This window comes from Panthera pardus, unplaced genomic scaffold (assembly GCF_024362965.1).
Source record: "Panthera pardus isolate Hobbes unplaced genomic scaffold, ASM2436296v1 HiC_scaffold_15, whole genome shotgun sequence".
Lineage (NCBI taxonomy): Eukaryota > Metazoa > Chordata > Mammalia > Carnivora > Felidae > Panthera > Panthera pardus.
In genome coordinates, this window is record NW_026526710.1 from 20,115,634 (window position 1) to 20,403,991 (window position 288,358).

The following is a 288,358-nucleotide window of genomic DNA, read 5'->3' on the forward strand; positions in this document are numbered from 1 at the left end:
AGGGATATCCCCCCACCCCAGCTCTCCTGCCCTGCCCCCAGCCTTTGCCACGAGCCATGAGTTCCACCAGGAAGGTCCTAGGGGATAGAGCTGGGGGCTGGGCACCGACTGGCTTTGTGGCTGGCGTTTCTTGGGATTCTTTTTATGTTTTTAAATTTTATTTTATTATTATTTTTTTACATTTATTTATTTTTGAGAAACAGAGTGAGACAAAGCGTGAGTGGGGGAGGGGCAGAGAGAGAAGGAGACACAGAATCTGAAGCAGGCTCCAGGCTCTGAGCAACCGGTCAGCACAGAGCCCGACGCAGGGCTCAAACCCACGAACCGTGAGATCGTGACCTGGGCCGAAGTCGGACTCAACCGACTGAGCCACCCAGGCACCCCTGTTTTATGCTTTATTTTTATTTATTTTTTTAAATCTTTTGTTTTAAACATTTACTTATTGTTGAGAGACAGAGAGACAGAGCTTGAGCAGGGGAGGGGCAGAGAGAGAGAGGGAGACACAGAATCCGAAGCAGGCTCTAGGCTCCGAGCTGTCGGCACAGAGCCCGACTCGCACTTTAAACCCACGAACCAAGAGATCATGACCTGAGCCGAAGTTGGACGCTCAGCCGACTGAGACACCAGGTGCCCCGATGTTTTTGGGGTTCTTATGTGTCACCCATGCCACATGCAGCCAGTAAATTTTGTTTTTATTTATTTTTATTTTTTTATTCTTTATTGAGAGAGAGAGAGAGAGAGAGAGATTGAGATCGAGCAGGGGCGAGGGACAGAGGAAGAGAGAGAGAGAAAGCATCCCGAGCCAACTCCACACTCAGCACAGAGCCCGATGCAGGGCTCTATCCCATGACCCTGGCATCAAGACCTGAGCCAAAATCAAGAGTCAGGTAGACGTTCAACCACCCAGGTGCCCCTGAATTTTTTTTTCAAAGCAGCTCTTTGTCTCCTCACTCTTGCCATGGTGGCTTTGCTCCCATTTTCACCGTGCTCTCAGAGACATGAATAGACATGAAACTCCTCTGTTCTAGGAAGGGCTTGCCTCCTTCCAAAATTTCATTCATTTGGGTACTTTTGTATCTCATATTTCTGATGATTTTTTTTAAATTTTTAATGTTTATTTATTATTGACAGAGAGAGAGAGAGAGACAGAGCATGAACGGGGGAGGGTCAGAGAGAGGGAGACACAGAATCTGAAACAGGCTCCAGGCTCCGAGCTGTCAGCACAGAGCCCGACACGGGGCTCGAACTCACGGACCGCGAGATCATGACCTGAGCCGAAGTCGGACGCTCCACCGACTGAGCCACCCAGGTGCCCCTCTGATGATTTTTTTAAAGCTATGTTTATTTCAGCTCAGCCAGGCTTGTCCTCCCCATTAGGCTGGTAGCAATGATCTCTTACCCCTTCACCTTCTAACTCGAGGTGAACATTCTAATAGCTGATTGTTTTTTTATTTTAGAGAGAGAGAGTGCAAGTAGGGGAGAGGAGCAGAGTGACAGAGAGAGAGAGAGAGAGAGAGAGAGAGAGAGAGAGAATCTTAAGCAGGCTGTGTGCTCAGTGCAGAGCCTGACACGGGGCTCGATCCCATGATCCTGGGATTATGACCTGAGCTGAAATCAAGAGTTGGACGCTCAATGAGCTCAAAGAACTCAATGAGCTCAGTGAGCCACTATGGCACCTCTCCAAGAGCTGATTTTTTTTTAATGTTTTATTTTATATTTGAGACAGAGAGAGAGAGAGAGAGAGCATGAATGAGCAGGAGAGGGGCAGAAAGACAGAGACAGAATCTGAAGCAGGCTCCAGATGCTGAGCTGTCAGCACAGAGCCCGACGTGGGGCTTGAACCCACGAGCTGTGAGATCATGACCTGAGCCGAAGTCAAACGCTTAACTGAGCCACCCAGGCACCCCAAGAGCCGAGTTTTTAAATAAATAAGCAGGATTCTGACCCACTCATGGGAGTTTGCCATCACCAGGCTCTCGAGGGACATTTGAATGTGTTTTTCCTGATCTCTGTTTCACAACCAATACAGTTACAAAACAGTTGACTTTTCCACTCTCTTTTTTTTTTTTTTTGGTGCTCAGTATTTTGTGGCATTTTGGGTCAGAGGAAAGACTGTCGGTGGATAGAATCATCTTCCATCCTTCCCTTATTCCTCACCCCTTGATCCTCTGCTCAGTCGCTGGAGAGCAAATTGAACTTGAAGGATTCAGGGAAAGCAATTTTGGAGTCACATTTGGGTCAAATTGTCTTCTTTGGGCTCCGTTAGTTTATTTCCCGCCAGGATCTTTCCAGTTCATGAGTAACAATGGAAAACGAATGTGCAAGCAGCTTTGGAACTCAGTCATGGGTAGAGGCTGGAGGGGTTTTGAGATGCAAGCTAGAGAAAGCCTACACCGCCGTGAATAAATGTTAGTAAAAAAAAATGGACGGCCAACGCCATTCTCCTGAGCTCTCAGGCAGAAATGAGGACCGTGTTCTCGGAAACTGGAAGAAAGGTAATCCTTGGGATAAAGTGGCACAGAACTCTGCTGGACTGTGTTCTAGCGTTTCCTAGGAAGGTAGAACTTGGAAGCAATGAGGTTGAGATTCAGCTGCAAAGATTTCAGGGCAAAGTGTTGGAGGAACAGCCGGATTCCTCCTGACGTCTTACAGTAAAACGCAAAAGGAGAGGGAAGGCGTGAGCGACGGATAAAGGGTGCAGGATTCTCAGCCTGTCCATGTTGCAGAAAAATGAGAATGCTTGGCCGGAAGAGAACGGTATAGGTGTGGCTGAACAACCATTAGTTGAAGAGATCGTGGGCGAGGCTCAGTTTAACCAGTCATCTCTGCAGAAGCCAGGAATGCAGATGATGGCATGATATGTGTAGACACTGCCCGTTTGAACCACAAAGGGGTGAGAGCCAATCGGACGGGATGAAGGAAGGGCTGTGATATTTCTTGGGTTCCACAGGGTCTGACCGTACAGCTACCCAGCTGTTAGAGTGTGCTGTTCCTCAAGGGAAGCAAAGAAGGACCCTGGAGATGATTCAGGGGTCCCCACACTCTCACTCTCACCACTGGTCCAGGAGGCAAATCTGTTTCCCCGTTGGTTTCATAGGGCGGGGCCGTGTCTCTGCTTTCTGCCAGAATGACTCCACTCAGGGCCTCAGGAGTGAGACCACCCCTGTAGAGAGCTGAGTGGATGGGGCTGTCCCCTACCCCCCAGAGCCTTGGGGATGATGCTACCACCCCAGTGGGCCTGTTAGGCAGAACACTGGACCAAAGAAGATTATTCTTGAGCCTTAAAATCTAATGGCATTTGTCTTGCTAAGTTTTGGATTTACTTGGGATCCATCAGTCATCCCTTTCTTCCTTCTGAATTCTTTTTTTGTTTAAAAAATTGTTTTAAAGTTCATTTTTGAGAGAGAGAGACAGCATGAGCGGGAAAGGGGCAGAGAGAGGAAGTGAATTGCCCTTTCTAGAATGGCAATGTCTATCTTATGCCTGTCCCACCATTGTATGGAAAGACATAATTTGTTGAGTTCCATAGCTTCACAGCTTGAGGGGAATTTGCCCCAGGGTGACCCATACCTGATTTCGATATTTAGATGAGACTTTGGGCTTTAAGATTTTACAGCGGATGCTGGAACGGGTTAAGACTTTGGGGGTGTTGGGATGGAATGGATATATTTTGCCTAAGAGAAGGATGTGAATTTTGGGGGGCCAGGGGTGAAACGATGGGCTGAATGGTGTCCCACCCCCAATAAATATGTTTAAGTCCTAATCCCCAATGGAGACAGGGCCTTTTAGGTGGTTATGAAGGGTAAATGAAGTCATAAGAGTGGAGCCCTAATCCCTGAGGAGTGTTGCTGTATAAGAAGAGGACAGAGAGAGAAGGTTATCTGCAGGCAAGGAGGAGAGCTCTCACCAGGAACTGAATCGGTCAGCACCATGATCTTGGACTTCCAGCCCCCAGAACTGTAAGATGTAACCCCGTGTTGTCTAAGCCTCCTGTCTCTTTGTCATGGCAGCCCACGTTGAGTATGTCTGATGACAGCTGCTGTCCTGTCTTGTTCCGAACATTCCCCCAATATTCTGGAAGCATTCCCAAGTCGGCAGCCTGTCCTGTCAATCAAAGTGGCAGCAGGTGTGACCCCAACCCAATCCCCAGACACCAGAACCCTCCCCGACCCCCGACCCCCTTGAGGCCATCCTGGAGTGTTTTCGTAACAAAAACCCTATAGATTTGCCTCTTTTTCATTTGTTTTATTAGCATCAATATATACAAAGTGGAAAATGACTTGACTTCATTATTCTAGCTTAGAAAGTTTGTTTTGCTTTTTCTTCTGTTTGGGGATAAAATGAAAATGAAAACGTCCCAGGTGAAAGCCTACCATTGAGGGTGCTGGACAACATTCCGTAATCTCTGACCTCGAAGCCCCCCCCCCCCCCCCCATGACGACTCAAGGGCATAGGAAAGTCATACCCTTTGGATTTACTCCAAAGAAAGGTCATTTTTTGCCCGAGGCTCACATTCAGCCTAAATCTACCCATACATTTACCAAGTCACTTCTGCTTATACAACCATCCTGATGATGCGGCCACTTGCTTCCTGCTGGGCAGTTTGGCAGTTGCCAAAGCTATCAGCCTGAGGCTCCGTAGGCTTTCCAAGGAGCTGGCTGCAAAAGATCTTATTTAAAGCATGTCTGTGGAACCAAGTAAGGACGGCCCTCACGTAGCAACCAGAGTACTTCTGTTGGCTAAATAATTCTACTCCTCCCCATCCCCCCCTCCCCAAAAAGCAAAAAGATGAGCTCCAAGCCAAAGAGGATCGAGTGTGTGTGTTTGTAAAGCACAGGGCGGTAGCTGACAGATACAGCTTATATGAATTAGCATGTAATACACACCATCACATGCATTCTTTGAACCTTGAAATCTCTGTAAACGATTTCCCCACTGTTTTGAAAACAAAGAGGGGCTTGTAGGAAAGGTCCCGTGGGTTGGTTCTCGAGTTGCTCAAGATTGTATCCCGTTCAAAAATATTGAATCCTGATGGGTTTTAACATCGACCTTATAAAAACAGACGTGTATGAGCCTAAATGAGACGCATGGTACATTTTTGGCACTATTTTTATCTTTTTACCTTTACAAACACACATTCAGGTATTCTAAAAAGAAAAACAGACACCAACCTGCCTTTTCAGTCACACTGTACATTGCCAAGCTCACACGATCCATCTTTAGATGAAAATAAATGTTTAAAACATGGTTCTATGTGCTGTACCACTAAGACAGAACTAAGACACCGGTATCCTGAAAAAAAAACAACAACAAAAACCAACACCTTTCTATCCCTCAACAGCCAAGAAGGATTTCATATTTTGTCAGTCTTGATGAAAGGCAAATGTTTAGTTTCCATGTAACCATAGTATGCTCTAAAATTAAATATCATTAATCGAGTTCTTCCTTCCAGAGGACCCAGAGTTAGGGTTAGAATAAGCATCAAACAGAAACAAAAGCATAAGATTGGATTCTGCCCTTTAAAAAAAAAAAAGGTCGCCTTGTTTGCATTGTTGGGCCATCTCCAAACATGACGGTTGCCTACTGATGATCTGGAATGACTCTCCTCTGGGTTTTTGTTTTGCATAAAGTGGGGTGGGTTTTGGGTGGCTGGAAGGCAGCCTTTAATGATCTCTTGCTGTGCATCAGGATGCATGCCTTAAGGAGCATATAAGCAGGATTCTTTTCTGGCAGAAGGAGAAAGTATTGGGCCTCTGATTCCCCCAAGATGGAACCCCAGGTGTCTCGCCGGGAGAAGGCTATGTCAAAGTCAACTGCCCTAGCCTGGTCCAGAGCTGTCTAGACAAGCTAACCAAAATATGGACTCCACCATTCTCTCAATGGCATGGCAGCCGAGAGCTCTCTTCTTGTTTGAAAACCAGCTGACATAAAACGATTCTGGGGAGTGTGGGAGGGTGCCAACGTGGGCTCCGAAAGCACGGGGGCTGTCTTTCTCTGAGCCACCGGCCGTCACTAGGGAGGAGACAGTCCAGGGAGGCAAATCTACCTTGCCCGTACTATTCCTTCCACGTAGCCTCACCCATTGCCTTTTCTTTATTCAGTATTTGGAGAAGAAGTCTCCTGAGAGCCACACGCTCACCAGTCCCACTGGGTTGGAGCAAAAGGACGCAGATAAAATCTGAAGATGTGCAGGTGATTAATGAGGCGTTCGGGTTTCCCTTCCCGCCTGAAACTCCTCCTTCTGTCCTCCGTGGGGATCGAATTGTATGACCAGGATCCCGTTGTGGGTTTAAATCCCCTGCTCCCGTTTTCCTGCCCCTCCGCGGTCAGCATTCACGCCACGGTCCAACATCTGGGCAGAGCCTCGGAGAACAGAAAAACAGTTTCTTCTCATAGGACCCTCCCTTCCAAAATCCTTGATTGCAGGTGTTTATTCTGACACTTTTTAGAGGAACAGGGCACGCGAGTCTCCCTTATTTTGCAGGCTCCGGCGTTGCAGTATTCCAGGAAAACAGACAGAGCTCCTCCCTAAGGATTTCGGGACGTGGTCCCTCCCCCTGCAGCACAAACCCTTGTAACCATGCGGGTGAAGCTCCCTGTGCCTCCAAAGCCCGCAGATCTACTGTCCCAGCTTGAGGGTGGCCTTTGCAGAACAAGGTGATGGACTCTGGCACTTGCAGCATAAATAACCTTCCCTTTCGCCACTGAAGGAGTCGTCACAGGAAAGAACATTGTATCAACTGGGTCCCCTCAACGTTCCCCCTCACCCCCACGCTTCACCAGCTTTTTCAGGTCTCTCATTTACTCTGAAACATTTTCTGATTCTGCCAGCCCCTGGCGAGGCCAGGGTGGCAAGCGAGAATGGTCACGTTAACCCCTCTGCCGTCTTCGGGAGGACCGGGGGAGGGGGAGGGGCCGTGGCAAGACCTTGGAGAAGAGGAGAGTATCAGAAGAGCGACCCCAGGATTTGTTTGGGAGCAGACCTGTTCAAGCTCCAGTCCGACCTGAGTTAATCCACCAACACACACCCTTTCCAACCTAATCTTGGGCTTGGATTTGTCCTAAAAGCACCGTGGGCGTGGACCCCAAAGATGCGTGAGGTTGATGTGATGCCGCCATTGCCTGGCGTTGCTGATGGAGAAACCCAGCGTCTGCTTGTGTCTTTTTTCCCCTCTGCCGCCACGTGGGTCATTTTGCTGGTCCTCTGTCTGCCCTCAGAGTCGAGGCTGTCTCATGAACCTGGCTGCAGTTCCAACACCTCCAACCACCCCTATTTCAATTTTAAATATAATAAATACAGCGAAGAAAAAAAAAAAACAGGAAATCTTCCATAAAGACTCTAAAGAAAAGACGGACAAAACATTCTGGGGGTTTCAATCAAATGCCGCGTGGTCTCTGGATGAATCTCTCGAGGAGGTGTAGTTGAGTTCCTATCTGTGAGTTCCCTTCTCACGCGTAGCTCTCCTTAAATGGACACCTCATACTCCCTGGTTTCCTGCAAGAGACAGAAGCAACAGATCAAGTAAACCCCTGTGTGGTAGAGCCGCGGGCAGAGCGTGCCTCGATAGCCTTTCGACCCAGCAAGGAGGTGAATAATGTGGGTAGCAAAGTTGAGTCACCCCGGCCAACAACCTGCCGGTCCCGGATGTGACAGTGAGCAGGGTTGAACCAGGACTATCACTCAGCCACAGCGAGCTGAAAGCACCATCCTGCAGACTGGTGAGCAAATTGGCATTTGTTGCTTTGAGTGACTGAGTTTTGGGATTATTTGTTACTCAGCATTATTATAGTGCTGGGTGACTGATACACTACACTAATAAGCATTAATAAGATCTAGTTTCTAAAATGCTAATTTTTAAAAATCAGCCTGACCTTCTTTTAGGATTTGGAAACAAAGTACATGGAATGTGAAATAACATATGACCTCTTCTTACTGGCGCCATATCTAAAATGTCTAAAACATGTGGATAGCAACCAATTCAATTTCTCCAATACTCATAGAGCGTGTGTAATATATTCCAGGCCTCCAGGACAGAGGAACAGGGAGATATAGGAAGTCATAGACATGGCCCCAGAAGAGGTCATTGTCCCGTGCTTTAACGGAGGTCTATGGTTCCTGCTGGGTCGACACAGATAAGCAATCATGTCTGTGCTTCATGGTAGATGGGAGTGGGGTGGGAAGACACTAAGGTGGCTCCCATGCTCCCCACCTCTTGGAGGTGACATTCTTGCATGATGCCCTTTCCTTAAGTGTGGGCAGGACCTGTGACTGGCTTCCCATGAACAGAACACAGCAAAGGTGCTAGCATGTCTTGGCCAGGTGTCATAGCACCTCGACCAATTTTTTTCATGGTCCCTAAAAATGATGATTTGTTGTAATCAAGATATCCACTGGGTTATTTGATTGTTTGAGGTTCAACGGGAAGCGAGATAATATAGTGGTTAACGGCATCACTTTGAATTTGTATCCTGGCTCTAGGCTGTGCTTATCGTTTTCTCGTCTCTCTGACCTCTCAGTATCCTCATCAGTCACTCAGAGATAACTGCAGAATATATTACAAAGAGTTTCAGGGACTGTGTATTTAAGGTGCCTGGCTCCTGGTACCTATTATTATTATTATTATTATTGATCTTACTGTTGATCTCTGTCTCCTTTGCAAGACCATAAGCCCATTAATGGCTGGACCATGTCTATTTGGTTCACGACTGTGTCCCTAGTACCCCACACAAATGTCTGCCACCCAAACGGGTTGGAACGTTGCACATTGTCACTCAATACGGAGTGGAGTTCAGCCAGATGTGGGGTGCGGCCCATTGCCTCTGGTGGGTTCTGACCCATCTCAGCTGTGTCTCCACGGGTCTTTCTTTGGTGCAGCCAAAAGCCTGTGATTTCTTTCTGTGGCTGTTACTGCCCAGAGCAAGCCTTCCAGGCTTGTCATCGGCACGCAAAGAGAGCTGGGTTCTCCCAGCGGTTATCCCCATAGTGGTCACGGTGGGGCTGGGGCAGGACCACCGGCCATGCTTTTCTGGCAGTAGCATCGTGAGCCAAAGGAAATGAAACCTTCTGTTTTGATGTCGGTGCGTTTGAAGCAGACAAGGAGGGAGGCACGGGCGTGGGGGGTGGAGAAGACAGACCAACTTACCCCTGTCTCATAAATGGGGTTGTCAAACTCGGTTTCCACGGTGATCTGGCTGTAGGGGTGGGAGTACATCAGGGGCAGGCGGAGGCTGGAGTAATAGCGGCATCTGGAGAAGAGACAATGGAAGAGGGAGAAATTACTTGTCCTGGAGCAGATGACAATCCAAATTGTTCTCAACTTCAACCCAGTCACTGATAACTAAAGCCTTAGTACCTCCTCTTACTGGGGAGGGGTAAAGCTCAACTGGTTTTTACCCGTAAGGTGGTTCAAGCGCCTGTTTAATGCAGAGAGAAAAAAGTAATAATGAGCATTTTTTGAGCACCTACTATGTACTGTGTTGCCTCAGAGCACCCTTCTCTGACTACCTATTTAAAAGGTGGTTCTTTGGGGTACCTGAGTGGCTCAGTCGGTTAAGTGTCCCACTCTAGCTTTCGGCTCAGGCCATGAGCTCGTGGTGTGTGAGATCGAGCCCCGCATTGGGATACGTGCTGACAGAGTGGAACCTGCTTGGGATTCTCTCTCTCCCTCTCTCTGCCCCTCCCTTGCACCTCTCCCCACTGTCAAAATAAATAAACTGAAAAAAAGGTGGTCCTTCCATTACCACACCTTATCTCTTTCCTTCATTGTGTTCCTCACGGTGTGTTATAATTTGTGTGTTTCTCCTCTCCCCCTACTACACTGTGGGCTCCACAAGGGCAGAAAAAATTTATATTGGGCAGAGGCCTGCCTCAGGGCCTTTGCACATACTGTTTATCTGCCTGGAATCCTCCTTTTCCAGATATTTGCACAGGCGACTCATTATTGCTTTCAAGTCCTTTCTCAAATGTCATTTCTCAGTGGGGACTCTTCTTTTAAAGTTCAACCACCTCCTCTAGCCCAGGTCCCTTTTGCTCCCTTCTCAGCTTTCTTTTCTCCCTGCATTCATCACCTCCTAATGTACACAGTCGGCTTTTGAACAACACAGGTTTGAACCGCGCAGGTCCACTTATATGTGGATTTTTCTTTTTGGATAAATACAGTATGGTACCTTTAAGTATTTTCTCTTATGATTTCCTTAATAACACTTTCTTTTCTCTAGCTGCCTCTATTGTAAGCATACAGTATATAATACATATAACATACAAAATATGTGTTACTTGACTGTTTATGTTATCTGTAAGGTTTCTGGTCAACGGCGGTTTAGCGTTCAGGGAGTCAAAAGTTATGTGCAAAGTTTTGATCACTGGGTGTCGGCGCCCCTAACCCTCATTTGTTTCAAGAGTCACCTGTATTCTCTTTTACACTCTGCTTGTCTGTCTCTCTCCCATTAGAACCTGGGCCCCACATATCAAAGATCTCCTTCTGTTTTGTTCACAAGGATGTTCCTAGAATCCCCCCGCCCCCCAAAACTGCCCGGCACACAGTAGGTGCCCAATAATTGTGAATTTGAATGACTGAGTGAATATCCTGGCGATGGCTGAGTATCTTCCTTCCTCACTGCAGGCAAGCTCCACAACCCCAACACCCGGGACAACGTCTGGCGCGTGTTGGATTTGTCACGTGTGTCGAAAAAGCGAATGAATGAATGAGTGAATGACGGGGTAGATGTCAGTGTGCCTGGCAGTGTGAAAGATGTGTCTCTCTCATTAAACCACAGCTCCCTGAGGTCAGGGATCATGCCTCCTACCGTGGGGGGTGGGGCTGGGAGGTCACGTCATCTACAAGCACACAAGTACCCCTGCCCCCAAGCTACAGGTGGTGACGCAGCCTCCCAGTGCTCTGGTCATTGAGTGGACCGCAGCCCCCCACCCCCTGCCCCGAAGCCCCCTACCTGGTGATGTAAATGTAGGCTCCTCCCAGCAGTAAGGAGATGATGAGAACAGGGATGAAGATTGCCAGCGCCATGTTTCCCCCTTCCAGCGATGTCTCTGCTGCCGCTTCTGCTACTAAACACACAAGCCGGTGAAGCCCTCGTGTCTCACGCCCTCGGCCCATGTGGGTACCCGGCTCCCAGGGGAGCACCTGCCCTCCCAGGGCATCGCAGAGCCTTGGCCACCGGAGAACCATCCCCAGAGGGGAGAAGAGGCGGACGCTAGAGGGAATGGGGCTGGTTCTTTGCAATGGAACCCACGGGGCTACGGAGAATTACACTCTTTCAAACCTCGGTCATACCATGCCCATTTTTGGGGGGGGGGGGCGGGTGGCTGGGTGCAGTTGAAATCCGGCTAAAATCCCTCAAGGAGAGACTTGGAGAACATCTCACGTGTGCTAACTGGGAAGGCAGATTTGCTCAGCATCCCATGGAAAACGGGGTGCTTTGCTGCACCCAGACTGACAGGTGTCCCCCAGACCCTCCAGGAGAGGGCGCTGGGCAGCCGGGTCCATTCTCAGTATGCACCTTGCGATGACACCCCAACTGGGGACACTCAGAGGCCGTGGCCGCACCCTCTCTGCCTCTCTGGGAGCCTCTCACCACCTCCCCCTGGGTTGTGGAAACTGTTGTAGCTGATGTAGGGGGCCAGGGGCATTTTCCCAGGATAGCTTGATGGGACACCCTACGTCTCTTCTAGGTGCTCGTGCTCCAGGTTCTGTCTGCCATTTCTCCACGGCCACGGCCAATAGAGCTCAGCTGTGCACACCAATCTATAATCCATTAACTGCCACTCTCCAGAGTCTGAAAAATCGATCCTAACACCCATGACAACTGCATGAGCCCAAAACATTACGATGGCACTCATCATGTCTGAGCCACCCAGGCCTTTGAGACATTCCCATGGTTCATTGGTTGCTGAAAGGCAGCAAAGAGATGGCTTGAGAAGACACTAACACCACAAAGTGCCCTCTCTTTTCCCTGCAGGGTGACTAATATGTGGTCCTCTTCTGCACTTACACCTGAGCCCCGGCCCTGCCTGTTTGGATTACAATGTCATCTGTTGCAAGGGAGAGCAGCTAATGACACGTAATTCACACAGCCCCACACTCTGAGTGAATTACTTATTGTCAGAAAGCTAAGCGGCTCCAAAAATAATAGTAAAGACTGCTTAACTGGTTACAACTTAAAACATGAATATATATATGGTTTTTTTTCTGACACCACATCCCTGGTGAGTGGCTTTGTACCAAAGTGAATGGAAATGATACAGCATGCAGAATGTTTTACATATGGGAGGGGTTGCAAGGGAAGGAAACATAGAATAAAAGCCAAAACAAAATCCTGGCTAGCTTTTACCGTCCGTTCCCCATGAATAAATCTCACTTGGGAATTCCTAACAGGAGGAGGATCTAAAACCAGGAGGACACAGGGACAGGTAATTTGGGGAAGACAAAGACCAAAGGGAACACAGACCACAGGGCATCCGCCAGGCAGACCTTTCCCTCCCAAAGCCAGGGGGGTTCTCAGCATGGGAGGTGGGGCATCACTGGATTTAATTCCCCCAAACAGCACCACGTGGGTGAAAAGTTGTACAACAGGGTTGTGCCTTTCTCAGGACCCTCTGATATTCTGACCCCATGTTCATAAGTGGTAGTAAATCCCTTTCAGGTCATTGTTAGGACCCTAGGTTGCAAATATGATGGCCTGGTTCTTTTACAATATGTTTTATTTTGAAATTATTTTCAGCAGTGTGAAGATGGGATTTCTGCTTTTTTTTTTTTTTTTTTTTTTTAAGCACTTGGAGAAGAATATGCAAGGACCTGCCCTTGTTTTCTGCTATGAGCTTGATTTATTGGATTTTTTTTTTTCATTATGGAACTCACCTTCTAATGCGTGTTCAAAGCTGTCTTGATTAACTGAAAGGGAAATTGGAAGCATTGGTTAATGTCAAGTGAATTCACTCTGCATGGAGTGACGGCAAAACATTAGGGGCAAAAGCCCACGCCATGCTTTGCTGAAGTTAGTACTAGGCTTTTCTTTATCTTGGGCTGCTGGAATTAGTGGAAATGCCTGGACACATTCCCTTCCCAGGGTCCTGAGAGATCGTGAGATAGATACGAAAAAGACAAGGATGACGGTGGTAATAGTGAACAATTACTGAACACTCACTGCATGTCAGACATTGTGCTAAGAGCTTTATACATGTATGTGCTCATTTAACCCTTACGACAATCTCGTTAGGCAGATGCCATCATCATCCCCATTTTGCAGATGAACAAACCGAGGCTCAGAGAAGTAAAGCAACTTTTCTGACCTCACACAGCTTCTGTGCGGATGGAGGCAGGCTTTACGCTCAAGACCGCTCGACCTTCCCCACCCTCTGCTTTTAATCACATAGTTCTGCCCTTTTATTGTTCCTTATGTAAGACAAAGATTGACCAACGGTGAGGCTCGAGACAGAGCCCCAAATCCAGAATCCAGCCAGAGGCGAAACTGTTTTCCTGCTTTGAAATACATGTTTATACGAAGCTTTCTGGTTTCCCTTCTATTCCATATTTATTTGGCTATTATTTATATTCTATGTAAAGCGATTTTCATTCACTGTCACAGACTAGAACTCTCTGGAATTCACTCATTTCCCTGTATTCCTTATACAAGTTCTCTGGAAGTTCAAGACGATAAAGACTGACATTCCCAGGTTTTGGCCCCAAAGACCTCATGGTAGCCGAGCACAGAAATATACCCACACGGATGTGTTTCAAAGATGCAAAACCCCAGGGTGAAGGGCTTAGATAAAAAGATTGCATTATAAAGGAGTGACAGGGGATGGTCACCAGAGGCCCAGCTGTACTCATGTCCTAATACTCAGACTTCCTAATCTGTGCCTTGGTCAAAGTCACTCTTTGACTTTAGTCATTACCATGTGATGCCAACTGAATCAGCCAGCTTACTAACTGACTGCAGGTGTCTCTGGAATTAGGGCAACAGGAAAATGGAGAGATGGGGACAGATGCTTCCTGCCCAAGATACGAGCTGGACATTGGGTGTGTGTGTGGGAGTGCAGGGACTCCTACTGAACCTCGGAGCCAGAAGGAAGCCTTGAACTTGTGTCCCTTGGAGTGTGGTCAGTGGCTCCTGGGGCACATGCTAAAATGCAGCCTCCTGGCTTTTCCTTTTATTTCACACAAAGAGGAACCAAGGTCGGAGAGGGAGGGTGGCTGGCTCAAGGGCATGCAGCTGGTCCACAGCAGAGTCAGGCAGAAGCCCCGCATCTGAGTCCCAGTCAGGTGGCTTTACATTGGCGCTCAGTCACCTTGCTAACTCCAGATCACAAAATGTCCATGCAGCCCACATTTTTTTGGAAGGGGAAGTGACTTCTCATTGCCTTACAGAGTCATGGGGTCTCAGGGGTAGAAATGGAGGGGAGAGAAGGATGTAAGGATCCCCCAAGATCCTTTCCTGCCAGAAACTCTGCTGTGCCTGAGAAAGAAAGTGGGGGGGCAGGGGGCCACTCACCTGCTGGGGCTTCAAGGGCTCACCTATCTTAGAACATAGAGGGTTCAGGGATTGAGCAACTTTTATCTTTTCGTATGTTTTTGATCACGTGTGTATTTTTGGATGGCAGTTTCATTTTCCCTTAAGATTGGCAACATCAAAAAAAAAAAAAAATGATAGCATCCAATGCTGGCAAGGACGTGCGGAAAGGGACATTATCACCCATTATTAGAGGGGGGGCACAAATCACTATGGTTATGGAAAAGGATCTGGCAAAATCCACAAAAACTCAGCATCCACGGATCTTTGCCCACACCACTGATCCCAATTTGAGGAATGTGTCCTATTTGACGAGAAAAGTCAGCACCCGAAGATTCATGGGCAAGGGTGTTTCTGGGCAACACGAGACCAAACAAACAAGAACCCGGAAAAGAACCGGGAGATCCGTCCACAGAGGAAGGACTGGACGCATCATGATATATCCCAGCGTGGAATGATGGGCGGCAATGAAAAAGATAGGGCAGAAGCCACATTTTTCCTTTTTTTCCAACTTGACGGAGATGTGTGATAAGTGGGGAAAAGCAAAACACAAGGTAAGTATCCTTCGAAGTGTTTTTACTTGGAAACCAACATCCCCTGCCCCACCCCCTTCCCCGGCAGTGTATCTATTTGTGTGAGTCCAAGGAACTGGGAGATGGGACACTCGGGGGTGATTAGTACTGGCTTCCGGGGAGGAAAGGAAGGGCTGGAGAACAGAAGAGAAGAGCTGCTAACGCTTTCCTTGCGGCTCTGATTTCTTCTAACTCTTGCACGAGATACTTTTGTAGCTAATCCAAAAAGAATATAAACAGTCCTGGGGCAGATCAAAAACGGCCTTTTAATCTATCTTAAACTTAGATTTCTTATAAAAAAAAAACCTATTAATTTTCCTCCATGCAGAACTCTTACTAGCAACACCAGATTAATTTCTGTTACCGTCCATGTAGCACTTAGAAGGTTTACAGGAAATCTTAACCGGGGGAAAACATCCCCGTGTTTTAACTCTACAAAGCAGATCTCCTGTGCTATCGAAAATAAATTCGCACACAGGGCTGGATTTAGTCAAGACTAGGGCAGGAATTTGGGAGGAGGAAGGCAGTTTAAGGAATTTAAGAGGAGGAAGATAGTCATCTTTTTTTTTTTTAAGTTTATTTATTTTGAGACAGAGACAGAGACAGAGACAGCGCAAGTAGGGGAGGGGTAGAGAGAATCCCAAGCAGGCTCTGCACTGTCAGCACAGAGCCCAGCGCAGGGCTTGAACTCGCGAAGCTGTGAGATCGGGACCTGAGCCGAAACAAAGAGACTAGACGCTTAACTGACTGAGCCACCCAAGCACCCCAGGAAGATAGTTGTCATAAATCCCGGTTGCTGATTCCTTATTTTTCTTTGCATTTCAACACGATCTCTTGCCCTCTTATTAAGAACTGCTTGTATAAAGACTTTGCTCTTGCAGGATAAACCCCTGCTCGACTCCAGGTGAGAACATCCTGCTCTAGGCCCGTGTTTCCCACATTTGCCAGATGCTAAGACTCACCGCGGATGCTAGTTACCCTGGCTCCCTGGGTCCTGCTCTAGACCCGGTGAAATTAGCATCTCCCCTGCAGGGACCCAGAAATCTGTTTATACTTGCACTCTGTGTTTGGAAATCACTGCCTTAAATGGTTCTCAAATTCGAAGTGTATTTGAGCAACCCAGAGCTTGTTACAATGCTTATTTTAGGGTCCTACCCCTCCGGTTCTAATTTTGTAGATCTGGGGTAGATTCCAGAATTTATTTCTTGTTTTTTAATGTTTATTTATTGAGAGAGAGAGAGAGAGAGAGAGAGAGAAATGCAGAGAGAGAGAGAGAGAGAGGGAGACACAGAAGCAGAAGCAGGCTCCAGGCTCCGAGCTGTCAGCACAGAGCTCGACGCGGGGCTCGAACTCACGAACTGTGAGATCACGACCTGAGCCGAAGTCGGACGCTTAACCGACTGAGCCACCCAGGCGCTCCAGAATGTGTTCCTAATAAACAGTCTGGGTGATTCTAATGCTGAAGTCACTGGCTGGTTGGAGGCTATCAGCCTAACAGCTGTGAAGCCCACCCTGACCCAGCCCACTGGAGAAGAGGCAGGATATTGACAATCAGGAGATATGGGTTCAAGTCCCAGATTTGTCTCGTAACAGCTGTGTGGCTTTGAGACAGTCACTTAACTTCTCTGAGCCTCTCTTTTTGTAAAATGGGTACAATCCTTCATTTATCTTAGAGAGTGGTCCTAGGGCTTTAAATGAGGTAATTCAGGGAAAAAAAAAAACCTTTTAAAAAATTTGAGGTAAATTTCACATAACATAAAATTAACCATTGTAAAGTGTGCAATTTTGTGGCATTTAGCACACTCGCAATGTTGGGTAGCCACCGCCTCTCTCTCTTTCCAGAACATTCTCATCACCCCTAAAAGGAAACTTTGTACCAAAGAAGCAGTTACTCCTTTCTCTCCACCCAGCCCCCGGCAGCCACCAGTCTGCTTCCTGTCTCTACCAATTTACCATTTTGGATATTTCATATAAACGTAATCATAGGATATGTGATCTTTTGTGTCTGGCTTCTTTCGCTTAGCATAAGGTTTTCAATGTCCATCCGGGCTATGGACACAGCAGCACTTTGCTCCTTTTCATGGCTGAATAATATTCCACCATATGGATACGCCACATTTTGCTTATCCACTCATCAGTTGATGGACATTGGGGTTGTTTCCATATTTTGTGAACGATGCCTCTATGAATATTCGTTTACAAGTGCTGGTTTGAATACCTATTGGCAATTATTTTGTGCATATACCTAGGAGCAGAAATGCTGGTTGGAAAACATTTTTAAGACTCAGTGCTGAAGTTCATGAATAAGGCATGTGGGCATCCACTGAGGCGATGGGTTCCCAAATAGAAATGTAAAACTCCATGCTTCCCTTCTTGCTGGGGAGAGAATTCAGAGTATTCTGCCTGATTCTCAAGGGGGTTTTGACTCCATAAAAGGTTAAGATCTACTGGCCTAAAGCATTGAACGGCTTTAAGATATTGTTATTAATCGCACATCTTAAAGACCCAGATAAATGGATCCAAGTCTCACTGGGTATTCCAATTCTTAATTTCAATGATGAGGGTTTCACGGATTCTAAAATACATTTCGCTCTTGACCATCTCTGGGATGGGGCGTGTCTTACAACCAATGGCATGTTATTCACTCCACGGCCAGCAGGTGGCGCCCACGATGCCCGTGCCCCCGCCCCCACCGTGCACCCACCACAGCCTTTGGAGATTGGGTGCGAGCAGCTTGGGAGACCACCCCAGAGGCAACAGCGCAGCAGTTGTAACCCTTGGCAACCAAATGGTTGGGAAAACGGGGTGCAGGAGGTGGGAAATGTTTAAGCCACGTGACCAAAGAGGAGTCAAAAGCAGAATGGCTTTCCTTTATGATGAAAATCTAAGTTTTAAAGAGCGCCTTCAGGATAAAAAAAAAAAAAAAAGTTAGACAGGGAGGGAGCCAAAGCATAAGAGACTCTTAAAAACCGAGAACAAACTGAGGGTTGATGGGGGGTGGGAGGGAGGGGAGGGTGGGTGATGGGTATTGAGGAGGGCGCCTTTTGGGATGAGCACTGGGCGTTGTATGGAAACCAATTTGACAATAAATTTCATATTTAAAAAAAAGTTATAAAAATAAATAAATAAATAAATAGCACCTTCAGTAAGTAAAAATAAAAATGCTAAGCCAGGAGAAGGCAGAGTGCGCCATAGTTTAATTGACAGCACTTTTTTTCCCCCCTTTCTCAGTGGTGCGGAAAATAATGGCGGTATCTTAGATTTAATGAAATACAGTGACTCGGCTTTTCTTCAGGCCAGGCTGAGAATCCTAAGAAGCCGGACCTGACATCTGCGGGGCCCTCCATCCCAGGGTCGAGAGTAGGTTTCTTTACCTTTACACACGGGCAGTGGCCCGTTCCAGTGGGATGGCTGTCCCAGGAGGCATCGAATGGTCACTTCGCCCATGAGCTCAAAGCCTTCGTAGCACATGAAGGTGAGGGACTCTCCCGGCAGGTAGAGCCTCTTGTACAGGATTTGGTACCCGTTTTCAGGCAAGCCAGGGTTATCACATGCCAGCGACTCCTCCGCTGAAATGCAAGCCCAAAGCAGCTCGGATGAGACGATGCAAATCTGTGGGGACGCCCACTCGCAGCTTGTCTGATCTGGCTTTGGCCGGCCTCTCCGTTACCATCTCCCTGCATTCCCCTCACATCCAACTGGTTCCCATTCCTCAGATCCATCGCCCCACCTCCCACCTCCGGGCACATGTGGCACATGGGCACGGGCAGATGGCCTGGGCTGCGGAATCTGGGTTAAAATCTGGGTTCTACTATGCACGAGCTGTGTGACCGCCAGCAAGGGCCACACCCTCTCTGAGCCTCAGTTTTCCTCATCAGTCAAATGGAAAGAATGGTAGTATCTATCTCATAGGGATGTGGAAGATTAAATAAGACAATGAGTATGAAGTGTTTACAGCATGTTCTTGGCAGGTCACGGGTGCTCGGTAAATGATGGACGGATGGCAGTGTTGTTACATTATGAAATACTCTTCTCGTGCCTTACGCCCTACCTGCCCACCCTGCCCGGGTAAGTCTTGCCTTTCAATACTCAGTCCCCATTTCTCCTCCTCCAAGAAGCCTTCCCTGGTGCCCTCTACTCCAAATAGAGTCACTGATCTTTCAGTTCTTCCTCCACCCAGCAGTGAACACGCTGAGTGTATTTAACTATTTAGTATCTGTTTCCCTCCCTGGGGAGGAGCTCGTCAAGGCACGCTTGAAGCTCAGGGTCTGCTCTACAGTAGGACGATCCCATGTGAGCCTAAAGTATACAGTAGGAGCATCATAAATGACGCCTGGCAGCTTATGACTTCTTGGGGAGAGTTGAACCCATTCCTAGTTTAACCGATCCCAGGCTCTGGACTCCATTTTTCCTGCCCGTGACATAAATGGACTTGGACAACACCCCACCCTTAGCTGGGCAATGACATTCCCACTCCGAGGATATACCCACACTTTGGAATAAGATCATCTAAGGCAGGTTTTCTCAACGTAGATGCTACTGACATTTGGGGCTGGGTAATTCTTTGTGGTGGAGCCATCCTGGCCTTTTCGGCTGTTGAGCAACGTCCCTGACCTCTACTCATTAGCTACGGGGAGCACCCTTGTTGTAACGACCAAAATTGTCTCCAGGAACTGCCACTGACAAATGTCTCCGGGGGAGGAGCCAACTCATCTCTGGTTGAGAATCACTGATCTAAGCTTTTAAACAATTCTGGTTGCAATCCGTGTGAACTTCCCCTGTTCTTTCTCAGGGATACAGCTGAGTTGGACTGACGGTATTAAACATAATCGCAAACCTACCCTCATTTCTATTTTTCTCTGCATTTCTCCCCTCTCCTTAACCGTAGAATTGTTTTTAGTATTTATTTATTTTTGAGAGAGAGCCAGAGCGCACGTGGGGGAGGGGCGGGCAGACAGACAGAGGGAGACACAGAATCCGAAGCCGGCTCCAGGCTCCGAGCTGTCAGCACAGAGCCCGATGTGGGGCTCGAACTCGTGAACCACGAGATCATGACCTGAGCTGAAGTCGGACGCTCAACCCGAGCCACCCAGGCGCCCCCCCACCCACAGTTGTTGTTTTTTTTTTAAGTTTATTTATTTATTTTGAGAGAGAGAGGGAGGGGAGGAGCAGAGAGAGAGGGAGAGAGAGAATCCCAAGCGGGCTCCACACTGTCAGTGCATAGCCTGACGCGGGGCTTGAACTCACAAACCGTGGGGTCGTGACCTGAGCCGAAACCAAGAGTTAGATGCTTGAACAACGGGGCCACCCAGGCGCCCCTCAGATTCCGTAAGTTATTGTTATGGAATGGTTTGTAATATACCAAGCAAGGAAGCACTGAAACCGTGTGGTAATTAGCAACCAATGTTACTTGGGCGCCTGCCGTTCGGCAGACTCATTGCCACGAGCTTCCGTATTATGGTTGGCATGATCATTCTTTCTGATGAGGACGCCAGTTTGTTCAGAGTCACACAGCTGGCAAGTGGCAGGGCTGGGACGCAAACACGGACCCGCGGGGTTTCAAGTCCTGTGCATTTAGTGGTTCTGCTGCAGTGGGGGGCTCTTCAGCTACTGCCTTCTCAGAGACAGGAATTTCTAAATTAACATGGGCCACCCAGCTGGAGCCCGGCATATGGGAGCCAAGGTGAGGCCGCTGGGGATGGCCCGGCGGTGGAAACTTTTACTACGGCCACAGTGTGGCCATGGGGGGCTCTGCCCCGGGCAGGCAGTCTCCCCGCCTTCCACCCGCAGTGTTCCGAGGGCAGGGCTGTGAAGAGCCAGGGCCTCGCGGGGAATCCCTAAATGCCTCCCTGGGGTGCCACCCATACAACCCTGGCCGAATGTGTCGGACCCACTACGTTGGGTGGTGTGGTTCGTGTCTTCCGGACAGGAGCCTCAGAAGCCATGCACCATGTCACCGGCAAAGGAGGGAAGTCGCAACAAAAGCCTCCAGGTGCAATAAAGACCACATTAGTACTGCCAACAACAACGACGACCGTAATAGTAGCAAGTGCTGTCGTTGGTTGAGTGGGCTGGGATGAGGGATGCAAAATCCCACAGGATACGATCCTACTGAGTCACGTATTCGATTCTACGAACACATAAAGAGATCATTTCAATACGCTGCCACCAGTGCTGTGATCGGCGAAACTGTAGGAGCCATGGGAGATCACAGGAAGAGAAACATGACCTAGCCTAGGCAGTCAAGGAGGCCTTCCTGGAGGCGGTGATGCTGGGGTCTATTATTTCCTCCACAGACCTATCCTTCCTCCTTCCCTTTACAACAGACCTCAGGCTCCACGAGAATGTGGATCATGTCTGTTTATATGTCCCCACACGGTGCACAGAAGCACCCCTGGGGGTGCCACCGTCTGAGATTGTTTAAAAAATTTTTAAAAACAGACCCATGGGAGCTGTTCCAACATTAGATAGAGCTACATTCTTTCTGACGATGCCCCGTCTTTGCAAAGCTGGGTTTTATGCGGTGACTACGCGGAAAAGCAAAAACTATGATAAAATCAGTACGGAATGGAACGAAAGGGGCAGAGTGCAGCCTGTCGCCAAAATATGAGAAATTTGCTGGAGCCCAAGAGGCACCCACATCCCTGTAGCTGTGACTCTAGTTATATAAGAATGCAATTAAGATCCAATCTTTTCATATGTGCGTCACTTTTTCAAATGACTACGGAGTTGTGAGTATATAGGCTACTGACGAAGCTGTTTGGACCAGACGACTTAACGAATGGAACCGTGAGGTATTCTGGCCCAGGGTATTTACCCCAAAAAATTCCTGAGATGGCAAAGGGTACTGTGAATTGCGAGGGTTTGGACGTGCCTGTGCCCGCATTTGAATAACCAAATGGACTGCTTCCAACCGCCCCGCCTGGGAGGGAGTATCATACCCCCCCCTTTTTTTTTTTTTTGCAGCTGAGGGCTTGGAGGCCCAGAGAGGGCAAGCTACTCGCCCGAGGTCACCCAGCAGAGCTGGGGGTACGGGCCTGGCTGTGAATTCCACATACTTCTACTTTTGCTTGACCTGTCTGTCCTTAAAGGCACGAAAAGACATGGTTTTGAGTCCCTGATGGACCTAGCTATGGCCTTGAGCAAGCCACCCTGAACAGGAACCGGAGACAGCCAGGGCTCTGTCTGCTTCGTGAGCTTGTTGGTGGAGGACCTTTGTCAAAAGCAGAGCGCTACAGGGGCGCCTGGGTGGCGCAGTCGGTTAAGCGTCCGACTTCAGCCAGGTCACGATCTTGCGGTCCGTGAGTTCGAGCCCCGCGTCAGGCTCTGGGCTGATGGCTCGGAGCCTGGAGCCTGTTTCCGATTCTGTGTCTCCCTCTCTCTCTGCCCCTCCCCCGTTCATGCTCTGTCTCTCTCTGTCCCAAAAATAAATAAAAAAAAAAAACGTTGAAAAAAAATTAAAAAAAAAAAAATAAAGAAAATAAAATAAAAAAAAAAGAAAAGAAAAGCAGAGCGCTACAACTTTGCTCGGAAGCTGGGACTCTGCAGAACGATCAGGGTGGGAAACGATGCTTCTGGGCTTAGGCTTGGGTTGGAATCCTGGGCTCCCCCCTCCCCTGCTGTGTGACTTCGGGAGAGCTGCTCATTCTCTCTGGGCCTCCTTTGCCTGCTTTTAAGTGAACCCACCTACCACCCATACGTGTGTTCCAACCGTCTGAATGCCGGAGAAGGGCTTGCAGGGCAAAGGAGCCCATCCAGTGGGGCTGGTCCCCCCTGTTCCGTAGAGGAAACACTCCCAAACTGTGCACGCCTAACACACGCATCCGTACAAACACCCTCAGAACCTAATACAACCTCCCTCTCTCACCCTGGGCCCCCGATGCCAGAACCTGACTATCCTCTGCCTCGAATCTCCTGCCGGGCTCGCTTGCCTGTAACGGGTTCCTCTTTGGGCTTCCGGGAGCCTCGCATGTCTCCCGACACCCAGCTTGGCTTGTTACTCATTAGCACGGGTGTCAGGGAAGCCGTCACAATGGAGATTCTGGGGTGAGACAGTCCCGAAGGGACGGAGGTGTGCGCCTCTCAGAAACCCAGCAGCCGGTGTAGCTCAGAGGGTCTTTGGAGGCTGTGCCTCATTAGTGAAGTGCCTTTTCTTCCTTCCTTGCTTCCTTCCTACCTTCCTTCCTTCCTTCCCTTTTTTTCTTCCTTTCTTTCTTTCTTTCTTTCTCTCTCTTTCTTTCTTTCTTCCTTCCTTTTCTTTTTCTTTCCTTTTTTCTTCCTTCCTTCCTCCCTTCCTTTCCTTTCTTTTTTTCTCTTTCTTTCTTTCTTCCTCCCTTCCTTTTCTTTTTCTTTCTTTCTTTCTCTTTCTTTCTACCTTCCTTCCTCCCTTCTTTTCCTTTCTCTTTCTTTCTTTTCTTCGTTCCTTCCTTTTCTTTTTCTTTCTTTCTTTTTTTCTTCCTTCCTTCCTTTTCTTTTTCTTTCTTTCTTTTTTTCTTCCTTCTTTCCTCCCTTCTTTCCTTTCTCTTTCTTTCTTTCTTTTCTTCCTTCCTTCCTTCCTTCCTTTTCTTTCTTTCTTTTTTTCTTCCTTCCTTCCTTTTCTTTTTCTTTCTTTTTTCCTTCCTTCCTTCCTTCCTTCCTTCCTTCCTTCCTTCCCTCCTTTCCTATTTCTTTCTCTTTCTTTCTTTCTTTCTTTCTTTCTTTCTTTCTTTCTTCTTCCTTCCTTCCTTTTCTTTCTTTCTTTCTTCCTTGCCTCTTTCTTCTTTCTTTCTTTCTTTCTTTCTTTCTTTCTTTCAGTGCTATCTCCACCTTTCAGTACTTTTAAATAAGCTTTTATTTTTCGCTTCTCATCTCTGGGTCTCTGCAGCTTGACTGGTTCAAAGCGTTCTGATCACCCTTACAGTCACCAGGAGGAAATGGGAAACACATTTGGTTTCCTGGGCTGCTGTAGCAAAGTGCACTTGACCAGGGGTCGGGGTCGGGGGGCGGGGGGGGGGCTTTGAACAACAGAAATGTATTGTCTCACAGCTCTGGAGGGTAAAAGTCTGAGGTCAAGGTGGCCATGGAGTCACGCTCCCTCTGAAACCTGGGGGGAAGGATCCTCCCGTATCCCCACCTGGCTTCCAATGGTAGCTTGGGCAATTCTTGGTGTTCCTCGACTGGTAAGCCTGGAATCACGCTCTCCCTGTGTCTCCATGTTCAATTTCCCTCTTCTTCTGAGGACACCAGGCACTGGACTGGTGCCCATCCCAATCCTGTGGGACCTCATCTTCACTTGACTACCTCTGCAAAGACCCTAGTTCCAAAAAAGGTCCAAGTTACGGCATCGGGGCTAGCCAACACTTCCTTCCAGGAGACACAATTCTCCCCATAACGTGGTGTCCATCTGGCCCAAAGGTCTGGGGACTGGAAGGGGATGTGCTTGCGGGTGAGGGCTTAGGGCCATGGGCTATAACTCCGCTGGGACATCCCTGCATGGGTTTGTGCCCTGCCACCTGCAGCGAAATAAGGGCGAGGGTAAAGCTGCTGGTAGGCACCCTGGACTCCAAGGCCGGTCCCAGCTCTGCTCATGGACCAGAGCTGTGACCTTGATCACATGTTCCTGTGGGTCTCAGTTTCCCTTCTGGGCACACATACATGCATCCACACATTTACAGATATGTACACAGTATATGAATTTACACACCTATACGTTCACACGCATATATAATCTGTTTAGCAATGTGTTTCGTACATTCAGTCAACAAAAACTGCTGTTACCTATTTTCCCATCTGAGGCCTGGTTTCTTTAGTATATTTGCACACACACACACACACACACACATACATATATATGCACGTTCACAAATGCATATCATGTGGTTAGCACAATGTCTTACACCATCGATAAATAATGACCATTATTGTCTGTAAAAGGGAGCCAACGTGTCTTGTGTCTGAATTACCCATCAGCTGTATATAGCATTTTACCTCCAAGATGCCCTTAGCTCTGAAATTCTAGGACTTGGACTAAAGAGGCAGATGGGGACCCAAGGTGTGCGGTCCAAGATTCTTTGTTCCGCGGGAACACCGAACAATAAAGTCTCCCTTTTCTGTGCAGAAGCCTTTAATGTTGATGTAGCCGTACTGGCAGCTTGGAGCCTGCCTGGGAGTCTCTCTCTCTCCCTCTCTCACTCTTTGCCCCTCCCCTGCTCGCACACGTGCACACGTGCTCACTCTCACTCTCCCTCTCTAAAAAATAAATAAACAAACATTAAAAAAAATATCAGCGTGGCTGACGGGTTCTCAGGTCCTCATATTTATTGTGTGAGGCTTTCCTCCTTCTGTGTGGCCTCTTGATTTCTCTAAGCGATGGTTCTGACCCCTGGCTACACATCGAAACCCCGGGGGAGCTTTGAAAAACCCCAGTGCTAGCACTACGCCCCAGGCCAGGAGCATCAGACTCTCCAGTGAGTTTTAAAACTTCTCGGGTGATTCCTCGTGCGGTCAGCCTGAGACCCCTGGACCACTGCCCTCCGCCTCCCCAGCTTGGCAAGAAAAGAATTCCTCCCTTGTCAGAGTGACTTCGGAAGCCTTTTTGTTTTTTATTTTTTTATGATTAAGAAAGCCCAAAAGTCTTTTCCTAACCCAACATTTGTGTTAGGGGTTTCACACAGATAAGGCCAAAGAGAGTTTAAGTCGGCCTGTTTCGTGTCCTGTGGACGGCCTGATTTTCAGCAGAGGCAGGCAGGTCTGGGTTTGACCCTGGCCTCCACTAATTAACTGGCTGTGTTTCACGGGGCAATGACTTGACTTCTCTGAACCTTAGTATTCCTCTTTTGAAATGGAGACAACAGTACAATGCTCACGAGGCTCCCTGAGGCGAAGGGAGGTGAATCCACAAATTTTACTGTAAACGACATGATATCCAATGCCTTCAATCTGCCAGCTGCGGCGTGGGATGGTAATAATAATAAACCCTCCCGAAGGCTGGAATGCGTCCTCCTAGCAGCCCAGCCCTCCACCACGAATACGAGGAAGCAGACCCACTCAGGCATCAAGTCAACACACAGGACTCACAAACGCAGTGGGGCAGGCGCGAGGTCCAGATGGGCGTGCCGGTCTCGCGGCTGTAGCAGGTCAGAAGAGAGCTCCCTTCCAGCACAAAGCCCGGGTTGCAGGTGTATTGGATGGTGGTGCCCACCAGGAGTACGGGATCCGAGATTAAGCGGGTTGAGTGGTCCACTTCCCCGGGGTCAGTGCAGTACATGACTAGGGTGAAATCAGACCGGGAGGGCGTTAGGGCTCTGGATGATCACAGGTTTGCTGAGAGCTGCGGGATGACGTGGACAGTTTCCTAACTCGGTTCTTTTCCTGTTTGGAAGATCATGCACCTGAGCCCATCAAAGGTGGCTGGAGAACAGGCCAGGATGAAACAGATTTGCATTTAATTCCACTTACAGGAAGCAGCCCAAAGAAATATTTGCATCAGGGCCCAAAGACCTACGTACGGGGTTGTACATCATTGCACCGTGATTTGTAATGGTACAAAAGAGAGAGAGAGAGAGAGAGAGAGAGAGAGAGAGAGAGAGAGAGAGAGAAACAGTGTAGATCCTTTGACAGGGGAAGAGTTAAATACGGAACAGCCTTTCTACAGAATCCTGAGCAACCACCGAAGAGAACAGAGTGAGGAGCCCTTCACTGCTTTCTTTGTGGTGCTTGAATCTAGCAAAACAAGCACCCATTACTCTTCAATTAAAAAATCAATAGACATAAAAGGAAGACAGTAAACCAATTAAAAAAGAATGAAGGAGGACAACGTGTGACACGAAAAAGGGTCTGGATTTCTGAGCTGCAAAACGGCAGGCACAAGGCCCTTTGTATACAGTGATCCCTGTTGTGGCAAAATATCGGTCTCTCCAGCCGTTTCTGTAGGGCTATCTCTCTGTCTATGTTTGCACGGGACACATGCACATACGTGTATCTGTGTAACACACACTGTGACTGGAACAACACAGAATAAACTTTTAAGAGCGGCATCATTTCTCGAGAGTGAGATCATGAGGGATTTTCACTTTGTACCCCGAGATGTTGCTACTGGTTGAGTACCGTAAGGAAGCACTTGCTGCTTGCGTGATGTTAAGATTCGGTTACGTACATCTTTTAATGTCAAGAGTGTAGTTTAAGCGATGAACGAATGAAAGGCAGGCACCAAACCACACTCAGGACTTCTCAGGGGAGACCTTACTGTTCTGAGGACGTTCTCTGTTCTCATTTCACAAAAGAGAAGCCACCGAGGTGGGTTGGTGGATCTCGCTTGGTCTTAGATGTGGAGTCCTGACAGGCAACCAGCGTGGGAACATAAACGCTGATACCCAGAAGGGGCCCAGTGCAGATTCACTGGCTTTAATTTGTGCCTTTTTCTGGTAAAAATTGAGACAGTTGAGAGTTTCCCACAGATAGCTAGCTTAGTCTCCTCCAAGCCTTTAAAACTCATTAATGTGGGGCGCCTGGGTGGCTCAGTCGGTTGAGCATCCGACTCCAGCTCAGGTCATGATCTCGTGGTCCGTGGGTTCGAGCCCCGCGTCGGGCTCTGTGCTGACAGCTCAGAGCCTGGAGCCTGTTTCAGATTCTGTGTCTCCCTCTCTCTCTCTCTCTCTCTCTGCCCCTCTCCTACTCATACTCTGTCTTTCTCTGTCTCTCAAAAATAAATAAACTTTAAAAAAAACCCCTCATTAACGCAATGTGTATCATCATTATTATTTAAAACATCTAAAAATCATTATTATTAAAAATTTAAAATTATTATTATTCAAAAAATTTAAAAATCATTCCTCAAAAAATTTAAAAATCATGATTATTCAAAAACTGTAAAAATCATTATTCAAAATACTTAAAAATCATTATGTTTCAAAAAGTTAAAAGTCATTATTGTTCAAGAATTTGACAAATCATTGTTACTAAGAAAATTAAAAATCATTAGGACATGTATATTTAAAACACTATTTATTTTTTAGTTAAAAATTTTTAATGTTTATTTACCTTTTTATTTAATTTTTAAAAATGTAGAGTTTTGAGAGAAAGAGAGAGAGAGCACTTGCAAGTGGGGGAGGGGCAGAGAGAGAGGGAGACACAGAATCCGAAGCCAGGTCTGGGCTCAGAGCTGTCAGCACAGAGCCTGAAGCGGGGCTCGAACCCATGGATTGTGAGATCCTGACCTGAGCCGAAGTCGAACACTTAACTGACTGTGCCACCCAGGCTTCCTATTGATTTATTTTTTTCATGTTTATTTTTGAGAAAGAAAGAGAGCATGAGCCAGGCAGGGGCAGAGAGAGAAGGAGACAGAGGATGCGAGGCTGGCTCTGCACTGACAGCAGAGAGCCTGGTGCGGGGCTCGAACTCACAAACCCATGAGATCATGACCGGAGCTGAGGTCGGACGCTCAACGGACTGAGCCACCGAGGAGACCCCGAAAACATTTTAAAAATCATGACGACGTAGATCATGTTAATGTGCCTGTGATATGTCTCACCACACGTGCTGTCCTCCCTGTGGGCTTTTCATTTTCTATCACGATTCACACACGTGAACACAGACACTACGTAGTGTCGTGGAACAGGTGTTTATGCAGCCCATTCTGTGGATTTCTAGCAAGCTCTCTCCTGTTTCTCCCATTATAATTAACTTTCCTTGCCACTGGAATATTTCTGACAGGGATTGCCTGTAGCCCTCCCCTCCCCCCAACCCTTCCCCAATACCCTCTTTCTCTGCTGACACTTAATATTTCATATCGTGCAACTGGTCACTCCAGGCAGGCTGAGCGGGTCTCCCGAAGTCTCCCCAAGGGTTCCCAGCAAATGGCTGCAGATTGGAGGCTTGTGTAGGAGGAGGTAGGAAGCCAATGGTTAGTGGGAAGAGACCACCCGCAAATTTACCTCCCCCACCTCCCAACAACTAAGGCTTCGGTGTAGAAACCAGAAGCACTTTCTTCTTGGCTGGCTTCTCGAGACACCAGACGCAGCTGTCACCGGCCACGCCTGGCCCTCATGCCTGATGTCATCTTGCAGCCAAGCAAGACCAATCCAAATGGGACCTGGGAGCCCCAGTTCGAAACTCCTAGCGCAGGTAGCTGGCTTCATCCAGATAGCCACCATTCCAGCCTCCTGGGTGCATTGGTCTTGCTTTGCTGCAGCAGGCATTTTAGCGACCAATCTGAATGACATTTTAACGCGGGCTTACATTCCCACGTACCGCACTCTACACCACTCCTTACTGTCTCGCACTCAGTCTATTTCACTCATTTCCATCATCTGCCAGGCTTCCGGAGGCACCTGGGTCTGACAGCCCTGCCCTTAGAGCCACAAGATGACAGCTGGGAGCAGTACCAGTGAGTTGGTGGGGTAGGAGGGAGGCCAGATCTGACAGTAAGTGATTCTGCGGCATCTACGTGAAAAATACTCCACGGGAGGGATTCACCACCCCCCGACCTAGAAGAAGAAAACCGGAGGGCTCTTACTTTTCTCGCAAAATGGGGGGTCGCTGCTCCAGCTGAGGTCCCACTGGCAGGTGAGGGTGTCACTCCCCACGATGTCATAGCCGGGGTCACACTGGTAGGTGATTCGGGCTCCTCTCACAAGCTCCGTGTGAGAGGTGGTTTTCCAGCCGTTCTGGATCTCGGGCAAGTCTGAGCAGGAGTCATTCCTTGACACCTCTTTAAAACAAAAACATCGTCCTTGGATGAGGAGGTGGGCCTTCCTACGTGGGGTTCCCTTTACAACGTCAGAGGAAAGGCGCAGACAGAAGAAAAGGTCTCCAGAAAGAAGTAACCCACTTCAAAAAAATCCCTTAAATTGCAAGAACTCTGCTCCAGCGGGATCTTTACGATGAGCTTTTCCCCATGGGCCACTGAGCCTATCAAGCATTCTTTTGGTTTGACAAAGTCAGTGTAGGATTTAGAACGAGACAGAATCCTAGCTCTGCCACTTACTAGCAACGTGATTTGGGGTACAGCCACTTCTCTCTGGGTCTCGGGTCCTTCCTTTCCATGATGTCCACCCTCACCCCATTATTCTCACCTCCAGGAATTCACACTCTCCTGTACTCCCTGCAACACCGAACAGGGCTGATGTGCACAGCCAATGGACTATTGTAGAAGTGATAATGTGTGATTCCGGCACCTAGATCATCAAAGATGTTGAGAGGCTCTCCCCTTGCTCTTTGGAGAAAGCAACTGCCACGTTGTGAGGATGCTGGGGCAGCCCTCTGGAGAGATCCATGTGGAGAGAATCTAAGGCTTCCCACCAACAATGGGCATTGACTTGCTAACCGCATGAGTCAGCCATATTGGAAATGGCGCTCCCAGCCCCAATCCAGCGGTCAAATGAGTGCAACCCCAGCTGACACCGTGAGTACAAACCCATGAGAAATCCCAAGTCAGGACCACCCAGCACGAACTGCTGAATTCCGGGCCCACAGAAACTGTGAGATCATAAATGTGCACTGCTAATTTTAGGGGGTGAGGATAATTTGTTACACAGCAATGGTAGCTAACACTCCCAGCCTCATCCTAAGACAGTCTGTAAGTACATGGGTCTGATGGATTTGTGATATATATTTTTGTAATCTGGATTAAGAGAAACACTCAGCTGTGGAAATAAAAATAATTATTGGTGCATTCTTCCAATCATGTTGCAAACCATCAGCGAACGTTAAGTGCACTCCCAAAATATGCTACCCCCAGCTCATTACCATAGAGTCTTCCCTTGGAATAATCCCGCTTTCCTTCGGCAAATCCTCGTTACTGAGCCAGCAACCCAAAGCCTGACCTTGCTTCCAAGTGCCCACTGCACAGATTTTTGAGAAGCGAGCTAATGATGCTGTGCAATGAATCCGCAGCTCTCATGTGCTTTTGCGGAAAGCAGAGTGTACCTTCGCTGTCCGTAGGAAAGTCATTCTGAGAAAAAAGCGATGGCTTTTCCTGGGATTTCATCATGACTTTATTTGGGGAACAGAGATCTCACGGGTGTCTGCCAGAAGAAGGGGAGAGGGAAATGGCTCCTGGAGTTGCTTCGTGGGGAACAGGAGCCTCTATATTTAGGCCTTTGAAAAATCAGCCAAGCCCGGGATTTAGGACACAGCTGCAAATGTTCAAGCTATGGATGAAAGGGGAGAAACGGGGGCAGATACTGGATATATGGTTTGCCTGTGCCAAGTGCTCGGAGGCGGAGAAAGGTTTGCTTGTCTGACTTTTCAGTCCGGGCCAGCATGGCTACACGCTCCTGTGAGACCCACCGTCTCCTGTGCAGTGCTCACATTCTTGATTATCAAGTTGGAGCCGCCATGACTCAGATCTTGGCCCCAACGTTCACTAATTAGCTGGCCTTGGCTAAGTCACATAGCCTTCCTGTTCTTTGGTTACTAGGCTCCACCCCCGGAGACCCTGATTCAAGAATTTGCACATTTACCCAGCACCCTAGATGGAGGTTCCAGCCTTATGGGCCCTTAACTTTGTTAAGAATGAGAAAGCTGGCCTAGGAGTTGGAGGACCTCCCTTCGGGTCTGTCCTTCTTTTAGAAGCTGTGTGATTCCAGTTATGTTGATAAACATCTCTGAACCTCACTGTCCTCAATCATAGAGTTGAGATCAAGAATTATGACCCTGGGGGTGCCTGGGTGGCTCAGTTGGTTAAGTGGATCCTGCTTGGGATTCTCTTTCCCTGTTTGTCTCTCCCTCTCCTGCTCACATTTGCATACACGCTCTCTCTCTCTCTTTCTCTCATACTCAAAATAAATGAACTTGAAAAAAGAATTATGACCTTGTCTATCATTTAAGGCAATGTGAAAACTAAATAATGTGCAGGATATGACTCTAAGATGAGTTTAATTTTTTTTTTTTAATTTTAGAGAGCGCACGAGTAGGAGAGAAGGGCAGAGGGAGAGAGAGTAAGAGAGAGAATCTTAAGCAGGTTCCATGCTCAGCATGGAGCCCAATGTGGGGTTCAATTCCACAACCAAGGGGTCATGACCTGAGTGGAAATCAAGAGTCAGATGCTTAACTGACTGAGCCACCCCAGCACCTCACTAAGATGAATTTTGTATGGTTTTATTGATTTGTTTGACTAAGATTTTGTGAGCACTTACTATATGCCAGGCACTAGGAATATGAGGATCTGAAGTCATGGTCCTAGGCTCGTGGTCAAGAGCAGCATCATGGTCCAAGTTTTGGGCAAAAGAAAATACTCAAATGCACTGAGTACATGCCTCCATGAACCAGTCTTATGCTCATGGCAGACATCACTAATCGATCATCACAATCTCTTTCTTTGAGTCAGACCAAAACCTCCAATCCTCAACACAGACTCCCAGGAATTACTGTCATTTGATTGGAGTTGACCTACAATATGGAGTGTATTTATTGCCCTAGGATTGGAGGAATAAACACACAAGTGACTAATATCTTTTTGAAAAACTCACCCATCTCTGCTTTTTTATTCCCTTGCCTCCATGCACTTTGGCCACAGACACCAGCAAAGCACAAGAAACAGTGAGGAGAACGGTTCTTTGCTCCTGTCTGGGCAAAGCTGAATTATGGGAGATCAGAATCATGTAAGCCCCGTGTGTTTCTGTAGAAGGTTCTGCAGCAGTCTTAGCAGATTAGCCTTGGCCGCATTGCAGAGGTGGGTATTGGCCTAGAGATCAGTCTAGGGGCTTCAGAAATCTCTAGATGACCGTGGAAACCCCTGACCCTTCCATGTGACCTTTCAGTGCAATGAGAATTGCATCTATGCCTAGTTAAACCCAGGATAGCAACGACCTCCCCCATGCCATAGCAGACGGCATTGGGCGATCATGTCATTCTTCTCCCACTGACTTCAGGCGTGGCCTCCTTGGAGTTCTTTTCAACATGATCTTCAACACAGATAGTCACAAGCAATTGACAGCATCAGGATTAAATGCAGAAGCCCACCTGCCTTCCCTGTGAAATCGAGCGTGTGTTTCTTTAACAGAAAGAAGAACACAACTGTTCTCTTTTTGTGTTACCCACATTAGCCAGGCTCTGTGTCCCTAAAACCCCACTGGCCTCTCCCACGGAGGCAGCATGTGATCCTGACATTGTTAACGGGACCGCCTCCCCCACTTTCGCCAGCCAGAGAAAGAAAGGCAGGGAGAGCTGTCTATGCATCCTTGGGTCCTGGAGCCTAGTGCAGGGCCTGGCACATATGGAGAGACTCTTGGGAACCAAACTCTCTGGAAAATGGAGATAATGAAATAAAATAATGTATGTAAGAGTGCCTGCCAAGTGCAAGTGGTCACGCAAATCTAAAGTTTCAGCTTCAATAAATAGGAACACCTCCTCTTCAAGATAGTGCCAAAGTGAACATTGGCCAGACTTCCAGGTTAACCTTGAGCAGCCTTGCACAGGGTCAGATTTCCGCCACCAGGCTGAATGCAGTTTTGGAAGGCTGACTCAGGCACCAGAGGGGACAAATGAGCAAAACCATGACCTCATCTTCCAACTGGGAGGCGGAGGGGTGGGCAGGAGGAGAAGAGAGGGCTAAGGAGAGAGACTGAAGCCAAGCCACCAGAAACTCTCCTTCCAAAGGCAGATGACTCTGGAGGGCACCTCGCCTAGATAGCCAGCAAGAGCTGTTCTGCTATGCCCAGCTCCCCCCTCGCCCCAGTAAAAAATGGAGAGCCCATGGAAAGTGGCAGCAGTAACACTCTGAAAATACTTAGCAGTACAATCAAGGGAAGAAAAGGCCCCAGAGAAAGATAAAAGAGAAGATCAACACTTGTGTCTGCCTCTCTGAGAGTAGCAGAGCGGGAAGGGATGAGAAACGTCTACCAGCCAGAAACGAAGAAACCAAAAAAGCCAGGGACTTGTTTTCACATGCATGCGGCCCTTTGAGGCACATGGGTGAGTCTAGACAGACAGAGGACAGGACTCAGGACGGAGTTGGGACCCTCCAGCATTCAGGGGTTGAGCAGAGAAGGGTGACTGCCAGCAATGAAGAAGGGGGGTTCATAAGTGGGGGATAAGGAGGGAAGGCTGTGGATGGAAGAAACAGCAAGAAGAGAGTGTCAGAAGGTCGAGCGTGAACTTAGCCTGAACTTCACAGCAGGTGTTTTTTGGATTTTGTTTGTTTGTTTGGACACGAAGGGGACAGAAATGGTTTGGAAGCCGCATTGAAGATCAAGGAAGATTCCTCTTGCCTCTCTTATGTCTTGCGGGACTGGAGGTGGAGGGCAAGTGCCTTCTGCTTTCGGTGGGGCTGCAGGGGAAGAAGAGACCTTAGGAAGAGCCAAGCTTCAGGTCAGGCAAGCTGATGGAGATGGGGCTTTGAGAAGTCACAAACACAGGAGAGTTTGCTGATGATATAAAATCCCAGCTGACTACAAGGGGAACACTGTGACTCTGAAAGTCATGAGGCATTATCTACTGAGTCCTGGTATGAAGCCTCTGGAGCAGCTATCAGTTTTTCCATTTTACAGATGACAAAAAGGCTCAGAGAGGCCAAGCGACTTGCCCAAGATCCCACAGCCACTGATAGCAGCACTAAAACTCAAAACCTGGTCCTTCCAACCAGAGAGTCCAAATGCTTAAAAACTACATACATTTACTGTTCCAATATAGCACAAAACCCCCACAAAGACTCATCTAGAAGAAATCATCTAAACACACACACACACACACACACACACACACACACACACATGCACATACACAAATTGACGGGAGGAGACACTTACCTATGTAGTTCATGATGAATCCCTGGCCCTTCCCAAAGATGAGGCCGGCAGGGTCTGAGTGGAACTGGATGGTTAGGTCTGGCGTGGACGAGTACAGCTTCTGGGGGCCGCTGTTCCCAAGGTACTGCCCCAAGATGTGAGGCATGACCTCATCGCCGTCATAGATAGTCAGGATGTCGCTGTTGCTCAGGTTCAGGCTTGGGGGCGGGACAGAGAGAAGAGGAGAGGTCTCGTGAAACACAATCACGGGAGTATGACAAGCCTTTGATTTAGTTTTTCAGGCAACACACATGTTCCCGAGGCATCCTAGGTAGCAGGTGCTAGGCTAGGAACCTGGGGGGAAGGAGGCATGGATCACAGATGTGACCAGGGCACGCTGATCCTTCCCACGAGCACACACGGTTCCTGGGTTTGGGGAGGGACTGGGCTTTTGAAGACTCACGCAGGAGATGGTCTTTCCTGCAAGGAGGTCTTTGCACAGTCGCACACTGCATTGTCGGTAAAATTGCCTCCAATGCTGGTGACGCTAAGGGCCGGGCACTGGGCTACATGCTGGGGGTGCGACACGGGCCTTTCATCCTTTGATGCAGAGCAAGCTGCCTGCTTGCTAATTAGAACCTGCATTTTCATGTCAGGTGAAATGATCCTTCCATTCATCATGTGGCAAAGTCCTCAAAATCAAAGCCAGGTATCTATTATGTGTAGGGGATGGGGCAGAGGGTGGGATGGGGGCACCTTACTCATGAAATGTACTCAAACCTGCTGTCAATATTCATAACAGGAAAGGATGACACATTGTCAAAGACGTGAATGAAAGAAAGCACCTTGACACTAAATATCAGGACTGCAATGGACAGTTAATAATCCAGAAAGCACTTCAGTGTGCCAGAGAAACATGTGTTATGTTAGGTGTGCCAGATAAAATTGATCTCTGATTGAAAGAATGCCAGATAATTCAGTGTTGGCTGGAGACAGCTATTAACTTATGCCTCTTCCCTTCTATTCTCCTTCTTCCCTTCCCTTTTACATCTTTACCCTCTTCTTGTGTCTCTCTCTCTAATATTTTTGAACACCTACTAGATGCCAAGCTGTGCTCACAAGAACCACAGAGGGGTGGTATATTTAGACTAGGAAGGAAACCAGGCTTTGTGGTAGCAGTTACAATCAACGCACGTGCAGAGAGAGGAAACTGGGGGCATCATGGCGGCCTCCCTGGAAGAGGTGATGCTTCCTGTGGATGCTCAAGAAAGACTGGAGGGCTATAAGGACACAGAAGGCTGGAGGGCTGTAGGATCCAGACCCTGAAGGGCTTAAGGAGCCAAGTTTATGTGTCTGGATGTCATCTTGCTTGGGATAAAAGCAGCTACACACTGCCTGAGGAGATGCATTCCAGGAAGTGGCCCTGAGCAAAGTTCCTGGAACTCATGCAGGAGTGACAATAGCCATCCCTTGTGACAGCTTCATCCAGTGCCCATGGGCAGGGGTGGTCAGGGAGGGTGGAGGAGGGTGGAAACCACCCATGGTGGTGCTTCCAGGAGAAGGAACAAAAACGACAGAAGCACAAGGAACACTGTGGAAATGGTGTTCACAGAGGGCAGGGGGTGTATTTTATTCCCCGGCATCTCTCACATTTCTCAGGCAAACTTGCCCAAGGGCTGATTTAGGGACGTTTTTAACTGTCCCCATAACCTCCATCGGCTTCCGTGGCACCACTTTCCTAATAAAAGCTGTCCACTTGCTTTGCATGTGTGGCTTCAAGACAGAGCCATAGACTCATCATACCCTCTGCCAGTTTCCAGCTAAGGCTATCCAGCCTCCAACCCCTATTGTACTGAAATTCCGGAGTTGCCGCCTTCTCTTGCACATATCGTAGGTGCTCAATATATGCTACGGTATGAAAGAGCCTGCCAGAAAGTCTATCTTACAGCAGAAATAGTGAGGTTGATGTCAGCTCTTGACCTGTGATAGGGAAGAGCCTCTTAACTCTAAGAACCATGAAAACATCAATCATTCATGAAAGGGGCTGGATTAGGCTGGTGGGAAACATGGTGGATCGCCAATATTTATTCCGAAAGCTGACTTCGCAGCCGGTCTGCTGGTAACAGTGAGTTCCAGAGAGTCTGCAACTTGCCTTTACTCTATCATTCATTTCAATGATCTAAATGCAGTGGAAGCATCTCCAAGGATGCAAATAGCTTTCATTTGAAAATCCTAGCATCGCTCTTTGTCCTTTGTAAAGCAGGAAGCGGTGGTGCGCTGGAAAGAGCACACTGCCTTGGAAATCAGAAGGCTTTGGTTTGATTCCTGGCTCTGATACTTGCACGGAGGGCATGTGGTTTTTCTGATGTTCCTTGTCTGTGAACTGGGCTTAATATTTCTGGTCTATGTCATGGGCTTTTGGAGTGAGATAAGGCATGCTGAAAATCTGGGATCAAATTCTAAATCCACTGACAGCACCTGAGCAAGTCTGGTCAAGTCATTTGAATGTTCTGTCATTATGAACATCACCGCCATCAACCTCACCACCATCATCACCACCACCATCACCACCATCACCACCATCATCACCATCACCCTCACCACCATCATCATCACCACCATCATCATCATCATCACCACCACCACCATCATCACCACCATCAACCTCACCACCATCATCACCACCACCATCACCACCATCACCACCATCACCATTACCATTGCCATTATCATCACCACCATCATCACCACCACCATCATCATCACCATCATCATCATCATCACCAACATCATCACCACCACCATCATCATCACCATCATCATCATCATCACCAACATCATCACCACCACCATCATCATCACCATCATCATCATCACCATCATCATCACCACCACCATCACCACCGTCACCATTACCATTGCCATTATCATCACCACCATCATCATCACCACCAGCATCACCACCATCATCATCATTACCACCACCATCACCACCACCATCATCATCACCATCATCACCACCACCATCATCACCACCACCATCATTACCATTGCCATTATCATCACCACCATCATCATCACCACCAGCATCACCACCATCATCATCATTACCACCACCATCACCACCACCATCATCATCACCATCACCACCACCACCATCATCACCACCACCATCACCACCATCACCATTACCATTGCCATTATCATCACCACCATCATCACCACCACCAGCATCACCACCATCATCATCATCACCATCATCACCACCATCATCACCATAATCACCACCACCATCACCACCATCATCATCATCATCACCACCACCATCACCACCATCATCATCATCACCATCATCATCACCACCATCACCACCATCATCATCATCACCATCATCACCATCACCATCATCACCATCATTACCACCATCATCATCACCACCATCATCATCATCATCACCATCACCATCATCACCATCAACCTCACCACCATCATCACCACCACCATCACCACCATCACCACCATCACCACCATCACCATTACCATTGCCATTATCATCACCACCATCATCATCACCACCAGCATCACCACCATAATCATCATCATCGCCACCATCATCACCATCACCACCATCACCATCATTACCACCATCATCATCACCACCATCATCATCATCATCACCATCACCATCATCACCATCATTACCACCATCATCATCACCACCATCATCACCACCATCAACCTCACCACCATCATCACCACCACCATCACCACCATCACCACCATCACCACCATCACCATTACCATTGCCATTATCATCACCACCATCATCATCACCACCAGCATCACCACCATAATCATCATCATCGCCACCATCATCACCATCACCACCATCATCATCATCACCATCATTACCACCATCATCATCACCGCCATTGCCATTATCATCACCACCATCATTGTCACCATAATCATGATCATGCTCTCTTTAGATTGCTGTTTACAGCAGATGACTTCCATCAGTGGTTCTCAACTATGGGTAGTTTTGTTCCCCAGGAGGCAGTTAGCAATGTTTAGAGACCTGGTTGTCCCAACTAGGGGCTGTCACTGGGGAGTCAATGACAGGGATACCGCTAAACATCCTACACTGCACAAGACAGCCTTCCACAACACAGAACCATTTGGTTCAAAATGTCAACAGCGCTAAGGCAGAGAAACACTGACTTATGTGAACGCATGCTATAAACAGTGGGCAACAGACTATTGACTGCAACTTCTATTGTCTTGGGATTCCAGCAGAAGTCCCCTGAGCTAAGAATAAGCAAATAGGTTCCGAGTATTCCTACTTTTGAAAGCGCTATTGACTGAAACTGGGTCCTCCGGAAGCAGAGCTGAGCAAAGACGAATGTCTCCTGGAGTCAGGCTGGTCTGGGAGGCCACCCCAGGCAGCACTGGTGAGGTGGTGAGGCGGGAGGAAGCGGAGGAGCTAATATATAGTCATCGACGGGGGAGTTCCACTGTGGGCCCTGGGCTCAGTCCCGCAGGAACAGTCAACAATGGTGTAGAACATACCTCGGGGGAGAGGGAACTGGGAATTCATCCTCCAACCCTGATCCCTCATTGGCTGAGGGTTGCTCTTAAGTGTACCAACCCCCAGCACTTCTGGCCTGCCCATGAGGGGCTTGCAGTAGGAAGCTACGGTAGGTACACCGTGTCAAGTGCTGTAGGACTCAGACAGGGTATCCATGGCACCTGCTACTGCCATCAATGCATCCCTTCCGATCTGCGCCCTTCCCCCTCTCTAGCTTATAGAAGGCGAAGCATTTATTGGGCTGCTAAAGAGGCTTGCAAGAAGGACCTACTCAGCGAGTGTCACTCGGGAGGGGGGACTAGGGGAGGGGAGAAAGTGTTTCATCTTCACCTTAAGCCTGGTGAGGAGGGCTTCAAGGACACTTGGTGGCTTGGCAGGTGCCTTTGGGGCTTGGGGACCAGTGACTGCATTTGATGTTCATCAAGAGGAGAGCAAGGACTCTCAGTCAGACTGGAGCTGCCTGCCTGCCTTGGGGGCAGAGAGAGACAAGAGGGGAAAGGAAGTGTTGGGAGTGAGCTCCCCATCACTAATGAAGTAGGGAGAGGAATCATATTTCCTGGGTCCAGATGTGGACCCTGAAGATAGGAGCCACTGTGGGTCTCCTTAAAAGTGTCCCCCATCCTGAAAGGGGATGGGATCCATCCAAAGGGAAAGCCAAGAGCAGCCAGACTCAAGAGACGTTGCCCCCATCAAGTTCCCCATGACAGAGAAAAAGCCCAGCATTCTGTATCTTCCGTGATGTGACCGTGCTGTCCGATCAGGCTTTTTTGGGAGTAGGAAGCAGTTCCCCCAGGCCCTCCCTACTGCAGAATTCCCAGCCTAAGGAGCCCTGTGGAGGGCGCAGGGAGTTTGAAAATGAATGATGTTTAGGGCCTTATGGTTAGTAGACTGAGCCACACTTGTTATGACCAGAAGACCTGTAAAAACTAAGCTTTCCCCCCAAGAAGTGCAAAAAAAGAAAAAAAAAAAAAGAAAACAGACCATGAATGATGGGGCAGTGAAAGAGTAAGGTTACTCTCTGCCTTATCCTTCTGGATCCACCTTCTTCATAGGCTGGTTCCACGGATATGCAAATGCCAGGAATTTCTCCCCCGCCCACCTCAGAAGACAAGCCTGCGTTTCGCTTGCCCGTCCGGCTATATTTAATACACGGAGGGCATCCAAGGTCCCCACCACTGGACTGTCCTCAGCAACCGAGACAAAAATGCAGAATTAACAGCCAAGAGACTGGCCATGGGGCACAGCAGGGGCCTTCCACCGAGGACTCCAGTGAGACATCGGCCAGATAACAATCCAGGGAGGTGCTGAGAAATCAGGATGTCAGTTTGACTCCAGAACAGACATGGGATGGATAGATGCTGGCAGGCAGGTGGGTTTGAGAGGACTGGAATTGGGTGTAGGCAGGTCCTCTGCAGGGAGGATGCCACAGGGACAGTCCCCGTCTCCTCCAGTCCCTCTCTGGGGCCAAAGGGCCAGGCTTTCGTGGAGTTCCAACCAGGAGACTCCCGCTCCTGTGTCTCCTTCTGCCCCTGTCTTTAATTTTTCTCCATCCCCCTTCAGTTGGACTGTAGGGAAGCACCTCCTTGCCTGGCCCCAGTCTCTCTCCTCAGCAGCCAGATGAATCCTTCTGAAACATAAATCTGGCTCTTTCACTGAACGGATGAATGGAGAAGCAAAACGCAGTGTATCCCTACAATGGAATGCCATCCAGCCATAAGGAGGAATAAAGCATGGACGCGGGGCGCCTGGGTGGCGCAGTCGGTTAAGCGTCCGACTTCAGCCAGGTCACGATCTCGCGGTCCGTGAGTTCGAGCCCCGCGTCAGGCTCTGGGCTGATGGCTCGGAGCCTGGAGCCTGTTTCCGATTCTGTGTCTCCCTCTCTCTCTGCCCCTCCCCCGTTCATGCTCTGTCTCTCTCTGTCCCAAAAATAAATAAAAAACGTTGAAAAAAAAAAAAAAAGCATGGACGCATGCTCCATCATGGATGAACCTTAAAGACTTTCTGCAGAGTCAAAGAATCCAGTATCGAGAGGCCACACAAGCGTATGATGCCTTTGATAAGAAATACCCAGAATAGGTAAAGCTGTAGACACAGAAAGCAGCTTGGGGGTCAAGCTGCTGGGAGGAAGGGAGGAAGGGAGGCTGGGAGGAAGGGTTGGGGACAAATGGAGACGGCTGGGTGAACAGGTACACAGTCCGTTTGGGGAGGATGAAAAGTGCTTTAAAATTAGACGCAGGGGTTGGTTGCACGACAGTGTGAAGGTACCCAATGCCACTGAGCTGTAGAAGTTGCCAACACCCCCCATTCTTCTTTGATATGCTGGTTGCCAGAATCAAACCCTGCACCACCCCTGCACTGCCCGATGAGACACTCCAAAGCCAGCCCGTGGCCGTGACCTGCTGGGTTGTAGCTTCCTCTCCTCTCCACCTTGACCCTGCTCTAGGCACATCCTGTAGCCCCTTCCGGGGTCGGAGCAGTCATCTGGGGGCACGCTATCCAGTGCCCCCACTTTTGGCATCCCTTTTCACCGTTCCAGTTCCAGTCTCTACTCAGCCAACAAAACTACCTTTTGGGCTACCTCATGGGCCAGATATCTGAGTAAAGGTGTCCCAAGACCCTCATTTAGCTTTCAAACAACGCTCAAGCACTCAAACAAGAACTCCACACGCTAACACCTAGGACCATCCCTGTTTTAACAGATGAGGAAACTGAGGCTCACGTAAGAGTCAGACCCGGGGCCCTAACCTGGGTCTGTTGGATGCCAAAGCCCAAGATGTGAACCATATGTTATACGATGTCCCATGAAAGCCACATATACGTGTCTCCAAAAAGTGTGACTAGCTTCAGTCTGGCATCAGGAAATTTGTGAATAGAACATTACAAACAAAATCTGTAGGGTGAGGAAAAGCCCCGTCGCACTGCCGCTGGCATCCTGCTGAGCCCTATGTCCTTATGACATCATTGCTAAAGGTCATTTGATTAGACCCATCATTTCAACTTTTTTTTTTCCTATCAAGGTAATATTTCTTCTAACTCCTTGTTTTAAAAGACCATCTCCTAAGCATTTTGCATTTCTTGATAACAATGAAATCTGCTTCATTTTGTTGCCATTATTGATGGTGTATAATCGGGTATGTAATAAACCAGCATTAAACTGACTACTTAGTCTGGGGGGCTTCATTTTGGTAGATAGGAGATTTCTGTTAAGGTTTTTTTGGGGGGGCATATTTAAAAAGACACTGGGCACCTGGCTGGCTCAGTCGGTGGAGCATGTGTCTCTTGATCTTGGGTCGTGAGTTCAAGCCCCACGTTGGGTGTACAGATTACTTAAAAATAAAATCTTGGGGCACCTCGGTAGGCTCAGTTGGTTAAGTGTCTGACTTCGGTTCAGGTCATGATCTCAGTTCGTGGGTTCAAGTCTCGTGTCAGGCTCTGTGCTAACAGCTCAGAGCCTGGAGCCCGCTTCGGATTCTGTGTCTCCCTCTCTCTCTGCCCCTCCCCCGCTCACACTCTGTCTCTCTGTCTCTCAAAAAAAAAAAAAAAAAAAAAAGAATAAATGCCAAAAAAATGAAAAAAAGGAATCTTTAAGAAAGAGTCTGGGGAGGACGCATAAGAAATCAATTACCGTGATTGCCTCTGGGGACAGGCTCAGAGGAGGGGGTTGTTTGCTGTTTCCACAGTAGACTCTTGTACTTCTGGATGTTGAATCATGTGGCTGTATTACCTCTTCAGAAAGGATAAAAACAGCTCAAGGGACCCCCATTATTGCTTTCATTAGGGTCTAGAGAGCCAGAGAGGTTTCGGCGAGGAATACGAGTTTGGTTCTGACACAGATTGGCAAACCTTTCTCTGGAGCGGTAATTCTCTCGGCCAGCAGAGGGCGGTGTGCGCCTAAGCATGGTGGAGATTCCCATTCCCCTGCAGCAGGTGCCCATTCTTGCCTCAGCCAATCAGGGGCCCGGATGTGGGGGGAAGGTGGTAGGTGAGCTTTATAACTGTTGAGCTGGCGCCATTAATATTCCACAGAGGTTGTAGAAAGCAATGATGAGCAAGCCACCTTGCTTTCCTTTATTCCTTTTTAAACAAACGGCTGACCCTCGCTTAGAAATCTTTTTTTTTTTTTTTTTAAAGATTTTAAAAGGCTTTCCCCGGTGGCGTTCGCAGGATGATTTGAGCTAGACAAACGTAGTTGAAAATGTCTAATGGTTATGTATTTATTTAAATGTGGATTTGAAAATAAAATATATAAATATACGGTCTGTGCATCAAACTTCTAATTTCATGGACATTATTTTGCTTAGGGTAAGCCAAGTGAAAAAGCAAGCCAATTTATATGCAGTTTAAGGTGGGGCGGGGGGAGATAAGAGGTAGCTGGTTAATAGAACGGGTCTGTGGAAGAAGCGACATTAAACGCACACAAGAATGTCCAGTTTTTCAGCCTTCCTGGACTCCCAGGGGGTCCACGGTCGGGCCCACAGCTCACTTCTGCTGTCTCAAACATCTTTGTACACCAGACCCTTTGATGCTCCTAGACCTGCCTTAGCCCATGCTGGTCCCTTTATTTGGAAGGCCTCCCCTCACCTCTCTGCTCGACAACATCTAATTCCTCAACATCCCTCTGTGCTCCCGACCCCATCCTGCACTGACAGCGATATGATAACCAGTCAAGGTTTCCATAAGGCTCCTGATGCCCAGAGCTCTTCCGAGCACTTCATACATGTTATCCTCGGACGAACCCTGGAAGACCTACTATCCTCACCCATATCACAGAGGGGGCAAACTGAGGCACCCGGTGGTGAAGAAGCGCAAGGAGGCTCAAAGAGCTGGTCGTATAGGGCAGCCAGCCTCCAAATCCGTGTGGTTGGAAGGCAGAACCTCTCTCATCTTCCACACCAGGCTGGCTAAGCTTCCCTGAACCGTACCCACCTCTCCCCAGTGTCCCTGGGGCCCAGCACAGGGCTTGGCACAGGTGAGACAAATGTCGTTTACATGAATTATGGTGAATTTTCCTCCATTTTCCAGATGGGCAAACTGAGGCTTAGAGGGTTTGCATGACTTTAAGAAAACACTATGCTGCAATTGAGGCAGGACCTCCGTGGACCAGTAGAGATGGTGAGGAAATAAAGTATAGGATTTAAATAAGGGAGAAAAAAGAGGACCCAACGCCCATAAATGCAGTTTTAGGCGCATTCAAATTTCTCTTACAAGACCTCTCCAGAGTTCTCTTGTGTCTGTTTCTCATGGGATCCCCTCCACCACAGAGCGATGTCATGAATCCCATTTTATAGAGGAGGAAACCGAGTCCAGGAAGGCCCAGGTCCCAAGGCCTCCGTGTGCCACACGGCCACCGTTAAACACCCCTCAGCACCGTGGAATTGCTGAAGGTCCCTTTGGCCCAGTGCTCATTCGGTTTCAATTAAATTTGATAAAATGGCAGACGGGACAAGAAACCATGTTAGCTCCAGGGAGGACACGGAAAACCAATCTTTCTGGCCCCCTAAAAGGACACCGGAGTGCATGAAAATGAGTGGTTTTCTAATTTCCTTGTTTGTGCTTCCTTTCCTTATTCCCTCTCTCCCCGAGACATTCACCAGGTGCTTGTCAATGTCAAGCTCAGGAACCAGCCCTCTGCTGCTGGGTCTCAGTCCCGGCTGCACGTGAAAAGCTCTGCGGAGATTTAAATACTCTCGATGATGCTTAGGCTGCACCCCAGACCAATGAGACCCTCAACATGTCAAGGGGTGGGCCCCCGGATCAGTGTCCCTTCCAAACTCCCCAAGAGGCTGTACCAGGACCCAAAGGCACTACTCTGCGCTGTGGTTTCAGAGGGGATGACACCCAGTCTCTGTTCTCCACTGCCTTTCCTCCTTTTTCTGGTTTCTCCCCCCATCCCCCTCTCCACCAATTCCCCTCTCATACCCAAAGAGAACAGGAAGAAAGAGACTCCTGGGTTACACATGCCTGTCCTCTGGGACCACCCATGGGCCGAGCTGCTTCTGATTTCCACATCCCTGGACTGAGCCACCTCAGAATGCCGCGGGCAGAGCTTGGTCAAGGTCAATGTCAAGACATTTCACAGCCAGCATTGTGGACCGGGAAAAAACCCAGCAGCTCCTGGCTTGGTTTGTCTATGAAAAAGTCAGTCCTCAACCATCCTGTGAGTTTGCTCTGTCTTGAGAGGCAGTGGTAAGAGAATCCTAGAGGTGCTGATTTCTAGCTGGGTGACCCTGAGAGAGTGGCATAACCTCTCTGAGCCTCAGTGTCCTCACCTGTAAAATAGGAATAATATTGTGGGTGGCTGTAAAGAAGGTAGTTAGGGCCAGGAATTCAATTAAAAGGGCATCTTTTGTCTTAAAAAATATTTATGATGAGTGACATAGCCTGTAAAGGCAGGAGGGGAGTGTGGTAAGGGGGTGTGGCAACAAAACCCGGTGTCATGAGATTGCACAGGGGGCCACCCCCTTGGCCACTTCTCTGCTCTGGGGCTATGGACAAGTCTCTTGCCCAGCCCAGGCCTCAGTTTCCCCAGATGACAATCCCCAAATCCATGAACCATAAAACAATGAATTAGCAATGGCCATGATTTCCTCGGGCTTCAGGCTTTCCTCCTATTCAGAGGGTTGGACCCCACATTTTCCCCACCTCCTGACTCAGTGGCAGTGAAGGCATCACCGTGGGAATACCAGGATTCAGACATAGGTTGGTGAAGCCTGGGTTTCTGGGACCCAAGAGTGACCACGCACAGACCTGTGGCCTTTCCATCACTTCCCTGTGTGGAGATGCCCACACCTCTTCCTCTTTCTGGGGAGGAGCTTCTCCAAATTCATAAAATTCGGGGCTCTCAGGTCTCTTTCATTAGGACCTCTAAGTCAGGGTGCAAAAGCTGCCCTTGAGATAGCATAATTGAGGGTAGATTGGGATTTGTGGGGGGGTGTGGCAATGTGTATATGTGTGTGTGTGTGTGTGTGTGTACAGGGTGTGTGTATATGGGGTATATGTGTGTGTGTGTGTGAGAGAGAGAGAGAGAGAGAGATGTGTATGCGTGTAGGGTGGCCATCTGCACACACGTGCGCACACACACGCGCAGGAGGGGGCCCTGGGCTCTGCATGGCTGGAGGAAGATGTTTCAGAGCTGTCCCCAGCAGGAGCTGACAGCTGCGGGATGTGTCCCTGTCATTCCGAATCCCCATCCTGACACACACATTGAAGGCATCACTTGTAAAGCCTTGGTGTGGTTCATCTGAGCTGCCGAAACACTGCCTGTAAGCCCAGTGCTGGGTTGGCAGCGTGGGCTCTGCCCCGGGAAGTGTCCCCCAGGAAGAAATGACCCGTTCAGAACCTCGAGGGCTCACCCTGAGCTCTCCCAGGAGGCACCAGGCGGGCGCCCCAGGGCTTCCCCAGGTCATGGCCGTCAGAGGAGCACAGACAGGGCCTCTGGCCAGCACGCACTGCCTGGACCGCAGCCCTGCCCAGCCGCTGGCCTGACCAGAACTCTCAAGGGAGTCTGGCTGCCGTCAGGATCACGTCGGTGCCACTGCGCAGAGCAGGGCCGGGAGGCGGTGCGGGCCACGAGCTCAGTGTCACACGGCCAGGTCCGAACCCCGGCACCCCTACGTCCAGCTGGTGAGCCACCGGGCCCCTCTGAGCATCTGTGTCTCCATCTGTGACATGGGGGACGTCATCGTGTGGACTCCTTGGTTGCTCTGAGGATTAGGTAAATTGACAGAGGTACTGGGCACGCAGAGAGTCTGGCTCGCGGTCAGGGCTTGATCCGGGGGAGTCTGATGCGATGCCAGCCACACGGCGGGCCCTCAGGAAACACCCCTGAATAGTAAGTGAGTGAGGCCACTGCATGTCAGGGATTCATGAAACAAGCAGCCGTGTCTCCCTAGGATGTCAAATCTAATCGCATCCGAAGGGCTCGAGCTCCAAGGTGTGCACTAGCCAGGTGACGTCCCAGCTCAAGGCAGGCGGCGGGTCCCTTCCCACAGCTGCTCTTGCTTGATCACCAAGGCTGGGAAGAGCGTGGAGGGGCTGAGGAGCAGGAAAGGGGCAAGTGCCGGCAGAAGATTTACCCTGGAGCTCGTGCTGTCCTGTTACCACTGGCCACAACAGCCCCTTGCACGTTGCAGGAGGGGGAGTAATCCATCAGGTGGATGCCTGGGTAGCACTTCTGCAAGAACCCTCCTGATTCCTAGCTGTCATGCCAAATGCCAAGCTCGGGGGCAATCAACCCTTGTGAGTGCGTGCGTGCGTGCGTGCGTGTGCGTGTGTAAAATGGAGCTCAGTGTGTGCACATGCCAGAGAAGGAATTAACAACAGCATCATCATCACAGCTCACAGCTGCCAATTAAATTACTGAGTGTAGGTAACGTACCAGGTCCTTGCCTAATGTTTCATTCTCTCAGACTCTACGAAGTGGGCACCATTATTCTCCTCATTTTAAAGAGAGGAAATTGACATTCCGGAAAGTGAAGTGACTCATCCAAGGTCGCACAGCCCATAGGTGGATGAGCTGGGAGCTGAACCCGAGACTTGCCAGCACAAGCCAAGGCCTTTTGCTCTCTCCCACGTGTTGGAGGCATTGTATGGAGAGGGAAACGTTCCCTAGGCCTTCGAAATTCCAGGGACCAAGTGCTAAGCACAAATCTCGTCTCCTTCACTTCCTAGCTGTGGGATCGTAGGCAAGTTCTTCACCTCTCTGAGCCTCGGATTCCTTTGGTAAAGTGGGGAACCGGGAGACCCGGCTTCTGACCCTCACTCTTCCCTGGCTGAGGTAGCTTGAGCGCAAACATGATTTCAAAGCTCTGCCCCTCTCTGCGTCCGTGATCCTTGCAGGGAGGCTTTGGAGCACCTGCCATCAGGAGGAGTCTGGGTCTCCACCCTTTGAATGTGGGCCGGCCCTGCTCTGTGGCTTGTTACGGGACACGGAAGATGATGCCGCTGTGCCAATTTCTAGTGTAGGCTCAAGAGGCCTTGGATGCTTCTTCTCATCATCCTGGAACCCTGGCGAGTCATGATGGGAAGAAGCTCGAGCTAGCTGTTGGAGGAGGAGAGACAGGCGGGGCAGAAGAGCCATCCTGGGCCGGGCCAGCCCAGACTGTCTGATGGCCACCCACCCCCCCCAAAAAGACCAGTCACAATCTGCAGAGCTACCTACCCAACACATAGCTGCCCAGAGGGGCACATGTGAGCTGGCGGAGACCAGAAGAACTGCCTTGCCGACAAGCAGACTCGAAAGAAATGATACAAGCTTGCTGTTTTATGTTGCTGAGTTTGGGCTCATTTGTTATGCAGCAGGAGCTGACTGACAGAGTCATCTTGAGACAGTCTCTTCCCGTCTCTGGGCCCCCAGTTTCCTCATCCACAACAGGATGGGATTTGGGCTCCCTGAATTTTGCCGTGATTTCTTGGATTCCTTACAACTTTCGGCTCTGGGGAAATCCCATCTCCCTCCACTAATGGATTGGAAGGTTTTTATTTCTACTGTGGCTATTTCTTCCATGATTTCCGCTGGAAATCTGTGCTCCTGGCATCAATACTGCCCTTGACTGTTGGCTCTTCCTTGTTGCCTGGACCTCAAACTGAATTCTTACAGCCCAAAGCAGCTATATCCCTGTTTAAAGAACTGTAGTGCCTCTGGACAAGGTACTTAATTTTTAGGGCCTGGAATTAACTTAGCACAGAACAGGTTGGCAGTAGCTGAAGAGAAATATTCCACGGCTATCAATCATATGGTTACTGGGCTTTGTTATTAGGTCCTTTTATTTCCTGGTTAGAGAGCTGTGTTGAGGCCCCATAAACAGGGAGGGATTTGGGGTTGGGCTCCAGGGCAGAGTCAGAGAAGGCAAGCTGGAGCCTGGCTGAAATTGTTTCCTTCCAGAGGTATGTGTACATTTGCAAAAGAGATGCCATGAAACAGAGGGGGGCGGGGAGGGGAGACATCTCTCTGAGCCTGAATTTCTTCCTCTGTAAGATGGGGTCAGGGAATTCTCCCTTGCGGAGCACCTCACGACTACTTATGGTGTGGTTATAACATTGGCCTTGGCCCAGGAGGCCTGAGTTCGAGTCCTGACTCGGCCCCTCCCCAGCTGTGTCCTCAAGTGACTTCATCTCTCTCAGCCTCAGTTTCCCTATCTGTAAAAGGGGAGTGCCACTGTGACATCACATAGGTGTCCTGGTAAGGCTTACATGATGTAGTTTGGGGAAAGCACTCAGCGACTGGCAGACAGCAAGTGCTCAATGAACGTAAGACATCCTTTATGATGGTGTCGTCATCAATGAAATAAGGCATGTCAAGTATTTAGCATAAAATCTGGCACATAGTAAGGGGTGAAAATGATGTCAGCTGTGGTTATTTGCTTACTCTATGTGAGAAACTTTACTAAGAATACACATGTTATTTAATTAACTCACACACTTACCACCTCTCTCTTTTATTCAACAGATATTTATTGAGCGTTTGCTTTGTGCCAGGCACTGGGGATAAAGTGAACAAAGTATCCCATTGTGAGGCCTGCCCGAGGCCACTGAGCTACTGGGGTGGCAGGGCCAGGATTTAAATGTAGCTCTTTTTATTTTTATTTTTTTTAGAGAGTGTGAGAGAGAGAGAGAGACGTGCAAATGGGGGAGAGGGGCAGAGGGAGAAAGAGAGAATCTTAAGCTGTCTCCACGTTCAGCATGGAGCCTGACTCAGGGCTTGATCCCATGACCCTGGGTTCATGAACCTGAACCGAAATCAAGAGTCGGCCATTCAACCCACTGAGCCACCCAGGCGCCCCTAAACGTAGCTCTTTTTGACTCTAGAAGCTTTTGTGTCTCCCTACCATGTGGCGTTTTCAAGATTGTGACCTCTGTGCTCAGCATCTACAGCTTAGGCTGTTTTTCTGGTCCTAACTGACTTGCTGTGTGATGCTAGGCAAATTACTTCCCGTCTCTGGGCCCCTTCCAGCTCTTCCATTCTATGATGCCTTCACCAATAATTCCTTAGTTTTTTAGTTCTCCTTTCTATGCTTTACAGAGAGGGGGAGGGAGAGGGAGAGAGGGAGAGACACAGAGAGAGACTGATTTCAGAAATCCTTAATGTTTTAAAGGGCTCGTGTTCCATTGTGTTTTAGGTAAGCTGATGGAGCTGAGAGGTACATGATGGGTTTGGGAATAGGCGTTTGGGGTATGAAGGGGGTTTAGCCTGGGGGTTCCTGACTCATTTTAAGATAACACACCCTCCTTCCCGTCTCTAACACCAATAATGCAAGACGGATGGTTCTAATTAACGCTGCAATTCGGGGCGTCCGTTTGCTGTCTAACGGTCCCTGCTTTCACTGCTTGAGCCCCCCATGCTCACAAGGACCCCTCCTGGGGTGCCCGTCCCCCATTCCAGCTTGGCCAATTGACACTCTTCAGGATCCTGCTTGCATCTCACTCTTTCTGCACAGAGCTCACACAGCATCGTGCTAACCTCCCCGCCCTCACCCCTCCGGCCACGGCCCTTAGCCTGCGTGTCACCAGGTTGTCTATTTATGGCACTCCTTCCCTTCCTGAGCTTTGGAGATTCTGGAGGCCTGGGAGCCTCCCTGGAGCATCGCAGAGACATACGGTTGGTCCCCCCAAAGCTTGTTCAAGCCCATAAACGCGGAGGCTACGGTGTGTGTGTGTGTGCGAACGTCAGCTCAGTCCTTTGTTGGCCGTGTGACCTGAGAAAGCCACTTAACAGGCTCTCTGTCATTTGCAAATCCGGGACATGGTGACAATAATATCTTCTAAGGAGTCCTGGTAATCATAGTGTCTGTTGATGAAGTGCCAGCTACGTGCCAGACCCCACGCGACACGCTGTGCATACATTATCTCTAATGTAGGTAATTTCCCCTCTGTAATTATCTCTCCCCACCATGGCTCTAATTTATGCAATTATTATCTCTGCATAATAACGCGCATGCTCTCTATCGCTCAGGGGTGTGAAGCATGCAGTTCGGTTTCGGGCACATAGTAGGTCCTTCAGAGACGGTGACTCGTCATCTCCCAACGCCCGCGGCATCCACAGACCCGCCCAGTGGGTGACAGGGAACAACGCCCCCTCTCGCCTGCCTCGCGCGGTTTACGTCCTCGTGACTCAGCAGACGTTGCCCAGCACCTACTACGGGCCACCTACCCCGCTCAGTCAACAGTGCAAACGCCCTCCCCCTCACCGAGGCGATAAATAACAATTTCCAACGCTTAGGCGGCGTGAGGGGCCCTGAGGACAGAATTATTTTTACTATCAAACCCAAATTGGTTTACTAAAACTGTCAGCGGAAACCAAGCAAGATAAATTAAACCCAGCAGCTCTCGGGCCTCGCGTAACCCTCGCGGGTGAGATGCTATTTTCACTCCCTCTGTGGGAGGAAGGAGGCGCCAGGCCCAGATGCCACACTGCCAGACGCGCGCCAGAGTCCGCGGGGAGAGCCCGAGGCTGCTGACCGGAGGACTTGGCTCCCCTCTGCACCGCGTTAATCCCGGCTCCGGCTGAAACCCTTCCCTGGCTGCCCAGTCGGGGCGAGCGCAGACTCCCTAAAGCGGCCTTCAAGGCTCTGCCTGATTCCACTGCCGCCCCTCCTGCGTCACTGAGCTCCAGATACACAGGGCTTCCTCCGGCTCCTGTCAAGTGCGGGTGCGGGGGAGGCCCCCAGACTCTGGAGACACGGCAAACGGAGTGCATTCCACTCAGGTCCCCGCTGTGTGGCCACGGTCGCCCTTCCCCTGTCCGAACCTCAGCGTACCCATCTGTCAAATGGAGGCGATGATGGAACCCGGTGCACGTGCTTGCTTTGAAGGTGCCTGCGATGCGACAGCCCTGGATGCACGCAGCGTCCAGCGTCTGTTCGATATTCGAGACCCGAAAAGGAAGAGAGGCGTGCTCTCCTGCTTCTGGACCTTAGCGCATGCTGTTCCTTTGGTCTCAGACACGGTTCCCCACCCCCATCTTTGCCCGTCTTGGCGAGGGTGTCCCTGAGTCGGTCCTACTGACGCTTCGGGTCCACTACTTCCTTGTGGCGGGGTCTGTCCCGTGCACCGCGGGGTGTCGGGCAGTATCTGTGACCCCTCCCCGCCGGACACCAGCAGCACCCCTCCCCCCACGCGAACGTCACGGCCCGAACCGCCTCCAGACGTCGCTGTTTCCCGAGAGAGATGCTGCTTTCTCTGGACAGCCTTTTCCTCCCACCGTGGACCAGGCTCACCCTCCCGACCCCGGGCCTCGGGGGCCCCTGGAGTTTTCTCCTGTCTGTGCCGTGTCAGCTCACGGTGTGGGCTCCTCCGGGGCAGGGGTGCCCCGTTCTCGCTCTCTGCCGGGGCCGAGCCTCAATGCCCCGTTCACAGCGGGCCCTCATGTCCATGAAACCGGGTCGGATTAATTTTGATGGCACCTCAAGTCCTAAGGCTCTGGGACCATGCTGGCCGTGTGCTCTGTGGGGGCACGGAGGCCGCCCTGTGGTCTCACCATCACCCTCACCTCTGTATCGGATTACCCAGAAGGACGGGATGGCCTCCCCGCCCCCCACCCCCACCTGGCTCGGGCCTCAAACTCTACCGATGGAACTGGCCATCACTGGGTTGGGGTCCTCACTCTAGATTCTGCTTCAAAGTCTCTGATGGCAAATCCTTTGACACTCTAACTCTATATAACCTTCTCTTGGGGGTCTTACCCTTACTGTTATTTTACACGATAATTTTTCAAAGTTTATTTATTTATTTATTTATTTTTTTTTGAGAGAGAGAGAGAGAGAGACAGTGACAGCACCCAGTGGGGGAGGGGCAGAGAGAGGGAGAGGGAGAGAATCCCAAGCAGGCTCTGCCTTGTCAGCACAGAGCCCGACGCGGGGTTCCAACTCATGACACCGGAGATCGTGACCTGAGCTGAAACCAAGAGTCGGATGCTTATGTGATCATTTTTAGCCAAACTTTTATTTCTTAGCATTGCCGGTCACGTAATAAATATGGGTTTCTTGACAAAGGGAGGCCATATCTCTATGGTCTTTCCATATTGTTCTGAACTTTCCTCCCTTCTTGTACATAAGAGGCTGTTGGACATGAATTTGGGGCTAAAAGTCTGGCTCTGAAACTTCATGGCTGGATGACCATGAGAAGTTGTCTTTATTCCATTGACTCTTATTTATTAAGCACCTACTATGGGGCCAGGCATTGATCTACATACTGGGGTTACAGCAGGGAATCAAACAGAAACAAAAAATGCCTCTATTCCCATGGATGTGACATTCTAGATGGAGGGGATGAAACACTTCAACAAATATGACAATGTGTGGTGTGTTGGTGGCTCTAAGTGCCACCCACGTAGAAAAGTGAAGCAAGGTAAGAGTGTCAATAATGACAGAGATGATCAAGGTGTTGGGGGACATCTCAGAGGAGGTGATTTGTGAACAGAGGCCTATAAGAAGCTAGGGTGTGAGCTATATGTGGGCTATTCAGGGCAGAGCATCCTGGGGAGGGTATGGGGGAGAAGAGATAGTGCAAAGGCCCTGGGGTAAGTTCGCAGAACAAGGAAGCCAGTGTGGCCAAATGAAGAAATGAAGCAGGAGACGTGGACAGGGCTAGATCACATGGGATGTTTTGTAAGGACTTGGCTTTTATTCTAGATAAAATGTAAAGCTACTGTAGACTTTTGAGCAGAGCGTGATGGGACCTGCCTTAGGTTTTAACAGGATCACTCAAGGTAGCGGGTTACAAATAGCCCCAAAGGGGACAAAAGCGGGAGCAGGGAGACCAGTGAGGATGCCTCTGGAATAATCCTGGCATGAGAACATGGACCATGGTGGTGGGGGGTGTGTGTGTCACAGGTGCTTGAACTCTGGGCATATTCTGATTCTCGAGTAGAATCAGCAGGATGTACTGGGGACTCAGGTACAAGGTGTGAGAGGGAGAGAAGAATCTGGCTCACAGTGCGGCAGCTCGTACTGGCCCACGTGAGTCAATCGTTAAGCATCCGGGCATCTGGCGAGCCTGCTGGCATTGTATTGGTAGCTTGGAACGGCCATGGTGGGAGTCGTTACACGGAGGAAATTGGCAAATGTGTTAGCAGCTTGAAATTGGCCATGGTGGGAGTCGTTACACCCAGGAAACTGGCAAATGCCATAAATCAGGGTGTTTCTCCCCACCCCACTGCCAAGAAAGCCAGACGTTGGACACGCACCCATTCTACTCGTCTAGAAAAATTCCCAGTCCTTTTGACCTTAGCAGCTTATGGCAGAATGGATGATTCCTTCCCGAGATGGGAAGATGGGGTGAAACAGGTTTGGGGAAGGGGAATCAGATCAGGAGTTTAACTTTGGGGTTAAACTCCTTCATTCAGGAGGCCTTTTAGACACCCAACTTGAACAGGTCAGAAAGCAAGGAGTAGGAATTAAACAGAATAGTTGTCTTGCCCCCATAGGATTCCTCTGGGGAGGACACAAATTTACGTCTGTAAAGAAACTCACAAACAGGAAGTGCTCCGTGATGAGAATCACGGCAATGAGAAAGAACCCCTCAAATCTGGATCTGATCAGCAGATACTGTTTTTTTGAAGGGGGGGGGGGGTGGGAGTGGGGAAGGGCCATTATTCTACAAAATAGAATTTAAATGATTTTAGGTGGGGACGTACTATATCCCCTTCATCACAGACCCTTCCCCTCCTTATCGTCCCACAGTGACCCCACTCCCCAGTAACAGAAATTACGCGCCTGTCCTGCAGGAGTTTGAATCGTTATCCTCTTGACTCGAGGCAACCCATTGGCTTGCAGAGAAGGAATGTGAGGCCCAGAGAGGCTTGGTGATGGGTCCAGGGTTGCTCGGGATGCCCTGTCAGGGCACGGAGGAGGAAGACGGGGCTCCTCTCTCCCGGCTAACAGTGATATCTGGGGCCACCAGGCTGACCGGAAGACAGAAAGTCTGCCCCCGGCGAGGGGTCCCTTCCTGATGCTAATGCCAGCAGTGGCCTGGCTTTGAGGAACCATTTCTGCTTTAACTGCTCAGGTCCCTGGATCAGCTGCCCCATTGCGCGCTTTGCAGTGGAAACAAAACCCCATCTAGTGTCAGGCTGAAGGTTAATTGAATGTTTGATGCCTAGAGGGAGTGAAAGGAAGGGCTCCCGGTTTCCTGTTTCCTCATTCGGGCCTGTGACACCGAGGGGAGATGTGGGCCACACTTGGTGACGCAAAACCGCCCGTCTTGGGGACACACTGTGAGGAGAAGGCCGCTGAGCCCAGCAGAAGCGGGAAGCACAGACAATTTCTGGGGGTACGGGGCTGGGGGGACCTTCTGCAAGAGAAGCCAGGCTATCAGGAGTTGGATTCTCCTTCTCCTGGCTGAAGACCGAGGTGCTTTGCCAGTAACTTCTGGCGGTGGGGTGCTCCCAAGCCAGGACTACACGTTCATATTTATCATGAGGGCAGTAGGGAGCCACAGAAGGCTTCCCACAGGAGACAGCTTTAGAATGGCGTTTTCTATGTGAAGCGTCAGCTAAGAAGACTCCAGGCCTCCCTTGAACTCTTTCCATAACCCCTACCTATTTCATTTTATTTTATGTTTAATGTTTACTTTAAAAAATTTTTTTTAGCATTTATTTTTGAGAGACAGAGAGAGGCAGAGCATGAGCAGGGGAGGGGGGGAGAGAGAGAGAGAGAGAGATACAGAATCCAAAGCAGGCTCCAGGCTCTGAGCTATTTGTCAGCACAGAGCCTGACACGGGGCTCGAACTCACAGACTGCAAGATCATGACCTGAGCCGAAGTTGGACGCTCAACCGACTGAGCCACCCAGGTGCCCCAATGTTTACTCTTTTTTAATTTTGAGAGACAGAGACCTCAAACGGGGGAAGGGCAGAGAAAGATGGAGAGAAAGAATCCCAAGCAGGCTCCCAGCGCAGAGCTCGATGTGGGGCTCGAACTCACAAACCGTGAGATCATGACCTGAGCCGAAATCAAGAGACAGACGCTCAACCGACTGAGCCACCCGGGCGCCCCTCCACAACCAACCCCTTCCCAATATCCACGGCTCACACACGGCAGGCGCACACGTATGTCCCCACCCCCGCCCAGAGTTAATAGAGACAATCCAACCTGCTCTTCTCCAATATAAACTTGACTGCCCAAGGGACAACGGTCAGAGCCTTTCTGGAGCCTACAACGGGGCCTGGCTCACGGCAGACCCTCGAGAATGAGGTGTTGCGTGAATGAGCACTTTGCAGCAGACTCTGGAAGCCAGGGAGGTGGGAACAGGAGTGAGAGACAGCAAGGATGGGCGAGGGATGTTCACACGCTGCCTCCAGCAGCCGCGGGACACGGATGTTCCAAGGCCCTCATAACAGACAAGAAGCGCCAGAGCCAGGGAGAAGCCCGAGGTCAAACCGCGGGGGAGCGAAGGGGATGGGATTCTGACCCAGGTTGGCCTGGCCCGAAGTCCACAAGGGGCACCTGTGCGAGGTCTGTGCCTCTTTGATTCAACTGGGATAGAAGGTTCTGGGGCAGCCTCTGAGGGACAGCTTCAAAAGACGGTCACTCATAATTTTGCAAACGACTTCCCCCTTGCCAGCCTCCTCTGCACCGCACGGCAGGCCCTGAGTCATGCTTCCCAGCCGACTGGGTTCTGGCTTCAGGCTTGAGGGGAGCGCTGACCCCCTGAGGCCCAGGCTGCCTCCAGAAAGGCTCTTCAGAGCTTGGCATACCCCGCCCTGCTCTCCACTGTCCAAGCCACGGTGTCTGGGCCTGCCAGGCAGCCCTTTCTTCTGCTTCTCCAAACACCACCATCTGTCTCTGTCTGCTTCTCCCCAGCCCTGGGGAGTTCAGGAGGGGGCAAGTTCTAGATGGAGCCTCTACTAGGTGCCCTCACAGAGTACAGCCAACAGCCGCACAGCCAGGTAACTCTCCATTCATTACAGTGTTTCTTCACTCAGCAGTGATCTCCTGAGCACCTCACTATGTGTCAGGCTCGGTGCTAGACCCCAGAACAGAGCTAAATGAGAGCAAGCCCTCACTACGAGGACCTTCCGTTCTAGTTGAGAGAGACAGGTGAAGAAAATGAACTGCTACCATAGGCGGAGTACCTGTTAAACCTCCCCCCTCCTCCTGACTACGCAGGCAGTTCACAGGCTTTTTCTCGCCACAGGGCCTTTGCATGTTCTGTTCCTTTCAGATACATGTATTCCGGCTCGTCCGTTAGTTCTGAGCTTTAGTATCAGATCAGATCCTCAGGGAAGGCTTTTCTGACCTCCCTCTTTATGTCAAATCCCCACCTAGAACATCGCTCACCAAAGTTACGGGATGTGATTATTGGTGCATTGCCCCACTTCATGCCTGCTTCCTTAGTAGACCTGGTGTCTGGAGGCTAGGGACTCTGTGTGTTTACGATGTTGTTTCTCCTGCCACTGGGACCCCAGTTCTTCGCACGGCCCCTGACACATAGTAGCTGCTTCACTAGCGATGGCTGAAAGAACAAAGCAGGGGCAGTTGGTCCCCCATCATAAACACTCACAACTGGATATCTAAGAAGATCCGTTTCTCTTCCCCCACGTGAATCTTCCAGATACAATCTTCACCTTCCACGTACGGCTCTGGCCAGTTCGGGGACAGCACCACCCCGGCCACGGCAGAGAGCTCCCCGCCACACGTAGCTGTAGGGGACAGAGACGGACAGACAAGAGACAGACACGCTTGATTCACCAGGAAGCCAAGATCGTAGCGGTTAAGCGCATGGGCTCTGGAGCCCGACAGTCACGGCTCGCTGTGCACCGTGAACAGGTGCCTGAGCCTCAGGCGGTCTGTGCGCGTGTGCGGGATGATTAAGTTGGGGCCGGCTGCCTGCCTCCTTCCGCTGAGGGTTGGTAGGGTAGGGGCTACGGGCCCTATAGCTCTCTCAGGATCAAGGACAGAGCTCCCCGTTCTGGAGAATCCCCAACAGCCCTATTCTTGTGCAGAGTGAGTAGCGGCTAAGGGATGCCTCGTTCCATTCAGGTGGACCTGGGTTCGAATCTCTGCCCCCAACAGACTCCGTGACCAGGCATGCGCCGTTTTGGAGTCTCAGGCCCCTTCCTCCGCACAGCTGCCGTAAGGCCAGCGCTGACTCCGTCGGCTTATCCTGAAGCTTAACTGATTGAGCTCATGGGGGCGAATGCAGCACAGCCCCTGGCGCAAGGTGAGAGCTCAGTAATTCTTAGTGTTACTGCCGAAGAGCCTGGTTCTGAACTGGAAGGAGAGGTGTGGCCGTGCTGGCGCCTGGCTCTTTAAATTCCACTCTGTTTACCGCTTTGGAAAGTTCTCAACGTGGCAGAGGCCAAAGCACCAATAAATTCCGCTCTGTTAAACCAGCACATTTAATACAGGGATCAATCCCTCACCACGACGAAGCTGTGACTTCATGCCAACTGCCATCCAGGCGGCGGCTGCCAGGAGCAAGGGCTCTCTTCCTTCCACCACATGCTGCATATGCATCCAGGCTTGAGCTGGCTCCGCGGCCTGGCATGTGGGGAAGGAGGCAGGGCAGAGCCCCGGCAGCTCGTGGAGAGGAGGGTTCGACCCAGCCAACACCGTCCAGAGGGGCTCAGAGCACAGGTCTCTGAGAAAAAAGGAGACCCAAGTGCCATTTCTACCTCTACCAGTTACCCTCAGTCTGTTCTTAGGACCGGTCTGGTTCCTCATGGCTTTGGGTTCCTCAGCTGTAAATGGGGTCAATATTATGTGCCTCACAGGATTGTAGTGAGGATTAAATGAGAAAATGCAGCCCTTGGCAACTATTATCAATAGCATCATTATTATTAATTGAACTCAGGACTGCCGTGTGTGATTGGGTGGGTTGTGCACTGCACAAAAGTACATAGCAAGCGGGTACAGAGGAGCTGAAATCCATGCAGAGATCTTTTCACTGAGCTATGCACTATGGGGTCTGTGCTTGTAGGAAGGGGCACCTTTAAAAATTTATCAAGCTTGGAATTTTCTCAGGGACCAGCAGCAAATTTGACCCAAAGGACGGTGAGCCCCGGAAAGGGTTCTAATGCTAAATTGGTATGTAAATTGGTGACATACTTCTAAACCGGGGCCTTGACCTTTTCATCTGAGGGGGTCCAGGTCCCTGAGGCACCCTGGGAGGAGGACGGTGGGGCCACTCACCTCTGCATAGGGGCTCTGTGTCGTTCCAGTACGGGTCCCGCACATTGATGCACTCGATAATGGCCGGACCCTGCTCCAGAGAGTGGCCGGGATCGCAGGTGAACTCCACTATGGTGCCGATGTTATAGGTCGGGTCGGATGTGGTGAAATTCCCATTCTGAATGTAGGGCTCATAACAGTGGCCTTTCTCAAAGGCTGGGGTGGGGATACAAAAGAGGGGCAGCAGCTCAGATGAGGCAGGGGCTCCCCGGAGAGCTGGATCTCAGAAGATGGGTCCCCTCCTGCTGTTTAGACAAGCTCCAAGGAAAATGGGCACCGGACCCCACTTTCCGATTCCAGCTGACCTGCTGACCTGCCTTGGAGCATTCACTTCTCTTTTGGCGACCTCATTATTTTCATCTCTAAAATGGGAATATAAACTTCTGCCCTCTCAACCCTGCAGGCTCTGCCTTTGAAAGTCAAAAGGGCAGTCTGGCCTCTGGGTCACCCTAGGCCTTAGCAAGTCAGATTTCTAGCTCCCAGGACCCAGCCCAGCTCTGCCACACTTCCTCCACTCACACACCATCACCCGGGATGGGGGAGGCCCCCCGGGGACTCTCACCCTCGAACCGGATGTTGAAGGCTGAGGCTGCCCGTGTCTGGTCGGACGTGAACTCAATGCGGATGCTGTTGCCCTCACTCAGCAGACCCTCAAAGGGGACGCTCTCGGTTTGGAGGGAGTCATAGAGAAGAGCTGACTTGTTGATCAAGCCACTGTAGACCATCATCCTGACAGCAGGGGGAAGGACAGGAAGATCACTGACCCACAGCAGCAGTGGGAGGCGTGTGCCTCGCTCCCAGACCCAGATCCCGACTCTGCCCCTGACTTGCCCGGTCGAGCTGCTCTGCCTTAGGGAACCTGCTTCCTTTTCTGTAGCATGCTTAATCTAGACTCACGGGTGGATCCTGAGGTTATAGGAAAAGTGCTGTGTGTGATGTTGTGAACCAGACTAATTAACTGATACCAATTATTATGACTAATTGAGGAGTAGAGATTAATGCACTGAAAGAGCGGTAGTCAGACAACCAGAGTCTCAACTCTGTAACTTCTGAGCCGTGTGACTTTGGACGGGGACGCTTCACAGCTCCGAGCCTCTGTTTCTTCGTCTGTAAAACGGGTGCCTACTTCACATTCTGAGCCTACCTCAGAGTGTGGAGATTAAAGGCCTTGTGCATAACATGCCGAGGACAAAGCAGGCACACGGGTCAAATTTATAAGCATTTTATTATAAATCAACTGATTTATAATTCCTGATTCTCACTTCCCAACTCCCCAGCGATTGGGTTGACATAAGTCTCAGCACATCTTGGGCCTCAGTTTCCACAGTTGGGAAGGGAGGGGTCGTAATATCTCTCCCACCTATCTTACAGGTGGGCATTGAGAATATGACAGGATCGAGTGCCCTGAAAAATAAAATGTGTTAAGCAAAATGCTGGCATTCATTTTTGCTGTTATTAAAGTCATTTGACACTCGGTTCCTTGCTAGTCCTGGTATTTTTAAAGAAATTATGCAAAAATAAGGAGGGAAATAGTATACAAATTAGATCAATTTCTTTTATAGAGTCATAAAGAGGCATTTTAAATCTTTTGAGTTGTTTTTTTTTTTACTGTGACTCATAAAAAAGGTTTACTTTATGTTGCCCAGACGAATTTCTAATGTTACCAAAATGCATGAATGTCGAAGCGACAATTTGCTCACTTTGCCGCATGTCCACTGTGTTTGGGATGAGGAGGGGGCTGGCTTTCTGCCCCAGATCTCTGAGAATCTGTCAGCTCAACCAGCTCAAAGGGTGGCTGGCAACGCTGGGGAGTTAGAGTGTCCAGAAGCATCCCTCATGCAGTGATAGGTGGGGGGGTGGTGGTGGGTCAGTACCTCAGCTCCCTCGCCTTTCCGAAAGGACCAGGCTCCATACGGTTTTGCAGAGGCCCCCAGCAGATAGAACCCCCATGTCCCCTGCAGAGGCACCTGCTCATTAACACGCACTGTGTTGACTCTTTTCCTGTCCTGCCTGCTGCCCTATGCCTTTACCAGTGCTTTCCAAGATTAGCTCCCAAATGAGCTACTTTCCCTAACATCCTTGTCTCCATGTCTGTTTCCAAGGGAACACGACCTAAGACAGCAAGTCTAAGCAGCTCTGGTCCTCGTTTTCTGGAACATTCAAGAATACTCTAGGGGCGCCTGGGTGGCTCAGTCGGTATAGCGTCTGACTTCGGCTCAGGTCATGATCTCGCGGTTTGTGGGTTTGAGCCCCGCGTCAGGCTCTGTGCTGATGTCTCAGAGCCTGAAGCCTGCTTCGAATTCTGTGTCTCCCCCTTTCTGCCCCTCCCATGCTCATGCTCTCTCTCAATAATAAATAAAAATGTTAAAAAAGTTAAAGTAAAAAAGAATATTCTAACATAAAACCATAGAATATTAAAGTTCTAAGATTCTGGATCCTATGCATATCACTTAGAGTCTACAGACATGCTCTTGCTTAGATACTGCCCTGAAACTTCTCCCAAGTTCCTTCACGTGTACAAGCACAGTTTTTCCACGTCAGTTTCCTATCCAATCGGAAACCAAGTTTTGCTACTTCTCTCCTGTTCTCCATAGAGCCTAGTATGTGACTGGGCACAGAGCAGGTGCTCAGCGAATACTCCCTCTTTGTTAACTGCAAAAAAGGACATGCAGGAGACAGACTGGGTCAGTGCAGCATGGGGGATCTGGATTCCGTTCCTGCCTCTTCCCCTTCCCTGCTGTATGACCTGGGGCGAGTCCCTTTCCCTCTCCATGCCCGAGTTTCCCGACCTGTGAAAGGAGATTGAAGCCGATGGTGTCTAACATCCTTGCCAGCCTCCCCAGGCTTTCCTTTCTCAACCTCCAGAAGCCATTGCAAGACTCCAGATCCTTAGTCACATTCTGACACTCTGGGAAGGAGTGAGGCTGGGAACCCTCAGAGGCTCACCTGTCCTTCTCATGCAACGACAGTCTTTCAAAATGCAGATGCAGCTTCTGGCCCTCTGGAGCTTTGATTGTCCACACGCAGAGCTGGCTCCCGTTGGCGTTTCCAGGGTAACTTGGGGAGAGGACGCGGCCAATGGTGGCGTTGTGCACAGCCCCTCCGCAAGGGGCTGGGGGCAGAGAATGGGGTGGGTGGTCATGAGAGGAAAGCAGAGAGAGAGAGAGAGAGAGAGAGAGAGAGAGAGAGATCTCCCCACCCCCAGCCCTTAGCAGGAGGAAATGGGATGGGAAGAGGGACACACTGTAAAAGTCCTCTCCCCTTGGACAAGGTTCATCCAGTTCAATAGGAGACCTCATTTCACGACTGGAACCACCCCCTTGGCGTTCCATGACAGGGACCAACTGTGATTTAAGGGTTCCTCCACGGCACTGGCTGTGCCCTGATTCTTTCTGAGAAGACGGTAACAAGGACACAAACAGGCCATTCACAAAGGAAGAAATATACTTTTAGTATTTAGTAGGCACTAAAAATGCAGCCTCACCCACAATAAAAGAAAGGCAATTCTAGATTATATTCTGTTTCCATCTGCCTGATTGGGCAAGATAAAAAGCGGCCATCGCTCACCGATGGGACAGGTGGTGGGAAATGGGCCCTCTCCCTCATCACTGGTTAGGATGCAAATGACTCCGACCTTTCAGGAGAGCAATTTGGAGAAAAATTCAGAAAGTATGTTCCCAAACTGACCGACTCATTAAAGTTCTGGGAGTTTGTGCTAAAAAGGAGATTGAGAGATTTCCCCCAAGATTTATGAATAAAGGTGTTCACTGCTGAAGTGTTTCTAAGAGCGAAAAATGGGAAACAACACGCATGTCCACTCACAGCCATTTGGGGAAATAAATGCGTCCCATTCACACGTTATTAAAAATCATACCCTTAAAGAATGCTTGAGAATATGGAAAAATGCACTCGAAATTTTCAGTGGGGAAAAAAACAAGTTACAAAATGGTCTTCCATACCTGTTTCAATGAGCTATTTGCAAAACTCTATTGAGACCATAAATATAAAAGTGATTTGCTTCTATCTTGACACTTGGATTTCTTGACTTTTTTTTAAACCACAACATATATTACTTTTATCATAAAAATCTAATAAAGAAATATTTAAAAAGTGATTTGTGCACCAGAGGGAGATGCACGAATGCGAGGAAATAGCCTGAGTCTTATTTTTAGGAGATACTTGGGTCTCATTAAGGGTTTGTTGAGTGACTGCATGACTAATAAGGGCTTGCAGCGGGAGAAAAAGGTAGATCACTTTCTGCTGTGCCCTGGATTCTGCGGATTTACAGCGAAGACATGGCCAAGAAGCGCCCCCTCCTTGTTTCAGCACCACGGACAGAGGTGCGTGCGTGGGTGCGTGTGTTTGTCTGTCTGTCTTTCGCCTGTCCTAAAGCGGAGGTTGAAACCCTGCCTGTGCCACTCACCTGCTGTGGATCTAGAGAGTTCTGAACCTTGAGTTCACTATAAAATGGTGATAAGAATTCCAGCCTAATTCCAGGACTGGGGTGAGAAATCGGTGAACCGATGCGTAATACGGGTCTTGGCGCCATGCCTGGCACAGAGTAGGTACTCAAAATATAGCCAGTTCTATTGTCCTATGGCTCAGGGGCTGGCGAGATGGAGAACACTGTCCCCGGTGGGGGCACCGGCCATCTGTCCTCCCCAAGCTGCCGCTCATCTGCTGCCTCTCTGCTCCCGTTCCTTGCCTTATTAAGCCAACTGATGGCTCTGTTTGCCTTCAATTTCCCAGCCGTGGCTCCCCATCCATCTTTCTTAGCACAAAATGAGGCTTAATTCCTCTCTGATTTCACACATAGATAAAAATTAACGCGAGAGGCGCACTGAGGCCAATGGCCCTATGGTTTGGATTTTTTCCCCTCTGTTAAAAAGAAGAGAAGAGAAGAGAAATTCTGAAGGGCCTTGGGGGAACAATATTGCAACAATCAAAGCTCAGAATTTGTCATCAGGTTTCATTTGCTTTTTGGATTCCACGGACTCTGAATGCCTGGAGAGAGGGAATAATTTATTATTATTCCCAGGATTCTCTTTGTACATGGTTCGTGCTCTGGGTGCTCAGTTCTTACGGGCAACCTATACTGTCCTGACCACCGTCGTAACTTTTGAGAATCTGACAGAGTTTTGCTCTCTTGACAGTTGAGGATGGTCAAGCCTATGACCACGGGTGTAGGCACAGTGTGGCATAGCCCAGTGCTTGTCAGTCTATGGGCATGTTAAAATGTAGATTATGATCCAGTAGTCTCATAGGGGGCCCAGGATTATGCATCTGCAATAATCTTGCTGGTCTGTAGACCACACTTTGAGAAACACAGCTCAGGAGAGAAGGGTTCTGGACTCATTTCAATTTCTGTGGTGGCTTTGGGTGAGTGACTTCACCTCCGTGAGCCTCTGTTTCCTCATCTGTAAAATGAAAGTAATGGCTCTCATCATGCAAGATTGCTGTGAACATTTACAGCATCCCTGGCAGTTTCTCAGTATCTATCGACTGGGTTCAAAATGTGGCTGCAGGCACACCAAAAGCACAGGGACAAAAGAAAAATTGATCATTTTTTTGACACTTTGTCAAAATGAAAAGGTTTTCTGCATCAAAGGACACTATCAAGACGTGACAAACAACCCACAGAGCAGGAGAAGATGTTTGCACATCATATACCCGATAAGGATCTAATATCCAGAATATACAAAGTACTGTTATGACTCAACAATAAAAAGACAAGTAACAAAATTTTAAAAAACAACGGGCAAAGGACCTGAATAGATACTTTGCTTAGACGATCTACAAAGGCGGGGGGGGGGGGGGGGGGGCGCCTGGGTGGCTCTGTCGTTTGAGCTCTGACTCTTGATTTCGGCTCAGGTCATGATCCCAGGGTGGTGGGATCGAGCCCTGCTCATTCTCTCTCTCTTTCTCTCTCTCTTTTTCTCTCAAAATAAATAAATAAATAAGTATATAAACATTGAAAAAAGAGAAGATCTACAAATGGCCAAGAAGCACATTGGAAAAGTTGCTCAATATGATGAGCCATCAGGGAAATGCAGATCAAAACCACCATGACGAGAGAGCTTCACATGCACCAGGATGGCTAAAGGCATAAAAAGAAAATGTGTATAATAAGTGTTGGTGAGGACGTGGAGAAATCGGTACTTTATACAGCTGGTGGGAAGGTCAAACGCTGCAGCCTCTGTGGAAAATAGCTTGACAACTCTTTAAAAAGTTAAGCACAGAATTACCATATGACCCAGTGATGCCACTCCTGGGTATCGACCCAAGAGAAATGAAAACATACGTCCTCCGGGGCACCTGGGTGGCTCAGTCAGTTAAGCGTCTGACTCAGGACATGATCTCGCGGTTCATGAGTTCAAGCCCTGGGTCGGGCTCTGTGCTGACCGTGCAGAGGCTGCTTGGGATTCTCTCTCTCCCTCTCTCTCTGCCCCTCCTCTGCTCTCTCTCTCTTTCTCTCGCTCTCAAAAGTAAATGCGTAAGGGGCACTAAGGAATCTACTCCTGAAATCATTGTTGCACTATATGCTAACTAATTTGGATGCAAGTTAAAAAAAATAAAAAATAAAACGAGTTAAAAAAAGAATAAAAGGAAATGCGGGCATAAAAAAATAGAGAAACGTTTTAAAATAAAGAAAGAAAATAAACTTGTACAGAAACTTGTACATAGAAACTTGCACACAGATGCTCACAGAAGCATTATTCATAACTGCCAAAAAGTGAGGAAGACTCAGGTGTCCACCAGGGAATAAACACATAAAATGGGGGCCCAGCCACACGATGGCATATTACACAGCCATAGAAAAGAATCAAGTGCTCCCCAGGCTATGGCGTGGGTGAACCTTGAAAACATGATCCCGAAGCCAGCTGCCAAAGACCACATATGCTGGGTGATCGCATTTACACAGAATGTCCAGAATAAGCAGATCCGTAGATAACAGAAAGCATGATGGTGGATGCCAAGGGCGGAAGGGGGAGGGGAAAATGGAAAGTGAGTCCAAATGGCTACGAGGTTTCCTTTGGGGCTATTGAAGGCGGTCTGGAACTACACAGTGGTAACCGTGGCGTGATGCTGCAGATGTCCTAAATGTCACTAATGGTGAATTTTAGGTTCTGTGTCTTTTCTCCCCTATGAACTAAAGATTTGAATGGCATCGGTCGTCTGTCCTGGGAGCAGCCTCTTTGCCCGGGGCTGAGCGCCTATCCCTGAGGTCGGTCTAATGCCCTGGGGTTGGCCTCTCCTCTGAGTGGACTATTGGTGTCTGGGCTGCCGAGGCTGGAGTGTACCTGAACAGATGGGCTCCTGGCTGCTCCAGTGGGGCTTGGAGGCGTTAATGCAAGTCAGCGTCTTGGCCCCCTGGAGCTCGTAACCCAGGTGGCAGTGGAAGTGGGCCACCCCACCCGAATGCAGGTCCATCACTGTGACATCCCCATAGTCGGGCCGGCGAGGAAAACTGCAGCTCAGCATGAAGGCTGCGAAGAAACGCAAAGGCAGACAGTCAACTCTCAGAGGGGGGAGAGATGATGCATGTGACCCACCTCCTGGGAGCCAGTTTGAGCTGAGAAGAAAAGATGAGGCCCCTGGGGGGGTGTTTTTGTGACTCCCGTGGATGCAGAGACTGCCAGACTGGCACTTTTTCTAGGCTGCAAGGTCCCCACCCTGCCCCCGGCCCCCCCCCCCCCCAGCCGAGATCACAGGTTTGGGGTGAAAAATGAGTTCCCATGTCATTTGAGCCCCTCTCCACGTGGACACAGAATGGCCACCTGCTTGGGCAGAGGAGGGGCAGAATGAGCCAGGTAGGGTAGTCCTGCCAGCACAAACATCTTCGGCGTTTGTTAAACATGCAGAGTCCTGGACCAGAACTAGAACGAGCACCCCCTCAGGAAATGCCAAAGGGTAAGATAGCTTGAAAATAACTGTCCTCGGGGCGCCTGGGTGGCTCAGTCGGTTGAGCGTCCGACTTCAGCTCAGGTCACGATCTTGCGGTCCGGGAGTTCGAGCCCCGCGTCAGGCTCTGGGCTGATGGCTCAGAGCCTGGAGCCTGCTTCCAATTCTGTGTCTCCCTCTCTCTCTGCCCCTCCCCGGTTCATGCTCTGTCTCTCTCTGTCCCAAAAATAAATAAACGTTAAAAAAAATTTAGAAAATAACTGTCCTGGCCACGTACAGGGTTGGGCTTTGGAGACCAGTGTGAGTGTAAGCTCTTCCTCCATCACTTAGGCACTACGTGACTTGGAGAAAGGGACACAGTGACCTGAACTTGGCTCCCCTCCTCTTTCCAGTGGAGTTGACAACGGTCCCTGCCTCATGGCAGTCGTACGGATTAAACAGGAAACTCTGAGGAAGAGCCTCCTTGACCCAGTGTCTGCTGGGAGTGGCAGAAGGTTCTATGTGGCCATGCTGAGCTCCTCGAATTTCCTAAGAGGGTGTGAAACCCGTCCCAGCCCCTCCCCGGACTGTGGTCTGACCACCCCTGCTGCATAAGATATCCGTAGTCCCAGAACTCCTCTGGGGGATCACATCCAACTCGAGGGCCCCACCAGCTGTTTTTCTCCCCATATTCTGCCATGAACAAAGACCACAGCGCGTAGCCTCAACACCGGAACATGGTCATGCACACTCATCCACCTGTTTCAGAAACATCCAGGGGAAAAGTTCAAAGTGAACCATTTCTCCAGATGTCTGTCTGGTCCATCTGACGTCACCGTGGATGGTGCCCAGTATCCAGACTCTACTTTCCCGAGCGGATATCTGGGAAGTTACCCAGTGGGAGCTTCTGGCTAAGGGAAGTAATCGGAGGTCATGGGCAGGGCTCAGGACGTGGGGGAATGGGATAGGGAGAGAGAGAGAGCCAGAAGGAAGGGAGAATGGAGGGAGGCAAATAAAAGAGGCAAAAGAGAGGGAGGGAAAGAGAAGGAAGGAGGCAGGAAGGGGGAGAGGAGAGCAAGGTGAACCGAAAGCAAGAGAGGAGTCTCAGAAACAGGCAAAAAGGAAAGAAAGTAACATTGTCACAGAAAAGAGACAGCAGGACCCCCCCCCCCCCCACCCCGGGGGTTGAGGCTGGTTACCAGAAGCCCACCGACTTGCGTGGGGTTCATTTATCAGATACATGCAGGAGCCAGGAACCTAAATGGGAAACAAAGTGGCTTTGCTTGTTTTCATTAACCTTGAACCGAACCGTGGTGTTTCCTTCAGCCGCGAATGGCGGCGACAAACTGACGTATTTGCGGAACCTGTGACTTCGTCACCGAGAGAAATCGCAGGTATTTTCTTATCATAATAGATATCTTGACATATCTCTTATGTGCCTCAGTACTTTGAAATTACAGTAATTATCAGAACTCCCAAGGGGGATTATTATTTAATGTGGTAATAAAGAAGCACGCAGATTATGATAGCACAGATTAAAACAATATTTTGACAACTGTAATTCAAGATGACTGGTGTCCTTTTTTTTTTTAATTGTACAGCTTTTATTTTGTGCTTTTGTTTTTTTATTTTACTTGTTTTTATTTTGTGTTTTTATTTGTTTTATTTTGTGCTTCTTCTGAGTGGGGGTCCAGAGGTTTTATGTAACTGCCAGAGGGACCCCGGGCACATGAGAATTCTTGGTTCCACAGGGAAACTGAGCCAAACAGCTACACCCCATCGGCCTTGCTGTGAGCTTACCCTGGTAGTGCAGTTGAAAGTTCCCGAAGACGTCGTCCTGGAAGGTCCGGAAGTAGACAGAGATGGTGTTGGTGGGGCTTCGAATGACCTGCCCCTCTACCAGGAGAGTCTGGTTGGCTAGGACAGTCAGGGTGGGACCGTCCACCCCGCGGATGGAGAGCAGCTCCCCGTCAGACAGGTTCACACTCTTCACCTGGGCACAGGCAGGGGCAGAGAGAAACCCACTACCAATGTAGCACTCCGAACAGACCCCAGCCAATGCCAACACCGCAGCCCTCGGCCAGCCCCTAGTCAAGGGGACAGACGGGCCCCAAGCCCCAGCCCTGGAAACATTTGGGGCCCTGGAAACATCTAGGCCCCCCGAATATCCCCAAAGGCTGAGGGACCAGAGTAAACCCAAGCTGCAGGGCAGAGGCACTGCAGAGATCTGGAAGGTCCATGGATCAGTCTCAAGAGAGAGGTTGCTGCAGGCTGGCAGCTGAGGGAAGTTCTCCTGGAGATGGTGGGAGGGGGAGGGCAAGGGCTTGATCAGCTTGTGCCTGAAGCCCCATCTCCAGGGAGACAGAATAAGGCATTCCACCAGAATGTAAGCTCCCCACAAAGGCAGGCATTTTTTTCCATTTGCTCAGTGGCCCCAGTGCCTGGAACATAGCACAGAGCAGGGGTTCGATAAATACTTATGTAGATCGAATTCATTCTTCCCCTTTCTGCACGAACTGGTAAGTGACGGAGGGAGGGGCTCATTTCTAGGGCATTCTCAGGGCCGCCCTCCTATGCTATAAAATGATGGCTCTAACTCCAGAACTTCCACAAAGAACTGCACACTTGATTTTCCAAGTCCGCTCTCCAGGCTTGGAAGAGAAAGAAGGGGGATAATTTAATTGTGCACAAAGACATTGTACAAGTGGGAGTAGGGGTAGGTGTGGTCTTTGGTCAGCTCCCAGTGCCCGCTCTGGATTTTTGTGCCTCTCCTTTACGCTGGGATCCCAACCCCTCTGCCCCTCATCTGAGCAGGGCAGGCCTCGCCCACGAGCCCTGTCCCTTTCAGATCACACACCTTATTCTTGTTCCCTCTTTGATGAACTCCTACTCATTCGCCAAAGCCCCACTAAAATTGCCCTTCTCTGTGAGACCTTCCTTGACTGCCAAGGAGCCTGGCCCATCCCTCTAGTGTGATTCAACAACATCCCCTATAAATTCCCACTAGAGACCTCTTCAAATGGCATCCTAATGTCTTCTAAGTTCGTCTGTCTCAACCACAAAACGTACTCCTTAAGGGCAGGTACTGCACCTGTTTGCATGCCACCGTATCCCTCGGGGTAAACAGCTGTGATGGGTATACAGTAGGTGCTCCGTGAAGGCATCCTGTGCCTGGTAATCCAGCGTTAGACACAGAGTAAAAGGAGAGGGTCCGCCGAGTACCAGATTCAGATGGACGGCAACCATCGTCCAGTTTATTTTAAGTCCATGAACATTTATTAATTACCTACTGCATGCCACACACTCTGCTAAGCTCTGGGGGCCAAGACCACAGGTCCTGCTGCTGAGGGGCTTACTTTCTGTCCTTCCCATGCAAGTCAGAAAAACCTCCCTCAAGTAAAGTTCTGGTTAGATCACAGCCAACCCAGTTCCGAAACTTTCGCTGGCTCCCTACTGTCCGTTAGAAAAAGGCACACGTCGGGACCTCCCACTTTGGCCTGGATGGGTCTGCCACCACGTGGGACCAGCTTTCTTTCCCAACCACACTCCCCTCCTCTCCTGGGGGGCAGTGAACTGGACAGTTCCCGCTTCCAGGCACCCCTCCTTGTTCCAGTTTTTAAAAGGGGCTTCTAAAGATGGGGTAGGGGGCGTCATTTGGGGAAGGCCAGGAACTAGGGCGAGGATCACAGGTAACGTGCGCTGCGCTAGGCTCTGGCTGACTGTCCACTGGGCACCGGGCACCGTCCTAGTTCTGTCGCCCCGAAAATCTGTGAAGCGGTGGCGTTACCATCTCTATTTTTCTGATGGGGAGACTGAGGCTCAGAGATGTAAAGTCCCTTGCCCAAAGCCACACAGCTTTCATTGGCAGAGCTGGGACTTACACCCAGATGTTTGAGCCCTAAGTCACTTTGCTCTTCCGTTGTTAGTTTCTAGGCAAACGTTTTACCGATCGCATGACCCAGGCGGGGCTCCCCTGTGTGTGTGAGTGTGTGTGTGTGTGTGTGTGGGTGCTCGAGAGGGGCAGAGGAGGACTCTCCTGGGTATAATGCCTCACAATTCGTCAACATGTGCCCCTCCTCCGTGTATGCCAAGCTATTCCAGCTGAGCACTGCGTTGGGGACTCCTATTCATTCAACAAAACCCAGCTCAATATGCCCTGGTCAGGGCAAAGAGGGGGCCAAGGGGGCTAGGGGGATACCGGCAAGTCTGGCTCAGACGGCCCTCCGAGCCTCTGCCCGCTGGAAAGGGCAGGCACGGCAGAGCGCCCTTCCGCGCTTACCTGGAGCTCCACACCATAGCCAGTGTAGACCATCACGTTGTAGGTACACTCCAGGAAGCTGCTGAGGGGCAGTGGCGGGTAGTCACTGGAGTCGATGTACCCCTCAGGATCGGAGAAGCTCACACTGCAGGGAGCTGGAGGAAGGACTTGAATCAGGACACCGAGGGCAGCTCAGGTGGCCGCGGGGTGACAGCGGGGCTCTGGGACAGCCACATTCCCCCGTCCCCACTCCTCCCACTGCTGGTGATTCTCCTTCAGTCCCAGAGTCAACAAGATAAAAAAAACAGCAGTGGCTGACACAGGATGATTGCTTGCTGCGTGCCGCGGGGCGCCCCTCACCCCATTCACCCCTGTAGAGTCAGATATTTCACCCCCATTTTATTTATTTTTAAAAGGGAGAGAGAGGGAGAGCGCGCGCCCGTGCGTGCATGGGTGCGTGCATGCGAGTGGGGGAAGGGCAGGGGGAGAGCGAGCGAGAGAATCCCAAGCAGGTCCTGCGCTGTCAGCGAGGAGCCCGATGCGGGGCTCGATCCCAGGAACCGTGAGATCCGGAGTCGGCCGCCCAGCCCGCTGAGCCACCCAGGCGCGCTTCATCCCCGTTTTGGAGACGCCTGCACCAAAGCTCAGAGCGGGGCAGCGCCTGCACCAGGCTCACACAGGGAGCAGGATTCGAACCCAGAGCTCACACTTCTTTAAAGGGAGGCCACAGTGCACTTGTCCAAGATCCATGTGGACTGCCACTTCTCTGCTTGAAGGCAGAACAGAGGACAGAAGTGAGACCGGAACGTGGAAATGCATTTTACCAGGTCCAGGAAGTACGTGGAACAGTGAAGGCACTTTGAAAAGGCCGGGGCCTTCTGGGCAGGCGGAGAGATTCGGTTCCCGCTGAAGACAGTTTGAATCCTGCTCTTTGGCGGTGTGGCCTCAGGCAGGTTGTTCGATGTCTCTGCGTCTCAGTTGTCTCATCTTTAGTTAATTTAATTTCTTTCAATGTTTGTTTATTTTTGAGACAAAGAGAGGCGGAGCATGAAATGGGGGAGGGGCAGAGAGAGAGGGAGACACAGAAGCGGAAGCAGGCTCCAGGCTCTGAGCCATCAGCCCAGAGCCTGACGCGGGGCTCGAACTCACGGACCGCGAGATCGTGACCTGAGCTGGACACTCAACTGACTGAGCCACCCAGGCGCCCCTGTCGTCTCGTCTTTAAAATGGGGATATTAATTCCGAGCCACAGGGTCAAGCTCACAGTCAGGGCTCCATTGATGGCAACTGATGGTGGGGCCTGGACCTCCCTGGCCCGCCTCCCCCCCTCCCCCACCCCCCTGCTCTGCACCCAGTGGGTGCCTCCCGGCTGCTGCAGGAGGGCTGGAGCGTCTGGGGGCTGCTTACCTGGGGCCTGCTCAGTCGTGATGACCGTGGTGGTGATGATGGTGGACGTCGTGGTCTCCTGGCTCTCCTCGGAGGCTGAGCCGGTCAGTTCGCTCTCACCTTTGTCCACCAAGGTCATGGGACTAGCGTCCTCGGGGGGAGCCTCGTGGGGGTCATCAGGCACGGAGGGCTCCCCAGGGTCTGGCTTCTGGGGGAGCGTGTGGGCCACGTAGGGCCGCGAGGTGAAGGGGGAGATCTGCAGGGGCGCGGGCGTCGTGGGGTCCGCACCTGCCTTCCGGTCCAGCCACAGTGGCTCCTCCGAGGCTGCGGGCTCGGGGTCCCCCGGTGGGCGGGGCTTCTCCGTGGCGGAGGAGAGGAGCCCCGGGCCGGAGGATGCCGGCTGGGACAGAGCCCTCTGGACGGCTGCGGCGGAGGTGGCCTTGGGCCGCAGCTGCTTCCTGGCCGAGTTCACCTGCTTGAGAGAAGGCAGCCTCTTCCCGGAGGGGAGGGCGCGCTTGGTGGCGGCCTCCTCGGGCAGCGCTGTGGACAGAGCGGCGGAGGGGGCTGTCCCTTGCAGCCCCGGCTCGCTGAGATCTTCCCCTGACTGCGCTGGATTCGGAGGGGCCGTCGTCGCTCTCTCTTCGCGGCTCCCTTTGCTCAGACTGCTGCTCTCTAGTGCTCCCGAGGGCAGAAGGGAAGCACCCGAAGGGCCAGCGTCTCCTTCCTGGGCCACATCTGGGGAAGAGGAGAAAAGACGCCTGTTAGCTTGGGGCCGGGGATGGGGGTTAGCTCCTCCGCCTCCTGAGTTGGGGGCCTAAGGTGGTGGCCCAGAGCTTGCCAAGCTCCCCCACAGATATGGGGGCTGCCTTCTTCCCTGTCTCCTGACTCTCCCTTCCTCTCCTTTCCTCTCTCTACTGCTCCCTTCTTTTCTTCCTTTGGCTGACAATGGAGACTTAGGGTTGATCCTGCCAGGCCCGAGCTAAGCATTAGGGTTACAGAAAGCAGGGGCGTAAGAGTCTCACACACTAGTTGTGTAATGTACTGGGAGGGGTAATAGAAAAGGAGAAATGGTCACATTTGGTGCGATAGATGCTTAGAAAGACATAAAGCTTTGCATGCTAATAGGGCAGAAAGAACAAGCCTCTAACTCAGTCTGTGGGGCAGGACCACCATGTACAGTTGGGCAACTTGTTCACTGCACAAGGACGTGCCATGAAGGATGAGTGGGGGTTGTAACAAACCCACACTCTTTTCTCCAAGCCCTGTGCCCTGGTTCAAGGCTATATTGTACTGGATTGAGGAGGCAGGGGGGGACTTTTTTTTTTTTTTTTTTTTTACACTAAATAATTAAAAACTGACCTTGTGGGAGACACAGAAAGAGTTGAAGATTTTGAATCATGAGATGGGTTCGGAGCAGGAAGACCGTGGAGGCCTGGCACAAAAGAGGACTATGATGGGGAGCAGATGGTGACTAGAGAGGAAGCTGGAGACATGGGGTGGCTGGGGCCAGACCGTGGTGGGCAGTGTATACCCTGCTGATAACTTTCTGTGGTTTATTTTTGCCTTGAATGCAAACCCACTTAGTAATTTTAAACAGGGGCTGGCCCTGGCAGCCGTTTGGCAGATTCATGTCTGAAATCCACTGCATTTACCCGAGACCCACTTCTGTCCATTGCAAGCTGGCGCCTGGCTCTAACCTCTCTGGGCCTCAGTGTCCCCAGCTGTAAAATGGGGCGATGGCTTCCTGTGCCCCAGGACCGTCACTGTTCAGTAGGTTGATGCATGTAAAGCACACAGGCACGCATGGACGGATGGGTGCCTCGCCCACGGTGAGCTCCTAGCACGTGCCAGCTGCTGTCACTGTCTTACTGCTGTCACTCCGATGGCACCCTTCGGTAGGAAACCAGAGCAGCCGGAACATTACCGATGACGATCTCAACATAGAGAGGGATTACACCCTGGGAGAGGAGCCCCAGGATGATGGCTGTCTGGACACTCCCTCAGCCACAGTCTCTGGGCCCTTAAGCATTGTCATTTAAATGTATTTCCGCACAGCCTTTGGAAAGGCTCATTTGCTTTCACGGTGTCAGCGGCTGTGGCTCAATCTGTATAGACTGCCAGTTTGCAACTCTCATCGACAAATGTCCCTGTTGTGTAACATTGATCACCAGCCAGCGTGCATCCCGGGCTCACAGTCGTGGGGCAGGAACTGGCCTGGGGACGGGAGGACAGGGTACGCGGGTGACCTGAGGGCAGATCAAGGTCGTTTGGGGCCAGGCAGGTTTCCTGGTCCAAGGTGGGAAGCATCAAGGCTTCCGAGTTAGGCCTGGATCCGAATCCTGCCTTCAACAGTCCCTAGCTACCCGAGCCTGGACAAATCCACTCAAGCCTCTTCTGGGTGATAGAGCTTCCCCATCTGCCTCATAGGATTAGATCAGACGTGGGTCGGCTCAAGAGCTGTGCTTTTCCATGTTCGAGGTCGCTTTTATCACCGGACTGGTATCGACCATCTCTGCAGACCGCGCAATGGGAAAAAAGTGAAGGGGCAAAAAGAGAGGAAGGTGGGGGTCAGGATGCCTGGCTCCCAAGCGCCAACTGTGGCTCCATGTGCAGAGCTTGGCTGCATCCCGAGGTCGGGGGGTCCAGAGGGCGCTGCTCTCTTGGCCGCTGCTCCCTAGCATAATTGTGTGGCTTTCGTGGTCTCTTCCATTTTCTCTGTCTGTGTCAAATGGGCAACCAGACCAGGTCAGACTTGTCAGGGCGTCCAGCCCTGACTCCGTTGATCTGGAGAATGATCAGGTAATTGGCAATTATTCTTAGAGCCTTTTGCTAATCTTGCTACAAAGGGCAGGGTGAGTGCTTCGATCCTGACACTGGCTTGTGACTTTTCTTGGCTCCCGTGGCTGTATTCGTTTCTGCCAGTCCCGTCACACACACAAAAAAGTCCCCTCGATTATAAGTGAGGGAGGTGAGAGAGGAGAAGGAGAGGTGGTGACAGAAGACACAAAGCCCATTGGTGTGCCTTGGCCGTAATGATAGTGAAATTTTAACATTTTATTATTTATTTATTTTTAAATATTTATTTATTTTTGAAAGAGAGAGAGAGAGAGAACGGGGGAGGGGTGGAGAGAGAGGGAGACAGAGGATCCGAAGCGGGCTCTGTCCTGACAGCAGGAAGCCCCATGTGGGGCTCAAACTCATGAACCATGAGAGCATGACTTGAGCCGAAGTCGCTTAGGCCCTGAAGTCTCGGGCCCTTAGCTGACGGAGCCACCCCAGGCCCCAATATCATTTTATTTTTGATTGCTTTGTTGAGTGCTGAACGTGCCGGGCATGTGCTACATGCTTTTGACCCATTACCTCATTTTATTCTTTCTCGACCTCAATGGGGACAAATTATTCCTCTTGTACGGATGAGCTGTGGGATACTAAGTTAACTTTGGAAGGTCATACGGCAAAGCCGGGTTTCAAACCTCGGTTTTCCTGATGCCAAAGACCGTGCTAGCAGCTGTCTTAGGAATTGTGGGGTAGGACGGGGCACCTGGGTGGCTCAGTTGGTTAAGCGTCCAGGTCACGATCTCACGGTTTGTGAGTTCAAGCCCTGCTTGGGATTCTCTCTCTCCCTCTCTCTGCCCTGCTCCCTTATGCTCTCTCTCTCTCTCTCAAAATAAGTAAATAAAGTTAAAAAATTTTTAAAAGTAGAATTATGGGGTATTGTTATTCTCTTCTCCTCAGCTTGAAGTGGCCTCCCCCTCCAAAGACCACCCCCCAACTTTCAGTTTTTTGCCTCCCTGCTGGGTGGGCTAGAGTGTTTTTCAAATCTCCCAAATGATGCCTTCACCGCTCAATGTTTTCTGTGTTAAAATATGCATTTGTTGGGGCGCCTGGGTAGCTCAGTGGGTTAAGCATCTAACTTCGGCTCAGGTCATGATCTCACAGTTTGTGAGTTCAAGCCCCACGTCCAGCTCTGTGCCGACAGCTCAGAGCCTGGAGCCTGCTTCCCATTCTGTGTCTCCCTCTCTCTCTGCCCCTCCTCTGCTCATGCTCTGTCTCTCTCTCTGTCAAAAATAAACATTAAAAAAAATATATGTATGCATTTGTTAGTCTCCCCTGCCAGACCCATGACATCTGAATCTCCAGGGGCGGGGCTTGAAAGTGAAGGATCGAAAAGCCCCTCCCGTGACTCTTATCAGAGGTATCAGAAAAACTCCTTCTGGAACCTGTGATCTCGCCTGACTTTCTACACCTTCCTTGTTAGTTCTGCCTTCGAGGTGCTGGAAGTTTCAGGTGCCAGGAACCCGGGGTGTGGGTTTGGGCCGCAGGTCGTGACTCTTTCGGAGGCCCACGCCCTCCCCTGGCCACCCCAGCCCGTCTAGATCCAACAGAGTCAACAAGAGAAGAGGGGAACACAAGAGAACGTCCATAATTGGCTTCCTCCCCACAGCCCCTGCACCCAGCTTGGGAGTCCCCGCGGTAAAACTAGAGCTAACCACGGCAATAAGTAGGCATTTTAGGAAGTAGTCTGGCTGGGCCGAGTCAGCTCTTTCCCACTGAAAATCTCACTGCCAAGGGGAGCTGCATCTCCACCAGGTAAATTCATCTCCCTTCCCCACTGTTGCCTCCTTCCCAGAGTTCACACGGTGGGATCTTGCTGGCCGGCTCTAAACTCAAGGCCACGTTCAAGACCGACGACTGTGTATCTGTGGTCTGCCACGGATGCAGCCTGAAGGCCTTGTTCTCGGCCGAGACACTGGCCAGGGGAGTTACACGTGAAAACAGGTCCCAGCAGGAGCGAGTCAAAATGGGGTTCCGGGGCCATGGAGATCCAGAGACTTCCTCACTTGCGGTCCACTAGGCTGGCTTTCCCCGGGCGCCCCATGACCCCCGGATTAAACCGACTCCTCTTTCTCTGAGCACTTGTGATCTTCAATCAGCCGAGTCACATCGGGCGGATTCTTACTCTACCGTGGGCATTCGATGCCCCACTGCCATGCTGCCCATCGGTTAATGAGCCACAGCACTGGTGCCAACTTTCTCTGCTGGCTGATCGGACAAGAGAGTCGACGCTCTAGGGTATGGTCCCCGCACTCAAGGAAGACAGACACACACGGGCAACCGAGGACGGATGTCCGACAGAAGAGACAGAGCTGTAATTAAGTGCATACTGATGCCGCTCTCCTGTCTCCAGACAGAGCGAAGGTCGCCGAGGACGAGGAAGCATTTGTTCCTCCGCCGAAGATGGGGAGGGAGCGCCCCCCTCCCTCTCTCTCTCTCCAACTTTGATGGGGAGAAGGGAAGATTAGACTACGAAGCGTCCCATTAAAGCCGAAAACGCACAGCGCGCTCTGCAGCTGGAGGTTTGGAGGCTAGACGCCCGGGAATGACTAGCGACAGCCTATGGCCACGCATGCGCACCAAGTGATGGAGCGGGAGGTACAGGAAACCACAGCTGGGGAGCGCGTCTGCTCTAATGTGCGGGGAAAAGAGCAAGACGTAAAATTCAATGGCGTGTGTGGAAACAGCCGGAACGACCAGCGACAACAAACTGCAATGCGGAGCTGGTTTTTTGTTTTTTGTTTTTTGTTTTTTTGCTTTGTTTTGTTTTACTTTAAACCCTACCAGACTTCACCGTTTTTAGTTTTTAAATTAATTGTTTTAGCACCCAGTGGTGGAGAGGCCGCGGGAGAGCAGACACACATGTGTTATCACAGAAGCGCCTCGTTCCCTGAGTATTCAAACCCCTTCGGGTCCCCCGGGGGAGGGGGGGATGATGGTAATTCTTCCCTCGCTGGACTGTTTCACAGTGAGGACTTTTAGGAGGCAGGGCTGGCCGGTGCATCAGTTGATACGTTTCTGGTAAAGGGTATTACAAAAACACGGGTCCCTATTCTAAGCATCATTAATAAGACCCGATTCAGTGGTGGTTTCTCGTGCCTTCACATTCCTCAATAAGAAATCGCCCAGCAGGGGTGCCTATGTGGCTCACTTGGTTAAGTGTCTGACTCTTAATTTCGGCTCAGGTCATGATCTCACGGTTTGTGAGTTCAAGTTCTGCGTCAGGCTCTGTGCTGGCAGCCTGCTTGGGATTCTCTCTTTCCTTCTCCTTCTGCCCCTCCCAGTTTCCCCCTCTCTCTCTCTCAAAAGAAAGGAAGGAGGGAGGGAGGGAGGGAGTGAGGAAAAGAAAAGAAAAGCACAGAAAAGAAAAGAAAAAGATATTGCCCAAAAGGGACAAAATTAAAAAATTAAATACCCAAATATCGCATCTTAGACACCCAAAGGCTCCTAGAATTCATGCTTACAAACTGCCCAGAGAAGGGACCGAGGTCCCTGCCCAGGGTCACACAGCATGTCAATAGCAGTAGGAAGACAAGGCTACTAGAGGCTTGAAAAACCACACCCAAACACATCAAACAAAATGGAAAACAAAACCAGGAACATCTGGGCTGCCGGGAAGAATACTGGCTAGTCCTTTACCTGCTGCGTCTTTTTTTGTTGGGGGGACAAGGAGTTGCCCTGCATGTGGTAAGATATTGAACAGCATCCCTGGCTTGCACCCACCCAATAAACCAGTAGCTCCCCAAGTTGTGACGATCAAAAATGATTCTAGGGGTTCTGGGGGGCTTCTTCGGTTGAGCGTCTGACTCTTGACTTTGGATCAGGTCATGATCCCAGAGTCGTGGGGTTGAGCCCCGAGCTGGGCTCCTCTCTGAGCACAGAGACTGCTTGAGATTCTCTCTCTCTCTCTTTCTCTCCCCCCCCCGCTCCTCTCCCCCACTCACACGCTCTGTCTCTAAAAATAAAGCAAAATAAATTAATAATAAAAAAATGATTTCAGACACTGCCAAAAGTCCCACCAGTGGGGACAAAATTGCCTGTGATTCATGACCACTGACACCGGCCTCACAACTGAGAAGATCTCCCCTCCCATTCCTGGGGCTGCTCAGCTGTGTTTTACTTGTATCATTGACTTTTAGGGTAGAGAAGATCTTAGCTGAATCCCCATTTTACAGGTAAAGAAATTGAATTGAGTGAGGGCTGAGTTTCCTTCTCTACTCACATGTGCTCATTCATTCATTCGTTCATTCATACATTCATACATTCGGTGGGCACCTCGTATGGGCCAGCACTGGGCCAGAGGTCCACCTTGAATAGCAAATAGCTAAGCTGCCGAACATACCCCATTCCTTACAGCCAGGGAGGACCCAGCTCAGCCGGCTCACTGAGTCCTGCAGGAACGAGGACCCTCAGCTAGATTCACGGCGCCGATCCCGCCTGGATTTGAGTAGACTTTCCGGGACGGAAAGGGCAGAGGTGGGCTTGCGGGCACTGGGGTTCCATCTGTCGCCTTGGTGGCAACCCTGTAACCGTGTGGCCACGAGACAACTCTGACATTCAAATGGTGATTGACACTCTACAAAGCTGTGATCTCATTCCGCCTGTAAACAATTTGGTCAGATTGGCATTCTCTTTGTCCCATTTTACAGATTAAGAAAGGAAGTCAGGGCGCCTGGGTGGCTCAGTCAGTTAAGCATCTGACTTCGGCTCAGGTCAGGATCTCGCGATCCGTGAGTTCGAGCCCTGTGTAGGGCTCTGTGCTGACGGCTCAGAGCCTGGAACCTGCTTCGGATTCTGTGTCTCCCTCTCTCTCTGCCCCTCCCCTGCTCATGCTCTGTCTCTCAAAAATGAATAAATGTTAAAAAAATTTTTCTTTAAATCAAGGCTCAGAGAGAGGAAGTGACCTGTCTAACATCGTGGAGCAAACTGGGATAAGTTAGCTACTTTCTTGCACTGTTTCTTGTGCTCGTCCCTTTTCCCCATACCCTCAAATAGTTTTTCCCTATAAAATAATTTTTAAAAATGCAAGAACACCCGGAAGGTATGAAATCAAACGTGTAAGCACCGCTCCTCCCCGACCTTGGCCACCAATCCTGCCTCCTAAGGAGAACCAGCGTTGGTAGGATTTTGTTTAGTCTCCCAACGAAATGTACTGATGTAAAAACCAGACAGTATTTTTTCCCCTGAATGCTGCGTTAGTACATTGGGGGATGTGGGGTCGGAGTCCGAATTGCCACGTTCAGCCCAGTGCTCGCTGCCCATGAGGCCCCGGACAGTCACTTCCCTTCTCTGGCCCTCACTGTTCTCGGCTGCAAAGTGGGATTGTACCAGACTTCTCTCTTAGTGGTGTTAAGAGCGCGAGATGAGATCTCAGGGTATGAAGCCCAGAGCTCACAGAGCAGCCCGACAGCCTCCCGCTGTCACTTTCTATCTGAACGTCCTCCGAGTTATTACATTGTATATATTTGCTCTGTCACTTACTAGGAAATGCATTTTGAAATATTCCAGTCACGCGAGAAGAGTTAAAGACGAAGGCAACACGTGCCCATGTATATACACCTTCAGCTGAAGAAACAGTATTCGGCCAGTATGTCAAAGCCCCTGTGTGCCTTCTGACCACATTCTCCTTCTTCTTCTCCGCCCCCTGGGGGTGGCTACTGTTGTGAACTTGGCCTTCAGAATTACCATTTATTTAAAAAAATTGTTTTAACGTTTATTTATTTTTGACACACACACACACACACACACACACACAGCACAGGCGGAGGAGGGGCAGAGAGAGAGGGAGGCACAGAATCCGAAGCAGGCTCTGGGCTCCGAGCTGTCGGCACAGAGCCCGACGCGGGGCTCGAACTCACGGACTGTGAGATCATGACCTGAGCTGAAGTCGGACGCTTAACCGACTGAGCCACCCAGGCACCCCAATCAGAGTTTATGTTTTAAGTTGGTAGAAAATCATTTGGGATGGATGGGTAGTACATTTTTAAAAATTTTTTTCATGCTTATTTATTTTTGAGAGAGAGAGAGAGAGAGAGAAAGAGTGTGAATGGGGGAGGGGAGAAAGAGAGAGAGAGAGAGAGAGGCAGAAACTGAAGCAGGCTCCAGGCTCTGCACTGTCAGCACAGAGCCCAACGAGGGGCTGGAACCCACGAGCTGTGAGATCATGACCTGAGCCGAAGTCGGACGCTCAATTGACTGAGCCACCCAGGTGCCCCTCGTATTTTTAAGACGTAGAAATCAGATCATAAAATCTCTGCCTAAAACCCACCAATAGTTTCCCAGCATGCTGAGAATACTATCAAAACTCCTTTCAATGAGCTACAAAGCCTTTTGGATTCTGGCCTTGGACCTCCTTCTCCAACACCACCTGTTACCATCCCCCCACCCCGCCCCGCCCTGCTGCCCCGCAAAGTATAGTATGACCACACTCTACTTTTTTCTTTCTGTTCCTTAAACCTCCCAAGTTCATTCTGTGCCTCAGGGCCTTTGCACATGCTTATTCCCTCTGCTTCAAATTCTCTTGTGTGGTATCTTTACTTGGCTGGCTCCCTCTGGTCATTCAGGTTTCAGCTCATCTTCTCCAAGACCTGCCCCCCACCCTGCCATTATCGCTTTCTATCTCATTCCCTTCGGAGTGTGCTCCCTGCAAACTGAATGACTCCGGATGATGTTTCCTTGTTCATTGTCTCTACAAGATCCACACCCAGGCAGCAGGAATGAACCAGGTTGGGACAGGCAGTGCCTCCTTCATTTTTGGATTTCTTCAGCACCCACAAGCTGGCCAGTGAATATTGGGGGCTGGGGAACAAGAGAAAGGATGCCTTGGGGGGATTTAGCAAGTGCTTATGAGCTGAGGAAGTTTCCTTCAAATCCATAAATTCTAGAATTCTAGAATTCTGTGCATGGGTGGTAGGGAGCAGGGCGTAGACATTATTAACAGAAGATCAAGTACCCAGGTTTCATCTTAGTGAAGGCGACTCTGGTCTGGTCCTCAGAACTTCTTATGGATCAGTTGTCTCAACTTCCTCCTTTTCCACCCAATTTCCTCCTCAGGGGAAATATGGACAGATTTCTATTCCTGTCCTCCTCCTGCACACGAGTTAACAGGCAGTGAAACGGGTGGCAGGGAAGAGGGTGAGATCACTGACTGACCATCTGTGATTCAACCCCTTTCCATGGAACAGGAATCCCCCTTCCATTACAAGGGTACAGGGGAAGCCCAGGTCTCCCAGCAGACCGTGGCAGGAAGGGAAATTGAGGCCCTCAAGCAAAGCCTCACTGCATTCTCCCCCTGGCGGTTCACCCCCCCATGGGAAGGGAGGAGGGACAATCCCCTCAATATGAGATCGGCCAAAACCAGGAGACCATCTAGGGAGTGTCTCCATGAGGCTCAGACATCCATCACTCTGAAAAGAAATCATCAAAAGCGATTATATACGGGGGTGTCGCGTCCTCAAAGACAGAGCTCGGGAAACGTCCAAGGCTGGCCAGACGCCCCCGGCAATGGAGGCACCAGGGTTGAATGGGGAGTTGGATGAGCTCAGTTTTTCATTTTTACAATGCATCAAAGAACCCCAGTCCCACCACGAGGGAAGCAAAGACGGCAACTTGTATCTTGAAAAGACATTTTTAGATATCCTTTTATTCCCAAAGCCGTGGTTATGAAAATCCTGCTTCTCTCTCAGACTTCGCTTCTTAACGGCAGCCAATTCCATCTGTCCTGGCCAGAGGGATCTTTCCAAACCACCCCCCTTCCAGCGGCCCTCTCCCGCGTTTATTCATCGTCCCTGGACTCATAGCACCACCGAAGAGGTAAGTTGCAGCGTTAATGACACTGTCATACTTGTCTGCTTTCTGTCTTGTCTTCCCCACCAGGAGTAAGCTTCCCGAGGAGAGCAATCACGTCTGCCCGATTCATCGCTGCCTTCTTAGGACGTATCCCATGGTCGTGGACCTAACACGCAGTAGACCCCTCCCGAATACCTGTTTCATGAACCACGAATACACCTGCAGGACTGGTTGAGAACAGACTCAGTGTGTTAGAGAAGTGCACTTAAGAGGGGCCGTAGGGGCGCCTGGGCGGCTCAGTGGGTTAAGCGTCCGACTTCGGCTCAGGTCATGATCTCGAGGTCCGTGAGTTTGAGCCCCGCGTCGGGCTCTGTGCTGACGGCTCGGAGCCCGGAGCCTGCTTCGAATTCTGCGTCTCCCTCTCTCTCTCTCTCTCAAAAATAAACATACAAAAATAAAAATAAAAATAAAAAAGAGAGAGAGACTGCAGACTGGGAGACTGTATTACTGGCCATCGTAAAAGTGAATGCATGGTACGTTGAATCCTAGATAAATGTGCTCTGGTTTACGACCTCGTGTCTGGAGAGATGCTTCTCGGTGAACACACACACCTAGCTGCTCTCATGACAGAACACAACCCCGTCATGGTGCAGAGAGCGCCAGGGCCCATCCCCGTAAATCCCATGATCTGCTCTGGCAACGGAGGGCGAGCAGAAGCCCGGCTGGTGAGTTTGCTCGTGGTGGCCGTTATTCTTCTGGCGTGGCCCAGCAGGCCACGGTCGCGTGGATGGAGATCGCGACGCAATGGCCGCGTCACCCAGGAGAGCCCCCCAGACTGTATGCAGTGCTGACGCCCGGAGTCCGCTGCGGACCCGGCCCCAGGGGACTCGCAGCGGCAGTCAAAGCGGGGAGCTTGTGCTGGCAAGAGAAGACTCTGGCGGTGTCTCCGATTCTAGGGTAATTACCGGATAATCGTCCTCCGCGAGCTGGTTTCTCGCCCGTGAAGGGGCCTCCTCTGCAAGGCCTGTTGGGGTCCGTCCGGTTACCTCTCATCAAAGCTGGTGGGTGGGCAGGCGGGGCATGCATTTCCCCCGTGAATGAGCCCGAAAGCTGCGGAAAGAGGGGTGCCATCCTGCCTTTGTGTCTTTAACAACCTGATTAACTGTGGCTGTCACCCGTGCCAGCTGACTGGCATTCAAATGCTTCTTTCCCTTCCCACCTCCAAACCCCGCCCCCCCCCCCCCCCGGACTCCATTCATGTCTCCTGGTGCAACTTTGTGATTTCTTGCCGGTGGTAGTGTAGCCGAGATGGGGAGAGAAATAAGGCGGCGGGTTTATTTGTGTTCAGGAAAAAAAGTCAGTGAGTCACTGAAGGAGGGCTGGGAGACAGAGGCACGAGACAGAGACAGAGACAGACGGGACGGCTCGGGGAGGAACCCCACGGCAGGAAGTCTACCTAGAGTCAATTACCTATATAGCTGCACAGACAAATATAATACTTGGGAGTGAATCCAGATGGTCCACAAGTGAGTTTAAAAGACGTCATGAGCGAGTCTGCCACGTCTCTTCGCCTGTTTGCTCAGATTCACAGACAAGGACAGACACCAGATCGACACCCCAGCCGTGCTCAGAGGCGGAGAAGATTGGAAAACCCGCACACCCAAGCTCGGGCCCTGGTTTTGCCGCCAGGCTTCGTGGCCTCGAGCAAATCCCATCTCTCAGAGCCTTGGTTTCCGGCTTCGGGAAGTGAGGGCAGTGCTCTTTGCCTGGTCCACCTTAAAGCGATAAAAACTGGGGAGACTGGGGCGGGGGGAGGCAGTTGTGTGTAGGACTGAGTTCTAAGATGCTTAAAGCAGTTTGACAACTTTGAGGCTTATTTTGTTTCTTTTAAGAGATGGGAGCGGTCCTTTCTTCAGACAGAACCTGGACAACAGTGGCCTTATTTGCTGGGGACAAATAAAACATGTTCACGGCTTCACCTGCGCCGTTGAAAAATTTTCTTTTCCTGAGAAGGGTCTATTCCTATTTTGTTATTTTTTTTATTATTTTATTTTTGAGAGGGAGAGACAGAGAGTGAGCGGGGGAGGGGCAGAGAGAGAGGGAGACACAGAAGCGGAAGCAGGCTCCAGGCTCCGAGCCGTCAGCACAGAGCCCGACGCGGGGCTCGAACTCACAGACCCCGAGATCGTGACTTGAGCTGAAGTCGGAGGCTTAACCGACTGAGCCATTCAGGCACCCCTCTATTTTTCTGTTTTAATGATTTAGTGTTTTGATCGTAAATGGCAAAGCTGGGATTTGAGCCCGGGCTGTCTGACCCCCAAACCCACACCCCAGTGAGGCCGAGAAGTGGCGATATGTTTATTCCAGCTGGACCCCGAATCCTGGCCTGGCTGCCTCCAGTGTGAATGTCAAATGTCACCTGCTAACAAGCTAGCACAGTATCTGCTCCACCTACGAGGTCCCCAGGGACAAAGGAGGACACTAACCATGGCCTAGTACTCCTCCTGAGGACTGGACAGTATGGAACAGTGAGAGAAAAACTTATCCAAAGGCAGAACCCAAAGGTAAGGGAGCTGGCTTAGCATACCCATTTTAGTGATGGGCAAACTGAGGCCTGAGGTGCGAAGGGAAAAGCTCTGGGTTAGGAAGGTTAGGGTTCTTCACTGACTCACCCTATGCCCTTTGGTTCAAAGTGTCTTCTCATCTCTGGGCCTCACTTTTATCCTCTGTATAACAGAATAATTTCTTCAAATAAAACTTTAAGTGGAATGAAAAGGATGAACTCAGCCGGTCTGGATTGCCCACACCCTGCATGTTTGAAAGAAAGTTTGACCCTTGTCCCTACTCCTGGGAGGGACCTTCAAAACCCTTGGAACTATCCCGCCTGATGGGAGGGTCTTAATTTATGGAGGTGTCATGCCCCACCTGGTAGTCTATACTAACAGCGTGATTTATGGGTGGGGACCTTGGACCTGGCTTCAGTTTGACTTCCAGAGGAACTGGAGACTAACGTCAGCCACGTGGGCGTTCAACTGTGCCTGTGTGATCAAGTCCCAGTGAAAACCCTGACCCCAAATCTTAGGTGAGCTTTCCTGGTCAACCATAGTCTGTGGGTGTTCCACAGCCCCTCATGCTCAAAGTCTGCGCTGTCGACCTGAGTCCATCGGGAGAGGACGACGGGGGGCATTTATGCCTGGCCTCTCTCGGACTCTGCTCTACGGTGCCTCTACTCTTTGGTGATTTTAGTCTGGGTCCTTTCACTGTACTAGACCGGACCGCTGGGTGTGACGGCTTTTCTGAGTTCCGTGAGTCCTTCCAGCAAGTTCTTGAACGTGCTGGTGGTCCTTAGGGAGCACTGACCCCCCGTAAGCAGTCCCAAACAGGACCATATGGTTTGAATCAGGACTGGGGGCAGGGGTCCGAGAGCCTCCCTCTGAGGCGCCCCCTTTCCTGAATCACCTTTGAGGAGGATGGTGGTGGTGAAGGCTAATGGTGATAGGGTTTTACCATATGCCGGCTCCTGTACTGAATGCTTTCACGTGGGTTATTTCATTTACTCATCTCAGCACCCCTGGGAGGTGGGGAATATCATGATCCCCATCTTACAGATGTGGACTCTTAAGTTCAGAGACCTTTGGTCACCTGTCCAAAGCAACACAATTAGTCGCTGGTGGGTGGGGCTGGCCGTGGAACATAATTTGTAACGCACCGGACAAGACGGTCTCTCCTGTCCCTTCCAGAGCTGATGTCCAATGGGTACGTGATCCTAGGGGGTAACTGATCTTTGGGGGGCATGTCTGGGAATCCTGGGGCTCAGGGATAGACATGGTTTCTGCCTCCTCTGCTGTCTCAGGCGATTTTGTCCACGCCAGGTCCATACCCCCTACTGTCCGCGCCAGCTTCAAGGGGGACTTGGGCGCCAAGTGGAAGAAACCATTCCATTCTATTCCAGCCCGTCCCGCCCGCCCATCGTGTCTCATCCCACCCCATCTTGTCATATCAGGTATGGATCACGTGCCGAACTGGGAAGACGCGAGGACGTACGACACATCCTCTCTCCCCTCCGCCTCCGCAGGCCAAGGTTCCCCACCAGGCAGATGAGCTCAGTGTGCCCTGGGGAGCAGGCTGGCACCACGAAATGCCAAGCCTCAGGCTCCTCCATTCTTTAGCTCCTGGTCCTTGATGCCCACCTCTGGGAGCCCGGCCAGCCTCTGCCCAGAGCCTAACGGGCTCTTGCAGCCAATGAGGACAGTGGCTCGGGTGTGTGTGGGCCTGGGGCCCAGGCGCTGCACAGAACGTCCCTTCACTCCCAGGCCTGCCCGGTGGGCAGATGGTGGGGGTGGGGGGTGGGGGAAGCGCTGTGGGGGGGCGGATTGGACGGTCCTCAGAGCGGCCGTTGTCGGCCCCCTGACCCAGCAGAGACCACACAGAGCGCCTCAGTGTCCTGGGCGCCCACCTGGCCCCCTTCACAGGCACTGTGCCCGTGCACACTGGCACTGGGCCATCTCCCCGGGGCGGGGGGAAAGATGTCTTTTTATTCACTCAGCAGCCGGCTCTGCCAAGGTTGGCTCGACACACGCGGGGCTTGAGACACGGAGGAAGAGACAGATGCAGAGAGATGAGGCAGGGAAGACAGCAGTCTCCCTTATGAACATGGCCTCAGCTTGGCGCACAATACTGCAGATCATTTTCAGATAATGGCAACGACCGCGGCCACTTTGAAGCATATCGTGTGCCACGCTCTTTACACGCGCCGTCTCATTTTCTCAGAGATGCCCTGTGATACGGGGACAGCTCATCTCCCCATTTCACGGATGGGAAGACCGAGGCTCTGAGAGGGAAATCCATTCACCCAAGAACGTACCGGGAGCTCTTTACACGCGCTGTCTCATTTTTCTCAGAGATGCCCTGTGATACGGGGACAGCTCATCTCCCCATTTCACGGATGGGAAGACCGAGGCTCTGAGAGGGAAATCCATTCACCCAAGAACGTACCGGGAGAGGGTGGTGGACCTGGGATTCAAACCTCGGTCTGTCTGACATATGAACCCCGTAGCGTCTTGCTCTCCTGCATTTCCGGTATCATTCAACCTCTTTTCCATTCTTTTTTTTTTTTTTAATGTTTATTTATTTTTGAGAGAGAGAGGGAGAGAGCGCGTGTGCACAAGTGGAGGAGGGGCAGAGAGAGGGGGACAGAGGATTCAAAGCGGACTCTGTGGTGACAGCAGAGAGCCCCACGCGGGGCTCCAACTCACGGACCGCGAGATCATGACCTGAACCGAAGTCAGACGCTCAACCGACTGAGCCGCACAGGCGTCCCTGTTCCACGCATTCTAAATACATGATCTTATTTAATTTTTACAATAGCAACTCATTCATTCACCCGTGCCCTCCTGCAGTCACTCAATGAACACTCACTGAGAATCCCCTGGACTCTAAGCCACATGGAAGGAGATGTAAACAGTGTCTGTTCTCAGAGGCGGTGGAAATGAGAGTGAGGACAGCAAACTCCAGAGTCCCCCCATTTACCTCCAAGGCACCCACACCTTGCCTGATGCTGTTGGACCAGGAACAAGGGGGTGCCCTAAGGTTTGTCTTTACCCCTGCCTGGAGAGTCTTGAGTTTTCTACTCGGTATCTCAAGTGATGAGACTCTTGGATAAGAACTCAGGCCTCTTGTGTGAAATCCCCACAGTGAGGAATGCCATGTAGATGCTCTCTAGAGTCTCTTGGTCCCAAACATACCTTTTAATACTTCAGAAGTTTTCACTGAAGTATAGTATGTGAATAGAAATTTCACCCAGTTGTTCAGTGCACAGCTTGATGAACGTTCTCAAACTGGACGCAAACTGCATAATAACCAACCAGACCACTTAGCCAAACACTGCCGGCGTGCGTTCTATCTTCTGGCGCCTCAAGGAGATCTTTATTTCGCCTTCTAGCATCGTTTGGAGATTCACTTCGGCTGTTGATGAATTCCCTGGGCAATGACGCAACATGTGCTCCTTTGCACCCGGCGTCTTTCGCTCGTTCTCTTTGTGACATTTTTCCGTGCTGTTACGTGGGTGCTGGCTCATTCCCCTTTTTTATTGCCGCGGAGTATTCTGTGTTAGGATTATCCCACAAGTTACCCATTCGATTGCCTACGGGCGTTTGACTCACTTCCAGTCTGGGGCTATTGTGAACAGGACAACTGTGAACTCTGTCTTACACGGTCTTTGTTTGTTTGTTTCTGGTGCACACACATACCTACTTCCGTTGGGCGTATTCCCAACAGGGTGCCGGCTGCACGGAATGGCGTGTCTGTCTTCGACGTTTAGTACAAATCCCCCAATTCCGATGATAAGTCTATCCAGCTGCTTTCCGACAAAGCAGTAACCAGCAGACTGACAGAAACCTAATGCTGTTTATACAAATACTAATAATAATTACTATTTTTACCGCCGTTCTGTTGTTCCTAGCCTGCAGGGATTTGGGAATGAAGGCACGTGGTAAGCAGCAAATGAACGGCTTGGATAAAAGCCTGAATGGGGTCGGGGGCGGGGGGCCGAGGGGCGCCCGGGGGGCTCAGTCGGCTGAGCGTTCAACCTGGGCTCAGGTCACGATCTCGCGGCCGGTGAGTTTGAGCGCCGCGTCAGGCTCAGCACAGAGCCCGCTTCAGATCTTCGTCTCCCCCCTCTCTCTCTCTCTCTCTCTCTGCATTTCCCCCACTCTCTCACAACAAACCCAAAGGAAAACAGATCTGAACGAAGGGAACAGCCACAGAGGCCAGCCAGAGGGCCGCATTTCATCCTCACGGCGGCATCTGGATCGTTAGAGGACACCTGTTGCCTCCTTGAATGGGGATTGCTTCTCGCAGCTCCCTCTTTAAGCATGAAAGGAGTCCAGGGGGCTGGGCTGGCCCGGGATGGGGTTTCCAGGTGGCCTGTCCCCAGAGAGAGGGCAGGAAGGAGGGAGGGGGCAGGGAGTCCAGACACGGAGGGAGCGGCAGGCATCCAGGAGACCCCAGCGAGGGCTTTTGCCGCGGGAACCAGCCTCGGGCACCCGGGCTTTAAGCTGGAGGCCATGCACGCCCCGTGTGCCATTCCGACCCCCTCTTGGGTGAAGACAAGCTGGCGGAGCAAACCGAAGGTGAAACCGGGCCGTTCTGCCAGGGTCCAGAATTCGTACCTCCAAGAGGTCTGACTCCGCACCTCCGCTCTGCAGGGCACTGCAGACACAGCCACAGCTTCTATTCTGTGAACGTGCCCTCTTGCTTTTTTGCTACCGAGTCTGTGCTGGGGCTGTGTTTTCCAGCAGCACTCCGCTCCCTGCCACGCGGACGCACACACAGGTCACGCAGGGATCCGCTGCACGGCACCACGCGTATTCTGGTTTTGCCCCTCTGCGACAGGTCCCGCGTTTGTGTCCATTTGGCGGATAGGGAAACTGAGGTTCAGAAACACGAAATTATTCTCCCAGAGCTTCCGAAAGCAGGTGTGGCATAGGCCCCGGTCTGTCCGACTCCAGGACAAATGTCTTTGGCCGCTTCTTGTGTGCTTGGTCCTCTGACACCTTCCCCAGGGCTCTTTGTCCTGAGAACATTCTTTTCCTTCTCAGATGGCTTCTCTTCCCTCTTTTTCTGGGCCTCCCCCTTCATGCACTAGGCTTCTAACAACTCAGAAATGACAGAACTCATTGGCCACAGCTGGAATGACACTGGTGGGCGAGATAATACAATATTGATCTTCCCATGGTAGACTCTATTCCTTGCAGGGAGGGGAAGGGAGATTAATGCAGGGCCCTGGCGGGTAGCAAACAGCATCTGTAAGGCAGCTTCTGTGACAGGCAGGATAACATGCTTTATTAGCCTTATGACAAGACAATGTTTTACCATAATTTTTGATCAGAGACTGGGCGACGTTAGCATCAAAATACATTTGGGAAGCAGTCACGCAGAGTAAGTAGGAGATGAAAAATACAGCCCATGGTGGGGGCTGGTGGCTCAGAGGTTGGGGTTAACCTCGGCTTTCCAAAGGGACAGAGGAAATTCCGTGAACACGCAGACCTCCAAGCTATGAGGACAGGGTTCCATTGTTGACTTTGGGACAATGTCAGCAACACCTCCCCAACCCCTCCCCCCGCCCAGATCTATGCACACATTTCAATTCCTGATCCCCTGCCAGAAAGCCTTGGGTACTGCCTTTCCCCAGACCAGTGTTTCTCAAAAGCCCATGCACAGCAGAATCTTCCGGACTGACTTTTTAAATGAATTCCTAGGTTTCATCCCAGACCCAGTAAATTAGAATTTGGGGAGGTGGGACCAAGGAGTCTGCACTTTTACCAAGCACCCTGGATGAGTCACATGTGCATTGACGTTTATGAACCATTGCGTTCGGGAGCTCTGAGCACGGAGAGAATTACATTGCGTAATGTCCCCGCCACCGTGCCATTACACTCATAAAGCTGCACTGAACTGCGTTATAGTTAATCATGTGATATTTTTACAGCACTTTATCACGTACACTGAGCAGTCCTTTCTATTGCCCTATTTGATCGTAGATCAAACAAACTTGTGGAAGAGAAATAAAAATTCCCATTGTATAGATGAGGAAACTGAGGCTGGGCGCGGGTGGTAAAGGATCATGCCGGAGACCTCCTATCGAGCAAGCACAGCAGCCAACATTGATTCTTGAGCCTTCCTTAAACACATCCTGTGCTCTCAAATTCCCCCCAGGTGAGGGGTTCTTAACTGGGGGTGATTTTGCCCCCCCCCCCACCCCCCAGGGACATTCAGCAATGTCCGGAGATGTTTGGGCTGTCATGACTGACTGGGCTGGGGAAGGGGTGCTTCTGGTCTCTAGTGGGTGGAGGCCAGGGACGCTGCTTAGTACCCAAAATGCACAGGATGGCCCAACCACAAAGACCCATCCAGCCTAAATGTCAGACTGCATCCCACCCAAATTTTATTTTACACTGACTGGGATGCTTCCGGAGAGATCTTAGCCCAAGGAGTTATATGATCAGATTAAGACTCTGGATCCCTCTAGATGTGGACTGTCGAGAAGACAAAGCAAATAGTGGAGACCCATCTAGGAAGCTAGTTTAGTCATGGCATGACCTTGGCCAGGCTGTCCCCCACCCCCGCTGAGCCTCAGTTTCCCCTTAGGCGGGACAGGGCTGGAGAGATTCCACTGACTGGGATTCCTCCTATCGCTTTAAAGCTGTTCGATGATCTAATTCTGTCTAATTTTCTGTTAACGCTGGGTGACCTCCTTTGGAAGGCGAGACAAGATCTGAGAGGCTGGCCCTCTGAAAGTCATTGTGCATTTTGGCTGATACGTCTTCCCGCCTCATCAGCCAGATTTGCTCCACGTTAGAAAGGAACTCCCAAGGCAGAGAATGCTTTGGAAGGAAATTGGATTGGAATTTAATTGATGGCCCGGGCGATATGCCACAGCTATTAAATTACCCTGAAAAGCCAACCCATTGTTCTATACAGAAGCAACATGGCTTTGTTTGGATAATGCCATGTGTGTGAATTCGGTTTCTTCCCCACTGGACCCACTGTGAGTAGAAGCGTCTCTTGGCTGCCAGTGGGCCGGATGCATGCCAGCCCCCATGATGGCCTCCACGCACATCCTGGCTGGAAGGGTCTCAAATTCACCAGAGCCTCCAAATCTAACTGAGCCTCTTATTCCTTCTGGTCACCCTCCTTGCAGTCCTAGTGATGCTCCCTTTAATCTGACCATATCACCCCCTGCCTTAAAACCTCTCCATGGATCTCTATCATCTATGTTGGCAATGCCCAAATTCACTACTTTGGAGGTTATTGAGAAATGTGCCCACAAAAAAAAAGAAGTTTGGAGATACTGCCTCCTCCTGGACAATTACAATGCCCACCTTCATGGTAAAGGCTCTGACAAGTCCTGCAGCAAAAAGAAAATGTGTCCAGCCAGGTTGAAACCATATTTCCCAAATCATCTGCAAGTGAGTCCCCCTCTCACGATCCTGTTCACACACATCTCACTTATTTACGTCTTGTAAAATAGGCTTCCACAGAGTTCCAGCCTGGGACACGGTGATCTGCACATGGAAGTACAAAGTCTTTGGGCTGGCATTCAAGGCTCTCCACAGCAAGGTTCTGGACTTCGGGGCCAGCCTCATGGTCTAGCTTCCAGCATGTCAAATTCCTTGACATCTCCCAAATCCCATGTTTTGGAAGGGCAAGCACAGTGGTTACAACAAAGCCTAGAATCACTGAATCACTGAATCATATCTGTACCATTTGATGGGGGGTATGAGTTTCAAGAGTTAACCACCATGACCTCAGTCTCTTTACCTGTGAAATGGGTATAAGAGCACCACCTCATGGGGGTAGTTGTAAGAATCCAATGAGCAGACATATGTAAAGAGCCTAGAACATAGCTGACACTCAATACATGTCAGCTCTCAGTTCCCTTTGTTGGAAATACCTGCCTTCTTCTTGGCCATCTGGTCAACCTCTTGTTATCCCAAGTGTCTTAGCCCTGACATCAGTCCTCTGTAGAGCTTTCTACACAACCTTTTGGAAGAGAAATACACTCTTTCCTCTGTTCTCCTGCAACACCTTGTCTTCTTTCCTTTATTCATTTCATTTAATTGAGCCCCTACTCTGTGCCTGCCACTCAAGGCATTGGAGACACAGTGGAAATGGGACTGCCTTTGTCTCTGATCTCTTGGAGCTGAAAGTCTAGAAAGAAAGAAAGAGGTGAACTAAAGAATGAGGCAGAAAATTAGCTGCCTGCAACCAGGAGGCTCCTACAGGAGCACTCACTGGGGCCCTGGTTTCTCGCTCTTAGCAGGATGCATTGTAGTCACTTCTTTTTTTTTTTAATTTTTAGTGTTTATTTATTTTTGAGAGAGAGAGAGACAGAGCGCGAGCAGGGGAGGGGCAGAGAGAGAGGGAGACACAGCATCCGAAGCAGGCTTCAGGCTCTGAGCTGTCAGCACAGAGCCCCACACGGGGCTCGAACTCACAGACCGCGAGATCATGACCTGAGGTGAAGTCAGACGATTAACCAACTGAGCCACCAGGCTCCCCAGCATTGCAGTGACTTGTTTTTAACCACATGTCTCCCACTGGAGAGGGAGCTTCTTCAGGGACCCCAAGCGAGCGCCCCGAGCACAGAAGAGGCACCTGAAATGTTTACTGAACGAAGGGAGGGCATGGGGAGCACCAAAGGTTGGGAATGACCCTCATCCCCCCGTCCCCCTTGACCAAGCACACCTGCCAGCTTCTGGGACGTCTACCGCTTGGAACCAACCATAAACCAAATCCCTTAAGGAAGGGAAGAGAGAATGATCTGGTTTATTCTATTTGAAGAACTCCGAGTTCCCAGCGCCCTGGGTGCCTCTCAGAGCTCCATTTTTATTTCCTGAAGAAAAATACTAAACCAGGTTACTGCTAAAGAAGATGAATAGGAACAGAGACAGGCTACCGGCGGTGTGCAGCTCTCTCAGGTGTTTTCCTCGCCAGTTCCAGCGAGAGGGAGGGAGACAAGACACGATTCTTCAAATAGCTCTTCTCTTTTTTGGGGGAATATGTAATCGTCTCAATTAAAACACAGACCAGAATACTTAATGGCATGGAAATTGATTTTGATGCTATTTAAATAATTTCCCCCTGGAGAAAACGGGTATTACTTGGCCTAATTTTGATGGAAACCTTCATTTCCTTCCCAGCTCGGAACTTGTGTGCATGGGGTTCTGTTCACACAAGGCAGATCTGGATTTGTGTCAGGCTCAGAGGACTTGTCCAGGCAACCGGAAGGGGAAGGAGCCTATGCCAAAGCCACACAGGTCCACTAGAGAGGTGTACAGGGTGCAGGTTTAAAACTTGCCCCATAGGGGCGCCTGGGTGGCTCAGTCGGCTGAGCGTCCGACTTCGGCTCAGGTCATGATCTCACGGTCTGTGAGTTCGAGCCCCGCGTCAGGCTCTGTGCTGACAGCTCGGAGCCTGGAGCCTGCTTCCGATTCTGTGTGCCCCTCTCTCTCTGCCCCTCCCCTGCTCATGCTCTGTCTCTCTCTGTCTCAAAAATAAATAAAACATTAAAAAAATTATTTTTAAAACTTGCCCAGGGACACTATGCTCAGCTCCTCCCAGAGTGTTTCTATAGAAGGGGACTCATGGCCCTACAGGGCTGTCCGTGGTGTCAGTCACAGTGGGGGCTAAGTGGAGGAGGGCTCAGTGACGTGTGGCCCTGTAGGATTCCTCCCTCCCTAAAACACATTTGTGCAATACGAATGTTCCACGCCTTGGAGGAAATGCACATGTTCGTTCTCTCTAAATTGCCTTTCTTGGGAGAGAACATGAGGCAAGAAATGAGCCCGCATTTACTACTCACTAGACCTTCTGCTAAACTATTCCATAAAAATCCTACCTCAAAATCCCTTGACCAAGGAAAAGCTACGGGCTGAAAGCAAAGGTTGGCAAACTAGAGCCCACGAGTCAAGTTTGGCCCACAACCTGTTATTGTAAATAAAGTTTTATTGAAACACAGCCATATTTTCTCTTTTACATGTAGTCTGTGGCTGCTTTCATGCTGCAATGGCAGAATTGAATACTTGTCTCAGAGACTGATGGCCAGCAAAGCCTAATTTACCATCTGGCCCTTTACAGAAAAAGTTTGCCAACCTCTGGTTTGAAGTAGGAATATATGAAATTATCATTTTAACAGTGAGAAGAAAAAAAGGTTAAAACATTGGCAATTTCACATGGTTTGACCTAATGCCCCACTTTGGTGTTAAGCCCCAGAGGTTGTACAATTCATCTTGTCCATCTTCTTCCTTTGTATTCATTTAGTATGTGGAACTAAAGCTCAGAGAGGTTAAGTGACTTGCCCAGGGTCACACAGCTGGAAAGTGACAAGATCAGCACACAAACTCAGGAGCCCAACTCCAAGATATTTGCTCTTCCTGCTCCCTGGGGAGCCCTGACAAAGCCTGTGCCCTGTTTGTCCACCTCTGTGCCCTCAAAGTCACCAAATATTTGTACCTCCCGTCAGTGCTCGCCTTAGCAAATGCAGCCTCAGAGTTTGCCAAGAATCCAGAATTGGAATGACCTTGAGTTTATGTTGCTAATAGTACATTTTGCGACTGGAATCCTTGATGTGAGAAGTGGCCAAAGGTCGTCAGAGCTGACCATGTTGAAGGAGTTAAGAGTTCTCTCAAGAGCAGTGGGGGGTTTTAAACACGGGGCAGCGGTGGCCCAAGTAGATTGTGCCGAGGGCGCTCTCCTTTGTGGCTGGAGCTTGGAGAGGGGCTGGGGGTGGAAACACAAAGACCAGTCCAGGCAAGAGATGGTGAGGCATGGTTAGCAGTGGAGGCTGAAAAGTGAGTGAGATTTTGGATAGATCTGCTTAGAGCCCAGAGGTCCTGGGACTGGACCGGATATGGAGAGGGGAGGGGTTAAAAGACAGGAAAGTATAGAGATGACACCCAGGTATCTGCCTGAGCAACCCGGTGGGGAGCGGGGGCAAAGAGGAGAAGGCACCTGCCCTGGTTACACAGTAAGCGGACGGAGCCGGACTCGGAACCCAAATCTCTAAGCTCTGCAGCGGTTACGGTGCCCCGGCAATGACAAGTTTCCTGGGTGGCTGAGAGAATGAGACCAAGGGAAGGGCTACTGTGGCTTCTGGCTCTCAGCAGACCCCGGGGCAGCATCAAAGCACTGAGTGGTATCGAGATTCCTTCCCGTTGGAGTTTAAAGGGAACCGGGGCTGGGTGCTCCAGGAGGCTTCCTGGAGGAGGCGGCATTAGATCTGAAACTGGAAGGTAGTCATCCGAGCAGCGCAAGACTGTGGGCAGAAGGGCAGATGGGCATCGAGGTTCTGAGATGCAAAATGCATCATTCCGTGGATTGGAAAAGAACCGAAGTTCTGGGTCTTGTGTTTAAACCACTCCCTCTCCCTTTTGATTGTTTGGGGTTCTAGTGACCTCCTACTGCTCTGTCTTTAGGGACAGCCTTTCCATGATCAATAATTTGGGCTCCGCATCTTGGGCTTTTTCACCATGAAACTGTGCACATGGTGGTCTTGCTTGTCTCCACTGGCTACCCTTTCTCACTCAGACTTTGGTCTCCTTGCTTAAACATCACCTCTGCAGCATCCTGGACTAGGTCAGTCCCCATTACGTGCTCCCTGAGCTCCCCGTGCTCTAATTACTAGCTCAGCATCTGTCCGTCCCCTTAGGAAAGAAGCCCGAGAGTGGAAACGATATCTGGTTTGATGCATCTGGTACCAGCAGCTCTGAGACGGGCACATCCTAAAGGCTAAATAAATACTTGAATAAGTGAATGAATGGATTTGCATACCGCATCCCAGCTCCTTTGCCTCCCCTGGGTTAACATCTTTCCCTTCTGCCTCCCCCCGGCGTCTACAGCTTGCCATGAGCAGGTGTGTGGCAGACTGTTGTATCTCCCACACATGTTCCTCCTCTCTCCCAGAAGGGTTGTGGATCCCTTTAAAGAATGAATGTGTATCTATTTTTGAGACAGACAGAGTGCAAGTGGGGGAGGGGTGAAGAGAGACGGGGACAGAGGATCCGAAGTGAGCTCCGCGCTGACAGCAGCGAGCCTGATGTGGGGCTCGGACTTCCCGACCGTGAGATCACGACCAGAGCCGAAGTCAAGAGCCGGATGCTTAACCAACCGAGCCACCCAGGGGCCCACCTTTCTAAAAAAAATTTTTAAAGTTCCCCATTCTGCCCTGGACCACCAGATTACTATCTCCAGACTTCCCATTTCCTCCTAGCTCCTTCAACCCGGCTCCCTCCCCCTGGGGACAAGAGAAAATCCAAAGGGCTTCATGAGGTTCTCAAGACCCTCCAGGGTGGGGCCAAGCAAAGTTCCCCAATCTTACCTCCTCTGGACCCCAGATCATTTAGGTTCACTCTTGCCCACCCCGGAACGCTCACATGACTAAAGTCCTCTGTCGTTTCCCCCTGGATCAACCCCACCACGTCCTCCTCAAAGCCAGACCCAATCACCCCTGTCCTAGCTGACTCCTCTGAAGCACCTGGAGCCATTTTTGTTTGGAGCCATTTTTGTTTGAAGCTGTGTTTTGGGGGGACATTTTTATCCTTGTCTTATCTGTGTGGATCCTACCATCTCTACGAGAATTCTTTGAAAGGAGAGGTCTTATTGTGGCCAACGGTATTCCTTCCTGCAGCGTCTAGTACCCTATGCTCAGCATACACTCGCTACTTGTCTCCGAAATGTATCGTCTGCAGCTGCTTGATGTCTGCTTTCTGCATTGGATCATACATTTCATGAGGGCAGGGACCTCACTCATCTCCAGACCCCCTGCTTCCCCATCCCTTGCTTAGCTAGCCAAGAAGGAAAGTTACTTACAGCAAGGTCGCCTTGCAGCTGTGACCCCGTGGGTGCCTCCCCTTTACCTGCTCTGGAGCTTGCCTTTCAAGGCAAAACTCTATCTCGAAGATCATTACCGTAGAATAGGACATTCGCCCCCAATTCCATCCAAGACTGTCAAGGCTGGAGGGAGGCACCAACAATCACTATCCCCCCCCTCTCTTGGTCCCATCCCATTTCATCCTTGTGTTCTTAGCCTAACCTTAGCCCAAAGCTCTCTTCCCTCGCGTTTAGGATAAAAATACAATTTTCTTCTCACTTCAGCCACTGTGGTTCCATCTCAGGTCAGGAATCTGGAAGTCTTCCGTTTCTGCCCCCTCCATATGCAATCACGGGTTCATTTCCTTGACTTTACCGCCTCCTCCACCCCCATCGGCTCATGCCCAACGGCCCAGGCTGCCCACATTTCTTGTCTGGATGACTACGATAGCCTCTTCCCTGGCTGCTCTCCTTCCAGCGTCTTCCCCCCGTAAGATTCTCTTTCCATGGCGGCTCTCCTACAATTCAAATATAACCATGTTATTCCTCTGCTTAAAATCCTTCACACCTTACCCTCAGAATCTGGTCTGACTCCTTCAAACATGGTGGATGAGGCTCTTCAGATGAGTCCGGTATGGCCTCAACCCCCTGCCCCCCTCCTCCCCCAGAACTTTTAGAATGGAATCATCCAATCACACAGAATCGCATCTAGTTTTCGAGATAGGTGGAGTACAGGCCTAGCGGTTAGGGATCCAGGGCCAACAGGCAGACTGCCTGGGTTTGGATCCAGTTCTGCCATTTGCTAGCTGTCTGTCATGTCCTTATTGTGCCTGAGTGTCTTCATTTAAAAAGAGAAAAACAGGGGCATCTGGGCGGCTCAGGTCATGATCTCACGGCTCGTGAGTTCGAGCCCCACGTTGCACTCTGTGCTGACAGCTCCCAGCCTGGAGCCTGCTTCCGATTCTGTCTCCCTCTCGGCCCCTCCCCTATCCATGCTCTGTCTCTCTTTCAGAAATAAATAAAACATTACAAAAAATAGAAAAACAAAAATATGTAGTTGTGCCCACTTCAGAAGGCTGTCGTAGGGTAAACAAGGTAATTCGCACAAAGGTCTTAACACGGAGCCTCTTTCATTACCATTAAAGGTGCCGGGCTACCTGCCTCGGTTCACACTGGTGCTTTGCCCATTCTTCATCTGGTGAATCGCGAACTCCTCGTCAGCTGCTGGTTTGGGTGGCACCTCTTCCAGGAAGGCTTCTTGGATTCTTGGGCTGGGTTAATGACTCCCTGCTCCCTGCTCACTTTTCACACCGTCCTGTAAACATCTGTGCATCTTGACACAAGCCATGTGAATTGGGGGATGCGTCTTCCCTCTTTCCAGCCTCAGCGCCTGGCGTGGTGCCTGGCATTGGGGGACACCCTCAGGTAGCATCTGTTGAGTGAGTGGATATATGAGCATCTTCTCTCCTATGAGCCTGTGTGTATTTCAAGGCAAAGGCGATGACTTCTTTCCTGGCCCCCCTCTTACAGCTCTCCACCCAGACCTGGGCAGAGTAGAGTGGATACTCACAAAAGACTTTTTAGCTCGACTGAATTGAAAATGACAGACTCATTCGGGGAGTCGTCGCGTGGCCATCTTGATGGGGGGAGAGGGCGGCTGGCTGGCAGGAGCACGCTGATAAAGGCAGCCAGAGTTGGTATAAGCCATTTATTCTCCTGAAAGAGCTGAAGCTAATCTTTCACGAGCAGTCTGGTCGGATTCCCGTTTCTAATACAGATGCTATCAGGGTCTTAGATGTGATAAACTCCCCGGGGTTTCTCTAAGACTCCGAACGCGGTCTGGAGTCAAATGCCTGTTCTCCTCCGAGTTCCATGCAACTGCCTCCAGATCCATGAGCTACAGACCCTCGACTGCAGGGAAGAGCCAGTCTCCCTGCATGCCCGAGTCAGGGAGCCCGGGGAATCTTCTGCACCACCTGCTCGCGCTCACCGGGACGGCCTCTCATCAGGCCTCAGTTGGAGGACCCACATCGCCCCCTCAGAGGGCTTTCTTGAGCCACCTTAAGTTAAGAAAGTCTTCCTTCATTTCCTGACGTCCTTGTTCACGGTGAGCTCCATGAGGGCGCCAACCACCTGTGTCCCGTCCACCTTTATACGCTTTCTTGCCAACATGCTACTTTGCACATGAGAAATCCTCGGTACATATTTAGGGGACAAATTACTGGATAGGAAGTAGGAGTGCTGGGGCACCTGGGGGGCTCTGTCGGTTGAGCGTCCGATTTCTGCTCAGGTCATGATCTGTGGTTCATGGGTTCGAGCCCCGTGTTGGGCTCTGTGCTGATGTGGGTTAAGCATCCAACTTTGGCTCAGGTCATGATCTCGCAGGCCCTGAGTTTGAGCCCCGTGTCGGGTTCTGTGCTGACAGCTCAGAGCCTGGAACCTGCCTCGGATTCTGTGCCTCCTTCTCTCTCTGCCCCTCCCCTCTCATGCTCTGTCTCTGTCTCTCAAAAATAAATAATCATTAAAAAAATTAAAAAAAGAAAAAAAAAGAAAGAAGTAGGAATGCTGTGGGACCCTGGGAAATCATTTCTCTTTTCTGGCTTGTTTCCTCTCCTGGAATGTGAGAGAGTCGAATGGGATTTTGTAGGGATCCTTCTGGATCCACGGTCTATAAATTTACAGGAATGAGACTGGGGAGAAGGCATTTCATATTGGGTGCTGCTCTTCTAAGCCCTGCTAGGTGCACCTGCCCAGGTCGGGGTTTCTTGACCTGGGCACTGTCAGCATCCAGGCTGGATAATTCTTCCTGGTAGAAGTGGTCCAGTCCATTGTAGGATTCTGAACAGGTTCCCAGGCCTCTCTCTCCACTAGATTCCGATAGCAGCCCTAACCCAGGTTGGGACAACCAAAAGTGTCTCTGGACGTTGCATAGTGCCTCGGGGAGCAGGTCCCCATCCTCATGGGGAACCCCTGGGCTGGATGGAGGGGTCCTTGGTAATCATGCTAAGGAGTCTGGACTTTGTCCTTCTTTGCATCAACCAGAACCTTCTCTGCTGCATAGGAGCACGGTTCCCCTTGAAGGACCCTCAGCCGTAGTGAGTCTCAGAGGGATCCAGTGTCAGAATTGCCTGGGAGGATTTCTTAAGTTGCAGCCTGCTGGGCCCCACCCCCGAGTTTCTGATTCAGCAGTCTGAGGAGCCGAGATGCTGCGTTTTTCTTTTCTTTTCTTTTTTTTGATGTTTATTTATTCTTGAGAGAGTCGGAGCACGAGTGGGGGAGGGGCAGAGAGACAGAGAGACACAGAATCCGAAGCAGTCTCCAGGCTCCGAGCCATCAGCCCAGAGCCCGACGCGGGGCTCAAACCCACGAACCGTGAGATCATGACCTGAGTGGAAGTCAGACGCTGGACCGACTGAGCCCCCCAGGCGCCCTGAGATTCTGCATTTCTAAACAAGGTCCCGGGTGATGCTGATGCTGCTGGTCCAGGGACCAGACTGCGAGAAGCGGTCTTCTGTGGCTGCGGTTCTCAGTCCTGGCAGTGCCCGAGAGTCCCTGTGCCCAGGCCACACCCTGTCAGATCCGCATCTTTGGGGGTGGCGCTGAGTATTTGTGTTTCTGGAGACCCCGGGGATTCCACTGTGCAGACAAGCCCTGAGCCCCTCTGCCACGTGTCCTGCATTGTGTTCATTCGAAGCGAGTCCTTCGACCATTTTGGCCACCGGAAATGCTGGAATGGAGGAAACCGGCTTTTTGTTCATGTGTTGGCTTCCTCCTCCCTCCGCTGGCCTCTTATCCACCCGTTTTATTCACTTGTTGGCTTATGTCCTTGGCCCCGTATGCCTCTGTTGGTTTATTCTTCCATGTGTACCTCCCTTCTACCCTTCGATGACACCTGCTTATCTCTTTCCCACTCTTCACCTACTGCCTCCAATGGTTCCTTTTTTTTTTTTTTTTTTACCTATTTGCCCTTTCTCCTCACCATTCTTATCTTTGCTCAGTTATCTTCCTGTCTTGCTTCGTGAGCAGGGAAGGGTGGGGAAGAATGACTAAGACAATACGCCTTTGCCCAAGGAGTTCTCTCCCTTCCCGATTCCTCTGCTCCCTCCCATCCCATCCTAATCCTTCCTGAGACCTCAGCTTCCCCTGGATCACTTCCTGGATCTCCCAGAGGAGCTCAAAATCCCCTCACGTGCTTTTGCAACACTACAATGCTCACGGATGTAACTTTACAATGATTTTTAAGTTACACAGTTACTATTTGTCCACTGGACTGTGTGCTCCATGAGGGCAGAGGCCCTGTCTATTTTGCTCTCATTGGATCCCAGCGTCCAGTACGGTCTTGACCCTGCGGTCAATGAATACAGCCTCTGCCACAGGTCACCCTCCCCTATCTGCCTCTAGCAAGGTCCTTTGTGTGGACACGGAAGTAACACCAGCCGGGACTCTCTTCTCAGCAACTGTGGGCCCAGATGGGCTGTGTTTACCTAGAAATGATGGAAACAGCCCTAATCCCACTATCTTGGCAAAAGTTACTCTCAGACACCAACAGTGATTTCTCAGGCTGGCCTCAAATGCTGCCACCTCTCGACCCAGGCTGACAAAACCCACAGAAAGTCCTTCTCTTCCTTGTACTGGGGGACAAGGAGGTTGATGTTGGCCATTGTCTTCATCTGGGACACCTCTCGGGCTTTGAGATCCCAGCTATCTGACATGTGCACATGAAGGGGATTCTTGTTTCTCTCGGGGCCACCAGGGCCCCTGCATGGGAGACAGCTCCCAGGGACGGGGACGAACACAGACTTCCTGAAGCATTAATAAGGCTCAGCGGGGGGAGCAAAGGGCAAGTGTGTACATGCAGATGCTTGAGCCTTAGGGGAATGATGCCTTACATGCTTTTGCATCCCTAGGCCAGGGGGAAACAGGCAGTGAAAGAGAATTCTAAAGTGTGTTTTAAAACCGGTCTACACAGTGCCCCCCAGGCTGGCTCCATAGGAGGGCTCTCAGCCAGCTTGCAAGTTAACTGCGGGAAGCGGAAGCCTTGGCTTTCTTACCGGCAATGAGCTGGAAGGCAGGTAACAGAATTCTGAGGACAGGAAAACAGCCCACAAACACATGCCTGGAGACACCCAGCCACTGACAAAGAGCCTCGCAGAATGTCCCCTTGACCTGCTGGCTATCTTAGCTTGCTGGGCTCTTTTTCCAGACTTTCTGCAATATGACTCCTGCCCCCAGATGGGACAGACGCTCAACTCTTCCTACCTGCTGCCATTTGGGGGTGGGGGGGAATTAATGGAGGCCACAGTGTTTGGAGTGTTACCGCGTGTTCAGCACTGTGAGGAGCTTCATCCCATGTGTTGGTTTTATTGGACCTTCCTCTCTCTGTCCTTCCTTCTCCCCTTCCTTTTTTTTTTTTTTTTGCCCTAGCTATACTCAAGGAGCATCCTTATGCAACAGCTTCTGCTGTGATCGAATCCACTCCTAAGCACAAATTCCCTGGAATGAAATTCCCTGGTCAAAGGGCACGAAGATTTTTATAGCTCTTGCTGAACAAAATCGCCATACTGCTTTCCTAAGGGGTCTTTCCAATTACGAAACATCCGAGCTAACCAATGTTACGGTAACCTTGCCAGCATCCAGTGTTATTGGTTTAAGTGTTTTAAGCTAATGTAGTCAGAGTAATGTGGTTTCCCCCTAGGATACTTTTAGGTGCATTTTACTTGACCTCTGTGAAGGATGCACATTCCCCGTAAACTTTCCACCCAGTGGTTCACGTTGCTGGACGTTTTCATTACGCGCTCTGTCCCTTCGCATTTTGTGGTGCAGATCTTTAGAGTTACAACTTGGCATTCCTTGATACGCTTGTTTATCATGTTTTAAAGTTTTCATTATTACTTACCCTCGCTGCCTCTTAATATAGTTTTTCTATGAAAATTTAATCCTTGCAGAGAGATTATATATATCTCTTTACGTACTGTATATAGATCTGTGCTTTATACACACACAGGAATTCAAGAGACAATTTTTGTCCCCTTGGGGAAAATACGGCCCTCACGAGAATGCGTACAATAAGCTAAATTCAACTACACGGTTCCACTAAGTCATCATGAACTGATGATCACGAACTAAACAACAATCCAGCTAAATAAATAAAGGAAATTCAACAAATATTTTCTGGGCACCTACTGTGTATAAGCAATGAGATAGTCACTGTGGACTCAGAAATGGAGAAATCAAGGGCTCTACTGCCTTTTTTTAAAATGTTCACTTATTTTGAGAGAGAGAAAGAGGGGAGGGGCAGAGAGAGAGGGACAGAGAAAGAATCCCAAGCAGCCTCCACACTCAGCATGGAGCCTGATGTGGGGCTCGACCCCACGACCGCGAGATCATGACCTGAGTTGAAATCCAGAGTCGGAAGCTTACCGAAGGAGCTACCCAGGCGTCCCTCTATTACCATTTTTAATGCAAATTGACGAGAACTGTTGAGAGAGGGCATTGCAAGTGGGAGGTGGGAGGGACTGCCCAGAAAGGTCTAGGGACCTTAAAAGCAAACAAACAAAAACCCAAACGGACAACACCAATAGCCTCAGTCACGACAGCAAAGCAAGAGACAGGTCTGTGGGCTGATGTGTTTTGCCCAGAAGTTGGACCAAGCATCACACAGCAGGCGTCCTCCTGGTATAGGAGGCTGGGCAGCCTGGTGGTCAAAGAGGGGCTGAACTGCAGAAGGACCTGCTTCAAACCTCGGCTTATGATTTCCTTGCTGTACATTACAGCCAGCCACACGATCCGGGCCAGCCACACGATCCAGGCCAGCCACGTGAACTTGAGATTCCGTATCTGGAAAATAGGGGCAGATAATCAGACCCAACTCTCCAGGTAGGTGTGAAGGTTAAATGAGAGACTGCTCTCTAAACTCTTAGCATGGTGTCTGACCCAGAATTAGGGGTCCGAAATCATTTGCTAATATTACTAATATCACTCTTTGTTAATTCCGAGAACGTTGTTGGCAGGCCATCAGATGTTTGGGGTGAGGACTGGTCCTGCCACGAGCTTTTTTCAAGGGTCTAAGGGAGACTGTGACCTTCAGATGCAAAACCAAAAATAAGCACATATGTCACTAAAACACTCAATTACCCCCTTTCCAGGGTCCCTTTCTCTCCAGTCTTTTTCTTGTTTTGGTTTTTTCCCCCTCTACCGTTTCTTTTTTTTTTTTAAATTTGTTTATTCATTTATTTTTGAGAGAGAAAGAGAGAGCGAGCGAGACAGTATGAGCGGGGGAGGGACAGAGAGGGAGACACGGAATCCGAAGCAGGCTCCAGGCTCCGAGCTGTCATCGCAGAGCCTGACGCGGGGCTTGAACTCACCGCGAGATCATGACCTGAGCCGAAGTCGGACGCTCAACTGACTGAGCCCCCAGGCGCCCCCTCTACCCCACGCTTCCTAAACATCAGCATGCACGTGAGTCACTGGAGGATTTTTCTAAAATGCTGATTCTGAATCAATAGGTCTGGGATGGGGTCCAAGATGCTGCGTTTCTAACTAGTTCCCAAGGGTTGCTGTGGCTGTTGGCCTGCCGACCAGCCTTGCAGCGACGCTGCTCCAGTGGGTTTTAATGGGCGATGCTACAGGCATCAGGGAGAGGAACAGGGAGATGGACGGCAGATCCTGAGTTGCCACCGGGGGCACAAGAGACCGCACACAGGCAAACCCCTTTACTAAAACAGGCAAGGTCTGAACGTGTACTGGAGACAGATGCCCAGCCCACCTTGCCTTGGGGCTGCAAGTCTCCCTGGCCCTGGGGTGAAGCCTTCCACTCCACAAATACCACTGAGCAGTCCCTGTAATGACAGCCCCTCTTCAGAGGGCACTGACTTCCTGCAGGTGCTTTGCTGCCTTAACAAGGACCTACCCAGCAGCCCTGAGATCAGTCAACAGTTGTCACCTGCCCCCCCCCCCCCCCCATTTTATAGTGGAAGAAATTGAGGCTTGGGAGGGTGAAGGGTGTGGACCCAAAGTCTAAGTGGTAGAAAAGGCAGACGTAGGATTTGATTACAGAGCCAACTCCAAGCCTTTCCCCATTCCCACCTCAAGTGCCCACACCCGTGATGCCTGACTCCCAGTGACGGTGCCTGGCTCCCAATGACTGCCCTAAGATCTTCACAAGCCCTGGGATGGCCTTTGGGGATGCTAAGTAAGAAACGCAACGGCATAGGTAGGATTCACGGGCCACCTAGCGGGGGTGGAGGGGTGGGGGGGGCGACCTTACAGACAAAGCTTCTGCCTCCAGCCTATTTGCAAACGTGCATCAGGATCCATTCTGCGGGGCTCTTGTCTCAAAACCAGATTGTTCTGCAATGTGCTCGCCAACATGGAGTAAAATGTTGTCATTTCACGCAAGATCAACTGAACCTTTGCTTTTCAACTCCATAAACCCCACCCCCAGTTCCCACCAGGAGGCAAGCTCCTTCTCCAGAGGGGGCTTGAGACCCAGGAAGTCAGAGTCAGACCTGTCCCACATCCAGATCCCAGATCAAGTGCCTGATAGCTGTGCAACCTTGGGTGAGTTACTTTACCTCTCTGAGCCTCACTTTCTCAACTGTGAAAAAGAGGGAATTACAGCAATCTAAATACCAAGGGCCATTCCCACCTACTAAGGTCGTGTGTGCAGGGCACTGTGCTTCCCCAGTTTACCCTCATTATGATTCTAGGAGGCAGGGATGTCACCGTCCCCATTTTAGACGTGAGGACACACGTGGCTAAGGGAGGTAATATAGTGACGTCGTCAAGGCCTCTGTCCAGCTACTGCAGTTTGACCTTGTCCATTCACTGCAATCCTGCGAACGTGCAGGGAACCCCCCGTCCAGGCTGGCACCCCGGGGTGGAGGCACAGACCGAGCTCCGGTCTTCCTGGCAATAATCGCGCCTCGGATAAACCTCATTGGCTAGGACGCTGCCACTGTGCAAAGCTGGAGGTCTGGTCTTCTTGACCAGAGTCACGTGCCCAGGCGTGCTGGTCTGGAGGCCGTTTGTCTGCCTGGCCCCCTTCTAGAAGCTCTGTGTGGAGCAGCTCACAGAACCCGCCCAGGCGTATGTGACCTCTATACTCCATTTCCCCCATTTTATGGGAAACCGAGGCCTGGAGAGGGTGCATTTGTTTCCTGTTGCTCCTGTAACAAATTACCACCAACTGAGACGTTCAGAAGAACAGAAGTGCATTCTCCTGTAGTTCCAGAGGCCAGAGGCCCAAGATCAAGGTGTCAGCAGGGCCGTGCTCCTCCTGAAGCATGGGCTCTAGGGGAGATCTCTCCTTGTCTCTGCAGTCTCTGCTACTGCCTGGCAAACCTTGGCATTCCTTGGCTTCTCGCAGCTGCCCGGCTCTGGTCCCTGTCCCCTGCCACACGGTGATCTTCCCTGGGTGCATCTCCTGCATCTACACATCCTTCTTATGAGGCCACCGGTCTGTAGGGCCCACCCTAATCCACCATGACCTCCTCTTAACCAGTCACCGCTGCAAAGATCCTGTTTGCAAACGAGGTCACCTTCTGAGGTTCCGGGTAGACGTGAATTTGTGAGGCGGCGGTGGGGCAGGGAGGGGTATCAACCCAGGAGAGGGGAGCCGTGAGTCGTTCGAGGAAGCTGCAAAGTTCCAACCTGGACACAGATCTGGAAACGTGGCTTCCATTACCGCCCCCATTTGTCTGACGGGACAATCGACACCCAGATGGTGTCCTGGGGAAATGCAGGGGAAAATGGGTCGGAGGTTCCAAAGCACTGTGCTAAGGAAGGGGGTTAGTAATAACCCTAATGAAGAGTAGGACCAATAATGCTAATAGTCGCTACCCACTACAGATCCAATTCTGTGCCATCAACATTTCCAGGCGTGGCGCTAAGTTCTCAACAAATATTATCTCATTTAATTCAATTAGCGGCAACAGCCCAGGAGAAATGTTGTGGGATTAACTGGCCCTGTTGGGAGAAGCAGCGCTAGCAGGCTTGAAACTTTGTGTGATGCTCTTGTGTCCTGCAAATGTTTTTGTCTCCCTTTGGTGAGTACAAGGGAAGACGAGGACTGGAGCCTTGAGGGGGGTGGAAAGTGGTCTTCCCGCGAGAGAGACGGGAGAGGGTCTTCCCAGGTTTTCTGGTACTTCTCCAGATTTTTTGCTGGTGGGGGTTGGGCTCCAAAGGCAACGGGACCGTCTCCCCTCCCTCTTTCTTCCTTCCCACAAAGAGGAGTGTTTGCCATGTGTCAAATACCCAGGCTGAGTTGTCCGGTTAGGGTTTGGAATACAGCCAGGAGCCAAACCTGGCCCCGGTGAGGGTGCTTTTCAACAGAAGGCGGGCACGTAGCTTACAAGGGTCTGATTCACGACAGGACATTAGGGCCCTCTGGGCAGAGATGGGCGCAGAGCCCAGACCTGGTGTGGGAACTGAGACAGGAGACTTTGGGGTCAATTATTAAGACTAAGGGAAATGAACACTTAAGGGATTACCTTGCCCTAAGAGGTCTCGTCGCCCTCGAGCAATCCTGTCTTGACGTCTGTTTAATACGGCATGGGATTTCCATTAACAATTTCCATCTAACTGTGTCTCGAGCAGGGAAGATAAAAGGGTAGCGTGTCGCCGGCTTCGGTAAGAGGGCTGTGCGCGCTCAGCAAAGGGGAGCATGTGCAGGACTCGTAATCTGTGCCCTCTGCAGCAGGGATCACCGGTACTGGGCTTCTGATAAGAGTGCTAATAACAGCAATAACAGCAATAATAACGGCAGCAACGGCAGCAGCAAAGCAACAATGATCCGGGCGAAGTGGGCGGCGTGCACGGGGAGGGAGCCGGCACCCCCGTGTGGCACATAAAGGGCGCGAGCAGGGAGCAGGGAAGTGACTCTCTCAAGATGACACGCCAGCCAGTGGCGAGGACCGGGTGTCCTGGCAACAGGCCGGCACCTTTAAAAATGCCAAAGAAGAACAGCCGACCGCTGGCATTTACCTGCCTCCCCCGGGCTGGCCATGGTGGAGGGAGCTCGGCCGTCAGGGTTGCGAGTCATGGCAAGACCCCTGAAAGGGGGCACGGGCAGCCCATTTTCCAGGGGGCCTGAGCCCCCGTGGGGGAGGAGGTAACCCAGAGGGGAAGGTTGGGCTTGAGTGAGTCTCCTCCTGGAGGAGGCAGGAGTTATCCTGCAGGAAGCAGGGACCAGGGCTTTTCAAGGGCTGCCTGGGAGCCTGCAGCCCAGTTCCAGAAAAACGGCTTTGCCTCCTCTCTCTCTTTCTCTCTCCTTCCAAGCCTGCTGCATCTCAGCCTTTCTAACGTCAGGCTTTCAGCTGCCAGGGATTCAGGCTTCAAGGTCCGTGGGAATGGTGCCTGGGGAATTCGCAGAGCTACCTTATCTACGGGCAAGCAAAGGTTGCCATGGAAACCCTTCATCCCTTCCCAGACCTGCAGCCCATTCTCCCCTGGCACTCCATCCCCCGTCTCCCGCCACACTGGGGCCGGGCTGACCAGGAAGGGTGCCCCTGCACGGCTTCCTGTGGATGCAAACCCGCCTCCTCAAATCCACCCTCTGCATGCTGCTCAAATGATTATCCCTTGTCTGGTTCAGCATGTTACTCCATTGCTTAGAACTCGCCGTGGCTCCCCAGTGCCGGACAGAGCAAGCACGGACTATGGTGGTATAAAAGATTTTTTTCTTCTCCATATCCTAGCTGCACACGAGCGTTAAAATCCTACCAGTCTGTGGGTTCCAAGAGGGGCCAGGAGCCAGGATGGCCAGGGGCCATCCTTCTCTGGTGCCTGGCGCAGCTCCTGGCCCCCAGCAGGCACTCAGGAAGCAAACCTACAGAGCAGAGAAGAAAGAATGGAAAGCCCCAGCTTCTACACTCAGTAGACCCTCTTCTTCCGCTGCCCATGAGGCAGACTGAAGTTCGACATCCTTCCTCAAGGCTCCTCCTCCAAAACCAGGCAGGTCCACCCTACAGCTCTTTCTGCCAAAATTGCACGCATCCTGGGAAGGCTCACAGCCACCGCCTCCTCCAGTGAGACTTCCCAGATGTCCCATTTAGAACGAATGCATCTCTATTCTAGAGCTCACTGTGGCAAGGCGTGTGCGCCCAGAACGAATCTCCCTCTCCTCTGTTTAAGGGCTTTGCATTTTGGGAGCCTGCCTTCTTCATCCCTTGGCCCGCCCTGTGGCCGGAACTTAACATCACAATGTGCTCAGAAGTCAAGTTCATTTGCATCAAAGGCCATTGTGATTTGGGTTCACAGCTGCGTGCACTTTTAATGGGCCGCTCTGATGATTTTTCTTTTCTTGGGGGGCGGCGGTTAATGGGTTAACTGGACCAAGTCCTCTGATGAATTTCAGTGCCCTCCCCTCTTCTCGTAGTTGCTCTGTTCCCATATAATCTGTTCTCCATGCATCAGCAAGCAAATCCATATAAAACCCAAACCATAACAAGGTCAAGCCATTGTGCGAAATCCTCCAATGACTTCCTTCTCATTCCCCACCTTGGTCTCTAACACGATGGGCTGCCTTACGTGGCTGATTTGGGCAAGCGGCCCCCACCCCTCCGGGTCCTGGTGACAGCCGTGAAGGCACCTGTATCCCTTCTTCCCTCCCAACCCCCGCAAAGAAGTCAGTTTTCCATGACCCTCTTAGGTATGCATGATGGCTGCAGTCAGCGTGCACCAAATCCCTTAGCACACGATTAATCACGGCATCTCATTCTTAATAACCTCAAGGATGCCGGGCTTATCTCCCGTGCCTCCCTTGCGCCGAGAACCGTGGCATTCGAGCCTGTGACGTCGACAGAGAGTAACGCCAGCCTGTGGCGGGAGGCAGAGGGGTTCCTCTTCAAATAAGATGGGAGCTCGAAAGCCCAAAAAGCTATTTTTAAGGGAGCTCTAGAAGTGTTTGTTTTTAAAATATTGTGAAATGGTTATTACCAACCTTTTTTTTTTTTTCCCTCCTGCCTTCTTTCCAAACAGGTGCAGTGAGATTAGTGGTAATTTAAAAAGCAGGATTGCCTCTGTGTCAATTTCTTGCTAATGAGCAAAACACGCCATGTAATTGCTATGTATTGAAGGAGGCAACAATACATTTTCGGCGGCTGTTTAATATGCCGGGGCTCGGTGGAGCAGGTGTTCTGAGACTCGCTTTCCAAGACAGAGGAGTCAAGCCCAGAACAAGAAGGTGACGCTTCCCTTTCTTTCTCCTGCATCCAGGACAGGGCCCCATGGAGGGCAGAAGGCAAAGACAGGTGCCTGTGTCTGTGCTAGATTCTGGGAGGCAGAGCGGATGGGGGGCCTGGAAACTGGCTGGGGCAGCAATGGGAGGGCAGAGCGTCCCCTTCTCTTTACCATACGAGGAGCCAATCTCTCCGTAACAAGGTCTTCACGTTTTGCCGGGACTTGCAGTGAGCCAGGGAGGTCCCCTGCTGGCTCTGTGATGCTCACAATATGACCCCAGCCTCTCTGAATGTCAGCCTCATCATCTCTCAAATGGGGATAATAATACCCACACGTCCCGTGGGGGATGAAATGAATGAACGAATAGGCCTGGATGCTTTCCTTTAAAGCGTCCACACGGCTGGTTCCCTTACAGGGGTGCCTGGACACCTGCCCCAGGTCTCCCTCCTCTCTCTGAATCTAGTAAGGCCATTTATGCCAGGGAATCAGTGACAAGGACGTCAGACATCACCATCTCCATGAGGCCTTCCTCGAGCACCTCCGATTTCCGTGAGGGCAAGAATTCGTGGCCTGTGTTTTTCCCTCACAGGTGAATTCCAAGTGCCTAAGACAGTGCCTGGCACATAATAAGCCCTCAGTTAATGGAGAATGAATGATGCGTATGGAATACCTAACCTAGTGCCCGTGACACAGCTCAGTAAGTGGCAGCATATGCATTACTATCTTTTTTTTAAGTTTATTTATTTACTTTGAGGAAGAGAGGGAGAGAGAAATTCCAAGCAGGCTCTGCAATGCTGGCACAGAGCCCGATGAGGAGCGTGAACTCACAAACCCGTGAGATCATGACTGAACCGAAATCAAGAACTGAGCCATTCAGGTGCCCCTAAATTATTGCTGAAATCGCTCCAAGCAAAGTGTTTTCACATTGAGTAAAGTATCGGCTGTCTGCCGGGCAGAGGACCAGATGCTTTTAAAGGCATTACCCTCTCACTTTCCCCAACAACCAAGCAAGGCAGGTACTATGGTCATGACCGTTGGATGGAGCCCCAGGAGGCTAGCTTGGGGCTGGCAAAGGTTAGGGAAGGAAGACAATGACCTTGTAATGAATGGCTTCCTGCTTGGATCCACATGTAACAACCCAAGGTCAGGCTAGGACTTGGAGGATACATTTTTCCAGTGTGGAAAGTGACAAGAGAGAGGCGTTATGAGCCCAGTGGCTCAGAGAGTCCGAACATCTCGATGGTTCCATATGGATAAGGCACCAGAGTGGGAAAATTGTCCTTTGTATTTAAAGAAGAGGCATCGCATGGGGCTGGAAGGATTGGGGCTCTGGGGTCTGGATATCATGTTGAATTGCCCCCCTGAGGGTGGAGGGGCTCTAAGGCCCAGGGAAGGAACCTGAACTTCAGAGTCTGGGGGGCTTGGGTTCAAGTCTGAACCCCACTTCTCACAAGCCTCAGTTTCTTGTCTACACCATGAGGATCACTACAATCCCCCTCCAGGGATTTGATGGATGATTTGAAAAAAACATGGAAGAAACAGGGGCAGAAGCCTGCCTGGTGGTGCAAAGAAAGCCCCCCAATGGGTTGTCAGTCACCCAGCCAGTCCTGGTTGGCCACCTACTATGTGCAAGATGCACACTATGCGTGTTCTGGGCACGGGAGGGGGGCGGGGACTCCAGTTTGAGAAATCCCTCTGGACTTTCTGTAGTTTCCCCATTAGCAGTTGAAACATTGTGTCTTGTCATTTTGAGAGGCGGGGCACTAGTCCTTAGCAACAGAGGTCTGGGTCAGGCGGGACTGGTTTGCTTCTTGATTCCTTCCTAAACGCGTGGGCCTCAGCCAAGCCACTAACCCCTCTCAGAGTTTCAGGCTGGCCATCTGCAAACCGAGGATAAAAATAGGACCCTATCTCATTGAGCCACTGTGAGAGTTACATGAAACAATCTGTGTGAAACCCTGGCTCAATGTCAGTGCCCAATAAACAGCCAGCATTACTATTTTTGTTATTATTCTTATTAAGACACTGCTGCCTCGGGAAGCAGGGCCCGCGTTTTATTCCTCCCCGGCATCTGCGAGGCGGTGGGATCGTGCCTGGCTCAGCGTAGGTGCTAATCCATGAAGTAAACACAGGAGTCATTGAACGCATGCCGTCTCGTCATGGGGCCATCTTTATAAACGCAGTTCCCCGACTTGACTTTTCGATCTTTCCAGATGGAAGTGGTATTTTTAGCACTTATACTCCCTCCTGCGTTTCCTCCTTGAGTGCTGTGCCCAAAGGAAGCTCATAGTAGGTGCTTATGAAATACCAGCCTACGTGCTCGTCACTTTGGGCTATGTTGTGTCAAACATATACAACCTCTGCATCCACAGCATGGGGCTCAGAGCCCCACCTGCCTCTCTAACCAGGGCCCTCCGCCCAACTGATTAAGGGGACAGCATCCGCTCGAGCCCCCGCCTCTGTGAATCCACCGCCCCGGGGATACCCAGGTCTCCTGTGTCCTCCCAGACATGGGCTCCACAGCTCCTCCATCAAGAATAATCCCAGGCTGTCGGCCTGATGGTGGAATATGAATATTCTGGCTGCTTTTCAGTTTCCAGATTGATTGGGGACAAACGGGAACTCGGCCCCCTCAACCAATCATCCAAGGCAGTCAGCTGTAACTAGGTGTACATTTAAACAGCCAGCATGTGAAATATCGTGCCTGCACTCTGCTGATTAAGAAAAAAAAGTCCGAACGGTTATTTCCCCGCAGCTACCAGCTTAGAGGCCCGGGAGCAGGTGGGGCGGGGTGGGGGCAGCTGGGGCCGCCTCAGGAGCCACAACTGATTCATCATTAATAGCCCTCCCCCTCGACTGTACGCTCTGAAATGTGTTTTGTCTGCCACGCTGCTTTGGAGCATTAATAAATCTGGTGGTTCCCTGGTTTTATTAATCAAATAGTAAGAGGATCACTTAAGTAGTGTTCACTTTGTGCCGGACACAGGTCGCTATTATTAGCTATTATCAACTACCCTGCAAGATGGGCACAATCGTGAAACAGGACACTGACGGGGCGCCTGGGTGGCTCAGTCGGTTGAGCGTCCGACTTCGGCTCAGGTCAGGATCGCGCGATCCGTGAGTTCGAGCCCCGGGTCGGGCTCTGTGCCGACAGCTCAGAGCCTGGAACCTGCTTCGGATTCCGTGTCTCCCTCTCTCTCTGCCCCTCCCCTGCTTGCTCTCTGTCTCTCAGAAATAAATAAGCATAAAACAAAACAAAACAAATGAGGACACCGAGGCACGGAGAAGTGAATGGACCTCCCTGGGTTCACCGAGCTGGTAAGTGGCTCCAGTTCCCGGTCTGACATCTTTGGACTCCTTCATGCAAACATTTATTGGGAGTCTCCTATTTGTGAGGCATTGTCACCAGAATCTGGGGATAAGGGACAAAAGACCTGGTCCCTGCCTCCGCGGGGGAGGCAGATACATAGATGAAGAAATTCAGTGACAGCTAACGTTACTTGTAGGATCTCAGCGGTGGGTCAGAGCTGAGAGCCCTTCCAATGATTACATCTGATCCTCGCCATAGTATCTGAGATAGGAACTTGGTTTATCCTTGATTGACATGTGGGCAAACTGAGGCTCCGGGAGGTGAAGTCACATCTTAAGTGACTGAGCCAAGACTTGAACCCAGATGTGGTAACTCAAGATCCCACTATCTAGAGGGCCCTGGGGTAGCCTGGAGACCATCCATGGCAGCTTCCGGAAGGAGGGATGGTGAGATGAGAATTGGGTGAGCTAGAAGATGAGGGGAGGAGACAAGGGTCCTGACTGGGTCCTGGACGTGAGAGAGGCTGGCGTGTGTGGGGACAGGTGTGATGGAGGACTGGTGTGCATGGGCTTTTGTGGGGTCAGAGGGGAGACGAGGGGGCATTGGGAAGGGAAGTCGCAACAGTGAGGTCTGAGAAGGCTGCCAGTGGCTGTGCCAACTGAGTAAAAGTTAGAATGTCACCCTACAGGCAGTACTGATGAATTGTCAGCTGGAAAAACCTGACCTGTTAACTAGCAGATTCAGCCTCCGTTTTGCTAGGTATAGGATTCCTATTATGGTTTCCAAAACCCTTACTTTATCCCTCAGACCCTCCCTGATCACTCCGCTCAAAGACCATCAGGGTCTGGGAACCCCGGACTGGGAACGGGCAGTTTAGCACATAACTACCTTTCTGAGCCGCCCCTTCGAAATAAATGTCACGGCTGGAATTAATCAAGCCCATGGGCTCGGATGGTTTGACCACCTCCCACCCCCGTTTCTGTCCCCAGTATTTAATAATTTCCCTTCCCCAGACAGATCAGCCAAATACATCAATAAATGGCGTAAAAAAATAAAATCTCATCTGTTTTTGGAGAGCCGCAGGAAAGGCCTGAGCCACACTGGGAAGATCGTACATCATTCAGGCATGAGGAAGTTTCAGTAACACCAAAGTTCTGCAGCAATTAGAGGGGTTCGGCTTCTCCGTTCGGTCGGCAGCTGCAACTCTGGGGAGATGAGCCGTATGCTGTCCCCCACCCTCCCATCGTCTTCAAACTCCAAACCCAATCAGGGGCTCCGTGACAGGTCGATAAAACGCTTTCCCGTGTGTCGACCTGAGAAATCGCTGGATGGGAAGGAGGCTTTTGTGGAGGCGGCCCAGGTGGGGGGTAGCGTGACATCTGGTGCCTCCTCTGCGAAGGGAACCCAGGGAGCAGCCCAGAGAGGGGCCGGGGCCGGGAGGCGGCTCTGAAGTTATGAGAACATCACCCGAGCCAAAAACTCAGGCCGTTTAACGGGGCCCCTCTGCTGCCTTGCAGCCAGAGAGGTTTCCTCTTTTTTCATCTGATCGTGTCCCTTCTTTTTCTGCTTCAGCTCTTCCAGTGGCTCCCACATGGCCCTCAGGATAAAGGCTTTCTGTTCCATGCCACCTGGAGATCTGTGCGCCAGGTACGCAGAACTGTGGTCCTCCCCCGAAAGGGCCGTGTTTGCTCATCCTCAAGGACTTTGCCCCACCCATTTTGTTGGTTTAGAATGCCGGCTCCTCCTTCCACCTGCTTAATTTCTATTTATCTGGAATATTCAGTATAGGTGTTACCTCTTCTGGAAGCCTTCCTGGAATCCATCCCCTGCCCCCGGCCCATGCTCCCCAAGCCTGTGCACTCCCCCATCACAGCTCATTGGTTTGCCTCTTTTCCTCTCTGACCGGGAACTTCTTGAGGCTAGTGGCCATGGCTGTGTCTTACACGTGTCCTTGTGCTCCCAATGCCTACCAAAGTGCCCGGCCCGCGGTAAGTAGTCAGTAAATGTCTGTTGAACGCATGAATGAAACACTCAAATGAATAAAGGAATGAATACAAGGATATTCTATGAGAGTGGTTCTCAACCAAGTGTGATTTTGCCTCCAGGGGACATCTGGCAATGTCTGGAGACTTCTTTTCTGTTTATCAGGATTTGCAGGGAGGAGGGGGAGAGGTGCTCCCGGCAGCTAGTGGTAGAGGGGTCATGGCTGCTGGTGAATATCCCACAATACACAGGACATGCCCTCGCTCCCACCCTCTTGCCCCAAACAAAGAATTATCCAACGCCCCCTCCCCCCCAAAATGTCAACAGTGCCGAGGACGAGACATTTTGCTCTGTGTGTCAGGTCCCACGTCCACCACTACAGGCAGCAAAGGAGAAAGCAAAGGCCTAAATCCCTGCCCCTGGTAAGTTTATAATCCGGCAAAGCACTTAAGGGCAACATCGGAGAGACCACTGGGAAACTGAATAGGGCAGGAGCGCTTACTGAGCACCCCCAAGTATCAGACACTGGGGGTATCCTCACTCAGGTGAACTCCTACTCATCCTTCAAAACCCAGTTTAAATATCACTCCCTCCACATAGCCCACCCTGGCACCCCAACCCAGACACAGTCTGCCCCTCCTCTCAACTGCTGCCGCAGTTCCCATCACATGGTCCTATAATTATTTGTGCATGTGACTGTCGCCTCCCCAGCCTGAGGACAAGAGCTCTGTCCTAGTTGCCATTATTTCTCCGGCGCTTGGGGAACAGTGTGAGTGGTTTACTAAATGTTTGGGGAAATGAACACCAGAAACAGGACTGTCGCAGACATCAAGCCGACAGTGGGGTTTCCCCACGTTCTGGAACGCGGGGGGCCGTCTGGGTAAGGGCCGCTATTGCTGAGATGCCTGGGGATACGGATGAGTTCCCAAACCTGGTCACAAGCTGACCCGGAGGAAGAAGGCTGTTCCGGCTGTCAGTACTTTGTCATTGACTTTGCCAAACCAGAGAGCAAGACGTTCTCCCAATGAGCATGTCAACTAACAAGCTATAAATTAAAAGGGAGGAAAAAAAAAAAGGTCTGCTAATTCCAACCCACTCTATTTTTTGCTCACAGCTGCTTGGGAGGGAATGCACTGTGCCTTTCAGATGGAACATTTCTTTGGCTAAGCTCCCCTCTCTCTGCCTGCCCTGTCATTTCCCTCCTCCAGGGTCCCTGCCTGGTTAGAGCCCAGGGAGCCTGGGCCTTGGGGTCACATGGACTTGGGTGCACATTCTGGCTCGGCCTCTTCTTATCCGTGTCTCTCTCTGAACCCTGGTTTCTTCACCTGCAGAATCTCAGCTCCTCAGCATTCTGGGAAGCATCTAGGCCTCTGGGGTGAGAGATTCTCCAGTGTCCCCCAGAAGACTGGAAACCCCCTGCAGGATGCTTAGTTCAATAGGGAGGCAGGGTCAGGGTGCCTGGGTGGCTCGGTTGTTAAGCGTCCGACTTTGGCTCAGGCCCTGATCTCATGGTTCATGGGTTCGAGCCCCACATCGGGCTCTGTGCTGATGGCTCAGAGTCTGGAAACTTCTTCAGATCCTGTGTCTCCCTCTCTCTGTCCCTACCCCACTCACGCTCTGTTTCTGTCTTTGTCAATAACAAATAAACACTAAAAAAAAAAATAAGTAAACATTAATTTTTTTTTTTTCAAAAAGGGAGGCAGGGTTTCTGGTCCTTGGAAAGGAGCCTTCCCAATCCCAGCTCTGACCCGTCCAAGATAAAGGGCCCCCAAATATCACTTAGCCATGCAAGTCTCCATTGTACACATGGAGAAACCGAGGCCCAGAGAGCAGAAGACAGCTTAGCCGGGCTGCACAGAGTAGGGTGTAGAGAGACCCTGGGCCTCCAGACCTCACTCACTGGGACATTTCCTCCTGCATAGTAATAACAGTGACATCTGCCATTTATTAAGCGCTTACTAATGTACCAGGCGCTGAATTATCTTAACACCCTATGAGGAAAAAAAAAAAATACCCATAAAAGGAAGATTCGCTAAATCGAACCTCATTAAAATCAAGAATGTCTGCTCGTTGAAAGACAATGTTAAGAAAAGGAAGACAAGCCACAGATGGAGAGAAACTATTTGTAAATCTCTTATCAGATAAAGAATCGTACCCAGAATATAGAAACAATTCTCGAAACTCTATAGTAATGAAATAAGCAACCCCCCAAAGTGGGCAACATATTTGGAGAGGCATCGCAGTGCCCAAAAGGTCGATGGATGGCAAATAAGTCCAGGACATCATGCTCAACACGTTAGTCATTAGGGAAATGCAAATCGAAATCACAGTGCGATTCCCTGACACAACCATTAGAACGGCCACATTTCAAATGACAGCCAGCAGCGGGGCGCCTGGGTGGCTCCGTCGGTTGAGCGTCCGACTCTTGATTTCCGCTCAGGTCATGATTCCAGGGTCGTGAGATCAAGCCCCACATCAAACTCCACGCTGACCATGGAGTCTGCTTGGGAACCGCTCTCTCGCTCTGTCTCTCAAAAAAAATTAAACCAAGAACTACCATATGATCCAGCCATTTCCCTCCTGGCTGTTTACCTACGAGGAATGAGAACATGTGTCCATATAAAGACATGTCCACATGTCCACAGCGGATTTATTCAGAATAGCCCCCAACTAGAGACAGCCCGTCTACAGATGCACAGATGAGCAAATTGTGGTACATGCAGAGGACGACTACCAGCCACTCAGCCGGGAGGAGGGATGAGCCACAGATGCCCACATCAACATGGACGAGTCTCAAGCAACATTACACCGAGTGGAAAAAGGCAGATTAAAAAAAATAGAGTTTGTACTACATGGTTATAGAACGTTCTAGAAAATTCAAGCTAATGTATTGTGACAGTGGTAGCCTAGGGGAGGTGGTGGGAGTGGGAAGGGGTGAGGGGAAGGACTTTTTACCGAAAGGCGTGAAAACACGTTAGGGGAATGCATGTGTTTGTTATCTCGATGGTGGGGAGGGTTTCATGGGTGCATAGGCATCTCGAAATTTCTCAACGTGTACGTCTTAAACACGTGCAGTTTACTGAATGCCAATTACTGAAGCTGATAAAAAAAAAAACCCTCATGGTAAAACCTGAGAAAACAGATAGATGTTGTGTTACTGCTATTTTATAGAAGGAGAAACTGAGGCTCAGAGAAGTTAGGTCACTTGCCCAGGGTCACCCAGCCAGTAAGTAATGGATCTGGGACTCAGATTTCTTTTTAAGGATTTTATTAAAAATTTTTTTAATGCTTATTTTATTTTTGAGAGAGAGAGAGAGAGAGAGAGAGAGAGTGAGCGAATGGGGGAGGGGCAGAGAGAGAGGGAGACACAGAATCCAAAGCAGGCTCCAGGCTCTGAGCTGTCAGCAGAGCCCGATGTGGGGTTCGAACTCATGGACCGAACTCACGGACCGTGAGATCATGACCTGAGCCGAAGTCGGACGCTTAACTGACCGAGCCACCCATACGCCCCTGAGGATTTCATTAAGTAATCTCTACACCCAACGTGGGGCTCGAACTCACAGCCACAGTGACCGTGGTCTCTGCTCTCCAGTGTCAAAGCTGACTCCTTCAAGGTTCCCATGGCACTGAGAATCCCGTGCCTCACTGGGGCGACTTGCTCCTCTGGTCCTGTCTCACCTCTCTCCACCTCCCCTCCCAGACTCCACTACGGCCAAACTGTCTTTCCTCCCAAGCTGCAGAGGTGAAGCAGCCTGATGCTTCTGGAAGGGCTTCCCTGCTCCTGCTCTTGGGTCCCGACACTCCAGCCTCCACGGCGGTCAGAGAGGGCCCTAACGTGTCCAGTGGTGGGCCCACATTTCCTCCCATCACGCTGAGAATCCGATCAAACTCCCACCCTGGCTGTAAACTCCACCCAAACTCCACCCCGTGGGGACTGGTTCCTCCTCACTGCCCAGACTCGCCTCCCGCACACCTGTCTGCATCCTCAAGCCTCGTCCTCCTTCCCGGAACCCTCTTCTCCCACATCCTGCAGCAGCCGGCTCCTCCTCCCCGCCTAGGTCTCCACTCAAATGTCACTTTCTAAGAGGGGCTCCTGGCCACCTTTGTGAGAAAGCACATTTATCCCCAGCCCCTGACACTCACAATTATGCTCCTTGTATGGTAGTGGACACAATCTGAAATCCCCTTGCTAAGTTATGGGTTTACTTGCCATCTGTACCCCGCATTTAGTTATTTTTTTTAAATATAATTTATCGTCAAAATGCTTTCCATACAACACCCAGTGCTCATCCCAACAGGTGCCCTCCTCCCTGCCCATCACCCACTTTCCCCTCTCCCCCACCCCCCCATCCACCCTCAGATTGTTCTCTGTATTTAAGAGTCTCTTATGGTTTGCCTCCCTCCCTCTCTGTTTGTAACTATTTTTCCCCTTCCCCTCCCCCATGGTCTTCTGTTAAGTTTTTCAAAATCCACATATGAGTGAAAACATATGGTATCTGTCCTTCTCTGACTGACTTATTTCACTCAGCGTGATACCTTCCTGTTCCAGCCACGTAGCTGCAAATGGCAGGATTTCATTCTTTCTCGTTGCCAAGTAGGCATTCCATTGTATATATAAACCACAGCTTCTTTATCCATTCGTCAGTTGATGGACATTTAGGCTCTTTCCATAATTTGGCCATTGTTGAAAGCGCTGCTATAATCATTGGGTGTACCTCGTGTTTAGATCAGAGCCTCGTGCTCTGGTCCAAGTGCTTAATTTCTCTGAGCCCCAGCTTCCCCATCTGTAGAATGGGCACTGGAAGCTTCCCTTATGCACGGTGGTGTTGGAAGGCAGGGGGCCCCGCATTAGGAGCGCCAGGAACACCTAACAGTCCTCTTTACTATTATTACTCTTTCCTCCTTGGGTGAGAAGGATTCCACTTGAAGTTGGGGAAGCTGCTACAGGGCCCTTCTCCACCACCCCAGCCCAGACCGTGGGCAGGGATGTGTCGGGAAGAAAATCAGCTGACACAGGACGGGAGGAGGCCGCTCCAAGCAGCCGCCTCCTGTGAACAACCAGCAGAGCTCTCCCTGGCGAGACAAGGGGAGGTTTCAGACAATATCTAATTGGTATTCTCCCAGCGATGCAAAAGGACACTGCATCTCTAAAAAGGGAACAATCGGAGATTAGGGAAGATTGCTGTGAGAGAAAACCTTGTTTAAATCTATTACCGAACAAAAATGGTCTGTGGGTTTTGAATGGAAAATTTGTGTTCCTGCTCCCAGATCAGATTAACCCATGGCAGGGCACCGCCGGGTAGGCAGGGGTGTGGGCAGGGGGCGGGGGAGAGGGTCTCCTAGCTGTCATCTGCACAGCGCTCCTTAAAGCCTCCCCCCCACCCAGCCCGTGCGGAGTGCTAACTCTCAGAGTCCCTCAGAGTCCAAGGCCACTCTCGGACACGGTCCTCTCCATTTTACAGAGGAGCGGACTGAGGTTCAGAGAGGGTAAGCGGCTTGTACAAGACACACAGCTGGGCAAGATACGGCTGGGAGTTGAACTCCCATCTCCCTGTGTTCAGAGTCTGAGCTCTTGGCATACGTGCATGAGTGCACCACGTGTGCATGACCTAATGAGTTTTAGGGCAAGAGGGAGCTCAAAACTCAGCTCCTATGACGACTTCCTTTCACAGATGGGGAACGGAGGCTCAGCTGGGGCAAGGCATTTTCCCGGGGACCTGCCCAACCGAAGCTATGAGGACGTCGGCAATTCTGACTGAACGGGCACTCATGAGGGGCCGGGCACAATGCTAAGCCTTCACATTGTCTCTTCATCCACCCCCCAAGGAGGAAGACACTGTGAACCCATTTTACAGCTGAGGAAACTGAGGCTCAGAGAGGCTAAGTCACTGCTCAGGGTAATGGGGCAAGCGGGTGTTCCAAGCGAGGTCTCTCTCAATGCCTTGTGGAGTGTTGTTTGGGGATCCCCGCTCTGTACCTACCTATGTCCCCGCCCCCTCCCCCCCCCATCACAGGACATCAAACTGGCTCACCAGGGCCATCTGTCTCCCCAGCCTCTGCTCAGGTGAGCGCAAAGGCCCAAAGCCGGGGTCGAAATGGATTTTGACCGGTGGTCACTTGCATAGCCACAGGACCAGGGGCTTGTGCACTGTGGGGCCGGGGGAGCGGGCACAGAATGGCCCCTGTCACCACCAAGGTACTGAGCGAGATGAAGTCAGGGTGGGTAATGAGCCTCGACACTGAGCCACCAGCTTCAAGGCCGCACCGAGGGGTGAACAGAACCAACTGGGCAACGCCCTTACTTCTAGGACCTTCTTCAGTAGAGAGGAAACTGCCGTTTCTTGTGCAAGCTCCCGCTGGACCATGCCTACTGGTCGGACAGAGGGGTCCCTTGCGGCAGAAACCCCTCACAGTCCTCCCAGCGCGCTGGGGATCAAAATAGCTCCCAGGCTGGCCTGTGGGCCATCGGCCTCTAACGTCACCTCGCTGGCCTTGTCCACAGCCCTGCTCTCCATCGCTCACTCCGCCTTCCCTGCACCGGCCTTCTTTTGCTTCCTGGAACGCCTCAAACTGCTCCCCTTCTTAGGACCTTTGTGTTTCCGGCTCCCATCCCTGGAACATTCTCCCCAGTTCTTCCCGGGCTCCCTCCCTCCCTTTCCTCAGGCCTCTGCTCTCTGAAGCCTCATCTGCCCATTCGGGTCACACTGGTCACTGGCAGTCAGTCTCCATTTCATTTCCCTGAAGGACTTTCTTCCAAGTCCTTGTTCCTGCCGCATTTTGTATCCTAGCTGCGTGTTTCATGTTTTAACATCTGGTTTATCCCCTCAGAAGAGAAAAAGTTTCTTGTACGATGCAAAGATATCTTAACCTGTCTTGCTCACCACATGATCCCAGCACTCAGCCCTGTGCCTGGCCCAGAGCTGGTGCTCATTAAGTGTTTGTTGAATGGGGCACCTGGGTGGCTCAGGCAGTTAAGTGTCATGACCTCACAGTTTGTGAGTTCGAGCCCCACATCGGGCTCTGCGCACTGACAGTGTGGAGCCAGCTGGCAATTCTCTCTTTCTCTCTCTGCCCCTCTCTTGCTCTCTCGCTCTCTCTCTCTCTCAAAATAAATAAGTAAACATTAAAATAAAACGTTTGTTGAATGAATGAACGACCTAAGGTCCCAGAGCACATGGAAGAGGGTGCAATCAGGGCAGGCTGCATGGAGGAGAAACCCATTTCTGATTCTTCTACTTTTAGGACCAAGGAATAACCCTCAGGGGGCTACCTTTCTTTCCCTCAGTTTCCCCAGCTGTAAGCAGGGGGTTGATGAGAATATTCTCATGGCTGCACCAGCTCCAACTGTGGATTCTATGAAATTCCGGGTTCTTCTTGTCTCAGTCATCCATGGCCTGCAGTCTGTGAGCTGGAGCTGGAGGACTGCCTGCTCCAGGGATGCCAATGCCAGGGCCACGGCTCAGCCTCGTCTTAACACGGCTGAAGTCTTCACGGCCATCGAGGGCTTTGTGCGCGGCTTGTCAGGGACCGCATCCCACGGCGCTGTGTGCATTAAGAACAATTCCACGGCAGAGACCGGCCTTCTTCCGGAACATCTGCAGGGCCTGACTTGCCTTTCCTGGCATTATCACCTGCACCTGGCTTTGTGCAGCCCCAGGCTGGTGCCTGTGAAAGAAAGGGCTTCTCAGCACAGTGGTTCCCAACTCTGGCTGTACATTTGAGTCATGTGTGGGACCTCCCATTCTCCATGCCCAGAGACTCTGTCTCAACCGATCAGGGGTGAGACCCAGGTCTTGAGGTTTTCTAAAAGCTCCCCCAAGTGATACAGAGGTACAGCTGTGGTCAAGGGACTCTGGTCACATAAATTGGGGCAGCCGAGTCAGGATCACCAGGAACATGACTGGTAAATCACAGGCCAGCTGCATCAAAATCTCTGCGGGCAGTGCGGGGCGGGGGAGTCCAACGGTCTCCATCTTCTAACCAACAGCCTGGGTGATTGTTCCACACGATAATTATTTTGATTGCTGTATGAAAAAGAGCTTTTTTGAGGTATAACCGATGTTCGATACGCTGCATATCTAAAGAGTACAGCCCAATACGTTTTGACATATGCACACCAACGAAACCATCACTGCAGTCAAGACAGTGGACTTACCCATCACCCCTGAGGGCTTCCTCCTAAACACTTTCAACGTGAACTTGACTGGATTACGATACAAGCCGGAGCAGGTGAGCACAGTAATTGAGAGGCCAGAGTTTGGCTTCAGGCAGAGTCGGATCCCCGTTCTGGTGCTTCTCTGTGCTAGCTGTGGGACTCCAGGGCGATGGCTTCACCTCTCTGAGCCTCAGTTACTTCCCTGTGATGGTCCCAAACCCATAATATTATAGAGTGTCCAAGGAGGTGTCTGGAGAGCACCTTGCTAAAAGTGGCCCCCCCCCCCCGCCCCATCAGAGGCAATGACTGTCAATATGAGATCTGCCATCATCTTCCCGATCCTCAAGGCAGGCCTGGGGAAGGCGGTGGACAGGGAAGGAGAGGGATGCTTGGGGAGGGGGAGGGTCTTGTCTTCTTGATCTTTGGTCTTGATCTTTGGGTACCCACTGCCTAATACCATGCTGGCGTGCACTCGGCTTTCGAGAAGAGTGGGTGCAGTGACAAATGGCGACTGTCCAGCCAACACATACGGGACATTGGCTGGGGGTGGCGTATTGCAGAGCCTCATCTCTGCCCCCTCCCGCTGACTCCGCCCCCACTTTCCTTCGTCTTCTCTCCCGACCACATTTTCTGCCTCTGATTGGGGCCACATGCCTGCAGTCTGGCCCTCCGTCTTCGCAGACTGTCATTTTTCAGAGCAGAGCTATTTCCTCGGGAACACCTACATTCATTTTCTCGCTCATTCGTGTCTCTCCAGAAGTTTATTTGCTCGCGCGCTTGCTCATTTAGTCCATTGTTCAGGCAGGCAGGAGTCTTCGTGCAATCATTTTGGCACCTCTGTTGGGGCGTGCCTGTCTTAGCCCGGCGCTTAGCTCCGTGGCAGGGCGTTGATAAGTGCTTGTTAACTAAGCAAGTGGAGAGGAAACAGGCTTTCGGTCCCTGCGCTGTTCCCACGGACAACTTTATGGGTGCGTATGACTTCTCCCTGTTCTCCGCTGCTGCTAAGTCCGGGGTCTGTGCTCCCCCTGTGGTCATGAACACATTTTTGCAGGGGGACTGCAGGTTCTCCATGCGTTTGTGCAAATCTGTAGTCACCAACTGTGCTGCTAAATCTTGGAGGGCAGAGGCAGACCTTCACCCCTGAGAGCCTATCACAGAGCTGAGTACACAGCGCTCAGAGCGGCAGCTGGAGGCGACAGGGCCCATCACTCATAATCATAATACTGACAGCCAGCTACCTTTTATTAAGCTCCTAGTCAAGATCGGGCACTTTCTATTGGTCACCTCATGACACCCTCAGAATGACCTGCTGCTGTTGATGTTATTGGCCTGGTTTTACATTTGAGGAAACCTGGGCTCAGAGAGGTTAAGTGGACACGCAGCCCTCACCAGCAGAACAGGGGTCAGAGCCCAGGCCCCTTGGACTCCAAAGACTGTGCTCTTTCCATCCACTCATTGAAAGGGTTTTCACTGAACATATACACTGTACCAGGCACCATGCGGGGGATGTGTGTAGAGCAAAAATAAACACGGGTTGTGTCCTTATGGAGCTTGCCTTATTAGACTCTTATGGAATCAGATGCAATTAATGTATCAGTTGGAGCTGTATCAGTTAACTCAGCGGCTGCCAGCAGCAGGACCCCCAGTCCAACGGCCGTAAGATGCCAGTGGCAGGTGGACCGCAGATGCATCGGCCGCCCAACGGTGGCATCAAAGAGGTCAGCTCCTTGTCTTTCTGCTGTCCCATCCCTGTGTGGCTTGCCCCCATTGAGAGATGCCCACAGCACCATTCTTCACAACCTTTGTCTTCCAGAGAGGAGCAAAGAGATGAAAATAACAAGGGGCACCCAAGTCCCATCTGCCCTCTTGCGAGACTCTTTCCCACGTGTGTCAATCAGCACCTTCTGCCTTTATCTCATTGGCTGGACAGTGTCACATGGCCACTCCCAGCTGCTTCCCGGGGAGGCTGGGAATTCACCCTGAGTAGAGGGAGCCTAGGGAGGAGGAGAGCGGGTTGGGCGTTCAGTAAACTCACCCACAGTTCAGCCATAGAGCTCCCGGGGGGACAGGTTTTAGCCGAGTGGTCACAGGGATGAAGGCACAGTCACTAGCTGGGATGAGGAGTCTGAGGGAAAGGAATCTCAGTCTCTGGGTATATTTAGGTTGCTGCTTTCGGGTGCAATGGAGGCTGTGGGCGAAGGACAGCTGCTTTGCAGGGCTGATGCTGGAGACGGAACTGGAAGAACGACTGGGTGAACTTGGTGGAAGTTGGAGGGAAGTGTCTTTCGGGCGGGTCGACAGCTTGCACAGCGGTGAGGGGTGGGCAGGGACCCAGCCATATCACGCCCATCATTTTGGTCTTTATTCCAAAAGCAATGGGGAGCCACCAGAAGGGTCTTCAAACGGGGAGGTGGCGTTGGCAGATGCATGTGTTGACAGGATGGACCGAGGGAGGAAGAGCTGGAAGCCAGGAGGCTGGTGGGGGGGCTGCTGCTGTCGGCCACGTGAAGGCTGGTGGTGCCTGAGACTAAGCTGATGGCACCAGGGATCGGGGACGAGCTGCTTGGTGAGATGTTTAGGAGGCAAAATTAGCAGGACTGGGAGAGAACTGCATAAAAGGAATGAGGGAGAGCGAGGAAGAATGGACGATTTCCAAGGGTTTGTCTTGCTCAAGCACGCATATGGCCTCACAGTTCACCAAGCCAAAAGAGACGGCAGAGAGAGAGGACCAGGTCTGCGGCATGGTGGGAGTCTGGAGGCGAGAAGTGCTAGCCAAGGGAGGGTTGGCCGCTGGGTGGGGTTAGAAGGCATCCTTTCTTCGCAAAGTCTGTCCTTCACGTCTTAGCTACAGTCAGCTGTGTCTGTCCCTAAATGCAGCCGCTTCAGGCTTCTGCTTGAGTCCCATTTGCTTATTTCCTGTCCACGTTGCAAATGGCCATTTGGGATGGCAACAATTTACTTCGGGCACGTCCCCAATCACTCTTTTTTCCTTGAGGACACAATGCATTGCTCCAACGTGGCTAAAACCATTGTCTTGTTGGTTCTTGGAGCCACCCAATTCCTCAGCCATGGATGCTGGCCCAGGGAGACTGTCTGTTTTCCCTTCTGCATGTTTATCTTGTCCTTGAAGAGACCCCCCCCCTCCCGTCCTTCTCAAAATCAGCCAACCCCAGAGTCTAATGGCTTCTGACAGGCTGAGTGATCCCATAGTGGTTGTGATTCTTAGTGTTATGTGGATGGCATCGATTAGGGGGAGGCAAGCCAATCACTCTGACTGAGTCAGCTTCCTGAGCAGTGACAGGCTCGTCCTGTGTTTGGCGTGACAAGCTATCTGCTTGACAAAGTTCCTGCGCAAAGCTAATCGGAAAACGAAAATTGCTTGAGCCGGGGATAAATTGGAGTGTACCCCTCTCCCTCTCAATGCCCTGAGTTGTAGGATGGCTGGGACAAATTTTTCAAGTGGCTTTAGGTTCATACCACCACAAATGCTTTACACAATGGATTTGTCCATTTGCTCGGAGTAACTTGATTTTGTTTTGAAACTTTTTTTTTAGATTCCGTGGTAAATAGTTGTAGAACTTTTGTAATAACAACTAATGGCAGATATAAAACAGATTTCTTAATTTGAGCCCAGCTTATTTGCAGATGACTACAGACCCATGCCTTTGCAGTTCTAACTCACTGAGTTGGGGGGTGATTTGTTATGCAGCATTATCATGGCAAGAGCTGACTCATACAGGTATTGACAGCCAGTTAGCTTACTTAAGCTCTAACCCTAGGCATCTTTGGGTGACTCTTTTCCCCTTTACTCTCAATGTCCAATCCATGGGCACCTCTTCCCAACGTGACCTTCCAAACATACCTTGTATCTACGTGATCTCTCCATCACACTGCCAACAACTCTACGTGAAGCCTCTATAAACTTTATCCAGATGACTGCAACAACTTCCTCAGGTTGCTCTCTAGCCAGTGGCCAGAGTGAGTTTTAAACCATCAAATTAAGTTCCTCCCTGCTCTAAACTCAACAAAGACCTCTCATATTACTTAGAAATAACCTAATCTCTTTGTCGTGGCTTTAAAGGCACTAGATGATCTATCCCAAACTGTCTCTCTGATATCACCTATTTCTCTCTCTCTCTGCCACCACATCTGGTTATGGAGAACAGATGCTGGGCCAGGACTTGCCATCCTCACTCCTAGTCCAATTCTCCCGCTCCATAGAGTGATGCCCCCATTGGGGTAACTAGTGTCCTCAAATCTCCCGGACTCCTCCCTGGTTACAGAATCGCTGATTTAGAAACACACAAAAGAGCCAGGAAAAGTTGAATTCTTCCTTGTTTCCACCCTTACCTTAGTTTCTGCCTCTAAAGCTCTCTCACGATTTACAGCCTCCTTAGATTAATTGTCAACGACAGCCAGTGTTATTAGGGATTTTCCAACTGGATTCAGGATGGTGCATTAATTCAGCTTTTTTTTTCCTTGAGACATTTTACTCAATGTTAATAACCCACTGGGTCTACCACTGATCCCTCGATGCTTAATAACAAGGCCACTTGGATAGTAATTAATTCCAATATTGAATATATTTTCATTAAAAGCAGAAATGACAGGTCAGATTTAGTAAATTATGAATTATCAGACTCAGACTGTACCAGTTCTGCTTTAGAAATGCCAAGTATTCCCCAGACTCTCAATTTCCTATCTTCTCCCTATCCTGGGGCCTTAATTACGATGGTGATGATGACAATAATAATAATTATTACTGTCAACATTTATTGAGTGTTTTCCGTGTACCAGACACTATAGTGAGCACTTTAAGTGCATGATTTGAGTTAAAAGTCAATCTTTTCAGGTAGGATCTATTATTATCCCCATGTCACAGGTGAGGAAACAGAGTCCCAGAGAAAAGAAGGCATTTCCTCCAAGGTCGCACAGCTAATAACCAGCAGGGGCATGAATCAAACTCAGGTTGCCCATAAAATCAGCATGTTTAATCCCTAAGCAACTATGTCATCCCTCTGAAGGGGAGATGGTGGCGGAGGAGCAGGTATTGTAAGTCATGGGTTATACTCGAAAATAAACCCAGGAAACCCGACTTACTCTACAGTGTAATTCAAAACAGATTGTGTTCGGTGCCAGAGGAACTGAATGGCTTATAGTGCAACATCTTGGTTCACGGGGGCTTTCATTTCTGGGGCAAGACATAGCTCTTGAAATGCCATTAACTTTGGAAGCTAAAGTTGAAGTCTAACGTCTTAGCAGTCGCTTGATCTCAGACAGGAGACCTCACTCACCTGTAACCTGTTCTCTTTTTCCCCACCCACCTCATGTCACACCACCCCAGTGTACCCATTTTGCGGATGGGTGATGGAACATCCAAAGGGAGAGTCATGTGGCTGTGACGGCTGGGCGAGCGGCCAGAACCAGCACTCATACTGCCTCCTAGTGGTGGAAATGGTCACAAAAGACATCCCAAGTCAGCCCTTCACCTCTCACAGATCAGGATTTCTCAGCTTTGGCTCTAGTGACACGTTGGGACTGACAATTCTTTGTGGTGCATTTTAGGACATTTAGCAGCATGCTTAGCCTCTACCCACTGGACACCAGTGCTAGCTCCCAGGTGTGACAACTCCAAATGTCTCCAGACATTGCCAGATGTTACCTGGGGGTCAGAATCACACCCAGTTGAGAATCACTGCTCTGGATAAAATTCTCGCAGCAGCAACACGCCATGGCCAGTGTCGATAGGGTTTTCTACTAGGTTCTAGCGCATATATTCTGTTTACATGAATGGAAGAAGATACACTTTTCATATTAAGCCATTTTAAAATAATTTTCATCACATGTGTGATGAAAGGGCTGCCCCCAGTCTTCCCCTCTGATATTGGGATTTGTCTCATACAACAGAAGATTTTGATTCTCAGCAAATATGGTTTCTCTCTCCAATTCTCAGTTTCTTTCACTAGAATGATGGGCATGTTAATACCTAGCCCTTAGAATTGCTGGGGGGTCCAATGCGAAGTGTGTGGTATGTAGTAAGGACTCCATAAATGTTACTTTCCTTCTTCCCCTTCTAGAGCCAGCAAAGACTCCTTCCAGAGGAAGAAGTAAGTGAGGAAGTTGGGCTAGAAGCTCTCAAGGGCCCCCAAGCACTGCACTGTAGGTTTCTTGCAAGGCTGCATGTGGTAGTCGTTTCGTAAACATGCACTAGAATAAGCTGGGGGGATGGCGCCTGGGTGACTCAGTCAGTTGGGTGTCTGACTTCAGCTCAGGTCATGATCTCACAGTTTGTGAGTTTCAGCCTGCGTCGGGCTCCGTGCTGACAGCTCAGAGCCTGAAGCCTGCTTCAGATTCTGTGTTTCCCTGTCTCTCTGCCCCTCCCCACTCATGCTCTGTCTCTGTCTCTCTCTCTTTCTAAAATAAATAAACATTAAAAAAATTAAAAAAAAAAGAAAAAAATCATCTAAGGAAATTTAACACAGATTCCCAGGCTCCAAGCCTAAGAGTTTCTGATTTAATAAGTCTGGGCTGGACCATAAGGATCTTCATTTTTGACCAGGTCCCAGTTCCACCCCCAGATGGTTCCTTTGGAAGGGGTCCTGGACCCCCGTTCTGAGAAGCACTGTCTTCACTATTAATAGCCTAAGAAGAGCAGAGGCTGATCTTGCTAATCTTTCATTCTTTTCAGGTTTCTGCAATACACTCTGAAAATTGAAAACTGAAAACAGATTTCTGAAAAGCGGGCCTGGGAAAAGTTGCTAGCAAATCAAATCTCACTGAACACAGAGGTGTAGAAATGAAGCTCCCTGCACTGGGGTCCAAGCAGGCACCAACCAAGAAGCATTCTGGATACCTAGTCCAGTGCTAGGCGTGCGTGTGGGTGGGTGTGCGCATGTGTGTGTGTGTGCGTGTGCGTGCGTGCGTGTGTGTGTTCTGAGGAAGAGAGGTGGTAGGTGTCTCTTACGGCCTCCGCGTGTTGCTGGGTGAAACAGACATCTGCAGATCAAACTACAACAACAATAATGGTAGCAACCACCCCACGCGAATGCTTGGTATGCATTGGGTCCCTGCACGAAGCTCCTTGCACACTTTCTCAAAGGGAGTCTAACTAACAACACCTCTATGAGGCAATGAAAGTGTCTCTGTTTCACACATGGGGCAGCGGAGCCTGGAGGATTTGCGCTTTATTAGAAAGTGGCGGAGCCAGAATCCCCGCAGCTTGCCTTCCTACAGAGCTGTGATTTGACCACATGCCCCATGCTAGTGAGTGCTATGGTTATTTTCAGTAGGGGAAGTGAGGGTTTGTAACCAAGATGCTAATTGGCAATTAGATAATGGGAACATTGCAAGGTTAGAAGGAAAGACCAGTCCCTGTGGGTTGGAACAGACAGCAGAGGCAAGATTTAATCAGGCCTTGAAGGCCATGGGGAGAGTTGGATGGGGAAGGGCAGGCAGGGGTAAGCTGTGGGAGTGGAAAAGATATTTAAGTGGCATTTCATTCTTTATTTGCTCAACATTGACCGACACTTCTAAAGGAAGTCTGCCTGTTCCTCCCTCCATTCTACTCCTTTCATTTTTCTCTCCCTCTTCTTTTTTATTCAACCATTCACCTGTTTATCCATCCATTCTTCCATCCACCTGCCACCCATTCACTCATCTACTCACCTATTCACCCATCCATCTTTCCACTCATTTACTGTCTCATCCTTCCTTCCTTCTATCCATCCATCCATCCATCCATCCATCCATCAATCCACCTGTCTGTCCATCCATCTATCCATCCATCCACTCATCCATTCATTCACCATCCATTGATGCACCCATCCACCTACCCACCCATCCTATTTCTATTGTACAAGCCAGACATTCGCTTTCCCCACTCCTCTTCTTCTTTTCTCCTCTTTCTCTCCTTCTCTCTCCCTCTCTTCCCTTATGCATTCGTCCATTCTTTCATTCAACATGCATTCCCTGAGCACTTACCCAGTGCTAGACTCCATGCTAAGTCCTGGGGATATATGGCCACTGCCTTGGAAAAACTCACAACCTGATGGGGGAGAGGTAGGCAGAGGATTATGGGATTGCATGGCAACTCCCATGGCACTTCTCCAGATGCTGCAAATGGTGGCATCATAAGGATGAATTCCAGACTGAGGAAGAAGCCTGTGCTGTACCCGTCTCATGATCTCCCTTGGCAGTAAGATCTGGCTCACCTAAGGCAGGAGGTAGAGTGGGAAGAACCAGAAGGCCTGTGACCTGCTGCTGGGTGGGCTCCTGGGCCTCAGTTTCCTCATCCCTCAAAGAGATGTGGGGGGGGGGGATCGAGGAAGATAGGGTCACTGATGGGTTCATCATGATTACTATTTCCCACTTACTATTCTAAGCAAATTTCAGCTCCACTGGCAAGAGTTTACCAGTCTTATTCACCACTGTGGCCCCAGTGCCTAAAAGAGGGCCTGTAACAGGTGCTCAGAAACTATTTGTTGAATGAAGGAATAAATGGATCATGATTTCCATTTTGCAGCTATGGCATGTCTGGCCCAGAGAGGGGGAGCCACTTGCCCCTGGTCCCACAGCAAGAAGGTGGCGCACGCCCCCAGGGTTTCTAAGTTGAGCTGCCAGCCTCCGGCATCCGTGAGCTTTCCACTTCTTGTGGGCTTACTTCCATCATCAAAGCTCACTGGTTATCACCAACCCCTCCCCCCAGCTGCCTCACCACCTCCCTGGTGCCCTGGTTGACAGACACTGTTCTCTTTACTGTTATAATTGCTGTCACTGGATCCTGCAGTCCTTCTTTGTTGCTGAGGCCAAGTCTGCCCTATTCACCTAGCCACCAGCTTCAACGAGTCCTCCTTGGGCTTCTGCGTGGCTGTTTTTATTGCTTTTTCTCATGGCATGAGATTAAGAAAAAACGTATTTAGAAAGTAGCAAATTTACTGGCTTACGTAGGTTCCCTGGGCTCAGATGACGGGTTCACAGAAGGAAGGTTCTCCGCGTCTGAGACAGCAGTCCATATGGAAAAGGAAGTAGCAAGTCATCTGCTCAGTGACAAGTTCTAATTTTCTTAATTCTTTCAAACAGTCCGTATATAGAACAGATTTTGTCAAAAAGGCACACAGGGCTCCATCGATCTTGTTTATGTTCCCACGGTGGGCGTATCTGCAGCCCACCTGCTTCCCTACTGATGTTTGCGAGGAGCAAGGAACACGTGCTTTTCTCCCCCCCTGCATCTTCTACGGAGAGGAACTGGGACTAGCCACACCCTTTGTTTCACTTAAATGTGAAAACCACCCTGTGAGGGAGGTGATGCCATCCCTGATTCACCAGCTCAGGGAACAGAGGCTTAGAGACGTCATGTGTGAATCGGTGCCAGAACGAGGACTCGACCTGGGACTTTCTAATATTACAGTCGCCACCCTCAAAGCCCGCGAGAGTTCCTGCGGCGGCCAGGGGAGAGTCTTTGCAAAGAACCTCCACTGCTCTTTGTGGGGACACTTCCCCCCTCTAGCCACAGCTGCTGCATCTGTGACATGGGGATGTTACCAGCACTTCAGGGGGCTTTGGTTGGGACTGAAAAGGGATAATGAAATGTCACTTATAAAATGCTTTGTGCAGGCCCGAAACATAACATGCTGTCGGTAAACAGGAGACGTGGTTTCTCTCTCTGTCGACAGGATGCGTCTTTTTCCTCCTGCCTCAACGGTGCATTCACAAGAGGCGGGGAGCGTGTCTAATTTACCTCTTCTCCCCAGCACCCAGGAGACTGGCTGGACAGGGAATGGTCTCCAGGAACTGTTTGTAGAAGGAGTGAATGACTGTGTTCATTTCTTGTTGGCATTGGCATTAGAACTTGCCTTCCAAATTCAGATGCAGTTCACCTCTTGTGAGAAGAGCCAGGTGCCTTGCTTTCCATCACAGGAGGTGGCAAGGGGATTTGAGAAGCTTTTCCACGGCAGGCCTGAGTGCATATCCCTTAGGGAGGAGAATTCCCGCAGAAGCGCACAGACTGTGGGCCCACTTTGCGCCCCAGGACCCCATTTTGGACGAGCCTCGGTCTTGTCATCCATTTTACAGTTTAGGAGAGTGAGGCCCAGGCTGGGAAGAAGGCTGGCCTGTGGCCACACAGTTAGGACTCGGAGGCACGGGGACATAGTTAGCTATATAATCACCTCCTTTGTGTGGAATCACAAGTGGATGGTCACCCCAGAGGAAGAGAGAGAACGCTCCGTGTGGAAGTGACATTTAAACTGGTATCTGCAGAAGCAGTGGAAAGGCAGGAAGGAGCATGTTCAGGAAGGGGGAGGAGCATGTGCAAAGGCCCTGTTGTAGGAGTGGCAAGAAGGCCAGTGTGGCCCAAGCAGAGAGGGAAGGGAGACTGTCGGCAATGCAAATGGGCTGTGTGTGGCAAGCGTCCTGTGAGTCCCGAGGGGGAGTGTGGGTTTGGTTTTAAGGGTGAGAGGGTTGTGAGCAGTGGGCTGGCATAATCAAGGTTGGAGTCCGAAATAGCACTGTGGAGGCTGACAACGGGGGAGGGGCAGGTTTGGAGTCCAAGCTCTGGTCCTTACTAGCAGGGTGACCCTGGGTGAGTGTGGCTGTCATACCAGTTTGAGGGGCTGATGAGCAGGGTAAATGAGATCATAATTACAGAGCTACTAACACCATATTATCATCATTAGTTAAAAGAGTAACGGGCCATATGAGCCAAGTGGGTTTGAGCCCCGCCTGAGGCTCTGTGCTGACAGCTGAGAGGCTGGAGCCTGCTTCAGACTCTGCGTCTCTCTCTCTCTCTCTGCCCCTCCCCTGCTCGTGCTCTGTCTCTGTCTGTCTCTCAAAGGTGAATAAATGTTAAAAAAAAAAAGAGTGCTGGATTCAAATCCCTGTTCTGCCCATTCAGCCTTCTGGGCGGACAGGAAAGCCCAGTGGTCAAGGGCTCTGGCTTTGACACCAGATACCTGGGGTGCAGGCCAAATACGACCACGCACCTGCTGGCTGTGTGGCCTTGAGCCAGTGACGTTCCCTCTCTGAGCCTCAGTTTTCCCAAATGCAAACTGTAGTGGGAAGCACCTTGTGGGGTGGTTGTGTGAATTCAATGAAAATTAATAGCATAGGGCCCAGTAAGTTAAGGCTCTCAATACTCTGGTCAACTTGGGTTTTATTTGCCCGAAGGACAATGCCACCACCTGCCTGATCATGTGTTAGGACAATGAACTAAACACCCAGCACCTTGGGGATGGGTCAGCTGTAGCCTTGGCGGTAGAGTGACTTCACTGGAAAAATTCAAGGCAAAATTCTCCAGTGGAAAGACCGACACAGCCAAAAGAACGGGGTCTGCTTCCAGCCCCTGCACCAACTGACCAACCGTGTGTCCTTGACAATGCCCCTGCTCTCTCCAGGTCGTTGTTTTCTCCTCTCTGTGTGTTGTCCCCTACCAGAGCTGTCCCTTTAACTCACTGGATGATCAGATGCTCTAGGTTGGGGGGGGCGGGGGAGAAAGGAGAATGGGAATCACTCAAATCCAATTTCCGTGGCTTCACCAAGTGCTCCTGTCACTTGATAAGGAGCAGCCTGGACCTCAGCTTTGCTTCTACCAGGGAGAAGTCGGGCTGGTTCAGCGCCTCGCAAAGCTCGCTTATCGCATTAGACTGTTCACTCAGCTCTGCAGATAAGACCCAGCTAATCAGACAAGATGCCCTCCACCTTTCCTCAGATCCCTGCTCACCGAATGGCCCTTCTTCCCAGAGGTGAACACATTTGAAATGATCCCTGACAAGGCACTGGAATTGAAAATTTGATCCAAAGCCCAATACAAGCTGCTGGGGCATCACCTTCAGGCTGAGAAATGAAGGCCCGAGGAATTCTTTTTATTCACTCATTGACTTCTTTACAGGGTTTCTTTTTGGCTCCCGTTTTTCCTCCCCACCTCTCTCACAGCTTTGCTCACCAATTTCCTTTTGGATCGAGTCTCTTTTTCTCTTCCTTTCTTTCATCTCTTCCTACGTGTCCATTAGGGGCCAGTTTTCTTTTGAGAACAGGCAGGATGGCCTCTGCCGTTCTGGTCTGCCATTCCAAGATGGCGGGAGTTGTCCATCGAGGGAGTTCCCCAGCAAGGGAAAGAAAACCAGGGCCTCACCAAGAGAATGCAAAACTGTATCTTAGGCCAAAAGTGAACCGTACAGAGATCTCATTCAACATTATAAGTTTTAAAAATAAACGTTAAAGAATTATGACAGATCTTTACACATCCATAATTCAGTTCTCCCTTCTAACCAAGTACCCCCCCCCATGTAAAAATTGATGGACGTTGGGTTCTGAGAAACGTTTTTCTTGGAGTGTTTCTCTCTCCTCCTTTAAAAAGTATGTATCACCTTTTAACCATGTCTTCAGTTCAATAAACTCTTATTTATGCCTGCCTAATTAATACCAAGGAACTCACACTGAGCACTAGTTACACGTCAGGCATTTCTGGGATTCTCACGTACCAGTTGATTTACATTTAGACACATTCTAAAGATTTTATTGTTAAGGAATCTCTACCCCCAGTGTGGGGCTCGAACTTACAACCCTGAGATCAAGAGTGGTACCATCTACCAACTGAGCCAGCCAGGCACCCCTAGATACATTTTAAATCTCTGAAATGAGCTGCCTTTTCTGAAATCTGGACGCACAGTAGGTCAGTCTTACTGATGACATTTTTTTTCTGGCCCATAAAATATTAGGTATCTTATAGTCAGTGGCCATCTTAGAGTTGATGAAATATTTTACAGTTGAGGAAACTGAGGCTCAGATAGGAAAGTCACGTAGCCAGCAGGTGACAGAGCCAGGATTCAAGCTCATGTCCTTTTCCTGCACAGTCCTGGGTCCTCAGCCTCTATCTGCATTATATCCCAACTGTGTGTCCATCCCTGGCACACTGAGGCCAGCACACCTGTCTAGATCCTGTCTAGAGTGTTAGAATTAGTCCTGTCTAGATGGCTAGATTCATGAGAACCTAGCAAAATAGCCTTATAACTGACCTACTTAAAAGCTTTCCTCTTCCAACGGAGGCCCAGAAAGGGAAAATACTGGCCAAAGGACACACAGCAAAAGAGAAGAAAAGAACCAGATCCAGGACCCAGGCTCATGACCTCCAGGCATATGATTTTTTTCATCAGTGTTAAAAGCTCCACTTCTAATGTGCCTCCCGGACACCCTGTCTGTCCCCCAAACCTGATTCTATGTTCTACTTTTTCTCTCCTTTGGGTCAATTTCTAACCACATACTGCCCACCTGTGTCTCTCCTTCTCCTCCAAATCTGGGCCAACTGGTTCCTAGTTTCTTGGCCCAGGCTTGTGAAAATAAGGCACTGCTCCCTGTTCACGCCTTTCCTCTGGGCAAGCTGCTTCCTTCCTGAAATTCCTCCTGAGCCCCGGCCAGGGAATTCTCACGTAGAATACTTCACATGATATTCCTGTTCTGTACAGTTCTGGCCCTCCCAGGACTGTAAGGTTTTAATCCCCCTCTTCCTTTCCACCAGGGAGTTCATAACCTTGAATCCAGGGTTCTGCAGCATTTCTGGGAAAACGGGTTTAGATGGGAATGGCTAAGAATAGCTCACATTTATTGGTGCTTGTCCCTGTGCGGTCTTGTACTAAAGCACTTCACGCACATACATCAGCACATATAATCCTCAGAACATCTTTGTGAGGCAGTCACTATCACTGCTTCTTATTTTGCAGATGAAGGAAGCAGGCTCAGAGAGGTGAAGTGACCTGCCCAAGGATGCACAGCTTGGTTTTGAATAAAGCTTACTCCAAAGCCTCTTTCTTAACCACCATGCCTTCAATGCTGTCGTTGGTCACTGACCCTGACAGACATCACTTTCTCTCAGAGGGTCATTTTTGGTCTGTAATATTGCAGCGAGCACAGTTGGATCCAAGCAAAGTGTGGATAGAGACCATCATTCCATAGCCCCTGCGGCTGCCTCTGTGCCTTGCACAATGTTGGTCTGACTCCACGGGGGCTATGAAACCTTTACATTTTTCTCAGGATGAAGACCAGGCCCCATACTATGACCCAAAGGGCCCTGCATGGCTGGAAACCTCCCCATTCCCCTGTTTTATCTCATCCCACTGACCTGCTTCTAATTCTATGTGCTACTCATGTGCCCTCCTGTCCCAGGGCTCTCAAATCTGCTGTCGTTTTCCTCTGACACTCATTCCACCTGATTTTCACCTCGTCAGTTTTGTCTGCCCCTCAGATTTTATCACTTCACCGGGAAGGCCTTCCTGCCCATCAAGCCCAGGCTGGGATCTCTGTTACACAAGGGCGTGACCCCATGCCCTTCCGTCGCTTAGGTCTGACTTTCTTTGTGAAGGCATGGATGGTGTCTGCTTCTGCTCACCATTTTCTGCCTGTCGCAAAATAGCTTTGGATAAATATTTGATGAACACAACAGGAAGCTCAGACCGCCCCCTGGCCTCACCATCCACTTTTCCAGTTTCTATCAGATCCTGAGAGAAAAACCTCTGGACCGAATCACTCATAAGGTACTTTTCTGAGCCTAAAGTGTTATAGAAGTGGGGCTGTGGTTCCAGCACATATACAATGAAGTCCATGTGGCCCTTACCAGCAGTATCACCAGGTAGGCAGAACCAGTCTCCCTTCCTTTAGACCTTATCCTCTGGGCCCAGGATCTAGGACAGGAGGGGGTTGGGTGACATTCTCGTCCATAGCCTTGTTTCCAGATGGCATTGTTCTTCAGTGAAATGGCAGAGTTTGGCCAATGCCACTAAGAGCCCAATCTCGTTCCAACAGACTCCATCAACTAAATGCCTTGGCAGGGTTGCAAGTTGACGGGAGCAAAGCCTCTTGAATGAAAAAAAAAGTCTTGAACTAGTCCCTCCTTTTATGGGATGGAAATTTCCAGTACAAGAGTGCAGATCTGGTTGGCTTCTGTGGTTGTCTTCAGCAAGAAATGGAGAAACCCAGGCAAGTCTATGGGGGAGGCCAGGGCTTGGGGGATTCTAAAGCTTAAGGGCAGGATGGGTAAGGTCAGATGCCCATGGAAACGGGCAGCAAATGGAAATGCATGAAGCAGACCAGGCGGGGCCGTGGCGTTATCAGGAAATCCAGGTCAGGCTAAAGGACACGCTCTGTCACTCCACCCCAGCCAAATGCTAAGAGTGTGGGAATGTGGGCTCTGTGTTGTCAGCCCTTCGGATTTTTCTAGAGATGCCTGAACTTGGGAATCTTCATGCAAAAATCATCCATGTTTAGGTGTTGGAATAGTCAACTTAAAATGTTGTAAAATAATCCAGGCCAAGCCCCAAAATGCACGTGGGCTGGTTTTGGCTTATGGACTCTCTCTTCCGATTAGGAGTTTAGAAAAATCTCAGACTTCCTTTGTTTCCTCAAGAGTCGTTTGGATTGGAATCAGGAAACCACTGTGGGGATAGGGGTGGGAAGAGAGGGGGCGCGTGTGAGGGTGCTGGGCTGGAGTATGCGTGCACGCGCACCCACTCTCCCGGGCAAGGTACAAAAGCAACCGCCTCCAGGCAAGCTGACTGGGCCATCATGGCGCGTCACCGACATTGGAATTACATTAAATTATCACCACACGAGTGCCTTCCGCTGTTGTTTGTGTTCCAAAATGTCCCAATGAATTCTAAAAGCAGCGCCATGTTCCCTTTGAAGAAAAAAACCTAATGTTCTGTCCTTTACCAGAGCCCACTCAGGAAAATGAGCTCTCTGAATGGGAGCCCTCCCTCTTTCTCTCCAGGGGACAGAAGGAAACAAGGAGAAGTGATTAAAGCTTTTGATTAGTTCACAGGAATGTTTCTTTTTTTTTTTTTTATTGTTGCTTTATCTTTACTCAAACAGAAGTTGGCCTGATAGATCTCTGGCGGGAACCAACGGGAAGATGTGGGGTGTGCACTGGGATGCAGGGCTGGGGAAGGAGGGTGGTTTCTATTTCCTGAGTGGTTCTCCAGGTGGTGGGACTGTGTTATCCTCTACTTTGTCACCTTGGTTCACAGACAAATGGTATCCTTTTCTAACATGGGTGTGTGGTACCTGGAACTTCACCGGATGTGTATTACCACTGATCTTCCTTCCTTCCTGCCTTCCTGCCTTCCTGCCTTCCTTTCTGCCTTTCTGCCTTCCTCCTCCTCTTCCATCCATTCCTTTATTCAGTAAACACCTTCTTCATCATCCTTTATCTCTCAGGCACTGTGCTAGGCAGAACGGATAAGATGCACCTAATTGAGTCACATCAGATGCACCTTTATGTTACATGGATTCACTCTGCAAGCTCAGATAAGGAAAAAAAAGAAAGTTACATAATTTGGGTGATTTGGCTTGACACTCTACCAGATGAGCATATACCAAGCAGCAGGCCACAAGTATTTGCTGCTTCCTTGGTTAGTCTGGGCTCTCTCATGTGTCTCAAAGTGTGAGCATCTTGCTCCACTGAGGGAGTTTAGATCAGTGTAAGACAAGCAAGGTAGAGCATACTGGGTCTTCGTGATAGCCCATTTCCTTTTGCTCCTGGGCACATAGCTAGACTACATATCCCAGCCTCCCTGGAAGTGAGGTACTGACTGAGTTCTGCCCATGATTGTGCCACTTCCAGGCCCAATTCATGAAAAGCCCCTATGTGATCCACCATATTTGTTCTTCACTTGTCTTCCACACAGATGTTGAGTGCCCATCAAAGACTCCAAAGCCCAAAGCTCTTGGTAGAGTCTCCAAACTCTCCAGAGAAAAGGGACTTACATGCTTGAATGGCCACGAAGAAGGTTGCCTGTCCAATGGGAATGTCTGCAATAGACATTTTATGAGCAAGATATGAATTTTACTGCTCTAAGTCATTGTGATTTGGGGTTTCTTTGTTACAGCAGCTAGCATTACTTACCCTAACTAATGTATCAGCTATTTTACCAAATGAGGAAATAATAATCTATTGTAATACTGGGTTAAAATCTGGCCCAAATTGGAATGATAGAGAAGAGGTGTGTGGTACAATGACTCTGGTTTCAGGCTATGTGATTTGTACCTTATGGGCTGACTCTAGTGTCTCAACCATGGATCTAAGATGTGCCTTCTCTATATGGAGCATCCTCTGGGATAGCTCACAGATAAGGTAATTCAGAATGAGGCGATAATCTGGTCAACTGAGAAAGTGGATTTCTCAACTCCCATCCTCCCAACATGCAAGATCCATAATAATTTCAGTTACCAGGACCATTGCTGCACACACAGGATGTTTATTTGGCCTTCACTGGCAAAGTGATTATAGTTAAAGAATGCCCAGGCATCCTTTCAGAAACCTACTTAGTCCTTAGACCGGTTGGAGCTCAGTTCACCCAAATTTCCAGCCTAGGTGGGTTTTACTCATTTTTAAATAAAGACAAAAGTACCAGCCTAAAAGATTGTGAGTTATAAATCTCTGTCTCTTTCTCTTGCCTCTCTCTCTCTCTCTCTCTCTCTCTCTCTGCCTCTCTCCCCCTCTCTCTCATACACACACACACACACACACACACACACACACAAACACACACACACACACACAACCTGTTACCATGATACTTGGTACATAGTACCCTCCTTTAAATCTTGTAAAACCAGACGCAGATGCCAAGAATGTTTCTTCAGAGATCAAAAACTATAAACCCTTCAAGAATGTAATAATAATATGATGATGGATGGTTCTGACTCTCCTATAGATAATAGCTCTTAACTCTGAGAGCATTGGAAAGTGAACAAAAGTTGGCAGACTTTGTAAAACAGACAAAATGTGGAAGAAGTGAATGGCATGAGATGAAATATTTGTTTTTGTATTTTTTAGCTTTAAGCACACTGAAGCTAGAGCTCCAAGAGAAATTGATAGTCTTTCTGGCCTGAAGAACCAGAAGACAAAGTTTGGGGCTATCATAGCTGCTAAAAAGGGAAAAATCTCTGAAAGGAAACAGATCGGAATCTCCAACTATTAACTTCTCAAATCTTTGTCTGATCTCTGAATTTCAAACGTATGATATGAACTTCACATAGGACAATGAGCAGTTCAGCTAAAGGCAGAATTGAACTGAGATTTTAATTTTCAGACAAAATATACAGAGTTTGATTTGAGTCCAACCAAATCAATCACCAACTAAAACAAAAACATCAATATTCTTCTGGGGAAGACAGCAAAATTCAAAGTTTCCACACTATAACAGCATCCAGGATATAGCCCCAAATGTCTTGACATACAAAGAAATCAGGAAAATTTTACACAGGCTCAAAAAAGACAATCAACTTAGACTCACCTCAAGATGACTTTGATATTGATATTAAGAGACATGGATTTCAAGGCAACTGCTATAACTAAGTTCAATGAACTAAAAAAAAATATGATTGAAATAAATGAAAAGAGGTAATGGTAAATGGAAACAGAAACTATTAAAAATGAATAGAAATTCTAGAATTGAAAAACATAGATAAAATTAAAAATTCACTAAATGAGCTTAAGCAGAATGGAGATACAGAGGAAAGAGTCAGTAAACTGGAAGACAGTCTAAAATAAATTATGCGAACTGAAGAAAAGGAAGAAAAAAGATGAAAAAGAATAAAGGTTCAGTGATTCATGGGATAATATCAAAAGGTATACTATACATGTAATTGGAGTCACAGAAGTGGACAGGAAAAAGAATAGGGCAGAAAAGATATTTAAATATATTAATGGCTGAAAATGTCCCAAATTTGGTAAAACATTCGTTGACAGATTCAAGGAGCTCAGCAAGCTCCAAATAGTATAAATATGAAGAAGAACTATGTCAAGACACATCATAGTCAATCTACTGAAATCAAAGAGAGAGAGAACAATTTGAAAGCATCCAAAGAAAACCAACAGATTTTCTTCAGGGTTATGATAATTTAAAGTTTCATGAATTTTTTATCATAAACTATGGGGGTGAGAAGTCAATGGACTAATATCATTAAAATGCTAACAGAGGAAAAAAAAACCCTTTTAAAACAGAATTCTAGGAGTGCCAGGGTGGCTCAGTCAGTTAAACATCTGACTCTTGATTTCAGCTCAGGTCGTGATCTCATGGTTCATGGGATCGAGCTCCATGTCAGGCTCTGCACTGACAGCATGGAGCTTGCTTGGGATTCTCTCACCCACTCTCTCTCTGTCCCTCCCCTGCTTTCTGTGTCTCTTAGAATAAATAAACATTAAAAAAATAAAACAGAATTCTATAACCAGCTAAAATATCCTCCAAAAATAAAGGTGAAATAAAGATAAACTATTAAGATTCATCACCTAGTAGAATTAAAAGAAGTTCTTCAGGCTAAAGGAAATTGATATCCTAGGGAAACTAAGTTCTTCAGGAAGAAAATAAGAGCATTGTAAATAGTCAATTTTTAAGTAAATATAAAAACTTTTAGGGGCGCCTGGATGGCTCAGTCGGTTACGTGTCCGACTTCGGCTCAGGTCATGATCTCGTGGTCCGTGAGTTTGAGCCCCGCGTCGGGCTCTGTGCTGACAGCTCAGAGCCTGGAGCCTGTTTCAGATTCTGTGTCTCCCTCTCTCTCTGGCCCTCCCCCATTCGTGCTGTGTCTCTCTCTGTCTCAAAAATAAATAAACGTTAAAAAAATTAAAAAAAACTTTTAATCTTAATTGATTAATAAATATGTATGGCCATTTAAAGCAAAAATTATAACACTGTCTTATGAGATTATAATGTAAGTGATATAATACACATGACAACTATAGCATAAAGGATGGTGGTTGAGGGGGTCAGTGCTAGGGTCTATGGTTGAAAGTTTTCTAAGTTTTACATGAAGTGGCATGATATTAACTCTAATGAAAAATTAAGGATATATGTCATAATCCCTAGAACAACAAAAACAAATACAATTATATAGACAGCTAAAACATCAAAAAATAAAAATAAAATATAATTGTAAAAACATAAAAATAATTCAAAAGAGTGCTGGAAAAGACGAACAGGAGAAGAAAAAAGAGGCAAAGAGAAAAAAAACTAAGATGGAAGATTTAAGTTCACCCATATTGACATATATATTAAACATTGGGCGCCTGGGGGGCTCGGCCAGTTAAGTGTCTGGCTCTTGATTTCGGCTCAGTCATGATCTCACAATTGGTGAAATTGAGCCCTGCATTGGGCGAAGAACACCATGAAAGAAAATACCTTCCCCAACATCTACCATCAGCAAGAACGACCCCTCCATATGCCAGTCCCTCATAGAGCCAATACTGAAGTTTATGCTTTTGATTTAAACAAAATTTTAGAAGGAAATGAGGGTTGCCAGGGTTTAAAAACACACTGAATTATTCCAGAGATCCCTTTTAGGAATAAATTGTCCCCGGAGCTTTCAAAATAAATTACTGTAGCTTCATAAGGCACAGAAGATTAGCTTTCAGTCCGATGCTTCAATGTTGTTTTCAATTTTCTGTTTGCAAGAAGATGGCTTGGTTTCTCCAGGTTCTTCCACCTTTTTCTGATAGCTGAGCTTAAAATGGATTTCTTTAGGTTATGTGGCAGCACCTAAAATGGATGCTGTTTTCTATTTCCTAGAATACTCTGACTACCCTCATTTACCATATAGACAATGCAATATGCAATATGGATGGCTGGACCATCTCAATATTCTGACACAGATCACGGTTAGTCCATCCTTTCTGGTTTTTTGAGTTTTTGCATGTTATTGGTGGCAGCTTAGTGTTAGTCAAATAGCTGTAGATCTAAATCTCGACTCTACATCTTATTAGCTGTGTAATCTTGGACAAATGACTGTACTTTTCTAGGTTTTAGTTCCCTCATTTTCAAAATGGGAGATGGTGTCAACAGTGGTACCTACTACATAGGATTTTTGGGAGGTTAGGTATGATAACGTAGTTAAAGGACACAAATCATCTGGCATATAGAAAGCACTCAATTTGGGCATCTGGATGGCTCAGTTGGTTAAGCATCTGACTTTGGCTCAAGTCATGATCTCATGACTCATGAGTTTGAGCCCCGTGTCAGGCTCTGTGCTAACAGGTCAGAGCCTGGAGCCGGTTTTGGATTCTGTCTCCCTCTCTCTCTGCCCCTCCCCCACTCATTCTCTCTCTCTCTCTCTCTCTCTCTCTCTCTCAATCTCTCTCTCAAAAATAGACAAAAATTTTTAAAAAAGAAAGAACTCAATTAAATGTTTTAAAAATTACGTACTATGCTGCACTCCCAGGCCACAGAAGAGAAGAGCTACAATCTGTGCCCCGGGGTAAGAATTGAGAGAAAAGAAGGTGGTTGTGGAAATTTTCTCAGAGGAGAAAATTTGGAACAATTGGGTTGGCTTTTAAAGGGTGAACAGTGGTTTTCTAAGGGGTCAAGATTATTCCAGTTACTAGTAACAGCATTTGCCAAAGCTTATAAGGGGGAACATTGGCTGGAGTGGTGGGAATAAAGCTGGAAATTCATCATATGTCTAAGCTGTGAGGGGTCATATTTGTGTAGGGGAGGTTAGAGAGCATATTCTATAAGAGAGATCACTGAGATAGTGACAGCACAGAGTGACCCATCACAGTCTCTTTTGGGGAAGGACACTCCAGCAAAATGGTGCAAGATGCATTCCAGAGGCATAGATAGGAGATTTGAGGAGTTTGGTTGGAAGTTCTGGCATGATAATTCCTGTGAGCTCAGACGGTGGCCTGGACAGGGTAGCGGTTGTGGTGGGGGGGGGGGGAGGGGAAGAGAGGCTGGAGTCTCAAATCATTCCAGAGAGTACTAGCCAGTCACTGACAAATGTATGAAAGTAAAGAAAGCTTGATTCATTTTCTCGAGGAGGACCAGATTCTGCTAAATTGATTTCTGAAAGGACTCTCAGGAGAATTAAAATTAATTCAAGAAGAAAGCTATTTGGTTAGAGCAGTAGTTCTTAAACATCAGCATGATTGGGTTAGAGGAGTTGCAGAAATACCAGTTGCAGCACCCCCTCCCCTGAGTCCCCAGAGGTGTTGGTGCAGAGGCTAGAGTGGGGAACCGGAAGCCACATTTTGAAGAGGTGTCCCCAGGCGACTCTGACATGGGTGATCCAGGACTCATAGCTTAAGAAACAGTGGTTTGAGGAAGGAAGAATTACAGGCAGGGTTACAGGGTTTCTAATTACAGTTAGAAAGCAGTGCAAAAGTGAACTGGACCAAGGTCTTTGTGGGATAACAAGTGGGGAGGAATTCAGGAAGAAAGTCAAGTGGGAGTCAAATCTTAAAAGGGGAGTAGGGGACACATCTCAGGTGACAAATTCCACACAGGTAACAACTGGTGCCTATTTACTGTCAACAAGAAGACCATCCTGGTGGACTGAAATAATTGAAGATGACCCTTAAGGACAAAGAGAAGCCAGGCTCGATAGGGCCGAGAATGCCAGGTCAGCAGTGGTAGGCAGTGTTTGAGTTGGTGACATGTGTCAAAGAGAGCTGTGCCTGTTCTTGAGCAGGAGACGTGCTGAAATCCACCAAACAATGGAGTTGCATCTCTCTTTAGATCTGACATTGAGGTTGCTTTGCCAATGATACCAATGGGAAGGATAACCGGGAGGAAGATGAGGGCAAAGGGGAATCAACCGCTATCTCTCGGTTACAGGACACGGGTCTTTGTGTCATGCTGGTTTGAAGTGAGGTCTTTCATCAGAGCTGAGCAGGGTCAGTGCACAGAACCACAGCAAGGATTTTGTGTGTGTGTGTGAAGCTTGTTGAGAATGCTATCGGAAGACCCAGGAAATGGATCCAGAAGGCGGGACCCTGGAGCCACAGCTCACTAGAGCATCTCTGCTCCGGTCTCTGGCACACTCGAGTCTCATCCCGCTGGGAGCCTTCTCCTATGCTGTTCCCTCTGGCAGAACGTTCTTCTGCCTGCTCTCTACCTATTAAGCTGCTTTGCATCTTCCACTCCCAGCAGAAAGATGCTTCCCCAAGGAAGCCTTTCCCAACTCCCAGAATGGATCAGATGCCTGTTTTAGATGCCCCCAAAGCAATAGATCCAGGTGAACACAGGCTCTGGAGCCAGACTGCCTAGATTTAGGTTATGTCACTTAGCAGCCATGTGACCTTGGGAAAACTCCTTAACCTCTCAGAGCCTCAGTTTCCTCATCTGTACAATGGGGATGACAGAAATAGCATCTACTTCATAACTTAACGTGACCACTAATGTAGTTAGCGTGTGTAAAATGATCACAACAGATTTTAGAGCCCTCTGTACTGCTCTTTCCAAGCACTGTGTTCTTGTCGCAATGGTAGCTGAGATTATGTACGTGATCAGGGCACCTGGGTGGCTCAGGTGGTTGAGGGTCTGCCTCTTGGCTTCAGCTCAAGTCACGATCTTATGGTTTGTGAGTTCGAGTTCCGCGTCAGGCTCAGGGCGGACAGTGCGGAGCCTGCTTGGGATTCTCTCTGTCTCCCTCTCTCTCTGCCCTTCCCCCTCTCATGCTCTAAATAAATAAATAAATAAAACATTATGTGCGTGATCGTACATATCACAGCTGACTCCCCATGCAGACTGAAGGTGCCAAGAGGGACCATGTCTGTATTGCGTCCTGCTGCGCAGTGCCTACACATAGCAGATACTCGATCAATATGTGTTGAATGACTTTATCTAATCGAATCTTCATGCTGAAGATGGAAAAACAATGAGAAATAGGAATGGAAATATGCCCCCCCCCCAGGCCACAGAAGGTGCAGTAGGGAGATGTCAAGAGTGGGTTCTAGAATTAAGAGGTCTTAAGATTTGGAACATTTGGGGAGGTGCTTTGGATTTTTTTTGTTTTAATTTCTCCATTCAAAGCCTGGCTGTAACACCCTTCTTGCCAAATAATGAGAAAGAGAAGTTGAAATATCATTTTACATGCTCTTTCTCTGTCTCTTCACTTCTATTCCTCTTCAGCTCCTGGAATCTACATCATGCAGGGAGCTGTAAGATGCCTTAGTCTTGGGGCACCTGGGTGGCTAGTCGGTTAAGTGTCTGACTTCGGCTCAGGCCACGATCTCACAGCTCGTGAGTTCAAGCCCTGCGTTGGGCTCTGTGCTGACAGCTCAGAGCCCGGAGACTGCTTTGGATTCTGTGTCTCGTCTGTCTTCCCCTCCTCCACTCATGCTCTGTCTCATTCTGTCTCTCAAAAATAAATAAATGGAAATAAAAAAATTTTTTTTAAAGATGACTTAATCTTGCCCTCACTTGGGGGCATGAAGGACACCACGAGGGTTCAGGTCCCGAGCTCTTTGAGTGAAACATACCCAGGTTCTAATCTTGGCTGGCTGTGGGACCCTGGTCAAGTTCCCATACCTCTGGGAACCTCTGTTTGTATGTCACAGCACGGGCATGATAAAGTGTCCATACCCTAGAGTTGCTCTGAGGTCGAAATGGAAAATGGCTACCTGGCGTACTATGTGTGTGTGTGCTTGGTAAATGTTCCTGTGATTATTACAGCCTTGTTTTACTTAGGGGAACTAGTCCCAGAGAGGGAAGGGATGTGACAGAGGACAAAGATAAGTGACTTGACTCGTCCATGCAAGAAGCTGTACCAGCACCTCCTAGATGTCTACTGCCTGGTAAAGAGATGAACAGGCAACGGCCTTCACCTTGAAGGGTGCAGGTACTGGTGGGAAGGGTGGACATGAGAGTCAACAAACCTAACGTTCATCACTGCTGCTATGCATGAAGGGAAACATCCCAGAGTGTGGAGGGCATCCAGGTCTCACCTAGTTGAATCTGGAAAGTTCCAGGGCAGACTTGCCAGAGATAAGGACAGCCCACGCAGATCAAGACACGCGGTGGCGAAGAATAATCCAGGCAGAGGTGCGGAGCAGAGAGAAGAAAGAGCGAGTTGTGACTTCATTTACTCCTTTAGCAAACGTCCGTGGGGAAATGCTTATGTTCCCTTACAGTGTCATAGGTCCTAAAGCGATGATCAGGACACCGACGCCGCGACTCTTCATAAATCAATCACCAGGGCTCGGATTTGGAGCCGCTTGTGACCAGGGCAACTCTAGGAATTGCTCCGCTAGAGGGAGCTGTAGTGATAATCCGACCTCCGCTGGCTGGGATAGAAACACAGAAGTGGCTCATAAAGAAACTTCGCTACAAACTTGAGAATTACGTAGCGCGGTACAAGTATTACAATTAAGGAAAATTATTGCAGCCCGGGTGTTCATTTTTTCCCCTTATTTCTATTAAATGTTAATTAATGATGATTAATGATGTGTCGCATGCAGGCTCCCTAACACAGTTGGTGGAGAATAATCTAAATCATCTAGGGGCTGATCATTCGTCTAAAGGTCTGCTCTATTTTTGTGTGGCTGTGATTGAAGAGCAGATCTGCCCTTCCGCCCACACCATCATTAGACTCTCCCTCTCCTCCACCACCAACCTCATCAGAAAAAAGTAAGACATAAAACTGATGAATTGTTTACTGGCACAAGAACATCAGAGTTAACCCCTGTCACCTCCTTGTCCCTCCGGCTCAGGATTCTGTGTCTGACAGTGGCCTCGAGGGAGCTTTGGGGGGGAGGCTGGGCGGCCTTCTCATCCATCAATCTCAAAGGTTAGGAACATTCCCGAGACAGCCCAGACCTCCTTCACTGTCTACTGGAGAATGTGCCATCGTGAATTGATGGAAACCCACGAGGACCTCTGTGCCTGCTCAGCTGTACCACACTGTGGCTGAGGAAGCTGGGGGGGGGGTGACCTTTCCATTCTCTTAGTGGGATTATCTAGCAATGGATTCTGCTTGTACACGAATCAGAGATTTAACTGTTTGTTTAAAGGGATGTGTGTGGATATCGACACAAGTATGAGGAAAGATAGGAGATTGGACTCAACTTTTCTCTCTTCTTTAGAAAATAATAGAAGGAAGGAGGAAGAGGAGGAGGAGAGGAAGAGGAGGAGGAAGAGGAGAAGAGGAAGGAGGAGGAGGAGGAGGAAGGGGGAAATAACAGTAGTAACCATCTACCGAGCTCCTTCTCTGGGTCAAGCCTGTGAAAAATGCCTTGGATGCATTACCTCACCTAATTGTTTTCAACAATCCTGCAGGGCATATATCGTTATCCCCATTTTCGAGATGAGGAAACTGTGACTCAGAGAAATTTAGGTAGCTGTCGCAAACGGTGGCAGAATGGGCTTTAAATACGCACAGTCGGGCCACAGCTGGTGTGTTTAAACATGGGGCTCCACTAATGCCTCCAGAGACGATGAAACCTACCATGTTAACTTGTGTTGAGTGCCTACTGTGTGTAAGACACTCTGCCAGGGGTTTAGGTTCATGACTGAATAAAATATGCTCTCGCCTCTGGAAGGGCTTCCAGATCAGCAGGGAGAAAAGCCTGTCATGGAGCGAAACTCAGATGAGGTATTAATAAAAAAGGGGTGGGGGGCAAGGAGCCCTGGGCTTCAAGGACAGCTCCATACCTGCTGGGACCAGAGGGGACTTGCCATCGTTTGGATGGGGCTCGGATTCCAGGTGGGGTTTTGACTGGCAGCTGGTAGGGGAGGGTGGGCTGGGCTGAGGGTCAAGAAGTGGGGAGTGCATTTGGGAGACAATGAGCCATCCACTTTGGTTCAAAAGGAGAGCGGTTGTAAAACTGAGCTAAGATGTGTTACCCAGGCTGCAGGACAGAAGCTGGGAAGGCTGGGCTCTGTCTGGAGGCCTGAGAGGGGCATAGAATCTGTTTCATCAGGGGACAGATATGATCAGAGAGGTCTTTTAGAATGACAGATCCAGCAACTGGCTGGAGGCTGGGAAGGCTGACGGCACCCAGGAATGCAGGACCAAGCTGGCTTTCAAAATCATATGGACTGAGCCCAAATGCAACGCTATGCCCATAGCACCATGGTGCCTTCCTCATCTCCCTCCACCCCTTCTCGAATAGAAGAGTGCAGCGGTCCAGGCACGGCGAGATCCTGGCCATGGAAGGTGACCCTGGGAAGGCAGTGGCTATTAGGGACTGCACAACACTGACCACTGACCTGTGTTGGGACGGAAGAGGAGGGAAGACCCTTCCTCCCATTAGGCAGCGAGCCCTGTGAAGGCAGAGGCTGTGTGTGCCCACCAGCATCCACGAAGCCTGGCTCATGGAGCTCAAAACATTCTTGGAAGGACGGACCGGATCCACGTCAACACCCACACACATGCCCACACAAATGCACACACACATACAGACACATGTATGCACACACACATATCCGAAGTTGCAATACTAAAAAAAGGAGTTTAAAGGAAATGTACACCTTAGGAGGAGGAAGAGGTACGGAGAAGGAAGGAGAGGGAGCCAGGAAATCTTGGGAACCTGCTGTGTTCCAGTCGCAGCCTACCGCTTCCTAGAGGTGCTAGGGTTTAGGTTTTTTCTTTTCTTTCTTTCTTTCTTTCTTTCTTTCTTTTTTTTTTTTTACTAAGTAATTGTGCTAAGTAACTTAACTATGGAGTCTCAGCTCGCCATCTGTAAAATGGGAAGGGTGATACCAATCCCAAGCTCAGAAGGCTGTTGGGGGAAATTTCAAGGGGTCCATCCGCGTCAAGGGCTTGGCAGGGACCCTAGCCCCGGAAGAGGGGTGGGTTCAGCGGGCCGTGGGAGGTGCTCTGGAGATGCCAGCTCCCTTCCTTCTCTTTGTTGTTGGTTCAGTTATGTCTAAAGACCCGTGGGGCTGAGGCTCCAGCAGCTTCCAATCTTGGCATGCTAAAAAAGAGCTCTAACCCATTTGCCGAGAGAACAAATTAGCAGAAGGGAATTCACCAAACTGCTAAAAAGCCACACTGACAGTTTGGAATTAATCCCTGCCTCGGGCCCTTGGATGTACCCCTCTTTGCTTAAGTTTCGCCACATAAATATGTTTTGGAAACAACCGGAGGAAATGAGACTGCACATATGAAAGCATCAATTAAATTAACCTCTCCCCAAAAGCATCAGGTAGAGGAATCAAACCAATGTAATTAAAAGAGATTGCTTTTGCCTCTCCCTTAAGTTATCATCCTGTATAAAGTGGCTCCCAACGTCATCCAACTGTGGGTTTCCTCTCGGATGAATAGACAGGAGTTAAATCCCTTGCCAGACTTCCCCCCGCACCCCCCACCCCCCCCCACCCAGGCTGTCTGTTCTGGAGAAAGCTGGCTTGAGATTCTCCCAAAAGGGGAACACTAGGCAGATGGCAGATGCAATGCACTGTCCTTGCTCAACACCAAGGCCCTGGTAACAACTTGAGAGCTGGGTGCGGGTCTGTGCTTTCATTTCTGTATCCCAGTCGTGGGTGCCAAAGGTTAGTCGGTGATTGGCAATGGGTCGATTTTCTCCATCGCTAATGTGGAATTGAGTCGGACCAATGTTTTCTATTCTCAAAAGACCAACTTTCTCATTTTTTCAATGGCCAGACAGGCTTTATTTTAAAGCCTATCCAGAGCCAACAATCTCTAACTTGTCCTTGGTAGCTGAGACTTGCCATGACATTCCAGTGACTCTTGGATCACCCCTCTGCCTCCCCACATTCATGAGAATAACGCCCCTAGAACTTGAGAAGCTGACTAGAAATTGTCCCCCAAGAGATTTCCCCCACCTCTTTCTTTTCCTAATAAAATCTCCACACTTTAGCTGGAGACATGGCCACCTAGAACCTACTGCAATTCTCAGCCTCTCTTGCAGTCGAATGTGGCCACATGGCTATGCTCTGGCCAATGGAAAGTGATGGACACGACTCTCCCATAATGCCCTGAGAAAGAAGTGACCACCTCTTCCTTTCTCGTTGGCTGCAAGGTGGGTATGATGCCTGGAGCTGGAACAGCCAACCTGGATGATGTGAAGGAAACCATATATTGAGGATGTCAGAGCAATGAGTTAGAAGCAGCTTGGGTTCCCTGCTGGTTCCAGATCTGCCTTGTTAGCTCTGGACTATCCACACCGACAGAGAAACTGACTTCCATCTTGGTTATGCCACAGTTCTATTCTGATCTGTCTGTCGCAGCGATTGACCCAATATTACTAATAACTAACACGACCTGCAAGGGTGACTCTCGCTTTACCCCAGCATAAGATTCTAGAAATGTGTGATTCAATGGAATTATCATTGTGCCTTAAATCACACCTGCAATGCGCCTGGGGAAGCCATACATTGGGATAGTTAAGAGTAGGATTTTCGAGCTAGAATGGAGCTAAAAAGCTAAAAAAAAACCCAAAAACCGTGCAGATTCTGGCTCCACTGGTCTGGAATGGAGTCTTGGCATCTCTGCATTTTAAAGTTTTCCAGTTCCTCGAGGACTTGAGAAGCACAGCATTCAAGGCATCTAGTGGGAGGGCTTTCTATAAACCACTTCCTGATTTGCCCATCAGGCAAATCAGACACACTTATCATGCAAATTCACAGTCACACCTTCGTGATGAGTTGCCCTCAACTTGTGATCCCTTCCTGAATTTATTTTGTTCCCGCCCCCCCATCATCTCTGTATACATGTGTGTTCCTGCCATCAGCGCCCCTGCCATGACCATCCGAAGGAACCCCCTGTAGCTAAGTTGCAGGCTCAGCATAAGTCATGGGCTTTCTGGAGCACTTTCGTATATATGATCTCACTAGATCTTAGCCACAGCCCTGTAAAGCACTTAGGATTGGTTTTATCATCATCATCATCATTATCATCATCATCATTTCCATTTTACAGATGAGAAACTGAGGCTCAGAGTGGGTAAATAATCAGGATCCCAGAATTGAACTAAGTTCTGTCTGGCTTCAAAGCCTGTGATTCACCCCTGAACCCCCCTCTGCTTCTCTGAAACTGCACTGCACTCATTCTTGAATGAGTCATTTATCCATTTATTCAATCCACGTTTGTCGTCTCAAAGACCAAGGAGATGGATAATTCCACGAGCTACAGAAACCCCGGGTAGACCAGCAGCTTCTCCCTCTTTGCCCAAATCCAGCTGTAGGTTTGGTCAGATCTTCAGGGACTCTGATGTCACCACCAACACCCTCGGGAGAATCCACAGAGGGAGACTGGACCGGGACAGAGTTCCCCAGGAATTCCATGCGAGTGAAAAAGAAGTGCACATATCACCATTTGATCCTTCTTTCCAAGATCATCCCTCTTTGGATGAAGGCATTCTCTTTGGTCAGGGCAGCTTGAAAGCTACCTCAAGGCCATCTCGTGTTTAACTCACCCAAGTCAACCGGAGATCAGAAACATCAAGTGAAAAGCCCTTGTCACCTAGAAAGCCTGTGTTCCATTTGCAAAAAAAAAAAAAAAAAAAAAAAAAAAAAAAAAAAAGTGTTTCTCTTACATATTATATAACTCTGGGGAGGCAGTTGCTTAGCAACTGAGCCCAGTTGGCTGGGCTGGGAGTAGTTATTAACTCTTCCCGCAGTCAATTGACATTGTCAAGTCTTCCTGGAAGGCCACCAACCGCCCCATTTCCATAACCAAAAGCTCATGACATTCATTTGTTCCTACACCAGGACCCCTTCTGGCTCTCTCCTCACCAGAACTGCAATCCTGTCCTCCTGGGAAGGAGGACAGCATATGCAGCCGTGTGTAGCTTGCCTAGTAAGACCAGCCTCAGGCTTTCCCCAACCCATGGAGACAACCTATTGAGAATCCATTTGGCCACTTAAGTGACACGAAACAGAACCCCTTGGCAAGCAATAGAAGTTAAATGCATACATCACCAGGGAGCCTGGCTGGCTGAGTAGGTAGAAAGTGCGACTCTTGATCTTGGGTCACAAGTTTGAGCCCCACCTTGGGCGTAGAGCTTACTTAGAAAAAAATACACATATACCATGTCACCATATACACTTCCATTTTCAACGGGAATATATGGAGTACCTACTATGTGCCAGGCTCAGCATTAGGCACTGGGGATCGACAGTAAACAAGATAGTCAGGGGCGCCTGGGTGGCTCAGTCGGTTGAGCATCCGACTTCAGCTCAGGTCATGATCTCGCAGTTCGTGAGTTCGAGCCCCACGTCGGGCTCTGTGCTGACAGCTCAGAGCCTGGAGCCTGCTTCAGATTCTGTCTCTCCCTTTCTCTCTGCCCCACCCCTGCTTTCGCTCTGTCTCTGTCTTTCAAAAATGAATAAACATTAAAAAAAATTAAAAACTAAAAAAAAAACCAAAATAGTCAATTGTCCCACCCTCACCAACCTTACATTCCAACTGGGGAGATAGATGGTACCTATGAAAAGAAATAAACAAAATCATTCTGTTTGTCGTAGTGCTTTGAAGGAAATAAAATAAAGGGATGTCACAGTCAGACCCTAGTGTGGAAAGAGGTTTCTCTATACCTGCAGCTATCTCTATGCACCCATCTAAAGACATCAATATAGAAGATGCGTCCACATGCTGGAGACACTTTGTTGCTGCTAATAGATACATGGAATGTTAGTATTGCAAGAGCCTACAGCTAATCTCAGTTCAGCTCCACAAAGTCCTTCCCACCCCAGTAACTGGTACCACCTGATCCAGCCAGTCACTCAAGCAGTAACCCAGGGGACCTCCTTAATTCTGTTTTCTCTCTTTTATCCATCAACACCACTATTGACTTTAATTTCAAGATAGACCTTGAACCTGCCGCTGCCTCACTGGATGACTCTAACAGCTTCCCAGCTGGTCTTCCCTGACAGTTCATTCTCTACCCAGTAGCCAAAGTGAGATTTCAATAAAGGAATTCACTGACTCCTCTGCTTAACAATGGCTTCTCTCCTGCTATTCTCAGATTGCCTCCAAACACCGCAAGACCCTGTGTTCCAGAGCCTGGCTACTTCTCTACCTTCCATTTCAGACCACACCTCCCTTCCTCATTGACCAGTTTCAGCCAGAGTGGACTTGGTTCTGACTCAAACAGGACAAGCTCATCCCCCGCCCCAGTGCATTTGTACATGCTGTTTCCTTTGCTCCTACCCTGACAAACCCCTACTCATCTACTTTAGTTGAAAAGTCACTTCTTTAAAGAGGTTTCAATCAGGTGACTGCCTGATTCCCTGATCCCAGCATGCTGGTTGATGCCTTCACAAAACTTTTATTCCTATTTGTAATTTTATATATACATATGTATAATATATAATATATAGGCACATATAATACATGTAATATATAATACATATATTATACATTGTACATTATATTACTATTCCTGTGTGTGTCATATATACACATACATATTACATGTATATAACGTATAATATATAATAATTACACATAGTACATATATAAATATATGCATGTATACACATATATTTACATTATATATATGTTATACATTATGCACACATATACACATATGTATGCACATATATGTGCATATATGCATATATGAGTATACACACATATATGCATATATACATAAATATTCATATATACACACACATATGCATATACACATATATACACATATATACATATGTAAATAGACATATATAAATATATGCATATATACACATATATTTACATTATATATATGTTATACATTACACACACATATATATACATATATTTTAACTTGCTTACTGTCTTTCTCCTTTGATAGACTGAGCTTCACGAGGGCAGAGACCACATCTATTTGTTTGCAACTACATCCCCAGTGTCTATCCAGGGGCATGGCACACATAGGCAATGTTTAGATATTTTTTTTCTAAGTGAATGAATAAATACAACATCACAAGATAGCTAGAATTTACTGGAGTGTTTCCTACATCCCAAGAGCAGTACCAAACCCTTAGCCTATAGTGATCCCGTCTAATCTTTGCAATGACCCAATCAGGGTGGGTAGGCCTATTCCCATTTTAGAAATGAGTGAGCCGAGGTTCCGAGAGAGGAGCTCTAAGACCAAAGGTCACACAGCAAGGCAGTGGCTGGGCTGAGATGGGAACTAAGCTTACTCCGACTCTCAGAGCCAGGCTTTTCAATCTCTGTATGATTCCTGGCACTTGCAGAGTTTTACAACACTTTTTCACCCCTCCTCGCTTTAGCGTATGAGAAAGAGTTCTCCCATAGGCAGCAGGCATATCAAAGACTGCTTGAGAGTTTGAGGTGGCACTTCTGTGTGCTCAGTCTGGCTGGTCTTGCAAAGTCAGGCACAGTCCAGTTATCTGGACAACCAGAGCAGAGCAAAGGGTGACCAAAATACCTCCCCACACTGAGTCATCCCTGATCATGCCCGGGAGGCTTTGCAGGACATGTGAGGTGCTCTACAGCATAAGGCATCTCCCTGTGGCTTTATGCCCAGCACAAACCTTTATTAAAAAGAATATGTCAGTGGAAATAGCTGGCCCTAAGCAATTCTGGAGCTTGGTTTGGATTAGAATAAGACAATGCAAACAGCTATCATTGGTTGGGTGCTTAGACTGCACCAAGCCCTCAGTCAAGATCTTTGCAAGCACTGGTACCCACACCAAGTCCCTCCAGATGGGAGCTACTGCTGTCCCCGTTTTTCAGGCGAGGAGGCCGAGAGACAGTCGGTTGCTCAGGATGCACAGCTTGCAAATGGTGGAGCTGGGGTACAAATTGAAGTGGGTAAAGATACAGAGTGCAATCTCTTAGTAACTGTGTTTTACTCTCTTTACCACCAGGAGTACCCTATCCCAGAATCCCCCAACACTTTTCTAAGAATCTACTGCATTGCCTACTGCTCAATTTACATGTGGATTCCAAATATCCACATTAGCGCGGCCAGGCTGAAGCAGTTATTGTGCATCACAGACAGTTGACGTGCTGTCCAGTCTTGCCAACTAGTAAGTGTAAGGGAAGGCTTTCTGAATACAGGGCTGGGGCAGAGATTCAGGGGCACATATGATCCACATCTCCTGTGTTTCAGGATGCACTACTTACAAGAAAGATCTGCAAGATAATCCTCTTAGACAATATCGTTCATTGGCTTCTTCTGTCAAGGCTGAGAAGAACAACAGAATAAGCTGGCCTGTGTAATTGCACCATAGCCTCAAATAGGCCTTGGTTCCCCATCTGTGAAATAGGAATTCTGGCAGTATGATCTAGCTGCATCTAAGGTTGCCTTGAGCCCCAAGTCTCTTGCCTCCAAACCCCCCGACTTGCTCTTCTCTGAACCTGCAATCCCCTTCTCTCTCCCATCTTTACTAAGTTTTATTTATCATTTTGGACTCAGCTTAGGAATCACCTCCTCCAGGAAGCCCTCCTTAAACCCTGGGCTGTGTCAAATGCATCCTTGGACTTCTGTGACTTATTCCTATCACAGGATACCTCACTATTTCTCAAAATTGTCTGCTTATACATCCAGTCTCCCCATCAACCTCAGAATCTTTGGGGGGCATGGAGTCTGTCCTAGACAATTTCTTTTCTTCAACATCTGGCACAGTCTCTGATACTTATGATACTTAAGAGATGCCCAACATGGGTGCACACAGCACCATGATCTCCAGCATGGTAACTGTTCCTAGAAGAATCTGACCCAAACAGCTCCAGGGAAGTGAACACAATTGAATGCAGTGGAAAGTCTGAACATCACAGAGACTCAAGAAGCATATAAAACATAAAGAGAAAATTGCTTCTCAAAATTGTAACAAAGGAAAGAAGATCCACATTGGCTGTTAATATAGGCTTTGTCGATGCAATAGGGCGGGGATGGGACACCTCCCAAATGTTCAATAATGTCAAATAAAAAAAATCAAATTGTATAAAGAGTACCTTTTTCCTTCATTCATTTTCCACCCTTGTAGGACGATGTGGAGCATTATGATAGAAGAAAAGCATGAAGTTGTTGGCTTTGACACAAACTTGCTTTGTGATCTTAGATAAGTTATCTCTCTTCTCTGAATTATACACACTTCATCTTTAAGTAAGGGAGACAGACTAGGGTATTCACCAAGGGCTCTGGTTCATATGTATTCCTCAGGCATCGAGCCATGTTTTTCTCACATGGATTTTTTGGTGACAAATTGAGGGTTTTTTTTTCCCTTGGGGAATTCTCTCATTTTTCCCCCCTCAATGTTCAAAGATACACAAACTGTTCACAATCCCCTGCTGTTGTAAGAGCAATTTGCCTTCATTATCCTAAACCTTTCAGCATTTCTTGAAACCTCTTTTTATATGAAGAAAAAATGTTCCCGATGTGATCACAGGAGATAAATCTGCTATTTCACATTTCAAAAAGTAATCAAAATGCACCCTGCTAGAGTAGGTACTCATTACAATTTATGACGAGTGCTTGAAATTGCCTTTATCTTTCTCTATCATCTGTCCAGAATTATTGTTTCTATTTAGGACAGGAATGCCTAAAGGGGTGGAAGGTGGACGTGAAGAAATCTCTTTGGTGTGATGTTTGGTATTTCATGTTGTGTTTCCTTCATGCACAAGCGTGGGTTGACCAGATAGCCCATATGCATGATTTCCTTTCTTTTATTCAACCAGGAGCCAAGATCTGCAAGAACAGTAGTAAAGGACTTGGGAAAATGGGCCTGTTTTACCCATTAGGTCCTGAGGCTGACAAATTTTTTAAGAGCCCATGAAAATGTCTGAAAGCTAAAAACAATATATTGGCTCCAAAATAGAAAAAGAAAACGGCACAAGCAGAATTAATAAAGACTTAAATTAAATGGGCTCTATAACTTACCATCATGTCAACCTTAGTAGTTTTTAAATTTAGTGTTCATAAAAGTTCCATTATATTTGAAAAGAGTTGATGGGTTAGAATCTCATTTCACAAGAATTCCTGAGTATTCTTGATGATTTGTCAAGAAATTACAGATAAATGTAAATCGAGACAGTTACCGTGGTAACAAAATAATTCCAAAAGCTGACTTCCATATTTCCTTTAAAATGCGTCAGTAAAAATGCATTTAATTTGTATGATATGATGTGAGTTTGGGGCTCCAGAATAAGGTTGCTTAGGGCAAACCAAAGTCTTAAAGTGACCTTACAGAGGATGAGCTGATGGATGGAAAGGTTGATGGATAGATGAAGGAATGTATGTATGTATGAATGTATGCATGGATGTATAGATGGATGGACAGGTGTATATAAGGATAGATGAACAGATAGGTGGATGGATGGATAAATGTATGGGTTGATGGATGGGGATGGGTGGGTAGATGGACAGATGGGTGGGCAGGTGGATAGATAGATGAATGGATGGATGGATGGATGGATAGATGGATGGATGGATGGATGGATGAACAAGAGGATGGATGGACAAGTAGATGGATAGATGAAGTACTAACTCAGTATCACTCAGTGAGTTGGTAGATGTGCTCTGACTCCTCACTTTTAAGCTGTTATTAAAACCATTTTAACTTAGGCACAAAACCTTAAGCACAAGGACTGAAAGAGTATTAAGATACCATCTAAGACATTATTCATTTTACAGATGAAAATACTGAGGGTCACAGAAAGGAAGGGACTTGGATAATGGCACATTTTCCTTATTCTCATCAAACAGGAGGCTGTTGCTTAAATGTTTGCCTCTCGGATGGACCTGGCACATGCCTATTTCTCAGGCACCCTACATATTTATAGGACAGTGTTTCACAACTGAAGACAGCTTGCTGCGAAACTGACAGGTCTCAGTCTTGCCAAGCCCCAGGATCTTTCCTGCACACTTTCCTCGCTCTCTCCTGAGGAAAGCAGACTAGTGAATGGCAGTGCTGGGTCTGGGCTGAAGCCACCTTATAAGACCCTGCTGAGGACAACATACTCAGTCCCTTCTTGAGTCTTTCAGCCATTGATAGAGGCACGGTAGAAAAAAAAGAAGAATCTCTTTGTTCCCCCACATATTGGACTTTATTTCTGGATTTTCTCTTGGTGACAGCATTTTGATTTTCCACCATCCCTCACCTCAATCCGTGTGTTGGGGAGCCAAGGACTGGCCAATCAGGTCTTACATCACTCCAACCCCAGTGATGGATTCAAAGATGAGCACATGTACCAAGTCTGACTGCATGGTACACAGATTAGCCTGCTTAATCCTCTCCACAACCCTGTGAGATAGGTACTATTATAAATCTCTGTTAAAGATGAGGAAACTGAGGCACAGAGAAATTAAATAACTTGTCCAAGACTGTATAGCTGATAAGTGGCAGAGATGAGATTTGAACCCAGGTGGCTTGACTTAAAAGTCAGCATGCTTAACCCTGCAATATCCCGCTTTTTAGTACCTGGTGCGTTGTACTTCCTCCAAAAATACCACTGGGTGAGTTTTATCATAGGTGCTGAAAAATATATATATTTTTTCTCCCATTAAGTGCTTAATTAACAACCTCAATGTGACTTCATCCCTGGGAGAACTGGACTTAATGGACTCACGTAACTTTACACATAGGACAACTCACTTTTCTGGAAATTTATTACCTGGTCACCGTGGCTATGCAGAAGCTACCAAGAACTAAGAACAGGTGAATAATGAAAGTTTCCAAAGTCAAAAATGCTACCCACGGGTGGTAGGTATTCACAGAAGAGTTCTTCACTCCGATCTTGCACACCACTTTTACACAAATGTTATCTGCTTTCTCAGCTCAAAGCAACTTAGAAAATGGCTATCCGGAAGGAAGTCCGTGCAGCATTGGGAAAGAGTCATTAACTGGGGAGCTGAACTGATGTAGAAGTAAATCCCAGTCATGAACCTGAGAAGTGAAACGCTTCACCTCTCTCAGCGTCCACTACCTTATCTATAAAATGGTGGCACAGCAGTATCTACCTCATGATATCGCTCTGAGAAGGAAATTAAACTGTTGATATGATGACCAGCCCTTACTGGGTCCTTGATACATTATATCCATGATGATTAATTTAATGACAAATTTTTCATCCCTTCTGAGGCTCAGTTTCCTCATTTATAAACTATGGATTCTAATAAGAGTCCTCTTGGGGAATTTCACAAGGTTGTTGGACAGAGTAGTAAGGCAATGGAAATAAAAGTGCTTTTTAAGTGGCTAAATGCTGCTTAAGTACAAGGCAGTATTATAGTTATTACTACTAGGGCAGTAAGAATTATACTATTGTTAATACTTATTACGATTAGCCATCATTATGACTACTGCTATAAATGAATGTAATATTGGTCCTTAGGTTCCTGCAATATTTCACAATAATCTCCTGGGTTAGGAGTGACCACACTTGAAATGAACACCCAGAACCGTGGCTGCTCTATCAAACTTGAATCAATAGCAGCTCCTTTGTACCTTAAATGAAGTAGACAAGCATCCCTTTGTACAAGGAGACACAGACCTAAACTTTGGTAACAGCACAGTGAATTCTATATTAGGAATAACTACCAGAGAGGTAGGTTAAAGATGGCTGCCAAGTCTCGGCCATTCACATCTATAATGGGGTCTATTTCCCCTCCCTTTGAATCTGAGCCGGCCCCGTGACGTGTTTTGACCGGAAGTTGCAACGCACAACTTCCGAAGCTGCCCCTTAAGAGATCTTCAGCTCTTGCCCTTGCTCTTCGAACACTCCCTCTTAGAATCCAGCTGTCATGCTGGGAGAAGCCCAAGCCACTAGAGGCCACGTGAGAGGAAACTGAGCTGCTTGCGTGCTAAGCAGCTCCAGCCATCAGACATGTAGCTGAGCCTCTTGGCATTTCTAGCCCAGTCAAGCCACCTGATGACTGTGGCTCTGTCCAACACCAGAAGAATCACTAAGCTGAGCCTAGTCAAACTACAGAATTGCAGGAGATAATAAATAGATGGTTGTTACCTGAAGCCACTAAATTTTGGGGGGTCTTTTGTCATGCGGCAATAGCTAACTGAAACAAAATGGAGGTGAGTGCTCCAGTGAGATGTTCCTAACCCAGCTTAGAGGGGCAGGGAGAGCTCCATGGAAGAGAGAGCATGTAGAAGTCATAAGGGATTTGTGGGTTAAGCAGGTGGAAAAGGGTCCCAGCTTTCACTCATGAGTCAACCCTCTTTTCTACTTGATGCTTTTGAGTGCAAGGCAGGTTAGTGATAAGAAAAAGAATTCTCAAATCTTCTCTCACCCGGATAATTGTTTCTCCTCTTTAGGGATCAGCCCCACTTCCCCGGCTCTAAATCAAAATGACAGGGCCTCCAAATTGGTTCAGGTGCTCATGCATTTGTAAAAATGTCTTTTGCTGGAAAAGGCCTGGTATGTCTAATTTCTGCCCCAAGCACATTTTTATAGTTAAGCTATATTATAAATGTCGTTTAATTTACCCAGCAATGTCGGGCCTACATTAAACCAGGAGTCAGTGATAATATATATGAGATCCTTTTGTACAGTCTGATCAGGGTTTGGGAGGAGGGGAGAGGCTGGATTTAATCATCTTAATCCGAATTTATATTCTTTTCCTCTCCTCTCTGCTGCTTTTTTTCCCCTGTGTCCCAACCACCATGGGGAGGACAAAGAAAGCCTTTCAAAGCACCAGGCCAGGTCTGAGGGGGCGAGTCTGTGGAGGAGCTGAGGTTTTAAACACAGTCAAGGGGTCAAGGGCTGGGACCCTTGCAAACTTCCCAGCAGGCTTAGAGCCTCGGCCTCCCTTCTACTGTGGTTGGAGACAGACGGTCTCAGGAGTGGAACTCACATAGTTCCAGACTTTAGCTGGGAGGCTGGGGACGGGTGAATCTGACTCATGAGGAGGAGTGAGGGGTGGGATTACTCCCCCAAACCCTGTCTGCAAAGGTCTCATAACTAACCCCCCTCCACTTCCCAGAGGCTTTATCAAACCTGCACAGGCCACACCCCTGCTTACAGTGAGCTTCTAAGAGCGAGGGAATAAACCCCTGACCACCTCCCAGCAGCCCCCCTGCCCTAAGGGATCTGCTCCACCCACCTCTTCCCTTCCTTTTCCCCGATGCCTTCCCCGCTCTTGATGCTTGGGCCACAACAGCTTTCTGTTAGTTCTTCCAATGTCCCGAATTCTGGCGGCCCGTGCACAGCCAAGCCGAGGGTTGAATCCTGCATGCTAACGCATCCCTGGCTCAGCCTGTCCCCCACAAGTGCAGAAGCCGGAAAGAAGGCGGATGGTTGCAATAATTCATGTCAGGGAGGCCGTCCCGGCGCCTGGCAAGCCCGTGCCTGGTTCATGGGAAGTTGGGTGTGATCGATCACGCACTTTACCGGGCACATTTATCTGGCTCATTAAAGGAGTTAACTAGGTTTTTAGGGAAGAGAGGATATCAGGGCACCAGGATCGTCTGTGGGAGGGAACACAGGGCGGGGGGTGGGGGGCTAAAAGTAGACTCCCATCCCCCATCCAAACTACAGAGAGGCAGTGAATTCTTTCCCAGTCCCTCAGACATGGATATAAATCCCAGCTCTGGCTCTTACCAGCTGTGTGACCTTATGCAAGTTGATCTTTCCAAGCCTCAGTGGCTACTGCTGTGAAATGGGGTAACAGATTTACGGAGCTGGACTGTTCTGTGGCTTATATGAGGGAAGGTGAGGAAGGGGCTCAGTGTGCGCCTGGCATATAAATGGTAAGGATCATCATCATCAACAAAGGAATCATAAACGGTCATGGCTTAGAGGTCCAATAATTCAGGCACAGTTACTGATGCCTCAGAAACCTCTAGAGGAGACAGTGTGTGGGGCTTCCTAGGCAATAGGCAAGGCTGCAGCTCGAGTATCTGGGTCTTAACAGCTTGCCATGGGCTTTCAGGTCATGTTTTGGAAACTCCTGATAAAGCCCAGATCACTAAATCTAGACATGGAGAAACTGAGCCCAGAGAGGTACAGAGATGAGCCCAAGGCTGCACAGCACATCTTTGGTAGTTGTACAGAACACAGATCTCCCACTCTTGGTCAGGTGGTCTTTCTGCTGGTCCAGGCCAAGGGGTTGTATCAGGTCAGGTGGAGGTGCCTGGCTTTGGCTGAGCCCCCATGGGCAGCGCGAGGGATTCCGATTCAGCTCATGCTCTCAGAGTCCGTGGCTTTCTTTTTAACCCCTTCAAGTACACAGTGCCCGTGAGAATGTCTGATGTTCTCCGGAAGCTTTCTATCGTGGGTACTATCACAGATGAATATGCCAACCCCCGTCTCTCTCATTTAGAAGTGGGCCATCATTTAACCCCATTATGTAAATACTGAATGATCACTACGCAGGTGACGCAGCCGAGCAAAGGACTATTAACGCATATTCACTGAGTAAATGAATGAATGAACGTGTTGAGTCAGTGAATAAATGAAAGATCACAGAGAGCATAAGCTCCTTGAAGGTTGGCCCTGTGGCTTTTTTTTTTTTTTTTTGTTCCAGCGCCTGGAACAGAGCCTGTACAGGACACACGTTAAATATTTGCTGTTCATGGTTGAATCGGTGAATCAGGCCCTGAATTTCCCACAGCCTAGTGGGGGGAAACAGAGGTATAAGCAAAACTAAGAATAGGGAAGGCAGGTTACCAGGACAGGGGTGCCAGCCTGGGGCTGTGGAAGCATGGCCAAGGGAGAGGAGGGTGGAGGGGAGGCGCCTGGGAAGAGATCCCAGAACGGAGTACAATCCTTGGTATTAGAGGCTGGGGAGGAAGAAAGGGAGCCAGTGAAGACAGCCTAACTTGGAATTTGGGACCAAGAAGGACCAAGTCAAGTTACAGACCGATACGGACAACATGGTGCCATTTTGTAAGAACTCAGCGTATATGCCCAAATTGAGGGCCATTCTACAAAACAATGGGCCTGTAGTCTTCAAAAACATCGAGGTCAGGAAACACAAAGGCCAAGGAATCATTCCATCACAGAGTCTCTCTGACCCTCAGTTTCTTCGTCTGGAAAGTAGGACTAATTTTCTGTATCAGTAGTCCCTCAAAATTGTTTGTGAGAATCTAATCCAACAACGGGTATCTACTCTGCCACATGCAGAGAATAAATGACTATTTTTATTACTACTGAGAATAAAACTACCCCAGGACCTGAAGGAATTCATTTGTTTTCGGCCAAACCTCATTAACTGATTGTCCAAGTCTATGCGTTAAGGAAATAATGGGCATATTATTTACGCGCATACACACACTCACACGCTTGCTACATCTCTGGCAACTCAGCTCAGAATGTATTTTCCTACATGTGCAAGAGAACAAAAAGCCAGCCTACTGTTGCCATAAGTGAAGTCAGTAACACTTCGCTGGAGTTCTCGCCTCTGGCCTCTGTTCCTGCAAAGTCTAGGATGGTTACAGAAGGTTCTCTTCAAGTGATAGATTTATTTGGCCCATTGAAGAGCATCAACTAAAAAAATTTTTTTGTTTTCCTAGAGATGCTTGGATGAGACCAAACCACCTCGCTACACGTAGATACCTACCAGGACTAGTGGCCTGGGAATGCACTGGGAAATCCCAGCCCCGGTGCCTCGAAGGCAGCCACTCCGTGCCTGCAAGTCAACAGGCCAGCACGAGAGAGGGGAGAAGAGAGAAAAGCACTTGCACACGGGAGTCATACCTGAGTTTGAAGAATGATTACATGTTAGGGTCTCTGAGGGCAAGGCTACGCCTTATTCATTTCTGTATCTCTAGCACCTACGGAGTGCTTGCTACAGAATAGAGGGTCTTGAAGGAAGAAAAAGAGCCTGAATGAAGGAAGGAACCCTAATCCACCAGCGCTTAGCCATCTGAGACCCAGCTTCCTTGTCTATAATCAAATGGCTCTAATAGTCACCCTCGAAGGTTCTGCTAGTAATTAAGCAGGATTCTATAAACAAAGCCACGGGATTCTAGTGTATTATGGGAATTTGTTTCCTTCTCGGCCTTTCCGGGGACCTACTTTCTTTGGAAACAGGGAGAGTGGAGGCATGGTGGAGAGACAAGACAGACCCAGACACTGCCTTCTGGAAGCCTCTGACGGAAGCCTATGCCCATGTGGTTCTTTGGGGTTTTGTGGCTGATCTGAGATGAACCTTGGTGATCAAACACTCACATTCAGTGAGTGATGGGTTGACCCATCTGGACCCCTGTTTTCTGCTTAGAAACTTGATTTTATTAACCAAGATAATAAAATGCCTTAAATTGGGAAGCAGAGTCTAGATGTGGTTGCTCTAAAATCAATGTTCCTGCCTGAATTCCTACAGAACGTCTTATCTCTGGGGTTTGCATTTGCAAATTCTGTTCCAGCTGAGAATGACCCATCAAGTCTCTCTTTCTCTATTAAGACTCTTGAGGGGCACCTGGGTGGCTCAGTCAGTTGAGCTCTGACTTCAGCTCAGGTCATGATCTCACAGGGTGTGGGTTCAAGCCCCGTGTCAGGTTCTGTGTTGACAGCTCAGAACCTGGGGCCTGCTTCAGATTCTGTGTCTCCCTCTTACTCTCTGCCCCTCTCCCACTTGTGCTCTCTCTCTCTCTCTCAAAATTAATAAACACTTAAAAAAAGACTCTTGAGAACAGTGCTCATTCACTTACTCATAGCAGTATCTATACTGAGTATTCAATTTCTGTCAGGCACTGTGCTCAGCTCTTGATGGAAATTTTCCTAATTTTTTTTGTGTGTCTCATCAACTAGATGAAAAAGGTACAGTTATTTCCTCTGCCTCTACTATTCCCATAAAGCACAAACAACTTGCTGAGGGTTATATGGCTCATAAGTGATCCAGACCCAGGCTTCTATTACCCTAACTTGTGACCTCTTGGCCACTGCCACACGTCCAATGAGCACCTGCTCACTGCCCATTGTGTCCTTTGAGCTAGATGTTGGGGACACCGACATGAGGTGTTCTGAGTCTGGGAGGAGGACATCTATGCGTTAGCATGCATGCTGATAATATGCACTTCCCACACGCTAATTAAGAATGATTACACCTCAACATCCATTCATTCCGCAGCTCTGTATTTACTGAGCTTCTGTTTTGTGGGAGATGTACCGCTGGGAGGTGGGGAAATGCGACACGGCCCCTGCTTTGGAGGGCCTTGTTGTCTAGAAGCGGGGAGAAAGGCTTTCAAACTCTTGCATCTGTGGTACAGTGATTGATGATCATTGTAATCCATTTGTCCGTGCATCCCGTGGCTGGACACCTGCTCTGTTCCAGCACGAGTCCCGGTGCTGGGCTTGGCTTGCAACAACTCCACAGGTTGGCACACTGTGACACCGCGTCCTTCTGACTCCTCCGCGACACCAATTGTAGGACAAGATACATGTTGAATGAAGGAATGAATGATGATGATGATACCATAAGTATGACCTGATATTATCTATGCTATTGTAAGTATTGGACTCCTAGCGGGCACCAACCACTATTCTACCCATTCACAACCCTCGAGTCCTCACGACATCCAGTGATGTGGGTCCATGGATCATTGTCATTTCACAGCCGAGGAGACTGAGGCCTAGAAAGTTAAGTAACTTGCCTAAGTTTACACCTTTGGAATAACAAGAGAAGTCTGAGGCTTTCTTTAGAAACAACAACAAAGTGTGGCTTTTAACCCTGATTGAAGTAAAAGTATGCAAATTAGCCCGAGCACATCATTTTTTATTAATGCCATAAATTAGGCAAATTTCCCTTCCTGAAGCCCTGGAAAAGTAGGGCTAAGACTGATTCCACACAGTTTGCATTAATTTCCAAGGTGGTTGGCCCCAAATTAGCTTTACAACTTGGTAAACCTGCCTTACAGGGGCCATGGAGGAAGAGGTCTGATCAGAAGCCTGTAGAGAATGAGGAGTCAGGAGAGCTCTGTCCCTCTCCTTTTGCTGTAATGACTTTACACTTTAGTGGTGCACTTCCACATCCAGGGCTGCCACATACTGCTGCATAGGTTGTACACTACTCAACTCCAGGGGCTGGGGGACCATTCACAGACACTGCTGGAGATGAGCAGGGAGGTGACATAGGCATTGCAATCTCACAATCCACCCTATGGGGGAGGCAGAGGAAACATCATATTCCTGCTTTGCAGATGGAAACTGAGGCTGAGTTGATTAGACCATTTTCTCCAGGGTCACACAGCACAGAAACGCCAGGGCTGGGATCCAAGTTCCGACCCGTCTCCGGCCTAGGCCACTGTTGAGTCCACCACTCCCAGAAAGTGTACTCTCAGTACATTCTTTTAAACATTAAACACCTCCTCCCTCTGTCTCCATAATATTAAAGCTTTGAAGAAATCACAACGTTATACAACAGCTGCATTACTAAAACCATGCATAGAACCACATGTTTGGGAAAAAACGCATTCTGTTTCCCCACTCCCCTCCACCATTGCTCCTAACTGCATTGTTCTCATTCCAGATGAACATTTGCACAAGGAGGGGGCAGGCTCCTGGGGCCCTATCTTGAAGCTTCTCTTCACTTTCCACCCCAGCCTGATTTGCAGAGAATGGACCCTTTGAAACGCCCAATTGTAACAGTTTATGAGGACCCCTCTCATAAATGCCCATCTCAAATTCTTTTCTTGAGTTTACCCAAATGGGGGGAAGGGCTTTTTCTGCAAATGCTTTTGTGCCCTATGCCTCCCAAATTGGGGTCATTCATGGCCAAAGAATGAATTCCTTTCATTCATTCATTCATTCATTCATTCATCCATTCATCCCTTCAACAAAACAGCTAAGAATACAGAGACAATAAGAGACAACTCTGGACCCCAAGGACCTCACTGCCCAGTGAGGGAGACGAGTCAGCAGACACAGTGTGATCTTCCCCAGCTCTTAGATATGTTTATCAGTGAGGCCACAGCTATATAAATATGGATGTACTGGCCAAAGAGTTTCCAGAGCCACATCTTGGCAATTAGAAGGGTTGAGAAAGCAACTGTGGAGACCAGCAGAGCAAGAGCATGAAATGTCACTAGTGGTGATTGCTCTACCCAAATACATACCTGATGAGCCCTGTGTTACACCCCATGGCAAACTCACCCCACCAGCCACAGACGACTGGATTGAACTCAACAGCCAATCTATTGTCTGAGCCGGACAAGCCATACTCCTCAAGAATCTGAACAGGGAAACATGAAGAAGCTGAGTGTCAGATGGTATGTCTGGACTGCCATGATCTAGAGCAAGACTGTCCAGTAGAACTTTCTACCACAATGGGAATGTTCTCTGTCTACGTTCTCCAATATGGCAGCACTAGCCACCCATGACCAACGTGTACTTGAAATGTGGTTAGTGGGACTGAGGAACTCCAATTCTAATTAAATTAAATTTTAATTAATTCAAATTTAAAACCAAATAGCCACGTGTGGCCAGTGGCTACCATATAAGATGGTGTACATGTAGAGTTTGACCCGGAGAAGCCATTATAGCCCATGTGTAAGGAGAGGTGATGAGAAAGATTGCTGTGAGTGAGCAGAAGGAGGCAGGCGATAGAGAGACGGCCAGAAGCAACCTATGTAGACAGAAGCAGATGCCGTGGAAGAGAGAAATGGAGAAAGGAGCCCATCCCTGGAGTATTCTTGGCTCAGTATTTGGGGTACCCTTAGGGCATGCCTTCTTATTCTTGTCTACCCTGAATGAGCCTTTGTTCTGCACAGCCAAAAGAAATAATGGTTCCTCTCTTGGAAGCCAGCACTGATGTGAGAATCTGGGAATCAGCTAAGATTCAACAAATCATTACTATAATTATCACTCCCCCCTCCCAACCCCAATCATCTGGGTTAAGTGACTTGTCTAAGATCACACAATTAGGTTGGAGCCAATATCTGTCACTTCAGAATAAGTGCTCTTTACCACACTATACTGCCTTGCTGGGCTCTTGGTCCTGAGTCAGTGCCCCATTTCGGCATCCCAACTCACTAACTCATGACACTGAGCTTGGCATGTGCCTACACCCAAACTGGAAATGGATGAGACCAGACAAGGAAACCATCACCCATTGGTTCATACTCACCCCTCTGCCCTACAGGACTTGTCCTAAGCTCCGGGCTCCATGTATTAGACTGTATCCACCCATCTTACTCTAACTTCCAGCCTTTAGATCATCCCTTAGTGTCCAGCTACTTGCCCAAGGCTGGCCCTGACCACATCATCCATGCCTCAATCAACTCTTCCCTGGCTCTCCACACCCCCCACCACCCCCACTGGATTTCTCAATGAGCCACTCCCTACGACCCATGGTGAGAGCATGGAAGACCAGCAGGGGAGGGGGGCACCTGGCCTGGGACCTGAGCCTCCCTGAGCTTCCACGATTTACTCTTGCTTGCTTGACTCAAGCCATCTGCTCGGATGGCACCATTCCCAGGTGTGAGCTGGTCTGCTAGTGCCTCAAAGCTTCAGATGCCAAGTCAGCATGGGAGGGAGCCACGGCCTGATTTCAGTTTCTGCTAACGTTTCTTTTATGCAGTCAGTCTGCCGCGGACACATGATGTAAATATCCGATTTGGGTAATGGATGCCATTGGTTTAATGGAGACAGAGACTTTAAGGCTCCCATTGCCACCTCTGCTTGGCTCTCAGCACACACACTAGGAGAGAACATCCCACTGTTCTTAAAGGAGGGGAAACGTCATTTCAGAAAGGAAGTCAGAAAACAGGAGTCAGAGGTTTGAGTTGAGTCCTGGCTCTGCCGCTCACTTGCAGTGGGACCTTGAGCAAGTTAAGTCCCTTCTTGTCTTTGGGTCTCTTTCCTCAGTAAAATGAATCTATCAGGGAACAGATCGAGGCAGGTCGAGAGCCTGAAATCTGCTACAATCTGATTTAATATGACAGAGCCCAGCAAGGGGGTGCCTTGCTAACTTTTTCTGCAGAGCATGTCAATTCCCAGTCCCCATTCATCACACCATCTCTGGAGAATGCGAGAGCGTAGACCGGCACCCCTACATGTGGTCCAACGATGGCTCTGGGCGACCCAGCTGCTTGTCCAAGGTCACACACCTAATGGAAAGCAACAGCCTGAAACTCAGGTTGTTCTGACTCTAAAGCACAGGTTTTCATTCACTTTGCTAGTTTTCAGCTGGGCATTTGCTGTCTTTGCTGCTGCCAGGGGACCCAAGAGAAGGCAGACTCCACAACACCCAGTGTCGTGCCCAGAAAGTCCCTGTCCCGAAATGAGCTAAGCCACAGGGTAAGTAATTGCAGCCAATACGCCCCTTGGAAGGAAACACGGCTTCAGCGGGGACCCACCGAATGGCCCATCTTGTGGCTGTGTGTTTGCACAAAGGTCGGTCACGGTGGTTGTTTTTCACAAAGTGTGTCTCTTTCCTCCCTCATCGAATTCGTCTTCCTCATCTTCTTTTTTGTAGACTTCTTTGGTGATTTCACATCCATCGGCTCACTGATCTTCCTCACAACAATTCCCTGAGGTAGGACACTACTGCTATTTCCGGTTTTCAGATGAGGAATCAAGTCTCCTGACCAGCTGTCCACGGCCACACGGATATAGGAGAAAGGGTGAGGAATCACATGCAGATCTTCAGATTGCTTCTACCTCCCTGCCACTAATATTGAGATGAAAGGCAGTGTAGTGTAGCTTTACAAATGGGTTGAGCCTTATGCTGGGTTACAGACAGGCTAAGAGTCATATGGATGAGTAAGATTCGGTTGATGTTTTTGAGGGAGGCATGTTAAGTGGTAACTCATGCATCATGAGTGTATGAGTTATCTATAATAAAGGGATAAAATGGGATGGGGGAGCAGAGGGTGATTCATAACTGGCACAGACAGGAGACAGGCAAAGACAATTAGGGACTGGGTTTTGAAGGATGAGTAGAAGTTCACCAGGTGAATATTGGTAGCAACAATGGGAAATTTTATTGAGTACTTGCTACGGGCTATACATAGCTACCCATTTTGACTATTTGTAACCATCCTGCAAGGGAGACAGGACCCTGATTTTATGTATTAGGCCAAACTAGGTTCAGAGCGCTGACGTGCATAGCTCAAGGTCATGCTGCTAAAATCAGCCAGCTGGGAATTTAATCTTCAGCTATGCAGGCTCCTAGGGGGACAGTCCAGCTTGAAGGAACTGCATGAGTGAGACAAGAAAGATGCTTCGACCAGGAGCATCAGAGGGAGTATGGAAGGTTGGGATGAACTGTTTCTCCTCTTGGAGAGCTGACTTGAGACATGTGGCATTTGCCACTGGATGAGGAAGCATCTCCCCACCTGGCGTCCAGTGCAAACTGCCCTAATTTCTGGGCTTGCATCGTCTCTCCATTTGGCCATTGCTAGGTGATACCTCATACCCTAGCATCTAGAATGAACCTGGGTTTGAGCCCTGACTGTAACCTTCATTGTTCATAACACCTTGAGCAAGGGCTGTACCTTCCCAAGACTCCGTTTCCTCACCTGTAATACCTACTTAGTAACGTCACCTGATAGGGTTGGGGCAGAACCAAAGGAGTGAATATATAGGGTAAGCACATGGCCAGTCCTCTAGCCCAGAGTGGACCCACACTGAATGGCAAACTGCAGTGCCACTCTTTTGTCATTCTTTCATAACCAGCCCAGGACAAAACACGCATGGGGGTGCTTGGGGGCTTGGGCCTTCCATGCCAGCACCCACCGCCCTGAAGCTTAACTTCCTGGTATGCATAAAGCCCTTAACTCCCATGTCTCATCCCAGCCCTGTGAGGCCAGCTTTGCATATGTAGCTGTGGTTATTGTGATCCATTTTACAGATGGGAAAACTGAGACTCGCAGCCAAAAGATGATTAAGTTTAGGTTCCTGAATTTAGGAGCTTACAGAAACCCATTTTCTATACTCTGGGTTCTCCATTAACGGTGGGGTGGTTTGGGAACAGGGGAAATTACAAACAGCCAGAATTCCAAAGCCAACCAACGAAGGAGCTGTATCGCTCACCTTCTTTTGTGAAGTCTTCTTGGTTGAGAAGAATAATCTTTAAGCTCTCTCTTTCTTTTTCCTTTTTTCTCTTCCTCTTCCCCTTCCCCTCCCTCCCTTCCTTCTTCCCTTCCTTCTTTCTATCCTGCTTTCCTTTCTTCCTCCTTCCCTCCTCCCCTCTCTCCTCCCTTCCTTCCTTTGTCTCAGAGATGTTAGGGGCTTAGGAAAATCCTAGTCCATTTTGGTCACTATCCCGGCAGGTTTTGGAGTTTGATGACCTGGGGTTCAGACCCACCCAGCCCGATGGCACACTAACAGTGAAGTCACCTTGTACACACATTTCATTGGGAAACACAGCAGGACCCAGCTTGGAAGGCGCTGTGCCCGACACTCAAGCTCATATGCTCAGTAATCACAGTATCTGGATTCAAATCTTACCTCTGCCACTTCCTAGCTGATGACCTTGAGCTTCCTGAACTAATAGCTTCCTAAGCCTTGGTTTCCTCATCACTAAAATGGACAGAAATTGGGAAGATTAAATAAAACAACCTATGCAAGTGCCTGATGTATATTCAGTAATCAGTGGAGACGATGATTATGAACGAATTGCCCACACATACATTGTAACCTGTTTTGCTTTATGACTCCCTTCAATTTGACTAGTTTTACTTGAGTGCTTACCCTGTACCAGGAACAGTGGTGGGCAGAGGATACGCCTCCAACACGCATCTGACAAATATTTATTGGCCCCTGACATACATCAGCGAAATCTCCACACAAGCGTAGGGAATGCGGAATACGAGGCAATGGCGAGGCATGGCGTTAAAAAATTGATGCCAGGGGCGCCGGGTGGCTCAGTCGGTTAAGCATCCGACTCTTGATTTCGGCTCAGGTCATGATCTCATGGTTTGTGAGTTCGAGCCCCACGTTGGGCTCTGTGCTGACGGTGCGAGCCTGCTTGGGATTCTCTCTCTTCCTCTCTCTCTCTGCCCGTCCCCCACCCTCGCACTGTCTCTCTCTATCAAAATAAATTAACATTTAAAAAAATTGAAAGAAAATGATGCAAGACTACAACCACTTCTTGGCTTGTTGACTCTCGACACACAGCTTAACCTCTCTGTGCCTCCACTTCCCAATCTATAAAATGGGTATGATAACTGCATCTATTGGGGCTGTCGTGAGGCTTCTCTGAACCAACCTACATAAACCACTTATCACAGGGCTTGGAACCAAATCAACACTCAGTGAATACTGTTTTCATTGTTAAGACGTGGCCCCAGCCATGTTGTAAATGACATCAGGCATGTCCACTGACCTCCACCTGACTCATCATCACTGTACCCTCCCCTAGAACCAGCCCCTTCTCTCCCCACCCCCTCCCTTCACCCGACACCAAAAGGCTGCTTCCGAGGAGCCACGGTAACCAGAGGATTATGCAAATATGCAAATCTAGTGAGGCAGTGTTTACCCAGTGCTGGGGCGGCTCTACTGGGCTACTGGGACCCGCTGTCTTCAGAGAGGCTTGCTAACCTCTAGCGGACAACAGCGAACACAGCGCCTCACAGGCCTTTGTTCCAGGCTTCATGCGCTGAGCCCACGATGTCCCGGGGAGAGCACGGAGGAGGCGCAGGTCTGACGATTTCTTTTAGAAAGGTGTCAGGCTGTGTGCCCACCTGCCTGCCCCTCCCACTCACTCCCCTCTGGTTTTTCCCGTGCGTGCGTGAGGTGCTCCGAAAGTGAAGCTTTCTTCACAGTCTTTTACTATCCCACCGGAGAACAATCGCCCCTGTCTGCTGGCACCTGTCACATCCCTCCGGGGCCAGCTCAAATGCTACCTGCTCAGGGAAGCCCACCAGGCGAGAGTGTACCACACTCGCCCGTGAGATCCCACAGCACTCTGATATGCCCCCTCCCGAGGCGCAGATCACAGGGCATGGATGCCAGTGGGTTACTTCTGATCTCTCTTGCTAAGCGGTCATTACTGGGACAGGGACCCCAACATATTACTCTGTCTCTCCTGCACCCTACAGGGGGCCTGCCACATGCATAGGAAGTACTCAGTAAATTAAATGAATGAACAACTAAATGTCTTTTCCAGAAGATTCTCTCCTTGTATCTCCTTTCCAACCGTTAGACTGCCATTCTACATCTTTGGTGCCACGGACTCTGCTTCCTGATGGTAATATTGGGGTTCAAAGATTTACAGTAGGAGGCCTTGGGAAGGAAGGATGCCGGCACCATCTCCCACATCCGCCTTTTTTACTTGGGCCTCAGTCACGCAGGTATTTATGCCAACATCTGCTTCACCAACTTCAGGGATTTGCTCCCTTGGTGCCTACTAATAAGGGCAATTTGCTTTTTGAAAAGTAGGGGAAAAACAGAGGAAATGTTACTTGAGCACCAACTACGTGCCAGGTGCTTTAACAAGGAAGTGTTACGGAATCATTGCAAACATCCTTCCAGACCAGGACCATCAATCCTGCAGCCCTGCCCCCATTCCACAGATGGTAAAATGGATGCTCAGAGAAGACAGTGCTGTGGAAGGTCGCACATTCATGAACACCAGACCTGGACCTGGACCTGGACCCAGGTTTTAGAGGCCAGCATATCTCTTTTCCAGAACCCTATAAATCTAATACCAGTGCCCAGCTCATACTCCCCAGAACCCCCCATGGCCTTGTCATGGCCTCTTTGGTGTTTTGCAATTTGGCTCCATGAAGGAAACCACAAGCTGGTAGAGAAAAGGACAGCAGGACTCTGCATTCTGAGGTTGCTTTTCTTGGAGCATTCTCCTGCCTTTGCATTCTTTCCTTCCTCTGTTTCCACTGCATGTCAAGTGTCAATCAATACTTTCTCTCTGAGAAATAGGAATCAATTGTAGGAAGCAGCAAAGGGGGGGTGGTGGGGTGGAGGCGGTGGCGAGACCATCTTTAGAGCTCCGCTCTGCCCTGCCGACCTTTGGTATTGCACGCACCTGCTGGTTACAAAGGTCAGAACTGCCCTAGGTCACCAACTACAGCTTTGAGCGCCCCTAGTGGAGGCCTGAAGCACACCACTGGACCAAACGGGGACCAGTAAATTGAGCCCTTTGGAATAGCTTTGTGAATAGCCGGAATGTACTTGTGAGCAAAACCACAAAACAAGCCACTCTGATCAGGAAACATCCTTCTGTCTTGGAAAAGGGAGGACTGACTATAACATTATTGTCCTAATGTCTAATGAAACCTTGCGAACACAAGAAGAATCCCTCAAGCTTAGATAAGGTGGCCCCTGGCAGAAGCAGCCAAAACTCCGTGGAAAAGAATGGCAATCCATAATGAAAATAGTTGTTAAGTGAATTTAACAACAACGCACATTAGAGACTAGAGGAGGCAGCAAATTTGAGTCTTATTGAGCAATATTGAATTTGCTTTATTAATTCAAGAGAAAAAGAAAAGAAATTACACTCACGCTCTGCAGTCTTAGCACGGAGCTACAATTATTCCCCATGTGCATATTTTAGACAATAAGAAGCCTCTTCAAAAACAAGTTATACTTTATACTTATTCATGCCTTACAGCAAAATGGCCCAGAGAATCACGTGACCTGCATAAGAATGTAGCAACAAGTCCTTTTCAAGTATTTACAAACCCCCCTCAACTCCACAGGCAAACAGGACTAGTTTGCAACAAGGTATTAGATGTTCGGCTCTCCTTCAGACATTAGTGGGAAGTTGGGCTCCATGTTAAAAATAGAATTTATTGTGGAAGGTCAATTGTTTCCAAAAGCACCATCAGAATTGGCAGTGTTCATTGGCTATCCTCACCCTTTCCTTAAGACTTAAGAGTCTAAGAGTCAGAAGCTCAGTTATTAATGAGCCTTCCGAAGTAGTGCATCAGTTGACTTTAATTTGGCGGTGACCTGAAGTTAATTAAAAATATATGCTGGCTAGCTATAGTGTTGAACAGTTGGGAAAACAATCTTAAAAATTAACACACGCACATTTTGTATTTGAAGCCAGTGAAAGAAGCAGGATATGAAATCCTTGTCTTGGATGACAATTCAAGAGTTGCCATTAAGGCATTTTTCCTGGAGGGTGGTGTATTGGAGTGTGGTCCTCAGAGGTAGAATCACTTTAGAAAAGCCAGCAAGACATTGGGTAGCTTTGGGTTCTTTCTGTGTGTTAGTCACAACACAGATTCAAAAGGGGGGGGGGAATGAGAGAGGGAGATGTGGACTCTGTTCAAGGCCACCAAGCCATTGTGGAAAGACAGCTAATTAAGGAAGAGTATGTTGTGGTGGAAATGATTTATTTAAACCGATTCTCTTCCCCCATCTTTCCCAGAGAAATTGTCCAGACCTGGTGTAAATTGTGAATATTATTGCTTCATAAAAGGGGGGTTCTTTAATGATATGCTTTGTTAAACAAAAGGTGATGAATTATTTCCTTCGCTGTGCACTCCGGGGCTCCACATTTAAAAAGAAGGGGGGTGGGGATAAAATGCCTGATTTATGCTGAGGAGGGCACTCCAGGCTGTGGGTAAGAGTTGAAAGGAATGGGACCCGGAACTAGGGCCCACGGAGCTGAGAGCTGTCCGCGGCCTTTGGTGCTGAAAGCAGGTGTGCACGCCAGGGGTCCAGAACGCCCCAGGGTGAAAGGGCACCGCCTGGGCCCCAACTCCAGGTCAAGACCATCCAAACAGAAATGAGGACCCAGGTGGGGTGGGTGTGCGCCCCCGACAGTCTTCAGTCTGGGCAGACCCTGCAACTGCCTGCTTTTTCCCACGTGAGTTTCTGGGAGCCGGAGTTGGACCTTTCAAAAGGCTGGGTCCGGTGGTCTACCTACCAATGCTACCCTCCACTTTTGGGTCTCCTACCGAACTGATTAAATCCTCAAAGCTCTCCCGCTTGGCTCTGTGTGAATGAAGCGCCCAACCCCCCAACACACAACTTTTCCTGGGGGACTTCAGCGGGGTGGAGAAGAGGGTGCGGCTCCGGGTCTGGGAAGGAGGAGCAGCGATCCTCCCCTAAACTTGGACCCCCCCCCCTTCCCAACCGGCAAGCACGTGGTGGGCGAAACTAGTACCCACCCCTCCAATTCATAACAGTGTTAAGAGACGCTAGGCTGTTGGGGGTGGGGGAGGGGAGTGTCCGCTCAGGTTCCCGACTGTGACCTGCTATCTCTTCCTCCCCCGCAAGTTCTGAGAACCCTGAGGGCCCTCCACCGGCCTCCAGGCGAAAGCCACACCCAAGTTCGGCTGCCAGACACTTGGCTGGGATCGGTCCAGGGACCCAGTCCCGCGAGGCAGCCTGAACCAAAAGGGTCCTAGAGTGGGAGGGCTCGGCATTAGGACGCACCCCCCCCCCCCCCGCCCCTCCAGACGCACTGTTCGAGTCTAGTCCTCAGTTGCAGGGCGGGTCAGCTGCCCCCCCCCCCCCCCTTTCTCGTCCTCTCCCCGAAAGGGTGAGAATTATCTGGCTCTCAGCCCCGGGTGCGGTTGCAGAGTGCTCCGGGCATCTGGGGTTTGGAGGCGACCCCACTCCAAGGAGATTCTCTGGGGCTGCAAAAGGGAGTCAGCCCCACAGCCGGGAAGACCGAAAGGGAGCCCGCAGCCGGGAAGCGCCGGAGTCCTTCAGACACATCCCCGCCTCCACACTCCCAGCAGCCCGGGCCGAGGGGACGCGGTTCCTAGACCCGAATTTGGGTGGCCGCCCCCGCTCCCCATCCCAGCGGGCGGTGCTTGAGTCGCCCGGGTGGGCCACGACCCCCCGCCGCCCCGCACACGCCGCAACTTTGCCCCCTCCCCCGCCCCGCCCCTCCGGGCGCTTACCTCCCGCCAGAGCTGCCGCGGGGCTCCCCAGAAGCAGGGCGAGGAGCAGCGAGGTCCCGCCGAGTCCCGCGGCGGGCGGCCGGGCCGCGGGCATCGTGGCTGCGGGGGGCGCGGGGCCGCGGGCTGCGGACAGGCGGACGGGCGCGGGAGCCTGGAAGCGGGGAGGCGGCGAGCGCGCAGGGCAGGCGCTGCGAGGCAGGGGTCCGCGGGCCCGGGCAGCCGCCGGAGCCCCCCGGGCGGACGCGCGCTCAGCCCCGCGATCGCTCTGGCCGAGCTGCGCCGGGCGCGGGCGGGCGAGTGAGGAGGAGCCGGCGAGCGAGTGAGCGAGCGGGGAGCGAGCGGGAGGAGGGAGGGGGCTGGGGCCGAGTCTGTGCCGAGCGAGTGCGAGGAGGGAGGGAGGGGGCGGGCGGGCAGCAGGGAGAGGGGCCGCCGCGCCCCGGGGCCAGCCTCCGCCTCCAGCCGCCGGCCGTCGGCCCCGCAAAGTTTAAAGCCAATTCCCCTGGCGTCCTGTGGGCCGAGCCTTTCCTCCCAGCGGATGCTCGCGGCAGCCCAGCGCGGGCCAGGCGAGGCCGGAGAGCGTCCTGACCATTTTCCAGACGGGGAGATGAAGGCCTCAAAACCGAGCGCAGCCTTCAGCCTGCGAGCAGCCTAGAGCTTTCCATGGCTCAGCCTCCCGGAATGACCCCAGTCCCAGATCTCCCAGCCGCATCGCAGTCCCTCGCAGGCTCCTCTGGGCCCCAACCAGCCCTCTGCCCTGCCAGCCTCCCTTGTTTCCAAAGCGAGTCCCGTAACCTAGAAAGTGTCCCACTCTGTGGATCTGATGAGAGTTGTTAATCTCCCTAGAACAACATAAATGGCCACGAAATTGTGTATCCAATACTTGGCGTTGGGGGCGGGGGTTCCTACGCCTGTGAAGCCTCACCAGGGACTATAAATTAAAACTGATCTGTTTTAATGTGAGTTCCATCGTCCACATCCCCCTTGTCAACAGGGAGCCAGAGCTAGCCAGGGCTTCCTCTCAGCTCAGGCCCTTAGCTCTGCTGTATGTGGGCCCTTCCCCTATCTGAGCTGGAGTTCGGGGCCCACCCTCCACGCTGTGCTCTTGCCCAGCCCTGACTCTCAGCATCTTGTCTTTTGTCCACGAATAGAGGTGGTGGGGGACAGCAGAGGGGGGAGACAGGCGGATGCTTAGGGACAGGCGTTGGCCAAGGGCTAGATGGAGGCACAGGCTTGTAGGCACTCCCAGAGGCTCAAGACAGACTGTGTGGGCTACCTTTGCGGCCCAGCCAGCTTCTCCGGCCTCTCACCCCAATTTAGAAGCCCTCTCTCGCCCTCCCCCCACACCACCTTGCCACACTATCTCCACATTGCAGCCTGAGCAGGCAGAGGGAGCAGATGGAGAGAAGGTTGCAGGCAGCGGGAGGAATATGTCTTTAGCTGAGTGGTGGCTGGGAGTCCCTATAAAGAATGGGTGGGGGAGGCGAGCACAGGGTCGGAGAGGACTGCAGGGGAGAGGGAGCACTCTGGTCTAGGGGATCAAAAGACCCCCCACACCCAAAGCTTCCCCTTTCACTCATTCATTCAGTGCTTTTTACTGGGTACTCACTGCAGATCCAGATCTGCATCAGGCTTGGCGGACAGAGTCCCCCGTAAAACCTGATCCTTGGCACAAGGAAGTTTCCATTTCTGGCATTTACTGGTGGTTTTTATAAAGAGGCAGGGGGTGTATGAGAGCTGACTTCTTCCTTGGGGAAGATGAAGCCCCCCCCCCCCCATTGCTTTGCCATATTAGACATAAAGCCCTGTAAGGAGTGGCCTAGCCTGTCTCACCCGTCACCAAACACTTAGGGCCTGCACAGTGCTAGCATGCAGTAGGCGTCCAATAATACTCCTTGAAGGGAAACATAAAGAAGGCAGCTGAGGAAAACAGAACAGGAGAAACTGAGGAAGAGAGAAACAAAGAGATAGGCCAGCTCCACACTTGGAGGCAAGAAACCAGTGTTTATAAGCATCTCCTGCTTGCCAGGTACTATACCACAGTGTGCAGGGTTGCTCATTTCAATTTCGTAACGATCCTTCACAGTGAGACGTGCTTGTCTCCGTTTGACAGATAAGCACCTGAGTCCTAGAGAAGGTCACAACCCACCTGAGGTCACATGGCCAGGAAGCGATGGGACAAGGTAGATTCAAGGCCAGGTCTGAGTCCAGAGCTGGCACTCCTCCCACCTCAGGAGTTTGATGGCTGTCTCCATGCTATGGTTCAGTAGATGTCCCCTGGAGCTTTGGTACCCCCTCGTTACCACGGGCCACAGTGACTAAAAGTCCACCATCAGGGGTTACTTCTTTTGATAAAGGCATTGGGTGTTGAGAAGGTCATTAGTTGCATGCAGGTATCTTACACAGAAGAAGTGATATCGTAAATCATTAACCCATTGAATAACACAGACAGGGATTTCCTCATTCTGCTTGCCTGCTGAAACATGGCATGGAGAAAAGTCCTGACAGAATAGGACCTTGCAATCTGAGATTATGATGGTGGGAAGTCTCTCTCTCTCCCTCTCTCTCTTTCTCTCTCTCTGTCTTTAAGATTCCCCTCCCCCCCTCCAAGAAGAAATACCATGATGGGAATAGCATTCTGGGACCAGAGCGGCTTGCGGATGAAAACATCTGCTGTGGCAATTTTGATACCCATATTACAGATGAGGAGACTGAGGCTCAGGGAGATAGTAACTTGCTCAAAATCATACAGTTGGTCTACCTTTTGTCAGGCTTGTGTTCTGTGACCACAGGACACCTTGTGTGTCCGTCCATTCTGGTGTCGGTGGATTCTCTGCCACCCACAGCTGCCCAGGGGGAGAATCTAGCTTCCGTGTAGAGATGTGTGCCCACAAATCTGTATGTTGCCATTAGATAAATCAGCTCTTATACACTTAAAATTGGTCAGGAGACAAAAGGTAAGATCCTGGCCTCACCTCTTTTGCTGGGTAAGAAGGGCAAGTTATTTAACCTTTCTGAGCCTTGTTTTCCTCTTCTGAGGAGAAGAGATAAAAATAACACTTATAGTGTGGGGTGATTGATACAAATGGATATAATATCCCTGTGACATGAGGGGATACAATAACACTTATTTTATGGGGTTAGAGAGAAGTTCCCATGAGCTGATGCACTAAATAATTGAGCTCTGTTCAGACTGTAAGGAAAACACTGTTTCATTCTCAAAGCTTTGGTGTTGTGTGTGTGAGAGAGAAGTGGGTTAGAGTCCTCGATTCTGATCCCTCCTCTGCTGACTTGCTGTGTAATCTTAGGTGAGTCATCAGCCTCTCTGGGACTGTTTTGCTATTCATCCATCCGTCCATCCATCCATCCTTCCATCCATGGATCCATCCATCCACTGACCCATCCCTCCATCCATCCATCTGTCTGTCCATCCATCCATCCATCCATCCATCCATCCATCCATCCATCGTTCCATCCATGGATCCATCCATCCACTGATCCATCCATCCATCCATCCATCCATCCATCTGTCCATCCATCTGTCCATCCATCTCTCTATCCATCCACTGACCCATCCATCCATCCATCCCTCCATCCATCCATCCGTCCATCCATCCATCCATCCGTCCATCCATCCATCCATCCGTCCATCCGTCCGTCCATCCGTCCATCCATCTGTCCATCCATCCATCCATCCATCCATCCATCCATCCATCCATCCGTCGTTCCGTCCATGGATCCATCCATCCACTGACCCATCCATCCATCCATCCATCCATCCATCCATCCATCCGTCGTTCCGTCCATGGATCCATCCATCCACTGACCCATCCATCCATCCATCCATCCATCCATCCATCCATCCATCTGTCCATCCATCTCTCTATCCATCCACTGACCCATCCATCCATCCATCCCTCCATCCATCCATCCGTCCATCCATCCATCCATCCGTCCATCCGTCCATCCGTCCATCCATCCGTCTGTCCATCCGTCCGTCCATCCGTCCGTCCGTCCATCCGTCCATCCATCCATCTCTCCATCCGTCCATCCATCCGTCCGTCCGTCCATCCGTCCATCCGTCCATCTCTCCATCTGTCCATCCGTCCATCCGTCCATCCATCCATCCATCCATCCATCCATCCATCCATCCACTCAACCATGCCCTCACTCATCCATCTATCTACAAATACTCTTTGAGTATCTTCTATTTATTGAGTAGCTAGTAGGTGCCAAACTCTGTAGTAGGTGCTGTGGGTGCAGAAGACTCTGTCCTTTGCTCTTCAGAACTGAGAGTCTAGTGAAGCCTGGAAATTTCACTAGACTGGCACATGAGTGCCAAATCCTTTCCAGGACTGATGTTCTATGCCAGGGGAGACAGTATAGCTGAGTGGTGAAAGCGGGCTTTGAAACCTGAGAGACCTGAATTTGAATGGTTTCTCTCTTACTAACAGCTGTGTGACCTTGAACAACTGACTTAACTTCTCTGAAACTGTTTCAATGACAAGCTGTGACTTAGATTAAATGAGATGATTATTCGAAAACACTTAAGATAGTACACATGGCATGTAGTAAACTCTCCATCCATCCGTCTATCCATCCATCCATCCATCCACCCACCCATCCTTTCAAAAAATATTTCTTGAACATCTACTATGTGCCAGACACTGAGGTTGCAGCAATTAACAATTCGAAGCTTTCCGGAGCTTACCTGGTACAGGTAAGAGATGGATGGTAAATCCTTTAATAATTAACAATTTCAGAGAACTCCAGGTTCTATGAGGAAGATAAAATGGGATGATTTGAGAGTAAAGGAGGCAAGTTGTTTTTGAGTGATGGGGGAAGGCAGAGCATCCAACCAGCTTCTCTTCCTGTGATTTGAACCCGGTCTTCCTAACTTTCCTATGAGCCTGGTGTAGCCCTGTGCCAAAGGGATGTGGCCATTGCATCACGCTGGCCAGATGCTAACAAGGGAGTGACTGACTGTGACACACCCACCCTCATCCCGTGTGTCCACGCTACCTAGAAAGAAGCAGTTGGGCCTCTTTGGTTTCCTTGGAAATGCTTGATCTGTCTATACAACCTGCCCTGGCTCTTGAGGAATGCTTGTGCACAGCAGAGATCCGACAGGGAGACAATGCCTTTATTTCAGACTGAAAGTTTACAGAATGCAAAGCGAGCCTGCAAACTGGATTTGCATTCTCTAGCGGCTTGTCTGGCCAGATGAGAAGGAAAGCCAGTGTACTTTGGAGATGTGAAGGAGGCTAACAGGGAAGGACAAACACAGAGGATCTGATAAGACCCCACAGTCAAGTTCCCGCGAACCTAGCTCGAAGACTTCCCTGGGTTTATGCTTTTGGGCCTCAAAGGCGAGGGGAAAAATCAATTAAAGATACTGCATATATTTATATACTCTGCTGGCATTATAAACTGTAATGCGTATATTTTTCAGACCATGAAGAGCAGCCTCCCTCTGCAAAGAGGCACACACCTATGGACCATCCTAAGACTTTTGTGTTCAGTGACCCCAAGAGCACCTGTGTCCTGTGGAATCAGCAGGTTTAATTGGGGTCCGACATGCCTGAATTTCCTCCTCCAAGTGTGACCTTCAAACCTCAGTTTTCCTGTCCGTATGAAGTGAGAGATAGCAGCGATGACTTCCTAGGGTTTTTGCAAAGGTAAGAGAGAGGATACAGGTTCAGTGCTGAACTAAGTGCTCATCCTAAAAAGGGAGTAGTTTTACTGTATCACATAGACTTGAGGAAGCAACATGGGCCCAATGCCACAGAAAGTTCTTCTCCAGCAGGGTTTAGTACGTCTATTTATTATGACGCAGAAGAAAGCCCAGCTGGGGTTAAGGGCACAGAAGAAATAAAACTCCTGAGCCCATGAGGGATTCAGCTTCTTCCCGGCTTCTTGGTCAAAGCTCAGGCTTTGTCTCCAGGAAGACAGAGGAGGATGCGGGGAGAAGAGGAGAGTCTCACAGGGTCTGAGTTTTTCCATCACCCCACACTGTTCTCCAGAAGAAATCAACACCCAGCATTGGCAGGAATGGAGGCCAAGAAGTTTTCCCTTGGAGATCACGGATGGACTTGAGTTCAGGAGCCCAAGGAACAGTGGGAGTGAAGTGTAATGCCTGGAGGCCTCCCTACTGCCTCCTGTGTGAGGTCTGTCAGTCTCTTTTCTTCTCTGATCCTTACTTCACCCATATGCAAAAGGAAAATAATTAGGAAAAGTGATCTCTCAAAACTTCCCAGTTCAGAAATTCATCATCCTGTGGTGTTAAAAACAAGGTTTAACTGAGTACCTTTGAAGATTTAACTGGCTCCAGTAAGCATTTCCTGAATCAGACAGCATCCCATCATCCAAGTAGAAGAGAGCTCGGAGGAGGAGTTGTACAGAATAGGTTTCTTTCTATAGGAAGGAGGGTGGGGGTGGGGAAGTTATTGGCAAAAGAAGAGAAAGGATTGTTGCAGCCAAGGTCACTATCTCTTAGGGGGAATCTTCAGGGACTCGTCCTGCAGATGACCTCATCTTCCTTTGGGTGATGGAGGCTCAGTGGCAGATTACCTTGAGGTACTGCCTAGAAAGTTCCTGACTACATCTAGGGGAGTGGCCAGCTGAAATTAGCCTATTAAGCCCATGGACAAGGCCTGAGTGACTCCCATTTCTTTTTAACAATGGTGTCAGCTTCCACACTCAAGAGATGATGGGTTCTACGGCAGCCCTCCCTGCGAGAGTAAAAGCTGATGTTTTACAGCAGCTGCTGGGGCACCTGGGTGGCTCAACTGCTTGAGTGCCTGACTCTGGCTCGGGTCACAATCTCACGGTCCATGGGTCCGAGCCCCGTGTCGGGCCCTGTGCTGACAGCTCGGCGCCTGGAGCCTGCTTCAGAATCTGTGTCTCCCTCTCTCTCTGAGACTCCCCTGCTCACACTCTGTCTGTTTGTGTCTCTCTCTCAAAATAAATAAATGTTTAAAGCAGCTGCTTCGAGTTGACCATTTGATATCTCATTTAATCCCTACAGCCACCTGTAGGAGGCGATCTTATTATAAGTCAAACTCCTACCCTAGCCTATAGGGCCCCCCCAGATCTGGCCCCTCCTCCCTCTCTGGCCTGGTGGTTGCTGTAGGAAGCTGCATCTCTAAACATTCCTAACCCAGATGTGCCTCTCAGGCTTTTGCTCTGGCTGTCCACCTGCCCGGAAGGCTTTTCCTCCTGATAGGTACATAGCTGGCTCTTTGTCATTTTTCTGTGGTCAGCTAGAATGGCACCTCTTCAGAAAGCACTTCCTCGGTTTTAAATTCTCCTTAACAAGTATCACTATCTAAAACCATCTTTCTGACTTACTGATGTGCTTACAGGTGTGTTCTCCCACCAGATTCTAAACTCCATGAACGCAAGAACCTTTTTCAACACAAAGTAGGGAGATTTTCGATGAAATCTTAATATTGAATGAGTGAATGAATGAATCTCCACTTTGCAGTTGAGTAAAGAGAGGCTCAGAGGGGTGCTGAAATTTGCCCATCAGCCACCAGGCAGGAAGCGCCGGCTCGAACCTAGGACGGTCTGACCTCCAGTTCAAGTTTATAACCGTTGAGCCACACTGCCTTTCGGATCCGGGAACAGGTGATGCTTCCCAGCAGCGAGACTCTAAACCAGCGGGAGTTCCCAGCCGGAGACATGATCTAAGTGCCAATGTCTGAATGTCTGTGAGCATTTCGAGTCGTTTGGAGAAAAGGCAGCGTTAACGGCACCATTACAGCCTGCTGTTCTCCATCCCATCACTGCCATCCCCGCCTATTAAAATAATGGTATGAAAAATAAACAGCCTTTATGGACAATTTTATACAATGCATGCATTGTTTGTTTCTCTTACCGTTACCATGGCAGTGATGTTCTCTTGATAACTTCTGAGTTCCTACATGATGGAAGGGAATGAAATAAAGTTGCTTGGGAGAGAATTGCCAAACAAAGGCTTTTCCTTCTCTGGATGTCGCACTGCCCCCCCCCCCCCCAACCTCCACCAGCGCTCAATTGCTGCTGTACCCTGAATGCTTATGCACAGAATAAAGGCTGCCTTGTAACCTACAGCCTCCCATGGCTCCCCAGTGCCTGTAATGTGAAGGATTCTGCTATCTGGCTTCCACCTGTCATATAGACCTGGCTGGAGGTAATCTCCCTCCTTGTACTGTACCCCCCCCCCCAACACACTCCTTGATTTTTCACACCTCCACATGTTTTTGCTCATGCTGCTCCGGTTTACCTGGGCTACATTTCTTCCTCCCACATCTCTACCAGGCCATTGCTACTCATTTTTTCAAGGTGAAGTTTTGTTGTGACATGGCAACCCCCTCCTTTCACCCATTCCCCCAATCTGGGTAAGATTCCGTTCCTCCCTGCTTTCAGAGTCGCCTTCAAGCCCGGCATCTCTCCATGGTACCGTCATCCAGACACCAAGCTACCTGAGGGCAGGCACGGTACTTTACTCAGTGTCTAACACTGTGCCAGGAACATGGTTGATGCTCTACAAATTCTTGACCCCAATTAGAAAAATAAAAATCAGATGATCTGAGAAGGTGCCTAAGGGCATGGTGTCTAAGTATATCCCATACTTTGGGAATAAGTGTAGGGGGCTTACATCAAAGCCCTGGGCCAAAGCAGTGCTTCTCAACCTTGGCTACACCTTGGAATTACCTGGAAGCTTATAGAAATTCCTATGCCCAGGATACAATCCAAGTTAATTATATCACACTCTCTGGGAGTGAGCCCGGGCATATGTTTTCTTTAAAGTTCCCCAGGTGACCCTAATGTGGAGCTGGGGCCAAGAGCCCTTGGGCTCAACGTCTCCATGCAGAGCCCTAACCACACAGTGGGTGGGACCAGGGTGTCCTATAGAGGCTGAGTCCAAGGATTTGGAGCCAGGAGTGAATCAAGATCCATTCACAACATGTTTGGCACACGGCTAGGTGATTTCTGTGTATCACATCATAACCCTAACCTTGACCTAGGAAGTTGGCATTATGAAATTGAGGTTCATAGGGTGGGGAGATTGCCTGTACTCATATGTCCAGGCAGGATTTGAAGCCAGATCCACCTCTATCCAGAGCCCATGCCCTGGAGCATTTGTCAGATGTAGGGAAGTGGGGCAGCAGGGAGGAATGGGAGATGTTAGAAGCACCCTCCCCATGGGGACAAAAGCCATCTGCCTCAGGCTGGGCTTGTGCATTTATTTTCCCCCCTCTCTGTGCCCTATTTCCTCCCTGCACCCCCAAGCTCTTCCAGAGCAGTGACTGACAGGTGCAGCAGGACCAGCCAGCAGCTGAGGGATGGGGGTCCGGTGGTTGCAAACCATCCTAAGGAGCCAAAGCTTCAGTGGTTTCCAGGGCCTGAAGGAGGAGGGGCTTTGTCAGCAGCCCCAGGGTGATGGTTCAGGTTGGGATGCTTCAGGGTGATGGTTCAGGATGGGAGGGTGAGTGTCTGTGCTCCCCACACCCTCAGAGCTGACCTGGCATCCAAATGCCTTCTTTGTACTTGTGTCCAGCTGGCATTTATTATCTACTTTTTAAGTGTCAGGTCCTGTCCCCACAACAGCCCTATAAACCAAGTCACCTGCAAAATGGAATTTGGGAACAAGAACAAGAGCACACACAATTCTATTTTCCAGGTTTTGCACAAACCTCAGTGAAGTCTTCCCTGACTAATGGGTTTAAAATTGCAACCCCTCTTTATCCTGCCTCTCCCCACCTACCACCATGCGCTCCCGCCCGCCTGTCCTGTTTTCATTTCTCTCCACAGCATCTCTGAGCATCCGAGTACTTTGTGTTTTCATTTATGTGTTATTTTCCTCTGATTCCTCCAACTGAAATGTCAGAGGGTGGGGATTTGGGTCTGTTTTGTTCACTCCTGTATCCCTAGCACCTAGATATGTGTTTGCCCATAATCAACACAGTACCTTTGTTGAATGAATAAGTCCACATTTTGCTTACTGTCTGGGTTATGTTTTCTTAATAGGTCAAACATAAAATGTGTCCCAAACTTTGAATGACAGGGCAATAGGGTCCAGTATGGTACCGAACACATGGCAGGGGCTTTGTCAATATTGGGTGGAATTCATTACTATGTATTACTCAGGACTCTTTGGTGAAAAGGGGCTGATGCTGGCTACCTTCAGCCAGGAAAAGGTGGGAAGGCTTTGTTAGAAGGACGGGAATATCTCACAGGCCAACAAAGAGCTGGGCCATTGGAGCGCTGAGGATCTAGGAAGCAGGGACCATCCCCAGTCCCTTCAAGGGGCTGCACCTGGTATGAGTCACTAGCTAGGCTGGGTCACGTGCTTACCACTCGGGTAGAGGAGGGAAAAGCCTTTTGGTTGACAAGCTCACCAGGCTGCATCCAGTGAATGGTTCTCAAATCAAAACTGAAGTTCTGATACCAAAATAAAGATGGGTGTGGATTCTTATTGAGGGAAAACAATAGATACCGTGATAGTTGACATATCAATTCCATGGGGCACCCCAGTATGTACAGGGGGCTACGTGGTTGTGAGTGAGCCATGCGAGGGCCCTCATGTTTTGGGTTTTCTGTGTTTCTCCTGCAGCCACCTGCACCATCTGAACAGTGAGGGACCAGATGCACATCACATAGAGGGGCATGAGCACCTTGGCAAATCTTTGAACTCAGAAGTTCCGATTCCCCTCCAGTCTACACCCAAAATGTGCTCTGGAAGAAAGTTCATCAGTTTGGGAAAGGCCGAAAGCCAACAGGCCATTCGTGTATTTGGAGCAAGAGGCACACACCAAAAAGAGACTTGATTGTAGAGACCAATTACCGCACTCATCGGCACAGGTTACACTACACCTGCTGTAACAAAAAACCTTCAAAACCTTGGTGTCTTTGTGCAACAGCTGTTTATTCTTCGCTTATACAAGCCCTGTGCAGATGCAGTTGCTCTCCAGGACCACTGTCCTCCCTGTAGTGGCCTGACGATCTAGGCCACTTCCGTCTTTAGGCTTTGCTATCTCTGTCTGTGGTTTCCTGGCAAGTGGAAGTGACGTATTTCCACTCACAGTCTATTGGCCAGAAGGAGTCACGTGCATTAACTGCAAAGGAGGCTTGGAAATGCAGGTAAACACATGGGATAGTTGATAAGCTCTACGGTGTCTTCCATACATATAGATGGCAGAAACACTTCCCAGCAGCTAAGGTCATGACAGTGGAACATGGCCTTGTAGGAGGCAGCACAAAACATCCTCTGAGTGAAGGCTGAAGGCTGGTGACTAGAAACATGGAGATCCTTCATTTTATGTTCTCTACATGCCTGAGATATACTATCCCCAAAGCAGTCTGTCCAAGAGACAGGACTGGATATTAGAGATGGAGAATTAACATTGCTCAAATGACTAGCTCTGTGCCCTTATCCCATCCCCAATATCCCCTTGGAAATCGTATTCATTTTGCAAATAAGGAAACAAACTGAGAAGGATACAATGGCTTGTCTGAGGTTGTATATCTTATGAGTGGCATGGTTGGAGGGCTACCAGAATCCAAAGTCATGGTGTTTTCACTATACCAGAAAGCTTACCAGGGCCATGGAATGCATTACAAATCTTGGATGCTAATGATAACTATGGTGTTAATGACAATAAAGACGATGGTGATGATGATGGTGATGGTGATGATGGTGATGGTGGTGGTGGTGATGATGATGGTGATGATGATGATAATGCTGATGGTGGTGATGATGGTGATGATGATGTGGTGGTGGTGATGCTGATGGTGGTGATGATGGTGATGGTGATGATGGTGATGGTGGTGGTGGTGATGGTGATGGTGGTGGTGGTGATGATGATGGTTGTGATGATGATGGTGATGATGATGATAATGCTGATGGTGGTGATGATGGTGATGATGATGTGGTGGTGGTGATGCTGATGGTGGTGATGATGGTGATGGTGATGATGGTGATGGTGGTGGTGGTGATGGTGATGGTGGTGGTGGTGATGATGATGGTTGTGATGATGATGGTGATGATGATGATAATGCTGATGGTGGTGATGATGGTGATGATGATGTGGTGGTGGTGATGCTGATGGTGGTGATGATGGTGATGGTGATGGTGGTGATGATGATGAAGATGATGGGTGATGATGGTGGTGGTGGTGTTGATGATGGTGATGATGATGATGGTGATGATGATGATGATGGTGGTGATGATGATGAAGATGATGGGTGATGATGGTGGTGGTGGTGTTGATGATGGTGGTGATGATGATGATGGTGATGATGATGATGATGGTGGTGATGATGATGAAGATGATGGGTGATGATGACGGTGATGATGGGTGATGATGGTGGTGGTGATGTTGATGATGATCACAACTCACACTTACTGAAAAATTACTTCATGTTGAAAAATGTGTAATCTCTTTAATCCTCCCATCACCCTATGAGATAGGCTCTACCATTATCCCCATTTCACAGATGAGGAAACTGAGGTTCAGAGAGGCAAAACAAAATTTGTTCAAGATCACACAGATAGTAATCAGCAGAATTAAGATGTGAGCTCAAGTTTGCCTAATTTCAAAATCACTCCCCATATAGAAAAGATGGTGATTCAGCTCAATTGGTGGTTTTATCTGTATGCCTTCCACCACCAAGTTTGACTAGTTTTTCATTAAACCAACCACTTCTTGTTTAGGCATTTCATAGATGTCTTCACTATTTGCATTTTTTTTTTCTGAAACAGTCCTGAAGAAGGAATGAGAATTATGTGGCTTGCCCCACCTAGGATCCAGAAAAGAAACATGAGTGCCCTGATTACCTTTCCCATAAAAATATACATCTCCACCTCACTGTCCTTAACAAAAGACAGATGCTAATTAGAATTTTCACTAGCAGTCACAGGCTCAGTTTTAATTATACCAGATCTATCTGAATTTACTGTAGCTCTCTGATTAACAGGGGAGGAAAATCAATAAGCATACCGAAAAATTTGGATGTGTAATACGGCTAATTCCAATTTTATGTTATAATCATGTTTTAATGTGGGTTCTAATTACCATAATTAAGCTGCCTGTGACAGTGCTGGCTGGGACAGAAGCTGTTACTATTCTAAGATGGCTTGTCCAAGGCTTTCCTCAGATTTTGGGTACATTTTACCATTTGGTTAGTGTGGGGTGTTATGGGGGTGGGAACAGTGTGTGTGTGGGGGGGGTGATAGTTCCTGGAACCCTGACTGCCCAGAGAAACGTTAGTTCTAAGGTTTGAGTTGGGCCGGGTGCCATGCCTGTGTCATTCAGCCTGTATTTATTGAGCACTTACTATGTGCCAGGGCCTGTGATGGACCCTGGGCATATGGACGAGAAGGATCCGTTCTGCTGAGATGCGTTATCCATCCAGTAATTAATGACATAAGGGGGAAATGATGCCAAGTGACATGACAGCTATATAGTTATATATACATATAATGTGATGGAAATGTCTGTGAGGCTTCCCCGAGGAAGCAAATTCTTAGCTGAGATGTAAGAGTCTCAGGAGTTCAGTAGGCAGGGTCATTAATAAGAGATCCTTCCCAGCTAAGAAAACAGCTTTTGCAGAGAGCTGGAGCTGAAAGGTGGCTGATGTGGAGTGTGATGCAAAAGGGAGTGACTGGTGGAGGGTGGGGTCTCATAGGCCCCTTCACGATGTTCATTTCTGACTCTAAGCCTCTGAAATTCCTCCCTCCCTCCTTCCTTTCTATTCTTCCTTCCTTCCTCTTTCTCTTCCCTGCCTTCTTCCTTTTCCCTCCCACCCGCGTGAAAAGGATTTATTCAACAATATGTACCAAGACATAGACCTCTAACTCTTGATTCCATTCGATGATCATTCATGCATCATCCCTTCACCCTTACAAGATGCATTTCTTCTTATTTACTTATTTACTTTTATTCATTTTGAGAAAGAGAGAGTTCAACAGCAAGCACAAGCGGGGGAGGGGCAGAGAGCGAGCGTGAGAGAGAGATCCCACGCAGGCTCCACATGGTCAGCACAGAGCCTGATGTGGGGCTCGAACTCATGAACCATGAAATCATGACCAGAGCCGAAATCAAGAGTAGGATGCTTAACCAACTGAGCCACCCAGGCACCCCTCAAGATGCGCTTCTCTACCAGAAATTTGAGTGCTAGAATTGTAAGGGTCTACCTCGAACACTATCATTTATCGAATGCTATTCATTCAGCAACCTCCTGCAAAGACTTACTATGCTTTAAGTGTATAGAATCCAATCCCTCTGGTTTGATCTATTAGATATTTAATCATTCATCCATTCAACAACCATCCTGACCATGGTGTCTCTCAGAAGCTGATCCTGAAGTGAAGATTTGAGTGCAAGTGGTTGATTTTGGAGTTGATTTGCGGAACATCAGTAGTGGAGTGGAGGAAAGATAGAGGCGGGGAAGGAGCTCCACACACACTCAAAAGCAAATGTATGTTATCAAGCAAATGACCACCATGGGCAATTGGGGCTCTGTCTCACTGGGGACCTCCGGAAGATCCACATCTCAGGGCTAGCCTACTGAAAGGGTGAGGGAGCGGGGGTATTTATACACTCATGTCAATCAGTTACTGTTTCCAGGACTGCTGGAGGTCATGAGCTAACTCTGTAGGATTTCTGGCCTCTTCTGCTAGCAGGCAGAGGGGAAAGCACAGGGATATAGATTCTAACACTTGGGGGCTGGCACAATGAAAGGTGAAGGGCTGAAGGGAAATGGGGAAGGGGATGCTACCAAGCGCAGCTATCATAACAGCATTTAAAATGCATACTATGTGCCAGGTATCTGATTTCATTTAATGACACACTTTTGCCCCACAAGTATATAATGTCCTCAACCATTTGCCTTGTGCATAAGATCCCACCTCATACTCCTTAAATTACCCTCTCCTTCATGACTCTATTCATTTACAAGACTTGTACTGGGCTCCTGGCACATGCTGGGTGCTCAGAATTTCAGCCTTAATATCAGGCTCTAGGAAGCAAGATGGTTCCTCATAGGGACTTCAAGGGGAGCCTGGACAGACAGCAGTCTACTTTATGCAGATTGGAGACCCAGCTAGGGTGAGAGTGTCTTCCTGTGGTCTGAGCTGTTACAGGGCAGGCCAGCCATGACCACTCTGGCTTCAAGAGCTAAGCAGGTAGCCAGGTGTCAGTGAGCTCCATCCCTAGAGCCTGGCGTAGCTCCTGCAGGAGCAGGTGAGGACCACACTGGCTAGCCGGGATTAACTCCTTGTTGCCCAAGAAAGAGCAAAGGGAAATTTGTAGGTCAGCTGCAGGGCACGTCTAACCACAGACCTGAGGTTCCTAAGCTTTAATGTTCCATGAGATATACCTGGGAGACCTGTTGAAGATGCAGATTCCTGGGCCTCACTCCAGTTTGTGGTTCAATAGGCCGCTGCACTCAACTGTTGTGCAGGTGATTCTGAAGCAGGTGGCCCACACGACGTACTAGGAGAGATGCTGCTTTGGCTTTATACAGATGGGACATCCAAAGTCCAGAGACAGCTCAATTTTCAGTAAGCTGTAGGATCAGGACTCACACTCTCCACCCCACAGGCCAGAGCTGCCCTCCACTAGAAGAGATGAGTCTTCCCAAGCTCACAGGTACTTGTACATTTCAGGCACACTCTCCCTTATTGACAGGCACTAATGGTGGTAATGAACTAAGGAGACCTGAGCTCACCCAATAATTGCAGGTGAGGCTAAAAGAGTAAATATGATCCTCATTAATGTAAAGCAACCTTCTTCACTATGGAGATCTGATGTGAAGCTGTAAGCCTAGGCATAGCCTAACTGCATCCTTTCAAATTTTGTTTTATTACTCACTTAGCTTTCAGAAAAAAACAAACAAAACATTTCACAATGCTTGTAAGACACATAGAGTAAGACAGACCAAAGATTTATCAAGCTTCCAAAATTCGATGCATAAAACTATATATTTAAATAAGATGGTTTGGGGGTGCCTGGGTGGCTCAGTCGGTTAAGTGTGCGACTTGGGCTCAGGTCATGATCTCATGGTTTGTGAGTTTCAGTCCCACATCAGGCTTCGCTGTGGTCTGCACAGAGCCTGCTTGGCATTCTCTGTCCCCCCGTCTCTCTCTGCCTCTGCCTTACTCGTGCTCTCTCTCTCTCTCTCAAAAATAATAATAAACATTTTTTAAAAAATAAGATGGTCCGGGTGTGGACACAGGCACATACCTATCTAGCCACATTAGATGGTTCCCTAGACAGAGAAACAAGGGGTTGAGGAAGAGCAGGTGTGAGAAAAACAATGCAGCAAGATGACATAACACATGGAGTATCATGTTAATTGGATGCAGGCTGCAAAATTCTGCATATATATTACTGCAGAGGTATAAAAATTAAAAAATGCATCTACACAAGTCCTGATGAGGACAAAATGAAAAAAATCCCAGGTAATTAAGGTTTTGGGTTTCCCTTAGAGCATTATTCTCCTTCCCTCCACACACACAAAAAGTAATTGAGAAGAAAGAAGTATAAGTATATAATATGTAGAGATATAAGTATATAATAGCAAGAGATGGGGGAAAAGAGTTTATACTCTGATATGCGTGCCATAGGCAAGGATTCTAAAACTTTCTTGCAAATGACAGTTGTCTGAAGGGCTTGTTAAAATGCATTTTCCTAGGCCCACCTTTTAGAGACGCTGATTTTAATGAACTTCGCATGTAGTTCTGACGTCTGTTGTGATTGGGACGTAATTTGGCCCTGGACAACCTTGCCCTGGCCCCTCTTTTCCCCAGCCCCATTTGATCATGCCTGAAATCCCAGTTAGAATCTACATCCTATAACAAGACCGTGTTAAAATACAATCTTGCATCTGGGAGATCATCTATTGAAACTGGTTGGTATAAGGCAGTGTGATAAGGTGAATCTGACCTTTTGACTCTAGAAGCAGCAAATATTTATTGCCCACTTAACGTGAGCCCAATGTTAAGAGCGTTGCATGTCTCAGTAGGTCAAGGAAGTTGTACCATGGTTATCGACGTTTCCCAAGAGAGAAAACCGAGGCACTGAGAGACTAAGTAACCTACCTAAGGTCACACAGCTAGTAAGCAGAAGAGCCAGGTTTAACCTCCATTATCTTACAGTATACTAATATGCTACCTGCCTCCAGTAGAGACAGAAAGAGGAGATAACACCATGACTCTGGAAATCCAAAAGGAGGGAAAAGAAGACACAAAGAGAAAGAAGGTAAGGTAGGAATCCAAACCAAGCCTGAGAACCATGTTTCCCAAGCCAAAATTCTAATGTGTGCTTAGACAACGAGCACTGTTTTTTCTTTTCCGTTTGCAAATGTCTGAAGATGTAATCATGCTTACGTTTTTAAGGAGTAGGATGTACTGAAACAGATCAAACCACATGATTGTATGGACATAGGCCTGGATCCCTCAATCAGAATGGAGATATGGGCTCTGGGTGTGGACGGTACAAAGGCCTGGGGTGAGTGTGTAAAGATAGCTGGATACATTCTCAGAGCAGCTTATTTTACCACTGGTATTTTAGGGGGCACCTGGGTGGCTCAATTAATTGTCTGACTCTTGATTTCAGTGCAGGTCATTATCTCGCGGTTTGTAAGTTTGAGCCTTGCGTCGGGCTCTCCTCTGACAGCGTAGATGCTGTTTGGGATTGTCTTTCTCCCTCTCTCCCCCACCCTCTCCCCCACTCTAAAAATAAATAAATAAACTTTAAACCAATGATATTTTAAAACTGTGAAATCAGGCAGACTTCCCCTAGAATCTGATCCTGTATAGGCAAATGCTCAAATATACTAGATGAATCAGAAATATCAAGACCCCAGTGGCAATCCACTGTATGGATATATCTCATTTTGTCTTCCCACTCACCTACTGATGGACATTCAGGTTATTTACTTTTTGGCTCTTACAAATAAAGCTTCTGGAAGGTCTTGGCAAGGGCATATGTTTCATTTCTCTTAGGTAAATACCTAGGAGTGGAATGGCTATATCATATGGTAGGCATACGTTTAACTCTTTAAGGAACTACCAAATGGCTTTCCAAAGTGGTTGTACCATTTCACATCTTGCCTGGTACTGTGTAAGAGTCTCAGTCACTAAACATTCCTGTCAACACTTGGTATAATCCAATTTTCTAATTTAAGCCATTCTCGTGGATGTGTAGTGACATCTCTTTTACGGTTCTGATTTTCACTTCCTTAATGACTGATAATGGTGAGCATCTTTTTATATGTTTATTGGCCATCCAAATGTCTTCTTTGGTGAAGTTCATGTTAGATTCTCTCACCCATTTAAAATTTCTTAAAATTTCTTTTTGTATTTTTAAATTCTTGAGTTGTAAGGGTTCTTAAGATATTCTAGAGACAAAACTTGTTGGATACGCGTTCCATAAGTATTTTCTCCCAGTTTGTGGTTTGTCTTTTTATTTCCCCAAATGTATCTTAAAGGGCAAAATGTTGAAACTTTGATCTCATCCGACAAATGGATATTATTTTTTATAGTTGGTCTTTTGTGTTGTATTTTAAACATCGTTCTTCAATGAGTTTCTCGTCTGTTTTCTCCTGGAAGTCTTGTAATTTCAGCTCTTATACTGAGGTCTATGATCTGTTTTGAGTAACGTTTGTATGTGGCTTGAGGTAAGAGTCAAGATTATTATTTTTTTTTGCTTGAGGTAAGAGCCAAGATCATTATTTTCTTTGCATATGGCTGATTTTTTTAAAACACATTTAATGAAAAGGTTGTCCTTTCCTTCATTGAATTGCCTTCGCAACTTTATTAAAAATCTGCTGGCCGTATGTGTGTGGGTCTATTTCTCAACTCTGTTCTCTTCCGCTATCTACCTAAATTCTGCCAATACCACACTGATCTTGTCTCAGTTACTGTAGCCTTACAATACATCCTAAAAGCAAACAATTCAGGTCCTCCAAACTTGTTTTACTTGTTCAAAATTATTTTTGCTCTTCCATATTCTTTGTCTTTACATACCAATTTTATAATCTTCTTGTAAATTTCTGCACAGAGTCTTCCTGAGGTTTTGATTGCATTGTCCCTGTGGATCAATGTGTACAGCATTGACATCTTAATAATATTAAATGTTCTGGCCCATAAACACAGTCTATTTCCTATTTATTTATGCCTTCTTTAATTTCTCTCAGCAACATTTTATAGTTCTCAGGACAGGTCTTGAATATCTTTTGTCAAGTTTATCACTATGTACTTCGTATTTTTCATGATAGAGTGGCAGTATTATTTAACTTGAACTTCCAGAGGGTTGTTACTAGTTTATAGAAATACAATTCATTTTGTGTATATTGACCTTGCGAAACTCACGATTTCTAGCAACTTCTTTGTACATTCCTTAGGATTTATTCCTTGCAAATTCCTTAGGATTTTCTACGGAAATGATCATGGCCTCTGCAAGTGATGTTAGTTTTATTTCCTCCTTCCCAATCTATATGACTTTCATCTTCTTTTTTTTTTCCTCTCTTCATTGCCTGGACTAAAGCTTCAAATAAAATGTTGAATGGGAAGGAGGAACGTGGACACTTTTGTTTTATTCTCCATCTAGGAGGGAAAGCATTCAGTCTGTCACCATTAAGGATGATGTTAGCTGTAGGTTTTTTTGTAGATGTCCTTTATCAGGTTAAAGACATTCCTTTCTGTTCCCAGTCTGCTGAGAGTTTTTATCAGAAATGCATGTTGAATTTTGTCAAATGCTTTTTCTGCATCTATTGAGAAGATCACTTAATTTTCCTAAAAAGTCTCCTAAAAATCATGAATTCCATTTATTGAATCGCAAATTTTAAATCAATCTTGCATTTCTGTGTACACCACACTTAAGGATTTTTTTTTTTTTAAAGAATCTCGTTAAAACTTGAACTTTGTTAAAACCGTGTCTATATTCATCTGAAGTTTTCTTATTTTTTAATCCCTTTGTCTGATTTTGGCATCGGGGTAATGCTGGCTTCATTGACTGAATTGACAAGTTCCCTTTTCTCCCGTTTTCTGAAAATATTTGTATTTAATTGTATTCATTTTCCTTAAATGTTTGGTAGATTTCACCAGTGAAGTCATCTGGGCCTGGAGCTTCTTTTGTGGGAATGTTTTTAACTCCAAGTTCAAGTTCTTTAATATACACAGAGCTATTCAGGTAATCTAAGGTTTTTTGAACGAGCTTTGGTACTTTGCATTTTCCAAGGAATTTGTCCATTTTACCCAAGTTGTTGGATTTATTGGCACAACGTTGTGCATAATATTCCTGAATTAGCTTTTCAATGTCTATAGCATCAATAGCAATGATACCTCTCCCATTCCTGATATTAGTAGTTTGTGTCTTTTTTCCTGATCATTGTTTCAAGAGGTTTATTACTTTTATTGATTTTTTTTTTTTACAAAGAACCAGCATGACTTTCTGCGTTTCTTTTTTGTTCTATTTTATCGATTTCTGCTCTGATCTTTATTACTTTCTTCTGCTTCCTTTGGGTTTAATTTGGTCTTCTTTGTCTAGTTTTTGAAGGTGGAAACTTGGGTCACTCATTTCTCCTTTTCTCAGTTAAGTATCTGAGACTATGTATTTCCCTCACAGTACCGCTCCAGCTGCATCCAAGTTTTGATAAGTTGCACTTTGCAAAAATTTAATTCAAATACATTTTAATTTCTCTTTTGATTTCTTTTTTTAAAGTGCTTTTTAAATTTATATTTGAGACAGGGAGAGACAGAATTTGAGCAGGGGACGGGCAGAGAGAGATGGAGACAGAATCCAAAGCAGGCTCCAGGCTCTGAGCTGACAGCACAGAGCCTGAAGCGGGGCTCGAACCCACGAACAGTGAGATCATGACCTGAGCCAAAGTCAGACGCTCAACTGACTGAGCCACCCAGGCGCCCAAATTTCTCTTTTGGTTTCTGTGTTGCCCCATCAGTGAGTTACAAGTGCGCTTTTAGCTTCCAAATATTTGGGAATTTTCTAGATAACTGTCATGGATATCTCATTTAATCCCATTGTGGTAAGAGAACACACTTTATATGATTTGAATAATTTTACATTTATTGAGATTTGTTTTATGGCTTATAGTATGGTCCATACTGGTAAAACATTCCACATGCACTTGAAAAGAACATGTATGTATGTAGCCTGCTGTTGTTAGGCCGAATGTTCCATAAACGCCAATTAGATCAAGTTGGTTGATCGTGTTCTTCAGGTATCTACATTTCTTTTAGATTTTATGTCTTCTGGTCCATCAATAGTTGAGACAGGGATGTTAAAATCTGTGACTATAATGGTGGATTTGTCTATTTTTTGCTTTCAGTTCTGTCAGTTTTTGGTTCATATATTTCGAAGCCAATATTTGGCTTTTAAAAGCGGCTTTATTGAGGTATAATTTACATGCCATCAAATTCATCCATTTTAAGTGTACAATTCAATGATTTTTTAGTAAATTTATAAACGTGGGCAACCATCACCACCATCCAATTTTAGAACGTTTTTTAGCTCCTCTGCAAAGAAACTACCCTCAGCTCAGGGCAATGCAAATCTGCTTTCTGACTCTATGGATCGACTTTTCATATAAACAGAATCATAAGCTATGCATTTTTTGCATTCTTTCACTTAGCACAATGTTTTTTTGAGCTTCACCCACGTTGCAGGTGGATCAGTATGTCTTTCCTTTTTATGGCTGAGTGGCATTCCCATTGATGGATAGACCTCATTTTGTTTATCCGTTTGCCAGTTGATGGACATTTACATTGCTCTCACTTTTTGCCAATTACAAGCAATGTTGCTAGTAAGATGGGCGTACCAGTCTTTGCCGTGTACCTATGCTTCTGCTGTTCTTGGATAGATTTCCTAGGAGTAGAACTGTTAGGTCAGATGGTACACTTGTGTTTAAATTTGTAAGGAGCTGCCAAACTGTTTTCTGAAGTGGTATTCCCACCAGCAGTGTAGGAGGGTTCCAATTTCTTTACATACTCACCAACCCTTGGTGTTGTCCTTTTGATTATGGACTGCTTTTTGACTTGTTAAAATGGGTCTTTTTTTAAATGTTTTATTATTTTATTCTATTTTATTTTATTTTATTTTATTTTATTTTATTTTAATTTTATTTTATTTTATCCCCGCAAGGCTTTGACTTTTTTTTTTTTAATTTAGGGATGTATTTTTATTTTTGTTTTTATAATTTATTGTCAAATTGGCTAACATACAGTGTGTGATGTGTGCTCTTGGTTTTTGGCACATATACGCCAATGTTTCTAGCAGCACTTTCAACAAAAATGGGTCATGTTAACAGCACCACCCCATTTTACAGATGTGAACACTGAGACCCAGGATTCAAATTCTCATTGGTCGGTCATGCAGACCCAAGCTTTGTGAGCCGTGTGTGGCTGCCTGCCCTTCTCATCAGAAGCTCAGGCCCTGGCTTTTCTTCACAGCTGCCAGAGAGCCACGCTCCAATCTCAGGCCCCTCTAGTCTGCTCTCTCGATTCCCCTAGAAGCTGGCCTGGCCTGTGGGTTTGCTGCCTGCTGCGTCCACAGGACTGATGCAGAAGGAAGTCAGTGTTTGCTTAGGCGTGCCTAAGTCCTGTGAGCTTATTCCCAGATTGGTATTCATACCAGGAGTTTCTCAGCTTCTACTTAATGCATCCCCTATAAATTGTGAAATAAGCTTGTCTGAGTCTGTTCCTACATTATTGCTACAAGAAAATACTCTTTTAGGTTTGCTGAATTTGTGCTGTTACCTGAGGAAGAAAAAGTGTGTGTGTGTGTGTGTGTGTGTGTGTGTATATAATCAGCCGATGATTTATTTTATCAGCTGACACTTTTCTGAAAACACACTATTTTAGAAAACCCCCAAGCCTCTGTGCAACGCCCCTGCAAAGGCTTGGTGGGGAGCAGGGAAGTCAGAGCATTCAGAATACTGCAAGGTTCCCACTGCTCTGTGGGGAAACAAAGAGAATAACGTTGAGAGAGCTCAGAGAGCCACATTTACTTAATTTAAAGGGCTCTCCTCTGTCCTGAATTTTTTTTGCCTACCTTTTAGGTGCTAAAATGCCCTTGCTTTATGAAGTAATGGTGGTGGAAGAGGGTAGTAATTTTTATAAAGTGTCTTATTTGGCGCAATAGATGTTGAAAGAACACTCTGTCAACCCATATATACTTATTTTAGTTTTTATTAGTATTCCGTTCAACTTTTTTGACTGACAAGTGATGTCCAAATGTCCGGGAGCTACTGACCAGGGAGCAAGGAAGGACACAGGGACCACAGAAGAAATACACAGACCTGGCTTTACACATAACTTTGTAGCAATTCGATCTTGGATAAGAACAAGATAATATTGGCAACAGAAACAAGAATAATAATGGCAGAAATAAATGTTCACCAGAGGTCTTCTTTTCTGCCAAGCACTGTTTTAAGTACTTGATATTCATAAATTCATTTGGTCTTTACTGACACCCTTGGGAAGAAAGTAGATTAAAATTGTGGGGGTTGAAGGGGGTAAATTAACACAACAAGGGTCTATGGTATCCTTAAGAGGTATTTGGTCTTTGTGTCCAGTTTCTGGTGCAGAGTTTCTAAAACTCTTGGAATTTCCTGAGTGATAAGGGTTACAGGAGCCTCTTTTGTTCTAGTGAGGTGACCCTTCCATGGGTCCCTAGATAGCTTCAGGATGGGGGTTGGGTCCAGTGGGGGAGTTCAGTCCCACCCCATCCCCACCTCTTGGGAGGGCGATGGGGCTGGAGAATCACAAGTGTCCAGTGATGCAATCAGTCATGCCCATGTACTGAAACCTCCCTAAACCCCCCATGTGATGGGTTCTGGGCTGGTGAACACTCTGGGGGTGCTGGGAGGGCCTGGAGGCTCTGTACGCACCCCCCTCCATACCTTGCCCTACACGTCTCTTCCATTTGGCTGTTCCTGAGTTATATCCTTTCTAGTAAACCAGTAATGGTAAGTAAAACACTTTTTTGAGTTCTGTGAATTGTCCTAACGATTCTCCAACATCGGTGGTGGGACGGGGGAGGTGTGGGAACTCCCAAATTTGTAGCTAAGTTTGGGAGGCGAAGTGTGGGTAGCACAAGGGACCTAAGGGAGTATAGTCTTGTGACGCTGAGCCCTTAATGTGTGTGGTCTGTGCTAACTCCAGGTACTTAGAGTCAGAATTGAATCGAACTGTAGGACCCCCCAGTTGGTTTTGGGGAATCAGAGAATTGGCTGGTGTCAGGAGGGGAGAAAAAAAAATCCAAAACCTTTCAGGGGCCAATACATTGCCGGATCCACAGTATGTGCCCAATTAATATTAAATTTCTCTCCCTTCTTTTCCTCTGGGCAAACCCTCTAAATTTCTCACAGAGGGCAGGCTAGCTGGCTAACAGCTTGGGTTTGGGCACCTAATAGACCTGGATTTGAGTCCGGGCTCCTCCCTCTCTTGGCTGGGAGACCCTGGACAGGTAGCTCACCCCCCTCTGTGCCTCAGTGGCTGAGGGCTGGACAACAGCTGAGCTCAGTTCTCGCTTTGTGTTATATTCATCCTCTGACGGTGGAGAAGACCAGACACGAGAGACCGGGAAGCAGCATCTGGGTTCTGCTTCTCTGGGTTTCTCCTCCTGGACTCGATCCACCACCGACTGCGGTGATGTGTGGCTGAGTCTCCCGCCTGCCCTCTGCCTGGCAGAGCCGGCTTCCCTCCAGGCCAGGGGCCCTGCCAAGCTCAGCCGTGTCGCCGGCACTGACTCCAGCGGAGGGAGGCCTGGCCAGCCGCAGCAGAGGAGCGTTAACCAAAGCCTGAGTCAAACTTCAAACTTCATTTCCTCTTGCCCAGGGAGCTTGGCCCGCCACGGGCTGGGTGCCAGGCCAGAGCGCTGTTGGCAAATGAGCCGCTGCTGAGTGAAAGGACAGCGCACAGTGCCCATAGAGCGGGTGCTCACCCACCCGCCCTCTCCCCTGCCACCACAGAGCCCCCAGGGGGGGCTGTCCCTATGCCCATTGCCCATGGCGCAAACAAGAAAGACCAAAGCTTGGACAGGCCGGGTCACCTGCAGAACATCTCGGCCCTTCCTTTCTTGCCCCTCTTTTTGCTCTTGGTGCAAATGCCTCATTAACAAAGCTCAAAATATGAATGACAGCAGCTGGAGGGGAGGATTTTGTGGCACAAGCATTGTCCTGCAGGGGCTCCAGTGGTACCAACTACCACTATGTGAGCACCTGGGGCTGGGCTTTCCCCGAATCTCTCGTTTAACCCTCACAGCAACCCAACGAGCTAAAGAATAACAATGCCCATTTTACAGATGCAGAAACTGAGGCTTAGTGAAGAAAAGTAGCAGGCCCCAAATCGCACAGCCTGGATATGCAGGGGCTAGGATTTGCACTCTGGGCTGTGGCTTTGGAGCCAGCTTCCTGCTGTCCCCAAACGTCAAGCTGCATGGCAGCTACCTGTCCCTCCTGTGGCTGGCCCAGGTGGGTGAATCTTTGACATCCCCTCTCCTGCATACACAGGGCATGATGCCTTGTCACAAAGGAGCTGTACGTACAGCAAAACAGAACCCTGTGGGTCCAGTGGAAGGTGCTCAGTTTGGAAGCAGGAGTCCCTGGTGCTGTTCTTGGAACTGTCACTCGCTTTGAGTGTGAATTCAGATTCACTCCAGGAGGGCAATTTATTTGAAACTGCATGTCAATTCCCATCAGGGGATAGCTGCTGTCTGGAGTGCTCTGCTGGAAAGAATGTGAGGCTCGGCAAACGGCAAACGACTTGTGATGTCTGTCACTGCAGCGAACGTGTGGGGGGCTGGTGGGTTCAGGGGTTGCTTCCCTACTATGCATGTGCAAATCCCAAAACAGAGGCTAGTTAAGATTCCTAAAAAGAACCCCAACCCCCATCTCAAAAAGCAGGTTGTTTCCACTTGAGCACTAGGCAAAGAGGGCCAAGAATTTTGGATTGCCAGATAAAATATGGGCCTCCTGTATTTTTATTTGCTAAATCTGTCTACACCACAGAAACTGCAAATTCAAGACACTTCAAGAGTATCTTTCAAGCAGCTTGATTTAATCTCAGAGTGAGCCCGGTTGATATACAGCCACGACTGGCCACAGTCTTCTGTGCACTCTCTTCTCTATAATAAATTCAGCGTTGTTCATGAACCTTTTTGCAGGTGGAGGTATTAACTTTGCTAAGTCAAGGCAACTGAGTCACTTTTTTTTGGGTGTGTGTGTGTGGGGGGGAGATTTAAACTCAGTCTGTTTTGGGGTAATTATGGGATCAATTCAAGATTCTCTTCCCTCCCCACCCCTTTCCTTATCCTTGGGTGCTGAGTCCAGAGAAGCGTTCTGTCTTTGCTGGCCTCTGCTGGCTTCTGGCCAGGTCTCAGAGGCCAGCCTTCACCCTGCTAATGCCCAAAGTGCACCATGGCCTGGAGCGGTCATTCTTCCTGTTCCAACTGGGAGGCTTCATCAGGAAGTGATTTTCCTGCACCAGGAGAGCTCTGAGTGGCTGCCTTAGGTCTGGACAACTGTCTTAGTTACTGTATCTTGCTGGTCCCAGCGCCATATTGAACTTGAGGCTTATGTGGGAAACCAAGAACTCCAGGATGCATTTCAACTTATGGGAATTTCCATGGCTCCTGTGTCTTCTGTCTCAAGATCAAGACCCCAAGGCTCTTCTCAGGGACCCCTGCTGATTCTCTTTCCACTCCACTGCTGTGGAAAAATGGGTATTATACCTTCACACATTCTTGGGCACTCTGGTTTATGGGGTTCTTGATATTTGAAGCCAGCTTCTAGACTTTAGAAAAAAGGAGAGCATTTTTTTCCTGTTCAAACATTTGACATTTCCGGTTGAAATCCATGACTTTCGATACCATGGTTTCTGTTACAGATTCACGAACGTCTACCTAAGAACTCCAAGCCAATACTTTGATTCTTCTGTCTTTTTCTGCCTCCATCCCCTGAGGGTGATCTGATAGGATTCCTCCCAGCTGCTAGAAAAGTGGGCAGAAGAAAGGGGTACAAGGACTTGAATATAAATATAGTTTTTAATATTAATCTATTACATCACTATGGATACATTCAGAACAAGTTATAAAATCCACATACCAAAAGGATTCTATCTCCCATACCAAAAAAATTATAATGTAAACACAAGCTGTGCATCTCATCTGACTTATTTCCAGGGATGTTCACATATCTGTGGCTCTGATCCTACTATCCAACGGTATTTCCATCCATCCATCATCCATTATTACTGCCGTGTGAAAAGACTCCCCCAGACTTTATTTCTAGATTCCTGCTGCCAACTTTTCATTCATTGTCTCATCGTTGATTTATCTGTTCATTGTTAGTATTTCCCATACCTTCATTCTGAGTTAGGGACCCAAGGATGAATAAGCCAGAGAAGGCCTCTGCCCCCATGGAGCGCGTACTCAAGTACCTAGCAAAGTCTTGGGAAATGCGTGGTAAGTCACTGTGCAAATTCTGATTGAATATTCCTTGATTATTGTATCAGTTTGCTAGGGCTGTCATGAAGAGGGAGCATAGGTGGGGAGGCTTAAATAAGAGAAATTTATTGCTCCACAGTTTTGGAGGCTGGAAGTCTAGGGTCAAGGTCTCAACAGGGCTGGTTCCTTCTGAGATATGTGAAGGAGAACATGTTCCATGCATCTCACCCAACCCCTGGTGGTTTGCTGATAATCTTTGGCATCCTTTGGCTTGTACAAGCATCATCCTGATCCCTGCCTTCATCTCCACATGGTGTTCTCTCTGTGTGTCTGTGTCCAAATTTCCCCTTTTTATAAGGACACTGGTCATATTGTATCAGGATCCACCCTAAAGACATATCATAAGTAAGAACGTCTCCAACAGCCCTATTTCCAAAGAAGGTCACATTCTGAAGTACTGGGAGTTAAGACTTTATTTTTTTTTTAATGTTTATTTATTTTTGAGAGAGAGACAGAGCATGAGCAGGGGAGGGGCAGAGAGAGAGAAAGAGAGAGAGAAAGAGAGAGAGAGAGAGAGAGAATGAGAATCTGAAGCAGGCTCCAGGCTCTGAGCTTCAGCACAGAGCCTGATGTGGGGCTCGAACTCACAAACCGTGAGGTCATGACCTGAGCCAAAGTCGGATGCTTAACTGATTGAGCCACCTCAATCAGTTGATTGAACCCCCGTTGGGGGTTAAGACTTAAGCATATGGATTTTGGGGGACTCAACCCATGACAGTTCTACAGGTGAGTATGCAGTTCTCACGTCAGGCTCGAGGTCTCTGAAGCCAAGCTGTACCTCATGCTTGGATAATTCCAGGAACTAGCAGAGACATGGCCCATAAAAAATGCTCCATAAATATTCTTTGAACCTGGGAATAAGCCAGAAATTCATAGAAGGAAAAATGGATACCGTGAAGTTAGTGACTTGTCCATGGTCAAGACTGCAGCTAGTATGAGTATATGAGAGTATATGAGTGTGTGAGGATGAGTGTGTGAGTGTGTGTTGGAGTAGGCATGAATCTGTGAGTGAGTGTGACACGGTGTGAGTATGGAGGGTCTATGAGTGAGCATATAGTTGTGCATATGTATGCGCGTCAGCTTGTGAGTATGTGTGAGTTTGTGAGCAAATGTGAGGGTGTGAGTGTGTGGGTATAAGTAAACACACACACACACACACACACACACACACACACACACACACACAGTTGACCCTTGGACAACATAGCTTTGAACGGCACGGGACCACTTATGCACGGTTTTTGGTAAATACGGTATAGTACTGTAAATGCATTTTCTCTTCCTTATGATTTTCTTAGTAATGTTTTCTTTTCTCTAGCTAACTTTATTGTAAGAATATAGTATATAGCATACATGTAAATCAGGTGTTTTATATAATCAAATATTTATGTTATCAGTAAGGCTTGCAGTCAGTACTAGGCTATTGATCATGTTTTGGGGGGAGTCAAAAATTACATGCTCATTTCCAACCAAGTGGTCAATGTCCTTAACCCCTGTGTTGTTAAGGGCCAACTGTATACATTTATAGAGATATACACGTGTACAGCTAGACAGGCAGAGACAGAGAGGGGCAGAGAGAGGGGGAGTGGGAGTTAGGGAGAGATTCAGAACCACTAGTTAGTCGTTTCTGAAATGGGTGTGGTTGATCTCAAAGACATAAGGGTTAGTGGTCGAACAAAAATAATTATTGAGTGTTTTTTAACCTCAATATTTTGCACTAGCAATTGTCTTATGGCCTTTAACACCCAAGTTAGGAAGTTAAAAAAGTAACAAACATGCATTTCTATGGCGAGGGTCCACTTCCGGCTGGTGCCAGAATCAATTCATCATTAAGAAACATTCATGGAGCACCTGTTCTTTGCCAGGCCCTGGGGTAGGTACTGGAGAAACCAGTAGTGAACATGAAGGGAGACATTCATTCATTCATTCATTCATTCACTCGTTTGTTCATTTATCAAATTTCTGACTACCTTCCTCTGGTTCTCTACTAGATATGGAGGTCACCATAAGGAATTCATGTCCATTCATTCAACAAATGCTCATTGACCTCCCACTCTGTGTCCCCTCAGAGTGACTCATTCATTCGTTCACACATTCATTCATCAGATTTTTCACTCCTACCCTTGGTTCTATGCCAGACACCAAGCTCACCATAACACATTGCACAGGGGTATGTCCATTCATCTGATGTATGCTCATTGAACATCTACTATGTGCCAGATAGTAGCATTCATTCTTTCATTCATTCATCCATCCATTCATTCATTCAACAATTATTTATTGGGAGCCTATTCCCTGCTGGGCATCCAGTGGTAACAAGACAAACATGGTCCTTTCCCCTGGGGCGTCTTGCACAGTCACTCCCATATTAGGGGTTTTAGGGGACTGGGGATCTAAGGGAGACAGACCATTCCAGGTGACAAGGCAGACAGACTCCAGGGGTCACCCGAGGAGCTGCTGGGGGGCGGGGGTGGACAAGGGTGGGACTGCATCCTCCAGAAACTTGTCTTCAACTGTATTCCTCACATGCAGCACCCACAGAAACCCTCTGCTCACTCACCAAGGACTGGGCCACACCAGGTAGCACCCCCACCCCCAGCAGGTCTGCCTTCCGTCTAATGAATGGTTAGTCCCCCTTAAAAACACTGTCATGACATATCTGGCTCATTCCTCCCCTCCTGGCCTTGTGGGGACGGCCCTCTGAGGCTGGCCAAGGGGGCCGCACATCTCATGACAAGGCTTGTCATTGCAGTCGAGACTCATCCCGAGCCCCCATTCCCAGCATGCAAATCAAACACCATGCTGGTTTCCCTGCCCGGCCAGCCACTTCCGGGTCCTGGCTCTCCTGCTGAAACTCTGGCTCCCGGCGACTTCCCAGGGATTCCATGGTTTATTTTTGCCTGCCCAACCTGATTCTGTTCTCTCTAATTCTCCCAGGGTTTTGTTCCTGGCACAGTTGGTGGAGATGCTCCGGCTTTGCAGTGAACAGAAATGTTATTCACTGCAGGGGAACAAAAAAACCCCGGCAAAGGAGAGGCCGCAGATTCCCATAAAATAGGATTTTAGTCATCGGGGAAAAGCTGCGAAGAGGAATGAAAGTCACCACTTGTCACTCTTCAGGCAACTTCCCTTCCACTTGCTTCCAGGAGGCTACTTGGGTTCTAGGCACCAGGAGTCTCGTGAAAGACAGAGGCCAAGAAGGACGCGGGATGGAGAGGCAGCCCGGCAGAGGGGTCTCCAAACAGTAGCTGATTGAATCATCCATTCAGTAAATGTTGGTCGAGCATCTTTTCTGTCGCAGGCACCGTGCTAGGTGTTTGCAATATTCTGATGAGCAGAGCGGACGTGCTCCCTGCCCTTATGAATCTGACGGTCATGGGTACACACACATCAATGGTGACCCGGCAGCTTATGGAATCGGAGAACAATATTTGCCAATTATGTATCTGAGAAGCGATTACTATCCAGACTATAGAAGGAGCTCCCAAGACTCCACTACAAGAAAACAAACAGCCCCATTCAAAAATGGGCAGGGGACAGGCGCCTGGGTGGCTCAGTCAGTCAGTTAAGCGTCCAACTCTTGATTTCGGCTCAGGTCACGATCTCACGGTTTGTGAGTCTGAGCCCTCCTGATGACATGGAACCTGCTGGGGATTCTCTGTCTCCCTGTCTACCCCTTCTCTCTCTCTCAAAACAAATAAATAAACTTAAAAAAATGTTTTTAAATGAGCAGAGGACTTGAACAGACATTTCTACAAAGAAGAAATGCACACTGCCAATCGGCATACAATGTCATCACAATTTTTAAAAATTCCCCAAAGGCATGGTTTTAAAGTTTAGCAAATGCTATGTGGGGGGAGGATGGGAGCTGTGATCAGGTCCAACAGGGGTTCCAGACGATGTTTGAGGAATGGTCAGGGAAGGCTTCCCCGAAGAGGTGATGTTTAAGCCGAGACCCGGGGTGGGGTGAAAGCAAAGAGGGAGGAAGGGCAGTGAAGGCACAAGGAACTGCATGGAGAAGCCCGTCTGGGAGGCAGGATGTGCCTTGGGCTGGGCAGATTGAAGAAAGACAGGATAGGGGCGCCTGGGTGGCTCGCTTGGCTGAGCGTCCAACTTCAGCTTGAGTCATGATCTCGTAGTTCATGAGTTCAGGCCCCGCAGCAGGCTTTGGGCTGATAGTGCAGAGCCTGCTTTGGATTCTCTGTCTCCCTCTGTCTCTGCCCCTCCCCTGCTAGCTTTCTCTCTCTCTCTCTCTCTCAAAAATAAATAAATGAACATTAAAAAGAGAGAGAGAGAAGACAGGATATTATAGCAGGAAACGAGGTGGAAGAGGCAGAAAGACCAGAGTATGGGTCTGTATCCCAAGTCCGATGGGAAATTACTGGAAGGTTATAACCAGATTTGTCATGACTAGATTTTTATTTGCAGGCACTGACTACAACCTTGTTAAAAAGAGAACTCTCCTGCACTGTGGAGGAAGACGACAGTTAGGGCGTTATCACCCTAGTGCAGGCGAGAGGTGATGGTAGGTTGGCGTGCCGGGGCGGCAGTGAGGCCAGAAAGACTGGTGGATTCAAGCCATGTGTATGAGAGGAGACAGGCCAGCGGCTGGTGACCAGTTAGTGTCCCTCGTGAGCAAGGAACGGGGAGCCAGGTCTCCGACGGGGTGCTGGTGCCAGGCTGTGATCTGAGATGGGTAAGACTGTCAACTGGAAACAAGTGATGAGAATTGGAAGCAAAGTAGGGACCAGGGGTCGGGGCAAGGGCTTCGGAAGTGAGCCCACCTACAGCCCCGCAATGCTGGAGGTCTGCTTGCGTAAACTCCACGTACCAAGGTGAGCCTGATGTCCCGGAGAGCAGTGACCGCAGGCAAGTCTGCAAGGGAATAATAGGACGTTCTAGTGGGCCAGCCGGCATGCGGCTATTGTGGAGAAATTCTAAAGACTGGCTCTGTTTAGGTGGGTGCCCTAAGTGTTCTATTTTTGTCTCCCAGGGCTGAGCTCAGGAGAGCTAATGATCACCTTCAGTTTTCTGTGCTGCTATAGTAACCTTCGCAGGGAGACCCCGTGCCATCGGCACAGACTGAAATGTCAGTACGTATCTGAAAGAAAGATGGATGGCATGACCTTGAGGGAGAAATCTCTATTTGGGTTCATTAAAAACACGCACAGCTGTTCGACGACGAACGTGTTGTACTCATGTGAAAAAACAAAATAAAGGGGAAAAATGCACTGTCGCGCTCGTTCATTGCCAGAGGCCACTTGTATCGACGCGAACTCCTGCAGAAGGCAGTGGGGACCATCGGATACTGAGGGTCTTTAAATCGTTTATGACTTTTGTTGCAGTGACTGTACTTCTAAGATTCTTTCTTCATGCAATAATCCTAAATAGGAAACAAAAGCTTTACAGACAGAAGTATGTTAACTGCAATAGAACTTGTAACAGGTGAAAAAGGAAAATAGCCCAGCTGTCCAAAACAAGGGATCGTAAGTTCGGGCCCATCGACTCCCTGGAATATTATTTAGCCACTGACGATGATTACAAAGTATCTAATGCCAAGCTGGGTAACACTGGAGTACGTGCGCGTGTTTGATTTCCACCACAGAAAAATAAATCTGAAACAGCAGAGATAAAGTTCTGAGCAAAGCCAGAAGCACATGTATCAAATATTAACCACCCTGTGTTGCTTATGTCTTGGTGGTGGAGCTGTTGATACTTTTTTTTTCATTCTGCTTTAATTTATGCAACAATCGTTTGCATCGTGTGTGTGTGTGTGTGTGTGTGTGTGTGTGTGTGTGTGTTTAATAATGGGAAAAGTTACCTTCAGTGAGAAAAAGTTTGACCTGGCTAACTTAACTACTGGAGAAATGACCTGAGCCCTTCAAAAGCCAGGTCTTCAAATGTCAATGCTGAGTTCAAGGGGAGGAAAGAGATGAAAAATGGTACAGGGAGGCATGTTTCATGGTGATCATGAACTTGACCTTGGGCTTGCTGTTAGACGGGGTTTGAGTCTTGGCGAGGCAATTTACTGACTGCGTGACCTTGTATAAATGACTCAGCCTCTCTGTGAGAGGTCCCTCCCTCTCATCTGCAACATGGACATAATAATATGACCCGCTTCGTAGGGCTTATCAAGATTATTTGAAATGATATGGGTAACCGCTTAACAATACGCTTGGCATGTGGACTGTCCCTCGTAAACATTAGCTATCTTTGATACTATTATTGCCAGAGGACTAGCTGATGGAGATATTTGTAGAAACTGTTGACGGCCACAGAATCCAGATTTCATTGGTCTACGAGAAGTAGGCTGCATAGACATTTTGTTCTGAAAGAAGAGTGATGTCACGAAGTCTCCACGGAGCTCTGTGAAGGGAGTTAATGGTCCATGGGTGAGGCAGCAACCCAGGTGAAGGGCGACCTGCTTCTCCCAGGAGCTGCCAAGGGTGCCTATAAAAGGGTTTGCATCATACGGGCTCATGCAGTTACTCTCGTGCTGTGGACAAGGGCCTGATGGGGACCACCTTCGTGTCACCCTGGCTGAAAAGCACAGCTCCTGGAGGTGCATTGCCCCCAGGTGACCGAAGTGCAGGCCAAGCTCGTCGGCGTAAACTCCTCAAAGTAAGGACTTGCTTGCCTCAGTTGCCGGTTCTGGGATCATGGCCTGTGCTCGGGAATCTTCAACGCCTTGTAATTCCTGGGAGAAAGTGGGCTCCCAGAGTTCACTTTGGGGGTCCAGATTCTCCCCCTCCATTGGGGGGGCATGAGTTTGCACTTTGGCAGCACTGCTCAAGCTGTTCCCTTCCTTTTGAACGTTCTTCCCTCTGCTTCCACCTACTGTGAGCTCCTACTTTGCCTTCAAGACTCAGCTCAAATGTCACCTCCTCTGGGAAGCCCTCCCTGAGTACATCACCCTAGAATTAATCACCTCTTAAACAGATAATGACTTTGGACACTGTTCACCCCTAGAGGTACACATACTTCTCTTACAAGCCACGCCTCGCTTCTCCTTTGTAGCTCTTCTCCTAACATACACCTATATGTACCTTTGTCAAAATGATTTATTATGGCACTGTGTAATGTCTCGCTGATGGCAGGAATGTGCCTCTCTTGTCGCATGGCTGTTAGCATGCCGGGCACATAGCAGTTGTTTGATCAATATTGAAGAGATGAATGAACGAACGAACCAACCAATGAATGAATGAATGAATGCCTTTCGCCTCCATGTTTGCACAATCTTACCGATTCCACAGAATGGATTTTTTCAGCTCTGTCAGGACTGGGTTCATGTTTTTCTAGCTGGTTGCTCCCTCCTCTATGATGGACATGGGGAGGGAGGGCACTGTCCAGATCCTTCTCCCAGTGCTGTTGGCAGGCAGCCCTCCATGCTCAGCCCCTTCAGGGATACCTCAGCTGCAGAAAGCCGCCTTGCCCAGGGAAATGTCTTTCTCTGTGGCCCACACCCAGTGATTGACTGAAATGGAGGATAAAGGCCTGGTCATCTGGCCCCAAATTGGGCCAAGGCTGGAAGGCTCCCTCTGGTTCCAGGGTCCCTCATGGGGTTGGCCAAAGCTGGTGTTGGTCTGCACCTGGCTTCTCTTTTCTCCGCATCCTTCTCCATCCACCCCTTCCATAGGTGGTCCTCTCATGGGTTCTCCGTCTCAGGGTCTGCTTCCGGAACTTGACCTGCAGCATCTTCGGTCCCAGCATTTGGGACTGAAGCGACTTTGGGGAGCTTGGTGGAGTTACTCCCTGAATATTTTCTGAGTGAATACATGGATGAATGAATCCCCCTCTGAATGAACGGTTGCTCTGTCTCGCTCTCTACCTTCCATTCTAGCCGTGGGAGCGACTGTGTCTTTTTCATCTTCATAACCTAGACATCTAGTGCCCTGCCAGGTATACAGCAGGTGCTCCGTATGTATTGGAGGAATGATGGACACATGAGCCCAGATTTGGATGAGACAGCGTGGCTGAGTCAGCATAAACCTGTCTCCATTTTCAGACCTTAAATTAACTAACTAATTAATTAATTTTTAAAGTTTATTTGAGAGAGAGAGAAAGTGCTTGGGGAGGAGGAGGGGCAGAGAGAGGGAGAGAGAGAGAATCCGAAGCGGGCTCTGCACTGTCAGCCCAGGGCCCCATGTGGGGCTTGAACTCATAAACCTTGAGATCATGACCTGAGCTGAAGCCGGATGCTTAACCAGGTGCACCCAGACCTTAAGTGTAAAGAAATTCTCCCCACCCTCACCCCTCCCTCCCGGCCTTCTCCCCCCTTTTCCTCCCCTCCCTCCTCCTCCTCCACCTTCTCTCTCTCTCTCTCTTTCTCTCAGCAGGTGCCTTGCAAAGGTGGGTCAGGAGCACCATTTCCAGAGTGATCAGAGGGAACTGGTGGGTTCTCACCTCCGCTTGCCTTCTCAAAGCCCCTTTCAACACTTGTTTGAGGAGTTGATGCTGGCTCGGGAACACAGCCAAAGGTTGGCAACAATAAAGGCCTCTTTAAAAACGACTCCATTACCTGTGGTCAGTTTGAGGCTTGCAGGCCACAGAAACGGGTCTCAGCAGGCTCCTGGTTGTGGGGGATGCGCACAAATTGATTCTGGCAATTAACACGGCAGTTCTCCAAAGCACAGACTGATGAGAGGGTACGCCTCTCACCGCAGCCTGGGGCCGGCTGGTCCAGCGGCATCCAGGGCTATAGAGGGCACTGGGCTTCGGGGACAAACCATGGGCCCCCTCCTACTTGGGTGAACTTGGGCAAAGGACTTCACCCCGCAAAGTCTCAGTTGCCTCCCCTGTGAAATGGGAACTCTCCAAGCCAGAGAAGAACAGTAGCCACTGTGAGCTAATTCGGAATTAGACACATGGGGTCTGAATTTCAACTTTGCCACTTGTGGCTTTCAGCAAGACCCTTGCCCTCTCTGAGCATGAGCTATTTCATCTGTAAAATGGGAGTAATAACGCCTTTTCTTAGATGTCGTGGAGAGAATTAAGACGCTGTATGTAGCACATTTAGTGCCCTGGCTGGCTCTGAGCTGCAAGTTTAATACACATTCGCTACTGTAATAATTTAGGTTATGGATGCGGTTCTATCACCGAAGTAATTATTTTGGAGCCTCCGTGGAGTCCACAAAGTGGCTGACAGAGGCTATGCTGTGTCCCCATTGCTGGCTGGCCCACTTATTTCTTACCAACCTGCATCATTTCAATCTTTTTTTTATATTATACTTCAATTTTTTTTCTGATTACATAAGTAACACATGTTCATTGTAGTATATTTGGAAACCACAGAAAAGCACAAAGAGGCAAACAAATATAACCCAGAGATAAACATTGCTAATACTTCGGCTAATTTTCTTGCTGTCTGTATTCTCTGCCACATTCAACCTATGCATATGTACGTAAATATTGGCGTCTCCTGCCTTTGGCTGGGTCACATGAGATCACAAATCAGGTTGTGACCTGCCGTTTTCACTGAATAGATTATGGACATTTTCCTGTGCAATAAAATATGCTTCAAAAACATAAGTTTGAGTCATTTCACATATTCTATTTTATGGAGGTCTCCTACTTATCACCATTTTTCCTATTAAGGTTTTTCCTCCCTCCAAATGTCACTGTTGTAAACAATCCGGTGACGAACATCTTTGGGTCTAAATCTTAGCCCCTTTACATTATTTCCTTAGTATAAATTCTTCAAGGGAATTCCAAGGTGGGAAGACACACATATGTTTGGGCAGAATTTATGCATCTAGGGTTCCTGCATAATACTATCAAATTGCACAGAAAATATCAACAAGACGGGCATCTGGCTGGCTCAGTTGGAAGAGTGGGGAACGTTTAATCTTGGGGACCATGAGTTCTAACCCCACGCTGGGTGTAGAGATTACGAAAATAAATAAATAAATAAATAAATAAATATCAACAAAATCTCTATTCTGTGGCCCAAATGGCCCTCTCCCAGAAAGGTTTACTAATTTGTATACTTTCTAGTTAGTATATGAGCATACTATTTCCCCACACCTTGCCAACATCAGCTACTGGCATTTTAAAAAGTTTTGTGCAATATGTGCTGTTAAAACGGAAAAATCCATCCATGCTGAATTCCAGCCCAAGCTTGCTGAGCGACCGTGGGCAAACCATGACCTTCTTCTGGCTTCGAACCCTTATCTGTCAAGTGAGGAGGTAAACTCTGGTAGGATTCTCTTGGCTGCAAGTGGGAGAGAGGCCAAACTCCACTGGCTTAAGGCAATAACAATCGTTCATTGGTTCATGTAACTGTAAAGTGTGGGAAGCAGGACTTCAGGCACAGCTGCATATTCAAACGCTATCATCCAGAGTGGGTTTCGTCTGTTGCCCAGAAGTTCCGCGTTGGTTTGCTTCCTGGGTGGATTCTCCCCGGGTAATCCCCTCCGAGAGCCCTGCCAAACTGACGTCTTCCCAGTTTACCAGCGCCTCTTTTGTGATCGAGTATCAAGGTTCTTTCTGATTGGGTCAGCTTGAGTCATGTGCCCATTAGAGGCCAATCACTGGGGAAGGGGGCGGGACTATGCTGATTGACCAGATCTGGAGCTGGGACTCCCCAGCAGGTGGGGAGGGATGGCTCCCCAGGGGCAGTCGGAGGTGGGGGGGAATTGATGCTGGGCAAGCAAATCAGCCTCTGAGGACCCTCTCTGACACTGCGGGAGTTTGGGAGACTCTGGTTTCCCCCTGCATGTTTCCTGCAGAGGTTTTGCCCACCTGCTTTCTCCATGGCTAACGCATCCCGCCCATTAAACTCATGGGCGCCTTGTTTCAGTTACCTTTGCTTCTAGGGGCACCGGAACAGAGAGGAGGATAATTACCGTATAGATTTATGGACCTCTGCTCAACAAACAGGCCCTTTCCCTGCAACGGCACAAAGCCAGCCTCATAAATATTAATCAGAAGGAAACTGCAATCAACCCGAGTGGGAGAGGAAATGGCAAATTGCTTTTTCCTCTGTAGGACATAAAGGCAACGTTCACTGCTGCACAACCAGAGGCTATCTGGTGGGTTGCCTGTGTCTCGTAGCTTTCAATAATACAATAACAATAACAATAATAATAATGATAGCAACTGCTACATATGAGGTCCCTACTACATGCTACACTTCACATACATACATTTTAAGTCTTATTTTACAGATGATGAAACTGGAAGTCAAGTCACTTGCCCAGGAAGACAGCCAGCATGAAGTTGAATCAGGATTCAAACCCAGTCTGCCTGACCGGAATGTCTGAGTCCTCTCCATTGGATGGATTGTCAAGGGCTTCTCCAGGAGGAGGAACTTGATTGGCCTTTGAGTTTGGGGGACACCATCAATTAAATTTCTCTGTCAGGGGCACCTGGGTGGCTCCGTTGGCCAACTGTTGGACTCTTGATTTTGGCTTGGGTCATGATCTCATAGTTGGTGAGTTTGAGCTCCGCATGGGGCTCTGTGCTGACAGTGCGGAGCCTGCTTGGGATTCTCTCACTCCCTCTCTCCCTCTGCTTCTCCCCTGCTCGCTCCCTATGGCATGCTCTCTGTCTTTCAAAATAAATAAACATTTTTTAAAAAATCAGATGTGTCTGTTATGTCTTTGGAGCATCAGGGAGAGATCCTGGTTGCTTTTGTATAAAGTCGTCAACACGCAGACACGCAGCCTGCAGGTTCTGGAAAGATCTGCTGTAGCTTCAGTGTTGGGCAGGAGACAGGTGCCGGGTTTCTACACTTTGTCCTCATTTCTTGAGTAGCATGTGGTCGTCACTTAACTAGCCTCAGGCCCACTTTACAGGCAAGAACATGGAGGCCAGTGACTTAGACTAGGTCCCAACTTTCATTCATTCGCTCACTCACTCATTCATTCATTCAATGAATATTGAACTAAATGTCTAAATAAATACTTAATGGAATGTCTGCCAACTTCCTCTTAACCAACTTGCCTTGTTTATAAACTCCCATTCGTTCTGTAGAAGATGATGGCAAATGCCGGTCACCCCCTGATGGCTAGTAGAACTCCCCCCACTGCCGCTCGCTTGAGCACTTAGCACCCCCCAGGGGGGCTGCACATTTACTCCAAGTCTAATTGTGTCTGTTCCCCAACCTGCTCATGCCCGTTTTGCTTGTTTTACAATCATACAATTTAATTAAGCAAACTGATTACATGAAATGTAGTGTGAAAAGAAAGGGGGAATGTTTCTATGAACAGGAAACTGAATGCTATACAAAGCCTCACTGAAAAGAAAAGTTCCTGGAAGAGAAAAAAAAGGCACCCTCCCCCCCCAAACCTGCGATTAAGTTTGGTGTGGGAGGTGAACTGTGAAGGTTCAGAGTCAGTGCACCTCACACCAGCAGCGGCTTTGCAAAACAAATAAATAAACAAAAACCATGTGAAACTCCAGGAGCAAAAACACACCGAGGGAAAACGCCTCCCCTTCCATCATGAGCGTGGTGAATCTGTAGCTGAACTCAACGGGTTCGCTGTTGGGCGTGCATGAAATTGAACACAACTCGAGGAAGTGCTGAAAGCAAAGACGTTCTTATTAGTTGTTACAAGTAAGGAGACAGGGAGCTGGCTCCCAAAGCACGACTCCCCGCGGGGTTAGTGCAGGAAGCTTTCATCCAGTGCGCTCGGGGCGGGGGTGGGGAGCTTGCACGTACATTAAGGAACTTACACACATTCCATTACTTAAGCACGGTGGTGGTTCAATTGCTCGTGCCTCGCTGGTCAACATGCCGGTGCACACATCGTGTGTTCAAAAACACGGCAGAAAACCCCATCTGTAGGAGGGGATCTCGTGCTATAATGAGCCAAAGGTAACTTCCAGACAACTCAGGGAGGCTTCTGCACGGTCCCGAGCTCCAAACCCGGTGAAACTGGGGCACATGAGGCGCTATCAGGGGAACCACCTAACTGGGTGTCTCTGTGGCCGGAACTGTTGGTTCTTTAGAACAAAACACATTTCCCTCCTGCTTTTGTCCCTTCCCCCTCCTCCCTTCTGCTGAGAGCTTCCAGCCCTCTTATTTGACTAACTTCCCCTTGCATCCTAGCTAACAATCTGTGCACGCATCCTTGACCTAAAAAAAAAAAAGTGTTAAGGGATCGATCATTTTCATTTTCAGTTTTAAACCATCTTCCTTTTGCTTGGCGGGCTAGTCACTAGTCCTGTGTGGACTCCTCTGTATCCCTAAGGTAACTGGTGACAGAAAGACACAGGGAGGCAGGGAGGTGAAGGAAATCAATACGTTGGAAACGAACTTTTACTTGTCCTCTTTCCCTGGTCACAAACACCTTCCTTCCTCCGGAGGGACAGCCGGCACCTGCGTCTACCAGGATGCCTAACCCCAAATCCGCTGTCATCATAGACCCCTCCTCTTCCCACCACCCACAGCCAAAGTCCTGTTGCTGTCACCTCCTTGGCATCCCACAAACCCATCCCTCCTTCCCACCAATCCCCTGTTTTCCTTCCTCTCTCCTTTCCGTCTTCTCTCCCTTCTTCCTTTCCCTGCGCTTGCAAATATTCAGGGAGTCTCAACTATGTACCAGCTACTCAGCTGACTCTGGGGGAGTGCTAGTAAGCAGGGCTAATGTGGTCCCTGCCCTTAAGAGAGTTATGGTATAGCAGAGCAGACTAAAGAAATAAATAAGTAAACCAGGAAACACATTAATCATTATAAATTTCTTTAGGTGCTATGAAAAAAGCAAAGGGGACGGTGAGCAAGAACTGTGGGGAGGGCTGCTTTGGGGGAAATCAAGGAAGCCTTCCATGAGGAGGTGGCATTTAAGTTAAAACCCAAATGATGAAAAGGAGCTGGCTGAGAGAAAAATGGGGTGGGGGTGGGGGAATTCCGTGGAGGGAAACACCATAGAGGAAGGCTTGAAATCAGGCGAGAAATAAAATGAAAGCTGCCCGGGTGGCTAGAGTCTGGATAGTGGGGCGTCATGGGATAATTTGGGAGGTCAGCAGGGCCTGTACGTCAAGATGAGAGTCTGGGGGGCACCTGGGTGGCTCAGTTGGTTAAGCATCTGACTCTGATTTCAGCTCAGGTCATGATCTCACCGTTCGTGAGTTTGAATTCACTGTGCTGTTAGCGAAGAAACTGCTTGGTATTCTCTCTCTCTCTCTCTCTCTCTCTCTCTCTCTCTGTTCCTCCCCCACTCATGCACGCATGCTCTCTTTGAAGTAAATAAATAAACTTAAAAAAAAGATGTGAGTTTGGATTTTGTTACAAAGTCAATGGGAAGCTTTAGATGGTGTTAAATAAGGGACCAGTGTTCTTTTCTGAAAGAAAATTATTATTATTATTATTATTACTGTTATTATTATTACTTTGGAGAACTGTATGTTCACATGCAGGTATAAGAAATAAAACAGAGAGATCCCTTGGACCCTTTATCTGATTTCCCCCCAATAGTAACATGTTGCAAAATTGTGGTGCAATATAACAACCCAGATAATGACATGGACACAATCAAGATACAGAACATTTCCAACTTCACAAAGACCCTTCTTATTGCCCTTTTTAGGCTACATTTACCTCCATCCTGCCCTCACTCCCTCATTAATCCGTGGCAACCCACTCATCTGTGCTCTGTTTCTCTAATTTTGTCATTTCAAGGATGTTACGTACATGGGATCAGATGGTAACCTCTTGGTATTAGCTCTCCTCCCCACCCCCACTGAACATAATTTCCTGTAGACTCATCCAGGTGGTCAGGACCACTGATAAGTTCTTCCTTTTTATTACTGAGAACTATTCCATAGGTGGATGGGCCACAGTTCGTTCAACCCTTCACCCACTGAGGGACATCTGGATTGTTTCCAGTTTGGGGTTCTCACGAATAAAACTGCCATAAACACCTACAGGTTTTCAGGTGGGCATAAATTTTTATTTCTCTGGGACAAAGCCCCAAGGGTGCAATTGCCGGGTCTTATGGCCTTTGCATATTTCGTTTTAGAAGGAACTGCAAAACTCTTATCCAGAGCAGCTGTCCCATTTTTCATTCCCACCAGCAGTGTATGAGGGATCTAATTTCTCCGCATCTTTGCCAGCGTTTGGGGGTGTCGCCATTGTTATTTCAGCCATTCTGATGGGTGTATAGTGATATCTGTGGTCTTAACTTGCATTTCTCTGAAGGCGAATGATGTAGAAGATCTTTTCATGTGCTGATTTGCCATCTGTATATCCTCTTTGATGAACCAACCAACGTGCTTTTACAAATTTATCGCTCCGTCTACTGACAAGCCCCTTTCCTCTAATAAGACCCAAGAGCAGGGCTTGATCCATGGATGATGTGAATAAATGCTCCTTGGATGAACAAATTCAAGACCAGGGGCATCACTGAAGCCTGGACATGGCCCATCCTGGGTCAGTGCCCCTCCTGCAGCACCGACGCTGCCACCCACAGCACAGAGCTCACCTGCTCACCAGCACGCAACTAACCATGTCAGTAAATTCCATCTAGAAAGGATTCGATGCCCAGAGACTTGTACTTGCTGTATAATTAGGTCTAGCAAAGCTTATGAATGTAGTCCCAGATTATAATCACTTTTTAATTATATTTACCTTTGTCTGCAGAGAGGTGAGATGTATTATTGGCTCTGGGAGGTAACAATTCAAATCTTCATCCAAAGAAGCAGGTGCCCTGAGGAGGATGTACAGGCAGAACCAAAATTAAAATAGATCTGTAGACACAAAGCTCTGGTGTCCCTACTGAGTCTAGGATTCTGAGGCCAGACAGTCTAGGGGCTTCACGTTTGCTATTCTCCATGTACCAGTAGGGTGGGGGGCTAATAACAGAGTTCAGCTCTTGAGTGCTGACTATGTGCTGGGTACTATGCTAAGTACTTTCTGTAAGAATCCGCAAAATTACCCGGGGAGGTAGATACGGTTGGTATCATTCTTATTTTGTAGAGGAAACTAAGGAACAGAGAGGCAGTGGCTTACCCAGGGTCCCACAGCCAGGAAGAAGCAAGGCCAGGATTCAAACTCAGCTCCGCCAGATGCCAGAGCCCTGCTGGGAGCTCTGATGCTATAAACGACCGTGACCTTGCTTTTCTACAGCTGGATCCTCTGATTAACAGCCTTGGAGGTCTCAGCCCTCTCTGCTCAGCCTCATTGGCTCAGGAGGTGTCACTTGGGACAGGTCTTCTGGCACACTCTTCCTTCCTACCCTAAGCAGGGACCACAACAACAGTGTAGCAGGAGACAGAGAGTCATACACTCCCCACAATGGCCTTCTGGGTTCTCACCACCTTGGCTGCCAGAAAGTTCCAGGCCCTTGCCAGAAAGTTCTCAGGTGACAGGATTATGCAATGGTGATGATGATGATGGTGATGCTATGATAAAGCTGACAGTAACAGTCAGGCACTTCTCTGGCACTTGCTATGTGCAGGGGGCTACACCAACTGCTTCCTAGGAATGAACTTAGTGGTTCTAGAATGCAGTCCCTGGACCAGCAGCACCATCATCTGGGAACTTATTAGAGATGCACACTCTTGGGCTCCACACCAGCCCCACAGATTCAGAAACTTGGGGGGAGGGGCACTGGGGGGGGCCCCAGCCACCTGTGTTGTACCCATCCTTCCAGAAGGTAATGCACACAAATTTGAGAACTGATACATGAACTCACACAAGCCTCACTACCATCCGTGAGGTAGGTATTTTCTTTCCCATTTTATAGATGAGGAAACTGAGGCTCAGAGAGGTGAAGCTACATGCTTAGGGTCACACAGCTGATAGGAAGTAGGGCTTCTCTCTCCTTTGTTAGGCCCAGAACATTACTTATGGCTCCAACCCATCTGTCTATCTGTCCATATCTCCATCCATCCAGTTATCCATCTATCTTTTCATTCACCTGTCTATCCTCCTAGTCATCCATCCATTCAACTACCCATCCCTACACCTAAATATTTATCCACACTTCCACCCACCCATCCATCCATTTACTCACTTGTTTGTCTATGAATTTTTAAATGTATTCACTCAATCATTCATTCATAAAGGATTTATTTGTTTTTATTCTATGTGATGGTTTATTTTGTGTGTCAACTTGACTAAGCCAGAGTACCCAGATATTGGTCAAACACCAGTCTAAATGTCACCATGAAGGTATATATTTTTTTTAGAAGAGATTAACATTCAATCAGTAGATTTTGGAAACCTTCAGCATGTGACTGAAGGTTGAAGCCACTGGCTTGGGTGGGATCTTTTAAAGAGTTTTGGGTAGTGATGAAAGGGCCAGACATAGAGAATCCCTGTAAAGCATTGATATTTGATGGTAAAATAGCAGAAAACACACTTTGGTAGGAAGATATGTATGAAGAAAGAACCAAAGAGGTACGAGGGAAAATAGAATGGCTTTAGAGGCTGATGGAAAAGAAGTTTCATGGAAAGGTGTTATCAAGGGTATAAAGGAGCACAAAGAGGTCAACTCATAGCTTCAAAATCCCAGTTCAGCTGACCGACCTCACTTAGAGCTCTTCTTTTGTGTGCTTTGGTTTAAATCTCCAGAAATGACAATACAATACTACCTTAGGGCTACCACGAAAATTCAGACAATGCGAATGGTCTAAAAGTGCCTTACACATAGTAGGTGCTTAATAAGTGATATTGCCTATTCGTGTCCCCATGGTAGTCTCATTCATAAATGCTTCCAAGCAACAGAGAACCAGAGAATCTTCTTACATGAACATCTTGTTTTTTCATTCTCCAGTCGGTGTTGTGGGAGAGGTGGTGTGCCTGGTCCGGGCTGTCGAGGACTGACTCCTGCCGGTTCCAGCTCTGTGGGACTGCCATCTGATACCACCAAAAGCCAGCTCAGAGTGAAATCCCAGAGCAACGAGAGTGGTACCGTGCCCTTGGGGTGCACCCCTGTCTGCAGCTGACGCGAGGGCTGGGATTGTCAGAGGTGTCAGCCCCACTTACTTGAGCAATGGGTTCCCAGCAAACGGGGCGTGTGTATATAATTATCAGAGAGGTCGATCCTGACATTAAAACAGACTGTCTTGAACCCCCATCGTTTCTAAGGATGGCATGCAGGAGGAAGGTGGGGGGAGGGCTGACATGTCAGCAATGATTAGGGAAGGCGTCCAACTTGCCACACGGGGGAACACCTGGTGGCAGAAAAATAGAGAAGGAATTTAATAGCCCAGATTATGTTTTTAATTACTTTAGCAAACGAACTGTTCTCCTGCTTGGGTGGAAGTTGTTGGAGAAGCCACCCCCGGTGTTCCCAGGCTGCCTCTGAGTCACCACCAGGACCGGGCTGGTCTTGGGGAGCCAGAGAGCTTTCAAGGCATCACAAAAGAACTTTCAGGTGATGGCTTTCTTCCCAGGGAATTTTTTGCCGCACCCATCTATGGGACCTTTGGATGGGATATTCTTATCAGCGGCATGTTCAAGAGCACAGATGTCAGAGTAGGTCTAACTGGACTTGAAGCCTGGCTCCGCTATCTATTAGCTGTGTGATCTTGGATAAGACAGCTGTTAAGGGTTGAACTGTGTCTCCTGCCAAGTTCATATGTGGTAGTCCTGACCCTCAGTATCTCGGAATGTGACTTGATATGGAAATAGGGTCATTGCATTTGTAATGAATTAAGATGAGGTCATGCTGGAGTGGGATGGGCTCCTAATTCAATGTGACTTGTGTCTATATCGAAAGAGGGAATTTGGACACACACACACACAGGCAGAGCCCCCTATGAAGGTGAAGGGTAATCAGAGTGATGCTTCTACAAGCAAAGGCTTGCCAGAGATCGCCAGCAGCCCCCTCCCCACCCCCCACCCAAAAACTAGGGAAGAAGTGCGAACACATCCTTTACAGCCTTCCAAAGGAACTAAGCTTATTGGCATCTTGGTCTCAGAGTTTCAGCCCCCAGAACTGTCAGACAATATTTCTGCTGTCCTGCACTATTGTTGTACTTGGTTACGACAGCCCTAGGGCATTAACACAACAATTTTCCTCTCTGTGCCTCTGTTTTCTCATCTGTAAAGGTAATGATGGTATCCAGACCTCGTGGTGGTGTTGTGCCATTTATGTGACATACTTTAAACTATGCCTGTGGCATGACAAGCTTTCAATCACTCTAAACTCTCAGGGCTTGAAAACTCTTTTGGAATGAGGTGCTTTGAGGAGGAATTAGGAGAAGAGGCCCACCCTGGATGGGGTACCTACTGTTTAATGTGACAGCCTTTCTGGGCCCCTAATACACCTTGCTTCATTTGCTATTTACAGCAAGAAGGCATTTTGATCCCATTTTACTGACAAGAAAGTTGAGGCTCAAAGAGGTGAGGTGACATCTTACCCCAATCGCACAGGTTGTTAAGTAGTGGATGAAAAGATTTGAACCATGGGCATATAACTTGGAGGGCAATAGACACACCATCTATCAGCGTAGTAGAGGGTATTGGCCATGGACATTTACACTGAAAACATTACTTGTGCTCTTGAGATGGGAGAAAACGGGTTCTGGACTCAGGGCCATCACCTCCTGCTTATCTGACGACAGACAAATCACTTATCTTTTCCTTGAGCCTTAATTTTATTATCTGTGAAATGGGAACAATAATAAAGGAGGCTTTCACCATGTAGATGAAGCCCCCAAAACATGATAGATACCTGATAAATCCTTACATTATGTGTATCATATGCTAGATGTTTTACCTACTTAGATGTGGGTCTCTGCTTGATCATTTCATGGGCAGTCTCTCTGGGACTCCGTGTCCTCATCAAGAAGATGGGGTGACTGATTAACCATCGTAATCCTCAGAGGTAGTCACTTTTGATATTCCCACGTAGCTGAGGAGTTCTGACTTTGAAGCCCTTGCTTATAAAGAAATGGGAGGTCGGTGGTCCATGACCAAATCCTGCAATGTCTTTGAGCCTCTGTGTATTTTTGTGCTTCAGTCTTGTTCCCGTTGTTGTGGCTGCAGGGTACATTCTCCCGGAGCTCAGCGACGTAAAACGACCACACGTGTGTGCACGGATTCTGGAGGGGGAGCTGGGCTGGGGATCTGGACCCGGGCACAGCAGGGCCGGCTTGTTTCTGCTTCACGGTGCCTGGGGGCTCCCTGGGGGCTGGAACCATCCCCAGTCTCATCTACCCGTTACTCGGCAATTGGTTGGTGCAGACTATTGGTTGCAGCCTCTGTTCTTGCCCGCAATGCTTCTCTCTATGTGGTCTCTCTCCGCATTGGCTGGTCTGGGCTTCCTCAGAGCATGATGGCTGGATTCCATGGTGGAGAGAGAGGGAGGGAGAGAGAGAAGAGAGGAAGAGAGAAAGACGAAAAAGAAAAGAGGGGAGGAGAGGAGCAGGGCGCTCCCGGAAGAAACGATATCCTTTTCATGATTTCACCTTGGGGGTCCTGTAGCATTGTTTCCACTATCCTCTGCTGGTTGAGGAAGCCACCTGCCCCTGCTGAGGTTCAAGGGAGGGGAAATTGACCCCTCCCCTTGATGTGCAAGGAGTGCCATGTCAGTCACGTTATAAGAAGAGTACATGGGAATATATATATATATATATATATATATATATATATATATATATCCATCTTTGGAAAAACACAAGTTGCCCATCTCTTTCATGGCTCTTGGGTAAAAAAAAAATCTATCATCAAAGGTCCCTACAAAAGGCAATGTTTGGATAACGATGGGCAGAAACGATGTATGTTTGTACAGCATAACATTATTCTCTTAGGACCCAAACCCCCATGGTCTATGACTGCAGGTGCCCCAAAGGAGTTTATAAGAGACAAACCATAGTAGGACGGCCTTCCAGTGGCCCTAGCAGAGAGAATACTGTGGGTCCCGTTTCCCTGGGTACACCCAGCCCAGGGGAGGAAAGGGGCCAGAAACCCCTTTCATGCTTAGAGGAAAACACTTCTACATCTGGAAAGGGAAAGGTAATAGCTCATGGGTCCCCTTTGGACCTGCACCCCATCCCTGCCCAAGCCCATCGAGGACCCACCCATGGAGTCAGCAGGCAGCTCTGGGCCATGTGAGGTGTGGCTAAGCCTGCAGGGGCTAAGCTTAGCAACTGAGCAGGGGCTCAGCATGTAACTGGATTCTCAAGACACATCCTCCATCACTGTAGTGGGGATCTGCACACCATGAGCCAGGAAACTCCGAGCTGGACAGCAGCCTAGTGTGGCTGCCTCCGGGACAGGTGATCGATTGGGAAGGCTTTCTGGAAAATCACCCAGGATCACACAGTCATATTTCACTGGGGGAAGAGAGCATTCTTTTTGCCATTCCTTTAAACAGCGACAACACACTTTGAGGGGGGGCTCCTATGTGCAAGGTCATGGAAATAAGGGGGTGAACAAGCACAGCTTTATGAAGTCACCATCAGGCAATTATGATTTGGATTGAGTGCTCTAACGGAAGAAATAGAGTCCAGAGGAGATACCTAATTCAGTCTGGGGATCAGAGAAGGCTTCCTGGAGGTGGTGATGTCGAGGAACAGTCTTGAAGTTGGAGGAGGAGTTAGAAAAGCAAAAAGGAGGTGGAGGGATGACAGCTCGAAGCAAAGGCCCCCACACGCGCAAGGTGCAGAACCCCAGGGGAGGGGAGCCTTCAGCCCTCAGCAGGGGACAGAGTGAAGCTTCTGCCATCACCCTCACTGACAACATCATGCCAGTGGGAGATGGTGGGGCTACCGGGTGACAGCTCTCTCCGCCTGGCTGGAGGCGGCAACATCTCCCCTCAATTACAGAAGACTGGGGCCTCCAAAAGTCCCTGGCACTGGGCTGGGGACGGTGGGTGGCTCAGAAATGGATGGGAAGGCAACCGTCAGCGGGAAATGTGGTGGTGGGTGTGGAAAGGATGCGAGATCTTCTCGAGGCAACTGGCATGAGTTGGAACAGAGCTGCGAGGCAGAGAGGATAGAGGAGAGACGCAGCTGTGAAGGTGAAGAACCGAATGCACCCAGGCAGTGTGCGCGCGTGTGCGCACGCGTGCACGCTGAGTGTGTGCACGCGGCAAACAGGTGTTCGCCAGATGGCGTTCAGGCACGCATGCGCGTTCATGTGTCTCCTCGGTCATTTCAAACGCCCTGGGGGACCCTTTGCCTCAGCAAGCTGTCCTTTTTGTAGTTAGGGAGATGCCCCCCAGGTCTCAACCCAACAAGACCATGGGGAGATACCTCAAGCAGGAGACAAAGAACAGGGATGTCCTGTTCCCATGATTAAAAACAGGTACCATTTGTAAAGCACTTCTTCTGTCCCAGGTGCTGTGTCAGTGAGGCTCACAGTTGTCTTGCGACCCCTCGGCAGACTCCCCGGTGGGGCATGTATTGGCTGGAGAAGATCCCAGCCCAGCCCCTACGCGTGCTCTGTGAGATTAGACCTGCCAGGTCCCCGAGGAGCTTGTGTCTGTGGCCCTTCGACCCTGTTTCCTTGGGGCTTGTGTCTCCTTTCAGATAAAACCTGTACCCTCTGTGCCTTTGCCAGAAAATTCTTACAGACACCGGGGCTCTTCTAGCTCTCAAGCAAATGCAGTAGCGGCCTTAGATCCGTGGCCGCACCTGGGGGGGGAGAAGGGGAGCCATGTGGGTCGAGGCACCCTCTCTCCTCTCCTCTCTGGTAACCCAGAAAGTCCATCTCCGTGCACCCCTGGGATAGCCCTGTGAGAGCAGGGAGCCCTGTCATCAGGGCCACTCCGCAAGTGGGGACGCCAAAGCTCAAAAGGGCGAATCCCCTGCGTGTGGTCGCTCACCGCCAGTAGTCGTGGAGGCTGGATGTTGACTCAGAGTTTCTGAGTCCTCTCTCCATGCTCCTCTCCAGTGCACTCAACAACACAATGTGACAAGGTTAAATCCAAGTAGGGATGGCGTACCTGGACAGTGCCCAGGGGAGGGAGCAAAAAACCCCACCCGTGGCTTCAGGATGGACAGGACTGGGGGACGGGGGTCTTCAAGGCTGCTTTAGCAATGCGACTGGAGAGGAAGGCGTGGCGGTCAGGGGAGGAACATCGCTGCGATGAGGTGTACCGGGGAGTTTGGTGTGGCTGGCATGTAGGGTGCATGGGGAGGGAGAGTCCAGGTGATGAGTCGGGAACCTATTTTGAAGGATTTGGAAGCCACGTTGAAATGTTTGTGACACTTGTAGGCAGCAAGGACCCGTAGGAGTCCAGGGAGGGCAGCAGCTGATCAGGCTGGCTTTCTGATGGGACGCAGGTTGCTCAATGGTTAAGAAGCTAGGGAATCAGCCTGCTGCATTCAAACCCCATATCTGTGTCTGTGAGATGTGGTTTCTTGGGTATATTATGCAACTCCTCTAAGCTTCACTGGCTTCATCTGTAAAATGGGGAAGATGGTAATAAAAATATACAAGCCAGAGTTACGGAGAAGAGCGAATGATGTAATCCATGCCTGGCATTCGGGGGGTGTTTGGCACACGGTAAGTGCTCAGTTAACATTAACTGCCATTATTATTCGTGAAGGTGATCTCTGGAGGCCGTGTTCAAGTGGCGTGGACAGGTGGGTAGACAGGGGAAAGGGGTTTGAGGGACTGTGGCAAAAGTGTAGACCAGTGGTGATGAAGCCTGGTTCAAGGATGCAGCTGCGGGGACAAGACGTGGAGGACAGAGGGAGGATTGGTGAGCACCATTTTAATAGAGGATTAAATAAGCTAACATATATGGATGGGCTTTGTAAACTGTACCTATTTGAGTGTGATTACAATTAGGGCTATTTTCATCAACTTTATTTCTGGGCTCATCAGCTTCAGTTCTCTAGAGAGAAGATGCCATTTAATTCCCCCAAATCAAATATTTAACAAGCACAACACTGAATAAACCCAGCCTTGCCTAGTTAGCATGCACTCAGTATTTTTAGTTGCTAAGCGCAACTCCAGAGGCTTACCACCTTGGCTGACGTGATTCCCTGCCTCAGACTATCTGTACCAGGGACTGTACAGATGTTGTCATGGCCAAGAACACAGTATCTAGAGCTCAACTGCCTGGCGTTGAACCCAGGCTCTGCCCTTGGGTAAGCTCAACTTCTCGGCGTCCCCAGTGGCAACATGAAGAGAATAGTAGAATTACCTCACAGAGCTATTGTGAAACTTCGGTGTGATGGTAAGACAGGTCTGGATTGTGAAAGTGTCTGTCACCATCATCATCACCATCATCATCATCATCAAAGGCAATCCTCTCAGAATTTCTTTTTGTTGTGCAAAAATCAGTTATTTTTCAGTAGAATATGTTACATGTATTAACTTGTAATGGGTTTATTACTGTTATTTGTAAATTAATAAACGTTTAAAAACATTTCTTTTTAATTCCTAATATAATTTTTATTGCTATAACCCAGATAGACAAAGATTTGGGGCGGGGCGGGGCTTTCAATAATTGTTAAGAGCGTAAACAGTCCTGAGACCAGTTTGAGAAGCAAGAACAAGTTACAGCCCAACAGGCATGGAAACCCTTGGAATTCCTCTTGGGTACCTGGGGTCACACTGCCGTGAGGTTCCAGACCCGGACTTCCAATCCTGGACAGACGAGGCTCCCACGATCACAGCTGAGTGGGCTGGATACTGGGGGACAGGCCTGACCCCGCCCCCCCCATCGGTGACTCCAAAACCGTGGGTTGACTGCCCTCCAGAAGCCACAGGCGAAACCTAATAGTTGCTGCACCACTTTATGGGCCATCCATCTCCCCAGTGTCAGGACAAAGTGCCTGGCTGGAGTCCATGTGCTTGTCTGCTCTGGGAGTTGCTTTATTGTTTCTTTACTTTGGCCCCACAGAGCACCATTCTACTAATTAAAGTAGCCTTTGTTCTAGACGCCTCTGGAGAGGGCACACAGAGTTATGCCACAGACGGGGGCTGATCCCTCCTCCTCATGGCGTCCTTTCTGGGACAAGAGTGGGGACAAAAACTTTCTGAGTACGTCCTAGGGCCAGGGCTCCATCATGACGTTTTCATGCATGGTTAAGAACACAGGCATCAGAATCAGTTCTGGACACTGCATGTGAATGGGGTGACCTTGGGCAAGTCACTGCATCTCTCTGGTCCTCAGTGTCTGAAGCTGTACAACAGAATAATTGTCACCACCGCTGTTATAGGACCGTAGTGACGGTGGAAAGAGAATCCCCTCTGATGGTACTTAGCATGCACTGGCTGGGGCATAGGAAGCCCCAGTGCCTGGCACTGTTACTGGTAATGGACAATGATCACTGGCTTCATAACCCTTCCCAACAACCCCAAGGGTATAGGAAGAGGAACCCAAGGCTTAGAGAGAGGCAGTTAGGGTCCCAGCTCACCCAGCTAGTAAGTGGCAGTACTGGGATTTGAACCCAGACTGTTTCAGTCCTAAGGAGAGCCCCATTGGTGGCTCTGGCCAGGATGGGGTGCACTGAATCCGGGAGCTAATATAACAATCTGCTTGGCGACCTCCTGCTGTTTCCAGCTAAGATCTCATTTTCCTTCTCTTTCACCTTGAGGCGAGTTGCTAATATTTGATGGGAAACCTGAGGAACAAAGCCGTGAAATGCAGGATTTGTGTAATAATTCCGTCTCCATTTCTTATTTCTCTGTCCCCCAAACGGTGAGGAGGGGGTTTGCAGACAGTCTTTTTTGAGTAGAGCGGCAGTCCTATTGCAAACAGCTTTAGGACGACTAAAGTTATTTCAAATCATTAAAAATTTTTTCCTGAAGGATATCAATTGTCAGGATAGGGGTTTAAAAAAAAATCCCTATTTCGACTTGCACTGAAGGAAGGGATGATATTACAGGAACCAGGTGCAGCATGAATGAAGGGGGAGAAGTGAGGGAAATGAGGCCTGGGAGGGACAATGCAATGAACATTTCTAAAATCGAGCTGCTGAATTAAGGAATCAGGAAAATGCCCCAATTATGGTATCAAACGGAGGGAAGACAGACATGAAACTTATACCTTGACAATGAACAAGGTGGTGGAAAATTTAACACCTTCCAGATCAAGGGCTTCCACCTGTTTGGAGAGAAGGAGCTGCCTTTATCTCCCCGATATCACTCGGGGAAGAGGAGAAAAACTGTCAGATAAGGTGTGTGTGTTTGTGTGCGTGCGTGGGTGCGTGTGCGAGGGAGCGAGAGAGCAACATACAAAGACAGAAATGCAGAAACAGGGAGAGGACCATGGACAGAGACAGAGCAACACAGAAAGAGCAAGAGTGAGTGAACTCGTGAGTGAACTGGGTCCAGTCTGGACAGGTGTCAGCGGGTCTCTAAGCTCTGCCTGTCTGTCCTTCTTTCCCTGCCCAGCCGAGCCCTCCAGGTAACAGAGCCTAGTGACCACCCTCAGTGTGGAGGCCCATAATCCTCATTTGCTGGTCGGGACACTCCATCTGGGGGTCCAGTCTGTATCTATGGGCTGGACTCCCACCTAAGAAATAAGCAGACTCCCACCTGCCACCCGAATGAGGGATCAGATGGTCCAAGTCCAGACCGGGCTCTGCTGGCATTGCTGTGTGATCTTGGGCAAATTTACTCAACCATTCTGGGCCTTGGTCTTCCCATCTGTAAAATGGGAAGGGTCATTCCTGTCCTTCCTCCACCCCAGGGCTGGTGTGGGATTTCAGTGAGATCACGGTTCTGAGCAGGCTGTGCAAAGTTTAAGAGGAAAAGGATCCAAAAGTGAGAAACCCTTGAATTTAATTTTGGGGGTGAAGGCCCACTTCGTTATTATTTCCGGGATGATTCTCCAAATCTCTTCACTGTGAGGAGTCAATCTGGCCAGAAAGGGGATCATTGGGTTTGCCAGGCTGCAGGAGGAAAATGTTCAGAGAATCTATGTCTTGGTCCGTTCCAGAAGAAAACCCCTTATAACACACATGAGACTCAATAGAGAGAAGAATGGCAATCATCATATAATAATAATGATCACAAAAAAGGCAAACAAAGCCATTCAGATCAACTAGGAGAATGTACTGGCGAGGGAAGGGCTGTGTGGTTGATTTTCTCCCCCACAAACTCCCTGTTTCATCCCCAACATCTTCTTCTGAATGGGCCCACGGCTGCAAGGTAGTTCCTTTTGGGAGTGGTTCATAGATTCAACCTTCCATTTCTATCACGCCCGGGGCCATCCTTCCTCTTTGTCTTGCGATGGATTCTGCAGCTCATCAGGACCCCCCTTATCTTGCTTCAATCCCTGGGCTGTTCAGAAACGAGCCCAGGGAACCGACCGCTCGGAAGGAAACATCACCACCAACAGTCACTGCAGCCAGGAACCAGTCACCCCTCCCTGCCAGGCGTGTGGGCAGCCCGTGGGCAGCAGCTCAGTAAAAGATTACAAAATCAAGGGGGTTGGCAGGAAGAAGATTCCTCTGGCCACCTCCTCCTCACTACCTGGGATTCCCCAGAAGCAAGAAATGGAATTGCTTCAGGATCAGGAACCTTCTAGATTAAACAGCTAAGTTGTGATCAGCCAGGATCCAGGACACCCTGTGACCCTGCGGGGGCACCGAGCAGTGGTTTCTCGACCAGGCGGTCCCTCTGAAGTGATCCTCACATCTGCCATGGCAGGTGTGCCTCAACACCCCAGCTTGACAGGTGCAGCCTGGAAGCATCACAGTGACACGGAAGGTGTGTGGGCTCTGGACGTAGAGCGATGAGGCTGGAACCCTGCCCCGGGCTCCCTGTGTGACTTCGTATAATCCATGGGTCTACTGAGCCTCAGTTTTCCCATCTACAAAATGGTGAAAGCAATTTCTCCCTGGTTTTGTAGAGAGAAAGCCTGCGCAGAAAGGTCTTGCCTTGTATAAGGAAGTAAAAAAAACAAAAAACAAAAACCACAAAGGATGACGAACATTGACCCTTTTATGAGGGGCCCATGAGAGGCTTAGTAACTTGTCCAGGTTGACAGGGTTGGAATTTGGTTTCAAGCCTGGTGTTTCAACAAGAACCCAGGGTTTTCTCAGCTATGTGCATATCCAGCGTCAAAGCAAGGGCACTAACATTTCATTGGAGAAGTGACACTGTGCCTGTCCCCTCGATACGTTATGTTTGTTACTACTCCCCACGTTCCCCAGAAAACACTTCATGAAAACAGATGCCCTGTCTTCTCCTTTGTCAACACTGACCTGACCCCGCCCCCTTCCAGTCTGTTCTCATTATATCAAAATCCAGAGCGCACTTTACAATCCAGTATTAACATCAAATAACTACAGAGGCCGGGCAGGTGTAACGAATGTGAGAGGTGGGTAGATACAAGACATCATAGAACACTGGGGCCTGGGGCAAATCCTAGCTATGTAAATTAATTATCCCAATTAAAAGTCAAAAATTCCATTACCCCCAAATCAAGAATTATTTTAAAATTCAAACTGATTATTTAAATAAGCGATGGCATTTCAGTATTAAACATTTATGTAAATAAATGGTTGGATTTATTGTTATTTTAAAATTGTTAAAAGTAAACTATCCCAATTAAAAGTGAAAGAAGATATTTAACGGCGATAAAATATGTCTTGGGGCTCCAAGGGGGTTCACTTACAACTGCTCTGGTTCAGCTTCTACATCGGGCAGAGAAAGATATAATTTGCCTACGGCTACAGAGTTGGGAAAGTGGCCGAAACCACAGTGGTTTCAAAGCTTTACATTTCTCTATTCCCCTTCCAGTACTTTTTTTTTCTGTTCGAGGACTAATTCATACTATTGTGTTAATGACTGACTGAGACTTTCTGTTACTCTTAGAATGGTAACAGTGATGGTAGAAGTCTATACACCAGGACACTATGTTGAGGGACACTTGAGAGAAGAGGAGTTACGCGGCCCACGCCATGTCAAGTGTCATCTCCACAGCGTGGATGCAATTATCTCCAGGGAGGAAGGAGTGTTCTTGCTGCTTACAGGAAGTAGCGGCGCCCATCACTTCCTGTTTGTATTCAGTCAACAGAGGCTTCTTGAAACCTATGACTCAGTCCTGGGGTAACAGCTCAGCAGTTCCCTGCCACCCACCCTTCTCCAGGTCATGGGCTTTCCCCCAGCACGGGAAGTGGCTCAGTAATGGACGCAAAACGATGCTTTCTGCGGGAGAGAAGGAAGCCCCGTGCGTTTTATTCCAATTCTGCGACCTTTGCAAACCCATGCCTGCTTATTTGGTCCTGTTGCAGAGGAAAATGTGAAGACCCATGTGAGGCTGGAGGAAAATTGAGAGACGCCCAAAAGCTTCCCTGGGTTCTGTCTCAGTGGGGTGTGTGCAAGGAGGCCATACGGTGTCTTCAGACAGGGTGCCCGTTTGTGCAATCCGCAGGTGTTTAGGAACATCTGCCTTTCCGTCTCAAACAAGGGGAGAATAAGATGATTCCCAAGAACCGACGCAAAGATGAAACCAGGAAACGCAGCCCAAGTGCCCAGCACCGACCCACCACATAACAAGCTCCCTATAATGAAGGGTAATGCTGTGAACATGAAGTGTCATTGGAATACAGCCATGCCCGTTCATTTAGCTTCTAGAAGAGGCTGCTTCTGTGCAACGGTGATAGAGTTAATGAGTCGCTGAGAAAATTTATTATCTGGCCCTTTGCAGAAAGAGCTTAATGACCTCGACCTAGTGGAATCACACAGAGCTGGGCTCATCGTTAGGGAACAGGTTGCTTTGCTTCTCTGGGCCTCAGTTTTCCCATCTCTAAGATGGGGGTGGTGACTGAACCTTCTTATAAGGACGTCGTGAGGAGTGCAGTAGACAGTTCAGGGCCTTAACTGGTGTTTCCCTCTCTCCTCACCGTCTGTAGCCTTGTGGCCTCAGAACGAGGCTCTCTTGAGGCCTTGGTCTCTCTCCAGGGTTCTGGAGCAGAGACCAGGCTGAGACCAGTTGTCCAGATAACAGTACAAGATCCATCATTTGCAGGGTGGGGGCTATGAGCCTGGTCCTCTGCTAAACCTTGACCTGCATGAGCACCACCCTTCTGCGTGGGAGGCATGGTCTACCGAAAAAGGTAGCCCTGAGGTTTGGAGAGGTGAAGCCAGACGGTGGCAAGCCAGCATGTGAACCTGGGCCACTCTGACCCCAGAGGCGACACTCTGAAAGGCGTCTGCCGTGTGGGTGGGAAATGGGGTGAAGGCTGTTCTGAAGCCAGAATGGGAAATTCGCTGGAGAATGTCTGAGCGGGATGGGAGCTTGCAGATTCCAGAGGGTCCCAGCCACCCATTGACAGATGTGGAGACTGAGGTCTTGAAGGGCAAAGGCACCTGTCTGAGGGGAGATAGAGAGATGGCAGCAACTACCACCAGCCCGGACTACGGGCTGCTCCCCGGAGAGCGCGGTGGTGAGCCGACAAGAGCTCATGAAATGAGGACGGTGGCCTGGTTGCTACCCTACCCTGTCTACTGTCCCCCTCCATGCCTCCCTCCTCCCTCCGTGGAAGGGAAGGTCAGGGGACCTGTCTCCACGTGTTGGTCCTGCCACTGACCTTCACGGAAGCTCGCCGGGGCCCATCCTCTCCTGGGGTCAGGTGTCCTCACTGATGAACCCCAGTGGAGGTCAGCCTCCGATTTGCTGAGGCCCCCTTAGCAGGGGCACTTGAGAATCAGTCCCACGCTTTATCCCTGGATTTCATCCTTCAGAAAACCACCGAGTTCTGGCCCCTCCTCTCTTGCTCTCCAACCAGGGCCCTGAGGAACCAGAGCAATGGCCCAGAGGCGGTTTCCCAGGATTCCCTGCGACACGATGGGAGGTAAACATACCTCCCGGCTTAAGATCAGCACCGTGCTACACGCTTAGCCAAAACACTGGCACCAGGGAGGAGTGACGGCTCAGCCAGCTCATCGGCCCTGATGTCCTCACACTGAAGGCTGAGGCCTGTGGCCTGGACGGGCTGAGCTGGGGAAAAGGTTCCGTGGGGAATGTTTGCCACTTACTTACTGCGTGACCTCAGGCAAGTTCCGTGCCTTCTCCGTGACCCAGGTCCCTTCTCTGTAAAACAGGCATGAGCATTCGGTGGATTACTCTCTGGAAAATTCTCAGAGCACTGCCTGAAATACAACAAGCACTCCCCCCCTTAAGAGATTTTTCAGTGAATTAGATCAGTTTTCCAATGTGGGTATGAATAGTTTGCTTCTGTGTGAGAACTAGAACATGAAGACCAAGGGAGTAGGGGCTCTGTCTGTTTGTTCACTCTGCTTGGGTCAGTGTTTGCACTTGGTCGTAGTGCTGCTTCGTGGTAGTGCTTAGTACCGGCCGGGCTTAGTGGCAGCAGTAGTGCTGCTTAGTGGTAGTGCTTAGTAGTGCTTAGTACCAGTCATGCTTAGTGGCGGCAGTAGTGCTTATACCAGTGCTTAGTACTAGTAGAATGTAGTACTGCTTGCACTTAGTAGGGCTATGAATATGTGTTGGATTAAATGAATGAATGTAACCAATGTTGGTAAAGGACTCCATATAAGCTCTAAAAAACTCAAGGAGGCTTTCCAAGCCAACATGTTGGGCAATATAATTCTTTTTTCTCCTAAATAAAAAAAAAATTTGTTTCGAAAGAGAGACGGCATGTGTGCAGGGGGAGAGGGGTAGAGAGAGAGAGAGAGAATCTTAAGTGGGACTCCATCTCACGACTATGAGATCATGACCCGAGCTGAAATCAAGAGTCAGACGCTTAACCAACTGGGCCATCCAGGCACCCGAGAGCAAAGTGAGTCTTAAAGGCAGATGTATGAGGAGACATGATGGTCTTTGTGGGCCAGGTAGCCAGCACATTCATATTGCTTACTAGATTCTCAGCATTTACACAAATCGACCTATTTAATCTGCACAACAATCTATGATTGCTCATTTTGCAGATGCAGAGACTATGTCACAGAGAGGTTGAGTAACTTGTCCTGGGCCACACAGCGGGGAAGTTGGCGGCGCCAGGATTTGGACTCAAGTCATCAGCCCACAGAGGCTGTGTTTTTAACCACTGCCCTAAATACTGCCTCTTTCAAGGCATGGCTGAGGAAATTGTGGCTACAAACAAAACAACAAAGAACCACCAAATAAAAAGAAACCATCTCCCACAAAAACATCTAAAGGGAAATGCTGAAAAAGAAATACAGTCCCTCTGGTCTCGGGGCACATAGTTGGAGAACTCTGGGAAGGTCTCCTGCCTTCTCTGCTCCTCAGTTCCCCCTTTTGGACCATGGGGAGGAGACGTCCTCTACCGTCCCTTTCCTTCTGGGGTCCTGGGTTTCTGCGCAGACCCTCCGGTGCCCGCTATGAAGCCAGAAGCCTGCAGCTCCCGTGAAATTTAGGTCACATGGGCTGAAACGCGCGGTTGCTTTTCAGCAGGACCTGCCTCCCCAAAGGCTTCCAACGTGCCCAGCAAAACGGAAACCAGAGAGACTGAACCCTTTTATCAAAGGAGCAACTCTGGAGAAGCTGGGAGGCTGTGAAGCCTTGGGAAGGCAAAATCAAAGGCGAACTTTGAGGAAACACTTTGTGAAGCAAAAGAAAATTCCATCATGCTTGCAAGAGTGCTATCGACTCCACGGAAGGTAATTGACTTGGAACAGAGCGCGGCTGCGTCTCTTCATGTCTCTATGCCGAAAATGCAGACCCAGAAGGGAAGTCAGACAAATACCCAATCTGTTTGTCGGATAATTGGCATAAAGATGTTGCATTTCCCTCACCTCCTGAATTATTTGGGTGCATCAAGAAAAACCCTCCACCCTAAGATTTTATGTGGAAATGCAATTGTAAAGAAAGGTTCTCTCTCTCTCTTTCTCCCTTTTTCCTTCCTTCCTTCCTTCTTTCCTTCCTTCCTTCCTTCCTTCCTTCCTTCCTTCCTTCCTTCCCTCCCTCCTTCCTTCCCTCCTTTCCATCCATCATCTATTTTCTATCATCTATCTTTCTATCCATCCATCCATCTTGCTATCTAGCTATGTATCTGAATATATATTAGATTCTATTTATCGATCTATCCATCCACCTACCCATCTACTTATCAGTCTATCTTGCTATCTAGCTGTCTATCTGAATGCATGTTAGATACATATTCAATTCTTCCTTCCTTCCTTCCTTCCTTCCTTCCTTCCTTCCTTCCTCCCTTCCTTCCTTCCTTCTTCTCTTCCTCCCTATCTATCTGAATATATATATTCCTATCTTTTTTCTTTTCATCCATTATCTACCTATAGCATCTAATATGTATATACAATATAACAAAAGGGAATCTAACATACATCAGGGAGAGAGAATGAGAGACAGTGCAAGAGGGAATCTATGTATCCGACCCTGTGGCAGGCTCTGGGGATGTAGGGAGGTGTAAGACAGACATGGTGAGGGGGGCGCCTGGGTGGCTCAGTCGGTTAAGCGTCCAACTTTAGTTCAGGTCGTGATCTCACGGTTCATATGTTCGAGCCCCACATGGGGCTCTGTGCTGCCAGCTCGGCGCCTGGAGCCTGCTTCAGATTCTGTGTCTCCCTCTCTCTCTGCCCGTCCCCCGCTCATGCTCTGCCTATCTTGAAAAAAATAAACATTAAAATCTTAAAAAAAAAAAAAAGACCCCACAGATCCTCACAGAGCCCATCATGTAGGGGATTACAACCCGGCTGATATATACTCAGTTGGAGGATACATGGAGGAAGAGAAGGTGTGGGAGCAGAAAGGAGGACCTAAATCAGCCTGAAGGGTCAGGAGAAAAGGCAGTGGTCAGGGAAGGACCACTGGAGAAAGACACTATCATACAAAGAACATTGGACTAAAATTCAGGATCTACATCTATACTTCCTGTCACTATGTGCTAATGAACGTGTCACTCTCCCTAGTGACTTGAGCGTCCTCATGCATAAAATCAACTCAACATCCTTCAAAGGATGTACCACAGAGGCCTTGTTTTGTGTGTGTGTGTGTGTGTGTGTGTGTGTGTGTGTGTGTGTCTGTGTGTGACATTCTGTGAAAGAATGGATCCCTGGTCAGCCAGGTATGAGATACTTGCATGGGATCTTCATCCGTTGAGAATGAAAACTGCAGTTTACGGCGTGATAAAGGCTCTGAGAAGTCCTGCAGTAAAAAAAAAATTGAATTTAACTCTATTCCCAAAATTTCTTTGATAAGACATGTTTTTAAAGTAGAATACCAGTACTCTATGATTCAACAGTATGGTTTTTGCAAAATGCAGAAACACAAGCATGTCATTAAAAACATCTTACGTGCGCATGTTACCTTAAATTTTACAAGCATTTTCTTCATAATGCCCTGCTTGACTCTCACAACAAAGTCTGGCAAGGTGATACAGCAGCTCCTCCCTCTCACCTTTTCTCCCTCCCTTCCTTCTTTCCTTCCTCTCTTCTCACCTCTTTCCCTCAAAAATTTTTTTTTCCAATGCCTACCTGTACCAGAACTCGACAGTTATAAAACACAAGGAAGTTGTGTTTTATAACACGAGAAGTGATCACCAAAGCAAGAGCTGGAATTAGAGCCCTGGCCATGTAGCCCAGGGGAAAATCTGAGAAGCAGCAAGTCAAGGCCAGTGGCCCCAGAGCAGCCATGTTCCCATGCACCCCTACATTCTGAAGCCACTCCTGACTCCCTTCCATGTACAAGTAACTACTGACTTCTTTGTACGTTCATCTTACCTTCCTACGAAGGGTCACAAATCGAAATCCTCCAAAGGCCAGGGAGGCAGTATACATGAGCCTGACAGGTGTTCACCGGGCACAGGGCAGTAGGGAGGGGTGGGAACGAGGGCAAAGCGGAAAGCCGAGTCCTTCCAGGCGGGGGTGGTCCTGACTCAGCTCCAGCTGACGGTTTTTGTATGGAAATCCAAGCCTGGTATTGCCAGGTCTTTCGATTTTTCACAGGGAGCTCCAAATCTAGATTTTTATGTAAAACCTTCTGATAACTGGCCACCAATTCATTTCTAGGGAGGGCCTCAAAATATTGTAATGGGCTGGATGTGACTCAGAATCCACCTGCTAGAAATCCCTCCCCCCAACAAATATGCTTCCCTCATAGCTTTTGACACCCCTTATTATGCTTATTTCTGTATCTATTTCCTCCCCCACCCAACTGGGTTGTGCTCTCCTTGAGGGGAGGGATTATGGCTTAATCATCTTTCATGCTTCAGTGCCCATCACGGGGCTGGCTCGCAGAAGGGGCATCAAATGTTTATTGAATGAATGCTTACGTCCGCTCCCTCTACAGCAGCTGAAAAATAAATATATAATCGTTTTTAATTAAAAAGAAATAGGACGAAATATGCATGAGAATCCTATTCTTTGACAAGAGCCAGCTTGTTAAGGGCAAAGATTTGCAAACTATGTTTGCCAGTGATGATCCCGAAAGACTAAAAAAGTTTTCTGGGCATGCGGTCTCGGCTGGCAAAATCTTGTTCTCAAGTTCGGGACTGCGACCAAGGCTCCCTGTGTTTGGATAGTTCTTGGAGCGCAAGAAGGTTGCTAGTTAAACCAGCTTACCACCATGTGGGCCCTAGAGGTTCCCCTGGGGAAGAATCAAAACATCCCTTGGCTCACCCCTCACCCTTCGGACGTCGCTGTCTGGGAGCCCCTTTCCTCAGAATAGAGACAAAATAATACTATTTACAAAGTGCCTCCCATAAGAAATGGAGTGCAGCGGCCTGAAGTTTTCACCACGGCTTCAAATTCAGAGCCGCACTGGAATCTCGGATTTGGCACAACTACTGAGGTGATCTTGAGCCAGAGACCCGTCCTCGCTTAACTGCCATTTCCTTTTTTAAAGAACGTGGCTATTAATGCTTACCTTGTCGTGTTGTAGCTGAGGGGTGGAAATGCCACGTGTGAAAGTCTGGGTGTGTGATTGATCCTGAATAAACGACAGCCACCATCATCTAAAAAGATGGGTTTCAAACTTCCTTGAAGTAGCTGGACTCCTTTTCACAGGAAATCGTACCTGGAACCCTGATATGGAAAATAGGGCCAATGAGAGATGCTCAGGTTTGGGAGGGTGGAGGAAGCCACATCTCCCAAGCTCCCAGGGCTGGCTTCCTTCATCCTTTGGGGGGAAACTCTGCAGGTCTCTGGGGCTCCAGGGAACACAGTCTACCAGCCACAGGGGTGTTCTAACTACCGCTTTCCAAGACGTGAAGAATTGAGTTTCGGGGGGGGGGGTGTGACTTCCTTAGCACACAAGTGGGTCTTCGAAGGAACTGGGACGTGGACAGGAAGCCGGTAGTATGAAAAGATCAACAGAGTGGGGATGAAAAGCAAGGGTTTTGAGGTCTCTCCAGCCCGGTTCCTGGCCTGGATCCATCCCGTCTGTCTTGGCGATAATGGATGTGTCACGTCCCCTCTGTGAAACTGCCTTTCCCCTCCGTAAAGTGGAGACGATGATGAGTGCCCAATCTGCAGAGCCATTGCCAGAAATAAATAAGATAACAGGGGCACGTGGGTGGCTCCGTAAGTTAAGCGTCAGACTCGATTTTGGCTCAGGTCACGATCTCACTTTGTGACATCGATCCCCACATTGTGCTCCCTGCTGTCAGTGTGGAGCCATTAACGACGGCTTGACCCTATATAGAAATCCACAGCTCACAAAGGACCTTCCTAGTCCCTTCATCCTTAAAACCACCAACGAGGGAGTGGTTATTCTTCTCATTGGACACACACCGCCCTCCTCCCCCCAAGAAAAGAAGAACCTCTAAGCATGTAGTTATTTGCTCAAGGTCACCTGGTACAGGTGAATGGTGGAACTGGATTTAGATTAATCTTCTGGCAAAGGGTCTAGTGACCTGACACTCTGCCCCATTGCCTTAGAGCCACACCCTCATCTAGCTGGATGGATATGCTTCCCACAAAAGCATCCTGGACCACAGATGTGGCTGATACACGCCATCTGTACTCCACTTCTGTGCTCGTGGCAGACATTACTAATCCATCCCTGCAACCTTTCCCGCTGAGCCTCGAAATCCTTCCTGGAACAGGGCTGTTGTAAACAGGCAGCCATTTCCAACACATTGGTGTTGGGCTCAGAAACAGCAACTCTTTGGCCACCCCCGGGCCCCTGCCCTGGGCAGTCGTGAGCCTGGAACCCGGCCGCCATGCCCCGCAGAACACACAGGGCTCTGGGATGGTTGGGTCACTGGAACATCCTTCTTTGTCTTCTGGCTCTCTGCCCAGGGACACCTGAGAAAAGGAACAGCTATTACAAGAAGAGCTATTTGTGCTTAAAAAATCCTTTATCTAGGTGTTGGATCACATAATTAGGAGCCCTTCCCAATAAGACGTAACACCCCCACCTGGATCGGTGGCCATTGTCCACACTCTCCCCGCTTCCCAGCTGAATTCAGCTCCCTGCCCACCGCCTGTCCCCAGCAATTTCCTGTACTTGAATTAGACGCTGATGGGAGTCTGTGTGTCCCAAATGGGTCCCCTCGAGATGGATGCTTCTTCGGGGCAGGAGGAGAAAGCGAATCATGCGTGACCCCTCGAGGACCAGGAGTTTTGTGCTAAAGACAGTATGGGGTTAGGGGAATGAAGAGAAGCATCTCAGACACACACTTCTGGGTCGGTGGTTGTTGTTCCCGCTTCCTCCCTCCCCGATGCCGACAGTCTTTCTTCGTGTTTATTGTCTGGTTTGATGGGAGAAAATATGGTGCAGAACAAACAAAAGCAACTGCCACTTTAGGATCAAAATGCACGCAGCTCGCTTTCCAGTTATGGAGCTGTCACGCAGCTGACAGTTCTATCATGTTTCTGGGAGTTACAGGCAGCTTCCCCCCAGCCCCCGCAAGGTGTCTAGGTGTGTAAATGTGTGTGTGTGGGTGCGTACGTGCCAGAGAAAGACAGAGAGGGAGAGGGAGTGCCCACTGTTATGATCGCCCCTTTGCATTCAACCTGACCATTCTCCACCTTCTACCTGTGTCACGCTCCCCAAGCAAAACCTCAGCCCAGGTTAAATCCAAGCGCCGGCCTTTTCCGCATCTGTGGCTACCTAGGTCTGCATGGCTGGAGAGCAAGTCCAGCCATCTTTCCCCTTCATTCATGCTCACTAACCTCGCAATCCTATTGCCTTTCCATGATCCCAGATGCTCGAGGACATTCCCAGCACCTCTTCATCCCCTCCAACACTTACTCCTCTGTCCTGGTTAACAACCTTGCTTCCTTTCCCCTGAGAAAACAGGAAGGGATTTTCCCCGCATAGTTCGCCTGCCGTCACTGCACCTGCCAACCTTCCCCAGGTGAACCTGCGTGCCTACCCCTCTGCTCCCCGTGGATGCCCCCTCCTGGACCCTGGTTCCCCCCCTCGCACCCTCACACCTAGTGAAGCACATCACCCCAGCCGTCCATCCCTGTCTCTCTTGAATCTTCAGTTTTTCTCCTTCCACTGGGTCATTCGCATCAGCAAGGAAACTTGCTACAATGGCTCCCTTCGTAAAACAGAACAAAACAAACAAAAAATAACAACCACAGAAAAACTTCCCTTGAGCCCACATCCCACTTCAGCCACCATCTGTTTCTTTAAGGGGGAAAAAAAAAACTACTCAAAAGAGTTGCCCAGATTCCTCTAATTCTCTCTCTCCCATTCTGCCTTGAGCCCACCCCGGTCAAGCGGCCCCCGGAAACTCCTTCTGGCAAGGGCACAACGATCTCCATTTTGCTACATCCAGTGGCTAGCTCCCCGGTTCCTCCTGGCTGAACTGTCTGAGGTCTTTGCTGCAATCAGTTGTTGCCATCAGTTTTTGTTGTAAGAAGTTGCAATCGTTTTAACAAGCCCTCTTCTGCTTGGCTTCCGGGACAAACCCACAGCTGGTTTTCCGCCTCCCTACCTGGCTGTGCCATCCACATCTCTCCCCCTGGTTCCTCCTCATTGCCTGCATCTCAGGACTCGGAGCTCTTCCCTCCTGTGCTCTCTTCTGCAGAGTCTTCACCTACAAGCTCCGCTCTGACAATTCCCACACGTGCAGGTCTCCAGCCCCAGTCTCTCCAAACCTGTAGAGTCCTGCTCAGCATCTTTACTTGGATGTCCAGTAGGCACCCAGCCTAAGGTGTCCACCTTTCCCGCAGCTGCACCTCCCACATCTTGTCAATGGCAACCCCATCCTTCTAGCTGCTCTGAGTCAATCTCATTGTTTCCTTTTTCTCACTGTTCACAAGCCTGTCAGGAAATCCTGACCTTCCAAAGAATCCAGAAAATGATGACTTCTTAAAACGTCCACTGCAATTATTCTAGATAATTTTTCCCAGTTTTATTGACATATAACATTGTATAAGTTTAAGGTATACAGCATAATTATTTTACATCTATATTAAAATCAATTCTTTCAGCAACTTGCAAATATATATGTATTTTTATATGCTGTAATTATATACATAAATGACATATAACATTGTACAGGTTGAAGGCGGACAGCATAATGATTATAAATATAGAAGTAGATACATATACACGCTTAAGATCCACTCTCTTCTCAGCATTTAAATATGCAATACAGTTAATGCTAACATCTCTGATTGATTGATTAGGCTCCACACCCAACATGGTCTGGAACTCATGATCCTGCAATCAAGAGTTACACGCTCTACCGGTTAAGCCAACCAGGCACCCCACAGTTAGTGCTAACTATAGTTGTAATGTTGTACATTATATCCCCAGAATTTATTTATCTTATAACTAAAAGAACTAATTATTACTATTTTTTTGCCTAGTGACAACTTTCACCTGATCCCTCTACCATGCCCCTGGCAACAACAAATCTGATCTTTGTTTCTATGTGTTTGGTTTTTATAGATTCCAAATATAAATGAGATCAGACAGTATTTGTCTTTGTATATCTGACTTATCTCACTTAGAAGAATGCCCTCAAGGTCCATCCATGTTGTTGCCAATGGCAGGGTTTCATTCTTTTTATGGCCCAATAGTATTCATATATATATATATATATATATATATATATATATATATATATACACACACACACACACACACACACACATAGGTGTGTGTGTGTGTATATATATATATAATTCCATTACATATGTAATATTATATATATATATATATATATGTATAAAATCACAGTTTCTTTATCCATTCAACTATCACTTAGGGACAGTGATTTCATTTCCTTTGGATAAATACCCACAAATGGAATCACTGGATCATACAGCAGTTCTATTTTTTCATTTTTTTGAACAAGCTCCACGCTGTTCTCCATGATGGCTGCACCTGCCTGTATTCCCACCAACAATGTATTCTGTACATCCTCACCAACATTTGTTATCTCTTGTCTGTGGCCTTTCCAACAGGTGTGAGGTGACATCTCATTAGGGCTTTGAGTTCCGTTTCCCTGATGATGAGTGATGTCGGGCATCTTTTCGTGTGTCTGTTGGTCATTTGAATATTTTTTGTCTATTCAGGTTCTTTGCCTATTTTTTAGTTAGATTATTTGGGCTTTCATTCCTTTGTTTTCTGTTGAGTTGTATGAGTTCCTTACATATTTTGGATATTAACCCCTTATCAGATATGTGGTTTTCAAGTACTTTCTCCCTTAACCTGGATTACTGTAGTAACCTCCCTATGGTCCTCCTTGCCTCTGTCCCTGTCCCCACATCTGTGCACCCAGCAACCAGAAGGATCCTTTTAAAATAAGGTTCGAATCATGCCATCTCTTGGCTCAATATTCTCCAGTGGTTTCCTATCCCCTATGGATGTCGAGGTGCTGTATCTGTTACAAGATTTCTTGTATACGTGGTTTCCTCTTCCATTCCATTACCTCTACCTTTTAACCAAGTCCCTATTGCACACAGTTTTTGCAGGGACGCCTGTGTCTTTTCTCACTTCCCAAGATGCAAATTCTGCAGGCTCACCACCCTTTCTGACTCAGTTCCACACCTTTCACACCTTTTTCCTCCCCATTGTGGCTCTGATGCCATCCCCCTTCTGGTCTGGGGGTTTCAAGGCATTTCTGCCCAAACCCTAAATTCCAGGTAGTAATTTTTCCCCATGGACTCTTCTGAATGGAGCATAGACTGTCATGCCTGCTCACAGGAAATTCGTCTTTCCATCTTTGTTGGTAACGGAAAAAGGAAGGCAGGGTGAAGAATGGCTGAGCCCTTCCATTCAGGAGTCAGATGGGGGCTCAGAGTGAGTCCTGACACTTCCTAGCTGCATCATCTTGGGCTGGCAACTTCATCTCTCTAGGACTCAGTTTACTCACCTGTCAAATGGGGATGGGGACACTCTTCCTCTCCCAGAATTTTGGAGGAATCAAGTAACATTATGAGCATAAAGGAGATAGGTTTTTATTCTGCCCTCCCCACCCCGCATTCACTGTGTGACCTTGGGCAAGGGTATTTACATTTCTGACCCTCCGTTTAGTTATAAGTTGGGGATAAACATGAGGCTGTTGTTGAGGAGTACAGGAAATCACGTATATAGAATGCTAGGCTAAGAGCCTGGTGCATAGCAAGCACTTAATCACGTATTGCCATTATTATTTTTTATAAAGCTTTTGGGCTCAAAAATCATGATGGAATAGCAGTCACCAAGAATACGGGGCCAATTCCTGGAACGTCAGAGTGCTCACATGAAATACAATGGTATCGGTGATAAAATCTTCACCTAGAGATGTTGCATTTCTGGGGCTTAGAATCTTCTATTTTTCTTTGGACATTTTGCTTCTTGAATAGCACTTCAGAAGCAAGCCAAACTTCTTCAGTTCTGAGGAAGGCACCTGCCAGAGAGCCCAGGGTAAAATATGAAACCCTTCTTCTTCATGCTTACCCTGCCAGCGGTCTTAAAGGGGGCAACGCACCGCCCTTTTATCTTCATCTGCAGATGAATGTAAAACACACTGCTTGGGGCATGATGGATGGGGCAGGCTGCTGAACACATCAGCTCCTCTCCAGAAGGTTGAGGCCCCCTTTGTGAAGGCCCATACATCACCGACAGGCTTGCAGAAAAGGCTAGATTTCATCCTGGAGGGGGAGGAGAGAGAGGCTGAGTCTTTTCAATAATTAATTCCATTTAATCTTTTAAAAATTTTATTGTTCAACATATCGTACATACAAAGCAGTGAAAATCTATACAGACAGTTAAAGAATAGTAATAGCATGAATATTGGTGCACTTGCGACTTGGCTCGTGGAATAGAACATTATCAATAATTTAGAAGCTCCTTAAAGAAATCCCTGCTCTAAATTTTGTTTTAATCATTTCTTTGCTTTGCTTTATAGTTTTGGCATCACATGCACGTTCCTAAATAATGACAATAATGGCGGTGGTTATAACAACAACAAAGGCAAAAATAACAGTAAGAGCTAACATTTACAGAGTGTTTGCTCTGTGCCAGAAACTCTTTTAAGCATTTAGATATATTCATATTCATTTCTGTAATCTTTATAAGAACTCTTTGAGTGAGGAGCTGTCGCCATCTTCAACATTCTGCAGATGAAGAAACTTAGGCACAGAGAGATTAGGTAACTCACAGAGGTCACACAGCGAGGAGAAAGAGGTGACCACTGCTGAACCCACTGTTGGCTCCAGAGGCCACGACTATGTCACTCGGTCTCTCAACAGAACATTTAGTTTTGCTTGTTTTTGAACTTTATATACATAGTCTCATAGGCTATGGATTTGTAAGGGATTTTTTTTTTTTGGTGTAATATTAACTTTCTGAAATTCGTTGACATGAATTCATGTAACTCGACGTGTTCATTTTTTAATGTTTAATGTTTATTTATGTTTATTTAATATTTATTTATTTAGATGGGGGGGGAGAGAGAGAGAGAGAGAGAGTGAGTGGGGGAGGGACAGAGGGAGAGAGAATCCCAAGAGGGCTCCATGCTGTCAGTGTAGAGCCTGACACGGGGCTCCATCCCACCAACTGTGAGATCATGACCTGAGCCAAAATCAAGAGTCAGACATTTAACCAACTGAGTCACCCAGGTGCCCCTACATGTAACCATTTTTACATCTGTGTAGTATTGAGTTATATCCGTTCTGTTGATGGAAACTTGTGTGGTTTCCAGTTTCTCATTTGATCTCTATAGAAATCCAACCATGTAGAATATGATCCACTTGGTTTTGTAGATGAGGTAACTGAGGCTTAAAGAAGAAAAGAGGCTTTCCCTGGGTAGAGCTGGCAAGTACAGAGAAAGGCTTCAAACTTGGAACCACCTGCCTTCCAGCCTCTAGCCCTTCCTTTCCTGAGCTTAGACTTCCATTGCTGAGCACAGATTGTTAAATTTGGATCTGTGGTGTTATTTTAACCACCCCCTGGCCCCAGTTGAATTAGATCTGAAGTCTCCATTGTCTTCCTTCTGGGAGCAGCCATATTCGTCGTTTATGCACAGTGTGTGTAAATGTGTGTAATGGAAGTCCCGAGGTGAGTTTTGTGGATAGAAAGATGAATAAGGCACACAGTTAGCTTCGGGATGGCTCTGATTTCAGAGAGAGAAGACAGACATTCCTAACAATAGTTAACATGTACGCTAGGCCTTATAGGAGAGGGAAATACAAAGGGATCTGGAAGCACAAAGGTGAAAGTGAAATCAGGGAGGACTTCCTGAGAAGGAAACATTTCAGATGGGGCCTTGAAGACTGAATAGGAGTTTTCTGTTAGGTGAAGCAGGGCACTTCTAATGGGGGAGCAGCACCAGTCAAGACTTTGACAAGGTAGGAAAGTCATGGAATATTCAGAGAGCAGAGAGAAGTTTGGGGTGGCCTGAGGGTCAGCTCTGGGAGAGAAGGGGACATGAAAGCTACATGGTGAGTGGTCTTGGATGCCAAGCTGAGGTGTTTAGACATAGTCCTAAAAGCAATGGGGGTGGTTGTCACTGAGATTTCAAAGCACAAGCATAGCACAATAGGACTTCTGTTTCAGAACCGTCTCCTTGTGCCCAGTGTGGAAGTCGCTCTTGGGAGATAGTCCCAAGGCTTCTCTTTTGAGAGAATTCAAGTCAGGGCCCCTATTCTGACAAGTGCAAAAGGCCTATAAGGGAATTAATAATTCAGATTCATACCTTATTCTCTCCTTCCCAGTAATACTTACCTTCCATGTGTTTAGTTCCTACTCCATTATCTGTATGAGTTGGGAAAAGTGATATCAACTCTCTGTGTTGTGGGCTACCTCACCTATAAAATGAGCATAATAGAACCTCCTAATAACATAAGGGGGGGTTTAGGACAATTAAGGGAATTCATACATGTAAAACAGTTAGAACAATGCCAGGGACACAGTCTTCAGTTTTATTGAAAGTTTAATGTGATTATCCCTTTCCTCCTCCTTGTCCTCCTCCTCCTGCTCACATTTTCAGGGGACAAAACTAGACTTTGAAGTACATTTAATGATACCGAATCTTTTAAATAGCTCTGTGGAGTAGGTAGTGTATTTTCCTCCACGTATTAGAGATCTAACAGGTTGAGAGAGTTGACCCCTACCACCAGACTCAATAATGGGCTTACAATTGCAGGCTGTGCCTTTTTATGGATTTCCAGCTATGACCTCTCACACCCGCTCTCAGACTAGGACATTGCCCCATGCCCTACCTAAAACGTGGAAATCCTTGGAAATGGCCAACTATTTGTACTCAACAACTCACTCAGCACCTTGGACAGTGACATAAATTCTTAAAGAATTGAGCCCTTCAGCCACAGAGGAGCATCCCCCTTCTCTGGGCCGCCCCCCCCCCCCCCCCCGCCGCCCGGCCCCCGTGTTCATTCCAGCATGACCACCATCAGTCTTGCAATGAATTAAATAGCACCTTCGAGAGAGCCTGGGTGCTTCCTTACTCACTTTATAATTCCATAAATCACTCCCACCCCCTATACTCTCACTTATCTTCCGGGCTAATTCTTTGCTCTGATCACAGTGGGGAGCCCATGCCCAGTTCCTGAACAGTTAATTAAGGTCAAAACTCATTTCTACAAAAATAGCAGTGAGACTGAGGCTTCAGAGTGTACTGTATATCCTCCATTATTCACAAAACGAGTATGTGTGGGAGGGGAACCATGGGAAGATAAGAGGGAGGGCAATGGAAATGATAAAACATGTTGGCAAGCCCACAGGTTAGACCATCAGGATTATAACTGCAAAAATTCTTTGTTGGGATTTCTGGGCCAAGAAATGAGGACCAAGGAAAAGCTTAATTGGTGAGGAGATCAGAGGACCAAGTAAGGTCTGCCAGCGACTTCACACTGCCTCTACTGAATCTGGACACTTTTCCTTAGATGCCTTTCTCTGTGGGACTAAGGAAGGGTTCATAACTGAATAGTATCAATGGAGTGATTTCTCTCTGCTTCAGCTTTTACTAATCTTCAGGATTTGGACTGATTATGGCCACCACGTTCTTGTTTGGATGGTCCTGGGTGTCTTGTAGAAAAAGAACCTGATCTGGAGGCTGGAGACGTGGGCATGACATCAATGTGGCCTGTTGCCTGACTAGTTCTTCCTCCTTTCTGGGCTTCAGCATCCACATCTATGGAAGGCAGATAACACCTGTGTTGGCTTCTTTGGTGGACTGTGTGGGTCCAAGTGCAATCACAACGATACAAGCACTTTGCAAGGGTAAATCAACACAAGGGGCCCCGGCTCCCATGCTTGGTTCTGATCACTAATAATTTAGCAATGATCTGGATGTGTCTTTCTTTCCTAAATGAAGGTGAGATCCTTGAGGACAGGAGCTGTATCTCATTCATTCTGGACTCTTTAGCACCCAACATGATGCATTGTATAGAGTGGTTCTCACTTAATGTTTGTGGAACAAGAGGCAGGATAGACTAATAGGTAAGTGCATGAGCTCCACGGTCAGACACACAGGGTCATGTCCTGGCTCTGCCACATACTAACGGTGGAAGCTTGGGCAAGTCTCTTAGTCTGTCATTTCCAGTTTGCCCATCTGTAAGAAGATGATGGCTCCTCATTGGGAATGGTAGATAAGGCCATGAATATAAAACATTTGGGAAAATTTCTGGTATCTGCTCAGAGCTTAACAAACCTTAGCTAACATATTTATCTTCTGTGTTCCAATTCTTTTGCTGTGGACCTCCAACGGGTTTTATGAGGAAGCCTACAATTGCTAAGAGGGAACTCTGCTGGTTTTGTGTGGCTATTCCAAATCTATCGCAGTATTTCATCAGCCAGTGGATATCCAGAAACAGCAAGTGAGAGTCTCCAGACATGGCAGAAAGGTAGACAGATCTCCATTGGCTCAGCCACTCACCTGCGTTGTGGCCCCATGCCAATTGCTTCTCATTTCTGGGCTTGGTTTCCCAACGGGTAAAGAGGTGGCCAGGACTGACTTCTAAGCCCGCTCTGCTGTTCTAAGCACCACGAGTCATCTCTGTGCTGAAAGGAGGTCATCCTTTCAGAGACCCCGGCAGCTGTTTCCGGGGAGTGGAATCTAGCAGAACAAGGGACACTTGCTTTGGACAGAGCCAAGATGATCTTATGTGCATCGGTGCTGATGAGCCGCCAGAAAGACACAATTCAAAACAGAAACCAGAGAGGAGTGCCCCACATCTCATTTGGGGAAATCTGAGCCAGAGGGCTCTCTTAGATCCTGCCCCCATTCCCCCAAGGATTCATTTCACTCAGGTAACACATTTCCCAAGCTGATCACTCGCTTTCAAAGAAGTCATCAGTGGCTGGATTTCACAAGGAGACCATTGCTGCTATACTGAAAAGCACATGGAACACATTTTCATTCAGGAAATGGAATCCTTGCTTAGGGAATTGAGAAAAAAAAGTGGCTTATCCCCTTTGAAAATTAGAGAAGGTAGGCCAATCTTGGGGTTTCGGCTGTAGAGGGAACTGGGCTGCCTTTGTGGGACCTCAGTATGAAAAGGAGAATACCCCAGACAGGACTCAAGAGACTTGGGTCAATTGTGCCTTTATTGTTGACAAGCGATGTGACTTTGGGCCATGGCTTTCCCCTCCCTGAGCCTGGTACTCCGTGCCTGCTTTGACACTGGCTCTCTCTGCCTGAACACAAAAATAATAGTTGTCCGGGATGGGTCAAACGTACCTACCCCGAGTCCAGGGCTGCCCTGGGTGCTGGATATGCAGCAAGATAGAGTTCCTTTTTGCCCAGAGCTGATGAATGACGAAAGCAGAGGCATAGAGAAGTAGTAGATAGTTGCTTTACCATGAGATAATGCTGGGAGCACAGTTGGAGAATGTACAGGTGCTGGGGTAGGTCTGGGAAGGTGTGTGTGTGTGTGTGTGTATGTGTGTGTGTGTGTGTTGGGGAGAGTCAGAGAAGCAATCCTACAAGATGAGCATCAACACTGAAACGTTAAGAAGAATCATCACCAGCCTTTTTGAGCACTTCCTATGTGACAGGTAAAGGGTTATCTCATTTAATCCTTAAAATATTCATTTGAGGCTGGTAGTATTATCATAGTCCTCATCTTAGGGACAAGGAAACTGAGGCTCAGAGGTTAAGTCATTTACCCAAAGCTGCGCAGCTGAGAAGTGACAAGGTTGAACCCAGGCCCACAGGCTTCTGAGCCCATGCATGAAGCAGCCACCACCCCACACCTCGTAATGTAAGCTGGCCAAGGCCCCGGAGCTCTTGGCGGGGCAAGACAGTGCATGAAAAGGTCTGCAGGTGAGCAGCAGAGCGGTGGGTTGAGGAATGCTGCCTACAGTGGCTGGAATGTAATGTGGCCGTGGGGAGGGTCAAGGAGGCAATTGGTGGCACCCGATGAGGCCAATGAGAAAGGTAAAATGTGGCAGAAGTGGAGACTTTGTCCTGAGGCACAGAGGAGCCACTGAAGGGCTTCCAGCATTCCAGCTGTTGTCAAATTTGCTGTTTTATTGAAAACCCATTTTGGCTATCCTGCTGAGAACGGAGCTCCCGGTGCCGCCTGGGGCCGATGGCCGGGAGACTTTGCCCGAGAGACAGCGAGCTGCGGCCACGGAGGACAGCGGTGCTCACCCACCTTCTCGGTCCCCTCACTCGCTGTCATCTTCTCTGCATGCCTGACCCAGCGGGCCTCTGCTTCATCAACACCTCATCAGACCCGTCAGTTAGAAGGCCAGTGCTCCGTGGCAGCCACAGCCAGAGGCCGTGGGTGTGCAGTGGGAAGGATCCCCTGCTACTTCCTGTCCAGTCCCAGTCGTGATTTGTGGGAGGTGACAATGCAAAGAGCAGAAGGTAGCAAACAGGCACTCGATGGATGCAAGTTCCACCGTTGTTTCCCTGCTAGATTGCTTGGTGTCAGTGGCTCCAGAAGCCTCAGTTTTCCCATCTGTAAAATGAACTGATCACTGTTTTCCAAAGTATATTCCAAAAAAAAAAAAAAAAAGAAAGAAAAGGGATTTAGAAGATGCTCCCTGGGAAAAGGATCTCGTGACGAAATACTTTTGGGAAAGGCCGCCTGCTATCACCTTATTTAGCAGACGCACATCACACATCAGCACACTAAAGCTCTGACAAGTCCTGTAGGAAAGGCATTTTCTGTCTTTCTTCCTTTTTTTTTTTTGACATTCTACACGTATTTATTTTTTAAATTTTAATTCCAGTATAGTGAACATGCAGTGTTAGACTACTTTCAGGTGTACAATATAATGATTCAACAAGCAAAGGCATTTCTTAATTCATAGGCAATGGCAAAAGTCCATCGGCAATGGACTTTTCTCCTCTCCTATAACACCTCTGAGTATCATATCGAATTGGTGTTCCTGTGGCACTTACAACAAGGATATTTCTTGTTCCTAGGGTCTCTAGTTCAAGATTAAGAGCTCCTAGAGATCAGCGGTGATGCCTCCCATAATCGATGCTGGCCGATAAGGTATTGGATGAGAGGAAGAAGTTCATATTTTTTTCACCCCTATGCAGAACCTAAGGGTAGTCCCTAACTTTTATCTATATTTTACCAGGTACCGTGTGATGTACCTGCTAATTCTTAAAACCACTGATTGATCCACTACTGTGTGTCAGATTTGGGGGCTGCAGCTATGACTGTTCCCAGTCTCTGAGGGACCGGGAGCTAAACAGTGGGCGCTCTAATAGAGGTCTATACAGAGGATGGGGGAGAATGGGCAACTTTCGCCTGCCTTTCTACCCTTCTCCACCTGCTCTGGCCTCCAGATATGGACTGCATCAGCAGATGCCCTTGGATTTTTACTCCCAGCGTGCCTGCCACTGAAAAGCACCAACAAGATCCTGAGAGTAAAAAGTAAGTGAGTTTGGGGTTTATTTTCCTGGCTCCCTCCCTGACAGGTTCCTGTGAGGTGAGGCTGTCAGGGAACCCTCTCTCTGGTCCTATCCTTTTTTTATATGTTTATTTATTTTTAAGAGAGAGACAGAGAGAGAGGGAGACAGAGGATCCAAAGCGGGCTCCAGGCTGTCAGCACAGAGCCCGATGTGGGGCTCAAACTCACAAACCAAGAGATCATGACCTGAGCCGAAGTCTGATGCTTAGCCAGCTGAGCCACCAGGCGGCCCTACAGTTCTATCCTTCTTGAGTTTTACTGTTTCACTGCTCCTCCCTTTGCTGCTTTAGGCCTCGGGGGTAACTAGCCCCAGGGTCACTAGCCCCAGATGCCGCATGATATCCAGTCGGTTTCCTGAAACCCCTCCCTTAAGCCCTATACATTATAATTTATCCCCCCATTGTAAATAACCCCTCATTATTAAAGTCTCCTGATATTCTTCAGTTTGAGGGGGCACTTGTTCTCAGCTGAGACCCTGACTCATACACGGCGTGAGCCCGGACAATGGAGCGAGGGGGACACGGCTGGGGCAGGGAATTCACCCTCAGGAGAGGAGGGCGAAGGTCAGCAGAGACTCTATGGAGGCGGGAACATTTGAGCTGGGTTTTGAAGCCTGCATAGGAGCTGTCCAGGTAGCTGTTCTCGTGAGGAGGGACTTGCCCAAACAAAAGCAAAAGGGTAGGAAGAGCCACAGTATCTGGGGGACCGGCTAAAACTTGAATGACACTCTCTTCTTTAAGATCACCCTCCCGCGCCTCTGAAACTGACATCTTAGAAGCTGCGGAGGCCAGCTGTGGTCAGAAATGCTTCAGGATTTCCGCTCAGAGATTTTGCAAACAGTCTGTGCATCAGATCAGCCGCTTGACGATCCATCATACCCACAAGGGTCTTTAGGAGAACTCGAGCCCAACACTTAAAGATTGAGATGCTTTACTTCAAAATTCTGGGTTTTGTTTTTTTTTTTTTTTTTTAAATCTCATGCCCTCCTTTTTTTTTTTTTTTTTTAATTTTTTTTTCAACGTTTTTTATTTATTTTTGGGACAGAGAGAGACAGAGCATGAACGGGGGAGGGGCAGAGAGAGAGGGAGACACAGAATCGGAAACAGGCTCCAGGCTCCGAGCCATCAGCCCAGAGCCTGACGCGGGGCTCGAACTCACGGACTGCGAGATCGTGACCTGGCTGAAGTCGGACGCTTAACCGACTGCGCCACCCAGGCGCCCCTGGGGTTTTTTTTTAATTAAAAAACAAAACAAAACAAAAAGGAGACAATCTGGCAGCCGGGGCAGGGATGTTTTACTTCTGTCCATCCAGCTCTGTGAGAATCAGCCCCAGAATTTAGTCTGACGACCCGGGCTACAGAGAGTCCAACGCCACCTATAAATAAATCCTCCAACCTCCCTTCTCCCTCTGCCCACGCCATAGTTCTACAAGGACTTTCAACACTCTGACCCGCCTTTCTCCAGGTTCAGTGTCTGGGAGATGTTGGAGCACGTTTTTGTCTCGTCGTCTTTGTGCAATACGCACACAGCCTTATTTGTAAGTGGGTAGAGGGTGGGTTTGGTCTGCCTCTTATGATCAGAGCTGGCGGGATTTTAAGAGATGGCTCCAGAGAAAAGAGCCCTCTTTGATAAACGATGCCATCCCCGGAAGTACTCAGACCTTCAAAGTGGGCCCCTCATTTTGCCGATGGTGAACCAGACCCAGAGGGTGGTAGGAGTCACACAGGGGCGTGTACAGAGTAAGAGGGGGGCTGGGGAAGAGAAAGGACCAGAATTTGGTGGCTCCCTACTAGGTGCTTTGGAGGGGATGTTTGTGTTCTTTTCATAGTTAGGTAGTTGATTGTTAATTCCCTTTTACAAATGGAGTGATACATAATTGGAGCCATGGGTTGAGATGTCAGAGGCCACATGGCTAAAATATCATAATGGTTCTGAACTTGGGGGCCCCAGAGTCGAAAAGGCACAGGTGCAAATATTAGCTCTGTTTACAAAAGGAACAGAGTTACCCACTGACTCGAGTGACCCACGGACTCGAATAATCCCCCTTTCTCAGCTCACAGAATGAAGCAGTCCCATATGCTAGAGGCTTATCTTGATGGGGACAGCTTCCCCTCCCTGTAAGAGAGGCTGCTCTCATGTGACAGATACTATCAGACAAATATAACCATCCTTCTATCTCCGAGCCTGGCATCCTTGGTTAAGCCACCTCTCTGAGACTTCCCATCCTCATCTCTGAAACGAAAACATTGTTTCCTGCATAGAATTAGTGCAATGATATCGTAAAGTGCCTCACAAATTGTAGACCCTCCCTGAAAGTTTCTGCCTGGTTTTGAGGGTTTCCCAAGACCCTCCACACCTTCCACGATTCACTAGGAGCATTTATGGGGCTCAGCACGTCGTCATGGTCATGGCTAAAGTGGATTACAGAGACACAGTCAGGATGCATAGGCAGCTCAGGAAGGGAAGCAGCTTGGTCTGGAGGAATGCACACATAGGATCCTATACTCCCTTCCTCCAGGAGCAAAAAGGCACCAATGCAGACATAATATTTGTAATGCCCAGGGTAGCCTGTTTGAGACTCAGAGTTTGGGTAGTTTCCTGGGGGCTGGTTGCATAGATGTCTCTATGCAGCAGCTACAAAATTCCAGACTTCCAGAAAAAAAAGCATGGGTTCACCATACATTCCATTGTACACATGGTCCAGGCCCAGAGAATATATCTTATCAGCCAGGGAACAGAGGAAGCACTGCGAAAGCCAAGTCCCCAGGTACCAGCTAAGGACCAATCTCGCAAGCAGGTCTTTCTAAAGATCACATCCCCAGACTGGCGATGTTAAGTCTTTTCCACAAAGGCCCCCTTTCAGAACACTGACACGCATTCTCTGAGTCTTTATGGAGCTGTCACTAAGTTTCTGAGATGAGAGGCTGTGTTTGTGTTGGGGCAATGAGAGATCCCCATCTCGAGGAATTGGCAGTCTAGGTAATGAGAGAGAGACGAGGGGAAAATACCCAACGATGACAAGAGAAGTCTGCCCAGGACACCTGTTGGTTTGGAGACCTGAGCCCCTTCACTGTCTCCCTCTTTGTGGAGAGCTTCCACCCCAATTCCCCCACCCCCACCCCTGGCACTTCTCTGGTAAGGTTGCCAATCACAGATGCCCACGGGGACTTGCCCACATTGAGCCGATCACATTCGGTCCACCATGAATTTAAATTTTGACCAGAGATGCTCAGAGGCAGGAAGTGGGACTGTGTCCCTCATGGCAACATCTTAGAGAGACCTCCAACTCCTGCTTTTATAATCTCTGAAGCGTGCCTGGTGCATAGCCCTCTGGAAGCCTGGGGGTGTCTTCCAGTAATGCCTTGCCCTGATTCCAACGAGCCAGGGTGGGTTTCTGACACTTAGGCCCTCGCAGGAACATGCAAAAGTGTGTCTGGACCGGGAAAGAAGAGCGATGTGGGACACGTAGCAGAGAGATACCCCTGACAGAGTGTGGGGTAAAGAGAGGCGGCATTCAAGCGGGGACCATGGGGAGGGGCAGGCAGCATGTTCTGGGGCCGGGATATATTGGGTTCAAAGGCTCAGGGGTGCGAGGGGGCAGGCTGTGTTTGAAGAACTGGGAAGGTCAGAGTCTGGGGCACCGAGTAGAAGGTAGGAGGGAAGATGGGTCAGCAAAACCACCGAGCCTGGCATGCCGCAGGATGGAATGTGGATTTCATCTTGCAGGCGTCCCCGGCAGGATGTATGTTTCAGAAAGATCATTCTCCCTGAGGGCGGAGGGCTCGCGGTCCAGCGAAGGCCGTGACCAGGGCCACTTCAGGGCATTTTCATGCTCACGCTTTCTGCTCATCTTTATCACATTCCAGAGTGAGGTAGGGCGGGACCTACCTCCATTTCACAGATGGGAAAAGAAAGGCCCAGGGAGAGGGAGAATGGCATGCCACGTGGTCAAGCTGCCCCTGTAACCAGCGACTCCAGGTTCTTGATCTGGAGGGTTTGGCACTGCGGGGAGTGAACCGGAGTCTGTCCCTGTGTCCCCTCAGGCAAGCCAGTGGGTCTCAAACTCAACCAATGGAAGGGCCAGGCAAACGACAACAAAAGAGCAAGTTAGGCCCAGGTGGGCAAGTAGGGGTGACGGTTATGGTGAACTGGTGGCAAAGGGGGTGAGTGACCAGATCTCCGACTTCTCAAGAGAAGGTGGAAGTCTGGATTGCATGTGAAATTTTCTTATTTTTGAAGCATTTGCTGGCCAAGCCCAAACATTCTAGCCTACAGGCCACATGTCTTCGGCCCCTATATTAAATATCTACCAGCCCCGCCCCTCCCAAACCAGAGTTGCCAGGATTCACGAATAAAATATAAGACGCTTGGTCAATTTGAATTTCAGAGAAACAATAAATAATGTTTCATGTAAGTATATCCCAAGTTTTGCATGGGACAGACTTATGCTAAAAGTCATTATCGTTATTGTTTGGTAATATTCATTTTTGGGAGAGTGCAGCGGGGGAGGGGCAGAGAGAGGAGAACAGAGGATCCAAAGAGGGCTCTGCGCTGACAGGCTGGCAGTAACGAGCCCCATGTGGGGCTCGAACTCATGAACAGCGAGATCATGACCTGACCCGAAGTCGAATGCTCAACTGACTGAGCCACCCAGGTGCCCCCATTATTGTTATGTTTTAATCTGAAATTCAAATTTTGCTGGGGTTAGGGTTAGGGTTCAGGTTCGGAACTCTGTGCCCTGCCCGTCCATTTGGCTCACCCCACGGAAGAAACGTACCGGACTGGCTCCATTCGTCTCTACCTCCCGGCTCATCCGGGGCTCGTGCTAATTCTGCGCCTTCAGCAAGAAACCCTTAGTGCTCAGCCCACCATTCCACTTGGGACCCATCCTGTCGCCTTCTCTCACTGCCGTTGATGGATGGGGATCCCAGAGGCTCATCAGAGGCATCCAGGACAGCCCTGCCATGCAGTCGCCACTCCCAGCCCCTGCAACACAATGCCAGGGCACCAAGCATCATCTGTCTTTTGATCTTATGAGAAGGAAGGAAACACTCCTGTGCCTCACAAAGCCCGGGGCTCCAGTTCTCTGGCGCCGATTCGAGATTCCGGAACGGGCTCTTTGCGACCCAGCTTCCCCAGGTCACAGATAAGACGATAATATGCCATCTTACTTGGATGCAATTGCTTGGGAGTGTCCAAACTGCCGAATGCAAGGTTTTCTTTCTCTGCCCAGCACATATACAAAGCCCCCGGTTGCAAAAAGTGTTTTGGGGACAGCTGGGTGGTTGGGGTGTCCTATTTCTCATTCTTTCTTCTAAATGTCGTCCCTGGATGCCTCTGAATGCACTGCCAATGAATGGTCCCACTGTCAGGTGGAGATGAGCAGACAGCAGGCAGTGATTTCCCCCGCTCAGTTCGCTTCCTTTGCTACCCACACATCCGTCCTTCCCCTGCCTCCAGCGAGAAACCCAAATGCCCCTCTGCAATCGATCAAGACTTCCCAAACTTGTTTTTCTACTGGGCATCTCTTTGCCTCCTCTTCCCCTGACTCTGGCCTCTTCTGCCTTCCACCCAGACTCAGCCTTGGCTGAGCCTCTGCACCTCCCCTAAGGTGGGAAGAAGTAAATTGCCCCTAATCTGTTTATAATAAGCCGTGGAACCAGGTTCAAGCTCAGGCCCAAGTGACCCCAGAGCCTTACTCTCTCTAAAACTCCCTGTTTCTCCTCCGGCTGAGTCCTGCAGGACCCGGAGCCAAAAACAGTTGGATTATCCACATGCCAGCTTCCAGAACCGCGATTTAATTACAGCATCGATGCCAAGGGCTTTGAGAGTCCCAGCCTAGGTGTTGAAAGCACAGGAAGTAAGAAGGGCTTTGCTGTGCCTCGGTCTACCTTCGAGAATTGCTCCCGGGGACACATCAAATCTCCAACCCCCTTTCATCTTGCTTTTGCTTCTCCAGCTCTGTAGCCGAGAAGTGTGTGCGTGTGTTTTTTTTCCCTTCCAGATAATTATTTACACAGAAGGAGAATAATTAGCAGCCCAGGAAATCCTTCTTTGTTCTCAGCTCCCTGCCCCTGCCTGCCTCTCTTGTCTAAAGCAGTGCCGCTTGGAAGAAGGACATCAAAGCCTGCTGAGGAGGCTTTCCATGGAGAGGGATTTTCTTTGTCTGTTTGAAAAGCAAAGAAAGACAATCTCCGCTTGTTTGTCTCTGCCCCCTGACTGCTGCCATTTCTCTGGGCCTGCGGCCCCCCTTCATGACCCCAGAGAGGTTAGAATAACAGATTGCTTCTTCCCAAGTACCATGAGTGTTTTCCTGCTTGGGTTCAATCTGTTTCCGTGGACCCTAAAGGGTTTGTCTTGCCTTCCCAGAAATTGGTAAGGCTGTAAGGGAATGGTTGGTCTGGAGGACACATGCTCAAACATCCCTTGGGACCAGCAGGTCAGGAGCTGAGTGAAGCAGGCACGTATAAGGTGATGGGGTCTAGGGGTGACCCAGAGTACACATGCCCCTCCTAAAGCTCGTCTGTCATTGCTACCTGACAATGGGGACCCAAGGCGGGCTGCCGCCCCATTGTTCTACAGGAGCTGGGTACTTGACCTTTCAGATGGAAATCTCTGAATTATAAAACACCATGCAGGCCAAATGAAGTACCAACAGAAAGGCTGGATTTAGCCCACGGTCACCAGTTTGCAACGCCTGCTCTCCTTATAGATGAGGGAAAGGGAAGCCCAAACCGAAGCCGTACCTTATCCAGTAGCGGTGGTGTGGATTTCCATGTAGATTTCCAGCACTTAACGTAACTTAACCTGCTTGGCACATAGTAGATACCCAAATAGCTGTCAACGAGATAATTAGTAACAATATGTACTTAACACGGATCGCTTATTGTGTTTTAGCAGTATGCTAGGTGTCACATGTCTTAGATATATTCCACAGTACTCTTTTGGGTGCAAAGAACAGAAACCCAACTCAAAATAGTTTAAACAAAGAAACAAAGATACACGAGCCTCCACATATAAAGGTGCAGGATCTTTAGATGTGGCTGTATGGAGGTGTTCACCGCAGCTGTCAGTGTGTTTCTCTCCTCCGTGTTCTCTTTGTCTCACTTCCATTTTCCTGAAGGCAGCGTGTTGATTCCGTTGCCACATAGGGGCAAGATGATGAAATCGGCCACAGACAGCTCCAGATTTGCGCCTTTCCAGGTAAAACCCCTATGAGGCAAAAGAGCTCCCTGTCCCAAGAGTTGAGCAAAAGTCCCAGGGCTGTCAATCGGCCCAACTGGGTATTGCTTCATCTTTAAACCAATCCTTGTGGCCATGAAGATGAAATGCTCTGATTGGCTACCTCTGGGTCACGTGACGTCACGTAGCGTGCACGCCCGTGTGTGTGTGCGCACGCGCATGTGCGTGTGCGTGTCGGGGGGGGGGGGGGCAGGAGAAGAAAAGGAGGTGCACCAACCCCATCCACATCCATGACCTGAGGGTGGGGGGTGGGGCCCCCCAAAGGAACATCAGCGTGCTTTATGGGGAACAAAGACTGGACAGACAGAAGCCGCCGATACCCATTCTATCACTGTTAATCCTTACAGCAGCCTTGTAAAATTGGTACTGTCCCCAGGGATCCATGTCCCTGTCCATCCATCCTCACTTTGAAGTGAGACTTGGGACCAGCAGTATGTCTCTTTTCGGGGGACACCATGCGAATTTTCTCAGAGGATCTCAACTGTGGGCAACTTTTGGCAAGGGTGGGAACAGTTTTGATTGTTCACACTGGGATGGGGATTCTATGGGCATCTCACTGGTACAGGCCAGGGATACTATCAGACATCAAACAGTGCACAGAACAGCCCCCACCTCAAAGAGTCATCCATTCAAAATGTCAATAGTGCTGCAGTGGAGAAAATCTGTACTAAGAGTTAACCACTAAAGAAAGTGCAGGCATGTTTTTCAAAGCAAATGACAGGAAGAAGCCATGACTCCCCTGGGTCTTTGTCCATTTCCTTACAACAGGGTAGAGCACACAGGGGGGCAGAGCTAATTCCTCCTCCTCCTGGAGGGGGCATCCCATATGTTGGTGCCCAATCAAGTTCAAGCTGGTAGGAAAAGGTTGTCATTCATGGGGTCAACTCAAGTTCTAGCAAACATGATCTTTGAGACTCGAAAGTGACCCACTGGCAAGGCACTGGGAAGACCAGAGAAATGAGCATCAGGAAAATCCATTGCAGGGATCAACCTCTGTGCTGGGGTTCAGGACCCTACAGGGATTGGACAGATTGAAACAAGACTAAGGCATCTCAGAGATAGAGATTCAGGCCAAAGTTTTTGAGAAGGAGCAGGACCCTGGGCAGAGGGCACCACGGTTTGCTTATCCATTTATCCATCAATGGACATTTGGGCCACTTCTAGATTTTAGCTATTGCAAATAATGTTGCTGTGAACACAGGTGTACAAATATCTCTTTGAGATCCGGCTTTCAATCCTTTTGAATATATACCCAGCAATGGAATTTCTGGACTGGGTGGTAATTCTATTTTTAACTTTTTTGAGGAACGACCATACTGTTTTTCGTATTGGCTGCATCATCGTAAATGCCCTCCAGCAGTGCATAGGGTTGCAATTTCTCCACATCCTCACCAACACTTACTTCTGTGTGTGTGCGCGTTTATAGTAGCCATACTAATGCATGTGAGGTGACATCTCATTGTGGGTTTTATTTGCTTTTCCCTAGTGATTAGTGATGTTGAGTATTTTTTCATGTGCTCATCAGCCATTTGTAGATCTTCTTGGAAGAAATGTCTGTTCAAGTCCTTTACCCATTTCTGAGTTGGGTTTTAGTTGTTTTTTTTGTTTTTGTTTTTGTTTTTGTTTTTGTTTTTTTTTGGTGTTGAGTTTTGGGAGTTCTCTACATAGTCTAGGTATTAATCTCTTATCATGTATATGAGTTGCAACTATTTTCCCCACTCTCTGGGTCACCATCTTACTCCATCAGAGAGTAAAAATCGATGCACGCCATTTTAAATTTTCACAAAGTCCAAATGTCTGGTTTTCTTTTGTTGCCTGTGCCTCTGGTGTTATGTCCAAGAAATCATGATCAAATCTAATGTCCTGAAAGATTTGCTTTGTGTTTTCTTCTAAGAGTTCTATAGTTTTAAGGTCTTACTTTTAGGTCTTTGATTCATTTTGAATTAATTTTTGTATGCGATATTAGGTGAGGGTCCAGCTTTTGCATGTAGCTTTCCAGATTTCCCAGCACCATTTTTAAAAAAGACTATATTTCCCCATTGAATGGTCTTAGCACACTTATTGAAAATCATTGAACCATAAATGCAAGGATTTATTTCTGGACTTTCTATTCCATTCCATTTCCTGGATATGTCTGGCACTATGCCAATACCACACTGTTTTGATTACTTCAGCTTTGTAGTATGTTTTGGAAAAAAGGAAGTGTAAGTTCTTGAGTTTTTTCTTCTTTTTTAGGATTGTCTTGGCTACTTGGGGTTTTTTAAGATTTTATGTGAATTTTAGGCATTTTTTTTCTACTTCTAAAAAAATCATTGGGATTTTGAAAGGCATTAAAACTGTAGATCACTTAGGGCAGTATTAAAATAGGAACAAAATTGAGGGGTTCCGGAAGATGGCGGCGTAGGAGGACGCGGGGCTCACAGCGCGTCCTGCCGATCACTTAGATTCCACCTACACCTGCCTAAATAACCTAGAAAACCGCCAGAGGATTAGCAGAACGGAGTCTCCGGAGCCAAGTGCAGACGAGAGGCCCACGGAAGAGGGTAGGAAGGGCGGCGAGGCGGTGCACGCTCCACGGACTGGCGGGAGGGAGCCGGGGCGGAGGGGCGGCTCGCCGGCCAAGCAGAGCCCCCGAGTCTGGCTGGCAAAAGCGGAGGGGCCGGACGGACTGTGTTCCGACAGCAAGCGCGACTTAGCGTCTGGGAGGTCATAAGTTAACAGCTCTGCTCGGAAAGCGGGAAGGCTGGAGGACAAAGGGAGGGAGAGCTGCTGAGCCCCCGGACGGCAGAGCTCAGCTTGGCGGGGAACAAAGGCGCCAGCGCCATCTCCCCCGCCCATCCCCCAGCCAAAATCCCAAAGGGAACCAGTTCCTGCCAGGGAACTTGCTCGCTCCCCGCAAACACCCAACTCTGTGCTTCTGCGGAGCCAAACCTCCGGCAGCGGATCTGACTCCCTCCCGCTGCCACAGGGCTCCTCCTGAAGCGGATCACCTAAGGAGAAGCGAGCTAAGCCTGCCCCTCCAGCCCCCGTGCACCTTGCCTACCCACCCCAGCTAATACGCCAGATCCCCAGCAACACAAGCCTGGCAGTGTGCAAGTAGCCCAGACGGGACACGCCACCCCACAGTGAATCCCGCCCCTAGGAGAGGGGAAGAGAAGGCACACACCAGTCTGACTGTGGCCCCAGCAGTGGGCTGGGGGCAGACATCGGGTCGGACTGCGGCCCCGCCCACTAACTCCAGTTATACACCACAGCACAGGGGAAGTGCCCTGCAGGTCCTCACCACGCCAGGGACTCTCCAAAATGACCAAACGGAAGAATTCCCCTCAGAAGAATCTCCAGGAAATAACAACAGCTAATGAACTGATCAAAAAGGATTTAAATAATATAACAGAAAGTGAATTTAGAATAATAGTCATAAAATTAATCGCTGGGCTTGAAAACAGTATACAGGACAGCAGAGAATCTCTTGCCACAAAGATCGAGGGACTAAGGAACAGTCACGAGGAGCTGAAAAACGCTTTAAATGAAATGCAAAACAAAATGGAAACCACGATAGCTCGGCTTGAAGAGGCAGAGGAGAGAATAGGTGAACTAGAAGATAAAGTTATGGAGAAAGAGGAAGCTGAAAGAAAGAGAGATAAAAAAATCCAGGAGTATGAGGGGAAAATTAGAGAACTAAGTGATACACTAAAAAAAAATAATATACGCATAATTGGTATCCCAGAGGAGGAAGAGAGAGGGAAAGGTGCTGAAGGGGTACTTGAACAAATTATAGCTGAGAACTTCCCTGAACTGGAGAAGGAAAAAGGCATTGAAATCCAAGAGGCACAGAGAACTCCCTTCAGACGTAACTTGAATCGATCTTCTGCACGACATATCATAGTGAAACTGGCAAAATACAAGGATAAAGAGAAAATTCTGAAAGCAGCAAGGGATAAACGTGCCCTCACATATAAAGGGAGACCTATAAGACTCGTGACTGATCTCTCCTTTGAAACTTGGCAGGCCAGAAAGGCTTGGCACGATATCTACAGTGTGCTAAACAGCAAAAATATGCAGCCGAGAATCCTTTATCCAGCAAGTCTGTCATTTAGAATAGAAGGAGAGATAAAGGTCTTCCCAAACAAACAAAAACTGAAGGAATTTGTCACCACGAAACCAGCCCTACAAGAGATCCTAAGGGGGATCCTGTGAGACAAAGTACCAGAGACATCACTACAAGCATAAAACATACAGACATCACAATGACTCTAAACCCATATCTTTCTATAATAACACTGAATGTAAATGGATTAAATGCTCCAACTAAAAGACATAGGGTATCAGAATGGATAAAAAAACAAGACCCATCTATTTGCTGTCTACAAGAGACTCATTTTAGATCTGAGGACACCTTTAGATTGAGAGTGAGGGGATGGAGAACTATCTATCATGCTCCTGGAAGCCAAAAGAAAGCTGGAGTAGCCATACTTATATCAGACAAACTAGACTTTAAATTAAAGGCTGTAACAAGAGATGAAGAAGGGCATTATATAATAATCACAGGGTCTATCCACCAGGAAGAGCTAACTATTATAAATGTCTATGCGCCAAATACCCGAGCCCCCAGATATATAAAACCATTACTCATAAACATAAGCAACCTTATTGATAAGAATGTGGTCATTGCAGGGGACTTTAACACCCCACTTACAGAAATGGATAGATCATCTAGACACACAGTCAATAAAGAAACAAGGGCCCTGAATGATACATTGGATCAGATGGACTTGACAGATATATTTAGAACTCTGCATCCCAAAGCAACAGAATATACTTTCTTCTCGAGTGCACATGGAACATTCTCCAAGATAGATCATATACTGGGTCACAAAACAGCCCTTCATAAGTTTACAAGAATTGAAATTATACCATGCATACTTTCAGACCACAATGCTATGAAGCTTGAAATCAACCACAGGAAAAAGTCTGGAAAACCTCCAAAAGCATGGAGGTTAAAGAACACCCTACTAACGAATGAGTGGGTCAACCAGGCAATTAGAGAAGAAATTAAAATATATATGGAAACAAACGAAAATGAAAATACAACAATCCAAACGCTTTGGGATGCAGCGAAGGCAGTCCTGAGAGGAAAATACATTGCAATCCAGGCCTATCTCAAGAAACAAGAAAAATCCCAAATACAAAATCTAACAGCACACCTAAAGGAAATAGAAGCAGAACAGCAAAGGCAGCCTAAACCCAGCAGAAGAAGAGAAATAATAAAGATCAGAGCAGAAATAAACAATATAGAATCTAAAAAAACTGTAGAGCAGATCAACGAAACCAAGAGTTGGTTTTTTGAAAAAATAAACAAAATTGACAAACCTCTAGCCAGGCTTCTCAAAAAGAAAAGGGAGATGACCCAAATAGATAAAATCATGAATGAAAATGGAATGATTACAACCAATCCCTCAGAGATACAAACAATTATTCAGGGAATACTATGAAAAATTATATGCCAGCAAATTGGACAACCTGGAAGAAATGGACAAATTTCTAAACACCCACACTCTTCCAAAACTCAATCAGGAGGAAATAGAAAGCTTGAACAGACCCATAACCAGCGAAGAAATTGAATCGGTTATCAAAAATCTCCCAACAAATAAGAGTCCAGGACCAGATGGCTTCCCAGGGGAGTTCTACCAGACATTTAAAGCAGAGATAATACCTATCCTTCTCAAGCTATTCCAAGAAATAGAAAGGGAAGGAAAACTTCCAGACTCATTCTATGAAGCCAGTATTACTTTGATTCCTAAACCAGACAGAGACCCAGTAAAAAAAGAGAACTACAGGCCAATATCCCTGATGAATATGGATGCAAAAATTCTCAATAAGATACTAGCAAATAGAATTGAACAGCATATAAAAAGAATTATTCACCATGATCAAGTGGGATTCATTCCTGGGATGCAGGGCTGGTTCAACATTCGCAAATCGATCAACGTGATACATCACATCAACAAAAAAAAAGAGAAGAACCATATGATCCTGTCAATCGATGCAGAAAAGGCCTTTGACAAAATCCAGCACCCTTTCTTAATAAAAACCCTTGAGAAAGTCGGGATAGAAGGAACATACTTACACATCATAAAGGCCATTTATGAAAAGCCCACAGCTAACATCATCCTCAACGGGGAAAAACTGAGAGCTTTTTCCCTGAGATCAGGAACACGACAGGGATGCCCACTGTCACCGCTGTTGTTTAATATAGTACTGGAAGTTCTAGCATCAGCAATCAGACAACAAAAGGAAATCAAAGGCATCCAAATTGGCAAAGATGAAGTCAAGCTTTCGCTTTTTGCAGATGACATGATATTATACATGGAAAATCCGATAGACTCCACCAAAAGTCTGCTAGAACTGATACATGAATTCAGCAAAGTTGCAGGATACAAAATCAATGTGCAGAAATCAGTTGCATTCTTATACACTAACAATGAAGCAACAGAAAGACAAATGAAGAAACTGATCCCATTCACAATTGCACCAAGAAGCATAAAATACCTAGGAATAAATCTAACCAAAGATGTAAAAGATCTGTATGCTGAAAACTATAGAAAGCTTATGCAGGTAATTGAAGAAGATATAAAGAAATGGAAAGACATTCCCTGCTCATGGATTGGAAGAATAAATATTGTCAAAATGTCAATACTACCCAAAGCTATCTACACATTCAATGCAATCCCAATCAAAATTGCACCAGCATTCTTCTCGAAACTAGAACAAGCAATCCTAAAATTCATATGGAACCACAAAAGGCCCCGAATAGCCAAAGTAATTTTGAAGAAGAAGACCAAAGCAGGAGGCATCACAATCCCAGACTTTAGCCTCTACTACAAAGCTGTCGTCATCAAGACAGCATGGTATTGGCATAAAAACAGACACATAGACCAATGGAATAGAATAGAAACCCCAGAACTAGACCCACAAACGTATGGCCAACTCATCTTTGACAAAGCAGGAAAGAACATCCAATGGAAAAAAGACAGTCTCTTTAACAAATGGTGCTGGGAGAACTGGACAGCAACATGCAGAAGGTTGAAACTAGACCACTTTCTCACACCATTCACAAAAATAAACTCAAAATGGATAAAGGACCTGAATGTGAGACAGGAAACCATCAAAACCTTAGAGGAGAAAGCAGGAAAAGACCTCTCTGACCTCAGCCGTAGCAATCTCTTACTCGGCACATCCCCAAAGGCAAGGGAATTAAAAGCAAAAGTGAATTACTGGGACCTTATGAAGATAAAAAGCTTCTGCACAGCAAAGGAAACAACCAACAAAACTAAAAGGCAACCAACGGAATGGGAAAAGATATTTGCAAATGACACATCGGACAAAGGGCTAGTATCCAAAATCTATAAAGAGCTCATCAAACTCCACACCCGAAAAACAAATAACCCAGTGAAGAAATGGGCAGAAAACAGGAATAGACACTTCTCTAAAGAAGACATCCGGATGGCCAACAGGCACATGAAAAGATGTTCAACGTCGCTCCTTATCAGGGAAATACAAATCAAAACCACACTCAGGTACCACCTCACGCCAGTCAGAGTGGCCAAAATGAAGAAATCAGGAGACTATAGATGCTGGAGAGGATGTGGAGAAACAGGAACCCTCTTGCACTGTTGGTGGGAATGCAAATTGGTGCAGCCGCTCTGGAAAGCAGTGTGGAGGTTCCTCAGAAAATTAAAAATAGACCTACCCTATGACCCAGCAATAGCACTGCTAGGAATTTATCCAAGGGATACAGGAGTACTGATGCATAGGGGCACCTGTACCCCAATGTTTATAGCGGCACTCTCAACAATAGCCAAATTATGGAAAGAGCCTAAATGTCCATCAACTGATGAATGGATAAAGAAATTGTGGTTTATATACACAATGGAATACTACGTGGCAATGAGAAAAAATGAAATATGGCCTTTTGTAGCAACATGGATGGAACTGGAGAGTGTGATGCTAAGTGAAATAAGCCATACAGAGAAAGACAGATACCATATGGTTTCACTCTTATGTGGATCCTGAGAAACATAACAGAAACCCATGGGGGAGGGGAAGGGAAGAAAAAAAAAAAAAAAAGAGGTTAGAGTGGGAGAGAGCCAAAGCATAAGAGACTCTTAAAAACTGAGAACAAACTGAGGGTTGATGGGGGGTGGGAGGGAGGGCAGGGTGGGAGGGAGGGCAGGGTGGGTGATGGGTATTGAGGAGGGAACCTTTTGGGATGAGCACTGGGTGTTGTATGGAAACCAATTTGACAGTAAATTTCATATATTAAAAAAAAATAAATAAAAAATAAATAAAAAAAATAAAAAAAAAATAAAAATACTGAACTAAACAGAATACAAAAAAAAATAAAAAATAAAATAAATAAAATAAAATAAAATAGGAACAAAATTAATACTTGAAAAATATGTCTTATGTGAATATATATACCTATATGTATGTGATGTGTGTTTATGTCTCTGTGTGTATGTGTAGTATGTTTGTGTGTGTACATTTTTTGCATATCTGCATGTCTGTGTGTTTGTATATTGATTCAGTCCAACAAGATTATGAAGTGGTTCTCGATCTAAGGCATCCCTGGAACACAGAAGGAAATAATAACTAATTTGCTGAATTACACTAAATGAGCAGAGAGCTCATAGAGTTAAGAGGCTAATGGTTTATCTAGGGTCAGTCAATGAGTAAGTTATATTTGTGCTGATTTGATTATCTCATCTTAATGGTTTACTTATTCATCCAATTAATATATTAGTTCTTCATTTAAGCGTTTAGCATGTCCTCAGTGCTGTAGTGCTGCTAAGGATATAGGGTGATCTACAAGACAGGCACAATTTCTTCCGGCATTTATTGATTTGGGAAGAAAGATATTAATGAAATGGCAGCTAACAATTTAACTGATGGCTGCTGTCCTTATTAGGTACTGTTAATTCATCTTAATGAAGTTGGCTGTGTCCGTTAAGAGTCATAAAATTTACTTATATCCACCGTGCTTTCAAGGATTATCTTTGGAATATTTTACCTTCTTCCCAGATTTTTTTTCTTTGATTTGTTAAAATGCTATAATAGGCCTTAAACCCTCAAATCAAGAAATGAATGATTGAGAAAAAGAAAAGTCTGAATTGCCATCACATTATACTCAGACTCTGACCCTTTATGGCTGAGTTGAGCTCTTATAGTCACTGTTTTCACAGATGGCAACCAGAAAGGCTGGAAGGAAAACACAGATATCAAGCAAAATGGTGTTTATGGTTGAGGATAAACTTTAGATCTCAGGGTGGAGGCTAAGGGCAGACGTTATCTATCTGCTGGCTTGAAAAATGGGAAACAGAGTCCCACGTTGACCACAGATGGGAATTGCCAACACAGCCTTGTGGGATACTGTGCAGAAAACTCTATCTGTACCAGGTATCCTGCATTCAAGTCCTGACTTACCCCCTCTTACCAATGTGACCTTGGGCATGTAACTTCATGTTTTTGGCCACCTCCATGATTTCCTCTGCAAAATGGGGCTCACCATCTTTGCCTGTTCAGAGGGCGGTTTGAATGTCAACAATATTGTCTGTGGAAGCTCTTTTCCAACGATGAGTGGCAGTGAACATGTCAGGTGATGTTTTCATTGTTCTGTTCACGCACCGGATTCTTCTCATTTTACCACTTGTTTGCACCTGTGTTCTTGGTGCTCCTGCCAGTCCACATGAGTAATTGCTGAATTAAAACTGCCACTCAGCTGGAAGGCCTTGGCGTCTCTTGTTTATTAATCTGAATATCTTTCAAGTCAACATATGTTGTTTTCTAGTTGCACCAAGTAAATTATTCCAGGGCTAGAATCAATGATCTTTAGTGTTAAAAGAGTGTCACAGCAGAGAATGCAGAAGTTTGGAGGAAACAGAATCATGGCCTAATCCAAGGGGAGGCACAGGGCTGGGTGACCGTGTCCTAGAAGCCTGCCCAGTGGGTGTGCATATGACCAATGCCTACAAAGTTGACAACTGTGACCTGTCATTAGAAAGATAAATTTCAGATGGAGGCTATGCTGTGTTTTTGCCATCTGTCTACTCCATATTCAACCCCTTGCTTCTATACAGCCCTCTCTCTTTGGGGAACCTGGAACAGGTAGACCAGAATGCCAGCCATGGAGCTTAACCTTGGGGACTACATGCTAAGGATTCAGGGACAGCAGGTGGATTCTGACCCAGTGTGGCATGGCACATACATTGAACCAGAGGAGGCTGTGTTTTCTCCATCAGCTATGTTTCATTTATGAGAGATAAAAAGGGAGCTCAAGATAGCTTAAGCAAAAGTACAATTCAATATGGGGTGGTGGGGCACCTGCTGGGATGAGCGCTGGGTGTTGTATGGAAACCAGTTTGACAATAAATTTCATATTAAAAAAAAAAACAAAATGGGGTGGTGGGATCTATTAGCTTACATTGTTAAGGAGTCAAAGGAATGGAACCAGCTTCAGACTTGACCGGGGGCAGCACTTGGGAGATATTGTCAAGGTTCTGCTCTCTCTCTCTCTCTCCATCTGTCAATTCTTTCTTGGCTTGTGTTTCCACTGCAAAGAGTTCTCTATATCTGATGGCCATTTGACCTCCCGGCCTCCTATCACCTAGCAACTCAACATTCCCCGTCGAAACCAGAACAAGTCTTTCTTGAAACCCTTGCCAGAAAAATCCCAAGAAGAATGGCGGTTTGTCCAGTTTAGACCACATTCTCAACCTCAGCCAAGCCCTGTGGCCAGGACTGGGCCACACTGGTCCTGTGGCTAGAGATGGTGGTCCAGGGTGTCACCTACACGGAATGGGAAAGGTCTCTGAACACAGAGAGGTATCCCATCACCAGAAGAAGGAGTGTAGGGGAAGGATGGAAGGTGGACAAAAATAGCAAACACTTGTTATATCAAATAATGCTTCATGGATCCCAGGTCCCATGAGATGATCCACACAGAGAGAGAAGAAGAAAAGAAAAGGGCCCATGCTCAGATAGCTTTGAAAACACTGCTGCTGTCTCAGTTGTCTCAAGAAGTCAGAGAAGAGACTTCTTTACATGTGTTTAACCCAGCATCTCCTAAGATGGTTTGACCACAGATTCTTCCTGTTTTTTCAGAATCAATGAAAACATTTTTAAATGTTTATTCATTTTTTTTGAGAGAGACAGAGAACGAGCAGGGGATGGGCAGAGAGAGAAAGAGACACAGAATCCAAAGCAGGATCCAGTCTCTGAGCTGTCAGCACAGAGCCCAACGCAGAGCTCGAACTCCCAAACCACAAGATCATGACCTGAGCCAAAGTCAGAGGCTTAACTGACTGAGCCACCCAGGCACCCCCAGAATCAATTTTAAAAACACCAACTGGATGGGCTAAGGAGGGCCAAGATTCAAATGCTAAAAGGGCCAAGGCCAAACCGTCTAAGGCAGGAGTGAGTGTGGCATTACAGGACCAAGAGGTTGGAGCTGGGCAGAGGCACACTGAGGGTGTCAGCAGTTCAGAGACGAGCCAAGGACATCAGACGGATGACCTTCCTTGGATGGTAAGGACATAGGGCATGGGTGTGCTAGAGTGGCCTGAAAAGCCAGAAGGTAGCAAGTCTAACAGTGTCCCCCATTTGGGGACCCACCTCACTGTGGGCAGGAGAATGGAGGTGCGTGGTTGTCTGGCGAAGGGTAAGAAAGCCATGGTTCTAGCAAGGACTCCTTAGCTGATGGAGCTGTCTGCCCCCAACACATGGCAGAACCGTCACTGAGAATTCAAAGCAAAATTCTAACAGCTTAATCAAAGCCAATTCTTTTTCTTCTTAATGTTTATTCTTGAGACAGAGAGAGAGAGAGAGAGAGAGAGAGAGAGACAGCATGAGCGGGGGAAGGGCAGAGAGAGAGGGAGACACAGCAGGCTCCAGGCACAGAATCTGACACGGGGCTCTAGTTCACAAGATCATGACCCGAGCCGAAGTCGGACGCTTTACCGACCGGGCCACCCAGGCACCCCCATCAAAGCCAATTCTAGCAGGATTGGCTAATCCTGTGAAAGGGATGTGAGAGACGGAATTTGGTACAGGGAACTGGTTACACAGGCAATGGAACAGCTGAGAGGCTGGAGAGACCCTGAGAGAAACACAGCAGGAAGCCCCTGCCTTTCTTGGCTGTGTGTTCAAACTGGGGAGAGCCCCGCAGAACCTGGTATCACAGTGGGCTAGTTTGTCAGAACGTGGAGCCACGGAAAGGGACACGGTTGCTACTGGAGATGCTGACTAGAGTGTGTGTAAAAATGCCCCTTCTTTCTTCTCTCTAACCCTCTGTCAGTGCCAGCCATTAGTGGACCCAGACAGAAGACAGCTGACCCAGAAGCCTCAAACGCACCGAGTGTAAGCCCCTTTGCAATTTCCTGCTTTGCTGAGCAGACCAGAAAAAGAAAGGGGAGAGAGGGCGTGGACCAGCACAGAACCCGGGCTCCAAAATCCAAGATACGCTTCCCAGATGTTCACCTAGAGCAAGGAATCAGCAAAGTTTTCCTACCAAAGGTGCAGGTAGTAAATCTTTTAGGTTCCGCAGCCCATTCAGTCTCTGTTGCAACAACTCAACTTGGCCCTTACAGTACAAGGCAGCCACAGACCACATGTAAACAAATTGCTGTGTTCTAATAAAGCTTTATTGACATAAACAGCCTTAGGCTGGATCTGGCCTCTGCCGGGATGTATAAACCCGGGAATATATGAGAGGCAGTGATCATTTTTGTACTTGACACGCACAAGTTGAGGGCTTTCCTCCTCCCAGTAGGAATAGAATCCTGGGCAGTCCAGATCACGTGGGTAATAAAAAAAATTAAGAATATCCTTATGCTTGGGGCACCTGGGTGTCTCAGTCCAACTCTTGATCTCCGCTCAGGTCATGATCTCACGGTTTGTGAGATCAACCCCTGCGTTGGGCTCTGGGCTGACAGCACAGAGCCTGCTTGGGATTCTGTCTCTCTCTTTCTCTCTCTCTGCCCCTCCCCAGCTTGTGCTAGCTCACCATCTCTCTCTCTTAAAATAGCTCTATATATTTAAAAATATATATTCTTATGCTTAACACTGTTTCTCCCAGGATTTTGATTTGCAAAATCTTTCCTAGGCTGTCACAACAATCTACTACATTGTTACCACGTGTGTCTTTACCATGCGCCAATCTGTTGCAACCTGGATCTCCACACCATCTTCAGCCTTCTCTAGGACAACATGTAATTTCCCCTCTGAGAGCCCCGGGCACAAAGGATGCTGGGGCAGCAGGAGGTTGATTTCCAATTGAACATAATGAACCGCCAGTCAAGAGCTGCTCTCTCATTGGCTTGAAGAGGCTAATTCTGTCTCTGGAATTGTGAGAATAATTTTCTAAAATGCCCCCTCTTGGGGTTTGTAGATGGATTTAGGCAGGCAGTGGCAATGTATTCAAGTTGGAACTGGTCCAAAGTGGTGCAGACTCAGGGAGACTGTTCCCTTTCCTAAGCTCAGAGCACAGCCAATGCCTGGCCTGACGTTCCCCCGCCTGGGGAAGAGGCTCAGTATTACACTCTGATGCATCAACGAAATAGAATTCCTCCCTTGAAGACAAGCTTCTCTAGAAAGCCTTTGTTTCTTGGCATTCCCCATGTAAATAGAGCTACTCATTTTGGCATTTGTGGATTCCCTCTCTTCCCAGCCTGGGCTGTTTTAGACTGGGTGCCACATCATCTGCCTTGACCTCACATATCACGGCCTTTATCCCTCTGTTCTTTTGATGTCCTTAGTTAATGCCCCCAAGATTCATCGTCCCAGTAGCCATGGTGCTTAGGGGGGCGTGTAACAACAAGCAAGACACAGACTTGCTTGGTTGGAGGAGTCTTGATGGAATTTGCTGGCCACGTGACATCAACCACCCCCGGACATCAGTATCCTTGTCCAAGCCAACTTCAGAGAGGGAAACACAGTTGTCAGCACAGAGCCTGATATGGGGCTCGAGCCCATCACTGCAAGATCATGACCTGAGCTAAGATCAGGAGCCAGATGCTTAACTGACTGGGCCACCCAGGAGCCCCAGGGCCGCTATTGTATTACTCTTTCCTCTTAATTCTATTACACTCCCTTTGACCATGGCCAGCTGTATCAAAGAGGGGAGGAGCAAAGAGAAGAGCTATCTTGTCTAGAAGTCTTGAATATGGACAGCCATTCATATTTCTTACCTGTTCCATCAACCATCAAATTCTAGCACTGTCCCGGGGTTTCAAGCCTGCTTGGGATATTCTCTCTCTCTCTCTCTCTCTCTCTCTCTCTGTCCCTCCTCCACTCACTCTCTCAAAAAAAACTTTAAAAAATAAATATAGGTTATTTATTTTTGAGAGAGAGAGAGAGACAGAACCCCAATCAGGCTTTGTGCTGTTAGTTCAGAGCCCAATGTGCAGGGCTCGAGCCCACTTTCCCTCTCAGTCTCAGCTTTCGTCTTGGTCAGGTCGCATTTCCCTGCTCCTTGGTTTCATGCACTCACAGATTGCTCTCATATTGTGTTCTCATATTGACTGGCTCCAGCTACTCACTTCCCCTCACCTGCAGTCCCCTAAAGGTGGTCCCCATCCCTATTCCCAATCTGGGTTTTCTTGACCTTGAAGCAGGGTGTGGGCATCAACTTATACCCTTGCGTATCTGTCTCCAACAATCACCAGCATTGAAATGGATCTTTCCAGGGCACATGGGTGGCTCAGTCAGTTGAACGTCTGACTCTTGATTTCGGCTCAGGTCATGATCCCAAGGTCTTGGGATCGAGCCCTGTGTGGGCTCTGCACTGAGTGTGCTTAAGATTCTCTCTCTCCCTCTGCTCCTCTCCCTGACTTGTGTACCCTGAGAAATGGATCTTTCCTCGTACTTTGGAAGAAGTTATTTGGGGCTGAAATAATTTTTGAAAGCAATGAAGTCTTCCATAGCAGATACAGTTGATTGGGAGTGTTTGCCTGTAGCCACATCCAGGCTCTGCGGCAAAGAGTTCCATTACTGATTAATAATGTCTACAGTAGGCATAGGCTGGGAGAGTGGGGACATACATGCTGCTTGTCTACTGTCCCTATGGTAGGTGTTCAACTATTATTTCTGAAGCCGAGAGGGAGTATAAAGAGCTCAGGACCCAGTGTTAGAAATGCTAGGATTTAAAATTACCATTGCTAAGGCACCTGGGCGGCTCAGTCCAGGTGACTCTTGATCTTGGCTAAAATCATGGATCTTGTAGTTCGTGAGTTCGAGCCCTGCGCATTGGGCTCTGAATTAACAGAACAAGGCCTGATTGGGATTCTGTCTCTCCCTCTTTCTGCCCCTTCTCTGCTTGTACTCTCTCTCTCTTTCTAAAAAATAAACTATATTTATTTTTAAGAGTTTTTTTTGAGAGAGTGAGTGGAGGAGGAACAGAGAGAAAGAGAGAGAGAGGGAGAGAGAGAATCTCAAGCAGGTTCTGCACTGTCAGCACAGAGCCTGGTGTGGGGCTTGAACCCATGAACCGTGAGATCATGACCTGAGCTGAAATTAAGAGTCGGAAGCTTAACCAGCTGAGCCACCCAGGTGCTCCTAATATAAATAAACTTTAAAATATTAAAAACAGATTACCATTGCTACTAATTAGCTGCATTGATACTGACCAAGTTTCTAATCCTCTCTGGACCTCTATTGCCTTAATATTAAGGGAAAAGTTGGGACCATAACAAAACATTTAACCTGGAGCCTCCGGTCTTGTGGAAGCTGGTGAATTGCTGGACAGTCCTTATGTTTGAAAAAGACGAACAAAAAGACAGTAGCATGTAATGGTTAAGAGTGACTTTGTGGCCAGAGCAAGCCAAATTTGGAGCCTGGTTGGGCAAGTTTCAGAACTCCTCTGTGCTTCAGTTCCCTAGACCGTGACATGAGGACAAGCTCATGATGGTCTTGTAAGGGTTAAGCAAGATAAGATTTGTCAAAAAAAAAAAAAAAATGAAAAGAAGCCCTTAGCTGGGACCCAGGCGGGATCCAATAAATCCTACTATTGATATTATTATTAGGTGAGATGGAATGGGCCACGTATCTCTTAGAGGCATCCTATGAACTGAGTCATCACTAGTTCTATAGATCCATGGTTATTCTCTGGGAAAACACATCCTTTTTCAGATAATTAGGGCAGTTTGTTTTGCTGGCTACATCCTTTAGACCATGAGACCCATGGGAAGGGGGAACATATCAAAGAGCCCTCTGATGTGGAAAAGGCTGGGGACCCCAGGGATGGTTGCCCTCCAAAGCCCTTTCTTATTCCAAACGTCCGCTGTCCTCCAGATGCCGGGCATGTGTCTCTACAGGGCTCGGCACACAGGCAGCCCTCTTGGCAGGGGGGCGAAGCCATTCTGAGATTTTTCTGTGCTGTTCTGACTTCGTGTACAATTCGTGTCCCCTGTTGGGCCAATTACTGACTTAAAGTGTTGTTAGGAAAAGGTAAGCATGTTCATTATGTAGCGGTGAGCCTGCGGGCCCCGTGGATTTCTATTGATGCTGTTTGAAAAAGCCATTTTTGCCTGGTCTCTTTGTGTGCATGTCACCAAAGGGTCTCCAGAGCACAGATTCTCCCTGGTAGCTGTCCACCTTCCCTCCCCATGCCCGTCTGTCACCCTGTCCCCCTCCACAGGGAGCCGCCAAGACAGGAGCGGCAGGGTATGGATTGCAGAGTAGGAGGGTACAGTTATTGGTGGTGGAGATGCTAAGGACTGTAAGATGACAGGATGGCAAGAACAGGGAGGCAGCAATTGATTTATCGAACCTGCATTCTTATGGCTCAAACGGAGGGGAGATCTCGTGATGCCATAACGGTGGGTAAATTCAAGGAAGACACTCAAAACCATCAAATAAAGCAAGAGCTCTCCTTTTGTAAAAGGCGGACGAGACTAGGCGCGAGCATTTCTGGGTTCTGGTGATGGCCTGTTTGACCTTGAGCAAGTAATCGAACCTTTCTGGCTCCTAGCTTTTTCTTCCAGAAGTTGAAATTGTTTGGTAAGATCATTGTGTTTCCATCCAGCACCTACAATCTATGGGGTTATGATGCCATGAACCGGAGCCAGTGGAGAAACTGAGCTCTTCGGCGGGTTCCTATTTTAGCTTCATAGAGACCACTCTCGATACGTAAAACAGAACCTCAACTGACCGCAGCTGACGTCCCAGATTTGCAAACACCTTAGGTAAATCCAGATCTGTTAGAGTACGGGATGCAAATCGCCAACCCCTTGGAATACTATTTACTCATCTCACCAATCAATCTTTTTTACCAATGTGATAAATATTTTATTGCAAGAAATGCATACCTAGGTGCTTTTTATTAATCCAAGTCTGCTATCAATCAGGGAATAGATTAATGCCTTCACTTTACTTTTCTGAAGCCTGCAGAATGAGTTCATCTCAGGGGTAGGATTAGCTCCTCCAGGAGTGTGGAAGGCTTTCTGCATCGTCCAGCCTACCTGACATCTGAGCCCTCACCTCAACAGGAGCCTGCTTCTCCAACCCAGAGACAAAGAGGCATGTGTGAATCCTCTCCTAAATTGCCTCTCCTGATTTTGAATTTATTTTCTCTTACCTTAAAAAAAATCACTTGTTCTAGGGGCGCCTGGGTGGCTCAGTCGGTTGGACATCTGACTTCAGCTTAGGTCATGATCTCAGGTTCATAGGTTTGAGCCCTGCATTGGGCTCTGTGCTGACAGCTCAGAGCCTGGAGCCTGCTTTGGATTCTGTGTCTCCCACTCTCTCTACACCCCAGTCTGCTTGTGCGCGCTCTCTCTCTGTCTCTCTCTCTGTCTCTCTCTCTCTCTCTCTCTCTCTCTCAAAAATAAATAAATAAGCATTGAAAAAATCACTTGTTTTAAAGTATGAGGGCACAGGTTTCCAGAGGTAACCTTATGGAGCCCAGATTTCTCGATTAGCTAGAAGATTACTGTGGGGTTTCTCCATCTCCCTTGCCTCCTTTCTAGACTCATGGTAAACAAACAAAGAGTGGCAAAGTGCTTTGATCCTCTTGGCAAAATGATGGCAACAATCTCCATGATGGCTTTCCCCCTTCCCCAATCTCTAAAGGGAGAGGTTTTCCTTTCTCAAGACAGCGAGGCCCTCTCTCCTCCCTAGAATCATGAGCATCTCAGTGTTTACTGAGTTAATATGACAATGGTCTCCTTAGCAACCTCACTGCCACAGGATTAGAGGAGACGAGCCCTTCTTCAGTGCTCTGGATTACAAAAAAAACAAAAAACAAAAAACCCAGCCTAGATCAGGACATGGCTCTTTCCAACATCAGTAAACAGAATAAAAGGAGGTTGCAAAAAAAGTAGGGATATAAGATAGTTCCTCCCCTCTGTAGCAAGGGAGGGCTGTTATGTTACACCGTGGTACTCCGTAACTAAGGGCCCAGCACACGGAGGATGGTCGGCCCCATCCCTAAATGAACTTGGTGTTCCGAAGAGACAAAATGTTGGGTTTTAGAGAATGTGTTTCTCTCAGCTTTGATTGAGGCTCAGTGATAATAAATGCAAACTCCTAGCGTGGAGTCTGGCACACCCCAGGTGGTCACTAAGGATGCCTGATGGGTGCAAAGAGCTTCTGATATACTAGATTATCTGGTGTAGGAAGACAGGGGATCAGTCTGCCTCTGTCAGCAGTCGATGCTTAGCATGGAGCCTGGCACATGACTGATGCTCAGAAGTCAGGGTTGCTCAAGTGCCCTTTGTATGTGCCATTACATCATCGAATCCTTGATACACCAGAGGAGGCGGATAGCACCATCACCTTACGTTTTACGCAAGAGGAAAACGAGACTCTGAAGCCAAGTCTCCGGACGCGGGTCCTGAGCGAAGCGGAAGAGCCGAGCTCTGTCCCCACGTCCAGTTGATATGGTGCCGTAAGCTCTCACCTCGGCGACGCTGTCTCAACAAACAGTTGCTCTTTCTCTGGGCTCCGTGAAGAACAGAACAAGGCTCGGTTTCTCTCCGGTGCCCCCAGCCCTGTTGGCCGGCCAAGCTGGAAGGAGCAAGCGTGATGTGGGGCTTCTCCTCAAGGAGCTTTCTGCATCCTTGCCTCTTTGCAGTCCTGCAACTCTGCCCGCCCGCTCTCTCTGCCATCCTGTGCCCCGTGAAAGCCGTCTCCAGACTTGATGCTCGAGCGATCCGCTTGCCACACGGCTCATTCGAATTCATCCAGGAGAGCTCTCACTCTCTGTTGCTTTTCCAACATATGTTTATCCAAATTAATCACAGTAACAGGGGATCGCACGTCCCTGGCATGGGGCTCCGCTGCCTGGGCAGATTTTCCTGGCAAGGAACCCGAGCACACAGAACTCGGGGAGCGGGGGTGGGCACGCAGCTAATTTTATTGAGCCCTGGCAAGGTGCTGACAGCCTCCTTCCACAGGCGAGGATAATAGAATAAGGAGGCAAAAATGCAGCTGTGAACATCTGGGTGAGGCAATGTAGTTCAGGACACAGGTTGTTCAGTGGGAGCCCCAGAGGGGAGGTCGTGCCACAGAACTGTTCCCTGGGGTGACAGAACTTCTGTATGATCCTGGGACTCCCTGCTCTGGGCTGATGTTAATCTGTGACCTGAGGAAGTAGTGGTCACCCAGACTAAAACCCCGAGAGACAGCCGGAGATTCTCCCCTTTTCCCAACCCCCAAGTCCAGTTAGTTTCTGGAACCTTTTGTATCACCTCCTCTCTGTCCAAGTTCATGCACTACCATCTCTCCTGTGGACTTTTGCAATAACGTCCCTAGTGTCCCCCAGCCCCTCCTCACGGCCCTCTCCAGCGTATCATCTCCTTTACAGCTGGAGCGCTTTTCTTAGTAGAAAACATGCCATTTCTATGACCTGAGATTGCATTCTAGCCCTCTACGCAATTCTTACGAGTTGGCACGTTGAGACGCGGCTTTCCCCCAAGGGACACGCTCCAGCTGCCCGGGAAAAATTTAAGTAGCCATGATTTTGAGGTCCACTCCCAGGAGGGTGAAAGGTGCGTGGTCCATGTTACGCACAGCCCCACATTAACGCAGATCACACAAGCAAGGTGCTAACCAGGATGACAGGGAATTAGAGCGCGGACTTTCGACACGGACACACACGGGTGTGAATTCCAGTGCTGGCACCAGCCACGAGGCCACAGGCAAAGCGCTGAACCACATTTCGCTCGGGTCCCTTCCTCTGCAAGAGAGGGATAGGAATATGACCCACCTTCGCGGCTCTTAAAAATCGTGCAAAGCATCTCATGCCGTGTCTTGCGCACAGATGTGTTTGGCAAACAGCAGCAAGGATGGTGAGGGCAGTTGATGATACGGGTGGCAGCTGCCACAGCATAACCCACGAACATTCGGGGGCACCGCGTGGTCCAGTTTGGGTAGTACGATGTTCCAAGAAACACAGTCCAGCAACCAAAAGGCACTAGAAAGCAATTCCAGCATTTACTCGCCAGTCTCAACGAGACACCCAATTCATAAATCACAGCGCCATGTTTAAGACTCCTTTTCCCAAGTTCTCTTACTCTCCCATTTGATAGCGGCCCCCAAAGGGCTCCCCTCCTTAACCCCCCTGCAGTGCTCAGCTCCTAACCAAAACTTGTCCTCTCCTCCTTTCTTTCTTTGTCTGCTCACTTTTTCCCTCCGTGAGAAATCCCTCCAACCCCACCTTTGGCCTCGCCCAGCTGAGTTCTCATTCTTTCCGCCTATGATGAATGTTTGGGAGGCCAGAGGAGGGAGGGCGTGAGGGGAGACCAAGCAAACAGTGGCAAAATTTTCCGTATTTGGTGAGGGGAAGGGGGGTGCTGATCATATATACCTATTATCCCCATGTTTCACCTTGAAACGGCAACCTTGGTAACCAACTCTGGATATCGAGATGACCTTTTTTAGCCTATAAAAAGATAATGTGTGAAATTACCAAAACCATTTCAAAGCATACTGCAGCCAAGTTGGAAGGATTCCTAGCACCCCAAACTATGCCTTTCACCCTAACAAGCCAACGTCGAGCACAGCCAACAGTGGAGAAGTGTGAGGGGAGGTGTCTAGGATAGTGGAAAACAATGCCAGCTTTAGATTTTACCAATACCTACTAAACACACACGCACACACACACACACGCACGCACACACTTAATCTTTTTGTTTAACTTTAAAAATTCATCCTACAGGGGCACCTGGCTGGGTCTGTTGGTAGAACATGTGACTCTTGATCTCGGGGTCCTGAGTTCGAGCCCCACACTGGGCATGGAGCCTACTTTAAAAAAAGTTTAGGGGGCGCCTGGGTGGCGCAGTCAGTTAAGCGTCCGACTTCAGCCAGGTCACGATCTCGCGGTCCGTGAGTTCGAGCCCCGCGTCAGGCTCTGGGCTGATGGCTCGGAGCCTGGATCCTGTTTCCGATTCTGTGTCTCCCTCTCTCTCTGCCCCTCCCCCGTTCATGCTCTGTCTCTCTCTGTCCCAAATATAAATAAAAAAACGTTGAAAAAAAAATTAAAAAAAAAAAAAAAAGTTTAGGGGCGCCTGGGTGGCTCAGTCGGTTGAGCGTCCGACTTTGGCTCAGGTCATGATCTTGCGGTTTGTGAGTTCGAGCCCTGCGTCGGGCTCTGTGCTGACAGCTCAGAGCCTGGAGCCTGCTTCTGATTCTGTGTTCCCCTCTCTCTCTGCCCCTCCCTCACTCATGCTCTGTCTCTCTCTGTCTCAGAAATAAATATGCTGACAGCTCAGAGCCTGGAGCCTGCTTCTGATTCTGTGTTCCCCTCTCTCTCTGCCCCTCCCTCACTCATGCTCTGTCTCTCTCTGTCTCAGAAATAAATAAACATTAAAAAAAATTAAAAAAAAGTTTATCCTAGAAATGACCTCAATCGTGTATCACACGGTGTATTCCAAGATATTCATCACAACATTGCAGAAGCAATGGCTGGAAAGAACCTAAATGTCTGCTGAGGAGGAATGGTTAAGGAATTCTAGATGATTCACGTGGTGACATATTCTGATGGCCCTCTTTGGGCCGATACAAGTAAACTTCCACAGTGCATTTTTAAGTACAAAAAGTAAAGTACAAAAACAAAAGGAGTAAAGCACAGAAACGCTTATTTAATATGCTCTAGTTTATATTTTTTAAATTGTATTTTACCTTTAAAATTCGTGTCTTTTGCATTTATGTTTGCTTAGGCTTAAAAACAATTTTTCGGGAAAGATTAACAAGAAATCAGTGGGAGTAGTTTACCTCCGGCAAAAGGACCAGGCGTGGAAGTGAAAAGGAAACCTTTCTCATTGCATATCTTTTGGTACTTATTTTTTCCACAGGCAGATCTTACTTTATAATGAAACCTTTTCTTTTTAGGAAGAAAACTGCACTCACTTGTGGACGGACCTGGATTCAAATCTCATGTCTTTACTGCTTAGCTACGTGACTTCAGCAAAGCAGTTCACCCGTCAGACCTCCGTGTTCCTACTGTAAAATGGGAACAATTATCTATCTATATCGTGCCTGGTTCTGAGAATAGTGATGCCATGTATTCAAAATACCCAGCATGCATCTGGAAGGTAGAAAATGTTCAATACATGGCGGTCTTTCTGCTTCTGTCTGTCTCCAGCCCTTGTTAATCATACAAGTCCCAGGCCATCTCTGTTCCCAGGTCTCCTGTCTTCACCTCCTCCTCCCTCAGAGCTATACCTGCCCTTGAGTTTAATAGCTATCCAGATTTACCTTCACGGACTCTCTCCTCAACATAGTTTGTAACCTTTCCCAGAAGCTTTTCTAGCCAACCTTATCCAACCTCAGACCCTGCAATGAAACCGTTAGCTGCTGGTCCCCTTATTATGGCTCATGAGCAAAACAATAATATCTAATATTTATTGGGCATGTTCTATGTGCCTAATACTGTTCTGACACTCGATTCATGCAAATATCCAGAGAGGGTAACGATCATTATTGTTCTCATTGTGTAGACCGGGAAACTCAGGGTGAGGCCTCGTGAGGCTAAGAAACTTGCCAAGAACTGGAAAGTGGTGGTATTGTGTTATCTTCTGAATTCCTACTGTACCCTATCCAGAAAGTTCAGATACGGTAAGACCTGGAGATTTCCACCTTGTCACTACCGTTTAGTAACGCTTCCCCATTCAAACAGATTTGTTCTTCTCTTCCTCGTTGTCTTTCCAACCAACGCCCACAGAATAAGTAACTGCAGAAGGGAACCTTAAATAGCTTCTCCAGACGGGTGAGGCGTGTTGAGGTCTGAGAACACTTCTGGCCCACGGTCTACATGTCAAAACTTCCGAGGAAGCCACCCTTCCCCCGTTATGCCAGGGTTCCGATTGGACTCTGGAGCCTGTGCTGCATACTTGTGGTATATAATTGTGCTACCATAGGCGCGTCTGTGAACCCA

General features: G+C 48.4%; 1 protein-coding gene across 3 annotated transcripts; it reads right to left on the reverse strand.

Annotated features, from left to right (window-relative positions):
• Nucleotides 1–4,230: 4,230 nt before the first annotated feature.
• On the reverse strand, nucleotides 4,231–181,418 carry SEZ6L (seizure related 6 homolog like). 3 transcript variants are annotated; one of them, XM_053902223.1, is made up of 17 exons: nucleotides 181,089–181,418; nucleotides 73,103–73,816; nucleotides 71,717–71,850; nucleotides 69,238–69,430; nucleotides 66,858–67,043; nucleotides 62,503–62,668; nucleotides 60,119–60,285; nucleotides 59,518–59,712; nucleotides 57,887–58,025; nucleotides 34,823–35,019; nucleotides 29,590–29,784; nucleotides 26,154–26,345; nucleotides 18,473–18,667; nucleotides 12,876–12,908; nucleotides 10,951–11,059; nucleotides 9,144–9,246; nucleotides 4,231–7,495 (listed from the first exon to the last, which is right to left on the reverse strand). In XM_053902223.1, the coding sequence occupies exons 1-17, from the start codon at nucleotides 181,180–181,182 to the stop codon at nucleotides 7,466–7,468; spliced, it is 3,042 nt and encodes a 1,013-aa protein (XP_053758198.1). In that variant the 5' UTR covers nucleotides 181,183–181,418; the 3' UTR covers nucleotides 4,231–7,465. The 3 variants fall into 3 exon arrangements, with proteins under 3 accessions (XP_053758198.1, XP_053758197.1, XP_053758199.1); XM_053902222.1 differs by having other exon boundaries at nucleotides 10,951–11,065; nucleotides 181,089–181,416; XM_053902224.1 differs by lacking the exon at nucleotides 12,876–12,908 and having other exon boundaries at nucleotides 10,951–11,065; nucleotides 181,089–181,417.
• Between the last annotated feature and the right edge of the window lie 106,940 nt (nucleotides 181,419–288,358).

Coding starts and splice junctions, on each gene's coding strand:
- SEZ6L (XM_053902222.1), bottom strand. CDS start 181,182: ATGCCCGCGGCCCGGCCGCCCGCCGCGGGACTCGGCGGGACCTCGCTG. Junction 59,713..60,118: donor CTTCAACATCCGGTTCGAGG/GTGAGAGTCCCC, acceptor TCCCCACCCCAG/CCTTTGAGAAAGGCCACTGT. Junction 58,026..59,517: donor CACAGAGCCCCTATGCAGAG/GTGAGTGGCCCC, acceptor TGTCCCCTACAG/CTACGTGTGGCGGGGAGCTC.